This window comes from Tamandua tetradactyla, chromosome 23 (assembly GCF_023851605.1).
Source record: "Tamandua tetradactyla isolate mTamTet1 chromosome 23, mTamTet1.pri, whole genome shotgun sequence".
In the NCBI taxonomy this organism is placed as follows: domain Eukaryota; kingdom Metazoa; phylum Chordata; class Mammalia; order Pilosa; family Myrmecophagidae; genus Tamandua; species Tamandua tetradactyla.
Genome location: NC_135349.1, coordinates 20,773,740 through 21,026,120, shown reverse-complemented (window position 1 = coordinate 21,026,120; position 252,381 = coordinate 20,773,740). Strand labels below are relative to the sequence as shown.

The window sequence follows — 252,381 nt, the reverse complement described above, 5'->3', positions numbered from 1 at the left end:
TAAGCCATAAATAATCATGGATGGAATGAATGTTCTCTTAGGTTTAGTTCACTTTCCATTATGCAAATGTCACTACATTATATATTATTAAATACTTGTACTCTGAGAGTAGAAGGTACTTAACTTATCATTTGATAGAGGCATTTAGTAATTCATCAGAATATAGATTTGGTATTTTATTTCATGTTTGCTTGATAAAGATTCATTTGTAGACTCTAAAATCTAAAATACATCTACTCCTACCTGAGAAGAAAAGTGATTTCCCAGAGAAATTGTGGTCATGAAGAACTTGAAGTTTTTATAACCAAATTGTCACATAGAGGTCAAATCTCTGTGGTTCAATTTGAACAGAAAGTCATTCTTACTATGAACACCCACTACTTTATATTCTTCTGAGAATTCCAAACTCATCAAGGACTTGATTTTAACCAACACTCCAAATCATCAGGGACTTTAATCTACTAATAATGGTTAAGCAATAACATTAATTAATTATTTGAATTTACACTTAGACATCTCAGTCTGTCTTGATTGGGAAATATTAAATAATTTAATTTATAGCATTTGAGAAAGAATAGTGTACTGTATAACAATAAAGTTGTTGTTTTCTTTTTTAAACATGGGCAGGCACTGGGAATTGAACCTGGGCTTCCAGCATGACAGGCAAGAATTTTGCCACTAAATTACCATTGCACCACACAACAATACAGTTTCAGATAATGAAATTTCATTGTAAAATCAATAAATTTTTGGTGAACGCAATCTACTTATTTTCTGATTCTGAGCACTTTAATAGAAATAATTATCCATAAGTGTATTTATAAACAACATTGTTTTGATTACTCTACCTTGCACTCCTTATTCTAGCCCAGACCTAACGCTTATCCTTCAATGCCTTGCTTTGTGCATCTGATGTTTATCCGTACAAGACACAGTAACAGGGACATTTGGTGATTATTTTACAACTGAGTTTGCCAATGGAGGCACCAAACAGAATTTCAGAGGTGAGAAGGAAAGAGGAGGAGCTCAATATCTTTCTCATTCTCTTCTAGCTTTTATTAGGAAGACATGAGAATGACTGCATCCTTACAAGAATAATTCATACCTAAATGTGTGTTAGGGATGAAGGTGGTAAGGGAACTTCTCTTTCATTCCAGTTCTCATGGAGCTCTGGAGAAGTATCTACTCCATTTGCCCATTCAGGTCCAGAGGTGGAAATTGTGCTCTGCAATTAACTCCAAGGTGCTTCAACTTCTTTGGTTGATTTATTCAACCTTCACTATCTTTGCATTAAATCATTTTCTACCAAACTATGTGAGTGGAATTTTATTTCATGCCATGTCCCCGAACCAGCAAAAGCTGTACATAGTAGTTATTCAAGGATCTTCTTTTCTCTAGGTGTGCTCACTCTTGTACATTTTCATCATGGTAACTATGATTATTTTTTGTAAAATCTCTATCTCCATGTTAATCTACATATCATGAAAAAGCAACCATTCTGAGTTGGCAAACACAGGTTAATAGACAATAAAAATAGGGTAAAAATTGGAAATTCAGTACTGAAGGAATACAGAATGTGCAACAGGACTGATTGTAAAAATTCAGAAATGGATAGCACAATACTATTGATGGTAGCAGAATAATATAAGTATACTGAATTAAGCTGAATATGGATATGGGTGAGGGGGAAGGCCTGGGGGCACATATGAAACCAGAAGAAAAGATATGGGATAAAGACCAAGACAGTATAACCTAGGAATTTCTAGAGTAAACAATGATAGTGATTAAGTATACAAATACAAAAATGTTTTCTTCATGAGGGAGGACAAATGAATGTCAATACTGCAAACTGTTGAAAATGGATGCTATACAGGAAAAAGCACAACCAATCCAAGCTAGGGTCTATAGTAAACAGTAACATTGCAATATGCTTCCATTGAAAGTAACAATGGCATCATGCCAAAATGAAATGTCTACAAGTAGGGATCATAGGGGTGTGGTATGGCTTCTTTTCAGAAGAAAAGGAAATATCTTCCTATAAATTATGGTTTTGAAGGCATGTCTATTAACTTGGTTTGAATTGTATGATGCATAAATGAAACTGTTTAAAAATGAACAGAGACAAACCAGTACTAGAGAAAATGGGGAGAAAGACATGTACCTATTACTTGCTGGTAGGGAAGCTGAGATGTACAACCCTTTGAAGATAACATGATGGTTTCACAGGAAGGTAGAAGTGGGGTTGCTACATGATTCTGCAACCTCATTGCTCAGTATACACAAGGAGGAACTGAGTGTGGGGGCATAAATTAACATTTGTACACTCATGTTTACGGTAGCAGTGTTCATGATTCACAATGGATGGAGGTGGCCTAAGGTACAATCACTGTGGAATGGAAAGGGGAACTGTGGTATATTCATACAATGGACCAAGAGCAGCTGCAAGAATGAATGAAGTTGTGAGGCATGCAAGTAGATAATGAAGGTTAAGGACTCTATGTAAAATGAAATATCCAAGAGAAAAAGACAAATATTATCATGCTTCACTCATGTGGTCTAACAATACTGTAAAAACTCAGTGAACTGAAGTTGAGAGCATGGGTTAACTGGTGAGGTCTGTTGCAAAGGGTCCTAGATTGTAAACTCTTACAGCAGTTACATATATTCAGGAGTTATAACTGTTATTTCTAAATTTTGAGGTACTGAGCTATTTGTATATAACCTGGATGTTCCCAGAAGCTACAGATATCTATATGACATCCGAGACTCAAAGTTAGAGCTTTGAAGCTATGAAAGTCAGCACTACCTCATACAGGAACTGTTTAAAAACTTGAAAAAGTGGGGCAGTGCAATAGTGGTTCAGTGACAGAATTTTTGCCTGCCATGCCAGAGAGCCAGATTTGATTCCTTGTGCCTGCTCATGCAAACAAAAAAAACAAAGAAACAAAAAACAAAAAAAACTTGAAAAATGATCAGATTTTGGCTAGAGATATGAATGAAGTTGATCTGGATAGGACTAAGATAAATCAGAATACAGGGTAAAGGTTGGTATCATCTGTATTTTAAAACTTGAACTTCTTTGTGAGACTAAAGGAAGAGGTGTTTATTTTTGCAGAACTTATATTTGGAGTACCACATTAACTTAACTTGTATCAATTACTTGAACATCATAAGTACATGGAATCTTGAATAGGGTGTAAGATCTTGTTGCTTTGTTTAGATTACTGTGATGCCCTAAAATATCCCAGAAAAAATGGGTTGTAAATAAAGAAGTATTTGGAAAGTCTCTTTGTGGGACTGGAAGGAAGAAAGAAATTTTCAAATTCTCCATTTGGAGAATTTCTGATATTGTCACAAGAAGTAGTGGGGCCAACCAACTGAATAGGCAGAGCCCTTGATCTTGGGGAAACTTATTCCTGCCAAAGAATGGGCTAAGCCTACTTATGATTATGCCTAAGAGTCACCTGAGAACCTCCCTTATTGGTCAGATGTGACCTCTATAAGTCAACTCAGCTGTTGAACTCACTGCCCTCCCTGCTATGCAGGACATGATTCCCAGGTCTGTAAATCTCCCAGACAATGTGGGACAGAACTTCTGGGATGAAACAGGACCTGATTTGGGATGGAGAAAGACTTCTTGACAAAAAAGGGGAATAGAAAAATAAGACAAAATTAAGTTTTAGTGGCTCAGATATTTCAAAGAGTTGAGAGATTTGAAACAGAGTTGAGAAATTATCCTGAAGATTATTTTTATGCATAATGTAGAACATCCTTTTTTTGGTTTATGTTGTAGTGGAGTGGTTGGAGGGAAGTATCTGAAACTGTTGAGTCATGTTCCATGAGCCTTGATTCATTAAGATGATTGTAAAACTATATAGCTTTTCCAATGTGACCGTGTGATTATAAAAACCTTGTGTCTGATGTCTCTTTAATTCAGGATAAGCAGGTGTGAAGAAAATATAGATAAATATAAATAAATAATAGGGAGGATAAAGGGTAAAATAAATTGAATAAGTTGAAATACTAGTGTTCAATGAGAGGGAGGTATTATGGATAGGGGATATATGAGTGTTTTCTTTTTTCTTTTTATTTATTTTGCTGGAAGGATGCAAATGTTCTAAAAATGATCATGGTGATGAATGCAGAATGTTGTGATGATAATGTGAGCCCTTGATTGTACAACATGTATGGACTAAGATTTGTCAATAAATATATTTTTTAAAAATATATGGACCGAGTCATTCTTAACCATGTATTCTGATTTATCTTAGTCCTATCCAGATCAGCTCCATACATATCTTTAATCAAAGTCCAGTCTGATCACCTTTTCAACATTTTATCAGTTGCTATATGGGGTAATCCTGATTTTCATAGCTTCAGGACTCTTACTCTTGAGTCTGAGGTGTCACATAAACACATGAAAGTTTTGAGATTAACCTTGTCATAAAGAAATAAAGAAATAGCTCAGTAACTCAGAATTTAGAAATTTAGAAATAACAGCTACAACTCCTGGAATTGACTTCTGTAATAACTTATAACCTAGAACCCTTTACAATAGGCCCCAACCTGATAACTCATGTCCTCAACTTCAATTCACTGAGTTCACACATTATAGTTAATCTATATGAGTGGGCCATGATAATATTTGTTTTTGTTTCTGCCATTTCATTCAATATACAGTGCTTAAGGTTCATTCACTCAGTTGTAAGCCTCGCAACTTCATTCCTTTTTGCAGCTGATCAGTAGTCCATAGTATGCATACATGGACTTTGCACGTGTGAGTTCTTGTAGATTTGTTCTGGTTAGTGTGATGCCCTGATATATCCCAGAGTAATTTGAGCAGTGAATAATAAAAGTATTCACAAAGTCCCCAATTGGGAGAAAGGAAGAGGTATTCAAATTCCCCATTTGGGGAATTCCAGATATTCTGACAAGCAGTTGAGACAACAAACTGAATAGGCTGAGCCCTTGATCTTGGGGTTTAGCCATATGAAATTTATTCCTGCAAAGGAGAAGCTAAGCCTACTAAAAATTATGCCTAAGAACCACCTTCAGAATACCTCTTTTGTTGCTCAGATGTGGTCACTCTTTCTAAGCCAATTCAGCAGGTGAACTCATTGCCCTCTCCCCTACATGGGACATGACTCCCAGGGATGTAATCTGCCAGGCAATGTGGACAGAACTTTTGGGATTGTAGCAAGCAGACTTTAAACAAGCAGGCCTCTCCCCCTCTTCTTCTTCTGATTCAGCTGCCTTCTCTGTGGAAAATCCCCAAACCCCCTCTTCTGACTTGCAGGAATGGGTATAACTGCAGGCAGATGAGATAAGCCTCCTCAGATGGGGGACCCCTCCCTTTATAGCTTATCTGCTTCTATGACCTGCTTTGCACCTTAAACTAACGAATTGTTTTTTTCTTGTATATTGCCAGTCACCATATTAAGCTTACCTTATATCTAGCATGTAATACAGTCTATAAAAGCTAAAGTTGCCTTTTGTTTGGGGCTCAGACTTTCAGAAGATACTCAGCTGAGCCCTATGGCCATAGGAAATAAAACCTACTTCCTGAAACTTCAGAGCCTCAGTCCAGTTTATTCTATCTCTATGTAACATTCCAGGAAGCTTAAAGCCTTATCCCTTTTTTTACACAACAGGATAGAACCAGAACCTGGCATAATGGGAAAGAAAAAGACTACCTGACCAAAATGTGGAAAAGAGAAATGATTTAAAATAAAGTCTCAGTGGTTGAGAGATTTCAGAGTAGAGATTTATCCCGGAGGTTATTTTTATGCATTATTAAATATCCCTTTTTGGTTTATGAAGTAGTGATGTGGCTGGACAAAAGTACCTGAAACAGTTGAGCAGTTTTTCAGTAGCTTTGATTCTTGAAGATGATTGAATAATGATATAACATTTACAATGTGACTGTGTGATTGTGAAAACCTTGCATCTGATGCTCCTTTTATCTAGAGTAAGGACAGATGAGTAAGAAACTAAGGATAAAAATAAATAAATAATAGGAAAAGGTAAAAAGTAAAACATCATTGTTCTAGTTTGCTAGCTGACAGAATGCAACATACCAGAAACAGATTGGCTTTAATAAAAGGGGATTTATTTTATTAATTCTTCAGAGGAAAGGCAACTAACTTTCCACTGAGGTTCTTTCTTACATGGGAAGGCACAAGGCAATCTCTGCTGGCCTTCTCTCCAGGCCTCTGGGTTCCAGCATCTTTCCCCGGGGTGATTCCTTTTTGCATCTCCAAAGGCCTGGGCTGAGCTGCGAGTGCTAAGATGAGGTATGCCAAGCTGCTTGGGCTGTGCTACATTACCCTCTCTCATTTAAGCACCAGGAAATTAAGTCAAATGTCATTCATTGAAGCAGACATGCCTCCTAGCAGATTGCAGATGTAATTAGCAACAGATGAGGTTCACATACCATTGGCTCATGTCCACAGAAACAGAACTAGGTGCCTTCACCTGGCCAAGTTGACAACTGAATCTAACTACCACAATCATTTAGATTAAAATACTGGTAATCAATGAGAGGGAAGAGTAATGGGTGTGGGATGTATGAGTTTTTTTCTTTTTATTTCTTTTCCTAGAGTAATGCAAATATCCTAAAAATGATCATGGTGATGAATATAAAACTATGTGATGATATTGTGAGCCATTGATTTTACATCATTTATGCACTGTGTGTATGTGAATATATCTCAATAAAGATAAAAAAATTTTTAATAAATGAGCCCCAGGAGGAAGACAAGGCAAAGAGAGGTAAGCAAAAGACCAGAGAACAAGTTCAGCTTTTTGCAGTTGCTGTTAATTGAGCAGTGTCCTTTTGGGGTCATGCAAATCATGGATCCAAGCATCAATGTCCTTGCTTCAACTGTGATTCAGATAGCCAGAACAAAGAGAGTTCCAGAAACTTCAAGACAACTTTCAAACTCGGGACCCATGAAGGTCTTACCCCAAATGCTGCCAACATGGGCTTTGGGCCCCTGGACTGCACTGTCTCTTGAAGAGTGTAAGGGCAGCCTCTCAGGCTCTGCTCACAGCAAAGTGAAAATGACTGAGGGTGCCTGAGGCCATGTGTGACTCTGCTGACTTCATATCTGACCAGTGTAGAAGGGCCCCAGTTGACAGCCAACATGACAGGTAAAATTATTTTCTTAAGTGCTCTGTCCTAAAATGCCAACCTGGGTCTACCTCCACTTGAACATGCCTAATTGTGGGATTTAATGGTAAACTCAAAAGGAAAATCTTCTCTACCCCTCTCCTTTGTAAGCTCAAAGACATCTTAATGTCCCACCAATTTCTCATTGTCTCTGAAAGCCCCACCACCTTCTATGGAGTGATTATTTCCTGGATTCCATTTCAATGGTTTCAGGCATTTCCCTTTAAGTACTCCACTGCACCAAAATGCATAAGAATAAATGCATGAATGTATTTCTGATTCTATTTGAAGTTGCTCAGCCACTGAAAGTTCATTTTGTTTCATTTCTCTTCCCCTTCTTGGTCAAGAAGGCATTCTCAATCCCATGATGTCAGGGCCAGGCTCATCATTGGAAGTCATGTCCTACATTACCATAGAGATTTATCCACCTGGGAGTCATGTATCACATAGTGGGGAGGGCAGTGAGATTACCCATGGAGTTGGATTCATGAGAGAGGCTATAAATGAGCATGATAAGAGGTTCTCTGTAAGTTACTCTAAGACATAATTATAAGTAGTTTTACCTTCTCCTTTCCAGGAATAAGTTTTAGAAGTGCAAATCCCAAGATTGAGGGCTTGGTCTATTAAATTGTTAGTCTCCAATGCTTGTGATAACATCAGTTCTTCCCCAGGTGAAGAAATTTAATATTTCCACATTTTCCCCCCAGTCTGTCAAGGGGATTTTACAAATAGTTTTAATTTTCTGCCATGATTATTCTGGGATATATAAGGGTATCACACTGACCTGCACAAACCAGCAAGATCTCACTTTTTTTTAAAGTTGCATATAATTATTGCATTCAAATAAGCTGACCATACTAAAAATATAAATTTTGTGCCAAATAAACATGTCTTCCTTTGGTCTCACCCAGAAGTTGAAGTTTTAGAATACAGTCAATATCATCCTTTATCCTTTAGTCCATTTTAACTTACTTCTAACAAGATTAGCTTCATTCGCTTCTCTAATTGAAGTCTGACCTCTTTTTCAGTTTTTTCTTTAACATTTGCTGTATGGCATAATGCTGAATTTCAGTGCTGATACCTACCTCTGAGTCTCTGGTGTCCTACAGATGCCTAAAGTTCCAGACAACAACCATGTTATACAAAAGAGCTCAGCATCTCAAAATTTAGAAATAACAATTACAACTCAGGAACAGATGTGACTGAAGTAAGAGCTTATAATCTATTTACTTTTACAATACACCTTCCCCCAATACCCTAAGATCTCAAATTCAATTCTCAGAGTTTGCACACTTTAGTTCATCTATATAACTGATACATTATAATATTTGTCTTTTCATTCCTGGCTTATATCATTCAACATATTGTCATCAAGGTTCACTCACCTAGTTGCATGCCTCACAACTTCATCCCTTCTTGCAGCCACGCAATATTTCATTATTTGTATACACCACAGTTTGCCCTTCTGTTAATCACTTGGTGTATCCTTAGGCCACCTCCATCCTTTGCAAATTGTAAATACTGCCACCACAATCACCAGTGTGTAAATGTCCATTCATAACCCTTCTTCCAGTTCTTCCAAGAATATACTTCATAACACGGTTGTAGGATCATATGGCAAACCTATCCTTGGTCTTCTGTGTAACCACCACATTCCTTTACAGAGAGGCTATACCATTCTATTTCTCTACAAAATGTGCATAGGCACATCTTTCTCTCTCTCTTTCTCAACATTTTTCCAGCATATGTATCTTTCTGTTTATTTACAAACAAATTTATTCACACATTGTACAATCCATCCTAAGTAAACAGTTTATGTTTCCTTGTATAATCAAATATTTGTGCATTCACCAATGCAACCTATGTGAGGAAATTTCCATTTATCCCATAAAGAAAAAATATCATGAAAAAAGGAAAAATAAAAAGTTAAATTAAATTTAAAAATGGAGAAACAACAACAGCACCAAGAATCTCATACCCCTCATTTATATCCAGAAATGAGGTGCTGAAATTGTAAATACCAATCATGTTGGTATGGCTTATTAAACGGATAAGGGGAATATTCTGGAAGAGGCCTAGAATGCTTTGAAGAGATTGTTGGTAGAAACATGAACTCTAAAGTTACTTTTGATAAGGACTTAGAAATAATATATGTGTTATTGCAAACTGGGAGGAAGGCAAACCTTATTTTAAAGTGGCAGATAATTTGGCAAAATTGACTACTGGTGCTGGATGGAAGACTGAATTTAAAAGTAGCAATCTGGGTTACATAGCTGAAGAGATTTTGAAACTATAAATGGAAAATGCAGTCTTGCTTCTCCTTGTAGCTTACAGTGAAATGTGATAGGAAGGAACTAAGTTGAGAATGGAACTTTGGTAAAGAAAAACCAGAAATTAATGGTCTGGAAAATTCTGGGCTTCCAGTAAGTGAGATCCCTGAAAATAAGGCCCCACATGAGGGTTTGGAACCAGTCAACCACTTCAGAAAAAGCCAGGATTGGAAATGGAGTTATCTAGAAAGAATTTGTGGAAAGTCCTGTTGTCTGATGGCCTTGATCCCTTTGTGCTACATGGAAAATCAACAAATATTTTTTGTGATATCTATATGAACAGAACCACTGCCATTCTGAACTAAAAGGAACAGATTGAAGGGAAAATTGCTTCAAAACAGAACCATGGAAGCTAAGTCTGAAGCCAAGAAATCACAGGCTAACAGAGCAAACCCACCCACACACATGAGAAAGGTGAGTTTGCCCTGTGAGCAGAAGTCAGGCCTTCCACCTTGATGTTCAGGATGAGTTTGGGTACCCCAGGTCCTGAAAAGGATGGAGCACATAAACCAGGGGTTGGGGGGATCATAGAAATCACCCCATTGTTCTGGAGGGGTTGTACATGTGCCCCAAAGATGGCAGAGATCACAAATACTGCCCTGATGGTTTGAGAGGGTACAGACAAGAAAAAGGTTGTTCCTCACAATGTTCCCCCATATTGCAACATTCACCTCAGTGTTTCAATAGAGCAGGGCTGCTGGGCAAGGCCTTGGAAAGGGTGGAACTGCTGTTTCCTAAAACCTGAATGATAAATGTCTCTCAGACTTTGAAATCCAATGTAGTTTTCCCTGCAAGTTTTTGGGACTGTATTCATTCAGAGACTGCTGTTTTCCTTTCAATTTCTTCCTATGGCAATGAAGACATTTATCCTAAGACTGTTCCTCCTTCGTATATTGGCAGCAGATAACTTGTTCTCTGTTTCATAGGTCAACAGCCAGAGGATATTTTTTTTGCTTTAGGACAGACCATGCCTATAACTGACCTTGAAGAAATTTTGTACTGATTTTTGACTTTGTATTGTTACAAATGTTCAAAGGTTGTTATGATATTTTTATGGAATGAATGAATTTTACATATGGAAAGAACATCAGGAGTCCAGAGGGTGGAATGTGAGGGTTCAAAACTTTTCTGTACCCCCATAAATACCATGTTTTAATCCTAAACCATACCATGTTTTAATCCTGAACCAATCTTGTGGGACCAGACCTATTGTTGAAGGTGGACACCTTTGATTAGATTGTTTCCATGGATACTGACCCACTCAATTGCCAGTGTAACCTTTTGACTAGATTACTTCCATACCAAATCGTTGGTGTGGCCATTTGATTAAATGTTGATGTTACTCCACCCATTCAAGATGGGTCTTGATAAAATTACTAGAGCCGTTTAAAAGTGAAAACATTTTGGAGAAACTTCAGATGCAGATGCAGACTTCTGGAAATGCAGAAAATCCAGGAGCTTCCTGGAGCTCAGAACTGATATAGACATAGATATTTGGAGATACTTGGAGTACCAACAGAATGAGCAAATGCCTAGTCATGGACATTTGGAGATTCAGAGCCCAGGATGTACCTTCCCATGAGATGCTATGCAAACCAGAATCCAGAGTTGTGTCCCAGGGTAGCTTAGTGAAGGCCCACAGATGCTTAGAAAGGAAATCACTGGCATCAGAAACTGAAAGCAATGGAATTGGGAACAAGGATCAGCAGACATAAGCCATAAGCATTCCTATGTGACAGATATCAGCCTTTCTTGAGTCAAAATATCTTTTTCTAGATGCCTTAGCTTGGACATTTTTATGGCCTTAGAATTGAAATTTTGTAACTAAATAAATCCCCTTTTAAAAGCTGTTCCATTTCTTGTATTCTGTTCTGGCAGTGTTTAACACATCAAAACACATTTTAGTTGCTTCAGAGTTGACAAAGATATGCAGATGCAGATACATACATTTGGAAATGCAGAAGCCCAGAGACACTAGTAGCTAGGAAGGCTAACAGAAGCTAGACAGGAACAAGAGTTGACAGAGATACAGATATTTGGAGTTTCTTGGGGTGCTGACAGAGAGAGAGCAATCCAAACGCCTAGACATATATATTTGGAGATGCAGAGCAAGGCAGACATTGTCATGTGTCTCCCCATGAAAAGCTAGGCAGAAAAGAACCCAGAGTTATATCCCAGAGGAGCTGAGTGAAGGCCCACAGATGCTTAGAAAGGAAACCACTGGCATCAGAAAGTGGAAGTAATGGATCCAAGAGCAAGGACCAGCAGATCACAGCCATGTGCTTTCCCATGGGACAAACATTGGCCTTTCTTGGGTCAGGGTATCTTTCCTGGATACCTTAGTTTGGATATTTTATATTGAGTTGTAAACTTGTTACTTAATAAATTCCCTTTATAAAAGCTGTTTAATTTCTAGCATACTGCATTCTGGCAATATTAGTAAACTAAAATACCTCTCTTATCAACATTTAGCTTTGATATTTTGCCTTTGTTATGCTTATTGAAAGCATATTACAATGTTGCTATTAACTATAGGCTCTAGTTTGCATTGATTGTATTTTTCCCATATTCATCCCATTTTCAACACCTTGCAATTTTGACATTCATTTGCTCTCATTAATGTACAAACATTACTTATATTTGTACATTTAATCATCATCATTGTCCACTCAAGGTTTTAAGTTGTACTATCCCAGTGTTTATCTTCTATCTTTATTTCTAATGGCATACATCCCCCTAACCTTCCTCTTTCAACTATACTCACACTCAGCTTTGGTCAATGTAATTACAGTATTGTGATTCCATCAGATAGTTATTTGTGCTATCAATTTCTGGATCTTTACAATAAATCCTATTGAACATGTTGTTCTTTTTTGGCATTAAATGCCCAATCTCTACACTTTTTCTATCTCTTGGTAACTGTCATGGTTAGGTTCATGTGTCAATTTGGCCAAGTGTTGGTACCTGTTTGTCTGGTTGGGCAAGTGCTTGTCTGTCTGTTGTGATGATGACATTTCATAGAATTAAATCATGATTATGTCAGCTACATCCACAGCTAATTACATTTGTAATCAGCCAAAGGGGATTGTCTTCTGCAGGGAGTAATGCTTAATCTGATCACTGGAAGCCTTTTAAGGAGGATTCAGAAGAGACAGTCTCTTCCTGTCTGGGCTGGTGATCCTCTACTGTGGAGTTCATCCAGACCCTCCATCAGAATCATCAGCTTCACAGCCTGCCCTGTGGATTTTGGACTCTGCATTCCCACGTTCATGTGAGACACTTTTATAAATATTATATTTGTGAGTGTTCCTTGTTGATTCTGTTTCTCTGGAGAACTCTAACTAATACAGTAACATTTTTCTTGATATCTTTTTTTCTATCTCTTGATAATTCTCAGCTTTAACCCTCAAAGTTTACTCATTAATCTAGTTCACATTAGTGGGAACATACATTATTTGTCTTTTTGTTTCTGGATAACATTACTCAACATAATATCTTCAAGGTTCATCCACACTTTTGCAAGTGTCATGATTTTATATTGATGTATAATATATATTTTTTTCTCTTTTGAACCTTACTGATGGTTTTCCTTTCTATACTCTTTTCCATACCTCTCTCTCTCTCCTGTCTTTTCCTATCTACAAGAAATACTAAAAGGAGCACTGCAAGACTTGCAAATAAGTCTCTTGTTCACAAACTTTCTCAGTGTCTGTTTGTCTGAAAGTATTTTGAACTTTTTCTCATTTTTGAAGGAAAGTGTTACCACATACAGAATTCCTGGTTGACATTTTTCTCTTTCTGTATCTTAAATACATCATACTATTGCTTTCTTGCCTCTATGGTATTCTTCTGAGAAATCCTTGCATAGTCTTATCAAGCTTCCCTTGTATATGATGGGTCACTTTTCTCTTATTGCTTTCAGAATTCCCTCTTTGTCTATGAAATTGACAATCTGATTGCTAAGTGTCCTGGAGTAAATCTATTTTTACCCCTTCTGTTTGGGGAATGCTACACTTCTTAGGTATGTGATTTTGTGTCTTTCATAAAAGATGGGAAATTTTCAGTAATTATTTTCTTCCATTATTCTTTCTGGGCCCTTTCCCTTTTGGAAAACCTATAACATAGATCATGTGCTTCATGCTTGCATTCAGTTCCCTGAGACCCTGCTCATATTTTCCCATTCTGTTCCCTATCTGGTCTTTAGTGTGTATAGTTTCAGATACCCTGTCTTCAAGACCACTAACCCTTTCTTCTGCCTCTTCAAATCTGTTGTTGTAAATCTGCATTGTGTTTTTGTCTCTTCTATTGTGCCTTACACTCCCATATAATCTTCCATTTGTTTTTTCTAAGCTTTCAACCTCTTTTATATATGTGGTTGCCCTATTTCTCATTTATATCGTTCATTCCTTTTGCCATATCTTCCCTCAACTCATTGATTTGATTTTTGAATTGATTTAGTATGCTTATTTGAGCATCTTTAATTAGTTGATTCAACCTCTGCATCTCATTTAAAGTGTCAGTTTGTCCATTTGATTGGGCCATATCTTTGCTTTTAGTATGAATCATAATTTTTTGCTGGTGTCAAAGTATCTAATTTCCTTGATCACTTTATTCTGGAGGTGCTTTACACTCTTCCTCCTTGGGTTTTCTTGTTGATTGATTTTGTTATTTATCTGTTCTTTTGTATTCAGTTCAATTTATTCTAGACTTCTAGCACAGCTTCTGTTTAACTGATCAGAATTTTCAGCTCTTGTTTTCCTGGTTCTTGCCCTGTTGCTGTGGAACTTTTTTTGAGGAAAATCTCCCCAGATATGATTTACCTCATAAGATATTCCCCAAGAAGACAGACCCAGGTCTCAATGTAGAGTGTATTCAGTATCAAATTTCCATAAGGATGAGACATGGCAGGTTGTCTGGCATTCTTGTTGAGCCATTAGACTGTGGTTTTCCTAATCTGCCCAGCAAGTGGTACTTTTCAGCCCACAGCTCCCCAGTAAGATAAAATGTCTTGGATTCTTTAAGTCTCAGTCTTCCAGTATGTGGTTGAGACAAAGGCTGAGGTAAAAGGTAAGATTAAGCTGTTTCTAATTCCAAGCCCCTGGGGTCTGAATTCTCTGATAGAGGGTTGCCACATGAGCTGGGCCCAACCTCTTTTACATGGAGAAGAAATGCCATATAGGGAATTATCTCCTTCACTTGGCTTTTTATTTTCTCTCTCATAACTATTTTAACTCAGCTCTTACCTGGCTCAGCACTGATAATTGAAAATGCCTGAGGCTTCCTCTAATGAGCTACTTAGAATACTTTTTTTTTCTATTAATTGACGGAAAAAAAAGAAATTAACCCAACATTTAGAAATCATACCATTCTACATACGCAATCAGCCCTTTTCAGAGCCAGCCTCCCCACATCCCAACTTTTGCCAGTTAAGAGCCAGTTGGTACTTAGCTCTATGTGCCCTTTTTTGGGGGGCATGACCCAAGTTTCGCCAATTCTTAAAGCTTCTTCTCTTTCCTTCATCAGCTCTATCTCCTCTATTCCATGAGACACAACTGCATTACTTTCTCTCTTTTCTGGTTGGATCTGTGTGAAGAGTTTGCATTCAGCAGCAATCCAAACTTGTTAATTAAATCAGAAATTGGAGCTTGTCAGTGCTACCTTCACTTTATTCTAGTAGAAACAGCATCTTTTTTCCACAGTGAAGTGCCTCCAACAGGCCCTGCCATGCCTGTGGGAGAGGGCACCAGCCTCTGCAGTTTGGGAGGTTTACTTACAGTTTGTGCAGTGATCTTGGTCTTTCCACCCATTCCAGACTGGTGAACAATGTGTCATGGGTATTCTTCAAACAGCTGTCCCAGAGAGTTCCTAGCTATTTACTAGCTGCTTTGTAAGACTAAATTCCATACCTCTTTATAATGCCATCTTGCCCCAAAATCTACTCTTAACAAAAGGTTATAAAAGGTTTTTATTAACCATGTAAATACTCTGTCTAAAAGATAAATAATTTATATCACATCAAAATAATATCCTTGCTATATTAATGTTGACATTACCTTTTATTTCAGAAGACAAGTATTGTTGTTCTTATGAAGAATTTCTTCTCCTACCTTGAGTTGCTAAAATAGTTGAACATACTACCTAAAAAGTGCATAAGAAAAATTGAAAAAGATTTTCTGACCTTCTATTAGCTAAATTTACATGGGTGAAATTTATTCATATATTTAGAGATTCTTTAAAATTCTAAAAACTTCACAATTTTCTATCCTAATACCGAACTGCATAATATTAAAAGTTACATATCATGGGAACAACTGAATTTAGTTTTCAGTTGCATTACTTTATTTTAAGGAGTCCCTAAAAGAACAGGGGTCAGCAATAAATTAATACTTCACCTTCAACAAAAGAACTTTAAAAGAGAAATAAGGCAAGTATATAAATTATGTTCTACCTATTAATTAACATAACCCTACTAAGTTTGTAAAGGTAAAACAGGATGAATCTTCTGGTTTGTCAAATATTTGATTTCTAAAAGTAGCTTCATTAACCAAAAAAAAGAGCAAAATATGTGATTTTGCTAAAATAAAACCAAAGCCCTGTCTGCAGGGAATTTAGCTCACAAAGCAATTGTCTTTAGCTGAGCTCTGAAACAATAAAGAAAGATAAGGCTAAACCTCTACACTGGTAACAAATACACTTTCCTATTCCTGAACATGGACACAGCAGTGTGAAAAGAGCTAGCCTTTTTCACAAAAATCAAAACCCCAATTAACACTGCCAAGATATAATCATTTATTGCCAAGAAATACTCAATCTCTTAAATGCCATGCTTTTGCAAAAAAAAAAAGCTAATTCATTGCCTTGGCCATCAAATAAATAATATTAACATCCCTCTAGGAAATAACTGGGCTGACACAGCAGACAAAGCCACAGGTCAATCAACCAACTCCCTTCTAAACTTCATTCCTGTATCCATTAATTTAGCACATGTTCCCTCTTATTCACCTATTAAGGAGGGACAAAGCCCAACTAGGATTCACTCTTGAACCTGAACAATAGTTATTTCCTTCCCTCTTTAATAGTCTCAACTGGCTAATGCCTCTCCTAGGCCCACTCACTTCTATCCTCTTGTTATTCATTAGCACTTGTACATTAAAGCTTCTGATCAAATTTATTTCTTCCAGACTAGAAGCCTTTCACACCAAACTGATGCCAATGCAAATATTTTCAGTTATTCTAACCATCCATCTGGACTCCTTCCTTCTCAACTTAAATGAGATATCCAGAAAGTTCTATGCCAAGTCAGGCAGAGCCTTTGCACCCTGATAAGCCAGAAGCAATACAGAAGGTAGACCCTCACCCATCAGCACCCCTTAAGATGAAAAAATGAAGACTCAAGTGGGGAGTTGAGGCAGGCTGGAACAGGGATCTGAAATGGGAGAGAGGCCCTTGAGCAAAGATGATTAATCAAGGTCAAGAAGGCCTATGTCCCCACAGACACTCTTTCCAGGAACTATACACTAATGGGAAACACCCAGCAGCAGAAAATCCATGTGGAGTTAAACAACCCCCACCTGAGTCATCCACAGAGCAAGATGGAGCCAAAGAAAAAACCACCTGAATGAGCACCATCTACAGAGAAGTTTAGAGCCAAATGACCCAATAAAAGTTAATATCTACCACCAGAAACTACTCTAGAGAGGAGGAAAGGTAGAAAAGAGAGCTCTGAATAAGGAAAGTGTCAGGGACAAAAGTAAAGCTAATCTATAAAATCAAAAGGCTCATGTTGCCTACAGCCTCTCATCTTCCTCACCTCTGTCTTTGTGAGAGTGCCTGCATGTCTTCTCAAATATGTATTCAATTAAAAATTTTCTCTGCTTACTTAAAAAAAAGGATGTTGGAGAAAGTGTTTAGAAATTTATGCTAATGCATGTATCAGCATAAATTAAATGAACAGATTCCTTGAAAGACCACAATGATTATGTAAACATACATAAGAACAATAGAAAATATTAGTAGACCTGTATCTATTAAAAAATGAATTCGCAGAAAAAAAACACAATGGAAGCTGTAGACCCTTATGATTTCACTGGTAAATTTTAAGAATAATTTAAGGAAGAAACAGCACTTTCTATGTTCAAATTTAGTCCTTCCTCTCACAACAAGTTATTCAAAGTTTTTCAAAAGAAGGTGATGGCAAAAGTGCTCTCCCTAGAATGGAGAGCCAGAGGAGGAGGTGGACCCCTCTAGGTCATTGACCCAGTTCCACAAACGTGAGTCTGATACCCCATTTCTTTTCCCATTGCTACCTTCCCCACTGTACAAGCACTTTCCGCAGAAAAAGATAAGCACTGTAATGAAGAATAGCTTATTGTTTTTCTCAGAAAGAGTGGAGGGAGATGTGTTTCTTAAAGAGCTCTCAAAATAGAACAGAATGGGAATAAAGGAAATGCTAGGAATTGAACTGAGAAAATTGTCATAATATCAATATTTAAGCCATCAGAGCACATCAATGCACCAAGGCATACAAGTAGGGAATTTGGGACATCGATTTTTAAGAAGCATAAAAAATCTAGGGATTTGGTTAAAATTCAGATTTGTGAATGGAGATCTGAGGTTACAATGGGATTCTGCATTTCTAACAAAATCTGAGGCAATGCTGATAGTGCAGACTCATGGACCACAAGTTGGAGAGTAAGAGCCTAGGCTTAAATGTAGCTTCCTATTCCCTGGACCTTAGAATGTTAGCTGAGATACAAGAAACATATCCATAGAGAACAACAAACTTTATCATCAAAATTGAAAAACATTTGCATGAAAGGTTTAGAATTGTGGTTTGTTGGAAAGTGGTGGAATTGCCATCTTAGTGACCACATATCTTCTGAGGATACTTTTCAAAGCCTGCTTTATATCTTTGTTTCACAGACTATATATCAATGGATTAAGCACTGGGCTTACAAATGTGTGAAAGACAGATATTATTTTGGATTCCTCAACAGTCTTATCTGTTGGTGGTCTTACATACATGCAGAAGAGTGTCCCATAAAATAGGGTGGTAACCATCATGTGAGAGCTGCAGGTGGAGAATGCTTGGTGCCTTCCTTCAGCTTGATTTGATCCTGAGTATAGGAACAATAATAAAAGCATAGGACACCAGGATGATGGTGAGGGAACTGGAGAAGTTGAAACTGGTTGATATGAACATATTATGTTCCTTGACATAGATGTCAGAGCAAGAAAGCTTAATGAGCAGTGGGTCAGTTGACACAGTAGTAATGGTTGATGATATTGGATTTACAGAAGCTCAAGCAGAAGGTCAAGATGGCCTGGAGCAGACCATCTGAGAAGCCATAGACATAAGGAAATGTGGCCAAACAGATGCAGACTCTCCTGGACATTTTCACCCTGTAGCACAGTGGGTTGCATCTGGCCAAGGAGCAGTCATAGGCCATGGCTGTCAGTATGTAGATGTCAGTAAGGAGGAGTGTGATGAAAACACAACACTGGGTAAAGCAGCCAGCATAGGAAATGGTCTTCTTCCCAGATAAGAAAGTTCTCATCACTTGTGGAGTTGCATTGGAGGTGTAGCACAAGTCCACAAAAGCTAACTTAGTGAGGAAGAAATACATGGGCATGTGGAGGTGAGAGTCCACTCTGATTAACATTATCATGCCCAGGTTGCCTAAGAAAATGATGAGGTAAACATCCAGGAACAACACATAGAGGAGGGGCTGGAGTTTGGGATGATCTGAAAGCCCCAGGAGAATGAATTTTGTTTGCACTGCCATTTTTTTTTTTTGCATGGGCAGGCAACAGGAATTGAGCCCAGGTCTCTAGCATGCAGGTGAGAACTCCATCTGCTGAGCCACCATGGTCTGCCCATACACTGCCATTTTTAATGAACATTTTCTAAGAGTCTGTACTTCTTCTTGAAATGAATTCTTAACAATACATACATATAGGTATAATTCACATTAAGGATAATTGAAACCAATTTCTCTAAACTTGCACATGCCATCTTGTATTATCTCTTTTTGTATGTTACATGAAGCGTTTTCATACCTCTTCTAATTTGTTATTTCATTTCCCTTTATGTTAAATTCCTTGTAAAATTTTATCTGGATAGCTATATCTATTTGTTAGCTATTCTTAGAACAACAGCTAACCTATGCCTATACTATACCTGCACCTACAAAATCCTTCCTTAAAAGGGGCCTACATGTCCACTCTCTCCTTGGAATTGCCTCTCAGAGTCTACTTCTTGGACAAAGCTCATTTCACAGGATCTTCATTTTTGAAAGATTTCTCATTTTATCTCTGGACATGAGACTGAAAAAAAAGCTTTTTGCTTTCTCTATGCTAGCACTCTTTTTTCACTGTGTTTCTCAATAGAAAGAAGAAAGAATAATTGGTGTTTGTCCAAAAGAATCAATGACTTATAATATTTTACTCATTTATTTTCCCTGTGGATTTTTTCATGATTTCATGTATTTAGGAGTCTAGAGGGACTTTTGAAACTTAGTGTGCAAAGGAATGGCATGGGGAGACTTTTTCCAAGAAAATTCACAGGGATTTTGTTTCAGAAAGTCTTATGTGGGATACTAATTTATTAATATCCAGAAGATTCTAATGTAAGTAAGTACTTCCTGGAAAGGAACAGTCATGGTGATTCAGTGAATGTATGTCAAATAAAAGAACAAATCATCTTCAAATTAAATGAAGATCACTTAGTATTTTGAGAATGGTCAATAGCAATGACTTGCAAATAATACAAATTATTTGCATGCTGAGTATTAAGCTATTAATCATAGATTGTATCTATAAAAAGGTATTTCTATTTCCTCATACTTTTAAGCTCTCCTCACATCATAAACCAGTGCTAAGTCTTTTTATTCTCTCAACATATTTTTAGTTTTGCCCTTTCTCTTATAAATAAAGTTTATTCCTACCCTTCCCAAATTTCATCTCCTTCAAGTATGAATAACAAAAACTGGTATACTACAAGGTTAGAAAGCTTGCAATGAGGTCTTATGAATGAAGGCCTCAATGAATATTTGTTTAATAAACTCATAATAGTAATTTATAATATATATTGATCATTAATTACATAAATGGTTTTACTTTCTAAGTTCACTGCATGCAATAACAGATTAAATTACACAAAACACTACATGTTATATATTATAGTACCCACAATTTACAGATGACAAAAATGACATCTGAAATATCAGGTAATCAAGCCAAGGACTCAATGTTAGTGGACATAATAGCTGACCACTTGAAATCATCCCATTTCAGAAACACTTTTATTACATGCTGCTGTAATATATTGCCTCCCTAAGCATGAATTTTCCAAGAAATACCATATATAGACACAGAATGACTTGAACAAAATGATAAGAAACAGCTGGGTCAAGGACATAATGACATCTTTGAACATTGTAACATAATAAAACAGCATTGAGCCACTCATCTTTCACTTAAGCATGGACATTTTTTACTCTGTGGCTTACTGGTATACTCACAGGCATACACTGTGCATCTGACCCATAGCCTGTGATCACCTGTTCCCTAACATCAGGAGCAACAGATTTAGAAGCAATCCTGTGGCTTTCATTCGGATCAGCTACAGCCCAGAATTATAATATTGTTTTTGCAACTGAATTGTTTATTGACTATGGGCAAATCACACCATTTCTTTACTTGTAAGAAATCCATCCCTCTCAAGTCATTGTGGATATCAAATGGAATATTCATAATGAAAATATTTGTAAATATTCAAGGCATGCACTTAAGCACTGTTGATATATAAATGAACAAAAGTTTTTCAAATTCCTCCCTTCCAGAACTTCATCATAGTGGACAGAGACAGATAGTATTATTGCAAGTAAGTAAGTAAATGAATTAAATTTTAATTGATAATAAGTGTTATGAAGAAAACAAAAGAAATGGGATTTGGGGAAAAGGGTATTGTTGAAATTTCAAATAAAAACCTCAGGAAGACACCATGGAACAGGCAATATTTTTTAAGCAACAAAATGAAGGAAGAAATGAACAAGCATTAATGATTTCTTGGATAAGTCTTCTGGAAGAATAGACAGAAGGTACAAAGATAGTGTTGTGTGAATCAGGGACAAGGCTGCAAACCTCCCAGAATATTACATGGAAACAGAACAAACCAGGGCTGAGGCTCTGAAGTTTCAGGAAGTAGGCTTTTATTCATCCATGGCCATAGGGATCAGCTGAGTAGCCTCTGAAAGTCTGAGGCCTGAACAAAAGGTTAACATTTGTTTTTATAGACAGGATGATGTGTTAGAGACAAGCCAAATGATTGGCTAGTTTAAACCAGGTAGGACATGAAGCAGTGTTTACAGAAACCAATGAATGGATAGGGGATGGGACCTTTACAGGAACTTGTCTTATCTTGCCCACCTGCAGTTTTACCCATTCTCAGGGCAAGCATCTTGTTTAGATGTAGTTCTGACTGCTCAGAGAAATTTGGGGAATTTTAAAAAAAGAGGTAGTTAAAATGTGCAAGGAGGCATGAAGGGCCCACCTTCTGCAAGGGACCTGCTTGCTACTTCCCCCCATTTAATGCTTACACTGACTTAGAAGAAGGGGTCATATCATCAACTATATTTCACCCTTGTTTTGTTGCAGGTGTTGATATGTCCTGATTTGAGCTTGGCCTGGGATAAAAGGTAGCCAGGCAGGGTTTAGGCCCCTGTAAAATTGGGGGGTGGGGGGTCTGTGCCCCACCTATGTTGCACCCAGGTTTTCTCCTGATAGCCCTTTGCAACTGTGCTTGTCTTAAGTTGCTCCTTCCCTGAGAAAACTTACCTGCCTTTGGCTAACCAGCCATCCTCTGGGGCCAAGCCAGGTGAAATGAGGTGTGCAAGTGAGGGAGGGGCAATGTCATTTAGGGGGTCTGATCTGTTTTCTTGACAGCCTATGCCCCCTGACATACATGCCCAGAACCTGCTTTGGGATTTCCTTACCTGCTAGCAGGGCCCTGGCTTTGGTCACATGTTTTGGGTAACCCAGGTTTTTTTTTTAAATGAGGGCCCAGCTCATAGCTTTGGGCAAGAGACAAACTGCATGGCACCAGCTCCCAGGAAGCCTCAGTCTTAGCATAGCCAAAAACTGCCCCCAATTTCATACGCATTGCACTACCAGGAGGACTGTATCAGGAGAGACATCAGATTCAGTGGGGGGTAAAACTGTACATATTTTGAAGGTCAGGTGGGCTTGGGAACTGTTTCCCTTTCTAGGGGTTAAGGTCATACACTTGCCACCCTAGAGTAGCAAAAACAGCACTACCAAACCTGATGAGGTGGGACTACAGCATACTGGGGGACCTCCCTTAAGGGTGCATACAGAATAATGCAGGTCTGAGAAATGCCTTGCCATGAATACTGGTTATGTTTTTAACCTTGTTCCTGACATTGGTGGACTTGAGGCATGCCTGGCATGCATCATTCCCCTTGGAAGGGCTTATGGCCATGCCAAGCAGAAACAGAGGAGTGAGGTACATGGTGCTGGCTATGGGGAATGTCACCACATGAGCATATAATTAGCCTCAGGGAAGGAATGAAGACACACTCTGGGCAGTGGCTAGGAAGGGGGAAGTTACCTGGGTAAGAAGGATCCCACAAAATTAGAGTAAACTTGATTTTGGGGAAGAACTCTAGGTGACCTATTTCTAGGAGGGTTAAAACTGCTGAATGAAAGACCAACACAAAGGGCAAGAAAAGTCCACAGATCCAGCAGTCTGGGATGTCCATGTGTTGATTCCTCAATCTTCAGCCATGTGTAGATCAGTCAGCTTCTGGAGTGACTGAGGTAGGGCTCAGAGGTGTCCTTAGGCTTCGGCTGTGCTTTGACTAGCTGCTTGCAGTGAGCTAGAGCAAGGCAACGATGGTCATTTAGGTCTCAGTTGCAGGCTGGTGAGTTGATCTCAGCCGCAATGGTGAAGGGCACAGAGGCTCCCAGAGAATGATGCATGTCAGGTATTCAAGATGAGGGCTGCACTCCCAAGGGTCATGTGCGGTGGCCCTCATGACCCAAGAGTGGTGAATTCACAGGGTGATCCTCACAACTCTGACAGCTGTTAGGGTTAGTAAATAACATGGTAAGGACCTCTCCATTGAGGCTGAAGGAAGCCTTTTTTTTTTCCCCAGTCATTTAGCCTACACCACATTCCCTGGCTTAACATCGTGTAAGGGAGGGTAGATGCTCAAGAGTCTGGGTACTGCTTTCAACACCTTCCCTTTTAGTTCAACTAAAACTTTTTCTAACTTTGACCATAATTTCTTTTTCCACAAACCTTTGGCAACTTACTATATTTTTTCAGGCTTTGTCTTACATTGTGCTTATTCTGTAATGGTCATTCATTTTATCCTAGGACAAAATTAGTATTTTTTCCCTTTGAGTGAAAACATATCCTTTATATCCTTCATACTTTAAGTCATTACTTCAAGCAAAACTTTCACCACATACAGTTACTATCAAAATTGAATTTCTCAGAATAATGTTAAATACTTAAAATGCTTTATCTAATGATATTTGAAACATCAATATACAACTTTTTAAGTAAGAATTAATGGCACATATCAAGACTTTTTCAAAAAACTGTAAGGATGAAACTTGCAAGCAAGGAGTTTCTCAGTATTAAACAGCTTCCCCAATTTAAAAATATGAAACATGACACCAAGAGGGAGCCACAAATTTGGATTCAAAATTGATGGGATTTGGCCTAATCCCTTTGTCTGGAAGAAATGGATTAAATGAGAGTACAGAGGTGCCAAGGGAGCTGAACGCAGGTTTTCTGCCTTGCCAGGAATGGGAGCACAGTTCATTCTGTGATTACAATTTGGCTTACATTTTTTTCATAGATTCTCTTTATCTCATTATTTGACAAAACGTTATTACCTTTTTGTTTGACCCCAGTTTACAGCAGGACTTGGAACATGGCTCTATGGAAAATCTTATTATTGGTATTTGGGAACAATTTCCCTCTATAATTTTTGGCCTTTATTTCCCTGTATTCTGGTCTCCCATATCTCCCATCTCTGCCATTTTATTTAAGACACTGTTAAGTGGATTGCCTGCTTTTCCTAATAATAAAGTTATTATCAGGTGCTTTTATGCTGGAGGTACTGCTTTAATGATAGCATTTGTCTCCCAATACAATTGCTGACTTCATAACTTTGTTTTTTAAATCCTGCATAGCATCTCTCAAAGTGTGCCAGGGTTGATTATTTTGTGGCTACATAGTGTCAGCAGAGCATAGTTCATTACACCTTTTTTCAGCCAATACCAGCAAATTATAATTTTTCCAGTCTGCTGACTAAACTCCTATAAATTAGTTTGTATAAAGGGATTGGGGTTAATCCCTACAAGTTTTATGAAATTAGCATAGTCCAGCACCTGCATCTTCCAGCCCCTGTATCAGCAATTCTGACCATTCAGGTTATAATGACTCACCAGTTTTCTGAGTAAAATGCCTGAGAATGTCAGTTAATTTTGTTCTTTTATAGTGGTTTTGAAAGTAACCTGATTGTTCTGTTTCTCTTCTTTTTACTTTTGTAAATATCCTATTTTTGGAGGATATTTGCACTTTTCTTTCTGACAAACTTTCTCATCTAAAATATTCCCATCTTTTTGTATCATCTACTTCATCCCACACATCACCATCCCGCTTATCAGGGTCCCAATCAGCAGTGGCAGTTGGTAGCACCATATGTACTTTCCCTTTGTGTGCTTTACCTCAAATTTACCAGCATTTATTCTAAAGTTCTATGGAAGGCACACAAAGAAGTTTCATCCTGAAATTTTTTATGATAATCTGCTTTTCATGCTCTTTTTTATTTTATTCTATAATTATCTCCACTCCTAAAATCCAGAACTCTTAGGAATGTCCTTTCTGGCCTAGATGCTTTGGACAGAGTAATCCACAAGCAGGATTATGAAATTGTAATTTAGCAAAATATATATATATATATATATGAGAACTTCCTCTCAGGCACTTTCACAAAGGGAATTTAATTGATTACTCAACACAATCCTATGAGGTAAGTACTCCATCTTCAACTTTCCACTTAAGAAGCAGATGTTCAACTAAAAGCATAATGATTTACTGACTCACCCAGAGCCACATGCACAATAAGTGGCAGGGTCAGGTTTGAATCCCTGTTTCCATTTACTAAGTAGAATGCTTTCTCAATTTTAGGCTGTCTCTATTCCCCCTCCTGTTTTATAATTGTCATGTATCCTTCCTTTGCTTAATATTTATAAAATGTTTCCTTCCTCTACTTCCCTCCATTCTGCCCTTCTTATTCTCAGAAGATCCAAGTTGCTTTCCATGATAACAAAGTTTCCAACTGAAGCCTTTTAAAATGAAGACTTCTCTCTTTCTGGGGTACTGAGCTTGGCCTTCACCTCCACCCCCAGGCTTCTACAACCCTCTGCTGTCAAAGTAAGTGCACACCCTGCTTTAATTCTATTGTATGTGTCTATTTCTTCCATCAGACCTCCTTATGTGCAAAGACTGAGGTCTCTGCCTCTAGTGTATATCATATTAAATAATAATTGACTGAGAAACATTTGTGAATAAATTAAAGCATGTGTAATGTTCACCTAATGCAGCAAATATATACCAAACCTTGGTCTTTCCTTCAGGTATCATTGTGTTTTATTAAGCTCTGTTCTTTACCCTGAAAAAAATGAAATTATGTGAGAGGAAACCACAGGAAGAGAATGGAATGATGTCAATTAATTATAGGTAACAAGCATTTGATACTTAATATACTCCAGATTTTAAGCTTAGTACTTTACAAGATTCAGCTTACTTCATACTCACAGAAATACATGATGGGTTTAGTACTACTATCTCCATTTTACCAATAAGAAATTGAAATAAAGAAAGTATAAATAATGCATCCTTATGTATACAAATATTATGTTTTGAGGCTGGGATTCTAACAGGCCAAGAGATAGTCCCTGAAATCAAGTTTTTGGAAGTTTAGTATAGAAATGTGACAAAAGTCACACAATATTTAGCATTCTCTGAATAAAGAGGCATGCAACCATCAATCCATCCATCCACGTATTTTCCATTCATTCCATCATTTGTACATTTATCAAATGCTCAGGGAACACCTGCCTCATGCCACTGTGCTGTTACTGTCAGGAGAATAGGAGTAAGCCAAAAGGTAGCTTTTGTTCTCAAAGAATTGTTGCTTCATTGACTGAGAAGTGAGACATGCATATTTTATATCTCACTGTTCTAGTTTGCTAGCTGCCAGAATACAACACACCAGAGATGGATTGGCTTTTAATAAAAGGGGATTTATTTTGTTAATTCTTCAGAGGAAAGGCAGTTAACTTTCCACTGAGTTTTTTTCTTATGTGGGAGGCACAGGATGGTCTCTGCTGGTTTCTCTCCAGGCCCCTGGGTTCCAACAACTTTCCCTGGGGTGACTTCTTTTTGCATCTCCAAAGGCCTGGGCTGAGCTGCAAGTGCTGAGATGGGGAATGCTGAGTTGCTTAGGCTGTGCCACATTGCCTTCTCTCATTTAAGTACCAGCCAATTAAGTTAAATGTCAATCATTGCAGCAGACACACCTCCTAGCTGACTGCAGCTGTAATTAGCAACAGATGAGGTTCACATACCATTGGCTTATGTCCACAGCAACAAAACTAGGTATGCTCACCTGACCAAGCTGACAACTGAATCTAACTAACAAACTCACTATCAAGTTTTAGATTGTGAGTTTAGAAAGATCATAAGGATAAATTGATGAGAATGCAAAGGGTATAATGATAATTTATTAACTCAACAAATGTTTATTAGGAAGCATCTATATTCTAAGTTTCAAGATAAATGCTGGCTTTGAAATGGTAACTCATGGAGCAAAAAGTCTGGAAAATGATAAGAGTCACTGAGGCAGTTTACAAGTTAAACCTCTGGTCACACCTGCAGACCCTGACTCTGGTTACATCCACAGACCATGACTCAGGTCCACAGAACTGGGGCCCTCTGTGCATGTCCCATCTCAGGCAAAAGAATTCTGTACCTTTCCAGTGTTTACCACCCATTTCCATAGTGAATCCTTCCTTGATTACTAGCCTACATAATCTGGAAACCAAGAACATTTGAAGCTCACACTTTGGACAATCAGTCCTCTGGGTCTGTCAACAATAAAGTTGAGGCCACTTCTCTTATGCTCAGTTGCTTTCTTGGGTAAGCAGAATTTACACTACTTCATTTCTGGTGTATGGGCCAAGAAGATCCACACATCAAAGAAGAGACAACCTTGTGTCTGCTCCCTGCCTCTGGAGAGGCCTGAGCTGCAGACCAATCTCAATCATCCTCAGGGCACCCCTGGAACCTTTTCTTCTGGTTTGGGATTATCTGACTTGAATGGGGCATTCACTTCCCCAGACTCAGGAAGGACCTCAGCAGCCCTGAGAACTGATCCAGAGCTCCATCTACCTGACTGGTAAGAACAGCCATTTATCAAAACTGGCCAATCAGGTATAGGGACTGTTAAACCCTGCCTTTCAAGCAGAAGAGGAAGCTGATCCCCTCCTAAACCACACTGAGTAACCTTCAGAGAAGCTCGAGGAGAAATCTCTGTATTTAGATACACTCTGGTTTTGGGAGGGAGTAATACATAATTTATTGTGTTGTCGAGTGCTTGGTGTGTGAAAGTGCATGAATAAGTCATAGTTTTGTCCAGAGGCCTTGGTGCTATGTCACCCACACAGCAAGGTGTCCCAATCTGCAGGTCCATGGAATCTCATTATGGCTTACAATTGAGGTGGTGTCCTCAATCAAATGAGAGAGTTCATGAGGGTCGAGGTTGGTGGTTTATACCAACTTAACTTATGCCAAGAGAACCCTAAATTTTCCCTTGTGGGAAGTGGTTAGAGACAGACAAAGTGATTGTCATCTTGTTTATTTTTTTGATTGTCATCTAGTGCCCTGGAAGGATCACTATGGGTGGTACAGAGAGCAAAATCTCCTTAGTGTGCCTCATTAAGAACTTTAGGAAAGGTTTTTATGGAGACTATGGAGTGAAGGTCAAGTTCCAGGAGCTGCACAAATTTTGCCAGTTTGACTGGTCTTCTTTTGGAGTTGGATGGCCATCCAAGGGCTTGTTTGACCCCCAGCTGATCTGAGCCATCTGGAAAGTTGTCATGGGACAGCCTGGACACACTAGCCAATTTCCATATATTGACTCCTGGCTCCAAATTGTTCAAAATTCACCATCATGGCTAAAAACTTGCATTGAAAGCCATACAACAGTCTTAGCAGCCCGTACCAACCTGGGCATTCTCTTCCTTGGAGTGGCTGCTGCAAAGAAGTCAGCTCCCACAGCCACAAAATTTCCAGCCCCAGAAGGCTCTCTGCTGCCCACAGAAAAGCACCCCAACCACCTAGATAAATAGACAGAGAATCCATTGCTGCTGCCTCCATTCTCAGCCCTGGCTTCCAGTGACTGTGTGTGTTATGGTGCAGATGCCCAAGCCTTGATTCCCTCCCTGCTACCAATAGAAGCTCTCTGCAACTGTGCACATCAGGGCATGATCTTCTGAGCCTCAGCACTCTCCCTGCCACTGACAAAGACTCTTTACCCCCTGCTTCTTAAGTCTTCAACCCAGGAAAAACCTCCAGTCCTCCCAGCTGAAGAAGAAAATCCATTGCCTCTGCCTTACTCAGCTCCAGTCCCCAACCCCCACCACAAGCACTGGCTTTGGTTCTGGAGACACCATCATTCCCCCTCCCCCCAATGCCCTCTACTGAGAACTCCACCTCATCAGGGACCCCAGTCAGCTCTCCACAGCCATTTCCCATCTTGCCAGGTTCCAATTTACCTGAACTTTCTCCAGAGAGCCCACAAACCTGGAACCTTCTCTCTCAAACTGGGAAAGTCTGTGATGCCCCAGGGCCTTTACAGCTGCCGTTGTGGAAACCCAAGCACCATCTTACTATGATCCAGAAGGCCAGTTCCAGGGAGGCCAACCTGTGTTTGTCTTTTTCAACATCTGAACTCATCAACTGGAAAAATCACACTCTATTCTACACTGAGAAGCCCCAGGCTATGATCAACATGCTCCAGTCAATTATACACATCCATTGACCCATGTGGCAGGGTTGCCATCAGCTCTGCATCACCCTTTTCAACACAGAAAAGTGTAGATGAATTCACAAGACATCTGAAGTGGTTGGAAGAAAATTCTCCCTAAGAGATGGTGAATGAATCCCAATACACTCAAAACTCCTTCTTAGATGCTGACCTGTGGTGGGACTCAAACACTGAGGCTGGCAGGAACAGTTTGAATTTCTACCAAGATGCACTCATTAAAGGCATGGAAAAGGGGGCCAGAAAAACAATAAATATGTCAAAAATCACTGACGCCCTGCAAAAGCCAGATGAAGCCCCTAGCCAGTTCCACAAGCACCTCTGTGAAGACTTTAGACTGTATACTCCTTTTGATTCTGAGGCAACAGAAATTTGTTAACACTGCATTTGTCAGGAAGCTCAATCTGATGCCTGGAGAAAGCTGCTGAAATTAGAAGGGTTTTCTGGAATGAATATATCCCAGCTCCTTGAAGTGGCTATAAAAGTCTACTTGAACCAAGACCAAGAGGCAAGGAGAGAAGCAAGCTGCCAACTAAAGGGAAAAGCAGACCTGCATGCTGCAGCACTCATGCAGGGCACCAAAAAGCCCCTATTCTTGAAACCCAGAACCTTTAAGTATCCAGGGCCAGAAAAAAAAATCCACTTATTGGGGGCCGCCTGGAGAATGGAGGGGAGCAGCTCCACTGGGAAGAAACTGCTGTGCTTACTGTAAAGAAGAGAGACATTGAAAAGCAGAATGCCCCGACAAAAAATGGGAAAGGGGAAGCAAGCACCCCATTGACTATGAGGATCCCACAGCTACTTATTTTGTAGGCCTACCAGGCCTTGAAGACAATTCAGACTGAGACAGACTGGACCCTTTGTCCTTGGCCCTTGGAAGCCAATGGTCATGATGACAGTAGGGGGCTGAAAAATAGAATTTATGGTAGACACAGGTGCATAACAGTCTATTGTCATGCAGCAAATTGGGCCTAAAACTAAAGGCAAATCACCATTATTGGGGCTACCATCATCTCATCTCAACATTCCTTCTTAATAGCCCTCAAGTGTCTGCTGGGATCTCATGAAGTTTCTCATCAATTTCTTTACCTTCCTGATTGTACAGGGCCAATCTTGGCCTGCTGGGCCAAGATCTCCTGACAAAACTCCAGGCTCAGATAAGATTCAATACAGAAGGGGAATGTTTTCTGATGCTAAAAAACTTAGAGACAGCCTCACAGACAGAAGAGTGGCACCTCTTTCTCACCAAAGAAAACCAAAACCAGCCTGACCATCCACAAATTAAAGGAATTGATCCTTCTGTTTGGGCAGAAAATAGTCCACTGGGAGTAGCAAAGAATGCTCCTCCAGTCCTCACGGAACTCCATCCAAGAGTTGCCCCAGTGCATCTTATCCAGTTCCCCAGAAAGCCCAGGTGGGAATTCAGGCATACACCAATCACCTGCTTGTTCATGGTATACTGCGGGAGTACCAATTCCTATGGAACACTCCTCTGCCACCATAATGAAAACATGGCACCAATGATTACCATCATGTTCAAGATTTGCAGGGCATCAACAAAGTGACTGTCACACTACATTCCATAGTACCAAACTTGTATGCTCTATTGGGCCTAATTCTTACAACAGCATCATTTTTCTCCTGCCTTGACCTGGAAGATGCTTTCTTCTGTGTTTGTCTGGCACTGGCCAACCAACCCATCTTTGCCTTTGAATGGGAATATCCACAGATTTTCTTCATTTAAAATTCTGTTCATATGTCTTCCACTGCTGATGAAAGAACTCCAAGGAAACATTATATAATTTGTAGAATTAAGTTTACAAAGGCAGGCCCAGGGCCTAAACTCCACTCTGTCTCAGTTGCACAGTTGAGTAAATGAAAGATTCTACTACAATCAACACCCCCATGCACTCCTTTATAAAGGGATTGCTACCTGGGTAAAAAATCGGAAAAATCAGGCATTAACACCTACTAGGTTAGGCCCCTATACAGTCCTCCTTTTTACTCTTACAGCTGTTAAGGTTGCCAAGATCACACGCAGGATCCACCACTCTTAGCTGAAGCCTGAAAACAGCTTAACTCCATCTTGGGAGTGCCAAACTGACCCACAGAACCTGCTGCACCTGACTTTGCATAAGAAAACCACCTGCCCTGCCCCTGCCACTTCAGAAATTGACTGATCTATGCATGGCTGGAGCCTGAGTAAATCTTCAGATGCAGTTTGCCATCTCATTTACTGTCACATACTTACACCAACTCAACAACACGGGCCTGCACTTAGGTCTAGAGAAAAGTGAGAAGTCCCAGAGGGCTCTTTTGACCCTAATATATATATAGATGCAATTGGAGTCCTGAGAGGAGTTCCTGACAAATATGAGGTTCACAACCAAATAACTGCTAGGTTTGAATCTTTCCTATTTCAGTGGGTAACAGTAAATAAAAATGTAGATTGGATTAATTACATTTTATTACAATCAACAAAGGTTCATGATTTTTTTTTTCTTTTGTTGTTGAGTTGTAAAATTTCTTTATATACACTGGATATCAAGCCTTTATTGGATATGAGGTTTCCAATTATTTTTCCCATTGAGTTGGCTGCCTCTTCACCATTTTAACAAAGTCCTTAGAGACACAGAGGCTCTGGATCTTAAGGAGATCCCATGTGTCTATTTTTCTTTCACTGCTTATGCTTTAAGTTTAAAGCTTAAAAAGCTAAATGTAAGAGCCAGTACCAGAAAAGTTCTGGGAAAAAAATGCAGGGGAACATCCTCTAGATCTATTAATAGGAGGTAGCTTTTTAAGGTTCATAAATTTTACTAAAGGTGCTATTAAGTGTCTGTCTGAGCAGTCAGCTGCTGCCAGCAAGGTAGCCTGGGAAAACAGGCTGGTACTAGATGTGATGTTGGTGAAAAAGGAGGGGTCTGTGTAATACTAGGTGGAAGTTGCTGTACTTACATCACCAGCAATATGGTCCCAGATGTATCAGTCACAAAGGCCCTAAATGGACTCATGGCCCTCTCTGAAGAATTAGCTAGAAATTCAGGAGTGGACAACCCTTGGACCTCATGGCTTGACTCACTATGTTCTAGACCTTGGTCCAAGATTGCAACAATGATAACAGGAGTTGTAAGTGCTATATTTATTTTACCTTGCCTAGTCGCCTGCTTATTAAGGAGTGTAAATCAAACAATAGAGGCCATAACAGACAGAAAAACTGCCTCCCACTTATTTCATCTCAGGAATCTGAGCCTCACAAATTATCATGGACATGAGCTTTGTCTCTACAAATGAAAATGATGCTGGCTTATAAAATAAAATATGATGAATAACGTCAAAAGGGGGGAATGAGGCAGTTTGCAAGTTCAACCTCAGTATTTTTGTTTAACTTTATGAATTCATATGCATTACCTCAGTATTATTGTTGTATAACTTTATGAATGTACCTATATTTGTGCACATCACCTTATGGATTAATGTATGAAATTATGTACTCCTAAAGTATTTAAAAGCAAGGAGTAAAACAAAATGTCTGTGGCACCTGTCTGCCCTTGGTCAAATCCACAGACCTGGCCTGTGGTCACACCTGCAGACCCTGTCTCTGGTCACATCCACAGACTATCAGGTCACATCTGCAGACCCTGCCTCAGGTTATGTCTGCAGAACCAGGGTCCTCTGCTCATGTCCCATCTCAGACAAAAGAAATTCCATACCTTTTCAGTGTTTACTATCCATTCCCATAATGACCCCCACCTTGATTAGTGGCTTATATAATCTGGAAACCAAGAACATTTGGGGCTCAGACTTTGGATGATGAGTCCTCTGGGTCTGCCAGCAAAAAGTTGAGGCCACTTCTCTGAGGCTCAGGTGCTTCCCTGGGTGAGTGGGGTTTTCATTACTTCATCATGACTTATTCACACAGTCATATCAGAATTATAATATTGAAACATCATACAAATTCAAAGCACATGAGAGTTGGAGAACATGCAATAAAAATATATGGCTTATTCAGAAAGAACAAACAAAATAGAAAAATACTTATTTACCAAAATAGAAAGGAAAAATATAAAAAATGTCAACCAAGACAGAATGGAAAGTGAAAATTATCTTTTTTTTTACATGGGTAAACACTGGGAATTGAACCCAGGTCTCTGGCCTGGTAGGTGAGAACTTTGCTACAGTGCCACTGTTGCCTGCCTGAGAATTATCAAAATTTAATAAAAAGTTTAAAGCAACCAAGAAATATACATATTTTTATTTTGCTTACAAAGTGATAACAAACATAGCAAAATCACAATGTAGAACAAAGAGAAGTCAGAAAATGAAATAATACTTTCTACTAAAAGTTAATATCTGTCAATCTAGAATCCTAAACCCAAATGAACTCTTGTTAAGCATAAAATGTTAAAGGAAATATTTTCCAGAAAGTACAAACAGAATTTATCTCACACAAACCTTTACTGAAAAACTTAAGTGTGTATATAATGCAGAAGAAATCTCAACCCAAATGGAAAAGAGGGATGCACAATTAACAGTGAAAGAATCATTGAATCATTGAAAATGTGTGGAAAAGAAGTGTAACAAATAAAATATCAGTGGCTGAGAGAGTCAAACAGAGCTGAGCGGCTACTCTGGACGTCACTCTTATGTAAGATTCAGTAATGTCAGTTAGACATTACTACCTATCATAATTTGCCAAACCCCAACCTAAACCATTCCTGCCAATCCTAAAGAACACCTAAGGCATTATGTAAGATTCTACAAAGCTTCCATGTACTGGGATAACTTTTCAGAAACCTACAACCTCTAGATGGGTCCCTGGACCAGATAAGTCTGGAATGCAGATGGGCCAACCTCTCCAGAATATCAATTAGTTCCACCCCTCCATCCCATATTATTGACAGCCCCTTTCAACATGAAAAATTTAGAAAAATTTCGTTTTTCTTTTCCTTGGACTTCAAATATCCCTAAAGAGTGGAAGAAATGGTTATTTAGGAGTTATACAGAGAAGGTCAAGTTTAACAACTGAGTGTGGTTGCTGAATCATTATATTGATATATCTTTTAATCCTCAGTGTCTGGGAGCAGCTAGTTATAATACCCTAAAAATGTGGAATTGTAATCCATACCAAACTCTGAAATCTGTTCTACAACAAATTATTATGATGTGCTTTGAAATGTATTGCACTTTTGTACATATGTAATTTTTCACAAAAAAGAAAAAAATATCAATTGTGATGATAAAAATTAGTTAAATATTTTTTTAAAAAAGGAATGAACAGGAGCAGGTCTGTATGAAAAGATGGCCAGAGGTAGCTGTAGCCCCTGTACTACTTGTCATTATTGGTTTACAAGTTATCACTATTGGCTTGCAAGTTATTTTTTTTATCTTGCATGAATGCTTGGAACCTTAGTCCATGTAATTCTTTTCCAATTACAAAATAACAACCAGCAGATTATCTCAGGAAGATAAAATTTCAATGCCCTGATATTAATTTTAGAGAGAACATTCTTACCTTCCTAACAATCTAACCTAAGGGATCACAATACTAGAATGCTAATTGTCCTGAAATAATAAAAAATATTTAAAGGTGCCTTAAATTTGAGGGCTACTATTTTGATGCAAAAGGTGGAAACATAAATTTAAATGCCTTTCAGTTTTGGTTCACTCTTATTTTTACTGAGGTTCATTATATACAAAAAGATGCATAAAGAGCACATGAGTTAAATGTTCAGTTTAGTGAATTTTTACACATATATATCAGGTTAATAATCACCCAGATTAGGTATGGAGTACTGTTAACAAGTTAGTTCCAAAATAACCCTTCTCAGTTAGTAAATTTCTCTGGAGATAACTACTATTCTCACTTTCTTCACCATAAATCAGTTTTCCTTTTCCTTGGGCTTTGTATAAATTATTCTATGTCAAAGAAAAAGAAATGGATGCCACAATACTACCAAATTGTAGTACAGTTTGTCAATACACCGAATGAACCTGAACATGAGTATGACTGAGGGAAAAGGGCAAGGGGCACATATGAAACCAGAAGGAAATGTAAAGGATAAAGACTGAGACAGTATAATTTAGGAATGCCTAGAGTGGACAATGATGGTAATTAAATGTACAAATTAAAAAATGCTTTTGCATGGAGGAGAACAAATGAAGGTCAACACTGCAAGGTGTTGAAAATATATGGTATAGGGGCCACGATGGCTCAGCAGGCAAGAATACTTGCCTGCCATGCCACAGAACCTGGGTTCATTTCCCAGTGCCTGCCCATGTTAAAAAAAAAGTATATATATATATATATATATATATATATATATATATATATATATATATATGGTATAGGACAAAATGTACAATCAATACAAGTTAGTGTCTATAGTCAACACTAATATTGTAATAAGTAACCACTGAATGTACAAAGGCATTATGCCAAAACTAAATGTCAACAGGCAGGGGTCATGGGGGATGGATTTGGATTTTTTATGGAAGAAAAGGAAATATCTACATATAGATTATGGTGGTGAAAGCATGTCTATACACAGGTTAGATTGCATGATGTGTGAATAAAACTGTTTAAAAATGAAAGAACAAGTGCTAGAAAAAATGCAGAGAAAGTAGATGTATCTACTCACTGTAGGTAGGGAAAATGAGAGGGACAGCTCCTTGGAGGTCAGTGTAGATTTTCCATGAGAAGCTAAGGGTGAGGTTGTCATATGATCCTGAAACCCCATTGCTCAGTATATATCTGGAGGAAGTGTGTGGGGGGACATGAATGAAAATTTGCATACTGGTGTTTATGGAGGCAGTGTTCATGATTCACAATGGATGGAGATGTCCTAAGGTACAGTGATTGAGGAATGGACTGGAAACTATGATGTATACATACAATGAACTACTGAGGGGTCAACCAAAAGAATGAAGTTGTGAGACATGCAACTAGATGAATGACTTTTAAAGACTGTATGTTGAATGAAATGTCAGAAACAAAAAGACAGATATCATCATGCCTCAATCTTATGGATGAACTATAATATAAAAACTTGGTGAAATTAAGTCAAGGGCATGGGTTATCATGTTGGGGACTATTGTATAGGATTCCAGATTGTAAGATCTTACAGCAGTCACATATATTCAGGAGTTGTAACTGTTATTGCTAAATTCTGAGATACTGAACTGCTTGTATATAACCTGCTAATTTCCTGAAACTTCAGGTATTTATGTGACACCTGATACTCAGAATTAAAGCTCTGAAGCTATGAAAGTCAGTAGTATCACATATGGGAGCTGTTTAAAAATTTGGAAAAGGGATCAGACTTTGAGTAGAGATATGAACAGAGTTCATCTGGATAAGATCAATGTAGAGCAGAATAAAGAGTAAAGGATGATATCGTCCAAATTTAAAATTTCAACTTCTGTGTGAGAACAAAGGAAGAAATGTTAATTTGGTGCAAAATTTATATTTTGGGTAGCACACTACCTAATTTAACTTGTATGGTCAGTTTAGTTGAACACCATAATTACATGGACTAGGGAGTGAGATTTTATTGGTTTATACAGGTTAGTGTGATGCTGCAACATATCCTAGAGTAATTTGGGCAGAGAAATAAAAGTATTTTCAAGGGAAAAATAAGAAAATATTCAGCTTCCCCATTTGCAGAATTTATGATATTCTCACAAGAAGTGGGGGCAACCAAATCAATCAATTGAGCCATTGATGTTGGGGTCTGTCCCTATGAAATTTATTTCTGCAAAGGATAGGTTAATCCTATTTAAAATCAGGGCTAAAGAATCACCCCAGTGAACTTCTCATTTTGCTCAGTTGCAGCCTCTCTCTCTAAGTCAATTCAGCAGGTGAACTCACTTCCCTCCCCCCTACATGGGATATGACTCCCAAGGGGTACAAATTTCCTTGGCAATGTGGGATGGAACTCCCAGGATGAGCCAAGACTTGGAAATGAGCATCATGGAAATGAGAAAGCTTTCTTGACCAAAAGGAGGAAGAGAGCTTGGAAATGAGCATCATGGAAATGAGAAAGCTTTCTTGACCAAAAGGAGGAAGAGAGAAATGAGACAAAAGAAAGTCAGTTGCTGAAAGATTTCAAACAGAGCTGAGAGGTTATCTTGGAGGTTATTCTTATTCATTATATTGATATTCCCTTTAAGACTATGGTATTGGTGTGGCTGGATGGAAGTACCTGAAACTGTTGAGCTATGTTCCAGTAGACTTGATTCTTGAAGATGATTGTATAAAAATATAACTTTTATAATGTGACTGTGTGATTGTGAAAACCATGTGTTTGATCCTCCTTTTATCCAGGGTGTGGACAGATGGGTAAAAATGTATAGATTAAAAAATAAGTAATAGGGTGATAAGGAATAAAGTAAATTGGGTAGATGGAAATACTAGTGGTCAATGTGAAGGAGTCATAAGGTGTATGATATGTATGAGTTTTTCTTTTTATTTCTTTTTCCAGAATGATACAAATGCTCAAAAAACTGATCATGGTGATGAATACACAGCTATGTGCTGTGATTATGAGCCATTGATTGTGCACTATGTATGGAATTTATATGTATGAAGATTTGTCAATAAAAACATTAAAAAAAAGAAATAACCTGAGTAAAAGTGGACTGTGAATATGGACATCCAACTGAAAAAAAGAGTAACCTTGAATTAATATAAACACTGTCATTCATAATATTTTTAAGATCCAAAACCTTAATGAAAATACATTTTATGACCATCAGATTGACAAACATTTTGAATGTTGTGATAACATATTGTATTGCCCAGGATGTGGAGAAAGGTAACTCTCACACACTACTGGTAGGAATATAAATTGATAGAGCAATTTGACTCTATGTAGTATAAACATATTGTAACATTTATATAGTTGCATATAATATTGCAAAGAAAATTACTAGCTATATGAATCAGCATGGATAAATCTGTTTAATGGGACAAAATGTTATAAAAGTTACTTAAAATTATTTCATTTGTATCAAGTTTCAAATCCTGCAAAACAATACCATATAATTCTATGGATACATAAACACTTAACAAATGATATGTCTATGTAATATTAAGAACATCAAATTCATAATAGAATTATTGCAGAAAATGGATAAAGGAATAAAATCAGCCAGGGTGGGCTCAACATTAATATCTTATAAATTTCAAGAAAATATCTGCAGCAAATGGGTCATTTTGTAAAGATTTACTGACAATAGTTTTATATGGTAGTCTTTATATTATTTTCTACTTATTATCATATGTTGCAATATGTTTACAATGAAAATTAAGCAACAAAATCACAAAAGGAATTTAATCACACAGGTAAATATCAACTAGATCATTGATGGAAAGGATCTTAAATTGTCAGAGCAAAGAAAGAATCAATATTAAGTGAAATACTGTTTGATAATGTTTAAAAAATAATACATTTTAGCATTTCAAAATACACAATGAAAAATTAAAAGGTAAAATGGAAAAAAGTACTACATGTATAACAAGAAATTAGTTTGTACCTTCAAGAAAGTAGTCTAAAAATGAAAAAGAAAAAAAATGTAAACACCACAAATTGAAAATAGACAAGGCAAACAGCCTAAAATGGAAATTCACAACATAAATCCAAATTAGCAATAAAATGTTCATAGGTTATATAATCAAATATTTATATACACTTAAATGGATGCATAGTTAGATAGATAGACAGATAGATAAAACACCAGCATGGAATATATTTTTTAAAGGAAAAGCAGTGATAATGAAGGGTGGAGAAGGGGCATCACATACTGGTGGGGACAGATGTAGGTTAAAAGGAAATCATCTGGGGTGAGCCACTGTGGCTTAGCAGGCACAGTTCTCTCCTACCATGCCAGAGACCCAAGTTCGATTCCTGGTGCCTACCCATGCAAAAAGAAACTTTGAAACATCTGAAAACTTTTGCATTTCAAAAGCCTTATTATTAGACAGTGGGGATGAAATGAATAATTTCCTAGAATCAGAGGAACAACTTGCACTGACTCAAGAAGAATTAGAAGACCTCAACAAACCAATCACAAATAAAGAAACTGAAACAGATTTCAAACCCCCCCACAAAGAATCCAGAGCTAGATGGCTTCACTGATAAAGTTTACCAATTATTATAAGAAGAGTTAGTACCAATCCCACACAATTCTCCCAAACAACTGAAGTGTAAAGAACATTATCTAACTTATTATATAGCACCAATATCACCCTAATACCAAAGAGTGATGTATTATAGAATAAAGAAATTATAGACCAATCTCTTTAAAGGATATAGATACAAAACTCCTCAAAAAAAATACTTGCACATCAATGCAACTGTGCATTAAAAGAGTTATAATCATGACAAAGTGGATTTTAATGCAGGAATGTTCCTTAGAGAACTATTCTCAGACATACGCAAAAGATCTTCCTTGGCATATGTTTTCAGTAAAAAAAAATTAGAACACATCTTCTGTGGTTGGCAGAATTCTGGAAAATAGATTGGAAGTTATTGAACATTTAAAACATAAATTTCCATTGCCCTTGTATGTCCTAATTATCTTTCTTAACTTTGCACAAACATGACAACTAAAGATGAAATTATTTTTTCTGCTTTGATTATATATACAGCAGTGACTGTACCTTCTGGGTTGTCTTTGAATTTCTATGAGTGTGGGTGTGCATGTTTTAATTTACTGAGATGACACTGTAAACTCTGCCAAAAAATGTGACACACTGTTCCAATTCCTATAAGTGAATTAAGATAGGCAAAATTACTCAATGAAAGAAAATGATCTGGTAATTTAAGATGCTACCTAACAGGTAGATAAGAAAGGCTTGTTATGAACCTGTATACAAAATGCCTGCCTTATTTGGCAAAAAATTTCTTTGAAATAACTTCCCTTATTGCTCTTTTAACATCTTTGTTCCTCAGGCTATAGATGAAAGGATTTAACATAGGGCTCACAAAGATATAAAAAACAGCAACAATTTTCCCTTGTTGTACTGATGTCTCAGAAGGGGACCTCAAATGCATGCATAACAGAGTCCCAAAAAAAATGGTGACAGATATCAGATGGGACCCACAGGTGGAGAAGGCTTTGTGCCTCCCCTCAGCTGAGCGGATGCCCAGGATGGCTGTGAAGATGAAAATATAAGAGACAAGGATGATGGTGAGAGAACAGGTGAGGTTGAAGCCAGCCACCACAAACATGGCAGTTTCTTTGGCATAGGTATCTGAACAAACGAGGACTAATAGAGGTGGGTCTGCACAGTAAAAGTGGTTGATCTCATTGGGTCCACAAAAGGACAGATGCAGCATCAGGATGGTCTGGACAAGAGCATTTGCAAAGCCATAAATGTAGGAAGCAGTGACCAGAGAGAGGCAACTGCATTTGGACATCTTACTCCCATATAACAAAGGCTTACAGATGGCCATGTAGCGGTCATAAGCCATTACTGACAATATATAATGATCTGTGATCACCAGGGCAATGAAAAAGTGGAATTGTGTCAAACAACCATTGAAGGAAATGGTTTTTCTCTTGGATAAGAGATTAACTAGCATCTGAGGGGCGACAGTGGTGGAATAACAGACATCAACAAAGGACAGGTGACTGAGGAAGAAATACATTGGGGTGTCAAGTTTTGAGTCACTTCTGATTAATAAAATCATGGTCATGTTGCCAATTACTGTGATAAGATAGATCATAAGGAATACCACAAAAAGGACATGTTGCAAATCAGCTCGATCTGTCAGTCCCAGGAGAATAAACTCAGTCACAGGTGTGTAGTTTTTCATTGTATTTTCTTGGCCTCTAATGCAGTCTAAAGAAAAGGTAATAAAATGTCTTGATATATTGTCATTTATACATTACCCCCATCTTTCCATCTGATACTCCTTCCTCTTCTGTCAATCACACAATTATATGTGACATAAAAGAGACTAGTATAGACTAGCAAAAGAGATTAGAGATGTATATTTTAAACATCTAATTTATATAGAGCCCCTTATGTGTAAAGTTAGACATACCTTTTTCTCGTGGCACCATTTCTGGAATTCTTTATGATATTTTTACATTTACAATTTCCTCGGACATATGGATGAAAACAGTGCTTTTCTTTGAAATTGCAATCTTTTGTTTTATAGTATTCCTCTTGATGGTGTTTCTAAAGTATTAGATACCCAACTGGACTAGTGTCTATCTGAATAGATTTGAGCATAAATGAAACTGATATAAGATGAATATCCTCATAGAACTGGGATCTCCTTTCCTGCCTTCTGAACATTTTCAAGGTGTTCCTTTACCTTACAATGTGCATCTATCTTCCCCTGTCTATTTTACTTTGGTTTGCTCTCTTATCAAGAAATCATATTAATTTTTAGGATGCTACCTTGAATATCCTCAGTTTTGAATTATTTTGTGTGTGTGCCTGATGGACAAAAATTGGTACTAGGGGATGAAACTAAATATTTTTCCTTTTATGTCTAAAGCACAGATATATACACAGTCTGTAAACAAATACACACATATATATGTATATCTTTCTCTATGTATATATCACTATATATACATCCATAAATATATCTACATATTTAGAGACATATAATTTTCATGCAGGGAGAAGTAGTGATTATGGAAAAAATAATGTATAAAAAGGCTCACTTTTAGGTCTAGAATTGAAAAAAGTTTGGAAAATATCGCCCCAGATCATAATGACTTGTAACTCTACCTCAGTTTACCTTCTTGTACATAAATAAAAATGTTATAATATGAATTCAATTTAAGTTACTTAACCTGTGTCCAAATATCATAGGCAAATAACAGTGATATTAACCAAATAATTGAGATGGTACTTTTGATATCCTGAAGTGCATCTCCCGACATTTAGCCAGGATGAAAGTAAGCAGAGAGATCATCATGAAAAATCTACAACCTCCTTCAGTGCCACATATTATGCTCACTTTAAAGAATAGATTCAGTGGCAAGTTTGGAAACAAGTCACTTTGTAAAGTACATTGTAAATTCATCACTCAAATTTTATTATCCATTGAATTACCCCATTCTGTTCATGAGGTCTTTTGACCTATTGAGTAAGATAATATGATGAAAGGCATATTAAATAAGCAAATAGATTCATACTTATTTTGCATTTTATTTTGTAAGCTCATAAGTACAAACTGAATTTTATCATCAGTATTGTCAAATAGACAAACGGACATTTGGTACGTCTGTATGTCTTGTATGTACACATACAAGAAAATGTACTTGACTTCAGTTCACAATTCTTCTTCTTAAATACTGTCTATGTTTTATGATTTATATAAAATGCCACCATGATTAATCACTTAGACTAACATGACACAAAGAGAGGCAGATGTCCTGGGTATTTTTTTGTTTTTGCATGGGCAGGCACTAGGAATCAAAGCTGGTTCTCCAGCATGGCAGGAAAGAAATCTGCCACTAAGCCACCATTGCCCACCTTGTCCTGTGTATTTTTAATGTCTCTATTTATTGAAATACTAATCAAAAGTTAAAATAGTTACTATTCCCATTTATTCATTCTTGATTGTGACAAAGTTAGGTGAGGTAAGCAAATGAACGTTCAGTTAATTTAACTGAGCACTTTATGATAACAACCTTCATTTAAAGGAGCAGAACACAGCATCCTTTTTGGTTTTATCAAGGAAACCACAGAGAAAAACATTTGTAGGTGGACATAAGTAGCTCTGTGTTGTCCCAGACTTTGTCCTCCAAACTTTCACCTTCAACTTGGGTTCTTTTAGTAGGTGCTCATTGCTCCTACCTACTCAGTCCCACAACAAGTTATAAGAGTAGTCTTCAGTTCTAACAAGAGTGGTATTTCCTTTCCATGAAGTCATGGCTCAAGTTGAAGGGAAAAAAAAATTAGAGAAGGCATCTTCCTGAAATAACTTTTAGTTAACTTTAGTCAGACAGATAGTTAATCCAAAAGTAGCCAATTCATCATGAAGTGGTTATAGCATATTACACCATATTATGCTGATAATTAAAAAGAAAACCTTGATAATTTTGAATAAATCAGGAATATTATTGAATTCCATTCCCTTATTTTTGTTAATGAATCAATGTAGAATGAGAATGTGTAATTATTGAGAGTCACCAGAGTGTAATGGTTGCTGGGAAATATTCTGGAGCTAGACTTCCTAGGTAGAAATCCCAGCTCCTCTAGCTTCTAGCTTTGGCGTTTGAACACATTATTAATCTCTTTTGCTCAGTTTCTTCATCCATAAAATGTAGTGAAAAATATCAATTCCTTCCATGCAAGTGAGCTAATTTCAGTAAAACATTGTCAATGGTAAGCCTTAATAAGTTGTAGCTACTATTGTTATTTAGTGACAGAGTCAGTTCTAGCACTGAATAAGATTTATCATCAAAATGCAAGCTTCTTGTGGCCAAGGATTTTGTCTAATCTCCAGCTGCAGCCTCAGCACTGCTTTACCAATTATAGAAGATAAATAGTTATGGAGGGAATGAATCTTCTCTTTGTTCTAGTTCCCTTTCCATTATGTAATGTCACCATATTGTGCATTTGATTAAATAATTGTGCTCTGAGAATAGAGCATAATTAGCTTATTTTATAGAGGCATATAGTAACTTATCAGAATATAGATTTCAGGCATTGGTTTCAAATATACTCATCAAAGATTTATTTTTAGATTATAAAATCTAAAATATGTCCAATCATACCTGAGAAAAGAGAGTGATTTCCCAGAGAAGTCATGGGCATGAAGAACCTGAAATATTTATATCCAAATCAACCAATAGGGACCAAATCCCTATGGTTCAATTATTTCTAGCAAAAGTCATTTTTGTTATGAACACCCACTACCTTTTATTACTCTGAGAATTCCAACCTCATTGATTTTTACCCATTCTCTTCATCATCAGAGAATTAAATCTCCTAAGTTTGGTGATGCAATAGGACTCATTAATTATTTTAATTTACACATAAACATTTTGATATTTCTTACTTGGGAATCATTAAGTATTTTGGTTTAAAACATTTAAGAAAGAATAGTGTATAGTATAAGGAGAAAGTTTTGGATTCTGAAAAGCCATTGGAAAATCAGTTAATATTTGGTAAACTTGGATGAGCTATTATTGATTCTGAACCTTTTATCATATCCTTCTTCAATGCAATTGAGAGGTATTCACAGACTACATAATCCATCCAAAGTGTACAATCAATGGCTCACAGTATCATCATATAGCTGTGTATTCATCACACTATAAATATCAGGCAATAATCATTATTCCAAAGACAAGTAAATAAAATAAAATAAAAATGAAAATGCAGAACATCCTATACCTCTTATTCCCATATTACTTATGTATTTTGTGTGTCTTTATTTTATTACTCATCTGCCCTTATACTGGATAAAAGGAGTGTTGGCCACAAGGTTTTCAAAATCACATGGCCATATAACAAAGCTATATAGTTACAAAATCATCATCAAGAATCACATCTGCTGAATTATACCACAGCAGTTTCAGGTATTCCTTCCAGCTATTCTAATACACTAGAAACTAAAAAGAAACATCTGTATAGTTAATGAGAATGACCTCCAAAGTGACCTATCACTCTATTTACAATCTCTTAGCCACTGAAGCTTTTTTAATTTCACATTTGTTCCCATTTTTTTTTTGGTCAAGAAGGCATTCTAAATCCTATGATGTCAGGACCTGGCTTATACCTCGAACTCACATTCCACATTGTCAGGTAAACTTACCTGACACATAGAGTTATGTCACACATAAAGGGAGGTTAGTGAGTTTATTTGCAAAGTTCACTTAAAGAGAGAGGCCACATGTACAAAACAAAACAGGTTCTCTGGGGGTGACATTTAGGTATAGCAGGCCTAGTTTCTCCCTGGCAGGAGTAAGTTTCATAAGCACAGGCCCCAAGATTGAGGGCTTGACTTAAAATATTGTGAATCCCTAGTGCTTGTGAGAATGTTAGGAATTCCAGAAGTGGGAAAGTTAAATATTTTCCCCCAGTTCCTCAGGAGGACTTTGCATTTACTTTTTTATTTTCTGCCCAATATACTCTGGGATGTATCAAAGTACTACATTAAACTATACAGAATGACAATGGTTCATTTCTTATTATACAGACCATGTAAATATGTTATTTAAATCAAATGATCATAGAGGTTTTATTAAACAGTGTGTTACAGAAAATAGAAATTTTACACCAAATAAACATCTCTTCCTTTGGTCTCACCCAGAAGTTGAAGTTTGTAAATACAGTCAATAGCATACTTTATCCTTTAGTCTGGTTTACCCTAGTCCTAAACAGATCAGTTTCATTCATGTAACTAATTGCAGTCTGTTCATTTTTTAAAGTTTTTTAGACATTTGCTGGATGGGGTAATGCAAAATTTCACAGCTAAAGAACCCTACCTCTGAATCTCAAGTGTCACACAGATACTGAAAGTTCCAGGGAATTACCAGGTTACACACAAAGACCTCAGCATCTCAGAATTTAGAAATAACAGTTAAAGCTCAGGAATAGATGTGACTGCTATAAAAGCTTATAATCTAGAAACTTTACAGGAGGCTTAATGAACATTCTGAGGTCCTTAATCATCAATTATCCAATCTCTGCCCACATTCTATCCCCTGATAACTTATGCTGTCAAATTCAGTTCTCAGTGTTTGCTCATTATACTTAGTTTATATTAGTGAGGCCTTACCATACTTCTGGCTTATTTCACTCAACACAATGTCTTTAAGGTTCATTGATCTATTTTATGTCTCACAAGTTCTTTCCTTTGTGCAGCCACTCAGAAAATGTAGGTTATGTGCTACAGAAAATTTAGGATCTGGACAAAATAAAACTTTCTTCATTGTTATATATATATATGCTACACTTTGCATTTCTGTTCATCTATCAATGTATGCTTAGACCACCTCCATCCATTACAGAACATAAAAAATGCTGACATAAAGACCAGTGTGCAAATGTCTATTCATTTCTCTGCATTTAGTTCTTTCATGTATATACAAAATAATGGGAATGCAGGATCAAATGGCAGTCCTATACTTAGCCTCCTGTGGAACCAACACACTGCCGTTAAGACAGGCAGTACCATTCTACTCCCTACCATCAGTAATTAGGTATCTATCTCATGTCTCTTCATGTCTTCTCCAGTGATTACATGTTTCTGTTTATTTTTAAACAGTTTTATTCATACACCACACAATCCATCCTAAGTGAATAATCAATGGCCCTTAGTATAATCACATACAAATGGATTCACCATCACAGTCTATATGAGAACATTTCCATTTCTTCCACAAAGAAAGAAGAGATAAAAATAAAGGAAAAAACAACATGAATGCCATATCCCTCCCTTATATCCCTCTCTAAGTAACATTTACCTTTTTATATTGTCTTTGTCACAATTAATGGAAAAATATGTTAACTGTTAACCATAGTTCCTAGTTTGCATTGATAGTATTTTCCCTATACTATCTCATTTTTAAACCCTTGAAATGAACTTCATTTATTATCCCTCATGTAAAAAATTCTTATATGTTTATATTTAATCACCATCAGTCTACTCAAGATTTTGTTCATCATACAGTCCCAAGTCTTATCCTCTCTTTCCTTCTGGTGGCATACATTCCCCTAGACTTCCTTTTTAAATGATACATTCAGCTTTGTCATTATACTTGCAGTATTGTGCAACTGGATAATATTTTACTATCCTTTTCTGGATCTTTACAATGAATCCTGTTGAACAATCTGTACTTCTTCAGCATCAAATTCTCAGTTGCTATGCTCTTTGTCTCTATTGATAAACTTTTTTCTTAGCTTTAACTCATTAAAATTAATTTATTCATATTAGTGAGACCATAAAGTATTTGTCCTTTCACTTCTTGTTAATTTTGCTCAACATAATGTCCTCAAGTTTCCATCATGTTGTTGCAAGTGTCATGACTATTTTTGTCTTACAGCTGCATATTATACCATCATACCTACATACCATGGGTTGTTTATCCACTCACCTGTTGATGGACATTTGGGCTATTTCCATTTCTTAGCAATTACAAATAATATTGCTATAAACATCAGTGTATAAATGTCTACTCATGCCCCTGCCTTCAGTTCCTCTGAATATATACCTAGTAATGGGATTGCTGTATCATAAAGTAATTCTATACTTAGCTTCCTGTGGAAATGCCCAACTGTCTTCTAGAGAATTTGCACCTTTCTATATAGCCACCATCGATGAAAAAGTATACCTCTTTCTCCACATTGTCTCAGCACTTGTAGTTTACTTTTTTTTTCCTGAAAATCACCATTCTAGTAGGTGTGAGATGATATCTCACTCTGGTTTTGGTTTGCATTCCCTAATAGCTAATAAAGTTGAACATCTTTTCATATGTATTTGGGCCATTTGTATTTCCTCTTTGGAAAAGTTGTTTGTCATTTTTTTTTTTGCTCTTAAAAAAAAGAAACTTGGGTTGTTTGTTTTTTTGCTATTGAGTCATAAAGTGTCTATAATTTCTGGATATTAAACACTTATTTGATACATACTTTCCAAATATTGTCTCCATTTCATCAGCTGCCTTTTACATTCAAAGAAAACCCTTTGATCTGCAAAAGTGTTCAATTTAGAGGATATCCCATTATCTATCTCTTCTTTCATTGCTCATATTTTGGGTGTAAGGTCTAGGAATCCAACTCTTTTCAGGAGATCTCTAATATATTTCCTTATAAAAGTTTATTGTCATAGTTCTAATGTTTATATCTTTGATCCATTTTGAGCCAATTTTTGCAAAAGATATAAGATTGGGACCCTCTTTCATTCTTTTGGATATGGGTATCCAGTTCTACAAGTACCATTTGTTAAAGAGGCTGCTCTGTTCTGGTTGAGTTAACCTGGCTGCCTTATCAAAGATCAATGGTCCGTCCAGGAAAAGGTCTATTTCTGAACACTCAGTTTAATTCCATTGGTCAGTATATCTATCTTTATGACATTGCCATGCTGTTTTGAGCAATGCAGTTCTGTAACAGGCTTTAAAGTCAGTTAGTTTGAGACCTCCCACTTCATTTTTCTTTCTCAACATAGTTTCAGCTATTCAGGGCCCTGCCCTTACAAACACATTTGATTTTTGGTTTTTCTATTTCTACAAAGTAAGTTGTTGGGATTTTAATTGGTATTGCACTGAATCAATAAATCAGTGTAGGTAGAATTGATATTTTAACTGTATTTAGTCTTCTGATCAATAAACACAGTATATTCTTCCATTTATTTTGGTGTCTCTTGATCTCTTTGTTTTTCAATACACAAAATTTGCATATTTAAAAAAATATGTAACATCAGCACCTACTTTTTTTATTTGCTATCTCTTAGACACTGATACCTTATTTTTATTGCAATTCTTTTTATCATAAGAATTTACTTTTTTCTTTTTGTAAAAAATAGCATATATACAAAATAAGCAATAAATTTCAAAGCACATCATACCAATTAGCTGTAGATCAGATTTCATAGTTCGGTATGGGTTACAATTCCAAAACTTTAGCTGTTTACTTCTAGCTCCTCTAAGATACTGGAGACCAAAAGAAATAATATGATTCATCAATCATATTGATTTGTTAAACCCTACCTTCTCTGTATAACCACACCATCGCCTTGAACATTCTCCCAGTCTTTAGGGGTATTTGGGCTACACACATTCTAACTTTCCATGTTGGAAAGGGCTGTTGAGAACACGGGATAGGGAGATGGAATTAGTTGATGTTCTGGAGAGGCTAACTCCTTTGAATTTTAGAACTTATCTGGTCCAGGGACCCATCTGGAGGTTGTAGGTTTCTGGAAAGTTATCCTACTGCATAGAACATTTAGGGAATCTTATATATTGTCCTAGGTGTTCTTTAGGATTGGCTGGAATGGTTTTGGTTGGGATTTAGCAGGCAATGATAAGCAGCAATGTCTAACTGAAGCTTGCATAACAGTGACCTACAGAGTAGTGTCTTGACACTATTTAAACTCTCTCAACCACCAATATCTTATTTGTTGCACTTCTTTTCCACCTTTTGGCCAGAATAGCATTATTGATCCCATGATTCCAGGGCAAGTCTCATTCCTCGAGGTCATCTTGCATGCTGCAAGAGAAAACTTACTCCCCTGGATGTCATGTCTTATGTAGGGAAAAAGGCAATGATTTCACTGGCAGAGTTGGGCTTAGAAAGACAGAGGTCATATCTGAGCAAGAAAAAATGTCCTCTGAAAGTGACTCTTAGGCACACCTATAGGTAGCCTAAGCTCTGCTACATGCATAAAGTTTCACAAGAGCTAGATTTAAGATGAAGGACTTGACCTATTGATTTGGGTGTCCCAATGTTTGACACAGTATCAGGTTTTTCCCAGTTGCAAAGTTTAATTGTCCATACTTTTTCTCCCATCCCTCAAGGGATTTCGCCAATACTTTTTCATTATCTGCTGAATATACCCTAGGATGAATCCATGCATTACATTAAGCTATTGAGGATTAACAGCCTCATTCTGATTATATGTTTGTATTGTTTAAGATCTATCCACATAGGTTGAGTTAGATTATATGCTACAGAAAATTTAGGTTCTGGACAAAATAAATCTTTCTTACTATGGTTTCAAAGAGTAGATGAGGTTCTAAAATATAGACAATGTCTTCCTTACATTTGTGTTCTGAATTACCTTAAATTACAACCTGATTGTCTTCATTCTTATCCTTAATACCAGGTTATAGACATAGGAAACAGTCTCTCAAAATCGACTACCATGCCAGACTAAATTTGACTGTTATAAGAGCTTACAATCTAGTTCCCTGCTTATTTATAAGGATTTTCTAAATTAGACCATACAATATTTCTTCTTTTTTAATTGTTTATTTTGCCTCACCAAATATCCCACAGGTTCATTCACAATGTTGCATGTCTCGTAACTTTCATTCCTTCTTGTAGCAACACAATATTCAATCACATGTATACACCATTGTTTGCCAATCTACTTCTCAGCCAGTGCACACTTCAGCCACCTCTGTTCATTAAGCATCATGTAAAATGTCCAAAGTCAAAACCTCATCAATACTCTTAATTTTAGATAATTTTATTGTATCCATGAGAAAAATAAGCAAATAGAAAAACTAAATCTTCCCCTAAATCTTCTCCCTCCCCTGTATTTATGCCTGGTGTCTAGTGTTGCTGTTGTATTGTAAATGTTTTCTGTTAAACATAGACTGTAACATGCAACAGCAGTTTTCCCCTGTACCCTGAACTTAAACACTCTTTGTACAAGAATCGTACATCTGCAGTAGTTCATGCAATAACTTATTTAACTTTGTAGTGTTAATCGGTAGGACACATGAATCTATACAACCTCTTTAAACTATATTCACCTTCAATATGGTGATATTACTTATAGACCCACTTGTGAACTACCTCAACTTCTATCTACTCCTTTTCATTTGAGTTCAACTTCATTAGCTAACCATTCACCCATCTCCAGCTTCCATGTATCTCTAGGTCCCCTATATTTTGTAATATAAGTCTGATTTTACCATTACCATGGTCATAAAAGTGAAATTATATAATATCTATCCTTTTGTGCTGGCTTATTTAACTCAGCATTGTGTTCTCAAGGCTCATCCATCTTATCATGTGCTTCAGGACATCATTTCACCTTACTGCTTCATAATATTCCATCACATGTATATACCACATTTTGTTAATCCACTCTTCTGTTGATGGGCACTTGGATTATTTCCATCTTTTGGTGATTTTGAATAATGCTGCTATCAACATCAGTGTGCAAATGTCTGTTTGTGCACTGCTTTCAACTCTTCTTGGTATACTGAGTAGTGGTATTGCTGGGTCATAGGATAATTCAATATTTAGTTTCCTAAATATCTGTATTCCAAACTGTCATCCATAACAGATGCACCATTAAACATTCCTAACAACAGTGCAGAAATGTCCAAATTTCTCCATATCCTCTCAAAAATTCATAGTTTCTTCTTTAATAGCAGCCATTCTTATAGGTGTGAGATGGTATCTCATTGTAGTCTTATTCTGCATTTTCCTTATAGCTAATGAAAATGAGCATCTTTTCATGTCCTCTTTAACCATCTTTATTTGGTCTTCAGAAAAATGTCTATCCATATCTCTATCCTATTTTATAATTGGGTCTTTTGTTCTTTTGCTGTTGAGCTGTATGGTTTCTTTAATGTATAGAGAATATCAAACATTTATCCGATGTGCAATTTCCAAATATTTTCTCTTATTGAGTTGTCTTCTGCTTCACCTTTTTGACCAAGTCTTTCAAGATGCAAAAACATTTGATTTTGATGAGTTCCCATTTATCTATTTTTTCTTTTGTTGTTTGTTCTTTGGGTGTAAAGTCTTGGAAGATACCTCCTATTGCTATGTCTTGAAGACGTTCCCTGCATTTTATTCTAGGAGCTTTATGGTAATGATTTGCATATTTAAATGTTTGATCCTCTTTGAGTTAATTTTTGTGTAAGGTATAAGGTAAGGGTCTTCTTTCATTCCTTTGGCTATTGATGTTCAATTCTTCCATGCCCATTTATTGAAAAGACCCACTGTCACTATTGATATTAAATACTGTGCTGGGAAGTTGCAACTAGGGCAATTAGGCAAGAAAAAGAAATAAAAGTCATCCACAGTGGAAAGAAGGAAGCAAATATTTTTCTGTTTCCATATGACATGATTCTATATGTAGAAAATCCCCAAAACTCTGCAGTAAACTACTAGAGCTAATTAATGACCACAGCAAAGTGACAGCATACAAGATCAACATGCAAATATCACTAGGGAAAATGAAGAAAAAAAATCCATTTACAACAGCCAGGAAAATATTTTCAAAATTTTATAATTTTTTAAAAGTATAAAAAAATTTCAGTGGGTTTAGGGGCCTCGCCAAAGATCAGCTGACCATAGATTTGGTAGCAGATTTCTGTGCCCTTACTTAGCTTCCTTTGGTGAATACTTCTATCTTTTTGCCAGTACCATGCTGTTTTGAACTCTGGGACTTAATAAGAAGTTTTAAAATCATGAAGAGTTAATCCTCCTCCTTCATTCCTCTATTTTTAGGATTTTTTTTTTTTTAGCTATTTGAGGTTTCTTTCTCTTCCAGATGAATTTGGTAACTAGCTTTTCTAAGTCTTCAATATAAGTTGTTGGAATTTTGAATGATACTGTTTTGAATCTGCAGATCATTTTGGGTAGAATTGACATCTTATTTATATTTAATCTTCCTATCCATGACCAGGGAGTGTCTTTCCAACTATTTAGATCTTTGAATTCTTTTAGCAATGTTATATAGCTTTCTGTGTACAAGTCCTTTACTTCCCTAGTTAAGTTCAATCCTAGATACTTGATTCTATTAGTTGTTATTTTGAATGGAATTTGTCTTTAATTCAGTCCTCTATTAAATCATTGCTGATGTATCAAAACATTACTGATTTATGCACATTAATTTTATATCTGTCACCTTGCTGAATTTGTTTATTAGCTCAAGTAACTTTGTTGTAGATTTCTGAGGATCCTCTAAGTATAGTGTCATGGCATTTGCAAATAATGAAAGTTTTACTACTTCCTTTCCAATTTGGATGACTTTTATTTCTTTTTCCTACCTGATTGCATTAGCTAAACCTTCTAGTACAACTTTGTATAATAATAGTAACAGAGGGTATCCCTATTTTATTTTATATCTTAGGGGGACATTTTAGTATCTTTCTGTTGGATATGATGTTGATTATAGGTTTTTCATATATGCCCTTTATCATATTGAGGAAGTTACCTTTGATTCATACATTTTGAATTGTTTGTATAAGAAATGGAAGCTGAATTTTTGTTGAGTACTTTTTTAGTATCAGTTAAGATGAACCTGTGATTTTTCCCTTTTGATTTATTAATGTGCTGTATTACATGAATTGATTTTCTTGTGTTGAACCATCCTTGCATTCCTTGTATAAAACGCATTTGGTCCTGGTATCATTCTTGATATCTCCATTCTCAATTAATTTGGTCCAACTAACTATCAATGACTGTCCCACTCCACTTAGCACCTTAGAAAATCTGGCCAGGAAGTCAACACTTCTTCTTGGTCAGTGCTGAAAAACCCAAAAGATTCTAATACTTGATGCAAAGATTTTACTAGTTTCATTTTATCATCAGGATCCATGCTTTTATTTGCAATTTCAAATAAACAGTCACATGCTTCTTCCTATATAACTTCTATTGACATATGAAATATCAGCATATTTATAAACCTAACATTAGCTATAAGGGATAAGTCTACCCGGAAGACGTAGTCCCCAAATATGTCAAGGTACTGACATGTCACGTTTGAATTAGCATATTGATAATTTTGTAAGATTTGGCATCATAATTCCATCACATTTGGAATGCACTGCTGCCAATTATTAGATTATTCCTATGAGCCTCCTCTGATATATGCACCACATCACAAACCACCAACACTGAGTCAATAGCCATGAGGATTCAGAGGTACAGATCCATACCCATTGGATTAGGTCCACTGGGTCAAAAAAAAGCAAAAAACTTGGGAAATTTGATGAGAGATACTGTAACAAAGAGCAAGGCAAAGACCTGAGCTGCTTTATTTCATATAAAAGAATTTTCTGGTAGGAAATTCAGGATCTGAGCTTGAAGCAAAAATATAAGTGTCTGCTTAATTAGTTGTCATTGAATAGTAGTTAGTTCTGAGGATTTGTATTTAAGTTGATGTTGTAGTATGTGATCAACACTATATGTCCTCTGGGGTAGAGTTTCTGCAAACAAGTGCCAGGTACTGAGGAAATCTTTAACTGCTTAAAACAGGTCAGAGCCCTTTGTCTAAAGTCTGAATCAGCATTTGGATTTAGCCCTAAAGAGCCCATTCATCCATCCCTGCTGCTATACTAGGAGTTTTCTGATTACAATCGGCATGCTCTCTGATCCTACAGAGGAATCCACAAACATCTTCCCTATCACTCCATCCTACCTCCCTACTTGCCCTCAGCAGAGCTGGTCAGCAGAGTGGAGCAATGCTGCATGCAAGGAGTGAGCAGTGTTGTTCTTGTCTTTGTTGTCATCCTCTGCTACCACTACAGCACTAATTCCCATAATCAAGCTGACCCAGGCCATGGGTCTATCATGCTCTACATCCGTTGGTACCTTGTCTTGCTTGGTACAGGGCAGGAAGGTGAGCCAGTGGGCTGGTGGGCTTGGGAAGAAAAGGGAAGACCTGAAGGGTTGAAGCAGCACAGCTGAGTCAGTGAGAAGTGAGTTCCCAAGTGGGGGCCAGACTGGCCAAAGCCAGCAGCCTCATTAAGAACACAGAGGACAAACTCTGGGACCATTTCTTGATTTCTTTTAGCATTGTTTTGCAGTTTTCTGTGTATAGGTCTTTTTATGACCTTGGTTAAATTTATTCTTAAATATTCTATTATTTTCCTGGCTGTGGTAAATGGAAATTTTTTCTCCATTTTCCCTAGTGATTTTTGCATGTTCTTGTATGCTGTCACTTTGCTGTGGTCATTAATTAGCTCTAGTGCTTTGCTGTAGAGTTTTGAGGATTTTCTCCATATAGAATCATGTTGTATGGAAACAGATAAAATTTTACTTTCTTCTTTTCATTGTGGATGACTTTTATATCTTTTCCTTGTCTAATTGCTCTAGTTAGAACTTCCCAGCACAATGTTTACTATCAATAGTGACAGTGGGCATCCTTTTCTGGTCCTGATCTCAGAGGGAAAAATTTCAGTCTTTCCCAATTGAGCACGATTTAGCTGTGGATTTTTCATATATCCCCTTATCATGTTAAGGAAATTTCCCACTTTTCCTATCCTTTAAAGTGTTCTTATGGAAAAAAGATCTTAAATTTTATCAAATGCTTGTCTGCATCAATTGATGGGATCATGTTGTTTTTCCACTTTTTTTTATTGCTGTGGTATATTACATTATTAGATTTTGTTGTGATAAACCAAACTTGCACACATGGAATAAAACTTGGTCATGGTTTATAATTCTTTTAATATGCTGCTATTTGAAGTATTTTGTTGAGGATTTTTATATTTATATTCATTGAAGTGATTGGTCTGTAATTTTCTTTTCTTGTAGTATCTTTGCTTGTCTTTTTTGTTTGGGTTGGGTTAACTTCACAGAATGAGTTTGGGTAGCTTTATTTCTTCAAATTTTTAAAGAGTTTAAGCAGCACTGTTTGTAATTCTTTCTTGAATACTTGGTAGATGTGCTGGTTTGAAATTGTTATATATCTTAGAAAAACTGTGTTATTTTAATCCAATTTTGTGAAAGCAGACCTAGTGTTGGGTCAGACTTTTTGGTTAGACCATTTCCATGGAGATATTACCCCACCCATTTAAGGTGGGTCTTAATCTGCTTGCTGGAGTCCTTTGATAAAGAGACATTTTGGGGACAGTTCAGTCAAAAATGCCCTGGAAGATGGTAAACAAGGACCCACAGAAACTGAAAGAGCCATAATCTGGAGAGATCCAGGAGAAGCTAGAGGTGAAATCCAGCTTTTGCCCTAGAGAAGCTAAAGGAGGGTCCATAGGGTAGAGCGAGAAAGCCACTGGAATCAGAAGATTAAAAGCAATGAAACCAGGAGCAAGAACCAGCAGATGCTGGCCACAAGCCTTCCCAACTGAGAAAGCAGTACAAGATGCCAGCAGCCTTTCTTCAGAATCCAGGTATCATACAGTTGATGTCTAAAATTAGACATTGTCATGGCTTTAGAACTGTGAATTTGTAATCTAATATATGCTCCCTTGTGAAAGCCAATCCTAGTCTGGCATATTGCATTCCAGCAGCATTAGCAAACTGAAACAGCAGAATTTATATGTGAAGCCATCTGGTCCTGGTCTTTTCTTTTTTTGGGGGGGGGAAGTTGATGATTGACTCAATTACTTGTGATGGGTCTGTTGAGGTGTTCTATTTCTCTTCAAGTCAGTGTTAGTTATTTGTGCTTTCCTTATAAGTTGTCTAGTATGTCTAAGTTGCCCAGCTTGTAGGCATATAGTTGCTTATAGTATCCTCTAATTATCTCCTTTATTTCTGAAGGATCAGTAGTTAGGTCCTCACTCCCATATCTTATTTTACTTATTTTCATCTGTTCTCTTTTTTTCTGTCAGCCTAGCTAAAGGTCCATCTATTTTATTTATTTACTTATTTATTTAATTATTTTGCAAAGAACCAACTTCTTGTTTTGTTGATATTCTCTATTGTATTCATGTTCTCAATTTCATTTACTTCTACTCTGATCTTTGTTATTTCTTTCCTTCTGTTTGCTTTGGGGTTGGTTTTCTGCTCTTCCTCTAGTTCCTCCAAGGGGTCCATTAATTCCTAAATATTTGCTTTTTTTTCTTTTTTAATAGAGATGTTAAAAACAGTAAATTTCCCTCTAAGTATAGCCTTTGCTACATCCAAAAGTTTTTATATGGTGTGTTCTCTTTTTCTTCTGCTTCAAGATATTTACTGATATCTTTTAATTTCTTCTTTGATCCACCGGCTGCTTGAGTGGATTGTTTAGCATTCATATATTTGTGAATTTTCCAGCCTTCTACCTGTTACTGATTTCTAACTTCATTCCATTATGATCTGAGAAAATCTTTTCTATAGTTCAATCTTTTTAAATTTATTGAAATTTGCTTTGTGAACCAACATGCAGTCTATCTTGAAGAATTATCTATGATCATTTGAGAAAAATGTATATTCAGCTGTTGTGGGATACAGTGCTCTGTAAATATTTGTAAAATCTAGTTCATTTATCATATTATTTAAAATCTCTTCACTATACTTCTATATTTTAGTAGAAGTAATTATTGATATTTGTATTATATATAATATTGGTGTTTTGAGGATCTCCCCCATCCCTCCTAATTTTAGCCTGGATCTGATGCATATTCCTCTCTGCCTTGTTTGGTGAACCCCTACCAGTCACAACAAATGTTATCTTTGGTGACTAGTTTTCCAAGTGTACTTGTCCATGGGAGTCATCAACAGAATTTCAGAGGTGGGAAGGAAAGGGGAATAGCTCAATGTCTTTATCATTCTCTTCTGGCTTCCTTGTGAAGATGCTAGAATGACTGCATCACACTAAGGCGAACTTTTGCTCAGTGTATGTTAACTTTTTGGTTAATTTCCTTAACTTTGCCTCACTCTCTATCTTTTCTTTATATCCTTTCCAGCTAAACCATCTGAGTTGGCTCTTGCTTCATGCCATGTCTCTGACACGGGCCAAAGTAGCACATTGTAATTACTCAATAAATATGGCAGCAATAGCAGAAGCAGTAATAATTATTGTGATGGAAATTATTATTTTTGTTAAAAAATCAGAATATTTCTTGGCTCACCACTGTTGGAGTTTAAAGGAATCATTATATGACAACTCCTCTGGGACCATGATTAATTGAAGTCTACACATATAAGTCAGATAGTAAAATTACTAACAGTATTGCAAATAAATTTGAATTTGAGAATGTGACTTAGATATATACTTCTCTGCTCCTTTCCAGTGACTTTAAATCATCTAGCTAGCAGAGTATCTAGATGAACTCTTAATTTAACTAATCTTGAAAGTAAATCTGAGAGTCTGAAAATAGGGTCCCTTTAGCTTGCATTCAACTGTTCAGAAGAAATTATCCTACCTTATTATGAGACGAAGTACTACTTATGGGGAAGACTATTAGATTTACAACCCTCTATCCACTCTCACTGTTTAACTATCCATCCACTATCTCTTCACTATGTATTAATTAAGCTCATAAAATTTTGTATTCATCTCTACAGAAGATACCATGAGGAAACTGACCTTAATTCTGTGGTTTGAACATATAATACAGTCCAATTTAGTGAGGATCAGAATATATGAGCCTTCCTGTCTATGCTATATTGGGATGTAAATTAAATACAAAAGCTAGAGAAGGAGACAAAGACCATGGAGGAGAAAAAGAAAATCACAATGTGGAAGGAAAATTCTTCTAGCTGAGGAAATCATAAACATTGTTGTGAAAAATGCATTGTGATTATGGATACAGAAACACCTTTACAATCATAAAATTAACCCCACTATAAAAATCAGTATAATGTGTTTTTGCATTTACCCTAAGATGCTGTGTACATTTAATGATTAACTCATTATGATTCTATCCATTAGAATATGGCTTTTGTAAACACATCCAGAGGAAAGCATAATGATGTCTGAGGGGTGATACTTTGATTAAGTAATTCAAGGATGAGAGTCTCAAATTTAGTTAGCCATTCAGGTATAAACATCTCACTTTTTATACCTTCAGGCAAGCTAAGAGATCACTATACCTTCACAGGTGAGTCTGACCAATTTGAAAATCAAGAACACCTAAAACAAGACATAATATTTTGTTTTCTTCCTTTTTCATCTTATAAATTATAAAATGAAATTAGTATTGAATGCAAGAATTGCCACACTAAATCAAAACAACAGGCAGAAAGACCCTGGACTTGCTCTGACAGAGAGAATATTTGACTTGTTATGTCAATAATAGGAGATCAGGAAGAACTTGCAACCATTACTCACCCTATTTGCAGATCCATCATTAGAGATAAGCTAAGGTTTGGAGTAGATGTACATGCTGAGCATTAAATGGAATTTAAAAATTTCATAAATGACACTTCCCTTATAACATAAATGAATTTTTCCAGGACCATCAGAACAGATTCATGTTATATTTTGTTCAAAGGGAAATCCCTTTCCAACATTGCCAAGGATTTTATTGAGCTTTTGTCTAAAGTTCTCAAAATAAGATTCTGTAGTGCTGAGGTTTTCTTTTTTATTTTTCTGTCATGTATGTAGAACTTTAATCCTCCCCTTTTGTGTACATATGGGTGTTCTTTTCAATAATTCTGTTATTTAAACTGGTGTGAATTTTATGCTTTTAGTTATTTATTATCTTCTATTAAGAGTCTTTATTACTTTCATTTCTCATTAGTCTACATCTTGGAAGTCGAGAGCAGCAGTGAATGAAGGAAAACTTCTCAAAAATCTATCTGTGGAAGTATACATAATTGTGTCATGGTGTGTAACTATAAGTGAAAAACTCTTACAACATATAAATTGGGTTTGCATTTTTAAACCCTGATCAATTTAGTGGGGATCAGAGCATAGAGGCCTTCCTGCCTGTGGTAGATTGGGTTGTTTACCGTAGAAAAGGCATTTTCTTAATTTCAGTCAGAGTTCCTGTGGGTATGAATTCAGCATATAGGATCTCTTGAAGATGTTATTTTTAGTTAAGGTGTGGCCCAAGTGAATAAAATTGGATGTTAATCCAGATTATTGATGTATTTTCAAAGAGCAAGCTACAGGGAGAGCCTGCAGTCAGAAATCAAGGTAACTGGGAAAAGAAAGGAGAGGATATTGCCATGTGACATGAAGCAAGGGTAAAGGCCAAGGAACCCCAAGGATCTCTGGCAGCCATCATCAGAGTGCCACAGAATTTGGGAAAAGTGTCACCTTGTTGATGCCTCGATTTTGGACTTCTCCTTGCTTCAGAGCCATGAGTTAACACATCCCTGTTGTTTAAGCCAAACCTTGTGTGACGTTTTTCGTAGTAGCTTAGTAAACTAAGACAATACCTTAGTTTCCACTCCAGCAAATTACCTGAAAGATAACTATGAAAATTCTGATTTCACAAATGGTGTTTCTTTATAGGTCATCTAGAATCAAATCTGAGAGCTGCTAAAGAGAAAGTAAGAAATGGGAATGAGAATGAATTAGTATAAATGTATAAAGCAAAGAACTTAGACATATGACCCTTCTGAGATGTATGGCTCACAAGAAATATGTGCTTCTCCAAATTAGAGACTTGTCTTTGGAGGCACTATTGCCGAGTTGTCCCAGAATCACCCATTCTCCCCATTCCTCATGCATCTGCATCATGATCTGACCATGATAGGGACCATGTTTGAGGATCAAAAGCCCAGAATCCATAGACTAAATGAAGACACTAATGGGCTAAGTTAAATCCCATAAGTGCCAGCAGAGTTAAGCTGGCTGTTGTAATACAGTCAGCACAGTATGGTAGAGAGACCTCAAAAATCTCTTTTTCAAATGTATTTGATGGCATCTAATGTAACTCTTCTATCTCTGAAGGAAATATTTTCAAACATCTCCTTTCAAAGCAAGTGTGTTTTAATACTCATTGCTTTTGCCTGTTCTTGGGCTGCACATAATTTATTTATCTTTGAATATCTGGAAAATTCTTCTCTTATTAGAGAATCTGAAGATGAAGAGAATTCCCAAATGCAATGGCAGCAAGGCAACTGAGTTTATTCTGCTGGGGGTGACCTGCAGTCCATCCTTTTTGTGGTGTTTCTCCTGATTTATCTCATCAGCCTGATGGGAAACTTTGGGCAGATTTTGCTAATCAGGTTTCCTCCCTGGCTGTAACCCCCCGTGCAATTTTTTCTCACCCATTTAGCATGTTGTGGATATGTTTTACTCCACTAATGTTTCTCCTCAGATGCTTGTTAACTTCTTCTCTGAAAAAAAAAACATATCCTATGCTAACTGTCTCACACAGTGTTTTATTTCTGTGACATTCCTCCTTACTGAGTATTACATGCTCAGTGCCAGAGCCTATGACCAGTACATGGCCATCTGCAATCTCCTGCAATATAGCAGCCTTGTGTCCAGGCCAGTTTGCATCTCCGTGATCACTTTCCCTTACCTGTGGGGTTCTATGGTGGCTACAGTGCAGGTAGTATTGACCTCTCACCTGTCCTTTTGTGGCTCCAACACAATCAACCATTTCTAGTGTGTTGACCCAACTCTCTTAAAGTTGACATGCTCTGACACTTACAGGAAGCAAACTGCCTTGTTTGTGTCAGCAGGGATCAACCTCACAGGTTCCCTGCTCAACATCCTCATCTCCTACATTTTCATTTTCATCACCATTATGAGGATCCATTCCAGTGAGGGGAAGCACAAAACCATTTCCACCTGTGGCTCCCATCTGACAGCTGTCACTGTGTTCTACAGGTCCCTATTCTGTTTGTATCTGAGACCAGTGAATGAGTGCTCTGTGGAACAAGGGGAAATTGTAGCAGTGTTTTGTATTTTTGTAAGTCTCATGCTGAATCCATATGTCTACAGTGAGAGGAATAAGGATGTGACACAGGTTTTGAAGAGAGTGTTAATGAAAATAATTGGTAAAATGGAGAAGAGTTCAATTTCTACAGCTTTTTAATATAAAAAAATGAGTCTCAAAATTAATTTTAAAAATATCTGCTCCCCTAAATTTTGGCTGAATGTACTTCTTTCAAATAGCAATATATGTATAGTTTGGGATGAAGTGAGAGCCAAATAGAAATAATGAATGTGAAGTGATGATAGGAACACAACATCAGAAACCTTCTGTTTATGATAAAGCAAGGCCATGTTTTTAGTCTTTCTCAAAACTTCATTTCCAGCTCTTTACTCAGCAAATAAATTTCAAGTTTCACTCCCTAGGCCCTTATAGTAAGCGTCTCTGAGATAGTCTTATCATCATTCAGATTTCTCCAGAATAAGAAATCATTTACAATAAGTGATATGCTACAATGTTTCCTTTAATGAAAACAGAGTAACCTTTCAAAAGAAATTCTATTTCTAATTGCATTTTTATTACACATTTGATGCATTTTATGTGAACCTTCTATGAATTTAAAAACTTGTTTTATTAGTTCAACAAAAAACTAATAAATTGCATGCTTTATGATGCAATGATTTGTTTCATCATTTTCCTCTCATTAAAAGAGATTCACTTCTTAATGGGAGATGTCAGTTCTAATTTATATTTTTTCCTTTCTTGCTGAGGGAGTTTATAGTATCATGTTCCTACAATAATATCAACATTGTTTATTTAATTTTATGATGAAAACTCAGGTCTATTTCTCATCTACCCACATACAATTTTGACATAACAACCCTTTAGTACGTGTGTTTATGTGTTTATGATACATATTGCAGATGTCTGTTAACATCTCCTTAAATTAACTTTTTCTTAAGTGAATAGTATAATGTAGTATGGCTATGCAACATTCTACTATATCAATGAGAGGGAGTTTTCATGTGTTTCTCTCTCTGAATGGAAATTTTCAGAAGTATAGGCTATTGGTTCTAATCAGTTATCATACAGGATAGATGTCCATAATTTCTTTCTTTGCATCTTTTTACATTGACTTTTTTGGAGAATGTGTGAAACCACAATGGGTACTCCTGTTTCACATCATCCACAACAGGTATTTGCTGTTTTCATTTTCTTTTTGTAAATATGAGGATTTAGTATAATCAGTACAGAAAGCTTTCATTCATCATAGAATAGTTGTGGGAACTCAACTCTCATAGGGTTCTTTTATTCCTAGTGCCATTGTATGCTACTGTGATGATGATATTTATGCTTAGTGTGTTGAGGGGGCACTAATTTCCAGGAAGTTTCTTTAGAAAACTACGTTGACACTTGAAAATGATATCTTGTATTCCAGATTATAGATTGAAGTATCAACAATGACTTACCTCTCACCCTTAAACACAGATAAATATACACTTTTCTACACTTTTACCCCTGAAGTGTAGAACTATTTCTTAACTATTTTTAAGGGAAAAAAGTATAAAAACTTGAATTGGAAGGAAACCTATATTTAAACTTCTATACTGGAAAAAGTTTTATATTCCCTATTTCCTACTTTCATATTAGATTGCCAATATTAAAAAATATATATTACTTTAGCTTATATTCTGGAATCTTTATTATCCTGGTAATGCACATTATTTGTTATTTCTGTTGCTTAAAAAATAAATAAGTGTTCATTATGGAACATTTCAATATAGATATAAACAATTTATGATTTTCCTAAATGCTGCTATTCTACAAAGTTGATTATAATGTACATATTTTGTGCCCTGCTACTTTAATTTCCTTTGACAAGAAATTTCATAAACACTTTACTGGCTGCATAGCATTCTAATCTAAAATATTATCACCCAATATTCACTGAATATTATAAAAAGGACTAATTATTCTTCCCAGCTTCATTTGTAAGGATCAATATAAATACTTATATAAAAGTAGATGCCAAACGCTGGAAGATGGCGGCTTAGTAAGACGCGCGGATCTTAGTTTCTTCTCCAGGACACCTACTAGGGGAGTAGAAACGATACAGAAAGCGCTCAAAGCCACAACAGAGATAAAAAAGACAGCGTACCCCATCCTGGAACGGCTGGCTGGCTGAGAGAAGCAGCTCGGGTGAGATCGCCGAGGCGCGCGGGCCTTACCGGGCGGGGTGGCAAGCGGCCGGAGTTACTCCCTTCCCCCTTCCCGGGCCGGCTGGGAGAATTGGAGAGGTGGTCCCCTGAAACCAAGGCGACTGGCGCCCACACCACGCACAGCCCCTGGACCAACTGAGAGAATTGGATCGGAAATCCCCAGCCCGCGGAGAACGGTGACGGGTGGGGGAGGCCCCTTCCAAACCCGTGACTCCCGGGGAACGTGCACTCTCTCGGGCGGGCCGCTGCCGCTGGCGCCCTCCCGCCACGCTTGTTGCCCAGGGCCGACTAGGAAATTCGGACGGGCTCTTTCCCTGGCTGCGGCGACCAGCAACCCTCCCTGCGTTCGGACCGAGGGCCAGCTCAAGCCGCTTCGGCTAGCGAACCCCCAGGACGGCGAGAGTTTTCCAAAGTTTAAGGTCCCACAGCACCTTTTACTGGTGGGACCCGCAGACAAACGTGTGCCACGAGCGCCACCTACTGGGCAGGATAAGAAAAACAGAACCCAGAGATTTCACAGAAAAATATTACAACCTTGCTGGGTCCAACACCAAGAGAAATCTGAATAAATGCCCAGACGCCAGCAGCAGAAGATAACTGTCCACGCTCAAAAGATTGAGAATATGGCCCAGTCAAAGGAACAAACCAATAGCTCAAATGAGACACAAGAGCTGAGACAACTAATCCTGAATATACGAACAGAAATGGAAAACCTCTTCAAAAATGAAATCGATAAATTGAGGGAGGACATGAAGAGGACATGGGCTGAACATAAAGAAGAAATAGAAAAACTGAAAAAACAAATCGCAGAACTTATGGAAGTGAAGGATAAAGTAGCAAACATAGAAAAAATAATGGATAGCTACAATGATAGATTTAAAGAGACAGAAGATAGAATTAGTGATTTGGAGGATGGAACATCTGAATTCCAAAAAGAAACAGAAACTATTGGGAAAAGAATGGAAAAATTTGAACAGGGTATCAGGGAACTCAAGGACAATATGAACCGCACAAATATACGTGTTGTGGGTGTCCCAGAAGGAGAAGAGAAGGGAAAAGGAGGAGAAAAACTAATGGAAGAAATTTTCACTGAAAATTTCCCAACTCTTATGAAAGACCTAAAATTACAGATCCAAGAAGTGCAGCGCACCCCAAAGAGATTAGACCCAAATAGGCGTTCTCCAAGACACTTACTAGTTAGAATGTCAGAGGTCAAAGAGAAAGAGAAGATCTTGAAAGCAGCAAGAGAAAAACAATCCATTACATACAAGGGAAACCCAATAAGACTTTGTGTAGATTTCTCAGCAGAAACCATAGAAGCTAGAAGACAGTGGGATGATATATTTAAAATACTAAAAGAGAAAAACTGCCAACCAAGACTCCTATATCCAGCAAAATTATCCTTCAAAAATGAGGGAGAAATTAAAACATTCTCAGACAAAAAGTCACTGAAAGAATTTGTGACCAAGAGACCAGCTCTGCAAGAAATACTAAAGGAAGCACTAGAGTCAGATACAAAAAGACAGAAGAGAGAGATATGGAAAAGAGTGTAGAAAGAAGGAAAATCAGATATGATATATATAATACAAAAGGCAAAATGTTAGAGGAAAATATTATCCAAACAGTAATAACACTAAATGTCAATGGACTGAATTCCCCAATCAAAAGACATAGATTGGCAGAATGGATTAAAAAACAGGATCCTTCTATATGCTGTCTACAGGAAATACATCTTAGACCCAAAGATAAACATAGGTTGAAAGTGAAAGGTTGGGAAAAGATATTTCATGCAAATAACAACCAGAAAAGAGCAGGAGTGGCTATACTAATATCCAACAAATTAGACTTCAAATGTAAAACAGTTAAAAGAGACAAAGAAGGACACTATATACTAATAAAAGGAACAATTAAACAAGAAGACATAACAATCATAAATATTTACGCACCGAATCAGAATGCCCCAAAATATGTGAGGAATATACTGCAAACACTGAAAAGGGAAATAGACTCATATACCATAATAGTTGGAGACTTCAACTCACCACTCTCATCAAGGGACAGAACATCTAGACAGAGGATCAACAAAGAAATAGAGAATCTGAATATTACTATAAATGAACTAGACTTAATAGACATTTATAGGACATTACATCCCACAACAGCAGGATACACCTTTTTCTCAAGTGCTCATGGATCATTCTCAAAGATAGACCATATGCTGGGTCACAAAGCAAGTCTTAACAAATTTAAAAAGATTGAAATCTTACACAACACTTTCTCGGACCATAAAGGAATGATGTTGGAAATCAATAATAGGCAGAGTGCCAGAAAATTCACAAATACGTGGAGGCTCAACAACACACTCCTAAACAACGACTGGGTCAAAGAAGAAATTGCAAGAGAAATTAGCAAATACCTCGAGGCGAATGAAAATGAAAACACAACATATCAAAACTTATGGGACACAGCAAAGGCAGTGCTAAGAGGGAAATTTATTGCTCTAAATGCCTATATCAGAAAAGAAGAAAAGGCAAAAACAGGAATTAACTATCCATTTGGAAGAACTGGAGAAAGACCAGCAAGCTAACCACAAAGCAAGCAAAAGGAAAGAAATAACAAAGATTAGAGCACAAATAAATGAAATTGAAAACATGAAAACAATAGAGAAAATCAATAAGGCCAGAAGTTGGTTCTATGAGAAAATCAATAAGATTGATGGGCCCTTAGCAAGATTGACAAAAAGAAGAAGAGAGAGGATGCAAATAAATAAGATCAGAAATGGAAGAGGAGACATAACTACTGACCTCACAGAAATAAAGGAGGTAATAACAGGATACTATGAACAACTTTACGCTAATAAATACAACAATTTAGAGGAAATGGACGGGTTCCTGGAAAGACATGAACAACCAACTTTGACTCAAGAAGACATAGATGACCTCAACAAACCAATCACAAGTAAAGAAATTGAATTAGTCATTCAAAAGCTTCCTAAAAAGAAAAATCCAGGACCAGATGGCTTCACATGTGAATTCTACCAAACGTTCCAGAAAGAATTAGTACCAATTCTCTTCAAACTCTTCAAAAAAATTGAAGTGGAGGGAAAACTACCTAATTCATTCTATGAAGCCAACATCACCCTCATACCAAAACCAGGCAAAGATATTACAAAAAAAGAAAACTACAGACCAATCTCTCTAATGAATACAGATGCAAAAATCCTCAATAAAATTCTAGCAAATCGTATCCAACAACACATTAAAAGAATTATACATCATGACCAAGTAGGATTCATCCCAGGTATGCAAGGATGGTTCAACATAAGAAAATCAATTAATGTAATACACCATATCAACAAATCAAAGCAGAAAAATCACATGATCATCTGAATTGATGCAGAGAAGGCATTCGACAAGATTCAACATCCTTTCCTGTTGAAAACACTTCAAAAGATAGGAATACAAGGGAACTTCCTTAAAGTGATAGAGGGAATATATGAAAAACCCACAGCTAATATCATCCTCAATGGGGAAAAATTGAAAACCTTCCCCCTAAGATCAGGAACAAGACAAGGATGTCCACTATCACCACTATTATTCAACATTGTGTTGGAGGTTCTAGCCAGAGCAATTAGACAAGAAAAAGAAATACAAGGCATCAAAATTGGAAAGGAAGAAGTAAAACTATCACTGTTTGCAGACGATATGATACTATACGTCGAAAACCCGGAAAAATCCACAACAAAACTACTAGAGCTAATGAATGAGTACAGCAAAGTAGCAGGTTACAAGATCAACATTCAAAAATCTGTAGCATTTCTATACACTAGTAAGGAACAAGCTGAGGGGGAAATCAAGAAACGAATCCCATTCACAATTGCAACTAAAAGAATAAAATACCTAGGAATAAATTTAACTAAAGAGACAAAAAACCTATATAAAGAAAACTACAAAAAACTGCTAAAAGAAATCACAGAAGACCTAAATAGATGGAAGGGCATACCGTGTTCATGGATTGGAAGACTAAATATAGTTAAGATGTCAATCCTACCTAAATTGATTTACAGATTCAATGCAATACCAATCAAAATCCCAACAACTTATTTTTCAGAAATAGAAAAACCAATAAGCAAATTTATCTGGAAGGGCAGGGTGCCCCGAATTGCTAAAAACATCTTGAGGAAAAAAAACGAAGCTGGAGGTCTCGCGCTGCCTGACTTTAAGGCATATTATGAAGCCACAGTGGTCAAAACAGCATGGTATTGGCATAAAGATAGATATATCGACCAATGGAATCGAATAGAGTGCTCAGATATAGACCCTCTCATCTATGGACATTTGATCTTTGATAAGGCAGTCAAGCCAACTCACCTGGGACAGAGCAGTCTCTTCAATAAATGGTGCCTAGAGAACTGGATATCCATATGCAAAAGAATGAAAGAAGACCCATCTCTCACACCCTATACAAAAGTTAACTCAAAATGGATCAACGATCTAAACATTAGGTCTAAGACCATAAAACAGTTAGAGGAAAATGTAGGGAGATATCTTATGGATCTTACTACGGGAGGCGGTTTTATGGACCTTAAACCTAAAGCAAGAGCACTGAAGAAGGAAATAAATAAATGGGAACTCCTCAAAATTAAACACTTTTGTGCATCAAAGAACTTCATCAAGAAAGTAGAAAGACAGCCTTCACAATGGGAGACAATATTTGGAAATGATATATCAGACAAAGGTCTAGTATCCAGAATTTATAAAGAGATTGTTCATCTCAACAACAAAAAGACAGCCAACCCAATTACAAAATGGGAAAAAGACTTGAACAGACACCTCTCAGAAGAGGAAATACGGATGACCAAGAGGCACATGAAGAGATGCTCAATGTCCCTGGCCATTAGAGAAATGCAAATCAAAACCACAATGAGATATCATCTCACACCCACCAGAATGGCCATTATCAACAAAACAGAAAATGACAAGTGCTGGAGAGGATGCGGAGAAAGAGGCACACTTATCCACTGTTGGTGGGAATGTCAAAGGGTGCAACCACTGTGGAAGGCAGTTTGGCGGTTCCTCAAAAAGCTGAATATAGAATTGCCATACGACCCAGCAATACCATTGCTAGGTATCTACTCAAAGGACTTAAGGGCAAAGACACAAACGGACATTTGCACACCAATGTTTATAGCAGCATTATTTACAATTGCAAAGAGATGGAAACAGCCAAAATCTCCATCAACAGAAGAGTGGCTAAACAAACTGTGGTATATACATACGATGGAATATTATGCAGCTTTAAGACAAGATAAACTTATGAAGCATGTAATAACATGGATGGACCTAGAGAATATTATGCTGAGTGAATCCAGCCAAAAACTAAAGGACAAATACTGTATGGTCCCACTGATGTGAACGGACATTCGAGAATAAACTTGAAATATGTCATTGGTAACAGAGTTCAGCAGGAGTTAGAAACAGGGTAAGACAATGGGTAACTGAAGCTGAAGGGATACAGACTGTACCACAGGACTAGATACAAAAACTCAAAAATGGACAGCACAATAATACCTAATTGTAAAGTAATCATGTTAAAACACTGAATGAAGCTGCATCTGAGCTATAGGTTTTTGTTTTGTTTTGTTTTGTTTTACTTTTTTTTTTTTATTATTATTACTTTTATTTTTTTCTCTATATTAACATTCTATATCTTTTTCGGTTATGTTGCTAGTTCTTCTAAACCAATGCAAATGTACTAAGAAATGATGATCATGCATCTATGTGATGATGTTAAGAATTAATGATTGCATGTGTAGAATGGTATGATCTCTAAATGTTGGGTTAATTTCTTTTTTTCCGTTAATTAAAAAAAAAAAAAAAGAGAAGGGATAATTGGAGATGAAGGGATACAGACTGTACAACGGGACTGGATATAAAAACTCAGAAATGGACAGCACAATACTACCCAATTGTAATGCAATTATGTTAAAACACTGAATGAAGCTGCATGTGAGGTATAGGTTTTTTGTTTTTGTTTTTTTTGTTTTTTTTTTCTTTCTATTATTGTTTTAATTCTTATTCTGTTGTCTTTTTATTTCTTTTTCTAAATCGATGCAAATGTACTAAGAAATGATGAATATGCAACTATGTGATGTTATTAAGAATTACTGATTGTACATGTAGATTGAAATGATTTCTAATTGTTTTGTTAATTCTTTTATTAATTAATAAAAAAAAAAGTAGATGCCAAACTATAATTAAATTAACATTTACTTATTTTTATTCATGTTAGTTAATCCTCTACCTTATCTCTACAGAATTTGTAAGCTGGTTTTCACCCAAAGGCTCACATGATGAAAAAATTAAATCATAAATAGAAATAAATAAATGGAATTTTAAAAAGAGGAAGATTACATGTACTGCCACCATTTAAGAAAGTTGCCAAAATTGAGCTTAAATTTATCTTCTAAAAGCTGCAGTAGTTCTCAAAACTAGAAAATAAAAGGAAGCACACAGTTATATATAAGCAAAACAGAGAGTATATTTCATGGTGAATCTAAAGTACATTTTTAAATGGATTATAACTTTGAGTATGAGAACATTTTGAATGCCAAGAGTAGAAACAGAACATTTTGCTTAACAAAAGAAAAGTTTACTATAAAATAAAGGAATGTCCCATGGACTAAAGAATGATAGTCTTCATAAAGAGATGGAAGCAGGGTCTATGCCACCATCAGTATCTTCAGAAATGCATTAATAAGCTCCTCTGTTGTCTCTTTGCAATCAGTTTTTCCTGTTGCTTAACTTGCTTAGACAAACACCAAATACACCCTGAAACAGCTCTGATGTTTGTATATTATATTCTAGTCATGCAAAGTACACTCTTTTTTTCAGTAACTTTTCTAAAAATGGACTTTGATAGGTCCAGCCTTGCTCATTTAGCTGTGACAAAGGAAGGGGACAATTTTATAAAAATTATAGTTCATTGAGAGATTTTCTAGAAAATAAATTTGGACACTTTATATTAAATGCAGTAGTGGATTTTGGGTATTTCTTATAGTTGTGTTAAAAGTGAAGAATATTAAAATGCAAAGCATTTAAAGCAATTTAATAAGATTTAAATGCATACTATCAATATACAGCCATATTGTCCACTAACTGCATGAATTAACATATATGAATTATGTATCTCTTCATACATCCTTCCCTAATATTTCTTTTCTCAGTGGAAGTTTGATAACTATTGGATGAGCCTTACTTGTAAAATTAAGAGAGGGACTATCTCAATGTTTCTTAAAATGTTGGAGTTGTAAAGGCCCCTTTATAAACAAAAGTAAATTTGGGGTCTTGTCCTCCAACACATCTATTTCATTGGTGCTGTTTCATGGCATTATTGAAACTGTACAACCAATTAATAGATCTTTTTGTCTCCTAGTAAATTAGACCAAAATCAGAACTAATACACATTTCATTTATTCAAATGCCTGAAATGTAGTTATACTGTTTTTATGATTCACTTGGAATCATACTTTTAGAAATATTAACAGTTCAATTTCAAACTTGAGGTCCATCACAGTGATAAAATGATAATCAAAATGTCTATAACATGGGCTTAGGGAAAAACCAAGAGAAGTCTTAAACCTACGATTGACCCATACATTTAAAATTTTTACAAACAATCCTAGTGATTACTTGGGTCAAACCATTGTCATGTACTATAATTGATGTAGAAGCTATTTCATCATTAAAATGAAAATTCCAAAATTAGTCACTTTATCCTAGATATCACTAAGTCTCTTTGAATGATAAACTTGATAAACATACACCAATAATCTGGATTAAGACCCAATTTTATTCACCTGGGCCAAATCTTAACTAAAAATTTTCAATTTAACTATCAGAAAAATTTAGCTAGAAAATTTACCCATAAGTAAGTAAAAACATTGAGTTATTGAGTTGTTGTATAGAATCATGTGATATCAATCACTTTATTTTTGGAAAATCCCTGCCAAATAAATCATTTTCTATTTAAATATTAAGTGTACAATCTGGCTTTGAGGTGTTAACTTGAGGGTAAATAAACTAGATTGGTCATGCAGAGTTCATGATGATACACAAATCAGGACCACACAGTAATGGATTTGTCCTTTGAAAGGAGTCATTGCATTACCACAAATTCTCATTGGTAAGTATCTAAACACTAACTTTGAGGGTGAGATTTTCTTTGACTACCTGCAGCGTGGGATGTATCACATCCTTGCTCCTTAGGCTGTAGATCGACGGGTTCAGCATTGGGCTCAAAAAAAAAAGCATAAAAGACTGCAATTATTTTGGATTCCTCTATGGATTTTTCACTTGGGGGTCTCAAGTACATGCAGAACAGTTTTCCATAGAATATGATTACCATTGCCTAATGGGAACCACATGTAGAGGATGCTTTGTGTCTGTCTTCAGCAGAACGCATCCTCAAGATGGCTGCAAAAATGAAGAGATAGTACAGAAGGATGATGAACAGAGAACTTGAGAGTGTGAAACCAGCAACCACAAACATCACCATCTTTTTGACAGAGGTATCAGAGCAGACCAACATTAGAAGAGGAGGATCAGTGCAGTAGAAATGATTGATTTCAAGGGAACCATAGAAGGATAAGTGAAAAGTCAACAGTGTCTGAGACAGTCCATTAAGGAAGCCATAAGTATAAGGGACTGTGACTAAAGACCTGCAAATATTCTTGGACATTCGGGCACCATAATGGACAGGGTCGCAAATGGCTACATAGCGATGCAATGCCATTGATGTCAGGATATAAAGCTCAGTAATCACCAGGGCAATGAAGAGAAGACACTGTGTGAAGCACCCAGTGTAGGAGATGGTATTTTGGTATAAGAGGAAATTTTACATCATATTTGGAGTAATGTTGGAGGAATAGCAAATGTCTACAAAGGAGAGATGGCTCAGGAAGAATGTGGAGGTGGGAACTGGTCCCGATCAGCACAATCATGCTCAGATTCCCCACCAACATGATGAAGTAGATTGTGAGAAACACCCCAAACAGAATCTTTTCCAGCACTGGGTCAATGGTGAGCCCCAGCAGAATGAATTCGGTCACAATTGGGATTTGGGGGGGGAACATTCTTTTATATTTTGAAAATAAAAAGTGGCAGGGAATGTGAGCTTTCCATCTGATACTTATTCTTTATTTATTCCATCCATTTTATCATTTCCTCATTGATCTCTTCAGCCATGGATAATTTCTGTTATCCTTTCAACACATTTGTGTGTCTCTAAAACACATTTTTATTGTACATCATTGTTACTCTGTTTCTGACTCTGTCTTACCCTATCCCTCAAATTCCTGTCTCTCTCTCACACACACAAATACACACTTGCACATACACACATTTACACCCAACTGGAAACTCTGCTTTTTACTTCAACTATGAGGAAAAAATTGTCAAAAAAGAAAAAAAACCAGATGTGAACAGCAGCAGTTCCTTTGCATCCTGTAATGGAGAAAGGAAGGTTGGATCTTTCAGGATCCTCCAGCTCTGTCACCCTGTTTTTCACACACAAATTAACAGACAATTGTTCTTTGCAAAATTTTGGCTTGAAACTCACCATTCTCTGGCTTAATTTCATTCAAAGAAGACTGAATTATCCAAATTCATCTCATTATATATGGCTACATTGCAAATTGTAAATTTGCATTTTTTTGTAAACTGAGAAATGTTTTTCTTCATTTATAGTTCATTGATTTCTTCTGTTCTAGGGTCTGGAGTTACAGCAATGAACAAATTTCCTCCCTTGTAGAGCATATATTATAGTAGAGGAAACACATATACTCTTTGCTCCATAAGGGCATAACCTTAATTTGATGTTTTGAGGGTCTATATACTCCTTTGTGGCTGAAATCCCTATCCAATGTTTGTATATCTTGCTTGGTAGATGAATGCCTATATCCTTAACATATTCAAAGAAATTAGGCACCACTTTGAATAGGATGGAAGGAAAAAAATAAGTATAGATACATTTTCTATATTTATTTAGTGAGCATGAGAGAGTCCCCATCAGAAGGCTTCATTTTCTTAGTAAATATCAATGTGAGTTCATCTAAAGAGTGCTATAGATATGACCATGCGGTTGGTGAAAGATTTGAGGAGATTGGTCTGAAATAGTCAACAGCAGGAGAGTGACAGAACCATTGGAAGGAAGGATGAGTACAGGTCAGATATGAGGGTGTCCACTTTATAAGGTGAACATTATGGGTTTACTGAACCAGAAGCTCTATTGAGTTAATCTTATCAACATCTAGTAATCAAAATCAAGTTTGAGAATGTGGTTCAATTATAAAATTAATGAATTAAGAAGAGGACCGAAAGTAGGATAAAGAATAATTGAATATTATCTGTGAATGAAGTTGTGAGAGGATAAAGGAAAGCAGGAGACACTTCTACTTGTCTGCGTCTTCTATATAGTCATTGGCTACATAATTTAATGAGACTAAGTATATAGTCTGCTCAAGACAGAATATGTATCTTTAATTTTGGCTGATAATTTTATCTGATAGATTAAGTTGTGAGAAATAAGCAAATATCAATATTAAAATGTACATGTTTATGACCAATTAAATTTGACAAGATTGAGTATTGTAACAGCAATTTTCTCAAATTGAGGTAGAAAGATTGTTCTCTTTATTTCCTATTTTACACAAATGAAGTAACTGAATTGAGGAAAAATACATTCCTGCTGCTTGAAATATTTCTACACAATGAAAATTGCTTGTAAGATTTTAGAGTTGGTGGCTTTTATTTCTTGATCTCTTAATGTGGAGATTTTTTGTTTTGCATTAGAAGTAAAACTTGAAGATGTGATGCTCCTTTAAGCATGATGATAGTTTCTGGTTAGAAGAGAATTCTTACTGTTAATTTGTAAGAATGTAATAATTTTATGATGTTCATTAATACACAGACATTTCCATAATAAATTATCAATTCATAAACTTACTTTCCCAAGAAGAAAGGACTGGCTTAATCATAAATGAATGGACAAAGAATAGATCATTAAGTATTGCACATCCAGAGGGGCAGGATATCCTGAGTTTCAACTTTCTATCACATGATCAGAAATCATCAAAAAATAAGGTGATGGGAAGACTTTGAAAATTTTATTTTGTCAGTAGTATGATGTTCTATGCTTATAAAAGATCACTGGCTGATATTGGCTGAACAGAGGATTTCAAATGTGGGAAAAACAAGGGAGGGCTTTTTAGTAGCTTAGGCAAGAGAAGATTTTACCTCAGACCTTACAGTTAGAAAGAAAATATGGACAAGTGGTTTTCAGATTCACTGCATAATAATTTGAAGTTGGAGTTGACAAAACTTCCTGATGATTTGGATGTAAGGTGTGTAGGAAATTCAATGTGATAAATGGGGATACTGTAAGCTGAGAGGAGATTTGTAAGCTAAAAGGCAGAAATGAAGTGAAGAAATTATCTAAATTTTCAATTGTTAACTGGTATGAAGGGACTTTGGATGACAAGAGACCAAGGGCTGGCAGTATTTCACGGCTCCTAGAGAAATAAGAAATGACAAAGAGACTGAATGAGACTGAATGTGTGTAGAACAGAGATAGAAACTTAGGACCATGTGGTAGTTAGGCTCAGGTGTCAACTTGGCCAGGTGAAGGTGCCTAGTTCTGTTCCTGTGGACAGAAGCCAATGGTACATGAACCTCATCTGTTGCTCACTACATCTGCATTCAGCTGGGAGGTGTGCCTGCTGCAATGAGTGATGTTTGATTTAATTGGCTGGTGCTTAAATGAGAAGGCTCAATGTAGCACAGCCTAAGCAGCTTTGCATACCTCACCTCAGCACTCATGGCTCAGCCCAGGCATTCAGAGATGCAGAAAGAAATCACCCTGGGGAAAGTTGTTGGAACCCAGAGGCCTGGAGAGAAGGCTAGTGGAGATCACCCTATGCCTTCCTGCATAAAAAAGAACCTCAGTTGAAAGTTAGCTGCCTTTCCTCTGAAGAATTAATGAAATAAATCCCCTTTTATTAAAAGCCAATACATCTCTGGTGTGTTGCATTCCAGCAGCTAGCAAACTAGAACAGACCATAAGTAGGATATGCTTTCCAAATTACAGGAAGTTTGCATGTGTCAGCAATGATGCAGTCCTTCTTGACCATCTCTGATATACTCTTTATCAGCCAAGTGAAGGGATTTACCAATCATTTCTGAATGAGGAAATCAATTATGTTATATGGTTTCCTTTGATAAAAGTTGATTTTCTTCTTAAAAGAAACTCACATTTATAATTTCTGATTTTTCCCTCACTACACTTTGGTGCATTTCTGATGTCAACTTATCATGAATATAAAGCAAAATCACCATTCTCCCCCTCAGAAATCTTTGTCATGATCTGACTATGGCAGGAGCAATGTTTGAGTATCAATAGCCCAGAATCCAGGATCAGTAGCCTTATTAAGGACACTAATGGGCTAAGTCAGATTTCATAAGTACTAGCAGAGTTAAGCCAGCAGAGTATGGTGCACACACCTCAAAATCTCTTTTTCAAATATATTGCTTGCCTTGATCAGCACCTCAAATCATGATGCTTCTATTGTAACTCTTCTATCTCTGTGGGAAATCTCTTTAATCTTCTTTCAAAACCAGTGTGTTTTAATGCTCATTGATTTTATCTATACTTGGGCTGCACATAATTTATTTTTCCATTAATATCTGGAATATTCATCTTTTCTTATTAGAGAATCTGAAAGTATCGACAATTCCCAAATGCAATGGTACCAAGACAACTGACTTTATTCTGCTGGGGCTGAACAGCCAGCCAGAGATGCAGTCCATCCTTTTTGTGATGTTCCCCCTTATTTATCTCATTACCCTGATGGGAAACTTTGGGCTGATTTTGCTAATCAGATTCACTCCCTGCCTGCAACACCCCTCCCATGTACTTTTTCCTCAATCCATTTAGCCTGTGTGGATATGCTTTACTCCAACAACGTCTCTCTGTAGATGCTTACTGACCTCTCTTAGAAAAAAAAATTCCTAGGCTGGGTGCCTGGCACAATGTTTTGTTTTTGAGACCCTGCTCCTTACTGAACATATGGCCATCTGCAATTCCCTGTTGCATAGCAGCTGAATGTTCAGGCCAGTTCGCATCTACCTGGCCACCTTCCCCTACCTGTGGGGTTCTACGGTGGATATAATACAGGTAATATTGACCTCCCACCTACCTTTTGATAGCTCTGACTCAATCAGCCATTTCTACTATACCTACCCACCCTTTGTAATATAACCAAGAAATTAAGAACTAAATAGTTATGATTACTGATTCATTATATAGATGTTTTTTCTTTCTATATTATAGAATAGACAGAGGCTAATACCTGAAATTACTGAAACTTACCTGGTTTCATCCCTGTGTATACTTATTACTGTAATAGTCATGCAAATCTTGTCTCAGCCTTGTGCATACCTACTATTGTAATAGTTATTCTAGTCTAGTCTCAACCCTGTTTATACTTGATATTGTAATGATAAAGCTCTATCTCCCCTTGTTTGAATGCATTAAATTCCTGTATGTTTAGACTCAGGGAGACAGAGTTCTGGATCAATAGGTGATCTAATCTCCTGCTTTGCACATAGCAATAAACTAATTCTTTTTTTGAAATCCTGGTGTCATGGATTAGCTATTATGTACACCAGGCAGAGAACCCCACATTTATTTGGTATCATTAACATTGACATTCTCTGACACTTACATAAAGCAACTGTCTTATTGGTGTCTCAGTGATCAACCTTGCTGGTTCCCAGCTCATTATCCTAATCTCCTACATTTTCATTTCCATCATCATTATAAGGATCTGTTCCAGTGAGGGGCAGTGCAAAGCCATCTCCACCTGTGCCTCCCACCTGACAGCTTTCATTGTGTTCTATGGATCCATATTCTGGATGTATCTGAGACCAGTCTGTGCAACAAGGGAGAAGTAGGGCTGTGGTTAGTATTTTTAAGTACCATGCTGAATATCCATTTATCTACAGTCTGAGGAATAAGGATGTGAAACAGGCTTTGAACAGAATGTTCAAGAGAAACCTTGGTAAAATGGAGAAAAGTCTAATTTCTGCAGTCTTGCAATTAAAAGTGAGTCTCAAAAGCAATGTACAAGTATCTATCCCCTTGGATCTAACTACATGCTGTTCTCTGGAAGAGTTATAATAGTCTTTTTCATATATGTAGAGCTCGGGTCTGTGTGAGAGGCAGATGGAAACAATGAATGTGAAATGTGGATTAATAGGAAACACAATAGCAAAAACCTGTTTATGGTAAAGCAAGGTCACATTTTCAGTCTTACTCAAGAATTTGCTTTCCATTTAACAAATAAATCCTAATTTTCAGTCCCTTGGCCATCCTTATTGACCCTTTCTGATATACTCTTTATCAGTAAAGTGAAGGGATTTACCAATTATTTCTGAATGAGGAAATCAATTATGTTATATGGTTTCCTTTGATGAAAGTTGATTTTCTTCTTAAAAGAAACTCACATTTATAATTTCTGATTTTTCCCTCACTACACCTATGGTGCATTTCTGATGTCAACTTATCATGAATATAAACCATATTGGTTTTATTATTTCAACAAAGAACCTAAGTGTATATACATCTATGACATGCTGTTTTCTTACAACATTTTTCTTTAATGAAATGAGATTTCTTAGAGGGAGATTCCATTTCTAATTTCCAACTTTTCTTTCTCCTTGAGGGTGTTTATATTATTTTGTTCTCAGAAATCCTTAATAACTCCTTGTGTGTGTGTGTGTGTTTTATCTTTATTTTACATGTCTTATCCCAGTTCTTGTCTATTCACATGAAATAGACAAGAAATTCTCCAATATGCATAAAAATTTTGTTTCTGTGCTTAATTATTAAATACAACATAAACATATTTGAGGTTGCTTTATGCTCTTGAAAGTAACATTTTCTTTGGGAAATAATATAGCTGAATGTTTATATGTCACATTTTATAACATCATCAACATTCAGACAATTTTATGTATTTCTTTTCTGTAGGAAAATCTTCATAAATTTAAGCTTGCTTTTGTATCTGAAATTGTGCTGAGATAGATTTGCACAGCTTTCTTCTTATATATTTTTATATTGCTTTTATTACTACAAGATACCCAAGTTTCACTACATCCTCAAGAGTACCAGGTTTTTACTTTTCCTTTTGCATGCATCAATTAAATATATATAAACAATACTGAAATTATTCATACATCAGATAAAAATATACTGGAACTCAACTTTCACAGGTTTCTCTTCTTCCTAACACCATGAATCACTACTACAGTGGTGATATTTGGCTCAGAAATAAATTGTTTTCTGAAACTTTCTTCTGAGAAACATACTTCCATAGGAAAGTGATGCTTGGTGTTCTACATTAAAAGATTGTAGATTCCATTATTGACAATGAGTCATACAGTTCATAAACAAATAATCCTATGTTTATCCCTGGAGAATTTCAAACTATTAAGAAGTATAAGTAAATTAAGGGAAAAATAATAGGAGTTAAATTAGAAGGAACGTAAGTTGATGATCCAGATCAATACCTAATATAAGAATAGGTTTTTAAATCCCTAATTTTTCCTACTTCTTTATTAAGGTGCCAGTATTAAAAAATGCAATCCTTTAAATATATCCTAAAATATAGATTTAGTATGCAGATTTTTTTGTTTGTTTGCTTGCTTTTGTTGCTTATCAAACTAGTAATTGTTCATTATGGGAAATCTTTTCATGGATATAAAAACAAAGTTTTGCTTCTCATTAATCCTGCTATATTAGTTTCTTAAGCTGCCAGAATGCAATATACCAGAAATGGGATGACTTTTAGAAAGGGAATTTAATAAATTACCAGTTTACAATTATAAGTTTATAAAATGTCCAAACTAAGGCATCCAGAAAAAGATACCTTAATTCAAGGAAGGCCCATGGGTCTGGAATATCTCTGTCACCTGGGAATGTATGTGGCTGACTTCTGCTTTTCCCTTACTCCAGTGCTCCATTTCTTTCAGCCTCTGTTTCCTGTGGGGGTTCCTCACTTGGCATCCATGGTCCTTCACTTAGTTCCTCTTGGATTCAACCCTGTGTTATGGTCTGCTCAGTATCTCATGTGAATGCACATGACAACATCCACCAGCCCTGCATCTACAAACATCCACATCTCGCATTGGCTCTGTTAGCTCTGAAGCAACTGCCTTCCAAGTATCTGCATCTACTCTGATCTCTCCAAAGTGTTTCCTCTTTTAAAGGATTCCAGTAAACCTATCAAGCCCCATCTGGAATGGGGGGAGTCACATCTCCATCTAATCAAAAGGTCACCCCCACAATCGGGTATACCACATCTACATGCAGGTGATCTAATCAAAAGTTTCTACCCTATAATATTGAATTAGGATAAAAAACAAAAAACAAAAAACAGTAAAACAGCTGCTCCAGCAGGATTGGGTCAAGATTAAAACACAGCTTTTCTGGGGTACATAACAGACTCAAACCAGCACATCTACTATTTTACAAAGTTGACAAAAATATATAGTTATATTTGTAATGTTATCTTCATGAAATCCTATGTAAAATTATTTTCCATTTTTTTGACTTAGAATTTCAGAAAGAACCATTTGAATCCAAAATTACCTCACCCACTGTCCACATACTCTTTTATGACAAACCCCAACCTTCACATCCTTAAGAGATTATCAATTATTTACAGCTAACTTCTTTGTGTCCAGTACAGGCTTGTGTCTCAGTTATTGCATGCAGGTTGTCCTCTCTTCACACCCAGAACCATGGAAAGTAAAAATACATTTCCTGTGTGCACATATTTTGCTTAACAGAATACCATGCAAAGTAAGGACTGACTGTATTTTATATATAACCTGCTTGCTTTCTCCCAATTATAAAAATAACACTACTTGAAATACTTTACCCCAATTTTTCATTATGTCTTTATATTCTTAAAAGCAGGGTAATTGAGGGTGGGCCATGGTGGCTCAGCAGGTAAGAATGCTCGCTTGCTATGCCAGAAGACCCGGGTTTGATTCCCAGTGCCTGCCCATGTAAAAAACAAAAAGTAGAGTAATTGATTAAAGGTGTATGAACATTTTAAATCTCCTTAAAACAGTATGTTCAAGTGATTTCCAGAAAAAACATATTAATCTTTTCCTGACACTCAATGTATGACGGTGCCACCCTCTTAAATACATATGCTAAAACAGTATCATTTGATATTTTGATTATTAATATTTTTGCTCATAAACTTTAGCAAATTTTTATTGGATTGACTTTCAGTTGATAACTTTCAATGTTGTTATATTTTGGTACTTTACTGCTTTAAATTATTTCTATGAGATTTCATATCTCATATGGTAAATTTTGTCACTTTATCTTATTTTGTGGCAAATGCTTTGCCAAATAGTGGGATGCCTATTAATTTTTAAATACTTGCTATGTCAAAATTGAGTAACTTTACCACTGTGATTTCTTCTACTTCTAGGAAGCTGTAAGAAATTTTCTTCTGATTACTGAATGGGTTTATATTTACTTTAGTTCTGATTGAGCATGTGACATGTCTCACCCTGTTGAAGTTTAGGACTAGGCATTTCAGTTTTCTTGGGTTAATGGTTGCCGACAAAAAGCAGTCTATTATGGTACAATGTTGCATTATGAACATTGTATGGTGTAAAAATAAATGTTTGTGCATAAGTGTCAAGTAACTTCCCAGCACTAACCCTGTTAGGATTTTTCCTCAATGGTCCTTTATGATGGCCTCCATTCCATAATGTCCCCATCAGATTGATAGGGCCATGGCTTGAACAAGACTAGTCATACTAGAAATATTTTATTTATTTTCTTATGTTTCTGATAATTTACAAGGTATAGGTATTGCATGTATAAACTTGTAATCACACACACATATACATTTATATATGCATATAGTTTCCATATCAAAAATTATATACATTAAATTATATATAATTTCTGGGTTAAAAATATTGGATGACCAGAAGCATCTGATTTATATTCTACAAGATTGAATTTGAAAAAATAGAATACTGAAGATGGAATTTCTAAACCAGAAATTAAAATGTACTTTGCATTCATTAATTATAATAATTTGGTTTAAAATATTTGCACAGACTGGTCAAAGAGAGAAATAAGATAGACAGTCCAGAAATGTACTATCCTAGGATACAATGAAGATGATGTCAGAAATCAATTGAATATCAAAAGATTTTCTGATAGAGGAAATCATTAAAAATGCAGGAGAAATCTTATATATCTTGAATGTAATGCCTGGATACATCCTAGAGTATAAAAGCAGATAATCAGAAGTATTGGCAAAGTTCCTCAAGGGATGGGGAAAAAAATATGGAACTGTTAAACTGTACTATCAGGGAATCCCCTGAAATTGTGTCAAACTTCAGAGACAAAAAATGCAAGAGAAAAAGTTATATGAAACATGATATCACATTCAGAATTATGTTCATAAAATTGTATTTAGAATAAATAACATGCCTCTAAAATATGACATTGAAAAATGAATGAAAAATAAAGATGGATTCTTATCTAATATCAGACTAAGTAAATTAATTTTAAAAATAAGCACTTAGAAGGTGGTGCACTGGTGGCTCAGTGGCAGAATTCTTGCCTGCTGTGCCAGAGACCCAGGTTCAATTCCTGGAGGCTGCCCATGTTAAAAAAAAATAAAATAAAATTTAAAAATAAGTAAATCATTAGAGTTTTTCCCAATAAAAGCATAAATACTTTCTATGTCACAAATCATTAGAAGTAACATGAAAAGTAGTCATCAAACTATTGCATATATTTTATTTGTCAAATATTTCAATCTTCTTTTGTTCAAATCAAAATAGTTTTCCTCTAAAAATTTTTGGTTGAGACAACAGAGTAGCATATAATTTTATATAATATTTATGATAATTATAAAGGTACAGTAGCATAGTTTTGTGGTAACATTATTTTATTCATAAGTATATATTGACATAAATTGTAGAAAAATTTATGAAAAACTTAAAAATTTTTCAAACATTGATTCATAAATTCCACTTCTAGTAATGTATTTTAAAGGAATAATTAAAGAAATGTCAAAGAAGTATGAGTTATTTGAAACAATATGATCCATTGATATGATGGAACGATGGTTGGTAAAATAAATACCCCAAAGAGCTTATAGCACTAATGCATGAAAAAGGGCTTATAAGTAAATTTCACTTTTATTCCTTATATCTTTCACTATTTTTCAATTTGCTTTCTATAATCAACATGTATTATTTTATAATTCAAATTTATAACAGTTTAATTATGAAATATCATGCAACATTAAAAATATTTTCACCAAAAATATTTACTGTGTATGAAAATACAAATGAAATACTACCAAGTGAAAACAAATGGTTGACTTGTACATGGCATTTGACTAAATTTTTTTGTTAATTATAATGTATATGCATATTAACTTATTTAGAGGTAATGTGACAAAACATAACATGTTAAATCCATGGTTTTAAGATAAGAAAATGTAACTGTGCATTTCTGCCTATATTTTCTATTTAGTCATTCATTTTTGTATTCCGTATGGTGGGGGTAACATTTAATTCTTTTTCCATGTGAATATACCATTATTGCAGTACCATTTTTTGAATTTTTATTTTTAAGAAATGCAAAGACTAGGAAACAAACCCTGGTCTCCCTCATAGCAGGGGATAATTCTACACTGAACTACTCTTGCAGCCCTATTTTCTAGTTATTTATAATGAGCACTTATTTGTTTATAATTTGGAAAATATGTTAATAAATTTCAGTGTGAATAGAACCACCATATATCAAAATTATGTACTTTTGTGCTGAACAGTAATATAATTTTATTCATAATACATAAAATTTTGATACTAGCCTGAAATATCAGGGAAGATTCTCATCAGTTATTGCTAGTATATCACTATTGTCATCATCAACAACATCATCATTATCATCACCATTATTTCATCTCAAGCAATAATTGTACTATTTCCTCATGTGAAACACGCCATCTGGACTTTACATTGTTTTGAAGTGTTTTGTTGTCAATGCAGTGTGTGTTGGAATGAGAAGAGAATTTTGAGCCTAACAACTTGCTTTTGTGATACTTAGTAACTGGGTGGCTTTGAGAAAGTCATTTATGTCTTTGTTCCTAAGACACTGAATGTTGTATAAATGAGTATTAATTCTTTCACAAGTTCATTTTTGAGGATTAAAATAAACAATGATTGAAACTAGCATTATCTATAGCAATTTGTACTTGCTTATGTTGGTTTATATTCTATTCTATGCCTACAAAGTTTCTGAGGTGGCCTTCAACAAAGATTTAAATTTTTTTAAATCATAAATATAAGCATATAAATAGAAAAAAAATAGAGATTATAAATAGATCAATCATTTAGGTTAAGAGAGTTGCCAAGATTGAGTTTAAATTTGGCTCCTGAAAGCTATACTAGTTCTCAGGATTAGAAAATAATAGAAAACATACAGTTATTAAGGAAAAACAAAGAGTATTTTTGCACACTGATTCTAAAATATATCTCATAGGATTATAATTTTGGGTTTCAGATCATCCTGTTTGCTAGAATGAAAACACAACTCTTTGCTTAATAAAAAGGAAAAGTGGTTAGAGGATAAGGAATGCCTCATAGACTAAAGGAAATGGAATCAAAGATTTTACCATAGTAGGGACTCATTTATAGGCTCTTCTGCTTCATTGTTATCTCTGAAGATCAGCTTCTCCTTTTTTGTACTATCATAGCCGAAAACAAAACAAATATATAAACAAGCAAACAGTTCTGAAATGTATGTATTATGTCCTAGACACCCAGAAATTATCACTTCTCTTTTTCATTTGCTGCTTCTGAAATGGGATTTCAATGAAGGCCCAGCATTTTTCAATCAAGTGAGACTTCAGAATTGGGTTCATTTTTCCAAAAACTGCAGATCATTTAGATACTTTTCTGTAAAATAATTTGAACACCTTGCAGTAAACACAGTAGCTGATTTTAGACGGGTATTTCATATAGTACTGTGAAGAAGCAGAGTGCACAGTATTGAAATGCAAAACATTTATGGCAACTTAATAATGAATAAATTATGATTCAATATACATCCATCTGGTTGACCAATAATGCACGAATTAAAGTGAGTAATTTAGTATTTCTTTGTATTGCCTTCTTATAGTTGCTTTAGTCAGTAGAAATTTTGACAATTACTGCACCAGATTTATTTAAAAATAATGAATCGCAAAATACCTTAATAACTAAAGTAATATCATGTCTTCTTTTCCAGAAAAAAAAATATATGCATCTGTTCATAGGTACACAGTTTCAGAACCCAGTTGATAGACCCAATTGACACTTAGCAAATAAGTATAACATCAGAACAACTAACTGGAAAATATCTGGGGTGCCGTTATAATATAATGAGGATTGAATTGGATCTTTATACCCAATAATTCATAAGAAGCTGTGGACAGTTTATTCAAAAAGTTGAGGAGCATAACCAGTAAAATCACGTGGACAAAATATTTATCAAAATTCCCATGATGTTGGTTTTAAGAAACTGACAGAAAGTTTATACCTATAGATACCCATATATATATAAAAATTTCCCAAGGTGATTCTAGTAATCAATAAAGCTTCAGAGTCACTGTTCAATATGACACAATGGAGTAGCAATTCTTTCATTGTTTAAAGAAAGAGTAAAACTAGTCAACTTACTTTCTGTTTCACTATGGGTCTGTAGACCATATAATTCAGAGAAGACAGATGGAGAGTGCTTACATTAGATTAAATTTGCTTTAAAATTTACCTCCAAGGAGGTAAAGATATTACATTATCATTAATAAAAAGACTGCTGTATACAAACTAATTCATTTTCACTGGATAACTGCCAAAGAAAACATTTTCCATTTAAATACTAAAGTGTTTTATTAATCCAATATCTTTTCAATGTATTAATTTTGAGAAGAAATTATCTAAATAGATCATTCAGAGTTTATGATAATAAACAAATCATGATCTCAGAGTAATAGGTTTGTTCTTCGAACAGTGTGAATATGTTTTCACAGCACTTACTGAGTACAATGTGCAGACACTTGAACTGTAATTTAATGAGAGAAATTTCCCTTGATCATTTGCTGCATGGCATGCTTCACATCCTTGTTCCTTAGGCTGTAGATCAATGGGTTCAGCATTGGGCTCAAAAAAGCATAAAAAACTGCAATTATTTTGGATTCCTCCATAGACTTCTCACTTGGGGGCGTTAAGTACATGCAGAAGAGTGTTTGATAAAATATGGTTACTGTGGCCAGATGGGAACCATACGTAGAGAAGGCTTTGTGTCTGCCTTCAGCAGAATGCATCCTCAAGATGGCTGCAAAAATGAAGAGATAGGACAGAATGATGATAAACAGAGAACTTGAGAGTGTGAAACCAGCAACCACCAACATCGCCATCTTTTTGACAGAGGTGTCAGAGCAGGCTAACATTTAAAGAGGAGGATCAGCACGGTAGAAATGATTGATTTCAAGGGAACCACAGAAGGATAAGTGAAAAGACAACAGTGTCTGAGACAGTCCATTAAGGAAGCCATAAGTATAAGGGACTGTGACCAAAGACCTGCAAATATTCTTGGACATTCGGGCACCATAATGGACAGGGTCGCAAATGGCTACATAGCGATGCAATGCCATTGATGTCAGGATATAAAGCTCAGTAATCACCAGGGCAATGAAGAGAATTCACTGTGCAAAGCAGCCAGCATAGGAGATAGTCTTTTCGTCTGAGAGGAAATGTACAGCATATTTGGAGTAATGTTGGAGGAATAGCAAATGTCTACAAAGGAGAGGTGGCCCAGGAAGAAATACCTGGGAGTGTGGAGGTGGGAACTGGTCCTGATCAGCACAATCATGCATAGATTCCCCACAAGGGTGATGAGGTAGATTGCCAGGAACACCCCAAACAGGATCTTCTCCAGCACTGGATCGTTGGTGAGCCCCAGCAGAATTAATTCAGTCACTGTGGTGTGATTTAAGGGGGACATTTTCTCATCCTTTGAAAATGGAAAATGGCAGGGAATATGAGATTTCTATCTGATACTTATTCTTTATTTATTCCATCCCTTTTATCATTGTCACATTGATCTCTTCAGCCATGATAATAATTGTTCTCTTTTCAACAGACATATTATTATATCTACATAAAACTTTTGCACCCCCACCACTTTTACTTTATTTCTGCCTCTTTCTTTCCTTCTCTCTCTAACTCAGACTTTTACACACACACTGTTATATGAAAATATATATGCAAATGCACAACACACACATACACATACTTGAATGCATATACATATTCACATGTTTATATGAGACTTCTTAGGAAACTCCTCAATTTGTATTTTTAAAAAATTTTCATGGGAAAAAAATGTCAAAAGGAGATGGAAATCAGTTATGAAAATTAGTATGTCTTTCACATCATTTAAAGGAACAAATGAAGAGTTGGGTCTCTCAGGACATTCCAGCTCTGATATCCTTTTATTGCAGATATAAATTGGTAAAGAAGTGCTTTGTAAAGCATTTTCACTTGAAAACTATTGTTCTGTCGCCTAATTTCATTAAAAATAAACATTACATTAGCCTAATTTAGCTCTTAATATATGACTCTATTGTCCTCTCTACTTTTTAAGTTGAGTCATTCATTAATTATTTTTTTTACATTGCAAAGCTTGACTTCTGTTCTATTTCTGAAGCTAGAACAATAAGCAAATCTCACACCCCATCCCCTTCATGGAGCATCTACTGTAGTAGAGGAAACATACTAAAATTATAAAAAATATTTAGCGTCTGGTAGAAGCAAGCACTGTGAAGAAAATGCAGGTAAGAGTGCAAGGAGGGTGGCTTGAAAAAATTCAGAGAATGCCTTTCTGAAAGATGGTATTTCAACAGTGAATAAACCATGTCAGCATCAGGAAAGAGTGTGGAATTTTTGGTCCTAAGTTTTTGCATCAATGACTCAGTCATAAAATTGCTTATTTAGAGAAGTACATAAAATGTTAAAATGTAGCCTTAGATTCCAGCTCTAACCACTTTTTTTTCACTCATCCATTTGTAAAAACAACATTTAACTCAAGATACTCTTCAAGAATTGCCCCCAGGCCACTGTTTGTTTACTTGTCAGAAATATAGCAGAATTTTACATATACTAATTGATTTTTTTAGAGATTCAATGAGCTATTTTAAACACATGAATAGTAAACTCAAATGCAATTGATGAAAATTGTCTTTCTTTTCCCACATAGGTGGAATACTAATTGTCATTTAATAGAATAAGATGAATTTTTATTGTAGGAATGGAGAAAATGACCTACCTCATAAAAGCTGACTTACCCTACTTTGCCAATTGAAAGTGGGATGATTTATAGTGTATTCTTTAAGTATATTCCCTAAAGTATTTTATGAATCATTCTAATGAAGCAATTAAAATATTATTTGTTCTTCAAGGACATAAACTTAATTTGATATTTTGAGGGTCTAGATTGTCCTTTGAGGCTGAAATCCCAACACCAACATTTGTGCATCCTGCTAGATACAGGACTTCATGGATCCTTAACATATTCAAAAAAATTAGGCACCACTTTCATTAGGGTGGAAGGAACAAAATATTTGTAGATAAGTTGTCTAAATTTATTTAATGAAGATAAGGGAATTCCCATCAGAAGGCCTCATTTTTTATTTGTAAATAATAATCTGAGTTCACTTAAATGCTGCTTTTGGTATGACCATGTGGATGGTAAGAGATTTGAGGAGAATGGCTTGAAATAGTCAGTGCGATAGCAGGAGAGTGACATAAGCAGTTAATGGAGAGATAGGTACTGGTCAGATCTGAAAATTTTTTGAAGGTAGACTTTATGGATTTATACAGAAGCATAGTGTCCTATTGAGTTAATTTTCTCAATATGATTTTAATCAAAGCTATATCCTAGTGTCAGGTTCATTCATGAAATCAATGACTTAGGAGGAAGAGTATAAGGAGAATAAAGCATAATTTAATATTATCTGACATTACATTTTTTAGAATAAAGGAACCAAGGGACTATTTTATTTGTCTGTGTCTTCTAGTGCCCTGATTGTCCTAAGTCAATATTAGGTGAATAAAGTTAATTAAATTAGATATAGTCTAACCAATACAGGAGAGGCATCCCTAATTTTGGTTGCCCTCCAAATGATGGATTACTTTTTGAGAAATCAGAGATAAAGCTTATATCTATGTTAAATATACATTGTTATGAGCCTATGAAGTTTGAGATTTGAGTATTACCATAGTACTTTCTCAAATTGAGAGGAAAGATTGCTCTATTTCAATGTTCTCTTTTTTCCTGATATCTCTCACAAATAAAATAACAACAATGAAGAAAAATCAAATTGTAGCACTTAAAATATTTCTGAGCAATGGAAAGTCCTTGGAGAATTTTACAGTTGATGTCCTTTGTTGTTTGACCTCTGAAGTTGGATGCCCCATGTTTTTCATAAGTAACTAAAAACAATTCTTTTCTTCAATTTCCCATTTGAAGAAAAGTTACCTTGATTATTTCTCTTCTAATTTAATAATATTCTGCTATATGATAATGAATAAACACAACTCAATTAGTTGTTGATGGACAAACTTCCTTTTTCCCCTAAAACAGAAAGACTCAATAACTGAATGAGTAGGCAAGAAATAATGCATCAGATATTTCATATCTGGAGTGGCAGTGTGTCCACACTTTTCAGTTTTGAACACATGATTTGGAATCCATTCATATGAAGGTGGTGTTGATTTCTTTATACAGCAATGTATAGCATTTGGATGTCCAGACTTTACATATATGAATGATACTAACTTCAAGAATAATTTAATAATTTTATCCATTCCTATTTTATATTTGTTAACAAGCCTTCAGAGGGCTCTGAGGTAATTATAATGGAAGACATTGCATTCCTTAGTTAATATCAAATTACTTCATTTGCAATGACCAATCGATTAGCACATGCTAGAAGGATACCTACTGTTTTTAGGTACAGATATGGTAAAATAACCACATAATTGACTAATTCCTACTAGCCTTGTAACTTGTTTACTGATGTTTTTGTGTTTAACTGGATTCATTTGTTTAAAAGTAATTACAAGTTCAAAATTGTACCTGTTGCCATAACTTGAGTTACAAAATGAGAAAAATAAAGGTATACATTTCAGAAAGGAAGAAATAAAATACTGCCATTCACAGGTATCATGATAGTTTACATTAAGCTAGCCTTTCAAATCCTACAAAAGTTGCCTAAAAGAATCATCACTATTAAACGAACAGGAAACTGCAAGTGTTGGACAAGAAGTGGAGAAGAGGAATGCATTCCCTGCTGGTGGAAATGCCAAATTGCACAACCACTGTGGTTCCTCAGAAAACTAAGTATAGAGTTTCCTTATGATCTGGCAATTCTGCTACCTGGTATATACCCAGAAAGCAGAAACTAATAGATACTTGCACAAGGATAGTCACAGCATTATTCACAAGTGCCATAAGATGGAAACAACCCAAATATCCATCAACCATTAAATGGATAATCAAAATATTTATATGCATAAGATGGAATATTCCTCAGCAGTAAGAAGTAATAAAATCTTGAAGTATGTGTTGCCTGACAAAGGCAGTGGATTCTTTTGATGCACTCAATGACCAATTCCTGAGACCCCAGTGTTTCAAAGAGAGAACAAGTTTATTACAAGGTGCACAGTAGGAGAGCAGATGGCTTATCAGCCCAAAGTCTGCCTCACTGAACTGCAGTAATTCTGACAATTTTTTTAGAGAAAAAGATGGGCAGCATTCAGGGTAATGAGCACAGTGGACCCAGATGATGCAATTAGAGGTGATCTAATTATTGAGCATGCACAGACTGATTACATGCTTAGTCAAGAACATATGCAAGAAAATGGCAGAATGAGGTATAGGTGACATGGGTTAAATTCTAAGCTACGTTACATGTCCAGTGGGCCTATTTTAGTTAGATAGTCTCAGTTATCAAAGTAACTTTGGACTTGGGGTGTGTTTATTCTGGGCTGATCCAAGACCCTTCATTAATAAATGTTAGGGGGTGTCTTTAGTGATTACAAGACTCTAAAGTTGAAAAACTGCATAAATAAGTATGAAAGGAGGTTAGTCACAAAGCTTCACAATCACTGGGGCAGAAATTAATGGCTAAATAATCATTATCAGAGATCAAAGCAGCTGTATTACAATTTAGATATTTCAGGTATTCCCTCAGTCTACCCTAACATACCAGAAAGCAAAAGGGATACCTACATAATGATTAACTAATCAAAATCATCCCTTAAATCCTAATTTCTTGGCTACACATGTGAGAACTGGATGAACCTTTAAAACATTATGTTGAGAAAAATAATTCGGACACAAAAGGAAAATGATCTCACCAATATGAACCAATTATAATACATAAACTCATAGACATGAAATCTCATATATAAGTTACCAGGACAGAGAATGAGACAAGGGAATATGGAACAGTTGCTTATTATGTTGATAATTTTTAACTGGGTTAAACTTAAACATTTGGAAATGGATAGAGGTGATGGTAGCATTTTATTATGAATGTAATTAACACTATCGTGTTGTGCATAAATGTGGTTGAAAGGAGAAATTTATAATCATGTATGTCAGCAGAAGGAAAGCTAGAAGTTAAAATATCAGAATGTATAATACAGTGAACCTTGCAGTGGATGATGACTGTGATGAGTACAAATGTAAAAAGAGTGATTTTATGAACTAGAACAAATGTATGACACTATTTCAAGCTTATAATAGAGTGCTATATGGAAAAATGTATTAATTGCAAACTATGGGCTAGAGCTAACAATATCTTAACATTTTTTCATCAACAATAAAAAATTTGCCATACCAATACTGGGGGTCAATAATAGAGGAAGAGTAAAGAAAAAGTTCTAAAATTGATAATGGTGAATGCACAACTATGTGATGATACTATGAGCCACTGACTGTATACTTTGAATGGATTTTATGGTGTAAGAATATATCTCGTTAAAACAGCATTTAAAAAACTTACAAGATAGAAATTTTGTCTGGACTTAGGAAAATTAGGAAATTTATTAGGAAAATAAATTAAAGTCAATATATATAAAAATTACAAGTAAAATTATATATCCATAGAAAACAAAGAAAAAACCAAAATCTTTAAATATATTTATATTAACTATAAGTGTATAAACTACTTAGAAATAAAAATAATGAAAATTTGCAAGAGCTGCATATTGAAAACCAAAACCCCTGTAGAAATAAAGATTATTTAAATAATGGAGATATATCCCACACATGTGGACTGAAACATTCAATAGTGTTAAAATTTCACTTGTTTATAAATTGATCTGTAGTTTCAAGCCATGCCAATCAAATTTTCAGCAGGCATTTTGTTTTCAAAAATTGACAGGCTGACTTCCGGAGAAGATGGTGGCTTAGTAAGACGCATGGATCTTAATTTCTCATTCAGAACAGCTACTAGGGGAGTAGAAATGATACAGAACAGCTCCCAAAGCCACGACAGAGATAAAAAAGACAGCATACCCCATCCTGGAACGGCTGGCTGGCTGAGAGAACGCGCTCTGGTGAGATCGCCAAGGGGCGCGGGCTTCACCGGGCAGGGCGGCAAGCGGCCGGAGTCACTCCCTTCCCCCTTCCCGGGCTGGCTGGGAGAATTGGACAGGCGGTCCCCTTAAACCACGGCGGCTGGCGCCCACACCACGCGCGGCCCCCCGGACCAACTGAGAGAATTGGATCGGAAATCCCCAGGCCGCGGAGAATGGCAATGGGGGGGGCCCCTTCCAAACCCATGACTCCCCGGAAATGTGCACTCTCCCAGGCGGGCCACTGCGGCTGGAGCCCTCCCACCACTGGGCTGACTAGGAAATTTGGACAGGCGCTTTCCCGGGCTGCGGCAGCCAGCGATCCTCCCCGCGTTTGGACCCCGGGCCGGTTGGCACTCTTCCAAGCCGTTTGGCTAGCGAACCTCCTGGATGGCGAGAGTTTTCCAAAGTTAAAAGACCCACAGCACCTTTTACTGGTGGGACCCACAGACAAATGTGTGCCACGAGCACCACCTACTGGGCAGGATAAGAAAAACAGAATCCAGAGATTTCACAGAAAAATCTTACAACCTTGTTGGGTCTGATACCCAGGGAAATCTGACTAAATGCCCAGACGCCAGCAGCAGAAGATAACTGTCCACACTCAGAAGCTTGAGAATATGACCCAGTCAAAGGAACAAACCAATAGTTCAAATGACATACAACAGCTGAGACAACTAATGCTGAATATATGAACAGAAATGGAAAACCTCTTCAAAAATGAAATCGATAAATTGAGGGAGGACATGAAGAGGACATGGGCTGAACATAAAGAAGAAATAGAAAAACTGAAAAAACAAATCACAGAGCTTATGGAAGTGAAGGATAAAGTAGCAAAGATGGAAAAAATAATGGATACATACAATGATAGATTTAAAGAGACAGAAGATAGAATTAGTGATTTGGAGGATGGAACATCTGAATTCCAAAAAGAAACAGAAACTATAGGGAAAAGAATGGAAAAATTTGAACAGGGTATCAGGGAACTCAAGGACAATATGAACCGTACAAATATACGTGTTGTGGGTGTCCCAGAAGGAGAAGAGAAGGGAAAAGGAGGAGAAAAACTAATGGAAGAAATTATCACTGAAAATTTCCCAACTCTTATGAAAGACGTAAAATTACAGATCCAAGAAGTGTAGCGCACCCCAAAGAGATTAGACCCAAATAGCCGTTCTCCAAGACACTTACTAGTTAGAATGTCAGAGGTCAAAGAGAAAGAGAGGATCTTGAAAGCAGCAAGAGAAAAACAATCCATCACATACAAGGGAAACCCAATAAGACTATGTGTAGATTTCTCAGCAGAAACCATGGAAGCTAGAAGACAGTGGGATGATATATTTAAATTACTAAAAGAGAAAAACTGCCAACCAAGATTCCTATATCCTGCAAAATTATCCTTCAAAAATGAGGGAGAAATTAAAACATTCTCAGACAAAAAGTCACTGAGAGAATTTGTGACCAAGAGACCAGCTCTGCAAGAAATACTAAAGGGAGCACTAGAGTCAGATACAAAAAGACAGAAGAGAGAGATATGGAGAAGAGTGTAGAAAGAAGGAAAATCAGATATGATATATATAATACAAAAGGCAAAATGGGAGAGGAAAGTATTACCCAAACAGTAATAACATTAAATGTCTATGGACTGAATTCCCCAATCAAAAGACATAGATTGGCAGAATGGATTAAAAAACAGGATCCTTCTATATGTTGTCAACAGGAAACACATCTTAGACCCAAAGATAAACATAGGTTGAAAGTGAAAGGTTGGGAAAAGATATTTCATGCAAATAACAACCAGAAAAGAGCAGGAGTGGCTATATTAATATCCAACAAATTAGACTTCAAATGTAAAGCAGTTAAAAGAGACAAAGAAGGACACTATATACTAATAAAAGGAACAATTAAACAAGAAGACATAACAATCATAAATATCTACACACCGAACCAGAATGCCCCAAAATATGTGAGGAATACACTGCAAACACTGAAAAGGGAAATAGACTCATATACCATAATAGTTGGAGACTTCAATTCACCACTCTCATCAATGGACAGAACATCTAGACAGAGGATCAATAAAGAAATAGAGAATCTGAATATTACTATAAATGAGCTAGACTTAACAGACATTGATAGGACATTACATCCCACAACAGCAGGATACACCTTTTTCTCAAGTGCTCATAGATCATTCTCAAAGATAGACCATATGCTGGGTCACAAAGCAAGTCTTAACAAATTTAAAAAGATTGAAATCATACACAACACTTTCTCGGATCATAAAGGAATGAAGTTGGAAATCAATAATAGGTGGAGTGCCAGAAAATTCACAAATACGTGGATGCTCAACAATACACTCCTAAACAACGAGTGGGTCAAAGAAGAAATTGCTAGAGAAATTAGCAAATACCTCGAGGCGAATGAAAATGAAACACAACATATCAAAACTTATGGGATGCAGCAAAGGCAGTGCTAAGAGGGAAATTTATTGCCCTAAATGCCTATATCAGAAAAGAAGAAAAGGCAAAAATTCAGGAATTATCTATCCATTTGGAAGAACTGGAGAAAGAACAGCAAACTAATCCCAAAGCAAGCAAAAGGAAAGAAATAACAAAGATTAGAGTAGAAATAAATGAAATTGAAAACATGAAAACAATAGAGAAAATCAATAAGGCCAGAAGTTGGTTCTATGAGAAAATCAATAAGATTGATGGGCCCTTAGCAAGATTGACAAAAAGAAGAAGAGAGAGGATGCAAATAAATAGGATCAGAAATGGAAGAGGAGACATAACTACTGACCTCACAGAAATAAAGGAGGCAATAACAGGATACTATGAACAACTTTACGCTAATAAATACAACAGTTTAGAGGAAATGGAGGGGTTCCTGGAAAGACATGAACAACCAACTTTGACTGAAGAAGACATAGATGACCTCAACAAACCAATCACAAGTAAAGAAATTGAATCAGTTATTCAAAAGCTTCCTAAAAAGAAAAGTCCAGGACCAGACGGCTTCACATGTGAATTCTATCAAACATTGCAGAAAGAATTAGTACCAACTCTCCTCAAACTCTTCAAAAAAATCGAAGCGGAGGGAAAACTACCTAATTCATTCTATGAAGCCAACATTACCCTCATACCAAAACCAGGTAAAGATATTACAAAAAAAGAAAACTACAGACCAATCTCTCTAATGAATATAGATGCAAAAATCCTCAATAAAATTCTAGCAAATCGTATCCAACAACACATTAAAAGAATTATACATCATGACCAAGTAGGATTCATCCCAGGTATGCAAGGATGGTTCAACATAAGAAAATCAATTAATGTAATACACCATATCAACAAATCAAAGCAGAAAAATCACATGATCATCTCAATTGATGCAGAGACGGCATTTGACAAGATTCAACATCCTTTCCTGTTGAAAACACTTCAAAAGATAGGAATACAAGGGAACTTCCTTAAAATGATAGAGGGAATATATGAAAAACCCACAGCTAATATCATCCTCAATGGGGAAAAATTAAAAACTTTCCCCCTAAGATCAGGAACAAGACAAGGATGTCCACTATCACCACTATTATTCAACATTGTGTTGGAGGTTCTAGCCAGAGCAATTAGACAAGAAAAAGAAATACAAGGCATCAAAATAGGAAAGGAAAAAGTAAAACTATCACTGTTTGCAGATGATATGATACTATATGTCGAAAACCCAGAAAAATCCACAACAAAACTACTAGAGCTAATTAATGAGTACAGCAAAGTAGCAGGTTACAAGATCAACATTCAAAAATCTGTAGCATTTCTATACACTAGCAATGAACAAGCAGAGGGGGAAATCAAGAAACGAATCCCATTTACAATTGCAACTAAAAGAATAAAGTACCTAGGAATAAATTTAACTAAAGAGACAAAAAACCTATATAAAGAAAACTACAAAAAAACTGCTAAAAGAAATCACAGAAGACCTAAATAGATGGAAGGGCATACCATGTTCATGGATTGGAAGACTAAATATAGTTAAGATGTCAATCCTACCTAAATTGATCTACAGATTCAATGCAATACCAATCAAAATCCCAACAACTTATTTTTCAGAAATAGAGAAGCCAATAAGCAAATTTATCTGGAAGGGCAGGGTGCCCCGAATTGCTAAAAACATCTTGAGGAAAAAAAACGAAGCTGGAGGTCTCGCGCTGCCTGACTTTAAGGCATATTATGAAGCCACAGTGGTCAAAACAGCATGGTATTGGCATAAAGATAGATATATCGACCAATGGAATCGAATAGAGTGCTCAGATATAGACCCTCTCATCTATGGACATTTGATCTTTGATAAGGCAGTCAAGCCAACTCACCTGGGACAGAGCAGTCTCTTCAATAAATGGTGCCTAGAGAACTGGATATCCATATGCAAAAGAATGAAAGAAGACCCATGTCTCACACCCTATACAAAAGTTAACTCAAAATGGATCAAAGATCTAAACATTAGGTCTAAGACCATAAAACAGTTAGAGGAAAATGTAGGGAGATAGCTTATGAATCTTACAATTGGAGGTGGTTTTATGGACCTTAAACCTAAAGCAAGAACACTGAAGAAGGAAATAAATAAATGGGAGCTCCTGAAAATTAAACACTTTTGTGCATCAAAGAACTTCATCAAGAAAGTAGAAAGACAGCCTACACAATGGGAGACAATATTTGGAAATGACATATCAGATAAAGGTCTAGTATCCAGAATTTATAAAGAGATTGTTCAACTGAACAACAAAAAGGCAGCCAACCCAATTACAAAATGGGAAAAAGACTTGAACAGACACCTCTCAGAAGAGGAAATACAAATGGCCAAAAAGCACATAAAGAGATGCTCAATGTCCCTGGCCATTAGAGAAATGCAAATCAAAACCACAATGAGATATCATCTCACACCCACCAGAATGGCCATTATCAACAAAACAGAAAATGACAAGTGCTGGAGAGGATGTGGAGAAAGAGGCACACTTATCCACTGTTGGTGGGAATGTCAAATGGTGCAACCACTGTGGAAGGCAGTTTGGCAGTTCCTCAAAAAACTGAATATAGAATTGCCATACGACCCAGCAATACCATTGCTGGGAATCTACTCAAAGGACTTAAGGGCAAAGACACAAACGGACATTTGCACACCAATGTTTATAGCAGCGTTATTTACAATTGCAAAGAGATGGAAACAGCCAAAATCTCCATCAACAGAAGAGTGGCTAAACAAACTGTGGTATATACATATGATGGAATATTATGCAGCTTTAAGACAGGATGAACTTATGAAGCATGTAATAACATGGATGGACCTAGAGAACATTATGCTGAGTGAGTCTAGCCAAAAACTAAAGGACAAATACTGTATGGTCCCACTGATGTGAACGGACATTCGAGAATAAATTTGGAATATGTCATTGGTAACAGAGTTCAGCAGGAGGTAGAAACAGGATAAGGTGATGGGCAATTGGAGCTGAAGGGATACAGACTGTGCAACAGGACTAGATACAAAAACTCAAAAATGGACAGCCCAATAATATCTAATTGTAAAGTAATCATGTTAAAACACTGAATGAAGCTGCATCTGAGCTGTAGGTTTTTGTTTTGTTTTTTTTGTTTTGTTTTGTTTTTACTATTATTACTTTTATTTTTTTCTCTATATTAACTTTCTATATCTTTTTCGGTTGTGTTGCTAGTTCTTCTAAACCGATGCAAATGTACTAAGAAACGATGATCATGCATCTATGTGATGATGTTAAGAATTACTGATTGCATATGTAGAATGGTATGATTTCTAAATGTTGGGTTAATTTCATTTTTTCCATTAATTAAAAAAAAAAGAGAAGAGGTAATTGGAGCTGAAGGGATACAGACTGTGCAACAGGACTGGATATAAAAACTCAGAAATGGACAGCACAATTCTACCTAATTGTAATGCAATTATGTTAAAACATTGAATGAAGCTGCATGTGAGGTATAGGTTTTTTTTCTCTCTATTATCGTTTTAATTCTTATTCTGTTGTCTTTTTATTTCTTTTTCTAAATCAATTCAAATGTACTAAGAAATGATGAATATGCAACTATGTGATGATATTAAGAATTACTGATTGTACATGTAGAATGTAATGATTTCTAAATGTTTTGTTAATTTTTTTTAATTAATAAAAAAATTGACAGGCTGATTCTACCTTGTATAAATGTATACATAAAAATAACAAAAATAATTTTGAAAAAGAAATGCAAAGTTTTAGGGCTTAAATTACCTAAGTTCAAGAATAACTATGAAGTTACCACAATCAAAACAATGGACAGATATAAGGAAAAACAAATTAATTAATGGTACAAAATAGAGTTCAGATATATTGTTAAGTCAATAGTCAATTGAATAAAGACAAAGAGATGTTTTAGCGGGTAGTGCTGCAAGAACAATAGCCTCTGTAAGAAAAAAAGCAACAGCATCAGCTCCTTTATTACACCATGCATCACTATTCTGATGTTAATTTGAAGTGGATCATGAACTTAAATATTAAAGTTAAATTTATAAATCATCTGGAAAAAATAGTTTATCATCATTTTTTCTTTGATATTTTCTCCTCTTTCTTTCTCTCCCTTCTTCTGGTACTCACATTTTGTGTGTATCAGTGTGTTTAATTGCGTTTCACATTTCTCTGATGCCCTGTTTACTCTCCATCATTCTTTACTGTTTTTCACTTTGCATAATCTCTATAGATCAGTGATTCTTTCTTGGGCCAATTCAAATCTCCCCTGAGACTTTAAATGAATTTTTCATTTCAGTCACTGTAATTTTTGATTCCAGAATTCTCCATTTGTTTCCTTTATTATATCTATGTCTTTAACAATATTCTAGGTTTGATGGAACCTTATAACCTTATTTCATTTTGGTTGCTTTTGGCTCCTCAAAAATATTTATAATAGCTACTTTAAAATCTGAAACTTAGTTATACTCACAGGCATTTCTGTTCTTTGCTATTTCATCCCACCCACCTCCACCCACAACTGTATGGGACATACTTTTTTGTTTTTGCATGTCTCATAACTTTATGATGTGACTGGATATTTTAGATAGTATATTGCAACAACTCTGATTGCTGCCTTCTGGCCAATTCTGGAGCTCTTTTATTTGTTTTTGCTTGTTTTGATGGTGTCTGGATGGATTATTCCATGCAGTATGTTTTCACTATGTAGTATTAAACCCATGGCATTGCTCCTCAGATGGCAAAGACTTGGGTTTCCTGGGATGACTGTGGATTTTGTAGAATTCTTTTTGGCTATCTCAAAAATATGAGATAGGAAATGATAAAAAAAAAAAAGACAGAGAGAGTAAGAAGGAAAGGGAGAGAGACAGAGACAGAGACTTGGTGGTTGGCACTGAATCCTAATTCTAAGCCTATGTTAATTTGAATTAACTTTTTGTCTATTCAGTTGAAACATCTTAGTGAAAATTATTGAAACCATACTTACATTGTGTGAAATGAAAGACATAGCTATTAAAACATGTTTATCAAAGTGTATAGTTTCAAAAAAACATGGCACATCTTGCTTTAAAAAGAATAAAACATCATCCAGGAGGTCATGCAACCATATATAAGAGACTGTTTCATTTCCAAGATTGGCTTTTTGAAACTGTACTTTTTGTACACTTCAGCTCCTTCTGCCATCTCCCTGGTTCTCAGAATTTTAAAACTTTTGTTGATCATCTAATATAAAAGCATGGGGGGCGGGCCGCGGTGGCTCAGCGGGCAAAGTGCTTGCCTGCTATGCCGGAGGACCTTGGTTCGATTCCCGGCCCCAGCCCATGTAACAAAAACGGAGAAACAGAATACAATAAAACAAGAAAATGTTCAAAAATGTTTCCCTTTCTTCCTTCCTTCCTTCCTTCTATCCTTCCTTCCTTCTCTCTGTCTTTCCTTTAAAAAAAAAAAAAAAAAAAAAAAAGAAAAGCATGGGAATATAAAGATAGGTATAAAAAGGGTAATCTTTCCCAGGTGCTCTCAGTTGATGTTAGGAAATATTATACAATGTTATTTTCCATGACTATATTTTCCACTTTTTCCCATGACAAAGAAATTGCTTAGGTTACTTTACCTGTAAAATAAGGTAGTGTGTAACTATCCATTTTGGGAAATCCAAGGAACATGATAGAAATTATAGAGGATGTAATATTTCTGTTGTGTTTTGAAGGATAAGTTTTCCCTAAAATGTATGAGTAACAGCCATTGGATACGCAATGAAAAACAGCAGAATAATTATATGATATACAATATCTAGGTTGCAAAATAGAGGAGGATAAATTTATATATTTGAGGTCCATTTCTCATCAAAACCATGTGCTAAAATGAAAAGCTAGATTATACCTTTCATACGTTAAGTGGGTACTTTCTATTTGGACAACATATTTTTTCTATTGTGATATACTTGTATTATGAGTATATCTTATTCACCACCAATCAGTTGAAATCAATTATGTTCACAGGTCAATAGTTGATTTCTGGAAAACAATAAACAGTAGTTAGAGGTGATAGCCCAGCCATAAAAATTGCAGTTCAATCAAACTGAAAACCTTAGACTCATCTCAATCAAATTGTGGCTAAGATTAAAACAAATATATGTGATTATTTACTAAGGGATTAGGAAATTGATATGTATTATGCATATATGCTTCTCAGGGTTATATGTTTAACAAGCAAAGATATGACTACCAGATGCTTTTATCTCTAAGAATTACTTCTTGGATGTTAAAATAAAAAGAATGCTTCCTTTTTAATCCACAGAATCATCCATTCCATGATGCTTATCATTCTTCTTCTGTGATTCCCTTAGCTCTACCCAACAGTTGGTTCCAGTTATGCCCTAAGCAGTCTAGATTACTTATCCAGGTTAGAAGTATATGATGTGCACCCCCACAATAATTTAATTCTAATATTTGCCTCTGGCTCACTAGGGACAAGAGATAATCTCTAAATTTTGTGTCAGTTCCCTGGGGGTTTTCTATCTCAGCCTGTTCCTCATTATCTCTTGTTTGAAAGTTTTATCACCACCCAATCAAGTAGTCTGGGAAATTGGAAGAAGTCCTCTGGCTTCTCTGTCTTTCTCCCACAGCTAAACAAATACTGGGCTTTAAACCTATGAACAAGGTGTTGAAATGTGATATTTGGTTATTTCCTGGCACTTAGATTATTTGGAATAAGGGGATTTTTACAGAGCCACCAAATTCCACTGTATGCTTAGTATATTTGGCCTACTTCCACTAACACAAAAAAGCCTTGAGACTCAAAGAAAGTTGGACCCAGAGTGAATAGAAATGTATTTGGTCATGTCTAAGTTCAAATTCTAAAATCCCATACTTTGATGATTCTATATACAGATGTAAAAAGAGAATGTTTAAAAATTTTTCCCAATGGAAGTCTGAATTCCTTGTTTCTCAGACAATAGATTAAGGGATTTAACATGGGGATTACCACTGTATGAAACAAAGATACCACTTTGTCTCAGTCAAGTGAGTAGCTGGAGCTGGGTTGCAGATACATGATTAAGATGGTCCCAAAGAAAAGGGTGACCACCATAAAATGGGAAACACAGTTGGAGAACATTTCATGGCTTCCCTCAGGGGAATGGTTCTTTGGGATGGCAGTGAAGATGTAGGATAAGAAGAGATAAGCAATGAGAATAATCAAGAGACATTTGAGTTCATTAAAACTAGCAAAAGCAAAAATGACAACTCATTGGCATATGTGTCAGAACAGGAGAGGTTCAGGAGGGGTGAAGTATCACAGAAAAAAGTGGTTGATGGTACTAGAGCAGCAGAAAGCCAACTGGAACTTGAAGCCAGTGTGAATGGCTGCATTCTTAAAGCCTGCAAATTGGTAGCCAACACAAGGATTCCCTCAAGATGGAGAGACACAGTGACTGTTTTATGAAAAATTGTGTTGATGTCCTTGAAATGATCATAGCCATCACAGTCAAGAGGAAGCCCTCATAACAGCAAAAAAACTAAATAATAATAATAATAATAATAATAACTGAGTGACTCATTCATTAAATGAATTGACTGGGTTCTCCACCCAGAAATTTATCAGTGGATTAGGGAAAATGACAGAAGAGTAAGAGAAGTCAATAAGGATCAAGTTACTGAGAAACTGTACATGGGAATTTGGAGATGAGAATCAAGTTTTATTAACAGATTCAGGCCAAGGTTCTCAACCACAGTGATGATATAGAGGACTAGAAACACCACAAAGAGAAGACACTGGCTCTGGAGGATCCATGAATCCTAGGAGAATAAATTCATTCATTGTTGTATGGCTCTTTATAGCTTATTTAAGAATGAAGAATTCATTTGCTGAGATAGCAAAAAATAAAACAACAAAAATATTCCCCAAATACCAGGAATATTAGACAAGAAAAAGAAATACAAGGCATCAAAATAGGAAAGGAAGAAGTAAAACTATCACTGTTTGCAGACGATATGATACTATACGTTGAAAACCTGGAAAAATCCACAACAAAACTACTAGAGCTAATAAATGAGTACAGCAAAGTAGCAGGTTACAAGATCAACATTCAAAAATCTGTAGCATTTCTATACACTAATAATGAACAAGCTGAGGGGGAAATTAAGAAACGAATCCCATTTACAACTGCAACTAAAAGAATAAAATACCTAGGAATAAATTTAACTAAAGAGACAAAAAAACTATATAAAGAAAACTACAAAAAACTGCTAAAAGAAATCACAGAAGACCTAAATAGATGGAAGGGCATACCGTGTTCATGGATTGGAAGACTAAATATAGTTAAGATGTCAATCCTACCTAAATTGATCTACAGATTCAATGCAATACCAATCAAAATCCCAACAACTTATTTTTCAGAAATAGAAAAAACAATAGGCAAATTTATCTGGAAGGGCAGGGTGCCCCGAATTGCAAAAAAACATCTTGAGGAAAAAAAACGAAGCTGGAGGTCTCGCGCTGCCTGACTTTAAGGCATATTATGAAGCCACAGTGGTCAAAACAGCATGGTATTGGCATAAAGATAGATATATCGACAAATGGAATTGAATAGAGTGCTCAGATATAGACCCTCTCATCTATAGACATTTGATCTTTGATAAGGCAGTCAAGCCAACTCACCTGGGACAGAACAGTCTCTTCAATAAATGGTGCCTAGAGAACTGGATATCCATATGCAAAAGAATGAAAGAAGACCCATATCTCACACCCTATACAAAAGTTAATTCAAAATGGATCAAAGATCTAAACATTAGATCTAAGACCATAAAACATTTAGAGGAAAATGTAGGGAGATATCTTACAAAACTTACAATTGGAGGTGGTTTTATGGACCTTAAACCTAAAGCAAGAGCACTGAAGAAGGAAATAAATAAATGGGACCTCCTCAAAATTAAACACTTTTGTGCATCAAAGAACTTCATCAAGAAAGTAGAAAGACAGCCTACACAATGGGAGATAATATTTGGAAATGACATATCAGATAAAGGTCTAGTATCCAGAATTTATAACTCAACAACAAAAAGACAGCCAACCCAATTACAAAATGGGAAAAAGACTTGAACAGACACCTACCAGAAGAGGAAATATGGATGGCCAAGAGGCACATGAAGAGATGCTCAATGTCCCTGGCCATTAGAGAAATGCAAATCAAAACCACAATGAGATATCATCTCACACTCACCAGAATGGCCATTATCAACAAAACAGAAAATGACAAGTGCTGGAGAGGATGCGGAGAAAGAGGCACACTTATCCACTGTTGGTGGGAATGTCAAAAGGTGCAACCACTGTGGAAGGCAGTTTGGCAGTTCCTCAAAAAGCTGAATATAGAATTGCCATACGAATATAGAATTGCTGGGTATCTACTCAAAGGACTTAAGGGCAAAGACACAAACAGACATTTGCCCACCAATGTTTATAGCAGCGTTATTTACAATTGCAAAGAGATGGAAACAGCCAAAATGTCCATCAACAGAAGAATGGCTAAACAAACTGTGGTATATACATACGATGGAATATTATGCAGCTTTAAGACAGGATAAACTTATGAAGCATGTAATAACATGGATGGACCTAGAGAACATTATGCTGAGTGAGTCTAGCCAAAAACTAAAGGACAAATACTGTATGGTCCCACTGATATGAACGGACATTCGAGAATAAACTTGGAATATGTCATTGGTAACAGAGTCCAGCAGGAGGTAGAAACAGGGTAAGATAATGGGTAATTGGAGCTGAAGAGATACAGACTGTGCAACAGGACTAGATACAAAAACTCAAAAATGGACAGCACAATAATACCTAATTGTAAAGTAATCATGTTAAAACACTGAATGAAGCTGCATCTGAGCTATAGGTTTTGTTTGTTTGTTTGTTTTTGTTTGTTTGTTTTTGTTTTTTGTTTGTTTTTTGTTTTTTATTATTATTACTTTTATTTCTTTTCTCTATATTAACATTCTATGTCTTTGTCTGGTGTGTCACTAGTTCTTCTAAACAGATGCAAATGTACTAAGAAACGATGATCATGCAACTATGTGATGATGTTAAGAATTACTGATTGCATATGTAGAACGGTATGATTTCTAAATGTTGGGATAATTTCTTTTTTTTCTGTTAATTAATAAAAAAAAAGAGAGAAGAGAAGATATCAACCTTTCACCAACAGGCAGAAAACAGGTCAGGTCACAACTTGGTATTTGGGAGAAAAAGGGAAAGAGTTGTGACCTTGGGAAGGTGGCACATTATAGCACCCAATAGTTCTTTTTTTTTTTTTTTTTTTTTTTTAAAGGAAAGACAGAGAGAAGGAAGGAAGGATAGAAGGAAGGAAGGAAGGAAGAAAGGGAAACATCTTTAAACATTTTCTTGTTTTATTGTATTCTGTTTCTCCGTTTTTGTTACATGGGCTGGGGCCGGGAATCGAACCGAGGTCCTCCGGCATAGCAGGCAAGCACTTTGCCCGCTGAGCCACCGCGGCCCGCCCATCACCCAATAGTTCTTCATGTATGACTTCTGCTTGGTGCCAGGTCCATGCCATTTTAACATTTCAAAAGGATACCTTAGCAATGGGTTTGGCTTTTAGGAATCCTATAATAAGGTGGATTCAGAGAATGCAAGAATTTGAAGTTTCCATAGAGTCAGGGAGTCTGCATTTTCCACCCCATCCATCTCAGAGTTAAGGAATCTACATACAGTACAGCAAATCACCAAAAAAGTGTTAGTGACAGAAACAGAACTGGAGCCTAAAGTTCCAAACTCTTAGCTAGTATGTTTTTCATAAAACCGTGCAAAAGTAGGTGATACTTAAAAATCTGAAATATATTGGACCTGTGTTTATTTCTGCAGGAAAATACCTTTGCTGATCTTCTATCAAATATTTGAGTTCATTGGAATTTGCCTATTTATGTCTATCATTTTTTTCAATAGTCAGATGGGCTCAATTTTTACTACATGATACTAAACAGGAAATTGTGAACATTTGCTTTTGTCAATCATTGGTTTTGGATTTTATTATTTCTTCTCTACTCATTTTATTATTTAATGGGAGTATTGTAGAAGTAATAGGACATCTTTCCTACAGGTTATAGATGTCCATGTTACCTCTGTGGCAAAAGCATGACACCTCTTTTATCTAGGAGATATGAGAGCACATTATCTACTGCATAAAAACATCTATGCTAACATAGTATACTGCATGTGCCAGGAGCACTAAGCACCTAGCACATGCAGTCACTGAATTCAGCATTTTATATATATTCTAACTAATATGTGTATGTTATAACCAATTTTTACATAAAGTTGCTAAAATAAAATTATTAACCCTATTTAATAGGTAAGAGACTGAGACTCTAAAAAGGTAAGTAATATGCTAGAAATCACTGAAGATAAATCACACAGCCTTGATTTGTCCATTCACAATAAAAGAGCAGAAAGCAGGATGTTTTATGATTGGTGAAGAACCTTATCCAAAACTGCCTTATTTAACCAGCACCTGGAATCTAAGGAAGAAGAGAATGATGTTACAATCACATTTTCCAGTTGAATGAAATGAATTGGCCAGCACATACTCAGTTCAGCTGTAGAGCAGATTCCTGACTCCTGGAGTTGGGTTTATACCAGGCATCTCACACTTTTCTCATTGCTACAGTCTAATATCACACCTGCATTTTCAATTTTCAATATTGATCTTTGGGTCTGTTTCTTCATCTATTAAATAATCAGTTTGGGTAAACTGTCCTAGGTTTAACAATAGGGTTATTTCTCTCCCTCTACAATAGGAAAAAAAAGTAGGCAACTGAGGAATTTTTTTAAAACTTTTTCCCCTGATGTGTCATTTTCACATTGCTTTGTGAGACAGTGGTGGGAAAAGAAACCAACAGAGCACTATATGGGAAAATAACAGTCCTATACACAATGGTTGATTCTGTAACTTACTTATTGAGTGATATTGCATGTCCTCCTTGTATGATGCATTTTTTCTTCAACAAACTTACCTATGAAATGATATATGCATTTGCAGGCAGTGAGAATGAGCTGAATTGGAAGGGGCCAGTTATTTGTTATTTTTTATCATTTAACAGCTTTTGGAGGTATAATGAACATGCAATAAATTGCACATATTTAAAGTACACAATTTGATAGGTTTTGTTATATAAAAAATCCATGAAATCATCACCTCAAAGTAGTGAGCTTATGCATCATCCCCCAAAATTTCCTCATACCTCTTTGTAATCTCTCTCTCCTATTCTCCTTCACACATCCACTCCCCAAGCAATGACTGATTGCTTTCTCTCACTCTCTACTAATTTGCATTTCCTAAAGTTTTAGGAATGGAATCATATCATGTATGTATCTTTACATATGACTTTTTTGAAAACAATGGCATAATTGTTTTGAGATTCATCACATATCCAGCATGATGCATCTATCAAAAGTTCATTTTTAAATTGCTGAGTAGTATTCCTTTTTTTTTTTTTTTTTTTTTTTTTAAGGAAAGACAGAGAGAAGGAAGGAAGGATAGAAGGAAGGAAGAAAGGGAAACATTTTTAAACATTTTCTTGTTTTATTGTATTCTGTTTCTCCGTTTTTGTTACATGGGCTGGGGCCGGGAATCGAACCGAGGTCCTCCGGCATAGCAGGTAAGCACTTTGCCCGCTGAGCCACCGCGGCCCGCCCTGTATTCCCTTTTATGGCCACAGTTTGTCACCTATGGATGAGAATTTGGTCAGTTTTCCATTTGGGCCTATTAAAAAACAGCCAAACATTTGGCTGTTGTCTGTATTGCTATGAACATTTGTATATAAGTCTTCATGTGGACATGTGCTTTCTTTTATTTTGGCTAAGAGTCTAAGAGTGGTGTGTTTGGATCATAAGGTGGACAGCTGCATGTTTGACTTTATAAGAAATTGCCAAAGCATGTTCCAAAGCAATTTTACCATTTTATTTTATATTCCCACCAAATAGTGAGGGAAGTTCCGGTCCACCAACTTCTTTGTCAATACTTGATATATCACTCTTTTAAAAATTTATTCATTCTAATAAATGTGTGGTAATAATTGTGATTTTAATGTGAATTATCTTAATAACTAGTGGTGTTGAGGATCATGTATTTATATGCCACACATATATCCTCATTTTTAAGTGTTTAAATCTTTGGCCCATTCTCATTGGGCTGTCACATTTCTTATTCAAACTTTAATAATCAGTCCTTTAGCAGAAATATACTTTCTCTTGGGATCTAATTTGTTTTTTCATTCTTTGTCTCTATTCAACATGATATGCATATTCATAACATTAAGAATGAATTGAACAGGAATAAATATAAAAACTTTTAACTGATAAGCTCTTAGACCAATATATGGTGTTATTTATTTATTAGAATCTGTTTTTGTTATGGTTGATTATATTCCATGTAAATCTAAAAGCTGAGGGTCCTACTTCTATCCACTCTAGGACTTAAAGTGTCTTATTATGAATGACCACATTTCTGTGAAAGACATATAAAATACTTCTCCACTTTCCTGTAAGTAGCAGCAAACTATTTAAAGCAATTAAAGTCTAACTTCTCCCTTCAACCTTAGATATGAAGTACTACTCATTTATAAGTTATTTTCCCCCCCACTTCTCTCAAAGAAATGTTGCAGTGAGGACTGATAATCATAAAAGGGAAGAGACTTATGAAATACATGCTTCTGTGTGACCACAGCAATGGACAACCCTTTCTCTATTCTCTCCTGAGTGAGGGCTCCTTTAAACTTATCTGTTAGCTGATCTATACAAAGGCCTATTGGGGGGCGGGCCGCGGTGGCTCAGCGGGCAAAGTGCTTACCTGCTATGCCGGAGGACCTCGGTTCGATTCCCGGCCCCAGCCCATGTAACAAATACGGAGAAACAGAATACAATAAAAACAAGAAAATGTTTAAAGATGTTTCCCTTTCTTCCTTCCTTCCTTCCTTCTCTCTGTCTTTCCTTTAAAAAAAAAAAAAAGGCCTATTGGTTATGCAACTTAATGTTCCCAAAGACACAGCTGTGTCTTCACACTAATTATGCCTCATGTGTGACCACTGAGTGCTTGCAAAACTCAAGGAAACCTAGAGAACAGGTTCCATGTTCATGTGTATGATAGCCAAAACAGGAAAGGAAAGGCAAACACAAAAATAAAAGTTTAACCACCATAAAATCACATCTCCATGGAACACAATAAAGTGTAATGGGCTCTAGGGTCTGACAGACCAGCTTGATGGTTTATTGGCTATTAACTTTCGTGGTTACTTAATATCTAACCTTTATTTATTTTTCACATATGAAATGAGAGTAATGATGACATTTGCTTCATTGTCATGAGGATGAAATTGTGCAGTGCCTTTAAAACACTCAGTAAAAGTCTGGCATGTACTTAGTGTTCAATAACTCCTCACTTTTTCTCTTTGCATGGATCTCTGGCATGGCAGGTGAGAACTCTGCCATTGAGCCATTGTGGCCTGCCCAAATCCTGACTTTTTAAAAAATATTATTATCCTTTTGATATATTTCTCACTGTATTAGTTAGAGTTCTCTAGATAAACAAAATCAACAGGGAACACTTGCAAAGTTAAAATTTATAAAAGTGTCTCACGTGACCACAGGAACGCAGAGTCCAAAATCCGCAGGGCAGGCTGTGAAGCCGATGACTCCGATGGAGGGTCTGGATGAACTCCACAGGAAAGCCTTGCCAACTGAAGCAGGAATGAGATCTGTCTCCTCTGAGTTCTCCTTAAAAGGCTTCCCATGATTAGATTAAGCGTCACTCATTGTAGAAGACACTCCCCTTTGGCTGATTACAAATGGAATCAGCTGTGGATGCAGCTGACGTGATCATAATCTAATCCTATGAAATGTCCTCATTGCAATAGACAGGCCAGCACTTGCCCAATCAGATAAACAGGTACCACAACTTGACCAAGTTGACACATGTCCCTAACCATGACAGTCATCCTCTACTACAAATATTTCATTTTCTGTCTATGGATGTGTAATGTGTTATACTTTGAAATTCATTTTGTGCTTCCTTTCTATGCCTACCTGAAATGAGAGTTAACATTTATATATTACCTGAATTCATCATTGTTTTGTTTATAAAGAAGTAAAGAATGCTATAAACAACTCTTCTTTACTAATTAATAAAATGGATTATTGCACAGACCAGGTCAAGCATCTGATGCCATGTGATAAATGGCCTCACAGCACCCAAGGAGATTATAAAATCCTAACTTTATATCCCCAAGAAGCTAATGACTTCATTTTTATTGGGCACCTGGAGAAGACATATGACCATCACCTTCACCAAAATCATTTGAATTGCCCTATTGATCACAGAATCTTTTTACTGGCAGGATTTTTAAGAATCACCACAAACAAAGCCTTCATTTACTTAGAATTATAAACAATTATTATAATATCTCTGGTTGATTCTTTTTTTTTTACTTTTAGTTGACTATTTACAGTGACAGAGAACTTAACTATCATCATCAATAAATCAAATCAAGGTAACCATAAAACTGAAGAGATGGATAAAGGAAACCACTCAGTGGTGACCCTTTTTTATGGACATCACTCAGGACCCTCAACTGCAGATTATCTTCTGTGTGGTCATCCTGATGGTTTACCTGGTCAGCATGGTAGGGAATGTTGGAATGATTATTCTGATCATAACAGACATGCAGCTTCACACACCCATGCATTTTTTTCCTCTGCAACCTCTCCTTTGTTGATCTGGGCTACTCTTTGGACATTGCCCCCAGCATGTCATCTGACTTCCTAAGTTAGTGCGAAGTCATCTCCTTCTCCAGCTGTGCCACCCAGTTTGCTTTCCTCATAAATTTTGTGGATGCTGAATGCTATTTCCTGGCAGCCATGGCCTGTGACCATTCTGTGGCCATCTGTCGACCCCTCCATTATAACACTCTCATGTCCAAGCAGGTCTGCTTGTCCCTCATGCTGGACTCTTACCTGGCTGGTCTGGTGATTTGGTAGCCCATACTTCCCTCACCTTCAACCTCAGTTCCTGTGGTTCCAATATCATTGTGTTAGTTAGATTCAGTTGTCAACTTGGCCAGGTGAGCATACCTAATCTTGTTCCTGCAGACATAAGCCAACGGTACGTGAACCTCATCTGTTGCCAATTACATCTGCAGTCGGCTAGGTGGCGTGTCTGCTGCAATGAGTGATGTTTGACTTAATTGGCTGGTGCTTAAATGAGAGATCACAACGTAGCACAGCCTAGCAGCCTGGCATTCCTCATCTCAGCACTTGCAGCTCAGCCCAGGCCCTTGGAGATGGAGAAAGAAATCACCCCGGGGAAAGTTGTTGGAACCCAGGGGCCTGGAGAGAAGACCAGCAAAGACCATCCTGTGACTTCCATATAAGAAAGAACCTCAGTGGAAAGTTAGCTACCTTTCCTCTGAAGAACCAGCAAAATAAATCCCCTTTTATTAAAAGCCAATCCATCTCTGGTGTGTTGCATTCTGGCAGCTAGCAAACTAGAGACAATCATCAACCACTTCTTCTGTGAACTCGGCACCACTCTTGGCCCTCTCTTGTTCAGACACCTATTATCAGTGAGAGCTTACTCTTTAGTCTGTGTGGTTTCATTGAATTCAGCAGCATCTTTATCATCTTCATTTCCTATGCCTTCATCCTCATCACCATCATCAGAATGCACTTGGCTGAAGGTCACATTAAGGTTTACTCCCCCTGTGGTTCTCACCTCATTGGTATCACCCTCTGCTATGGATTAGTCATGTTTATGTACCTGAGACCAACATCCAACTACTCCCTGGACCAAGACAAGCGGGCATCTATATTCTACACTATTATCATTGAACCCTTGATCTACAATATGCAGAACAAGGATGTAAAAGCTGCTTTTAAAAAAGTAATTGGGAAGAAACCTCAATAAGAAAATGAAAATACATTATCATAGGTAAATGAAAGTGATAGAAGAATGATGAAAGGAAAAAGAAAATGTAAATAGCTTTTTAAGAAACATTACTCACCTTACCATCGACTTACTGAATGAATCTTATATTTGAAAGGATTTCTGTAATCCTTAACTCTTCAATCTGAAAGAAATGTGAATTATTATTTTTGAAAGACACATTGAACAAGGTACATTAGTTTTTTCTTTGTTTTACTTAAAGTGGGTTCAAATATTGATTGGAAATAGAGGCAGGGATTGAAAGTGGAAAAAATGAAACATAGTCACTCTAAAACAAATTTTATTTCAAGGACAGGATAAATTCTTGGGCCAAATGTTTAAACATTCTCTACACTGAATGAAAGTGAGAGAAAATTTTGTTAAATACATGGGGAATGGGATTGGTTTGAAGGGTGACTTAATTCAATACAAAATCTATCCATGTACATACCTAGAACAAAACTTATGCATAATAAGTATGTGCCAGGTTCTTGAGGATACAAAACAAAGATGCATGTTTTTTCAGACAAGAAGTCTGTTGTTTTTTCAGTTACTATATTTTTCCTTTGAGTTTGGTGTTACCAATAAAAACATCAAGAGTTGTGCAAGTTTTAAGAAATTGGAAACTTAAGGGCTCTGCTGTTAACTGTGTGACTTTTGACAAGTCCCTTTTCTTTTCTGTCCTCAATTTCCCCTCTGCCAAGTAATTAGTTTCACTTCATCATCACTGGATTCCTTTAATCTCCTCTACCTAATATTCAAAAGTGATGTGCATCTAAATTTTCTCATTTTCACATATTGAAATCTTTTTGGTCCTAAGGGAAACCCTAGGATCTTGGAACTCTAAGAAAAATACAGGTCAGAGAAATCCCATAGGCTAATGTTAGCAAAATTGTAATGTAACAGGTTTAGTCATCTTTCTCCCATCCAAGATTTATCCTGTTCTTTTCCCTCCCTCTGTTCTTAACTCAGTTGTACCCTAGCTTTTTTCTTGGTTGTCAAGAGTCTCTATACTTTCCACCATAATACTCTGATCTTTATCAAAGAATAGTATCAATAATTCTGATGTATTAGTTACTGATTATAGAAGAGACTGAAACTCTCCTTTGCATATTCTCAAGGCTACAAATTTTTATTAAAATCCTAAAATATCAAATATCAGAAGCAGGTGAAGGCAGCAGTCTCTGATCAGGGGAAAACTAAGTTTTTCTCAAATGTGCTATAATTCCCTCACACCATCATTTTTTGTTTGTTTGGTTTGGTTTTTTGTTTGTTTGTTTGTTTTTTCATGGCCAGGCAGCAAGAATCAAACTTGGGTCTCCAGCATGGCAGGAGAGAACTCTGCCTGCTGAGCCACTCTGGTCCACCCACACCATCAGTTTTAAATACTTAAAATCAATAGTCTTTCTGTGAAGCACTTTCACCAGTGCAGTATTGTCAAAGGTCAGTGGAAGATAATGGTTGTTGTAATGTATACAACAAATCCATTCAAGAATGGCACCAAAAAGTTTTAGAGAGTAAAGACCCATGACAAACCAGGCTTTCTAATGGGTGATACTGTACATGAGATGTAATTGACTCATTTCAGAATTACCCACTTCATATGATAAATTGACAAAAACATGTCATTAATGTCACATTGTGCAGAAAGAACAGCCTGTGACTCATGGCTGGATGTGGAGGTGGCAATTCATAAACCATCTGGAATCTAGTCTTCAGTGTCTTTTTTGGAATGCAATTTGTAGATAACATCTGTATTAATAATAAGAACAGATTCCTACAACATTAATTATAAACCAGTTGATATGGATTGAATTGTGTACTCTAGTGTAGACATATTGTTGGTCCTGGTTTACATTCTGGTGGATGTGTTTCCAATGTTGGTATGGCCCAACTCAATCAAGCTGAATTTTAATCTAGAATGCTAGAATCCTTTATAAACATAGCCCAAATCAGTCAGAGAGAGAAGCCACAGAGAGCAGCCATAAGCTGGAAAATAACAAAATATGGAGGAGAAGGGGGGATGCATCCCCTTGTGCATTGTCCTGTGACAGAAAAGCCAAGAACCAAGGATTGCCAGCAGCCAGCTGCCAAAGACCCCAGTAATCCTGGACAATGCCTCATCCTGCTGACTTCTCCTCACCTCAAAATCAAGAGGTAATAAATCCCTGTTGCTTAAGCCAACTTATTGTATGTTGTTTGTTCTCACAGACAGGAAACTAAACCAATTTTTTGTACCAAGAGAGGGGTAAAGCTCTTACAAATTTCTAAAACCATGGAAAGAACTTTAAAATTGAGTAATGGGTAGAGGCTAGGAGAATTATTAAAAGTATGAAGGAAAAATCCTAGGTTGCTTTGAAGAGACTGTTGGTAAAAATATGGACAGTAATGCCACTTACAAGGTGGACATAGAATAAAAAGATGAATGAGTGATCAGAAATTGGGAAAAAGGAGATTGTTTTTACAAAGTGGCAGAAAACTTGGCAAAATTGAACTCTGATGTCAGATTGAAAGTGGAAATGTTAAGTATTGAACTTGGAAATTTAGTTGAGGGGATTTCTAAACTAAGTGCAGAAGTTACAGCCTTGCTTCTCCTGGAAGCTTATAGTAAAATGCAAGAGGAAAGGGATAAACTGAGAAGTGAACTCTTAAGCACAAAGAAACCAAAGATCAACGATTTGAAAAATTCTGAGCCTAACCAGACAGTGTGCACTGAGACTAGGGCCAAAAGTAGCTCTATCAGAGAATTCCCTAAATTTTTAGGAAGTGGGTCCCCAGAGGACAAGGCTTCATTTAGTGTTTAACTGAACAATCTTTTGCTAAACAGAGCATGGCTGAACACAGGTCCAGTCAGCCATTTTAGTGGAAGTCATGATTGGAAATACGGTTATTCCAGAGGGATATATGGTAAGCTCTACCAAAATGGTTTGAATCTGCTTGGCCTGCACAGAAAGCAAGGAAGAATTTTGCAAAATTTGTGTGAGCAGAGTCAAGGCCAGTCTGGAGTAAAAAGAACAGAGTAGGGATGAATTGAAAGATAAATTAACTTCAAGGGTAGAACCATGGAAGCAAAAGTCTGGAGTGAAAAGATCTTTCTGGGCCAAGAGCACATGTTCTCCCATATCTGTGGATAGGGTGGGTCTGCCCCTGTTTTGGAGGAGGTGGGTAATTCATCCTATTGTTCTGGGAATGTGCAACCACTTCAATGTTCAGATTTGGTGGTACTTGAATCCCTGATTTCATGGAAGCCTCTGCTACAACCAAAACTCAGTGAAGGTTGGCTCTGTGCTCTGGTGTTGGGGAGAGTACAGCCCTTCTGAAAGGACTTGAAAGCAGTAGGGCTGCCTCTTAATCTGGACTAGAGGGCAAAACATCAATCCACAGATGACTCTTAGACCTTGAAATTTAATAGGATTTTCCTTGCTGGTTTTCAGACTTGCTTGGAACCTGTGACCCCTATTTTCCTTCCAATTTCTCCCATCTGGAATGGTAATGTTTGCCCTATGCTTGTCTCACTGTTGTATATTGGAAGGACATAACTTGATGTCTAGGTTTTAGAGGTCCATTAAACATAAGAAATCTTGTCTTAAGCTAGACCACTTCCATAACTGATTTTGATGAGACTTTGTACTTTTCATTGTTACTGAAATGACTTACAGTTTTTTGGGATATCGTGATGGAATGAATGTATTTTGCACATAAAAAGAACATGTCTTTTTGGTTTCCAGGAGAGTGGACTGATGTCAATTGAGTTGTGCACTGAAGTTTGGGCATAATCTTGATCTTGATCCACATTCTGTGGGGTGTGGTTCATTATAAATAAGATCTCTTCAAGATATCAGTTTAGTTGAGGTGTGGCCCAACTAAATCAGGTTGGATTTTAACCTAGATTACTTAAAACCTTTATAAGCAGAGTGCAAGTCAGATGGAGAGAGAATCTATGGCAAGCAGCCAGACACTGGAAGTCAATAGAACACAGACAAGAAGGGGAGAAGACATTGGCATGTACATTACTATGTTATGGAAAAGCCAAGGAACAAGGTCCACTGGCAGCCCACCCCAGAATACAGCAGTCTTTCCTGGAGAAAGCATCACCTTGCTTACACCTCAATTTTAGACTCTCCCAGTCTCAAAATCATCAGGTAATAAATACCCATTGTTTAAGACAATCTTTTGCAAGACACTTGTTTTAGCATCGAGGAAACTAAAACAGCAAGTACACACTATAATTGAAAGAGCAGTTGCCTTGGAATCAGGATCTATCTTTGAATCCCATCTCTACATCTCTAATTACTGACCTTGCTGTTAGAGAACCACTTTTCATATTTGTCTGCTGTGTGCCAGCCAATGAACAAAGCACTTTATATCTCATGAAATTTCTACAACAACCATGCAAGAAAATCATGAAGCTAAAAGCTCAAACAGGTCAAAAGCTTGGCATCATTAAATGATAGAATAATCTTAATCTGTTATTCTAAATAAAAGGCCTGAATTTTCCACTATGACTAGAAGAAACATTTAATCTTTGACTAGATAGAAATGAACTCTCAGCAGGTTTTGCCATTCTCTAACTGTGTGACTTTGGGAAAGTGACTTAATCCCTTTAAAGATCAGTTTCTCCATCTATAAAATGGGAATAATAATGCTTCCTTTTTGGTGTTTTTAAAATGTATAAAGTATTTGCTACATAAAAGATGCTTATTAAATACTAGTTTTTTTTTAATTTTTTTCCCTTCATTTATATATCAATGATCCATAATTATGCATCAAAGTGATGCAATGAAGTTGGAAAACTAAATGTTTTGCTTTCCCCGAAGTTGGTGGTAGAAGTATGCACACCAATTTATAATAGCAAGGAAAATTGGATGGAAATTGGATCATGTCTGTCCCACTCCCAGCCCTACCAATATTTATCCCAAAGAAATACTTTCACATCTTTGTACTTCAGTATCTTCATCCATAAAATGAATCCTCACATTTATACTGAATTTATTCTATTAGTTTACTCAAATAATAAATCAATAGATGCCTGTTGTTTGAAAAGTCCAGAGTTTTCTTTCATACATTAGAAATTTAGTCTAGTAACAAAATTGTAACAAAGGTAAACACATCAATCATGTTCAGTATTATATTGTGCAAAAATCATGTGCATTAGTGTTTTCTTTAATCAATAAGGAATTGGTGAACGCTGTACTAGGGGCTGTGGGAGGCAAAAATAGATGGAGAATATTTAAAAGGCGAGCTTGAGATTAAACTGAAGTTCCATTTTGCTTCCTCCACTTTCAAGCTATGTGGTCTCAGGTGAGAATTTTAAAGCAATCTTTGTTTAAACCTCATGAAGTTTAACTTTGTAGGGAGATAAGATGAAGTAAAAATTTGTGTCACAGTAAATAAGAATTATAAAACAGACAATCATAAAAAACACTCTGGGAGCTCACACTAGAAAGGCAGTGCTTCTTCTTAGGTGGACATTCAGGGCCTGAAACCAGGGAAGTCTTTACGAAGGAGAAGGCATCTGATTTGTCTCTGAAGCATGGATCAGAAATTATAGTGGGAAGGAGATGAGGTAAGTAATGTCATATAAAGACGGGCAAAGTATTGTTACCATTGCCAGTGACCCCTCTTGTCAGGGAAGTTCTGGGGTTTTTGCCCATTTTTATGGAGAAATTATGAATAGTGCTATCTTTCATTCTCAAAAGTGCCCTGATTCATATGATAAAATACATGAACAACCTAAGTGATGTATTGAAGCACCTTGGGGGTTTGAAAAATGGATGTTCTCATCTGTGCTAGAGAAGTACTATACACATAATTCTGCTCTAACATTATTATGGACTGAATCATGACACTCTGACCCCCAAAGCCTGTTAAAGTCCTAATCCCAAGTCCTGTGGATGTGAACCCATTTGTAAATAGGATCTTCAAAGATGTTTTTACTTAAGGTGAGGTCAAACTGAATCACCATGAGCCTTTATCTAATATGACTGGAGTCTTTACAAACAAAAGAAATTTGGACATAGTAGGAGAAAGGAAGACAGACAACCATATGACAGAGACAGATATTGAGTTATGGGTTGCTGGCAAGCCACCATCAGAATGCTACATACAGACTTTAGAGAAAGCATGATCCTATGGATGACTTAATGTTTGATTTCTAGCCTCCAAAAACGAGACTGTAAATTCTTATTGTTTAAGCCAATTAGTGTGTGGTATTTTTGTACAGCAATCATGGAAAACTAAGACAAACACTAAATCATATATACCTTAATGCTGTCACTACCTCAATAGACTATAAGACTTTGAGATAAGTTCAATTTTTGTGGCCAAGTCCTGGGATATAATAAGGGATCAACATATATTCATTGAACAAATGACCATGCTGTGCTCTATTATAGAACTACCAAAAACTAGTCTCAATTCTGGATTTCAGGGGCCCTATTGAGCATAGATGTGCACTACCTGAGATTAATAGGGCAGTACTGTGAGTTCAGTGTTCTTACAATGATAAAACTGGAGATATGTATGATAAAGGGGATGCCTGTGTTCTCTTAGTTTGCAACTATTAGCACTAGGATTAAAATTAATTGCTATTGCATAGTGCACTACTTTACAGAATAGTGAAATGTGCAGTATTTTAGAAAGTGAGATCAGAATTAAAGAAGAAATTTGGGGATCTTTTATAATGAACTGGATTTATGACTACCTTCAGTCAGGTGATTGTATTCGATTCATTAGTCAGGATTTAAACAGAATTATACATAAAACATGTGTTGAAAAGTACACACACTTGCTGGTGACTGCTGTGAGCTGAATTTCTGCAAGGTCAAGTGGGCTAGAAGAGTCATCATAATGCCAATGAATAGAGGAGGAAAGGCTGCTTAGGATATGATATCAAAGAAGCAGTTCAGATTTCAGGTGTCGCTGAAAAGGTGGAACCAATAAGGTGTAATTATTTTCACTATGACTTTCTTTCCCTTGAGCATTATATAATACTTATAATTACTAACTTAGATACTAAATATGTTGTTTTCACTTCAAGGGAAAAGATACCCTTTAGGAAAGCTGGCAGTGCAATGCATAATGGTGACATCTAATAGGCCTTTTATTGCATTTTTTTTAATTTGGTTTCTCTTATCTTGTACCCCTACAGTGATGATATTAAAACCCTTCAAAATTGTATTATTGTCATTACAACTAACTAATCAAATCCAAACAATGAAAATAAAAAGTAATTCCAGAAGACACATTCCATGGCATTTGCAGGAGCAGCCTCGGAAAGTAAAACACTTAAAAACTACAAAATTAAGATGGAGAATGTTGAGTTCTACAACCTTTCATTTGAAGCTCCGCACCTGGGATGGAAATTGATCTCGTTTCCTTGTGTCAGAGTTAATTAGATCCCCTAGGCAGGAATGAAATGTTTTCTCTTCATTGAAACAATTTCATGTGACTAATTTAAGATGGTCTATGATTTTAGAGAGCCACATTTTCTCACTGAGCAAAAATATTATAACTACTTAATGAAGGGGGTTGTTTTGTCACTTTATGGCTGCTCTGTGTCCACAAGAGAAACATTTTCCTTGATGAATTTTCAGGTGGAATTTTCTCTGTCTTTTATCGCAGTGTAACTAATATGGGGCAGATTTTGACAGTCTAGCAATTTTTTTTCTTTTCTCCATTCATACACAGAATAGAATTATCTTAGATTTTCACTTAGCCTTCGTGTCCAGTTTCAACTCTCATGTCCTCTGTTTTGAAATAGCTCTCCTTATAGCTCCTTTCACATCTTGGTTCCTCAGGCTGTAGATCAAGGGATTGAGCATGGGTGTGATCACAGTGCAAAAAACTGCAATTATCTTGCCCCCAGCCCAGGAAGACTTTGTCTGTGGTCTCATGTACATGAAGATGGCAGTTCCATAGAATAAAGCCACCACTGCAGATGGAAGACACAGGTGGGCAGTGCCTTGTGCCTCCCAGAGACTGACCATATCCTGAGGATAGACGGAAGGATTCTGGCATAAGAAACAAGAATGAGGAGGAAGGGAATGAAGACAATGATGATACTGAAGGCAAAAACACCCATCTCAGTAAATGAAGTGTCTGTGCAAGCCAACCTCAGGACAGAGGACACCTCACAGAAAAAGTGATTCAGGGCATTGGGTCCACAGTACAGCAAACTTAAGGTGAGGACATTGATCACCATGGAACCGTGGAAGATGATGAACCAAGAAATGGCAGCCAGTTGGACACAGGTGTTTTAGTCCATTAATGACAGTGTAGTGAAGAGGATGACAAATGGCTACATATAGGTCATAAGCTATAACACCAAGGAGGACACATTTGATCATTCCAAAGGAGAGGGAGAAGTACATCTGAGTAGTACAACCAGAGAATGAGATGGTCTTCTGTTTCCCCACCATGTTGGACAGCATTTGTGGGACTTTGGTGGATGTGTAGCAGATGTCCGAAAAGGATAAATTAATGAGAAAGAAGTACATGGGGGTATGAAAATGAGGTTTTATCTCAATGGTAGTGATGATGATAATATTTACTAGCTACAGTCAATAAATAAAATAACAAGAACATAATAAAAACAGTGACCTGGATCTTTGGTTGGGGGGAGAGACTGAGGAACACAAATTCAGTCACAGAGAAATTAGTTTTTATCATATCCATTTTTCAGGCCACTTTGCTCTCAAAAGACCATCCTCTTGAAAACAAAATTAAATTCCCTATACATCACAGTGTTGAAAACACAGAGCATTAGATATTAGATGATATATATAACATGAATTTTTATTATATGAGAAGTTTTTTACTAGTTATTTTGCCACAAGCAAACTGCATTCTCAGGATTACTAAATATATGTATATAATTTTAAATAGGAGGAAATGAAGATCAGAGAAACTATACAAATTTCTTAAAGTAAGAGTATTTTTGAGAGCCACAATTGCCTAACTATAGGCAATAACTTTAAAAAGAAGCACAAATTAAAACTAAACAAGCAGAAGAAAGGAAATAAAGACTTAAGTGGTGATAAATGAAATAGAAAAGAAAAAAACAGTAGAGTGATCAAAAATTCAAACATTAATTCTTTGAGAGGATCAATAAGATTGATCAACATTTAGTGAAACTGACAAAAAAAGTGAGAGAGAATATAAGTAAAGAATTAGAAATGGAAAGGGAGACATTACTACTAACCATACTGAAATAAAAAGTATCCTCAGAGAACAACTGTATAGCAATAAATTAGATATCCTAAACTGAATGGATAAATTCTAAGAATCACACAAACTACCTATGCTGAGCAAGAATAAATAGAAAATCTTAGCAAACCAATTACTAGTGATGATACTGAATCAGTAATCAAAGACCTCTCAACAAACAAAAGCCTAGGACAAGATGAATTACAAGGGCATTCTGTCAAATGTTCCAAGAAGACTTAACTCCAATTCTGCTCAAACTCTTCCAAAAATTGAATATTGTAAACACTCCCTAACTCATTCCATTAGGCCAAAATTACTCTCATACCAAAGCCAGATAAAGATACCAGAAGAAAATAAAACTGCAGACTAATATCTCTTATGAGTACAGATGCAGGAATCTTCAAGAAAATATTAGAAACCTGAGTCCAACAGCATATTAAAGCAATTATACACCATGATCAATTGGAATTTGTTCCTTGCATGCCAGGTTGATTTAATAAAAGAGAATCAATTAATATAATACATCACATTGCCAGAATGAACAGAAAAAAACACATGAATATCTCAATTGATGCAGAAAAAGGCATTTGGCAAATTACAGCATCCTTTCCTGATAAAAACATTTAGAACACTAGAAATAAAAGGACATTTCCTCAACATGATAAAGGACATATATGAAAATTCTATAGCTAACATCCTACTTAGTGGTAAAAGACTGAAATAGTTCCATCTGGACCAAGAATGAAAGAAGGATGTCCTCTGTCACCACTGATTTTCAATATTATAGTTGAACATTCCAGAACAATTAGGCAAGAAAAAACTTAAAATCCAAATTAGAAAGGAAGAAGTAATAACTCCCTTATTTGAAGATGATATGATCCTATACACAGAAAATCCTGAAAAGTCCATAAGAAAACTACTAGAACTAATAAATGAATTCAGCAAAGTGAGAGGGTACAAAATCAATAACCTCAAATTAGTAGTGTTTCTATACACAAGTAATGAACAATCAGAGAAATAAATCAAGAAAAAAATTCATTCACAATAGCAACTAAAGAATCAAGTATCTAGGACTAAATCTAATGAAGCATGTATAGGACTTAAACATAGCAAACAACAAAACATTGCTAAAATAGATTAATGAAGACATAACTAAATAGAAGGATATTCCATGTCCCTGCTGTGAAAGACTAAATCTATTTAGGCTCTCAATACTACCTAAAGCAGTTTATAAATTCAATAAATCCAAATAAAAATTCTAACAGCCTTCTTCACATAAATGGGAAATCCAATCAACAAATGCATGTGGAAAGGCAAGGGGCTCAAAATAGCTCAAGTTATACTAAAAGGAAAAGTGAAGTTAAAGGACTCACTTTCTGATCTTAGAACTTATTACAAAGCCACAGTAATCAAAACAGCATGGTACTGGCACAAGGAAGACACAGACCAATGCAATAGAATTGAGAGCTCAGAAATTGACCCTTATATTTATGGCCAACTGACATTTGAGAGAGTGGCAGAGGACACTGAATTGAGAAATAATAATCTCTTCAACAAATGGTGCTCAGAAAACTGTATTTCCATTTGGAATAAAAAGGAAGGAGGATGCCTACCTCATGACACTTACAAAAATCAATGCAAAATGAACAAAAGACTTTAATATAAGAACGAGAATGCTCAAACTTTTAGAAGAAAACATAGGGAAACACCTTCAGGACCTTGTCTTAGGCAATGATTTGTAACACCCTATACCCAAATTATAAGCATCAGAGGAAGAACTAGTAAATGAGACTTCATCAAAATTGAAAATTTTGTTCCTCATAGGAATTTATCATGAAAGTTAAATTACAATCTACACAATAGGAGAAAATATTTGGGAACAATTTATTCAATAAAGGTTTAATGCCCAGAATATATAAGGAAATCCTTCAACTTCACAATAAAAAGACAAACAATTCAATTAAGAAATGGGCAAAAGACTTAGACATATCTCCAAAGGAAACATACAAGTAGCCAGAAGGCACATGAGAAGATTTTCATCATCATTAGCCATCAGGGAAATGCAAATGAAAACCACAATGAGATATCATTTCACACAAATTAGAATGTTAGAATGTCTATTGATAAGAAAAAATGGAAAATAAGAATTTTAGAGAGGATGTGGAGAAATAGGAACACTCATTCAGTGCTGGTGGAAATGTAAAATGGTGCAAACTCTCTGCAAGTCTGACAGTTCCTCAAGAAGCTAAGCATAGAATTACCATATGATCTGGTAATCCCACTATTAGGTATATACCCAGAAGAACCGAAAGCAAGGACTCAAGCAGATATTTGCACACCAATACTCACAGTGATATTATTCACTGTTGCCAAAAAGTGGACACAACCCATGTGTCCATCAGCCAATGAACAGATAACCAAAATGTGATAAATACATACAATGGAATATTACTCATCATTAAAAAGGAATCAAGTTCTGATAAATGGGACAACACAGACGAACCTTGAAAGTGTCATCTTGAGTGAAATAAGACAGGTGCAAAAGGACAAATATTCTATGACCTCACAGATATGAAACAATTAGAATAAGCAAAGTCATAGAGCCAGGATCTATAATATGGTTTACTAGAGTCTGGGTTGGGGGTAGGGAATGGGAGTTAATGCTTAAAGTGTACAGAATTTCTATTTGGATGATGGAAAAGTATTGGTAATGGATGGTGGTGATGGTAGCAATTTTGTGAATGTAATTAACAATTCTGAGTTAAGTGTGTAAATGTGGTTAAAAGGGAAAATTTTAGTTTGTATGTATAATTACTAGAATAAAAATTAAATGTAAAAGCATAAGACTGTGCAACACAATGAACCCTATTGTAAATAATGGACAATAGTTAATAGTACAATTATAAAAATGTTCTTTCATAAATTACAGCAAATGTACCTCAGTATGCAAGGTATTAATAATACAGTTGTATATGAGAGCTCTGTGATTTTTATATTTATACATGATTATATATATATATATATGTATATATAGTATGCATGATAATGGAAGTGGTGATGATAGTGCTACATTTTGAACTCAGTTAACAGCAATGAAATATATATATGAATGTAATAAATGGAGAAATGTTAGATTGTATATGTTGCAACAGAATAAAAATTTAAAAGGAACTCTATGGAACTCCATTACACAATGAACCCTGAGTTAAACTACAGACTTTAATTAATGGTATAATTATAAAAATGTGTTATCATTAATTATAACAAATGTTTCACACCAATGCAGGGTTTTGGTGTGGAATGATATTCTGTACATTATGCATGATTCCTCTGTAAACCCACAACTCTCATTAAAGAAAGCAAAAAATAGTACATGAGATATGATTTTTTATATGAATTTTAAAAACATAAAATTAACCTATGGTATTAAAAGCCAAGATAGTGATTACCTTCAGTGGGGAGTGGCAAGTGACTGGAAGAGGGAATGAAGATGGTGTCTGGTATGCTTGTACTTTTTAAAAATCTATTTGTAGTTTACAAGGATATGTTAACTTTAAAAATTCACAGAAATATGAACTTTGCTTAGCTTACTTTTATGCATGCAATATATGAGATATGTGGGGATATGTAAATAAAAAAAGAAAAATTGTTCATGACTAAATTATATAGTCTTCTAGATCATTGCATCCAAAACTTTAACATGCAAAGGAATCATATAAATGCCTTGCTTAAATGTCACACTAATTCCATAGATAATGGGCCAGATGCTAAGAGTGTTCATTTGGAAAAAGATATATGAGGCATTCATTTTATCAACTTTTGAACCACATATTGTAAAACAAGGATTTAGGTGATGGTAGGGAGTTAGGATTTTACTCTGAATATAATATTGGAATATTTTAGACAGAAATGTATTATGATCAGATAAATGATTTAAAATCACTTTGGATGCCAAAAGGAATGGGGCACCAGAAAACAAAAGATAGAGAGTAGTAACAGTTAAGTGAGAAGAGATGGCAGTGACTCTGGTTAGTGCTGTCAGAATGAAGATGTTTAAAAAGAAAGAAATTGAAAGTAATCAAGGTAGAACGGAAAGGACTTACTGTTGATTTCATTGTGAAATATGATGAAAAGTATAAAATGGCATAAATTTCTGGTTGTTTACCTTCAGCATAAAACAGTTTATTCTAGTTCCATTCAGGGAGAAAGGAAAGACTTTGAAGCAGCTGTAGTCTGAGGTGGGTGGGAGTCAATAATTCTGCTTAGCTATGTAAAATTCTAGTATATCTGGAACAAATATAAATGTTAATTAGGCCATTTTATATAAGTAACCTGAAGAAGTAGGCCTGAATTGAGATAGACACTGATGATTCTCAAATTTATTGGTTTGTGGAATATCTACCAAGGCCATGATTAAGGCATTCTGGAAATCCATGAATGTAAGTCCTAAATGGATGGGGTGCTGGCAAAATCATTTCATGTAGAGAAGGAAAAACCTATTTTGAAGTGAGGAAAAGTGTGATTGACCTGACCACATATGACTCTTTCATCTTATTAAGAAATAGTGTCATTTCAGTAGCTCATTTATGGCCTCTGCTGTTAAGAGCTTGGACACACTAAAACGGCAGCAGCCATTTTACCTTTAGTGGGAGGAGATTCAATAATTGCATCCAAATATACCCTCCATTCTTGCTACTATGACTAATTTTTAATGAGCCCATTATTTGAATATAGGAATCTTAGAAGAAAGGCTTACCAATATCCTCAGCATGGGTCATTTTGTCCACCTGATTATTTTCTTCTTTGTAATTCATACCTGATAGTGGGCTTTTAAAATAAGCATGAATAACATACCTGGCTCTTTCCCAGAGATACACCTTTTATCTCTTCCAGACCTGCTTGCCACTTATTTTCCAATCTTATTCTTTCCAATGCATGATCACCCAGTCAACACAATAGCCATTGAATCAGTAGAGAAATACTTGAGACCACCATACTTTCTATGCTAAAAGAAGACAATTTGATATAAGCTCTCATATGCATGTGCACAGTTTGGATCTAAAATTTTAGCTCCAGTACAACTGCCCATTTAAAAGAATGAGGAATTCTTAGGTGGTAGCTGGAACTATGTCTTAGGTAAGAGAATAAATACTACGTGCCTGAAACATTCTGTTGTATCTGAAAAACATGGGTGATACTGTCAGTGACAGGGGCAGGAACAAAAGAAAGGAACCAACCTAAAGAATTTCTTGCTGATAAGTTTGTGAGATTCTGAACACCAAAAAAAAAAAAGTAAAAAATACCTATTTTTATTTAAAATATATTGAAACAATGAAAGCTAAGAAAATAATGATCCTCAAAAAATGTATATGGTGTGTATGAGAAACAAGTGAAAAAAGAAGGGTAAATATAGTAGATTATTTCATTTTTAATGGGCTTTAAAACCAAGGTACTTAATTTAATATGGTTAAAAGCATACATAGTGTATATAAATATATAGAAATGCAAATATATATTCATGCACCCATACTTTATTGATATAAGCAACAAATGAAAATGTAAAGTATGGAATTTTCTACATAGTCTCAGCAGAATTAGAAACTCTACAAGCAACAGAAAGGAATAATCAGCATTGATGCATACACATAATAATTACCATCAAAGGTTATCATGCAAAATAACCAAGTTGAAACAGCATAGTTCCAATATTCTGAGTTAGATATCAGTTCGTACATGAAAAATTAATTATGCTGGCTCAATTAATTCTAATTAATGCTGTTAATTAGAATATAGTTATTATAGAATTAAATTTGTCTGGGATAATTCTCATGTATGAAGTAATAATAATAATAACAACATTAAGATATTTTTCTTCATCTGGCTAAGTGAGAATTGAAAGTACAATTTTTTTAGAGGAAGATAGATGGCAAAAAGACAAAAAAATATGTTTAAAATGACAGATGTTAAAGTCATATTGACACTTAAAGCTTAACCATGAAGAGGAGAAGCAATCCTTTGACACATTCTTCCTATTTTATTTACTTCAAGAGAAGAACTATTCCATTCTTCAAATATAAAGCAAAAATTTGAGAGTGTAGATCTTGTAACTTGGCTAGAATGAGGAAGAATTCTTACTTATTTTTCCCTTGAAAAGTTACTTTACTTCCAGGAAAGTGACTAAAATATAGGAAGATTACAAATATGTATGACAATAATAAGAAGAAATTACAATGCAGAAATAGACATAATGAGGAAATTAATTAGGCCTAAATATTTGATGTTTTTATTTAGGCTTTAGTGAACATTTGCAGTATGGACTGTCATCATTATATTGTGAATACTTTGATTTGAATAAATATATGAACTTATCTGTGTTTAATGGTTAATTAAAGGATAAATACCTAAGGAAATTTAATTAGTCAATAGAAAATATATGTAGGACTTAAGAGGACTAAGTTTAGGTTAAACATTTAATAAATGGAGCATTAAAAATACTATAATTAAATTGATCCCTTTCCATGTAATGATGCCTCCTAGACATTAATCAATCAATAACATAGATATCTTTGATTGGTTTGTCAGTTTATAATAGGGAGGGTCTTTAGAAGACCACAGAACCCTCTTAACATTCCATGAGTCATAATGTATAAGTTCCTGTCCTCACAATGGTCATTATGTCTGTAAACATAGAACATACATCCCCTTAGTGCAGATTTGATTACTTCATCTTGTCTGGTGAGATATTTGACTTCCACTGCACAGGCAGTGTGCACACTGATATTAGGAATAGCCCTAGAATCAAGCCCTCATATGGGGTTTCTGGATTAATTTGATCACATATTTAATTAGTTGTTTGGCACTAGGAATTTTAGTTCTCCACCTTCACCCAAATCAAAGAGGGATAATGACAAGTTTTTAATCTACCTTCGTGGTAAGCAGACATAAGATTTATATGAAAATATTTTGCTAATGTAACTAAACAAATAGAAGGTAAAATATGTTAGGTTTTACCATATTAGCTTTGTTTGGTAAAATTTTGTTTTTATAAATTAACCAAAATAAAAATTACATACTTTTAGCACTATAAAATTCAGTAGTTATACAAGGTGAATTCAAATAGCAAAGCTAATTGCAATAATAAATTCATCTCATTTAATTACATTAAGAAATGATAATTGTAAAAATAGATATAATTTCATGGACATATTCCTATTTATTCTAGTTTATGAATTCTTATCCATATTCCTGGACTGTGGCATAGGCCACTGTGTCCGGTACTTGAACAGCGATATTGTCCATAGACTTTGTCAAACCGAATTGTCAGCCCATGTGATGAGCCTGTTAGTCCGAAGGCCGGATGAAGCATGCCACCAGTTAAAGTGACTGCGTGTAACTTTTCAAATATGTGCCTTCAAGGGTGAGGGGGTCAGGTAGGGCAAGCTAAGATTCCCTCACATGCACCATCAATACCTAGATTATTTTCAACCACAACATTTAGCATAGAGTCACCAACTTTTCCTTTGATTGTTAATATGTGACCGCTGTGGTTTGCAGAGTGGACCGTTGTCTTATCTTCTGAGCTGCTGTGCGCTGGCATCTATGTACTCAGTGGTCGGCTCAGTCCCCGCCCTTCTGCCCCGCCCTGGGTCCGCAGGAGCCCAAAGGCTCCCATGCGAGCTCCAGTGAAGAGAAGCTACAAGCAGCAGAGGTGACACACAGGAGCCAGGCACCTCCAGTGGTGGCTGTGGCCATGTATTTTACACACACATATAAATATATATACACACTTACATAAACATATATGTACATACACATATATTCATAATTTTTTCAATGCTTAAGGCAAAAAAAAATTATCCATAGTAGAACTGGTTCCTTTAAGCAAGGGGAGAATAGGCACTGCTCTTCAGGAGGGATGTTTGTTATTAGACTCATCCTTGACTGCCCAATAACCTTATTGCATATTTTATGGTCCTCCCTCTTCCTTCCACGAATTCAATCAGCCTGCCATAGAGCCTCTGGTAACGTTTATTGGTTAATTGGTATTACAATTTTTCTATCTTTACAGTCAGGTTCTGGCTTGGGACTCAAATACATTTTTCCTAATGGACTGCGAGCAAGTAGAAATGTCTTCAAAGTTTCAGGTAAAGTATTCCAATTGCCCTTTGAACCTTACAATTGTATATTAATATTTCAATTCAAAAGATCCCTCATTTTTATAATCAGTATTATCACGGTAGTCATAGTGTACCATAATCAATAGATTTTTTACTGCCCTACTCTCTGCCTACATCCCATGAAATGATATCACTGATAATAAATTATCATGATCACTCCTCACGGCAAAGATTACCAGTTTCCCTTTTCCCCAGCTGGAAATTTATCTGAAAATTCTTAAATATGTGATCAAATTAATCCAGAAAGCCCATTTCAGAGTTTGATTCTAGGGCTATTCTTAATATCAATTACTGTAAAGTTCAGGGTCTCTCTTTTAACGCTGGCCATATAAATGGGTCAATTTAAGAAGAATTAGTAAAGGGACCATCTTTAGAAAGAAATACAGTATGTAAAAACTGCAGAGAATACAGTAGTCCTGTGCTACAGATGCTTCTATAGCTGGACCTGAAGTTGCAGGAGGAAAGAGCAGTTACCAGAATCCTGAGAGAAAGAGGTTTTGTGCTGGCAGCACAGGACAAATACTGCAACTTTGCTCAAGGGAGGAGTGTGGTCCTCACTGACCTCACAGGGAAAGAACCTGACTCCATCTTTTCTTTCCTTTCAATTCAATTCCTCCCTACATTGCCCAAGAGTAATCAATACAGTCCCAAGAAGTTGATCTCCTGGATCAGAAAGCAGGATGGAAAAATGGAAGACATCAGCACATTAAAGAAATATTAGTGTCTGTATGTTTATTAATATTAAGATGTATATATATATATGTGAATAAATGTGTGTGATATCCATGTGCATTCATTTTATTTTCATTTGGATTCATTAAAACAGTATATAATGTGAAGGGCAGTTATGACTGAATGCATCTATAAGTGGGGAATTGCAGTCTCTAAACAAAACCTTTTGAGTCTCATTAAATAAGATTGATCTGACTTTCTCAATGAGTAGGTTCATTTAATTGCCTTGTTAGCTATTTCCCCAAGCCATAAATCTATGAGGTATTCCATGAATCTAATACACTTGGGACCCATTAATTGTTATAAATGATCTGGAACTAGCTGATTTGACTATGATAATGTCAGAATGATGATTTTACTGTGAATTCTAGATAAGTTTATGTGATTCGGGTACTACCGCTGGCATACAAATTTTATTTTATTCCCATAATGATTCTACAGCCATTTGGTATGGTTATATGAGAGGAGGTACTGAAACCTCATTTATTCTATTGCGGTCTCCAAAACTACTGAGAGTAAAAAGAGTATCATAATTCTCTATTCTAAGCAGTTAGGAAATGCACCTTGCATTAAAGAAAGCTGAAAAACTGCATAATTGACAAAAATCATAAGACTAGCCATTGAGAAAAATTTGCCAAAGGAGTAAGCTTTTTTTTTTTTTTAAAGGAAAGACAGAGAGAAGGAAGGAAGGATAGAAGGAAGGAAGGAAGAAAGGGAAACATTTTTAAACATTTTCTTGTTTTATTGTATTCTGTTTCTCCGTTTTTGTTACATGGGCTGGGGCCGGGAATCGAACCGAGGTCCTCCGGCATAGCAGGCAAGCACTTTTGCCCGCTGAGCCACCGCGGCCCGCCCTAAAGGAGTAAGCTTTTATGAATATCTTAAAACCCAAGAGGATGGAGATTATAGAAAGAGAAATTTCAATATTCATGCCCAAAATAAATAATGAAAAAGTTTATGTTTCTTTCAGCTTGCTTTTTTCTTTAAAAAAACCAGGAAGGTATACAGTACATTTAAAGTTAAAGTAAGGCAAAAGCTCACCATGACTTTCAGGTTGTGAAAGGCTCTGGGTCCTCCCCAGTAAAGCACTCCTCACTTAAAGCAAAATTTTAACTTGTGACCTGGGGTTTATGTTTGAGCCCCAAGGAAAATTGAAAACCAGTGAACTATTTCATTGCGAGCTGTGGATTTGAGCATTTTCTGGTGAGATAAATAATAGAATTAAGTTTCCAAATTTATATGTGACCTTATAAAAGTCCAAAAATATATTTAAAGTAATGGGGTATAAGTCTGAGTAATAAAGTAATCAAGAGGAGATAGGGTGGGGCTCCATGCCAGATAATTTGGAGTCATCAAGAGAGCTCTGCACCCTGAGGGGTTAGGCTTGACTACCTCAGAATACCAGAGGGAAGAAAGGGGCAATAGCTGCCATGAATTTTACAGTCTGCACTCATTTGCACAATAATATCAACTCCAATGCTTTACAATTATGTAACATTAACACCCAATGTAAAATAAAATACCCAATGTGTAATATCTGTCATTATATGTCAGACAATCTATTAAGGCCTTTAAATAAACTATCTCTTTTAAATCCTACCCCAATTTTATAAGGGATATTATGGATATAGAAGCACCTAAGTTACGTAGGAGTAATATGATTCTCTGGAAGATCAAATAAATTATCAGTGGTGACCAAAGTAGGAAAGATTTTAATCTGAATTGAGCCCAAGTCTACTGTATTCCACATCTCATGCTGACAAGCCCATATGGCCTACCAAATCGCATGCTTTTCTGCCAAAACCTTTTTATGTAATAATTCTTTTCATCTTCCCATCCCTGTAAAGTAGAGCTGCTGTCATTCTAATATTGGCAAATATTGCAGAAAGGAGATTCCTTGGACTGAATATAATCTACAAATTTACTGTTAGGTTTGATGTTCATGTAACTCAAACTTCAGGAATTTTTCAACAGTACTTATTATATCAGAATTAGGGAGCCACTGATATCTGGAATATTTTCCATGGGCCAAGCCCCCTGCTAATTATTTTAAAACACCATCATCCTTAATATTTACAACCATCCCATCTAGTAATTACCGTTATATTCCTTGTTTTTCATGGAAGCAACTGGGGATAACAAGATTAGATCATTTCTATAAGATCTCATGGCAGATAAGCAGTGAGCAGACCTTGAATCTATGTCATCTGCCTCACACATGCTGTCTGCACTTACAGTGAACTGTCCATGGTGTTTACAACTCTTTCACAAAGGTAACCCCATTTAGTTCTCAAAGATTCCATGTTTCCAAAGATTCTGCCTATGTATAAAATACTTCTCATTCGTACTAAGTGATTCATCTAAAATAAACATCCCAAATAATCTCATAATAAATCTACTAATGAATATGATATAGGCAGTAAACTGATATGTATTTCCCATCAAAATCATGTGGGGAAAAGCATATTATAATGAAAGTGAAAGAAAACAGGTTAAATATAGAAGGATGTATAACATATTACATAGTGAGAAGCAGTGGGAAAAATAAAAAAAAATAGGAAAAGGGCAAAAGAAATGTCAGAGAAGTGGCTGGCATTGTGGTAGATTGGAAAGACCCCCCAAAAAGGCAAAATTATGCATACTTGAAATCTGATAACATACAGCAGCTAGTCATGAGCATGCCTCTAGGACAATCTTTATAGAAATATGGAGAACTGCAAACTCCATCAACCCGCTCTTCCTATTCGAGGAAGAGAAAGAATGGGAGCATTGCCAGAGTGTAGCAAGCAGAGAAGGAGAGAATAGTGGGGTTAAAGAGTTGAAGTTCAGGGTTTATAGAGCTTGGACACTCTTGTGCTAATTTTGGTTTACTCTAGGTTGAGAAGTCACTGGAGGTTTCAGGGTGGTGGAAGAACAGGATATAAATGGCATTTTAACAGGACTGCTCTGGCTTCCTGTTGAAAATTGACTTGAGTGGGCTAATGACAGAAAGGAGATCTGTTAATTAATTTTAAGTTCCTGTAAAAATTAAAGTGGAAATGATAGTGGCTTAGTCTAGGATAGAAACCCTGGAGCTGGGAAAAAATGGTCAGGTTCTGATATATTTTAAAGGTAGAACCAAGAGTATTGCCAATTAATCAAACACGGTATAAAATATAGAAAGGCTTGATATTAAATACTATTAAATTATGTTCTCTAAACTGTATAAATGCCATTTACTGTGTAGGAAAGCTGGAGAAACAGGTCTGGAAAGGTTTGTCAGGAACTCAGTTTTGAATGAGATATCCAGTAGACAGCCAATAAAAAATGTTAAATGGGCATATGGATGCATGGGTCTGGAGTTCAAGGGAGAGAAGTGGTTAGCAGATGCACAAATCAGACTCATTCACAAATACAGAACATTTAAAACCACCAGACCTAATAGGATCACCAAGGAGTGAACATAGAAGGGATGGAAAAGAGAGCCAAAGGTTGATTTGAGGACACCTCATATTTCAAAGATGGGGTCATTGATGCTGAGAACAAGTAGCAAGTGAAGTAGAAGGAAAACCAAGCAAGCATGATGACCTACAAAAGAAGTGTAGACAGTGTTTCCAGCAAGAGGGAGTGATAAGGTGTCAAATGCTGCAGATAGATCAAATTAGATGAGAACTGAAATTTGATTATTGCATTTATCTACCTGGAGATCATCGAACCTTGACAAAGCTATCTTTAGGGGGTTGTAGGAACAAATACTTAATTAGAACAATCTTCCATTGCTCTATATTTTGCTAAAAAAGAAGTCACCTTAATACTAGAATCAGAGTCTGGTATAAGCAGAGCATATTTCTAGGTCCCAATAGATTGAGCCTCCAGAGGATGATCGTATTCACAGATATTTATGCTTATTTAATTACAAAATGACTGGTGGGCAGTTAGTGGGACTGGAATTGTCCTTTAAGTAGATAGCAAGTATGTAGTTTCCACAGATATTGTTGTGTAGACAGTATACTAGAATGTTATAGTTTTGTTTAAAGAGAATCCTGAAAAGCATGGGCAGTTTTCCTTGTACATTGAATACTGAGTCACATAATCATATTGCAATGTGTACATTTTGCTTAATTTTTATTAAATAAATCCTTAAAAATAAAACATAAAAATCATAAAGAAAATAATTGATAATGTTCTAGTACTAAACACAAAATTTACTTAAATGAAAAATTGGTTCTTTAAATAATTTTTGTCTTATGTTTATTGTTGAATATATATAAAATAAATTTTATCCCACATGCTTTATAATCACATCATTGTATCTCATCCTTTCTTCTATCTATATATTTAAAAAATTTTTATCATGTACTGTTTTTAACCTATGTTTGTCCTTATAATATCTTGCTGTATTTTCTATAACTATAGATAGTATTCTGAAATATGATTCCATGATGACTGTGTACTATACCAAGCTATGGATGCACAACAAGAAAAACATGGTTCTTTACAAAACATATTAAAATTGGCATGTAGTCAGTCTTTCAGAGGAAAAAACTCACACTTCAAGTTAGATTTTATACATTTAGTCAAAAAGCAAGTCAACATGAGGAACAAAACCACAACACATTAGAAATTGTAATCCTCGTTCATTGAGTTGAACAGTCACTTCTAGAAGAAAAAACAATCAATGACTGTACATTTGAATATACAACTGTCAAATCTGATCAATTATTGAAAATTAAAAAATCTAAAATATATATATGTATTGATTGGCTCATTCTAAACTTTTAGAAGTGCCAGTGGTGTGATGCCATTTACTTAGCATATTTTCAGTTTATTCAGCACAATGATTCATTATGAACACTCAATTCCCCCCCTCTTAGGTTAGATTCCTTGTAGTCATGGAGAGGGGCAATCACACCGTGACTCAGTTCATCCTGGTGGGCTTCACAACAGATCCCGTGATGCAGTTGGTTCTGTTTGGGGTATTCCTTAGAGTTTACTCTGTGACCATGGTGGGAAATGCCACTCTCATTGTGTTGATCTGCAATGACTCCCAGTTCCACACACCCATGTATTTTTTCATTGGAAATCTGGCTTTTCTGGATCTCTGGTATTCCTCTGTGTACACCCCAAAGATTGTAGCGACCTGCATCTCTGAAGACAAGAGTATCTCCTTTGTTGGCTGTGTAGCACAGTTCCTTTTCTCCACAGGGCTGGCCTATAGTGAGTGTTTCCTATTGGCTGCCATGGCTTATGACCTTTATGTGGCCATCTCAAAGCCACTACTTTATTCTCAGGCAATGTCCATAAACTTCTGTGCATTTTTGGTGGCTGCCTCATATCTTGGTGGCTTTACTAGCTCAACCTTAATTACCAAAACAACTTGCTCTTTGAAATTCTGTGGGGACAACATCATTGATGACTTTTTCTGTGATTTGCCTCTCCTGGTGAAGCTCACTTGTGGGGAGAAGGATGGCTACCAGGCTGCCCTGTTCTTCATCCAGTCCTCCAATGTCTTCACTCTGTTCATCCTGGCCACCTACCTCTTCATCATCATCATCATCTCGAGGATCTACTCCACCTAGGACTGCCTCAAAGCCTTCTCCACTTGCTCCTCCCACCTGACCTCAGTCATCTTATACTATGACTCTATTCTCTCTCTATATATGTTCGCCCCCAATCTAGCTATTCCCTGGATAGGGACAAAATAATTTCTATATTTTACACTGTGGTGTTCCCCATATTGAACCCCACGATCTATAGTCTGAGGAATAAGGATGTGAAAGAGGCTTTGTATAAGCTTTTCAATTAAGTCCAGATTCTCTACCTTTAAGAAAAATGTTCTAAACATGATCATGATCATGAACACACAACTTTGTGATGATATTCTGAGCCATTAATTATATACTTTAGGTGGACTGTATGGTGCATAAAGATATCTCAATAAAAATAGTAAAAAACAGTCCGGAGAAGATGGCGGCTTAGTAAGACGTGCGGGTCTTAGTTCCTCCTCCAAAAAAGCAACTAAAGAAACAGAAACAACACGAAACAGCTCCCAGAGTCACGGCAGAGACCAAAAAGACAGTGTACCCCATTCTGGAACAGCTGAACGGGCAGGGAGAATCTGCTGCGGTGAGATACCCGAGGGGCGCGCGTTTTCCCAGCCAGGGCAGCTGGCGACTGGGGTCCCCTCCACGCACGTGGCTCCCCGGTCTGACTGGGAACGTTGGATAGCGGGGCCCTCCCGTCACGCTTGGCGTTTCGGGCCAGCTGGGCAATTAGGACCAGCACTGTCCCAAGCCGCGGCAGCCAGCGACCCCCGCCTCCACGCGCGGTTTCCAGGGCCGACTTGCCGTGCAGACAGACGAGCGCCACGAGCGCCACCTACTGGGCAGGAAAAGAAAAACAGAGCCCAGAGATTTCACAGAAAAAGCTTTCAACCAGCTGGGTCCCACACCCAGGGAAATCTGATCAAATGTCCAGACACCAGCAGAAAATAATGGATGACGCTCGGAAAATTGAAGATATGGCCCAGTGAAAGGAACAAACCAATAGTTCAAATGAGATACAGGAGCTGAGACAACTAATGCTGAATATACGAACAGAAATGGAAAAACTCTTCAAAAACCAAATCAATAAATTGAGGGAGGACATGAAGAAGACATGGGCTGAACAAAAAGAAGGAATAGAAAATCTGAAAAAACAAATCACAGAACTTATGGGAGTGAAGGACAAAGAAGAAAAAATGGAAAAAACAATGGATACCTACAATGGTAGATCTAAAGAGACAGAAGCTACAATTAGTGAACTGGAGGATGGAACATCTGAATTCCAAAAAGAAACAGAAACTATAGGGAAAAGAATGGAAAAACTTGAGCAGGGGATCAGGGAACTGAATGACAATATGAAGCACACAAATATACATGTTGTGGGTGTCCCAGAAGGAGAAGAGAAGGGAAAAGGAGGAGAAAAACTAATGGAAGAAATTATCACTGAAAATTTCCCAACTCTTATGAAAGACCTAAATTTGCAGATCCAAGAAGTGCAGCGCACCCCAAAGAGAATAGACCCAAATAGGCGTTCTCCAAGACACTTACTAGTTAGAATGTCAGAGGTCAAAGAGAAAGAGAGGATCTTGAAAGCAGCAAGAGAAAAACAATCTATCACATACCAGGGACACCCAATAAGGCTATGTGTAGATTTCTCAGCAGAAACCATGGAAGCTAGAAGACAGTGGGATGATATATTTAAATTACTAAAAGAGAAAAACTGCCAACCAAGACTCCTATATCCAGCAAAATTGTCCTTCAAAAATGAAGGAGAAATTAAAACATTTATAGACAAAAAGTCACTGAGAGAATTTGTGACCAAGAGACCAGCTCTGCAAGAAATACTAAAGGGAGCACTAGAGTCAGATACGAAAAGACAGAAGAGAGAGGTATGGAGTAAAGTGTAGAAAGAAGGAAAATCCGATATGATATATATAATACAAAAGGCAAAATGGTAGAGGAAAATATTATCCAAACAGTAATAATACTAAAAGTTAATGGACTGAATTTCCCAATCAAAAGACATAGAATGGCAGAATGGATTACGACCCAGCAATACCACTGCTAGGTATCTACTCAAAGAACTTAAGGGCAAAGACACAGACGGACATTTGCACACCAGTGTTTATAACAGCATTATCTACAATTGCAAAGAGATGGAAACAGTCAAAATGTTCAACAGACGAGTGGCTAAACAAACTGTGGCGTATACCTACGATGGAATATTATGCAGCTTTAAGACAGACTAAACTTATGAAGCATGTAGTAACATGGATGGACCTAGAGAACATTATGCTGAGTGAGTCTAGCCAAAAACTAAAGGACAAATACTGTATAGTCCCACTGAATATAGTCCCCGACATTCGAGAATCAGCTTGGAATATATCATTGGTAACAGAGACCAGCAGGAGTTAGAAACAGGGTAAGATAATGGGTAATTGGAGCTGAAGGGATACAGACTGTGCAACAGGACTAGATACAAAAACTCAAAAATGGACAGCACAATAATACCTAAGTGTAATGTAACTAGGTTGGAACACTGAATGAAGCTGCACCTGAAATATGGTTTTTTGTTTGTTTGTTTGTGTGTTTGTATCTTTTGTTTTTGTTTTTTCTTTTTCCTTTATATATATATATATTAGTAGTATTATTATTTTAATTCTCTTCTCTATATTAACATTCTATATCTTTTTCTGCTGTTTTGCTAGTTCTTTTCCTAAATCGATGCAAATGTACTAAGAAATGATGATCATACATCTATGTGATGATACTAAGAATTACTGAGTGCATTTGTAGAATGGAATGATTTCTAAATGTTGTGTTAATTTCTTTTCTTTTTTTTGATTAATAAAAAAATTATAAAAAAAAAATAGTAAAAAACAAAAAGAAGATGCAAGCAAACATCCTGTGGTCAGGAGTTTTGTATCTCAGGAACAGCTTCCATAGAGATCCATCATGATCAAAGACTGTTACAGAGTTGCAGAACTCCCCACCATAACACTGATAATTCACAAAACCTAACATAAGAAATTAAGGGCAACCTATGATACAGAAGTCTAATATACAATATAAAACTTTGGATAGAATTTCATATTACTTTCTATTAAAAACAAAACTAAAACCTAAAAGAACTCTCCTTTTAAAGAAAAGTCATATTTGATTTTTGTTACACTGATACAAATTGTAAATAGCTATGTAGTAAGTAAATTCATAAAAATAAGAGTAAATGTGCTGAATTAATTTCTAATATTTTCCTATTATTGAAAACTGAATGACAATCACTTTCTCTTCTCTTCACAAAAGTGTGAAACATTTTTATGTTTGCTCTTTCCCCTAGTACAGTAGCACTCAAGGATCACTTGGTGCAAAATAGTCTCAGAAGACATCATCTTATCAATGCCTTTATCTCCTATGTTTGGTCTTTCTCTTAAGGAAATATTACCAAGATGCTGTAGGTTTGATTTTTGTGAAATATTCTAGGGGCTTAAAGTTTATTTTGTTTTGCCATCCAAATTGTGCTGTTCTGAATACCAAAACGCAATTATTATAAGAATTCAGGTGGTAACTATGGAAAAATGAAACAAAGTAAGATATGAAGTTCTATGTGTATAAAGTATCAAAAAGAATAATGTTCATAGAAAGAATACAAACAGGTAATTATAAAAATGAGGGAGATATGAGGGTTCCATGTAAATTTGATTGATTTTTAAAAAGTAAAGCTATGTTAATATAAATTATGATAAATTATAAATATATATTGGTGTCTATGAGTGTAAGCAATAAAAAAATGCAAGGAACTATTATTTAACCATGTAGTCCCAAATTTAAAAGCAGTAGTGACACTTGGAACCATTAGTGACCAGTTAGCACCGATATCCATGCATATTAACTTGGACAGTTAAGTCACAGGGATGCATTTCATGTCAGTTTTCACACACAGTAACCCAAAAGAAACACAACAGAAACAGTGGAATTCTAAACTTCTTGATTTAGACAAATTTTCTGAAAAGGAAAGCTATTTTAGCTGACTCAGGCCATTTCTAAAATGCAACACTCAATAATTCCTATTACTGATATTACAGTTCTGATGAAACACACACTTTTTAAAGTGCAAATAGATAAAATCTGTATGTTTCAATGACAGAAAATCAGTTATTTAATATCAGCCAAATGAAACTGGAAAATACTAAATCAGAGACAAATACTGGTTACAAAACTGAAACTGATGTGAAAAAGTTTTGATTAAGATGTGTAAATATTGTAAGTCTTGAAATTTAACTGCAAAAAAGAACCTAAAACTGATGGCCAATTCCATTTTAATCCTCTTAGGAGAGGCATCCAAGTTCCATTATCCAAACAAAAGTCAATATATACCCAAATCTAATAGTATAAATGTACACCCATATCTAAGCGTATATGCAAGTGTTTATTACTATTATTTTGTATCTCAGAAAGACTATATAAACTATATAATCATGTCTGGATAATATCAGTAAAACTCTAATAAGATAAATCAAGGCTTATAATAACCTTAGGAATAATAACAATAAATGTATATTAATTAAAATAAGGCATTGTGGGTTTAGAATATGTATAAGTTTAACAATAAGTTTTTTTCACTGTGTTTAAATACATCATCTATAGATTAAGTTTTAAACATTAAAAATGTTCTGCCATATTAATTTGAAATTATATAAATACATAATTATGATATTAAATGTTATATATTATAATTATTATATAACACATTGCTATACATAAATTCATAAATAAATTTAATTTCTCTAACTATATAGAAAAATTAACATCTGAAGAGGAATTGGTTCATAAGATATGCTTTTGAGGTGTGTTTAATGCATTAAATGTTATGTAAAGTAAAACTGTTCATGGGTGTTCATGTGAAAAATCTCTTGAAATTAAATGTTCCATAAAGAAAATGTAAAATTCTTGATGGTTTTTCACACAGTAGATCATGAGAAGGAGCATTTCTGGATTACAGCCTTTTTGTAATTTCTAATGGTTCTTGCATTTACAGTCAGCTTTGTGTCTAAACAAGAGGCAGAAGAAAGTGAAGTAACAAATATTTGTATGACTGAGACATGCAAAATTATAACATTAAATAATTATATAATTACATACACAATGGCATCATTAAATGCTTGCCTATAAAAATCATTGTCTGTAGACTTTCTTCATGGTTCTGGTCTATTAATTCTTTCCCAGTATCTCATATGACTGGGAATGTTACCTGGTTAAGTTTCCCAAATTTTCCTTCTTGTGAGACTCAAGTGTTTGATCATCTTGTTTTTATTGTGTGGTAGTATGTTTCCTTTTAAATGGTATTCTAAGACACTACTAAGAGATATACCTCTAAATACCTGGATTTTCAAACAGTTTTCCTTGTAGCGAATTCTTATTTCCCACTGGTGACTGGGATCAATCACACTGCTCAGTAGAGTGATCCCTGTTGTTCAAGGCCAGTAGAGTTGTAGATGGCCAGGGACAGTTCAGATTCCAATTGATGAGAATACTGATGCTGTTCCTTTGGGGAAGCATTCTTCCCTTGGGAACATGATTTCCTAATCCAGTGAGTCTAAGGTAATAGTGACAGACAATGAGATTCTAGTAGCACTTCCAGGTACTCTTAAAGAAACAGTGCAAATCATGGTCCTCTGAAGAGGAGACGCAAAGATGTAATTAAATGTACAAAGATTTTATTAGGGAAAAACCTGTGTCATTGCCTGGCAAAGAGAAGAGGGAATCAGAAAAGTCTAGGTGTGAAAGCAGAACAAGATGCATTCTGGCACATTATCGGTTTTGAAAGGAGAGAAGGAAATATGAATATTTCACAGCTTAGTTTGTTATTTCTTGGCTCCCACAACATGGTGTCAGAAATGGTTATCTGAAAAGCCACAACCTGATTCCAGAGCCACTTTTGGATCTGAGCACAGGTACTAGCAATAGCTCATTGTGCTCTGTCAATTTCTTGATGGTCCAGGTTCTTGTCATGAGTCCTCTTGGCTGTAAACACCCCTTTTTCTGTTGAGAATCTGGCCTTTCTTTTGGTGTCTTTTGGTAATGGGTGTTTGAACTTTAAGTTCTTTTGATTTGAGTTGGTGGCAGCAGCCCTTTGGTGTTTGCCTTTTTTGGTATACGAGTGGGTTAACTTATCTGATTATTTCTATTTTTGGAGGGGGTGAAAGGTGAGGCAAGATCAAGGCCACAGAGGGAAGGCTGGGAAACTTTCTCTAATTGCAATAAATAGGTTTGGTGAAGGACCAGGGGCAAAGGAATAAGCTTAATTGAAGCTGAGTTACGATCAGAAGAGGAGAATGGAGGGCAAGTGGAATAGTGGAATTGAGCGTGTTTATGTGAGTGATTACATGATAGACTGTGAATATCTCAGCTGAGCAGTGAATGAAATGTGGGCCTTGAGGATTCCACTTGAACAATCAGATAATAACAGTTATCCCATGTGCTGGTTTGAAAGGAAGTATAACCCCTAGAAAAGCCATGTTTTAATCAAAATCACATTTCATAAAGTTAGAATAATCCCTATTCAATACAGTATGTTTGAAACTGTAATCAGATCATTTCCCTGGATGATGTGATTTAGTTGAGAGTGGTTGTTAAGCTAGATTAGGTGATGACATGTCTCTACCCATTTGGGTGGGTCTTGATTGGTTTTTTGGAATCCTTTTAAAGAGGAGCCATTTTGGAGAACGGGAGATTCAGAGAGAGCAGAGCAGAATGACATAGCCATGAGAAGCAAAGTCCACCAGCCAGAAAAGACCAGGAAAGAACACAGTAGCCTTGGATCATGCCCATCAGACATAAGAAGTTTCCACAAATCCTTCCTCGATAACTCCATGTCCAGTCCTGACTTTCTCTGAAATGGCTGACTGGTTCCACATTTGGTTAAATCCTCATGTGATATTTATCTGGGTGCAGTCCCAATGCTTGGAGAGGGTGGAGCTGAGATAAAGGTGATCTCCCCAATATCCCCAAAGGTTATGTTCAGAGAGAGGCAAGCCAGATACCTTTGCAGATGAAGAAGGAAAATGCCTCCCAGGGAACTTCATGAAACAGGAAGTCAGGAGAAGCTAGCAGATGATGCTGTGTTTGCTATGTGCCCTTCCAGATGATAGAGGAACCCTGACTGTCTTCACCATGTGCCTTTCTAGATGAGAAAGAAACTCTGACTATGTTTACCATGTGCCCTTCCACCTGGGAGAGAAACCATAAACTTCATCAGCCTTCTTGAACCAAGCTAGCAAACTAGAACATCCTCATTCTGGGGATCACATAAAAATATCTAATATGAACATTCTGTTTTATTCCATCCATATTCACCCAAAACACTTTCTGAGTCTGGATAAATAACAACAGCCTGCATACCTGGTCTCTGTGAGTCCACTGATAGAGGCACTCAGCCCACATCAGGAGTGTGGATCTCAGGGGTGTTTTTCAGTCTCTGGAAATTAGTGACAGTTAATTGTCAGTAACAATAACCGCAAGAATGACTATTCCTTGGAAGATACCTGCAAGCTAACCAAGTGAATTCTTGGAGGAATATATACAGTATCTACCTTGACTTACAGTCCTTACTCAAGGTTGCCCACTTTCCTCTTAGTCAAAGGATTCTGATTAATAATTGGACTTATGCCAGAGAATTGTAAAGAGGTTATGACTCCCTACTAGGACAACATGAGCTAGTATTTATATCAAACATAAAAATAGAATGTTTCTTCATTGCAGAAAAGCATGGTTTCACATCTAACCAATTCCATAGGAATAATGAATTTCTTAATGCCTTGATGAAATCAGCATCCTTGGAGCCTTGGAAGAACAAGCCTTGGAGAAGCTGGTAGATGATGGTTTTGCAGTCACAGAGTACATGAAGATAATTAGATATCTTTATCAGTTTTCCTGCATCTTAGACTTCTTCAAAGTATGATAGCCATTTTGAATTTAACCAGCTTAACACATCATTAACATTCTTTCATGAATTTGTAATCACATATCAATCTTACAAAAATAAAACAAAATAGACTACGGCTAAGAGATTTAAAATGGAATTGGAAATTCATTCTTATACAAATCTCAACCAAATATCATAAATTGCCAAAGTATACAAAGCCTCAAGCAGCAATTTCCTCAAAACCCTGAGGATGCCTGGACATAAGACACAAAATAGAAGATAAGGAACTCAGTAGACTATCTGTTTTAGCTTGTTAATGCTGCTGGAAAAGCAATATACCAGAAATGGGTTGGCTTTTATAAAGGGAATTTATTAAGTTGCAAATGTACAGTTGTAAGGCTATAAAAATATCTGAAATAAGGCTTCCAGATAAAAATACTTTAGCTCAAGAAAGTATGGATGACTTTGGGAGTTTCACTGTAAGATGGAAAGGCTCACTGGCTTCTCATTTCAAACAGCTTCCCCAGGAATATTTTCTTTCTGCATCCCAAAACATCTCTGTGTCAGCTCTGAAGCTTTTTTCAAAGTGGTTCCCTCCTCAACAACTCCAGTTAGCAACCTATCTTGAATGGGGGTAGATGTGTCTTCATGGAAACCACCTAATCAAAAGGTCCCACCCGCAATTGTCTGGGTCACATCTCTATGGAAATTAAAAATTACCATTCTACAATATTAAATTAGGATTAAAGAACATGGCTTTTCTTGGGTACATGATCATTTTAAACTGGCACACCCTCAAATCTGAAGGATATTTGGATCACCTTGAATATCCACCAACCACAAACAATTAATACAATCTTTTCCTTTTCCTTTAAAAATCCATGTCTTGAATAGCCAATACAGAACACAATTTGAATCTGTCATCCCTGAACTGCAATTGTAAGATCCCAAGTAAATGCACTTGTTGACTCACAGCTTAATTTGTTATTTTCTGGCTCCCATAACATAGTGTCAGAAATGATTATCTGAAAAGTCACAACCTGATTCCAGAGCCACTTTTGGATTTGAGCACAGGTACTAGCAATAGCTCTTTGTGCTCTGTCAACTTCTCAATGGTCCAGGCTCTTGTCATGAGTCCTCTTGGCTGTGAACACCCCTTTTTCATTGAGGATTTGGACTTTCTTTTGGTGTCTTCTGGTGGTGGGCATTTGCATTTTAGTTCTTTTAATTTGAGTTGATGGCAGCAGCCCTTTGGTGTTTGCCTTTTTTGCTATAAAAGGAAAATTTCCTTGTCTGATGGATACTCGAATGAGACTTAAAAATATCCACTTTGGTATTGAGCTCTTTTCAATGAAAGGACACTGCCCTAATAATCAATTGACCTTTTCTGAGACTGAAGATGATCAAATAATTATTTTGGTGGGCATGAATGCAGACTTACATCTTATTAGGGTTCACAGTACCTTTTGATGAGACACCTCTACTTTCAAAGACCAAGACCCCTAAGGTGGTCACAGACAAGCTAGACTGACACAAACTTTCCCATTACAATCAAGATAATTTCCATGCAAATAAGGACACTTGGCCGTGGGTTGAACAGCTAGAGCACAGACTGTCTGTAAGTATCCTATAAAAGGTAAAATAAAGCATCACAGTTACCTAAAACCCAGACACTTCCTCTCAGGTTTAGGAATTAGGATTGACCACAGTCAGAAGTAATGAAGAGAATGGTTTCCAATGCATGTGAGCACTTTCATGGTGCACTGCCATCTATCAAACTACCCAGTTTCTAATAGAAAAATTATAGTCCTTATGTAAAATCTTATCCTTCTGCATATAACTCGTTAGAAAAAAATCTTGAATTATAATGACCACAGCTGGTATTTTTTTATTATTAAGATTTTTCTGAAATAAGTTAAAAACAGAGTTATAATATACAACCTTATTACTAATACCTTGTATAAAGAGTACATTTGCTATAATTTATGAAAGAGCATTTTCATAATTTTACTATAACAATAGTTCATTGTTTACAGTAGGGTTCATTGAGTTGTACAGCCCAATGGTTTTTTTTTTTAGTTTTATTCTAGATATATATATACAAGTTAAAATTTCCCTTTTAACCACATTTGCCTATATAATTCTGAACTATTAGTTATATTCAAAATGTTGTGCTACCATCACCATCATCCATTAGCAAAATTTTAAAATCCACCTTATAGCAATTCTGGATATGTTAAGCTTTAACTACCTATTCCCTATTCACACCCATCCCTTGGTAACCTGTATTCTAGATTCTAATTCTCTGAGTTTGTTTATTCTAACTATTCCATATCAGTGAGATCATACAATATTTGTACTTTTGTGCCTGTCTTTTCACTCAACATGTTGTCTTCAACATTCATCCATATTGTTTCATGAATCAGAACTTGATTCCTTTTTAATACTGAATAGTATTCCATTGTATGGATATGCAGCATTTTTTTATCCACTGATGAGTTGATGGACACTTAGGTGGCTTCCATCTTTTGAGAATACTAAATAATGCCACTATGAACACTGGTGTGCATATATCTGTTTAAATCCTAGTTTTCAATTCTTTTGGGAATGTACCTTGTAGTGTGATTGCCAGGTCATATGGTAATTCTATACTTCATTTTGTGAGGAACAGCAAACGTATCTTCCACATTCTATGGCAGCTGCGTACTTTTAAATTCCTCCCAGCAATGAATTAGTGTTCCTTTTTCTCCACATCCTCTCCAATGGTTGTAAATTTTCTGTAGTTTTTTTTTTAGCTGTAGTCATTCTAGTCAGTGCAAAATGGTATTTCAGTGTGGTTTTCATTTGCATTCCCCTCATAGCTAATGTTGTTGTGCATCTTTTCATGTGTTTTTAGCCATTTGTATATCCTATTTGGAGAAATATCTACTCAAGTTCTTTGCCCATGTTTAATTATGTTATTTGTGTTTTTATTGTAGAATTGTAGGTCTTTCCATTGACTTGCTGAACTATTCTTGGGCTGAAAAATGGTGTAGGATGCTTTTATCCATTATTCCTTTCCTCTTTCCTTTATTTGAGTGTCATAGTTTCATCTTGCTCTGATGTCTCTCCCGAACATTTCCACCTCCCTGCCCATTTTGCCCTACACAAACCGGTGTTTACCCTGACAAAATCACATTTATTCTACCTTGGTGTTTGCTTCTAGGAGGTTCCAGGGTTGCACAGCCTTCTTTACTATTACATTAAATAGCTATATAATTTCAGGAAAATATCTGTTCTAGTTTGCTGGCTGTTGGAATGCAACACACCAGAAACAGATTGGCTTTTAATAAAAGGGGATTAATTTTGTTATTTCTTCAGAGGAAAGGCAGCTAACTTTCCACTGAGGTTCTTTCTTATGTGGGAATGCACAGGATGGTCTCTGCAAGCCTTCTATCCAGGCCCTTGGGTTTCAACAACTTTCCCTGGGGTGACTTCTTTCTGCATCTCTAAAGGCCTGGGCTGAGCTGTGAGTGCTGAGATGAGGAATGCCAAGCTGCTTAGGCTGTGCTACATTGTGGTCTCTCATTTAAACACCAGCCAATTAAGTCAAACAGCAGACATGCCTCCTAGCCTACTGCAGATGTAAATCAGCAACAGATGAGGTTCACGTACCATTGGCTCATGTCTGCAGCAACAAAACTAGATAAGCTCACCTGGCCAAGTTGACAACTGAATCTTACCTCCACAATATCATTAATCAAAACCTTCCAACAAGTTAAATTTAACTGGACTATTTTCTGAGAGTCCCTAGTCCTTGTCCCTCTTCACTCTTAGTTTTTGCACAGCATTAATATCTCTGCCTAATTTCTTCTAGTCTTCAGAGATTAAAAGCAACAGTTTAGAAAGATATGGAGCAATGAGGAAACCTAAAGGCAGGAATAGCTACAATAGCAAGTAGAAGCTGCCAGACATTCATGCATTTCTTCATTCTCTTTTACCTCCTTTTTTACTTCTTTTATCTTCACTTCAAAATATCTTTGATAAACTAGTACAAACCAGAGCTAGATATACACTAGTAAACATAATCAAAATTCTCTATCCTCAGAGAACTTACATACCAGTGGAAAGTTGCGATAAATGAAACAAACTGGTTTCAGAGATAGTGGAGAATCTTAGGAAGACAGCTAAGAAATGAAAACTTTCAGGTCATGAAAAGACTGACCTGAAACATCAAAATGCCGCCTTTCAAATAATATTGAATATAATACAATAGGCTTTAGAGGGATTTCTTATATTTTTTATTGAAATTTGATTTTTCAAATAAAATAATTCTGTGAACTTGTAAACTAAATTTTCCAAAATAAATTCAAGGATAAGGGAAGAACAGAACACGAATAAGGACTGAGGAACTGTCACAGTCCTGTTTTCATCAAGAATGGCAGGAAAGGATGTCACCAAGTTCCTTCCAAGTTTTCCAGGTAGCCCTTAAGAAATTTTCCTGTAAATAAATATTTCATTTATCTTTTAGAAGTGATGAAAATGACAACAAATAATATTAACAGCGAATTTTACAGGTGGAAAGCATCATGACACACTATCAGGGACCATAGCTAGTGGTGAAGTAGATGGGGCAGATGCTCGCTCCACCCACAAGCAGAGTACTCATGTAATTCACCTCACCAATCTGTTCTTTATTTTCTTCATCTGCAGAATGAGACAAGAGTGGCACCTACTTCACAGGTCTGATGAATAGGTTAAATGAGATAATACATATAAAGCACCTAAACCAGAGTTAGGCAGGTAGTGAAGGTTCAATACACATTCATTCTTATGTTACACATTTGGTTCTCATTGGAACCTTGTAAAGTGGACAGAACAGGAATTATAGCACCCCCATGAATTACATAGAGTTTAGGGCTTTAAATCATTGAGCAACTTGACTTAAGGAATTGCTGAATATATGTGCGAATATCTACAACACACACGTATATAGTATATCTATAAATAATAAAAACATGCCAAAAATAAAAGACTTATTTCTGTAGGCATACATTTATTTATAGAATTTTTATGCATCGAGGAACATAAATAAGTTAGGACAACATATAAACACTGTATTTATTTTGAATATTCAACCATCCCTGTGACTTTTTCTGAATGCACCCTGACCTCAAAGAGCATTTTCAACACTTTGTGCCAGAAATTGCTAAAAAAAAAAAACAGGTAGAAACTGTTAAATTGCACAATTTTTTCAGGATTTAAATGTTTCTATTTCTATCAGACTGTGGAGAGTCTCCTATTCTTCATAGAGATAAGAAGAACAGCTTTCTTTTTGGAAAAAAGTCTGTCCCTTAAACCCATGAATTTGGCACCCTCACCAAGAAGCAAGCTCGCAGGTTGCAAAACCTCTTAATGTTTTATAATTACATGTGAATTCTTTAAAGACATCTCAATCAATGAAGCTATTACCTAAAATCTACCTCACATGACAAAACTACTGTTTCCCAATGCCTTCTTCCAAGTTGCCTTTCATAGAAATTCCTATACAATCCTTTTAATTTTAGCCATATGTGGCATCCTCTTAAATTTCTTTGTCTTTAAGATTTATTCAGAGTCTTCTCAGGCAAACCATTCTATCATTTGAATATATTCTATTTTTATGATCATATATGTGCTTGTAAGCACAAACAATTTTTTTCATTAGTCTATCTTTTTTATATAGATATTTGGCTTTTCTATATATCCTTCCATGCTTTGTTCATTTGATTGTTTCTCCAGCCCCAAGGGCATAACAAGCATTCTGAAATGTTGACAAAACTAACATGAACCCTTCTTATTCCTTAGTTTTTCTTGATTACAAATTAATTCTCTCATATCAGCCATGATTTTATGGTAAAGCAAAGGCATTTACTCTCTAAATATATCTTTTATTTTTGAAAAAACATTATCCCATGCTAAGTGAAAATTGAAGGTAAATTATATTTGATGAAAATATGTGGCAAAAGAGTAAAATTTACATTTAAAAGTGTACAGAAACATTTATAGTGACATTTAAAGATTAACTATAAAAAAGGAGAAGCATCCATTTGAAAATTATTCCTATTGTATTTACTTTAGGTGAAGAGCTCTTTCCTTCTTCAAATAAGAAGCAAAAGTCTGCATGTTCAAGTCTTCTAATCTCAGGTGGTGGTAAAGAATATTCTTTGTTTTTTGCTTGAAAAATTACCTCCATTTCAAGAAAATGTCTGAATATTATTGCTAAATCATGGGAAGATCACAAATGATCATAGGAACTTACAGTACAAAGTACAGACATAATGAAATAATTAATCAAGCCCACAGAATTGATGTTATTAATTAGGCTTAAGTAAAAATTTAGTCACGTAGTCTGTCATCCTTATATTGAAAATGCTTTGTCTTCTGAAAGTTCTTGAATTATTCAAAAGAATCATCTTCCTTTGTTCTGTACCTTAACTTCATGAAATGATTTATATTATCATAATGCCATCCTGTGCAATGGATTAGTAGTGCTCTATTTACCCAAGAGGAGACTTTTCTGCACACTCTTTAAATATGTAAACAAATAAATCACAGAAACCCCTCTTGAGAAATTGATTCTAGGCCTATTCCAAATATCGATTACTGTATCTGTCAGAGTTCTGTCAGGAAACACAAGCCACTCAAATTGACTAAATTTAAGAAAATTAATAAAGGAGTCATTTACAAAAGTTAAGAGAATAAGGAAAAACTACAAAAGAGATGATGGTCCTTCTGTTCTCTGTGTCACTATGCCTAAAACTGAAGAGACAAGGGGGAAGAAGAGTTACCAGATCTATAGAGATTTTGCACAAAATCTATAGAGATTTTGGTGACTAGAAGGACCAAAACTATGGCTTTGGTCAAGAAGTGAATTTGGCTTCCACTATCTTTGCAGGGAAGGAGCCTTAGATTAAATGCCGTGACCTTAGTCTTTTCTTTCATTTCAGTTTCTCTCTCTGTCAGCCAAATGTAATTGATTCAGTCCATATAAATTGATATTCTGGAACAGAAAGCAGAATGGAAAAGTATAGGAATAAATCTAGATAGGAAAATGGATGATATATGTACATTGAAGAAGTATCAGTGTGCTTGCATTTTCAAATGTATATATAAGGATACATATGTACAATATACATTTATATATATTATATTTTCATTTGATGTCATCAAAACTCAATATATAATGTGAAGGATACCTATGACTGAATGCATCTATGAATGAGGCATCACAATCTCCAAACAAAGCTTTATGAGTCTTACTAAATAAGATTGTCCCAACTTTCTCTATGAAGTTTTGTTTATTTGCTTTGACTGCCCTTCCCTAAAGCTAGAAAACCATGAGGAATTCCTTGGATCTAGTACACCTGGAACCTAAACTGTTTCAAAAGATTCTGGAACCAGTGGAATTGAATGTTGGAATTCTAGTATGATTTGCTGTGAATTGTTGGTAAGTTTTGTGATTTGGTATTATTAGTCCCATAAACATTTTGCTTTACTTTCATAATGATTCTACATCAATTTATATATGATTATTTGAGACAAGGTACAAAGCCTCTTCCATATCTGACTATCACTCTGTAGTAGTTTCTGAAAATACTGAGAATAAAAAGAGTCAATATTTCCTACTTTTACTTGGGAGAAAGCACAACATACATTGGAAAAAGGGATGAAAACTGAGCATTTTTTTCTACACAGAAACTAAGAGAATAGCCATTGAAGAACATTCGTCAAAGGTATAAATTTTGTGAATATCTTAGGAGCCCCAGGGTACAGCAGACTATAGAAAGAGACATTTCTGCATTAAATAACAAAATAAATCATGAAAAATTTGCATGTCTATCTGTTTATTTTTTTTTTCAGAAGGCAAGAATGTATACAGTGCATTTAAAGAGAATGTCAGGTAAAAACTGACCATGACTTTCAGGTTGCCATAAACTCTGGTATGAATATCAGTAAAGAATTCCCTTCTTTTTTTTTTTTTTTTTTTTTGCATGGGTAGGCACTGGGAAACAAACCCACATCTCCAATATGGCAGGAGAGAACTCTGCCTGTTGAGCCACTGTGGCCCCCCCCCCCGAGAACTCTCCTTTCTTAAGGCAAAGTTTTAACTTGTGATTTGGTGTCCATATTTAGCCTTGGGAGGAAATGGGTGAAAATAAGCCCACACTTTTGTTGTATTCTGTGGAATTTCTCATTTTCTAGTGAGAATAATCATAGAGTTAAGTTTCCCAAAGGAATATGCTCCTAAGAAAACTTCAAAAATATTTTTAAAGGAGTGTATTATAGACCAGAGAAACAAAGAAATTGAGAGAATAAGGGAGATATTATTTCAAGCCTGGCACTTTCCATAAAAGGGCCCATCTGACCCAGTGCTACAAAGGAGAAACATGGCTCTCAGTGTGAAGGTGATTTATTGCAAATGCACTTTGTAAGGAATTAGGGAAATCTTACCAAAACCATTTCAAAGTGAGGAAGTGATTTAGGGCTTTCATAGGTAAAAAGAAGGGGTTGGGGAACAAAAAATAAGTTATGTCAACATGATACATTCTTGTCAGGTCAGCAAGGATGTTGTATCTTTGTGAGTAGGACATGGCAATTTTTCATCCTGTGTTGTCTCAAGCACATTTTGTGTTCCAGCTTCAGTGATTAGATATTAATATTGACGTGCAAGTTCTTATATGCAGAGTTTTCACAAAAGTATTTTAAAAAATACCAAAGAGAAAAAGAGGCAATGTTTGCCATCCTCAATCTTATGCATAACAATAACAATTTTATGACTTGACAATTTTATAACATTAATAACCAATGCAATGTTAAAATTTCCATGCATTATATCTGTTATTGTATGTCAGAATGTCTGCTAAGATTTTAAGTAAACAACATAATTTACATCTCCCTGCAATCTTTTAAGGAATGTGTTATTATAGATTAGAAATACATTAAATGGCATGTGAGCAAATTGATTCCTTGTAGGACTAAATCAATGATTATTGGTACCAAATTAGTAAGAGTTAGAATCAGAAATCAACTCAGGTCTGTCTGACACCTCATCTATGCTCACCAGCCCATATTTTCTCCCAAAATTTTATAATATTCTATAAAAACTTACTTATATAATATTTCCTTTCATCTTCTGTCCTGTATAAAATAGTGCTGCTGTCATTCTAATAATAGTGGACAATGTAGCAAATAAGAGATTCCCTGGACAAATTTGATCAACTGGATTCTAACTATAACAGAGAGGTCCTGGACCTGAGATTTTAGCAATCTGTTAGGTGGTGCTTGATATCTCTTAATTAGGAGACCACTGATTTATTGAAATTATTCCGGCTTCATGCTCTCTGCTAAGTAGTTTTAAAACATCATTTCTTCTAGTGGGTGCAAGTGTAGTTTGGTGAGAGAATTCTCACCTGTCAAGCAGGAGACCTGGGATTGATTCCAGTCCATGCACTTCCCCAAAAGACAATCAAATGAGCAAACAAACAAACAGAAATTCAAGAAATGGTGCTGCAATAACAGCACACTCATGTGGAAAAAGCATGAAATGTGACCCCTGCATACAAAAATAAAACCATCATCACTTTTAATATATGCAAAAGCCACAACTAGTAATCACAGCTATTAATCTTCTTTTACATGGAGGTAACTGAGGGGTAAGGAGATTAAATGACTGTTCTAAGGTCTCACAGCTGGTGAGCAGCAAGACAAACCTTGAACCCATGTCATCTGCCTGATCTGAGCTGTCTCTACTATGACACTGCTGAATCATGTTTGACTAGCCTTGAAGCATACAGGCCTATGATTTCCAACTCATGTTTCCTAACAGCTTTTGCACAAAAAATATAATCTGCTGCTCAATTGGAAACTGCCTCCCACACATGCCCATTCTCTTAGGAAATACGAATTGCCTGTATATTTCAATCATCAGACTGTGTATCATGTGACTATTTATCCCTGTTTTCTGGCACTTGCCTGTGAAAGATACAAGAGAGCTAGAGATTTCTAGTTCCAGCAAGATCAGGGAGTAATAAGAAATTCTGAGTGTGGCAGAAAGTGTTCTGTGATCTTACCTAACTTCATCTCTACTCCTTCAACAAATACACCATGTATCTCTGGACATATCTGCCAAATTTCCACAAGTTCCTCTGCCCTCCCCCATTACCTGCTTCAGCCTTGATTATCATGGCCTCTTTTGTCAGAGATTTCCTCTTACCACCTGGTCAATGTCCACTCATTGCTTGAGGACAGATGCATGCTTCTCCTCCCACATCAAACCTCTCAGAGCACATAAGTGCATCCTCACTGTCTCTACTTGGCAGGGTCTCCTTTTTGACCTGTCTCCCATGATCGAGTATTATAATTTTATCATGACCTGTTGCATATAATAATTTGATCATGACCTGTTGCACTAACTTGTTAGCAAGATTTGTTTTCATTCTATAAAATTTGTCCCTGTCTTAGATCAACCCTATGTCCTTGGTGCCTGGAAAAGATTCTAGAGCACAGTTGGTGCTAGACAGAGTCATGGTTTGGAGACAGGTGAAAAATACTAGAAGAAATGGTTTTGAGCCTTGGCTTTGTCAGCCTACAGATTTGCTATGTTGTTGGTTGTATGTACGATACTTTTTGTGTCTGAGATAACTCATCTTTAGATGGCAATGATAATTACTTTTACTTCATAAGATTATTGTGAATGACAAAATGAGATGAAAATTCTGAACCAGTTAGAAGCATGCCTGGACAATACTAAGTGTTCAGTAAGTATCATGTTCCTATATAATGGAGAAACTAACAAGATATTAACCAGGTTCTTATATATTTAAAAAATAGAGCCAAGAGAATTTTGCTAATTAATTGGATATGATGTGAAAGATAGGATAGATATTGAGTGATATTACATGATTTTCTCTATGCTGGATTAATGTCATTTGCTGGAAAGAGATGTTGGTGTGAGAAGCAGGACTGGGGAAGTTTTTCAGGAACTCAGCTTTGCTTGAGATGCCCAGTAGACATCCAGTAAGAGGTGTTAAATAGACATATGGATGCATGGGCCTGGAGTTTGAGGGAGAAAAGTGGTTAGCAGATACAAAATTAAGAGTCATTCAGAAATACAGAACAGTTAAAACCATCAGACCTGACGGGATCACCTGGGAGTGCATATAGATGGAGAAGGAAAGATGTTAAAGAATTGATTTGGGGGCACTTCAGAATTCAAAGATTGTGACAGTAATGCTGAGAACAAGCAGCAAGAGAAGTAGAAGGAAAGTAGAAGGAAAGCAAGCAAACATGATGATCTGAAAATGAAATGTATGGCATATTTCCAGCAAGAAAGAGTGATATACTGTGTCAAATGCTGCAGATGGAAAAAATCTGATGAGGACTGAAATTTGCTTATTGAATTAATCCACATGGAGTTCACTGGACATTGAAAAAGCCCTCTTTAGGAGGTTTTAGGAGAAAAAGCTTAATTAAAGTAATGCCCCATTATTCTAGGTTTTGCTCAGAAAAAAATGAACTGAATACTAGTAATGAGAGTTTAATATAAACAGCATTTTCCTAGGTCCCAGGTGAATGAGCCTACAAAGGTTAATAAACATATTCACTGGGATTCATATTTATTTAGTTACAAAATGACAGGTGGGTGAGCAGGTAGTATGACTGCAATTGTCACTTAAGTCTATTGTAATTGCACATTTTCTAGGTATATTGCTGAGTACATTATATATTTTAGTTACACAGTACATTAGAATATTGTACTTACATTTGCAGAGAATAAACAGTTCATTAGAATATTTTACCTGTGTTTGCAGTGAATTCTGAATAAGATGGATACATTTCTGTTTTAAATGAAATACTGAGTCATGTAGTCGTTTTCTGATGCATTTATTTTTGCTTAATTTTCTTATGTAAAAACCCTTGATAAGATATGTAAAATCATTAAAAGAAAAATAACATATAATATTCCAGAGCTAAATCCAAATTTAGTTATATCCAGAAGTATTTTATGTATTATGTGTCTATTATTGAATATGGGTGAAAGACATTTTATCAGATGTGCTCTATAACCACATCATTGAATATCATATGTCTGTAAATATATTTTTAAAGACTTTGTATCAGCTGCTGTCTTATAACCTCCTTTTTTTCCTAATAATATCTTGAGTACTTTCTATATTGGTGCATATTATTATGAAATATGATTCTGATGGGTGTATAGTTTTACATTGTAGGTGTGCACCACAAGAAAATATCTCTTTTTAAAAAAATACATTAAATATATTATGTAGGCCACTATTTTAGGAGAAAACATGTCATGTTTTAAGTTAGAAATCACTTATTTAGCCAAAAAGCAAATAAAAATGAGAAAGAAACCTCAATACAGGAAAATAGGAATGATCAGCCTCTCTTTCATTTAGTTAGGCATTCCTTATATAAAAAAAGTAATTAACAAGCTTATAAATTTGATATTTGAATATGCATTTGTAAAGTCTTATTGATTTCACAAATTAAAAAAGTATATATGTATCAATTGGTTCATTCTAAACTTCTAGAGTTACCAGTAGTTAGATGCCATGTATTTAGTATATTTTCAGTACATGTGGCACGATCATTCATTATGAACACTCATTTTCCCCCTCTTAGGTGAGATCCCCTGTAGCCATAAAGAAAGTTAATCATGCTGTGACTCCATTCATCCTAGTGGGCTTCACCACAGATCCTGTGATGCAGTTGGTTCTGTTTGGGGTGCTCCTTGAAGTTTACTCTGTGACCATGGTGGGAAACACCAGTCTCATTTTGTTGATCTGCAATGACTCCTGGCTCCACACACCTATGTGTTTTTTCATTAGGAACCTGTCCTTTGTGGATCTCTGGTATTCCTCTGTGTACACCCCAAAGATTCTAGAATCTGCATCTCTGAAGACAAAAGCATCTCCTTTTCTGGGTGTGTAGCACAGTTCCTCTTCTCTGCTGGGCTGGTCTACAGCAAATATTTCTTGTTGGCTGCCATGGCTTATGACTGCTATGTGGCGATCTCAAAGCCACTGCTTTATTCTCAGGCAACGTCCATAAAGCTATGTGCATTTTTGGTGGTTGCCTCACATCTTGGTGGCTTTACTAACTTGCTATCATCACAAAAAGAACTTTTGCTTTGAAATTCTGTGGGGAAAACATCATTCATGACATTTTCTGTTATTTGCTTCTCTTGGTGAAGCTCGCTTGTGACAGGAAGGATGGTTACCAGGTTGTGCTGTTCTTCCTCCTGGCCTCCAATGTCATTGTCCCCATTGTGTTCATCCTGGCCACCTACCTCATCATCATCATCATCATCATCATCATCTCGATGATCCACTCCACCCAGGGCCGCCTCAAAGCCTTCTCTACCTGCTTTTCCCACCTGACCTCTGTCACCTTATTCTTTGGGTCTGTTCTCTATACATATGCTTGCCCCTGGTCTAGTTATTCTCTGGATAGGGACAAAACAATTTCTGTATTTTTCACAGTGGTGTTCCCCATGTTGAACCCAGTGATGTTCAGTCTGAGGAATAAGGATGTGGAAGAGGCTCTCTATACACTCTTCAAATAAATCCTGTTTCTCTACTTTTAAGAACATGCAGCACAATTTTGATCAGGGTGTTTGTATTTCAAGCATTGCTGCCACTGAGTCCCATCATGATCAAGAATGGCTGTAGAGTTACAGAAGTTCCCACATTAACATGATTTTGCAGATAGGAAATTAAGAGCAATCTATGTGAGAGTAGTCTTATAGGAAACATAACAAATTAGATTTAACTCCATATTTGTGTTGATAAAAAGCAAACAACAGAAAAACTAAAACATAAAATAATTCTCCTCTTAAAGAGAAGTAAAAGAACAGTGACTTCTCTTTAATGTAAGTATATTTAGCCAGACTGAAACATAAAGTATTTATCTATGCAATAATTTCTTAAAAATAGGAGAAATATGCTGCATTAATTTCTGATATTTTCCTATGATTGAAAACTAGACAACAGACATTTTCTTCTTTTCCTTTCATAGAATTTTGAAACATTTTTATGTGCACTATGTCCCCCAAAGCATTAACACAGAGATCTAGTAGTAGCACCCAGGAGTGAACTTGGTGAAAAATAAACTCAAAAGAAAAGATCTCAACAATGTTTTTATCTTTTATGCATGTTCTTCAATTAAGGAAAAATTAATATACAACTAATAGGTTTGGCTTATATGAACCACTCTATAGGCTTATGGTTTATTTTATAGATGCAGTTTACAAGGATTTATGTCATTCAAATTGTGATATTCTGAACATCAAAATATAATTATTCTAATAAAACAGAAAATAACTATGGTAAAAACAAACAAAATAAGAAATGTAGTCTATGTGTACATATTCAAAAGAAAAGTATTTATATAAAGAATGCAAACAGGTAGTCATAAAAAAGGGACAGATTTGAGAGGTTCCATGTAAGTTTGATTGATTTTTATAAGTAAAACAAGGTTTATATAATTTATGTTTATAGTAATATAGCCTGGTGTCTATCACTGTAACAATAACAAAAATGTAAAGAACTGCTCGCTAGCCATATAGTCACAGAAAAAAATCATGTGTGCCACACAGAATCAGGAAAGACCAGTCAGCACAGATTTCCATATACTTTAACCTGGAAAGTGAGTCCCAGAGATACATACAATGTCAGTTTTCACACACTGCAAACTAAAAGAAACACAATATGGAAACAGTGGGATACTAAAATTTTTTATTTAGACAAGTGTTCTATTAAAAACTCTAGCTATGCTGACTCAGATATTTTCTTAAACTTGAGCTCTTGATAATTCTCAGCTTTGATATTACAGTTCTGCTAAAACCATGTTTTTTTCTGAAGACAAAAATATGTCTTTTAGATATGACTTTAATGAATTAAATATCAAAAAAACTAAAATTTTTATGAGTGCTCATACAACAATTTTCTCAAATTAAATGTTCTAATAGAAAATATAAAACTCCTGATGGGCTTTCACAACGTAGATCACAAGCCAGTGGCATTTCTGGATTATTAGCTTCTTCTAATTCCCCAAACCATACTCTAGTGGTTCTCGCATTCATAGTTGGATTTGTGTCTAAGTGAAAGTCAATAAATGTGAAATAACAAATATCTATATAGTTGAGACATCAAAAGTTATAACCACCTATTACATAATTGCAAATAAAAATCATTGTCTACCCATCTTCTTCATGGTCATTATCTATTCATCTTTGCAGTTGAATGGGACTATTTACCTGATAAAGTTTCTCAAACTTGTGAGATGCCACCATTTTATTGGGTTGTCATACATTTCCTTTCAAACAATATTCAAACAAAGAGAGTGCTAAGAGGTACACTGCTAAATACATGGATTACAAACACAGACTCCTTAACCCATTTTATAGCACATATTAATTTCCCTCTGATGATTGGGATCAATTACACTGCCCAGTGGAGTGACCCTGTTGGTTCAAGGTCAATAAACACTTAGATGGCCAGGGTCATCTCAGATTCCAATTGATTGGAATATTGATAACATCAGTGTGAGAAAGCACTCTTCCCTTGGGGGCATAGACTTCTTAATCCACTAAGTCTGATGTTAATGTGACAAGAAATAACGTTCTAGTAAACTATTTCATTTAATAAAGAAACAGTGCAAATCATGGTCATCTGAGAGCCATGAAGATGTAATTATGCATGCAAGAATTTTATTAGGGGAAACATCTGTCTCTGTGCAGGGCAAGGTGGTGAGGGAGACAGAAAGTATCCTAGACCATTGTGCATTCTAAGAAAGTTTCAGCAAAATCAGCCAGAAGGCCAAGAGCTAAAGTCAGTTAATTGAAGAATTCAGAATCAAAAAACACAGAGGTGTGCCTTTGTATCCTGGTCACTCTCACATTGACTGTGATTTTGGCAGAAATGTAGAAATGGATTTTATAGCTTAGCATACAGAATCTTTAGTCAAATATACTCTCTGAACTTGTAGGCCTGCAAGATTCATGTTACTGACCACTACAATGTCATCTTCATATCTTCAATTTCTGGGGATATAGGTTCTTGATAAAGAAAGATGATATCATATATTGGAAGCCATTTTAAAGCTTATAGCAAATCTTGTTGAACACCTCAACAATCATGACTGAGGTTCTCTCTAAGTATTTCACAATTCCACAAAATCATTTTCTTCTGAATGGTGGGCTAATAGTAAAACCAATATTTTTGTGAGCAGGAGGCCTTGTTGCTATTCCCTTGTCATCTAATCTATCCCCATTCCCAATTAATATCTTGCAATATACAATGCTGGTGAATTAGGCATCATAAGTCTATACTGAGAAATATTGGCAGGAAAATGTCAACTATAAAATTCATTCATATGGCAAATATGTTCAATAAATGTGCCCATTCCTGATAGAAAAATTACTGCCTCTGCTGTTCTTGATTAGTAGGAAGTAGTCTAATTTTATCAAGCTATTAGTCCAGTGTGCTACCAATCTTCCAGAAAAATGGTGGTATTTCAGAGGCACAGTGGTGGCCTCTGCTATAGGAGTTTTGGACACTGTGAAGTGTATGTGACAAAACCAGCCTTGATGAGTAAAATCCATGTGAGTCACTCCATGCCAACAGATGTAGTCATTTTGTGTAAGGCCATTTGAACATAAACTGTTGTATCTGGAAAAGGGGAAAAGAGTATGTCCTTACATTTAACCTGATTAGTGAGAACCTCTCTACATATGCATGTGTGGATGGATGTATATTCATATGTGTGGACATAATGTGTTTAGGACATCTTCTAAACTCTCATTGATTTTGACAAGTGACTACAATGTGTCAGTCTCTCATTTTACATAGCAATGCTGGCAACATCAAAGAGCATTGCTTATCCCTCAAAGACCTTAACTGCTTAAAACTACATTGATCCCACCCATTCAATTGAATAGGTTTTTGAGGATCTATATTTCTTTTTACTCCTTTCAGACTACATAGAGCTACAATCACTACATTAAACATGACCGTGAAGGACATTCTCCTTGTCAGTTAACCACTGTACTTTAATATCATCAAAACCCTTAACAGGAAAGAAGCTTACTAAATTAAATAAGATGACACAAACACATGTCAAGTTACTGTTGTTGATTCTGTACAGATCTTTCATTCAATCAAGGTTTGAAGAAATGATTAACCTCTTTACTTCCCCAAAGGAGCCAATGTTCAGTTTGTGCATTATCTTGGCAAAGAGTTTTTAAAGGGAGGATTTTTTGAGAATTCCAATTGAACCAGTAGATAATAATAGTTATTCTCCTTCTAGGGATCAAGTAAAGATATCTAAGATGAACATTCTGTTTTATTCCATTCCTGTACACCCAAAACACTTTCTGAATCTGGGTAAATAATGATAGCCTGTCTACCTTGTCCCTGTGGACTCATGGATAGACCACTCAGACCACATCAGGAGTGGGGCCTCAGTACTGTTTTCCAAACTCTGAAAATTAGTGCCACTTCAGAAGTAAACAATAACTTCAAGAAAGACTGTGTATACTTGTAACAATGTACTTCAAAATTTATTGATTTTTGTATATATGTCACATTTCACAATTAAAAATCCCTGGGGGTGAGTGGCACAAGTCTCTTCAAGAACATCAACTAGTTGCATCTTCTTACCCCATAATGTTGTTAGCCCTTTCAAAACAAAATTAGACCAGTCATTGCCCAAATATCTTGAATATTGGGAGAAAGATCAAATGAGATGGAGGAGTTTAACAGAGATGATAGGATTTAAAAAAAAAATAAATGTGACTACTGAATCATTATATTGAAATTTCTTTTTAATATCTAGTGGATTCGTACAACCAGAAGGAAACACCTGACTTTGTGGAACTATAGCCCAAACTATACTTTGATACTTGCTCACCTACTTAAGCTGAAATTGAAATTCATCACTTTTGTGCATGTTATATTTCACAATAAAAGTGTTTAAAACAAGAAGAATTGTGCATTTCTTTGGAAAATGGTTGAAATTATCCAAATGAATTCTTGGAAGAAGATAGATATACAATATGTATCTTTGCTTACAGTCTTTCCTCAATGGTTGTTGACTTCCTTCTCAGTCAAAAGGTTCTGAATTCCCTGTCAGTTAAGGGTTCTGGGGATGTAAAGGGTCTAGGATATAGAATTGTACAGTAGCTATGATTCCCTCCTAGGACATGAACTAGTTTCCATATGAAACACAAAAACATAAAAATGTAATATTTCTTCATCACAAGAAAATTAACATATGATTTGGTTTCCACACATGGATTAGTTTTGTATCTATAAAATTCTGTTGATACCACTTGCTTCATGAGCTGTTACAAAAAATGTCTGTAGAAGAAAACACATTGATTACCAACTTGCATTTGTGGTTTATCTTTTTAATTTTACCTGTCAGTTTCTGAAAGTTACACATTACCACATGGCTTCTATCATTATGAGAATCCAATTCTGCTGAAGCTTCCAGTCATCTCTAGAGTGGTAGCCACTTAAAAGCTACACATGTATGCTGATGACCCACTCAACAATGGATTTCTTAATGCCTTGATGAAATCAGCATCACCTTGGAAGAACAAGTTGAGAAGTGGTAGATGACAGTTACGCAGTTGCAGAGCACATTCCAATAATGAATCATTTGAATATCTCAAGTTTTCCTCCACTCTAAACTTCTTCTTTAATGTATATCAGGTTGAGCTATCATTTTAACATCAATAATGGCAGCTCTTTGATTCAAGATTCAGTGAACCATCAAAGCACATTATTAATATTCTTTCATGGATTCATACTCTCACATTAATTATGTAAACAATGAAACAAAATAGAGTTTCTATGGCTAAGAGATGTAAATGTAGTCGGGAGTTCATTCTGGAGGTTACTCTTATACAAATCTCAGCCAGCTATCACAAACTGCCAAAGCATGCAAAGCAACAATGTTCCTCAAAACCCCATGGACATCTGGACATCAGAAACAAAATAGAAGATAAGAAACTCAGTAAACTGTATAACCTAAAATAACTTGGATCACCCTGAATATCCACCAACCACAAACAATTAATGTAATAGTTTCCATTTTCTTTTAAAATCCTTGCCTCAAAATGCCGACATGACACAATTTGTGTTGCTACCATAATCTGTGATCTCTGAGTTGCAATTCCAAGATCCCAAGTAAATGTCTTTGTTGTCTTGCTGCTTAGATTGCTATTTCTTGATAAATATAACATGGTGTCAGAAGTGGGATCTAAAAAGCCCACCAAATTGACTCTAGAGCCACTGATGGGTTTAAGGAAAAGTACTACTAATTACCCCTTGTGCTCTGTCTAAAACTTGATGGCCCAGTCCCCTGTTGGTGAGCCTTCTTGTTAATGTATCTCGGTCTTTTTGTTTGAGGATCTGGCCATTCTTTGGAGGTCTTCCAGTAAACACTATTGGAACTTGATTATTTTTGTTTGCTCTGGTAGTGGCAGTCTTTTTCTGTATTTAAACATTTGGTCTTTTGGTGTGGGCTTGGGGAAGGAGTCCTTTCTTTACACTTTTGGTATACATGGAAAATTTTCTTGCCTGGTGAGTATGTGAATGGAACTTTTAAAAATAGACAATTTACTGTTTTTTTTTTTTGGAACTCTTTTTTTTTCAATGGAAGGATGCCATCCTTACAATCAATTTTATGTGTTCTGATTGTGGGTAATCAATTACTTATTTTTATGGGCAGGGATGGGCCTGAAAAGGCTAAATGAGTGCCTGCCATATTAGAGAAATATCCACACACATAAAGTTCATTTATATTATACAATCAATGGCTCACAATATCATCACATAGTTCTGTGTTCTTCACCATAATCAATTTTAGAAAATTTGCATCACTCCTTACCCCTCCCTCTCATTGTCACACAGTATTTCAATTTACCCAATTTTTAATTTTTATGCTCCCTATTATCTATTTTTACCCTTATTATTTTTACTCATGTCCATAACTTTGTATAAAAGGAGCATTAGATGCAAACCTTTCTTTCAAAATCACACAGTCATTTATAAAATCTACATAGTTATATAACCTTCTTCAAGAATCAAGGCAGCTGGAACACAATTCAGCAGTTTCAGATACTTCCATTTAGCCACTTCAATATACCGTAACTAAAAAAGAATATCTATATAATGCAAAAGAATAACCTCCAGGATTACCTCTTGACACATTTTGAAATCTTTCAGCCACTGAAACTTTATTTTGTCTCATTTCTCTCAGTGATTTCACCTGTATAATTGGCTTAAAATGGCCACATCTAAGCAATAAATAAAGTTCTCTGTAGGTGACTCTTAGGCATAATTACAAGTAGGCTTAGCTTGTCCCTTGCAAGGAGAATATTCATGACTAATTAATATTGAGGGCTCAGCCTGTTGAATTGGTTTTTCCTACTGCTTGTGAGAATATCAGAAATTCCTCAGATGGGGAAGTTGAATATTTCCTTCTTTCTCCCCAAGCCTCCAAGGGGATTTTGCAAATGCATTTTAATTCTCTGCCAAAATTACTCTGGAATATATTGGGGCATCACATTAACCTTTAAAAAACAAGAAATCACACCCTATACAAGATTCCATGTAATCATGATGTTCAAGTAACCTGACTGTACCAGTAAAATTATATAATGTGATACCTAATGTTTATTTTGCACAAATAAACACCTCTTCCTTTGGTACTGCACAGAGGTTGCAGTTTGAAAATATGGGTCATATCATCCATTACCCAGTATTCTGATTTCTTAGTCCTATCCAGATTAGCTTCATTCACATCTCTAGATGAAGTCTGATCACTTTTCAGCTTTTAAAATAGTTCCTGAAGGGGTAATGCTGACTTTCATAGCCTTAGTGTTCTAAATCTGAGTATCATGTATTACATAAGTTCCTGAGGTTTCAGAGAAAAATGAGGTTATATATAAAGAGCTCATTATTTCAGAATTTAGAAATATAAGTTACAACTCCTAAATATATGTCAGTGTTATAGAAACATTTACAATAGGCCCAAACCTGATAGCCCATTCTCTTGAATTCAATTCTCTGAGTTCACATATTGTAGTTAGTCCATTTGAATGAGGCATGATAATATTTTCTTTTTGTTTCTGATATTATATTCTACATACTACCCTTAAAGTTCATGGCCAAGTTGCATGTCTCACAATTTAATTCATTTTTACAGCACTAAGTAGTCCATTGTATGTAAACACTACAGTCCCCCCTTCCATTCCTCAGTCATTGTACCCTTAGGTCACCTCCATTCATTGTGAATCATTGACATTGCTGCCATAAACACCAGTTTTCAATTGTCCATTCATGTCTCCACTCTCAGTTCCTCCAGGTATATACCTAACAACAGGATTGCAAGACCATATGGCAACCCCACCCCACTCCTAGTCTCCTGTAAAGATACTGAAGTAGGAAAAAATGTCAAACACCAGAGAAGAAAGCACCAGAGTCTTTGAAAAGTGGACAAGTGTTCTATTGCCAGCAGGCTCAGAGGACTTCTGTCAAAAATCAGAGCTCCAAATATCCTTTGTCTCCAGATTATTTAGGAAAGCAAGCAGGGCTGGAGTTACTATGGGAATGGACAGGGATGGTGTTATAAGCTCTGGCTTGTAGCTGGTTTATTCTGTTTGGAATGCAGGTAGGCCTGGGCATGTGTGGCAGATAGAGGAGATGTTTTGTTTCACTACCTCTTTCAGAAAGCATGGTTTTATGCATTCTTGAGAGTACACAGATTCATAAAGCCATTTTAGTAAGGAAATAAATACTGGGGCCAGTCTTATGAACTACCTCATTCTCCTCTTTTGATGATATTATTCATTACATTTTATTTCATACTTGTAGCACCATTTTTGCCTGTGGGGGCTAATTTCTATTTATGATGGTTGAGGGGTGCAGGTCACTGAAATGAAGTAGGTGAGAGGCAGTTTTTCTGCCTACTAAGGCTTCTGTAGTTTCACTTACACTTTTTAGTAAATAAGGGAGGAAGCAAGGGAGTATAAGACATATAGTAAGCAGCACTAAAGCACTACCAATCAGAGTTTTGAACCCTCCAATGGTTGAGAACCATCCCCTGGACAGGTTCTTGGGGTCAAAGCCATTCCAGGTTTGAACTGGGACAAGAGCTAGCGTTCTTGTGCAATTGGTGATTTCCTTTATTGCACTTCCTTGGTTATTTAACTACAGGTAACAGTTGGAAAGGTTGAGCTTTTCCACATACTCCTCCTTTATATACTAACAGGTCAACTTATATAGGAAAAGAGGAGTTACCCGGATATGGATAATACCACTAAATTAGAGTAAAATTAGTTTCTGGAAAATTGTAGGTTGCTTCCTTCTAAGAAAGCTAACATACCAAGTGAAAGCAAACACAGAGGTAAGGATAAGGAAAGTCAGGCTACTGATCTGTCAGGCTGGGGTGCCCCCATGGTGATTCCACAGTCCTCAGCCATGCATGGATCAGTCATACCTAGAGTGACTGAAGCAAGGCTTGGAGTCTGACAATTTCCTCAAGCTTCAGCCATGCATGGACCAGTCAGCTCTGGAGTTGCTGGGGGAAGGGCAGGTGGGTTTTTTATGCAGGATCAAATGCAGTGAATTTCCTGGGTTAGTCTGGCACTTCCAATATGGTGTAGTGCCATTTCCAGGTTTCAGCTGGGAGTGGTAGATTCAGGGGACAATCTCAGCAACTTTAACAGCTGTGAACTCTGTGATCTATATGCTGTGTAGGGAATTCACTTTATGAAGAGGGTTTTGCTGGAATTTTGTATAATTTGGGCCACAAATGCTGGTCCAGTGTCAGAGTCTAGGGAGTTCAGCAGGCTATACTGCAGGATGATTTTTTGCACAAGATCTGGCCTACCTCTTGGGCCTTTTCTGAGTGAGTCAAAATGACTTTCACCAATCCTGAGAAAGTACAGACTTTTGCTAGTAGATAGTGGTATTCCCTTGCTTGGGGAAGCTCAGTGAAGTTTACCTGGATGTTTTTGAATGGCATTTGTCCTATGACTTGAATTCCTGGGATGGGGGAGAGTTTGGTGCATGTCAGGAGTTGTTTTGAGCACAAGTTACACATTTAACACAAACGGCTCAGGTGAGTTGATGCAGCTGAGGAATGTAAAAATACTATTGAAATTGCTCCAGGGCTGTTTTACCATAGTGACTATTTTCATGAACTTGCAAGACCACCGTTGGGCCAAGTGTTTTTAGGATTGCTAATCGACTATTCTTAAATTTCCATTATTCATTCAGTAGGAGGGTGTTGCCTTTTTTTAGAGTTTCAAAGCCACTTTGTTCTTCAGCTTTCCAGGGCAGGGATGAATTTTCAACTCCTCGTAGCCTCATACAGGGGCTTAGAGACTGTGGCAAACTTAAAGACCCAGATGCCGCAGAATTTTGTGGTCCCTAGGAACTCACAGATGTGTAGCTGAGATATGAGCATAGGTATTTGATAAACGGCTTGTTTTTTTTGAACTCCCAGGTGCTGGGTGCCTTGGGTAATGTGAAATCTGAGGAATTTTATTCGTGTTTTGCAAATTTGGATTTTTTTTCTAAAGACTTTTTTTTTTTCCAATTATCCCTTCTCTTTTTTTTTTTTTTAATTAATGGAAAAAAAGAAATTAACCCAACATTTAGAGATCATACCATTCTACACATGCAATCATTAATTCTTAACATCATCACATAGATGCATGATCATCATTTCTTAGTACATTTGCATTGGTTTAGAAGAACTAGCAACATAACCGAAAAAGATATAGAATGTTAATATAGAGAAAAAAATAAAAGTAATAATAGTAAAATCAAAACAAAACAAAACAAAACAAAACAAAACAAAAACCTATAGCTCAGATGCAGCTTCATTCAGTGTTTTAACATGATTACTTTACAATTAGGTATTATTGTGCTGTCCATTTTTGAGTTTTTGTATCTAGTCCTGTTGCACAGTCTGTATCCCTTCAGCTTCAATTACCCATTGTCTTACCCTGTTTCTAACTCCTGCTGAACTCTGTTACCAATGACATATTTCAAGTTTATTCTCGAATGTCCGTTCACATCAGTGGGACCATACAGTATTTGTCCTTTAGTTTTTGGCTGGATTCACTCAGCATAATATTCTCTAGGTCCATCCATGTTATTACATGGTTCATAAGTTTATCTTGTCTTAAAGCTGCATAATATTCCATCGTATGTATATACCACAGTTTGTTTAGCCACTCTTCTGTTGATGGAGATTTTGGCTGTTTCCATCTCTTTGCAATTGTAAATAATGCTGCTATAAATATTGGTGTGCAAATGTCCGTTTGTGTCTTTGCCCTTAAGTCCTTTGAGTAGATACCTAGCAATGGTATTGCTGGGTCGTATGGCAATTCTATATTCAGCTTTTTGAGGAACCGCCAAACTGCCTTCCACAGTGGTTGCACCCTTTGACATTCCCACCAACAGTGGATAAGTGTGCCTCTTTCTCCGCATCCTCTCCAGCACTTGTCATTTTCTGTTTTGTTGATAATGGCCATTCTGGTGGGTGTGAGATGATATCTCATTGTGGTTTTGATTTGCATTTCTCTAATGGCCAGGGACATTGAGCATCTCTTCATGTGCCTCTTGGCCATCCGTATTTCCTCTTCTGAGAGGTGTCTGTTCAAGTCTTTTTCCCATTTTGTAATTGGGTTGGCTGTCTTTTTGTTGTTGAGATGAACAATCTCTTTATAAATTCTGGATACTAGACCTTTATCTGATATATCATTTCCAAATATTGTCTCCCATTGTGAAGGCTGTCTTTCTACTTTCTTGATGAAGTTCTTTGATGCACAAAAGTGTTTAATTTTGAGGAGTTCCCATTTATTTATTTCCTTCTTCAGTGCTCTTGCTTTAGGTTTAAGGTCCATAAAACCACCTCCAGTTGTAAGATCCATAAGATATCTCCCAACATTTTCCTCTAACTGTTTTATGGTCTTAGACCTAATGTTTAGATCTTTGATCCATTTTGAGTTAACTTTTGTATAGGGTGTGAGAGATGGGTCTTCTTTCATTCTTTTGCATATGGATATCCAGTTCTCTAGGCACCATTTATTGAAGAGACTGCTCTGTCCCAGGTGAGTTGGCTTGACTGCCTTATCAAACATCAAATGTCCATAGATGAGAGGGTCTATATCTGAGCACTCTATTCGATTCCATTGGTCGATATATCTATCTTTATGCCAATACCATGCTGTTTTGACCACTGTGGCTTCATAATATGCCTTAAAGTCAGGCAGTGCAAGACCTCCAGCTTCGTTTTTTTTCCTCAAGATGTTTTTAGCAATTCGGGGCACCCTGCCCTTCCAGATAAATTTGCTTATTGGTTTTTCTATTTCTGAAAAATAAGTTGTTGGGATTTTGATTGGTATTGCATTGAATCTGTAAATCAATTTAGGTAGGATTGACATCTTAACTATATTTAGTCTTCCAATCCATGAACACGGTAGTCCTTCGATCTATTTAGGTCTTCTGTGATTTCTTTTAGCAGTTTTTTGTAGTTTTCTTTATATAGGTTTTTTGTCTCTTTAGTTAAATTTATTCCTAGGTATTTCATTCTTTTAGTTGTGATTGTAAATGGGATTCGTTTCTTGATTTCCCCCTCAGCTTGTTCATTACTAGTGTATAGAAATGCTACAGATTTTTGAATGTTGGTCTTGTAACCTGCTACTTTGCTGTACTCATTTATTAGCTCTAGTAGTTTTGTTGTGGATTTTTCCGGGTTTTTGACGTATAGTATCATATCGTCTGCAAACAGTGATAGTTTTACTTCTTCCTTTCCAATTTTGATGCCTTGTATTTCTTTTTCTTGTCTAATTGCTCTGGCCAGAACCTCCAACACGATGTTGAATAATAGTGGTGATAGTGGACATCCTTGTCTTGTTCCTGATCTTAGGGGGGAAGTTTTCAATTTTTCCCCATTGAGGATGATATTAGCTGTGGGTTTTTCATATATTCCCTCTATCATTTTAAGGAAGTTCCCTTGTATTCCTATCTTTTGAAGTGTTTTCAACAGGAAAGGATGTTGAATCTTGTCGAATGCCTTCTCTGCATCAATTGAGATGATCATGTGATTTTTCTGCTTTGATTTGTTGATATGGTGTATTACATTAATTGATTTTCTTATGTTGAACCATCCTTGCATACCTGGGATGAATCCTACTTGGTCATGATGTATAATTCTTTTAATGTGTTGTTGGATACGATTTGCTCGAATTTTCATGAGGATTTTTGCATCTGTATTCATTAGAGAGATTGGTCTGTAGTTTTCTTTCTTTGTAATATCTTTGCCTGGTTTTGGTATGAGGGTGATGTTGGCTTCATAGAATGAATTAGGTAGTTTTCCCTCCACTTCGATTTTTTTGAAGAGTTTGAAGAGAATTGGTACTAATTCTTTCTGGAACGTTTGGTAGAATTCACATGTGAAGCCATCTGGTCCTGGACTTTTCTTTTTAGGAAGCTTTTGAATGACTAATTCAATTTCTTTACTTGTGATTGGTTTGTTGAGGTCATCTATGTCTTCTTGAGTCAAAGTTGGTTGTTCATGTCTTTCCAGGAACCCGTCCATTTCCTCTAAATTGTTGTATTTATTAGCGTAAAGTTGTTCATAGTATCCTGTTATTACCTCCTTTATTTCTGTGAGGTCAGTAGTTATGTCTCCTCTTCCATTTCTGATCTTATTTATTTGCATCCTCTCTCTTCTTCTTTTTGTCAATCTTGCTAAGGGCCCATCAATCTTATTGATTTTCTCATAGAACAAACTTCTGGCCTTATTGATTTTCTCTATTGTTTTCATGTTTTCAATTTCATTTATTTGTGCTCTGATCTTTGTTATTTCTTTCCTTTTGCTTGCTTTGGGGTTAGCTTGCTGTTCTTTCTCCAGTTCTTCCAAATGGATAGTTAATTCCTGAATTTTTGCCTTTTCTTCTTTTCTGATATAGGCATTTAGAGCAATAAATTTCCCTCTTAGCACTGCCTTTGCTGCGTCCCATAAGTTTTGATATGTTGTGTTTTCATTTTCATTCGCCTCGAGGTATTTGCTAATTTCTCTTGCAATTTCTTCTTTGACCCAGTCGTTGTTTAGGAGTGTGTTGTTGAGCCTCCACGTATTTGTGAATTTTCTGGCACTCTGCCTATTATTGATTTCCAACATCATTCCTTTATGGTCCGAGAAAGTGTTGTGTAAGATTTCAATCTTTTTAAATTTGTTAAGACTTGCTTTGTGACCCAGCATATGGTCTATCTTTGAGAATGATCCATGAGCACTTGAGAAAAAGGTGTATCCTGCTGTTGTGGGATGTAATGTCCTATAAATGTCTATTAAGTCTAGTTCATTTATAGTAATATTCAGATTCTCTATTTCTTTGTTGATCCTCTGTCTAGATTTTCTGTCCCTTGATGAGAGTGGTGAGTTGAAGTCTCCAACTATTATGGTATATGAGTCTATTTCCCTTTTCAGTGTTTGCAGTATATTCCTCACGTATTTTGGGGCATTCTGATTCGGTGCGTAAATATTTATAATTGTTATGTCTTCTTGTTTAATTGTTCCTTTTATTAGTATATAGTGTCCTTCTTTGTCTCTTTTAACTGTTTTACATTTGAAGTCTAATTTGTTGGATATTAGTATAGCCACTCCTGCTCTTTTCTGGTTGTTATTTGCATGAAATATCTTTTCCCAACCTTTCACTTTCAACCTATGTTTATCTTTGGGTCTAAGATGTGTTTCCTGTAGACAGCATATCGAAGGATCCTGTTTTTTAATCCATTCTGCCAATCTATGTCTTTTGATTGGGGAATTCAGTCCATTGACATTTAGTGTTATTACTGTTTGGATAATATTTTCCTCCAACATTTTACCTTTTGTATTATATATATCATATCTGATTTTCCTTCTTTCTACACTCTTCTCCATATCTCTCTCTTCTGTCTTTTTGTATCTGACTCTAGTGCTCCCTTTAGTATTTCTTGCAGAGCTGGTCTCTTGGTCACAAATTCTCTCAGTGACTTTTTGTCTGAGAATGTTTTAATTTCTCCCTCATTTTTGAAGGATAATTTTGCTGGATATAGGGGTCTTGGTTGGCAGTTTTTCTCTTTTAGTATTTTAAATATATCATCCCACTGTCTTCTAGCTTCCATGGTTTCTGCTGAGAAATCTACACAAAGTCTTATTGGGTTTCCCTTGTATGTAATGGATTGTTTTTCTCTTGCTGCTTTCAAGATCTTCTCTTTCTCTTTGACCTCTGACATTCTAACTAGTAAGTGTCTTGGAGAACGCCTATTTGGGTCTAATCTCTTTGGGGTGCGCTGCACTTCTTGGATCTGTAATTTTAGGTCTTTCATAAGAGTTGGGAAATTTTCAGTGATAATTTCTTCCATTAGTTTTTCTCCTCCTTTTCCCTTCTCTTCTCCTTCTGGGACACCCACAATACGTATATTTGTGCGGTTCATATTTTCCTTGAGTTCCCTGATACCCTGTTCAAATTTTTCCATTCTTTTCCCTATAGTTTCTGTTTCTTTTTGGAATTCAGATGTTCCATCCTCCAAATCACTAATTCTATCTTCTCTCTCTTTAAATCTATCATTGTAGCTATCCATTATTTTTTCTATGTTTGCTACTTTATCCTTCACTTCCATAAGTTCTGCGATTTGTTTTTTCAGTTTTTCTATTTCTTCTTTATGTTCAGCCCATGTCCTCTTCATGTCCTCCCTCAATTTATCGATTTCATTTTTGAAGAGGTTTTCCATTTCTGTTCGTATATTCAGCATTAGTTGTCTCAGCTCTTGTGTCTCATTTGAGCTATTGGTTTGTTCCTTTGACTGAGCCATATTCTCAATCTTTTGAGCGTGGACAGTTATCTTCTGCTGCTGGCGTCTGGGCATTTATTCAGATTTCTCTTGGTGTTGGACCCAGCAAGGTTGTAATATTTTTCTGTGAAATCTCTGGGTTCTGTTTTTCTTATCCTGCCCAGTAGGTGGCACTCGTGGCACACGTTTGTCTGCGGATCCCACCAGTAAAAGGTGCTGTGGGACCTTAAACTTTGGAAAACTCTCGCCGTCCTGGGGGTTCGCTAGCCGAAGCAGCTTGAGCCGGCCCGGGGTCCGAACGCAGGGAGGGTGTCCGAACGCAGGGAGGGTTGCTGGTCGCCGCAGCCAGGGAAAGAGCCCATCCGAATTTCCTAGTCGGCCCTGGGCAACAAGCGTGGCGGGAGGGCGCCAGCGGCAGCGGCCCGCCCGAGAGAGTGCATGTTCCCCGGGAGTCACGGGGTCACCGTTCTCCGCGGCCTGGGGGTTTCCGATCCAATTCTCTCAGTTGGTCCGGGGGCTGCGCGTGGTGTGGGCGCCAGTCGCCTTGGTTTCAGGGGACCACCTCTCCAATTCTCCCAGCCGGCCCGGGAAGGGGGAAGGGAGTAACTCTGGCCGCTTGCCACCCCGCCCGGTAAGGCCCGCGCGCCTCGGCGATCTCACCCGAGCTGCTTCTCTCAGCCAGCCAGCCATTCCAGGATGGGGTACGCTGTCTTTTTTATCTCTGTTGTGGCTTTGGACACTTTCTGTATCGTTTCTACTCCCCTAGTAGGTGTCCTGGAGAAGAAACTAAGATCCGCGCGTCTTACTAAGCCGCCATCTTCCAGGAAGTCCCCTCTAAAGACTTTTTGCTTCTTGATTTAGGTGAATCAGGAGTGCTTTTGTACCTTTAGACAGTTCTGTGAGTTTGTGCTGGCTAAGAGTAGATTATTCATGTATTGGAGCAAAACACTATTATATTTTTTGTGGTGGAATTCATGCAAGTCTTTCCTTAGGGTTTGGCTAAATATAGTGAGACAATTTTTGAACCCTTGAGTCAGGCATATCCACATGAATTTTTTTTCCAGTACACGGATGTTCCCATCAAAGGCAAAAATGGGTTGGCTGACCATTGCCAGACAAATGCAGAAAAAAATGTCTTTCAGGTCAAGACAGGAGAAAAATGATGCTGTTGCAGGAATTAAGCTCAAGAGGGTTTTGCACTATGGGATGTAAGGTCACAATCACTTTGTTGATGGCCCACACGTCTTGAATGGGGTGGTAATCATTGGTGCTGGCTTTTCATACTTGCATCAAAGGAGTGTTCTCTGGGGACTGGCATTCTGTAGTATATCATGAACAAATAAGTAGTGATGTGTGCCTGGAATTTCACCTGGTCTTTTTGAGGGACTGGATATTGTTCAAGACACACTGGGGCAGCTCCTGGATGGAGCACCACAAGGACTGGAGGCGCATTTGTTGCTAGCCCCATTGGACTGTTTTCTGCCCAAACAGAAGGATCTTGATTTTTTGGGGGGGGGGCGGATTCTTTAGTGTCAGGACACATTCCCCTTCTGCATGGAATTTTATTTGATCATTGAGCTTTGTCAGGAGATCTCAGACAAGTAGGGGTACTGGGCAGTCAGGAAGGTAATTATATTGATGGGAAACTTCATGGAATACCAGTAGACACTTACAGGCTGTTAAGAAGGGATGCTGAGCCAAGACACCAGTGGCTCCAATAATGGTAGTTTGCCTTTTAGCTTTTGGCCCAATGTGTTGCCTGACAACAGAATGTTCTGCACCTGTGTCTACCACCTTTTTGTCCCCCTACTGTCATCATGACCATAGGCTCTTTTTTTTTTCTTGGGGCTGAGTATGAAGAGGCCCAGTCTTTCTCAGTCTGAGTCATCTTCAAGGTCTGCTAGACTACAAAGTCAGTAGCTCTGAGTTCTGCATGATTGGAGAGGTCTTGGTACCTTTTTTCCATCTTTTTGGGGGGCATTCTTCTTTCCAGTGTCCCTCTTCCTTACAATAAGCACACTGGTTTCTTCCCAGTGGAACTCCTCTTCTGCATTCTCCAGATGGCCCTCAATAAGTGGGCATTTTATCTCCTGACCCTGGTCACTTGAAGATTCTGAGTTTTGAGGATCAGGGCTTTCTCGTGCCCTGGGTGAGTGCTGTAAAAAGTAGGTCTGCTTTTTCCTTTAGTCAGTGGTCAGCTTCTCTCTGTGCCTCCTGGTCTCACTTTATGTAGACTTTGGTAGGTACCTCAAGGAGCTGGAATATATTCATTCCAGAAAACCCTTTTAATTTGTGCAGCTTTTTCCAGACATCAGGTTGGACTTGCCAAAAAAAATGTGAAATTAACAAGTCTTTGGTTTTCTGGTGCCTCAGGGTCAAAAGGGGTGTACACACAGGTGCTTATGTGACTGGCAAAAGGCTTCATCTGACTTTTGTAGGACTTCAGTGGTTTTTGACATATCAATTGTTTTTCTGTCCTGCTTTATCATGCCTTGAATGAGTGCATCTTGGTAGAGATTTAAACTGTTTCTGCCACCTTCAGTGTTTGAGTCCCACTGTGGGTCAGCATCTGGGAAGGAATTTTGAGCATCTTGGAATGTTTTCATCATCCCTGCAGGAACATTTTCTTCCAATTACTTCAGGGCAGCTTTTGAAATCTGTCTCTGATCTTCTGTGTTGAAGAGGGTAATGCAAATCTGGTGGCAACCTTTCAATGTGGGCTGATGGGTCTGTGTGATTGACTGGAGTAAGTTGGTGGTCTGAAGGTGGAAAAAGGTTTTTGTTTGTCAGTGGTGGGGAGTTCTCCAGGGTCAGAAAATTAGAGGTGGCTTGGGCAAACTGCTTTGTGGCAACTCCTCTGGGGAGTGGAATGCCCAGGTCAGATGGGCAACCAGGACTTTCAATGCAAGCTCTCAGCCATGGTGGTGAATTCTGAACAAGTTAGAGCCAGGAGTCAATGTACAGAAACTAATCAGGGTGGCTAGGCAGTCCCGTGACAACTTGCCAGATGGCTAAGATCAGTTGGGGGTTGAATGACCATCCAACTCCAAAAGTCAACCAGTCCAATTGACAAAATTGCACAACTCTTGGGTCTTAAGCTTTACTCCATAGTGTCCAGTAAATCTTTTTTAAAAAACTCTGAAGAATGCAGACTAAGAGAATTTTGCTTTTGGAACTACCTATAGTGATGCTTCCAGGACACCAAACAGCAAAAGAATAGAATAAATAAAAGACGATCACTTTGTTCATCTCTGACCACTTCCCTTGCTGGAATTTAGTGTCCTCTTGGCATGACATGGGTGGTATAACCCACCAAATTGTACTTTCCTTCTTTTGATAGAGAGGGCCACCTTATAAGCTGTATGAAGACCCATAGAACTGCAGATCAGGGCACTCAATTCACTTCATGGGTGACACAACACTAAAGCCTCAGGACAGAGTCATTTCTCATTTACACAATTTTACACACCAGGTACTCAATAAAACAAGTTACACTGCCTTCCAAAACCAGAGTGTATCCAACTATTGGGGTTTTCTCCTTTGGTTTTTCCTCTATCTGAAGGATAGTTAGCCTGGTTCAGGAGGTAATCAGTCTCCTCTTCTGCCTGAAAGGCAGGACCTGTCAGTTCCTATATCTGATCAAATGGCCATTCTTACTACTCCAAAGGGCAGGACTCCAGTCCAATTTTCAGGGCTGCTGTTTTCAGGATTTTCCTCCCCAGTCAGGGAAGCCAGCATCCCATTCCAACTAAGTGATCCCAAACCAGAGGTAGAGGTTCCAGGGCGTACCAGTGATAATTGAGATTGGTCCACATCTTGGGCCTCCCCAGAGATGGGGAGGGAAAACAAGGGTGTTTATTTCTTGGGATGTGGAGCTTCCCATCTAAAGTATCATAAATGAAGTAGGGAAAAACTCTGAACACTACACAAGAAAGCACCAGACCCTCTGAGAATTGGAAAAGCTTTCTATTGCTGGCAGGCTCAGAGCACTTCCATCCAGAGTCTGAGCCCTGAATATCCTTTGTCTCCAGATTATATAGAAAAGCAAGCAGGGTGGGAGTTACTATGGTAATAGACAGGGATGGTGCTATAAGCTCTGGCTTATAGATGATTTCTTCTGTCTGGAATGCAGGCAGACCTGTACATGCCTAGCAGACACAGCAGATGTTTTGTTTTATCTTTCAAAAGAACATGTTTTTATACATTCTCGTGAGTACACAGATTCATAAAACCATTTTAGTAAGGAAATACAACAATAAGACTGAGGTCACTTTTATGAACTGCCTCAGCACCACAGTTCCCTCTGAGGGGCAGGAGGCTGCACCTCTCATCTTCACTACCAATAGTGAATAGGTTTATCTCTCTCTCCACATTTTCTCTAGCTCTTGTTTCTCACTGTTCATTTTAAAACAAATTTATTCACACATCATACAATCCAACCAAAACAAATATGCATGCCTTTGCCACCATAATGTATATGAAGACATTTCCTTTTCTTCTGCATGTAATCCACACCCCACCCACATGTCCCCTGTCTGCTGACATTTAATTTTGGCATAATGTCTTTGTCACATTCAGTGGAAGCATATTGCAATGTTACGACTGACTAGAGATCTTGGCATACTTTGATTATACCTTTTCCTGTATACAGTCCATTTTCAACCTCTTCCAATGTTGACATTAATTTGGTCTCCCTCACAAAAAAATCTTTTTATATTTGTATATTTAATCACCATCATTGTCCAATCTAGGCATTCTTAAGTTACTCCATCTCAGTCTTTATCCTCTACCTTACCTTCTGGTTTCATTTGTGCCCCCAGCCCTTCTCCCTCAGCCATACTCATATGCAGCTTCATTCAGTATACTTATATTATTGTGCTACCATCAGGTGGTATTTTGCTATCCATTTCTGAATTTCACAATCAATCCTGTTGCACAACCTATATTTCTTTAGCACCAAATGCCCAGTCTCAACCTTCTTTCTATGTCCTCATAACCTGTGTTTAACTCTCAATGTTCACTCATTAATACATTAATATTACATCATATTACTGTGACTATACAGTATTTGTCCTTTTGTTTCTGGTTAACTTCACTCAATAAAATGTCCTGAAGATTCATTCACATCTTAAATATTTCATGACTTTATTCTGTCTTACAGCTGTGTAGTATTCCATGTATATATATATATATCTCCACAGCTTGTTCAGCCACTCTTCTGTTGATTGACAGTTAGACTAATTTCATCTTTTGACAATCATAAATAATGCTGCTATATGCATCAATTTTCAAATGTCCATTTGTGTCCTTATTGTTAGGCACAGGATCTTTAAAGATTCCCCATGAATCAGTGAGTTAAAGATGAGCAGATTTATTGAAGAAATAAATTTTGGAGGAATCAGGTGGGAGAATGAAAAGAAGAAAACAAGTAGGGGCCTGAAATTGGTTCCCACCTGGAAAGCCAGCAGGAAGACAAGAAAAATGGCTCTGAGTCTTTGTTCTGGGAGCTGTGTTTTAAAGAGACAGTGATGCCATGGGGGAGGGTGTTGTGTTGAGGGTGGTGGTGTGTTGTCCCTTGATTGGATTGGGGCTTGTTGACTTAGGGTATGATAGATTGCTGAGGCATCAGCACACTATTCTTCTTTGATCTGCAGCTGCAGGTATCAGGCAGTGTGAGGCACTGTTATGGAAGGGCGTTATCAGCAGAAATAGATTAGGACTGTATTTCAAGTTATGTGGGATGTCTTCATTTGCCCTCTGCAGTATACAGCACCAGCTGGTATGGGTAGCTAATTCATATCTGGATTCCTGGACCTGACAAAGAAGCTGAGAGGGAGAGGAATCTGTTCTGTGACCTAACACTTACCTTCAGTTCCTCTGAATATGTATCTAGTAATAAGACTACCAGATCATATGGCAATTCTATAATTAGCTTCCTAAGGAATCATCAGGATGCCTTCAAGAGCACTTGTAACATTTTCCATTCTCATGAACAGAGGATAAGGGGCCATCTTTCTCCAAATTCTCTCTAGCACTTGTTTTCTGTTTTTCTTTTTCCAGTAATTGTCATTCTAGTGGGTGTGGGATAATGTCACATCATAGTTTTGATTTGCATTTACCTATTAGTCAGTGAAGTTGACCATATGTGCATGTGTCTTTTAGCCATTTATATTTCCACTTCTGAAAAGTGTCTGTTCATGTCTTTTGTCCATTTTTAATTGGGTTGTTTAAATTTTTGTTGTTCAATTGAAGAATCTCTTCATATATTCTAGATAATAAATGCTTATCTGATATATAATTTCCAAATATTGCCTCCCATTGCATTGGCTGCCTTTTTACGTTCCTGACAAACTTCTTTGATGCACAAAAGTGTTTAATTATGAAGAGATTCCATTGATCTATTTCTTCTTCCAATGCTTATGCTTTGGGTGTAAGGTCTAGGAACCCACTTCCTATTAAAAGATTTATAAGACATTTCCCTACATTTTCTTCCAACAGTTCTATTGCTTTATCTCTAATGTTTAAATATTTGATCTATTTGAGTTAATTTTTGTATAACATGTGAGATATGGATTCTCTTTCATTCCTCTGCACATGGATATCCAGTTCTCCCAGCATTAATTATTAAAGAGGCTGCTCTCTCAAGGTGGGTTGGCTTGACTGTTTTATCAGTAAAGTTTTATGATTTATGGGTCAACTGATAAATGAATCAATTTGTACATAGGTAAGAAGGTTTAGTTCTTAACATGCAATTCAATTCCACTGGTCAGGTTATCTATCTTTATGCCAGTACCATGCTGTTTTGACCATTGTACTTTTAAAATACATTTTAAAGTCAGGTAGTGTGAGATCACTCATTTAATTTTTCTTTCTCAATTTATTTTTAGTTATTCAGGGCATGCTGCCTTTCAAAATAAATTTGGTTATTAGCTTTTCTATTTCTGCAAAGTAAGTTGTCATGATTATAATTGTTATTGCATTGAATCTAAATCAATTCTAGTAGAACTGACATCTTAACTGTATGCAGTCTTCCAATCCATGAAAACAGTACATGCTTCCATTTATTTAGTTCTTTCATGTTTTTAATTTTTTATAACACTTTATTATAGTTTTCTGTGTATAGGTCTTTTGTATTCTTAGTTATATTTATTCCTAAATATTTGATTCTTTTGTTGCTATTGTAAATGGCATTTTTTTCTTGATTTTCTCCTCAGATTGCTCACTACTAGTGTATGGAACACTACTGCTTTTGGGGTGTTGACCTTGTCCCCTGCCACTCTGATGTACTCATTTATGAGTTCTAGCAGCTTTGATGTAGATTTTTCAGGATTTTCATCATACAGCATCATGTCACCTGCTAACAGTGAAATTTGTACTTCTCTTTTTCCAATTTGGTTGCTTTTGGTTTCTTTTCCTTGCCTAATTGCTCTGGTTAGAACTTCTGGCACAATGCTGAATAACAATGGTGACAATGGGCATCTTTGCCTTATTCCTGAACTTAGAGGGAAAGCTATCAGTCTTTCCCCATTAGGGATGATGTCAACTGTGGGTTTTTCATCTATTCCTTTTGTCACGTTTTGGAATTTCCATTTTATCCCTACTCTTTGAACTATTTTCATCATGAAAGGGTATTTTTTTTACTTCACTTGCTGATCTATGTATTACAGTATTTGATTTTTAGTGTGTTGAACCAGACTTGCACACCAAGAATAAATCCCACTTGAACACAGTGTGTAATTCTTTTAATGTGTTGCTGGGTTCAATTTGCAAGAATTTTGTTCTGGATTTTGCCATTTATTTTAATTAACAAGATTGGTCTGAATTTTCCTTTCTCATAATATCTTTGTCTAGATTTGTTATTAGTGTGATGCTGTCTTCATAAAATGAGTTAGGCAGCTTACCTTCTCTTCAATTTTATTTTGGTAGCACATTATCTAATTGAACTTGTATGGTCAGTGGACTTGAAAATCATAATTACATGGAATATTTAATAAGTAATGAGATCTTGTTGGTTAGTACAGGTTAGTGTGTTGTTCTGCAATATCCCAGAATAATTTTGGCAAAGAATAAAAAAGTATTTGTAATGTCTCCTTGCAGACCTGGGTGGAATGGAAGAAATATTTACCATACCTTTCTGGGGAATTTCTGATATTCTTGCAAGCAGTGGGGACAGCCAATTCAATTGGCTTAGCCCTCTACCTTGGTGTTTCCACCTATGAAACTTATTTCTGCAAAGGAGAAGCTGGCCTGCTTATAATTAGGCCCAAGAGTCACCCACAGAGAACCTCTTTTGTTGTTCACATGTGGCTTCTCTCTCTCTCCAAGCCAGCGTGGTAGGTGAAATCACTGCCTTCCTCTCTATGTGGGACATGACTACTATAGGTGTAAATCTTCTGGTAACATGAGGTATGACTCTTAGAGAACAGTGAGCATCCAGCATCATTGGAATGGGAAAACATTCTTGACCAAAAAGTAGAAGAGAGAAATGAAACAAAATAAAGTCACAGTGGCTGAGAAATTTCAAACAGAGTTGAGAGGCTTTCCTGGAGGCTATTCTTATGCATTATATAGATACCCCTCTTTAGTTTATAACCCATTTGAATGGCTAGAGGGAAGTGCCTGAAGCTGTTGAGCTGTGTTCCAGTAACCTTGATTCTTGATGAAAACTATTTAACTATGTGGTTTTTACAAGTGTCTATGTGCTTGGGAAAACCTTGAGTCTTATGCCACTTTTACCCAGTGTATAGACAGATAAGTTTTAAAAAATAAGGATAAAAATAAATAATAGGAAGATAAAGAGTGAAAATTGGGTGGATTGATGTATTGTGTGTCAATGAGAGGGAGGGATATAGGGTATGGTATGGATATGTTCTTTTTTTATTTTACTTATTTTTCTGGAGTGATGCAAATGTTATAAAATGATATAAAATGAAGAATACACAACTATGTGATGACAGTATGAGCCACTGATTGTGTAATATAGTTGGACTGTATGTGTGTGGATCTTTCTCAATAAAAATATTTTAAAAATTTTTTGAAGAGTTTGAATAGGATTGGTACAAATTCTTTCTTGAATGCTGGGTAGAATTCACCTGTAAATCCATCTGGTCCTGGGCTTTTCTTTTTTTGGAGCTTCTTAATGACCGATTCAATGTTTTTACTTGTGATTGGTTTGTGGAGGTACATCTGTTTTTTTTTTTTTTCAAGTCAATAGGAAAATTCATCAGGAAGATATAACAATCATAAATATTTATTCACCAAGCCTGTATAATGCTGCAAAATAAATGAGGTAAAAACTGACAACACTGATGGGAGGAGTAGATGCCTCTACCTTAATAGTTGAGGACTTCAATTTCCTGCTTTTAATGGATAGAACATCTAGACAGAGAATCAATAAGGAACCAGGGACTTGGAATAACATGGTAAATGAACTAGATTTTACAAACATTTACAGAACATTACATACACCCCACAACAGCAATATACATATTTTTTTCAAGTGCTCATGGACCATTCTCAAGGATGGGCCATACATTGTGTCACAAAGGAAGTGTGAATAAATTTTTAAAAATTGAAATTATACAAAACTCTTTCTCAGACCATAGTATAATGAAGTTGGAAATCAATAAAAGAGAGAGGGCCAGAATATTCACAAATATATGAAGGCTAAACAGCACACTCTTAAACAAGTGATAGGTCAAGGAAGGCATTGCCAAAGAAATCAGTAAATATCTTGAGGCAAATGAAACTGAAAACACAGCATATCAAAATTCATGGTATACAGCAAAGGCAGTACTGAGAGGGAAATTTATGGCATTAAGTGTGTATGTTAAAGAAGAAGAAAGAGCAAAAATTGATGAATAAGACAACTTCCAGACAAAGAGAAACACCTATCCATGCATCATACAACTAGAGTATAAGCTGTCCACCTACTAAAGTAAGTGTCCTGTAAAGGCACAACGTAAAGTATCATGCTTGCCTAAACCAGAAAATTCCACTTAGCTTTAGCCATTAGAATTGCTCATATTTAGAAGTAATGGAGAAAAGGGGTTTCAATTCATCTTGGACTCTAATATTGTACTGCCATCTACATGCCAAATGGTTTCTTGTACAAAAATTACGGTCTTGCTTCATGTAAATTTTTTTCCGCCTGAACCTGACACATTAGAAAAAATCTTGAAGTATAATGACAACAATTAGGATTTTTTTCAACTAGTAGTAATATTTTAGAGATAGATGTTGTAAGTTTACAGAAATATAAAGTAGAAAGTATATAAAACACAGAGTTTCCATAGTCAACCCTATTATTTACATCTTGCATAGTGAGGTAAGTTTGTTATAATTCCTGAAAGAACATTTCATAATGTTACTACTAACATTATGTAAACCAAATATGTAAGCCTGATTTTGTTGAACAGCCATGTTTTGTTATTTAATTTTAATTCTAATAACTTATATACAAACTGTGATTCCCCCTTTTAACTAGACTCACATATGTAAGTTAGAGCTGTTAATTATATTCAAATGTTGTACTGCCACCATCACCACCATTACCAAAACTTTACAATCATCCTAATAAAAATTCTGTATGATTTAAGCATTAACTCCCCAATCTCTACCCCAAAGCCAGCCCCTATTCACCTATGTTCTATATTCTTATTCTATGAATTTGTTCATTCTAATTATTTCATATCAGTGAGAACATACAATATTTGTCTTTTTGTGCCTGACAAATTACTCAACATGATGTCTTTAAGGTTCACCCATATTGTCCCATGTGTCAGGATGGGACAGTTTCCAAACAAGTTAAAGTCTATTCATTGAAAGCCATTAACTCCCAACTTGTATCTCTTTACTCTTAATTTTTGTGGCCTTGACATGTATGGCTAATTTCTCCCAGTTGTTAGCAAATTAAAAGCAACAATTTAGAAAGTTGTGTAGTGATGAGGAAACTGAGAGGTAGGCACAGATAGAATAGCAAATAGAAACTGTCATTCTTTCATGCATTTCCTCATTCTTTTTTACTTCATCATTTCAAAAATATAATTTTGATAATTTAGTACATACCAGACCTAGACATACACAGATAAATGTAAAACACATTCTTTATGTTCTCAGAGAATTTACATACCAGCAGAAAGTTGCACTAAATTTAACACAGTGGTTCAAGAGATTTTGGAAATTCTTAGAAAGACATTTTAGAAATACGAAGTTGCAAATTATTATTACACAAAAATATCTTCTTTCAAATAATATTGACTATAATACAATACTCAATATTGAATAGTATATAATGTGCTCAATTCTTGTATTTTTATTGAAATCAAGTCTTCTCAAATCTAATAATTCTGTGAACTCAAACTAAATTTCCCAATTTGGAAATTCATGGATAAGAGAAGGATAGAGAGGAATAAGGATAGAGAAACAAAGGCACAGACTTGCTTTCATCAAGAATAGCAGGAAAGTGTTTTACTGAAGTCCTTTCCAAATCTTCCAAAGAGCTGTTAAGAAGTTCTCATGTGAGCGCGTAGGGCCCAGGCAGAGTCGAGGGTGGCGGCACCTCGGTCCGTGGATCTCCAGGGGTGCGGGGGTGCGGGGGCGCGGGGCAGCCCGAACCATTGCCGCCCAAGCCTTTGCTGCCCGGCCCGAGTTTCAAGCTGGATGGTGGGATTACCCGCAAGAGGAGCGTGCACGCTGCGGGTTGGCCTGGGGTGGCGCCGAGTGTGAGCCCGCACTTGGGGAGCGGCTTCTCCGGCCCATCCAAAGACAAGGTGCCTTGTGGTCCCTAGAGCGCTCCGTGCCAGCCTCACCGGGCCCTGCAGGGGCGCCTTCCAGATTCTCGGCTTCCTGCGCCCCTTGAACGGGCTCCGTGTCTGCCTTGCATTGTTCCAACTGGCTTTTTTTCCTTTTCCTTTTTTTTTTTTTTTGGCATTTAAGAAAGCAACTGACTTTTGTACAGTTGGTTCACTTGGGGATTTTGTGTCTAGTATACGATCTGCAAGTAATACCTTTGCCTCATTGCTTTCCAAACGGATGCTTTCGAAGGAGGTTCATTTCTTCTCGAACTGCAGTGGTCACTTCTTCCAGAGTGTTGTTAACGCACGTGGGTGGTTGGGGCATTCTCGAATGGGAATGTTTATCCCGTCACCATCGAGCATGGTGCCCACTGCTGTTTAGTCAGGATAAATGTTGACATCTTTCCCCCCAAAATCTCCTTTTACCTGTCAGATCTTTTGTCCAAGAGCAGCGTTAAGATTGCTTAATGCGACTTCCGGAGAAGATGGCGGCTTAGTAAGATGGGCAGATCTTAGTTTCTCCTCCAGGAAACCTACTAGGGGAGTAGAAATGATACAGAACAGCTCCCAAAGCCACGACAGAGATAAAAAAGACAGCGTACCTCATCCTGGAATGGCTGGCTGGCTGAGAGAACCCGCTCTGGTGAGACCGCCGAGGGGCGCGGGCTTCACCGGGCAGGGCGGCAAGCGGCCGGAGTCACTCCCTTCCCCCTTCCCGGGCTGGCTGGGAGAATTGGACAGGAGGTCCCCTCAAACTGCGGCGGCTGGCGCCCACACCATGCACGGGCCCCCGGAACAATGGAGAGAACTGGATCGGAAATCCCCAGGCCGCGGAGAACGGTGACGGGGGGCCCCTTCCAAACCCGTGACTCCCCGGGAACATGCACTCTCCCAGGCGGGCCGCTGTGGCTGGCGCCCTCCTGCCACGCTTGGCGCCCCAGCCCAACTAGGAAATTCGGACGGGCACTTTCCCGGGCTGCGGCGGCCAGCGACCCTCCTCGCGTTCAAACCCCAGGCCGGCTGGCACTCTTCCAAGCCACTTCGGCTAGCGAACCTCCCAGACGGCGAGAGTCTTCGAAAGTTAAAGGACCCACAGCACCTTATACTGGTGGGACCCGCAGACAAACGTGTGCCACGAGCGCCACCTACTGGGCAGGATAAGAAAAACAGAACCCAGAGATTTCACAGAAAAATCTTCCAAACTTTTGGAGCCAACACCCAGGGAAATCTGTCTAAATGTGCAGACGCCAGCAGAAGATAACGGATAATGATCAAAAAATTGAAAATATAGCCCAGTCGAAGGAACAAACCAATAGTTCAAATGAGATACAGGAGCTGAGACAACTAATGCTGAATATATGAACAGAAATGGAAAACCTCTTCAAAAACGAAATCGATAAATTGAGGGAGGACATGAAGAAGACATGGGCTGAACATAAAGAAGATATAGAAAAACTGAAAAAACAAATCACAGAACTTATGGAAGTGAAAGACAAAGTAGAAAAGATGGAAAAAACAATGGATACCTACAATGATAGATTCAAAGAGATAGAAGATAGAATTAGTGATTTCGAGGATGGAACATCTGAATTCCAAAAACAAACAGAAACTATCGGGAAAAGAATGGAAACATTTGAACAGGGTATCAGGGAACTCAAGGACAATATGAAGCGCACAAATATACGTGTTGTGGGTGTCCCAGAAGGAGAAGAGAAGGGAAAAGGAGGAGAAAAACTAATGGAAGAAATTATCACTGAAAATTTCCCAACTCTTATGAAAGACCTAAAATTACAGATCCAAGAAATGCAGCGCAACCCAAAGAGATTAGACCCAAATAGGCGTTCTCCAAGACATTTACTAGTTAGAATGTCAGAGGTCAAAGAGAAAGAGAGGATCTTGAAAGCAGCAAGACAAAAACAATCCATCACATACAAGGGAAACCCAATAAGACTATGTGTAGATTTCTCAGCAGAAACCATGGAGGCTAGAAGACAGTGGGATGATATATTTAAATTACTAAAAGAGAAAAACTGCCAACCAAGACTCCTATATCCAGCAAAATTGTCTTTCAAAAATGAGGGAGAAATTAAAACATTTACAGACAAAAAGTCACTGAGAGAATTTGTGACCAAGAGACCAGCTCTGCAAGAAATACTAAAGGGAGCCCTAGAGTCAGATACGAAAAGACAGAAGAGAGAGGTATGGAGAAGAGTGTAGAAAGAAGAAAAGTCAGATATGATATATATAATACAAAAGGCAAAATGGTAGAGGAAAATATTATCCAAACAGTAATAACACTAAATGTTAATGGACTGAGTTCCCCAATCAAAAGACATAGACTGGCAGAATGGATTAAAAAACAGGATCCTTCTATATGCTGTCTACAGGAAACACATTTTAGACCCAAAGATAAACATAAGTTGAAAGTGAAAGGTTGGGAAAAGATATTTCATGCAAATAACAACCAGAAAAGAGCAGGAGTGGCTATACTAATATCCAACGAGTTAGACTTCAAATGTAAAACAGTTAAAAGAAACAAAGAAGGACACTATCTACTAATAAAAGGAACAATTAAACAAGAAGACATAACAATCATAAATATTTACACACTGAACCAGAATGCCCCAAAATACGTGGGGAATACACTGCAAACACTGAAAAGAGAAATAGACACAAATACCATAATAGTTGGAGACTTCAATTCCCCACTCTCGTCAATGGACAGAACATCTAGACAGATGATCAATAAAGAAATAGAGAATCTGAATATTACTATAAATGAGCTAGACTTAACAGATATTTATAGGACACTACATCCCACAACAGCAGGATACACCTTTTTCTCAAGTGCTCATGGATCATTCTCAAAGATAGACCATATGCTGGGTCACAAAGCAAGTCTTAACAAATTTAAAAAGATTGAAATCGGGCGGGCCGCGGTGGCTCAGCGGGCAAGAGTGCTTGCCTGCCATGCCGGAGGACCCCGGTTCGATTCCCGGCCCCAGCCCATGTAAAACAAACAAACAAACAAACAAAATATAATAAAACAAGAAAATGTTTAAAGATGTTTCCCTTTCTTCCTCCCTTCCTTCCTTCCATCCTTCTTTCCTTCTCTCTGTCTTTCCTTCCCTTCCTCCCTCTCTGTTTAAAAAAAAAAAAAAAAAAAGATTGAAATCATACACAACACCTTCTCGGATCATAAAGGAATGAAGTTGGAAATCAATAATAGGCGGAGTGCCAGAAAATTCACAAATACGTGGAGGCTCAACAACACACTCTTAAACAACGAGTGGGTCAAAGAAGAAATTGCAAGAGAAATTAGTAAATACCTCGAGGAGAATGAAAATGAAAACACAACATATCAAAACTTATGGGATGCAGTAAAGGCAGTGCTAAGAGGAAAATTTATTGCCCTAAATGCCTATATCAGAAAAGAAGAAAAGGCAAAAATGCAGGAATTAACTGTTCACTTGGAAAAACTGGAGAATAGCAAACTAATCCCAAAGCAAGCAAAAGGAAAGAAATAACAAAGATCAGAGCAGAAATAAATGAAATTGAAAACATGAAAACAATAGAGAAAATCAAGAAGACCAGAAGTTGGTTCTATGAGAAAATCAAGATTGATGGGCCCTTATCAAGATTGACAAAAAGAAGAAGAGAGAGGATACAAATAAATAAGATCAGAAATGGAAGAGGAGACATAACTACTGACCTCACAAAAATAAAGCAGGTAATAACAGGATACTATGAACAAATTTACGCTAATAAATACAATAATTTAGATGAAATGGACGGGTTCCTGGAAAGACATGAACAACCAGCTTTGACTCACGAAGACATAGATGACCTCAACAAACCAATCACAAGGAAAGAAATTGAATTAGTCATTCAAAAGCTTCCTAAAAAGAAAAGTCCAGGACCAGATGGCTTCACATGTGAATTCTATCAAACATTCCAGAAAGAATTAGCACCAACTCTCCTCAAACTCTTCAAAAAAATCAAAGCAGAGGGAAAACTACCTAATTCATTCTATGAAGCCAACATCACCCTCATACCAAAACCAGGCAAAGATATTACAAAAAAAGAAAACTACAGACCAATCTCTCTAATGAATATAGATGCAAAAATCTCAATAAAATTCGAGCAAATCGTATCCAACAACACATTAAAAGAATTATACATCATGACCAAGTAGGATTCATCCCAGGTATGCAAGGATGGTTCAACATAAGAAAATCAATTAATGCAATACACCATATCAACAAATCAAAGCAGAAAAATCACATGATCATTTCAATTGATGCAGAGAAGGCATTTAACAAGATTCAACATCCTTTCCTGTTGAAAACACTTCAAAAGATAGGAATACAAGGGAACTTCCTTAAAATGATAGAGGGAATATATGAAAAACCCACAGCTAATATCATCCTCAATGGGGAAAAATTGAAAACTTTCCCCCTAAGATCAGGAACAAGACAAGGATGTCCACTATCACCACTATTATTCAACATTGTGTTGGAGGTTCTAGCCAGAGCAATTAGACAAGAAAAAAAATACAAGGCATCAAAATTGAAAAGGAAGAAGTAAAGCTATCACTGTTTGCAGATGATATGATACCATACATCGAAAACCCGGAAAAATCCACAACAAAACTACTAGAGCTAATAAATGAGTACAGCAAAGTAGCAGGTTACAAGATCAGTGTTCAAAAATCTGTAGCATTTCTATACACTAGTAATGAACAAGCTGAGGGGGAAATCAAGAAAAGAATCCCATTTACAATCACAACTAAAAGAATGAAATACCTAGGAATAAATTTAACTAAAGAGACAAAAAACCTATATAAAGAAAACTACAAAAAACTGCTAAAAGAAATCACAGAAGACCTAAATAGATGGAAGGGCATACCGTGTTCATGGATTGGAAGACTAAATATAGTTAAGATGTCAATCTTACCTAAATTGATTTACAGATTCAATGCAATACCAATCAAAATCCCAACAGCTTATTTTTCAGAAATAGAAAAAACAATAGGCAAATTTATCTGGAAGGGCAGGGTGCCCCGAATTGCTAAAAAACACCTTGAGGGAAAAAAATGAAGCTGGAGGTCTCGCGCTGCCTGACTTTAAGGCATATTATGAAGCCACAGTGGTCAAAACAGCATGGTATTGGCATAAAGATAGATATATCGACCAATGGAATCCAATAGAGTGCTCAGATATAGACCCTCTCATCTATGGACATTTGATCTTTGATAAGGCAGTCAAGCCAACTCACCTGGGACAGAACAGTCTCTTCAATAAATGGTGCCTAGAGAACTGGATATCCATATGCAAAAGAATGAAAGAAGACCCATGTCTCACACCCTATACAAAAATTAACTCAAAATGGATCAAAGATCTAAACATTAGGTCTAAGTCCATAAAACAGTTAGAGGAAAATGTTGGGAGATATCTTATGAATCTTACAACTGGAGGTGGTTTTATGGACCTTAAACCTAAAGCAAGAGCACTGAAGAAGGAAATAAATAAATGGAAGCTCCTCAAAATTAAACACTTTTGTGCATCAAAGATCTTCATCAAGAAAGTAGAAAGACAGCCTGCACAATGGGAGACAATATTTGGAAATGACATATCAGATAAAGGTCTAGTATCCAGAATTTATAAAGAGATTATTCAACTCAACAACAAAAAGACAGCCAACCCAATTACAAAATGGGAAAAAGACTTGAACAGACACCTATCAGAAGAGGAAATACAAATGGCCAAAAGGCACATGAAGAGATGCTCAATGTCCCTGGCCATTAGAGAAATGCTAATCAAAACCACAATGAGATATCATCTCACACCCACGAGAATGGCTATTATCAACAAAACAGAAAATGACAAGTGCTGGAGAGGATGCAGAGAAAGAGGCACACTTATCCACTGTTGGTGGGAATGTCAAATGGTGCAACCACTGTGGAAGGCAGTTTGGTGCTTCCTCAAAAAGTTGAATATAGAATTGCCATATGACCCAGCAATACCATTGCTGGGAATCTACTCAAAGGACTTAAGGGCAAAGACACAAACGGACATTTGCACACCAATGTTTATAGCAGTGTTATTTACAATTGCAAAGAGATGAAAACAGCCAAAATCTCCATCAACAGAAGAGTGGCTAAACAAACTGTGGTATATACATACGATGGAATATTATGTAGCTTTAAGACAGGATAAACTTATGAAGCATGTAATAACATGGATGGACCTAGAGAACATTATGCTGAGTGAGTCTAGCCAAAAACTAAAGGACAAATACTGTATGGTCCCACTGATGTGAACGGACATTCGAGAATAAATTTGGAATGTGTCATTGGTAACAGAGTCCAGCAGGAGGTAGAATCAGGGTAAGATAATGGGCAATCGGAGCTGAAGGGATACAGACTGTGCAACAGGACTAGATACAAAAACTCAAAAATGGACAGCACAATAATACCTAATTGTAAAGTAATCATGTTAAAACACTGAATGAAGCTGCATCTGAGCTATAGGTTTTTGTTTTGTTTTGTTTTTACTATTATTACTTTTATTTTTTTCTCTATGTTAACATTCTATATCTTTTTCTGTTGTGATGCTAGTTCTTCTAAACCGATGCAAATGTACTAAGAAACGATGATCATGCATCTATGTGATGATGTTAAGAATTACTGATTGCATATGTAGAATGGTATGATTTCTAAATGTCGGGTTAATTTCTTTTTTTCCGTTAATTAAAAAAAAAAAAGAGAAGGGGTAATTGGAGCTGAAGGGATACAGACTGTGCAACAGGACTGGATATAAAAACTCAGAAATGGACAGCACAATACTACCTAATTGCAATGCAATTATGTTAAAACATTGAATGAAGCTGCATGTGAGGTATAGGTTTTTTTTTCTCTCTATTATCGTTTTAATTCTTATTCTGTTGTCTTATTATTTCTTTTTCTAAATCGATGCAAATGTACTAAGAAATGATGAATATGCAACTATGTGATGATATTAAGAATTACTGATTGTACATGTAGAATGGAATGATTTCTAAATGCTTTGTTAATTTTTTTAATTAATAAAAAAGAAGTTCTCATGTAAATAAGAACTATTTTGATGATTTTTTTAAGAATGATGAAACTCACAAGAAATGATAAAAGCAATTAATTTCTAGTTGACAAACACCATTACACACTATCAGGAGGTTATATACCTAGTGGTAACACAGACAGTAATAGATGCCTAACTCCACCAACCACCAGTGGAGAGGTCTTATGCAATTCACCTCACCAATCTTTGTCTTATTTTCCTTGCCTCTCTTCCTTCCTGGGGCAAGTGTAGCACTTATTTCATGGGTGTGATGGATGGGTCAAATGAGATAATGCATATAAAGCCACTAAAACATAGTTAAGTAGAGAGTAAGGGCTCAAAACGTGTTAACTATTATCATTATGCCTTTGATTATAATTAGAATCTTATTAACTGTGCAGAACAGGAATTATGGCATCCCCTTGAATAAAACAGTGACTAAGTCTTCAAGGCATTCAAAATGACGGGACTTGAGAAATTACTGAGCATATGTGCAAACACCTACAACACATATGTATATCATATATCTATAAATAATAAGACAATTTATATGCCCTCTATTCTATTTCACAAGATAAAAAGCTACTGTTTCCAAATGCATTCTTCCAATTTGTCTGCTATAGAGACTCTTAATCTAGGGATACTGCCACGTTTTGCTTGTTTGTTTTTTCTTCAGTCCCTAGAACTTAAAAAGCACTATGAAGTGTTGAAAAATTCAAATTAACCCTTCCTATTACCTACTCTTCTTGACTAAACCTTGTGCTCAAGATTACAAATGTGTTCACTCATAGTAGCCATGACTTTAGTTAAAGTGTATAGTTAAGAAAATTAATTTACTCCCTAATACTATCTTTTTCTAAATAATGCTATTTAATGCTAGGTGAGAATTGAAAGTAAATTATTTTCAAGGGAAGCATATGGCAAAAAGATTAAAACATGTTTAAAAGGGTGGATTTACACTAACATCTAAATATTAACTATAAAAAGAAAAATCAACCATTTGATACCTTACTGATATTTTATTTACCTTAGTAGAAGAGCTGTTACATTCTCCAATAAGAAGTGATTTGAGTGTCCATATTTCTAATCTTGGGTGGTATGGGAGAATATTCTTGTTTTTCTCTTGAAAGGTTACCTTAATTTCAAGAAAGAGTCTAAATATATTTCCAAAATAGGGAAAGATCACTGCTGTGCTTATCAATAATCATAGGAACTTATATGGGTTGTACAAAATATAGATATAATGAAGATATTAACTAAACCTACAGAACAGATTATTTTAATTAGGCATAACTGATCAGTTAGTAACATGTTCTGTTATAAATGAATTTGCAATGTTTTGTCTTAAGTAAGTACTTGAACTGTTCAAAAAATCATTGTATTAAATGTTTAATTAAATTTTAATTTTCTAAGGAAATATAATTCATCAATAGAAAACATGTATATATATATAGCACTCAAGAAGATTTAATTTAAATTCAGGTTATAAGTTTAATATAGAGAGCATAGAACATATTAAATTTATGCCTTTATATATAATGATACCCACAGACATTAAATAAACTATCCATAGTATATATATATATATATATATATATATATACCGGTGTGACACTCTATAACTTCAGAAGAAGGAGAGAATTTCAGAACCACAGAGACCTCTTGATGTTCCATGAATCATATTGCATAGGTTTCTGCCTTTAGAGTGACCATTATGTCTGTTAACATACAACATATGAATTTAAGTATTTAATATTTAATTTAGACTTAGACAACAATCTATAACTACACTAAATACTAATACAACTAAATAAATTCTTCACTATAGCTTAAGCACAAATTTGCATTCAGAAATTCATTTTCTACAACACAAAACAATTTTTTTTTCTGTCTGCCATCACCTGATGTGGATGGAATTACTTGCTCATTGGGTAATTTAAACTTTTATCCTTGTGAGATCTGGGCCATTGTGTTTTGTGTTTTCTTTTTTTCTTTTTGTGAGTTGCCACACTTATGTCTTTTAAAAGGTCTACTGGGAAAGGGAATTTTAAAAAAGGTGTCCCATTGAAATCTTAGGGTTTCAAACATGGTCTTTCTTAAACCCTTTATGAGCAGCAACTCAATTTTCTCCTTTGTAGTTAAAGTCAATCAAAATTCTGTTTCAATAGTATGAGGAAACCAAAGGAGCCAGGGTGTAGTTATAGCTTCCAATTCCTCAGCAACATGATTGCATTCTCCATTGGAAACATCTTTTCTTTTAGTATTAGGACTTTTGATCTCATGAACCCAAGGTTAACTAGGATCAAAAAGTAAAATTTCCTATATTATTTGTTTAATAGTGGAAGGGCCCACTCCCACTTTCATGTTTTCTACACCAACCCACTCTGGTTATTGGGGAGATGGAATCAAATATTGCCCTTTTATTAACATATATGATAAATTGCACTAATACTCCAATCTCATAGAGTGTTGTCTCCCTGCTGTCAGTATAACAACTCCTTAGATAACAACTGAAGCATTCTCTTAGGCTGTCTGTTTCTGGGTGATGTTATAAAATCTGTAAAAGTATTGTGTCCTTCATTGTTCTCTCTTTTCTATAGTATGTTTCTCCTCTTTAGAGATCATGTTGGGTGTGATGTCATATTTAAGAGTATGTATTCTATAAATAAATTTTGGTTTTGATAAAAATGGCATGTAAAGGGAAAGAAAATACATGTCCAACATTTGTATTTAACCTTATGAAAGAAAAAAGTTTTGCTTTAGTATTACGGGTAAGATCAGTCCAACCAACTGACAAATGACTGGCTCTATCTCAAGGATATTGTGACATATTTAAGATACATGATTAGTCTCTGATATTGGCAATTTGGGCACTCAGAAGTATGGCTACCAGAACAGATTTGATGAACATAGGTTCTTGCTCTTTGATTATAAATGACCTCCAACCCTACTGTCATCATGACTTTGTATGGCATACAATTAAGCAAACACTAGTTTGGATGAAGGAATACTTGATTAATATTGACAGATGGATCTTGTTGCCTGCATGATTTTTAAATCCTCCTTTTGTGGATTCCTTTTTGTGGGCATTTACAAGGGAGTTGAATTGACTTCATAGTATGGGCTTATGAACAGTAAACTGTTCATAATATCATAATGTCATACATACCACTCTGCCAGTCTTGCAACTCATTTTTCAATATTTATTTTTTCAAATATCTGACCAATGCATCAACTCATTACCTACTGCTCATGAACCAGAGAAAAAGTATAGACAAAAACCCAAACTTCCATGAAAATTAACCAGCATAATAGTCTATAATCTGTGAAAATGATTGATTTCCTACTAGACTGTGTAATAACAAAGAACCAAAACTGTGACTTCGATTAAGAGGTGAATGTGACTCCCACTATTTTTGTAAGGAAAATGAAAGTTTGACATATCCTAAAAAAGAAAGAAAAGTTCTTCCATTCTCTCTGTCATTTGAAGTAAAAATCTCCTGGTTATCTTTGCTTTAGGAATTAAAGTGGCAATCCAGCAAACAGACTATTAAGGTACTCCCAGGTATTTGAAGAAACACATTTAGTCTCTAAATCCTGAGCAGGTGCAGGTTCATTGATAAATTCAGTTTGATCAAGTTTTATTGTTCATCCTGATTGATGATATACTACCACACAAAATTAATCCCATGCATTTTCCCAACTCTGTCAATATATATTGTTGAGGGCCTATAATTCTTTAGTGTATACACCTTTTAAGTGCAGGCTGAATTTCTTTATTTGTGTTAGTTGATATTTGGCTATCACTGTACAAGCAAAATGGAGTGGTGGTGCTGGCAGCTGAAAGGTTTATATAAGCTTATCAGGCAATTTACTAATTGCAGTCATTAAAAAAGTATCCAGAATAAAGCTAGTTCCCTTAGGTAAGGGAAAGTTAGGGACTGCCTGCATAGGAAGGTTTTTTTTTTTTTTTTTTGGTTGTTAGTCTTATCCTTGACTGTCAAATACCCTTAGCACATATTTTAAGATCCTAATTCTTACTTCCACCTATTCTCTCCAAATACCACACAACCTCTGGCAATTTTAGAACTTAATTGATATTAAAACTTTGTTTACAATCATGTCCTAGCTTGAACCAAAAACAAATCTCTCCTAAAGAACTACCAGAAATTAGAAACTCCTTAAATGTTGCAAGTGGAGCATTCCAACTTCCCTTTCAAATTCTCAATAGGATATTATTAATAGATTTCAACCCAAAAGACCCCTAATCTATATAATCCATATTATTCATGGTAGTAAGTCTGCACCATAACCAAATTCTCTCTCAGAACCTTGCTCTCTACATACACTTCATGGATTGACATTACTGAAAATAATTTAAAGTATCTTATTGCCACCATATGTCATATGCCAAGCATTCCCAGTGTCCTGTTTACCCAACAAGAGACTTTTCTGCATACTCCTTAAATGTATGAGCAAATTAATCCCCAAAACACCATTGAGGAATTGATTCTAGGGTTATTCCAAATACCAATTGCTATATCTGTCGAAGTCCTGTCAGGACACTCAAGTCACTGAAGTTGATTAAATCCAGGAGAATTAGTAAAGGGACCAATTGCAAAGATATAAGCAGAGTATGGGAAGACTATACAAATACAACAGTCCTTTCCTACAGAATTTTATTATATCTAGGTCTGAAGCGAAAATAGGTAAAGAGGAGTGATCAGAACTGAAGAGATTTTGTAGTGAGGACAGAAGGAACAAAACTGAGGCTTTGGTCAAGAGGTGAAGGTGGCTTTCAAAATCATTTTTTTGCTGGGATTAAGTACTCTCACCCCAGACTTTTCTTTCATTTCCATTCCTCCCTATCTTGTCTAAATGTAGTACTGTACATACAAGTTCATATTCATGAAGCAGAAAGCAGAATGGAAAAATATAGGGGTAGATCTATAGGGGAAAATGGAAAATGTCAGCACATTAAATATTTAAGTGTTTATGTATTTATTAACATTCAAATGTATATATAAAGATACATGTGTGCAGTATATGTGTGCATATATTAAATTTTCATTTGATGTCATCAAAACTCAACATATAATGTAAGAAACCATTGTAACTAAATGCATCTATGAATTGGGTATCACAGTATCCAAACTAAACTTTTCAAACTTACTAAATAATGCTTCAGTTTGCTAACCTTGTTGGAATGCAATACACTAGAAATGGGTTGGCTTTCATAAAGGGGATGTAATAAGTTATGTTTACAGTTCTAAGGCCATGAAAATATCTGAAGTAAGGCATCCAGCAAAAGATACTTTGACTCTGAAAGAAAGCTGATGGCATCTGGGCCTTCTCTGTCAACTGAGAAGGCATGTGGCTAACATCTGCTGGTCCTTCTGTCTGGGGTATCACTGCTCTCTTCTTCTGATTCCAGTAGTTCTTCAAGTGTCTGTGGTTCCTCACTTAGCTTCTCCAGGGCAGACTCTGGGTTTCACCTTCTCAGCTTAACATCTCAAAATGTCTGTGTCTTGGTTTCATCTGTCAACTGTGCAAGCATCTCCAAATGTCTGGGTCTGAGCTTTCTCCCAAATGTTTCCTTATGACAGCTCTTTTCAGGAGTCCTGTAAACAAACGGAGACCCATTTTGAATGAGTGGATCACATCTTCATAGAAACAATCTAATCAAGATGTCTGACCCTACAATAAGCCTGCACCCAGAAGATTTGATTAGGATTAAGAGAAGATGGCTTTTCTCTGGTACATAACAGTTTCAAACCAGCACAAATAAGATTTTTCCAACTTTCCCAAAAAATACTTTGGTATAATTTCCCTGTTAGACCTTCCTCCAAGCTGGAAATCCATGAAGAATTCTTTGAATCTAGTACACTTGGAATCCAAACTGTTTGGAAACATTCTGCTGCTGTTATTCTAATAATAGTTGATATTGTGGCAAATAAGAGACTCCATGGATAGACCTGACCAATTGAATTCTAACTGTAAGGAATGAGGCCCCAGCATTGAAAATTTAGTAATCTATTAGGTGATGCTTGATATTTCTGAATTAGATGTAACTGATTTATAAATGTTACCCATGCTCCAAACCCTTTGCTAAGTGGTTTTAAAACATCATCACCTTTAGTATTTACAAAATCTCCATATAGGTATTATTATAATTATTCTACTTTTACATTCAGGCAACTGAGGCTTAAAGAGATTAAATAACTATTATAAGGTCTCACAGCTGTTAAGCAAGGAAACAAGCCTTGAAGCCACATCATCTCCTTGACCTGTGCTGTCTCTGCTACAGCACTGCCATCTCAGGTTTGACTCTCCTCCAAGTATGCAAACCTATGATTTCTAACTCATGGTTCTTAATAGCTTTTGTAAATAAAAGATAATCTGCTATTCAATTGAAAACTGCCTCCCTCACAAGCCCATTCTATTAGAACATGCAAATTGTTGGTATATTTCAATCATCAGACTACATATTTTGTGAATATTTGTCCCTGTTTGTTTGGAACTTGGCTGTGAAGAGCACAAGGGAGCTAGAAAACCTACTTATGGTGACTTTTGTAGGGAATAAGTTAAATAATAAACACTAAGCCAGCACTTGACCCAAAGTGATGAAAATCCTTTGCTATGATTTTTATAATGGATGAAATTCTGAGATCATTAAGATAATCAGAGAATATTAGAATCAGACAGGGTCAAAACTGTGATTGAGTCCAGGTTTTTGTAACCCTTTTCCAGAGGTAACCCATTTTTGGTTATCTTGGATTCCATGCTATCAAAGATACTCACAGTTGACAAAATATTAATCATTTTTCACTGACTGATTCCTTTAAAATAAGCAGCCTAAGTGATTTCATAATAAATCTACAAATGAACATGAGATAAAAAGTGAACTCCTGTTTCTCATCTGTGGTAGTTAGATTCAGTTGTCAACTTGACCAGGTGAAGGCACCTAGTTCTGTTGCTGTGGACATTGAACATATGGTATGTGAATCTCATCTGTAGCTGATTACATCTGCAGTTGACTAGGAGGTGTGCCTGCTGCAATGAATGATGTTGGACTTAATTGGTTGGTGCTTAAATTGGAGAGCTCAATGTAGCACAGCCCAAGCAATTCAGGATACCTCATCTCAGGACTTGCAGCTGAGCCCAGGCCTTTGGCGATGCAGAAAGAAATAACTCTGGGGAAAGTTGTTGGAACCCAGAGGCCTGAAGAGAAGGCCAGCAGAGATTACCCTGAGCCTTCCCACGTAAGAAAGAACCTCAAATGAAAGTTAGCTGCCTTTCCTCTGAAGAACTAACAAAATAAATCCCCTTTTATTAAAAGCCAATCCATCTCTGGTGTGTTGCATTCTGGTAGCTAGCAAACTAGAACACCATCAAATCCAAATGTGGAAGAACACATTCTCATGAAGGTATGAGAAAAAATACACAGAAATGAAATGTTTGTAATATAACAAAATGAGTTATACTGGAGAAAATAATAAAGTAAGAAAAGGGTAAAAGAAATGAATAGGAGGTCACTTACAATGTGGTATAAAGGGAAGCCCCTTAAAGTGGTAAGAAGATACAAGACTATAATCTGATAATGTGGAGAACCTATTTATGAGGATACCTTGGATGAGAGTTCCAGAAATACAGAGGAACAACTGCAAAAGTCATCAACCTGCTCCTGGTATTTTAGGTAAAGAAAGGAGGGGAGAATGACTGTAATATAGCAAGCATTGAAGGGGAGAACAGTGGAGGTCAGGAGCAAAGAGAGGAAGGTCAGGGCATACAGAGCTTGGACATCTTTGTGATAATGTTGGATTTGACTAATGTTCTAGTTTGCTAGCAATCAGAATGAAAAATACCACAAACAGGATGGCTTTTAAAAGGGGGAATTAAATAGTTGCTAGTTTACAATTCTAAGGCTGAGAAAATGTCCCAATTAAAACAAGTCTATAGAAATGTCCAATCAAAGGCATCCATCCAGGGAAAGATATCTCGGTTCAAGAAGGCTGATGAAGTTCAGGGTTTCTCTCTCAAGTGAAAAAGCACATGGCAAACACAACTGGGGCTTCACTCTCAGCTGAAAGGTCACATTGCGCACATGGTGTCATCTGTTAACTTTCTCTCCTGGCTTCTGGTTTCCTGAGGCTCCCTAGGAGGCATTTTCCTTCTTCATCTCTAAAGGTCACTGGCTCATGGACTCTCTGCCTCATGGTGCTGTAGCATTCTCTGCTGTTTCTGAATCTCTTAATCTCCAAAATGTTTCCTCTTTTATAGGGTTCCAATAAACCAATCAAGACCCACCCAAATGGGTGGAGACACGCCTCTACCTAATCCAGTTTAGCAACTACTCTTGATTAAATCACATCTCCAGGGAGATGATCTGATTACAGTTTCAAACATACAGTGCTAAATAGGGATTAGAAGAAGTGGCTGCCTTCACAAAATGGATTGTGATTAAAACATAGCTTTTCTAGGGTACATATATCATTTCAAACCAGCACAACTAACATGAGAAGTCAGTGGAGGGTTCAGAGCAGTGAAATAATAGGATTTGAATGACATTTTAACAGGACTGCTCTGGCTCCCTGTTGAAAACTGAGTCAACTGGGCTGATGACAGTAATGGGAGATCATTCAGAAGCTTTTGTAATAATACAAGTAGAGATGACCTTGGCTAGTCCAGGGTGGAAACACTAGAAGTGGGGAAATTTGGTCAGTTCTGACATACTTTAAAGATAGAGCCAAGAAAATTTTACTAATTAATCAGGCATGATATGAGAGATGAAGAGGATGGATATTAAACATCATTACATGATTTTCTCTAGACTGAATTAATGCCATTTACTGGAAAAGCAAGTTGGAGTGAAACATGACTGATAAGGTTTGTCAGGAACTCAATTTTGCTTGAGATGCTCAGTAGACATCCAGTAAGAGATGCTAAATAGGCATATGGTTGCATGGGTCTGGAGTTTGGGGGAAAGAAGGGGACAGCAGATGTAAAATTAAGACTCACTTAGAAGTAGAGAACATTTAAAAGCTATCAGACATGACCAGGAAGTGAATATAGATGGAGAAGGGTAGAGGTCAAAGTGCTGATTTAGGAACACTACAAAATTCAAAGATTGTGGCAATAATGCTGAGAACAGGCAGAAAGAGAAGCAGAAGGAAAACATGCAAGTATGTTGACATGAGAACCAAGTGTAGAAAATATTTCTAGCAAGAGATAATGATGAACTCTTAGTAGCTTCAGGTAGATCAAATCAGACAAGGACTGACATCTGATCATTTGTCTTATATACATGGTGTTCATTGGACCTTGATAAGGATATCTTTAGGGAATTGTAGAAGCAAAACTAATTGGACTTATCTTCCACTACTCTGTATTTTGATCAGAAAAAATTACACTTAATAATACCAGTAATGAGATTCTAGAATAAGCAGAGCACTTTCTTAGGTCCCAAGAGAATGGACCTGCAGCAACTAATCATCATATTCACTTAGATTTATGTTTATTTAGCTACAAAATGACTGAGGTTGGTGGACAGTTAGTGTAACTAGAATTTCCCCTTAATTCAATTTTAATTTTGTAGTTTCTAGGTATATCACATTACAAATATTTCATTATAATGTTTTATTGTGTTTGCAAATAATCCTAAAGAAGACAGAGAGGTTTCTGTTTCAGATGGAATACTGAGTTGCACAGTCATATTCTAATGCATATATTTTTCCTTACATTTTATTATGTAAAATACTTAATAAAATTTAAAAAATAGTAAAAAGAAATATGATATGTAACATTTAAGAAATGGATTCCAAATTTACATACATTTAAAAATGGCTTTTAAAATTATTTTCGTATTATGTGTTTATTGTTGAATATTGATAAAATACATTTTGTCAAATGAAACTTATAAACACATCATTATATATCATCCATCTGTATACATGCTTTTCAAAAATTTATATCTAAACATTTATTGTTTCTTATAATATTCTGAATATTTCCTATATATGTAGATACTATTTTGAAATATGAAACTGAAATGGTTGTATGTATGCATGTATGTATGGTTGTTTCAGTATGTATGTGCACCATAAGAAAAATATCTGATTTACTAAAATATATGTTAACCAATGATATGAAGTACAGTATTTAAGGACAGCAAATCACACTTTATTTTAAAAGTCACATATTTAGTTAAAACCAAATCAACATTAGGATGAGAACTCAAACACAAGAAAGTATGAATTACAAACATCTTATTTAGCTTAATAATCACATCTAGAAAAAAATCAATGAAATAACTTACAAATTCAGAATGTGCATATGCAATTTTAAAAACGTAATGATTGTTGCAAATTTTAAAATATTAAATAAGTACTTGTATTGACTAATTTATTCTAAACTTCTAGAATTACCAATGGTGTGATGTTATTTGTTTATCTTATGTTCAGAATATGCAGCACATTGATTTATTATGAACACTCATTTCCCCCCTCTTAGGTGAGATTCTTTGTAGCCAGGGAGATGGGCAGTCACACAATGACTCAGTTCATCCTATTGGGCTTCACCACAGATCCTGTAAGGCAGTTGGTACTGTTTGGGGTGTTCCTTGGTGTATATTCTGTGATCATGGTGAAAAACACCATTCTAATTGGGTTGTACTGCAGTGACTCCAGACTCCACACACACATATTTTCTCTTTGGAAATCTGGCTTTTCTGGATCTCTGGTATCCCTCTTTGTATGCCCCAAAGATCCTAGTGACCTGGATCTCTGAAGACAAGAGCATCTTCTTTGTTGGATGTGTAGCACATTTCTTCTTCTCCACTGAGCTGGCCAATAGTGGGTTTGTTTTCTGTTGACTGCCATGGCTTATGCAGCTATGTGGTCATCTCAAAGTCACTGCTTTGTTCTCTGGCAATGTCCATAAAGCTATGTGCATTTTGGGTGGCAGCCTCATATTTTGGGGCTTTACTAACTCTGCTGACATCACAAAAAGAACTTTTGCTTTAAAATTCTGTAGTGACAGTATCATTGATGAATTTTTCTGTGATTTCCTTTGCCTGGTGAAGCTCGGTTTTGGCAGGAAGAATGGTTACTAGGTTGCAATGATCTTCCTCCTGACCTCCAATATCATTACCCCCATTATGTTCATCCTGGCCATCTACCTCTTCAATATCATCATCATTTTGAGGATCTCCTCCACCCAGGGCTGCCTCAAAGCCTCCTGCACCTGCTCCTCCTACCTGACCTCTGTCACCTTGTACTATGGCTCTATTCTCTAAACATATACTCACCTCCAGTCTAGCCACTCCTTGGATAGGGACAAAATACCTTCTATATTTTGCACTGTAGTGTTCCCCATGTGAACCCCATGATCTATAGTCTGAGGAATAAGGATGTGAAAGAGGCTCTGCATAAATTCCTCAAATAAATCCTTTTTCTCTATCACTAAGAGGATGCAAGCAAAAGTTTTGTTCAGGTTATTTGAAACTCAAGCACAAGTGATTTGTACCATCATGAGTCAGGACTGTTTTAGAGTTAAAGAATTTCCCATCCTGACATATCTCATTTCAGTAGAAATAAGAAAAGAAAATAAAGGCAACCTTACAGATAAAAATCTAATATAAAGCATAATTTGGAATGAATTACATGTTATTTACAAACAAACTAAAATTAAGAACTATCCCCTTAAAACAAAGAAAAAGAACAGAGCATTCTCTTTTTTATAGACTAATACACATTATAAATATCTATACAGCAATTTCCTAAATATAGAAGAAAATAAGTTGAATTAATTTATAAAATTTTCCTATGATTTACACTAGAGAGCATTCTTACTTTCTATTCCCATTTCAGAATTTTAAAAATATTTTTCTATGTAGTAATCCCCCTGAGCTTCAACAGAGAGGTCCATTAGCACCTAGGGATCAACTTGATGTAAAATTAACTTAGAATGCATGATCCCACCTATGTCTTTATCTCTTACATATGTTTTTCCATTAAAGAAAAATTAATAAAGCACCTACAGATTTTATTGTTCTGAATCAGTCTATAGGCTTATGGTTTAATTTTTAGAAACAACTTAATGAGTTTTTGTCATTCAAATTGTGATATTTTGAGCACCAAAAACACAGTTATTATTATAAAACAGATAATTATTATGAAGTAACCAAGGAAAGAAACAAAAGTCTATGTGTACATGTTATTCAAAAGAAAAGTGTTTTATACAGAAGGCAAACAGGTAGTGATTTTAAGAGGCTCCATATAATTTTTATTTATTTTTAAATGTGAGGCAATGTTAATATAATTAATATCTATAAAGGGTAAATATGCTTATGTGTCCATCTATGTAAGCACTCTTAGCTATGTTCATTCTGTTAGCAATGTAATTTCAGAAAAGTAGGAGTGCTACACAGAACCAGGAATGACCACTTAGCATTGATAGCCTTACATATTGCCCTGGACAGTGATACCTAGGGATGCATAAATTATCAGCTTTTGCCCACATTAAACTACTGGAAATCCAATAGAAGCAGTTGTATTCTAAAATGCTTGATTTATTCAAATGTTCTAAAAAGGAGTACTGCTTATGTTGACTCGGGTGTTTTCTAAAACAAGAGTGCTCAATAATTCTCACTACTGATATTGAAATTCATAGAATAACATATACTTTTTAAGTGTTAACAAACTAAATAAGTATGTTATGATAACAGAAAAATATTTAATATTAGCCAAAGTGAAGTAGAAAATATGTCAACTGGAGAGAAATGCTGGCTACAAAAATTAAATTGATGTGACAAATATTTATGCAAGATGTGCTATTATTATTACCCTGAAATTTAACTACAATATAGGAAGCTCAAACTGATAACCAGCCACTCTTATTTAATACTTTTAGGAGAAGGAACTAAGTTTCATTTTCCAGACAAGAATCAATATAAATCCAGAAACTAAAACCTTAGCTAAGCTAAATATACTGTTATTATTTTGTATCTGGAAAGAACATCTCAACTCTAAAATCATGTCTAAACAGTAACCCCAAAGCTCTAATAAGAAGATAAAGAAAGATTAGTAACAATCTTAGGAAGCCATAAAAATAAATATTAACTTAATCAGCATTTAATTAATTATCTTAAATCAATGTTTTAAATATATATGTTTAGCGATAGGTTTTTGATCACTGTTCTGGAAGTAGGCCATCTATAGTTTATGGCTTCAAAGCATTCAAAAACATCTGGCGGACTTCCGGAGAAGATGGCGGCTTAGTAAGACGCGCGGGTCTTAGTTCCTCCTCCAGAAAAGCAACTAAAGAAACAGAAACAATACGAAACAGCTCCCGGAGTCACGACAGAGACCAAAAAGACAGCGTACTCCATTCTGGAACAGCTGAACGGGCAGGGACAATCTGCTGCGGTGAGATACCCAAGGGGCGCGCATTTTCCCGGCCCCGGCGGCTGGCGACTGGGGTCCCCTCCACGCACGTGGCTCCCCGGTCTGACTGGGAACATTGGATAGCGGGGCCCTCCCATCACGCTTGGCGTTTCGGGCCAGCTGGGCAATTAGGACCGGCACTCTCCCAAGCTGTGGTGGCCAGCGACCCCCGCCTCCACGCGCGGTTTCCCGGGCCGACTGCCATGCAGACAGATGAGCGCCACGAGCGCCACCTACTGGGCAGGAAAAGAAAAACAGAGCCCAGAGATTTCACAGAAAAAGCTTTCAACCAGCTGGGTCCCACCCAGGGAAATCTGATCAAATGCCCAGACACCAGCAGAAAATAATGGATGATGCTCAGAAAATTGAAGATATGGCCCAGTCAAAGGAACAAACCAATAGTTCAAATGAGATACAGGAGCTGAGACAACTAATGCTGAATATACGAACAGAAATGGAAAAACTCTTCAAAAACCAAATCAATAAATTGAGGGAGGACATGAAGAAGACATGGACTGAACAAAAAGAAGAAATAGAAAATCTGAAAAAACAAATCACAGAACTTATGGGAGTGAAGGACAAAGAAGAAAAAATGGAAAAAACAATGGATACCTACAATGGTAGATCTAAAGAGACAGAAGCTACAATTAGTGAACTGGAGGATGGAACATCTGAATTCCAAAAAGAAACAGAAACTATAGGGAAAAGAATGGGAAAACTTGAGCAGGGGATCAGGGAACTGAATGACAATATGAAGTGCACAAATATACGTGTTGTGGGTGTCCCAGAAGGAGAAGAGAAGGGAAAAGGAGGAGAAAAACTAATGGAAGAAATTATCACTGAAAATTTCCCAACTCTTATGAAAGACCTAAATTTGCAGATCCAAGAAGTGCAGTGCACCCCAAAGAGAATAGACCCAAATAGGCGTTCTCCAAGACACTTACTAGTTAGAATGTCAGAGGTCAAAGAGAGAGAGAGGATCTTGAAAGCAGCAAGAGAAAAACAATCTGTCACATACAAGGGAAACCCAATAAGACTGTGTGTAGATTTCTCAGCAGAAACCATGGAAGCTAGAAGACAGTGGGATGATATATTTAAATTACTAAAAGAGAAAAACTGCCAACCAAGACTCCTATATCCAGCAAAATTGTCCTTCAAAAATGAAGGAGAAATTAAAACATTTACAGACAAAAAGTCACTGAGAGAATTTGTGACCAAGAGACCAGCTCTGCAAGACATACTAAAGGGAGCACTAGAGTCAGATACGAAAAGACAGAAGAGAGAGGTATGGAGTAAAGTGTAGAAAGAAGGAAAATCAGATATGATATATATAATACAAAAGGCAAAATGTTAGAGGAAAATATTATCCAAACAGTAATAACACTAAAAGTTAATGGACTGAATTTCCCAATCAAAAGACATAGACTGGCAGAATGGATTACGACCCAGCAATACCACTGCTAGGTATCTACTCAAAGGACTTAAGGGCAAAGACACAGACGGACATTTGCACACCAGTGTTTATAGCAGCATTATCTACAACTGCAAAGAGAAGGAAACAGCCAAAATGTTCATCAACAGACGAGTGGCTAAACAAACTGTGGCGTATACCTACGATGGAATACTATGCAGCTTTAAGACAGACTAAACTTATGAAGCATGTAATAACATGAATGGACCTAGAGAACATTATGCTGAGTGAGTCTAGCCCAAAACTAAAGGACAAATACTGCAAGGTCCCACTGATGTGAACCGACATTCAAGAATCAGCTTGGAATATATCATTGGTAACAGAGACCAGCAGGAGTTAGAAATAGGGTAAGATAATGGGTAATTGGAGCTGAAGGGATACAGACTGTGCAACAGGACTAGATACAAAAACTCAAAAATGGACAGCACAATAATACCTAAGTGTAATGTAACTAGGTTGGAACACTGAATGAAGCTGCACCTGAAATATGGTTTTTTTGTTTGTTTGTTTGTGTGTTTGTATCTTTTGTTTTTTTCTTTTTCCTTTTTATATATATATATATTTTATTAGTATTATTATTTTAATTCTCTTCTCTATATTAACATTCTATATCTTTTTCTGCTGTTTTGCTAGTTCTTTTCCTAAATCGATGCAAATGTACTAAGAAATGATGATCATACATCTATGTGATGATACTAAGAATTACTGAGTGCATTTGTAGAATGGAATGATTTCTAAATGTTGTGTTAATTTCTTTTCTTTTTTTTGATTAATAAAAAAAATTAAAAAAAAAACATCTGGCATATTAAGTTGAAGCTACAATATGAATTATGAGGAAATTTAATTTTTCTAATTATAAATAATAAATTTTAAAAATTAAATGAAATTGGCTTACAAGATATGTCTTTTAGATATGAGTTTTGTGAATTACACATTGCATCAAGTAAAAATTTTTATGGGTGTTCATATAAAAATCTCTGGAAACTCAATCCTCTAGAAGAAAATATGCAAGTCTTGATGGCCTTTTACAGTGGGACCGTGAGCCAAGGGAATTTCTGGATTACAGGTATAATCCTTCACAATATACTCTAAGGTTTTTTGCATTCACAATCAACTTTGTGTCTAAATAAAAGACAGAAGGAAGTGAAGTAACAAAGATCTATATAACTGAGGCACACAAAATTATAACTATCCATTAAATAATTGTATGTAAAAATTATTGTCCATGGGCCTTCTTGGCTGTGGTCTATTCATTCATTCCCAGTCTCTCAGTTCAATGGGAAAATTTACCTGGTTAATATCATCTTTCTTATGAGATGTGAATGTTTAGAAATTTTGTTTTTATTGGGCTATAGAATGTGTCCTTTCAAAAGGTGTATGTTTTGCTAAACATGAATATACACTGCTAAATATATGGATTGCAAAAAGAGTTTTTCTTGGCCCATTTTGTAGCATTCACTCATTTCCCTCTAGTGATTGGGATCAAACACACTTCTCAGTAAAGTGATCCCACTCCGTTCAGTGCCAGTAGAGTCCTAGATGGCCAGGGGCATCTCAGATTCCAAATGATGTTAACATTGATGATGCTTCTTTGGTCAAGAACTCATCCATTGGACACATACGCCTTCCTAATCAGTGAGCTTAAGGTTATAGAGACAGGAAATGAAATTCTAGTAGGTTATTTCTTATAAAAATAAAGAGACAGTGTAACCCTGAGTACTCTGAAGAATGAAATGAAAATGTTAGTAAATATCCAAGGATTTTGTTAGGGGAAACAACTGTGGCTGTGCAAGGAAAGTGGGGAGGGAGACAGAATGGTCTAGATGTGAGAGAAGAATAAGATGGAAGTCTGACTCTCGAGGGAAGGAGAAAAGGAAGGAAGGATAGGTAAAAGCAACTGGTACCATTTTTCAATCTAAGGAAAACTCACAAAAGTCAGTCAAAAGGCCACAAGCTAAAGTCAGCTGCTATAAGAACAGTTTTGGTTTTAACAAATCAGGCCTTCCTTTCTTTTTCTGTCATACTCACTTATTGACTTTCAATATTGTTTGGGAGGGATGACTTTGGGGCAAAAGTGAAAATGAGTCAGAGCTCAGCAGGTAAGTCCTTTGGTAGACTTTACTCTCTGAACTTGGAGGTCTGCGAGTCTCGTCCTCCTGTCCATTATGGGGGTCATGTCTCCTTCACACCCTTAGTTTCTTGAGATGTATATTCTTGATTTAAAAAGATGACATCATATATAGGCTAACATTTTAAAACTTATACAATATTTTGGAGAACACCTCAACAGTTATGATTAAACGTTTTTCTAACTATTTCACTATTCCATGAAATCTGTTTTTTCTGGATGATGGGCTTATAATAAAACCAATATTTTCTGTATACAAGAGGCCTTGTTGCTGTCCCTTTTATCTAATGCATCTTTCCAACCAGTTAATGTGAAGTAGGGTGCCATTTTGATGAATAAGGCATTATAAAGTATACATTTAGAAATTAAAACAGGAAAACTGAAAAAGAAAATGGATACATAAAGCAAACACAATGAAAAAAAATGTTCGTAAGAGGAAAATCAATGCCCCAGCATTTTTGGATTAGCAGAACTAGTCTAACCTAATTGGCTTACTTCTTACTGGTCAGCAATCCTTCCAGAAAATGATGGTATATCAGAGGCACAGAGGTGTATAGAGCAAAAACCAGGAACAGGGCTGCAGGCCTCTGGGAACATTCTGAAAAATTAGAGCAGGCTGAGAGTAAGGGTCCATAGTTTCAGGAAGCAAGTGATTTATTGGTTCATGTGCATGGGGCTCAGCCAAGTCCCCTCAAAAGTCTGGCCACCCAAAAAAGGTAACCTTAGCTTTTTAAAAATTTTTTTATTAATTAACAGAAAAAAAGAAATTAACCCAACATTTAGAAATCATACCATTCTACATATGCAATCAGTAATTCTTAACATCATCACATAGATGCATGATCATCATTTCTTAGTACATTTGCATCAGTTTAGAAGAACTAGCAACACAACAGAAAAAGATATAGAATGTTAATATAGAGAAAAAAAATAAAGGTAATAATAGTAAAAACAAAACAAAACAAAAACCTATAGCTCGGATGCAGCTTCATTCAGTGTTTTAACATGATTACTTTACAATTAGGTATTATTGTGCTGTCCATTTTTGAGTTTTTGTATCTAGTCCTGTTGCACAGTCTGTATGCCTTCAGCTCCAATTACCCATTATCTTACCCTGTTCTAACTCCTGCTGGACTCTGTTACCAATGACATATTCCAAGTTTATTCTCGAATGTCGATTCACATCATTGGGACCATAAAGTATTTGTCTTTTAGTTTTTGGCTAGACTCACTCAGCATAATGTTCTCTAGGTCCATCCTTGTTATTACATGCTTCATAAGTTTATCCTGTCTTAAAGCTGCATAATATTCCATCGTATGTATATACCACAGTTTGTTTAGCCACTCGTCTGTTGATGGACATTTTGGCTGTTTCCATCTCTTTGCAACTGTAAATAACGCTGCTATAAACATTGGTGTGCAAATGTCCGTTTGAGTTTTTGCCCTTAATTCCTTTGAGTAGATTCCCAGCAATGGCATTGCTGGGTCATATGGGAATTCTATATTCAACTTTTTGAGGAACCACCAAACTGCCTTCCACAGTGGTTGCACCATTTGACATTCCCACCAACAGTGGATAAGTGTGCCTCTTTCACCGCATCCTCTCCAGCACTTGTCATTTTCTATTTTGTTGATAATGGCCATTCTGGTGGGTGTGAGATGATATCTCATTGTGGTTTTGATCAGCATTTCTCTAATGGACAGGGACATTGAGCATCTCTTCATGTGCCTTTTGGCCATTTGTATTTCCTCTTCTGAGAGGTATCTGTTCAAGTCTTTTTCCCATTTTGTAATTGGGTTGGCTGTCTTTTTGTTGTTGAGTTGAACAATCTCTTTATAAATTCTGGATACTAGACCTTTATCTGATATGTCATTCCCAAATATTGTCTCCCATTGTGTAGGCTGTCTTTCTACTTTCTTGATGAAGCTCTTTGATGCACAAAAGTGTTTAATTTTGAGGAGTTTCCATTTATTTATTTCCTTCTTCAGTGCTCTGGCTTTAGGTTTAAGGTCCATAAAACCGCCTCCAATTGTAAGATTCATAAGATATCTCCCAACATTTTCCTCTAACTGTTTTATGGTCTTAGACCTAATGTTTAGATCTTTGATCCATTTTGAGTTAACTTTAGTATAGGGTGTGAGATATGGGTCTTCTTTCATTCTTTTGCTTATGGATATCCAGTTCTCTAGGCACCATTTATTGAAGAGACTGTTCTGTCCCAGGTGAGTTGGCTTGATTGCCTTATCAAAGATCAGATGTCCACAGATGAGAGGGTCTATATCTGAGCACTCTATTCGATTCCATTGGTCGATATATCTATCTTTATGCCAATACCATGCTGTTTTGACCACTGTGGCTTCATAATATGCCTTAAAATCAGGCAGTGCAAGACCTCCAGCTTCGTTTTTTTTCCTCAAGATGTTTTTAGCAATTCGGGGCACCCTGTCCTTCCAGATAAATTTACTTATTGGTTTTTCTATTTCTGAAAAATAAGTTGTTGGGATTTCGATTGGTATTGCATTGAATCTGTAAATCAATTTAGGTAGGATTGACATCTTAACTATATTTAGTCTTCCAATCCATGAACACGGTATGCCCTTCCATCTATTTAGGTCTTCTTATTTCTTAGCAGTTTTTTGTAGTTTTCTTTATATAGGTTTTTTGTCTCTTTAGTTAAATTTATTCCTAGGTATTTCATTCTTTTAGTTGTGATTGTAAATGGGATTCTTTTCTTGATTTCCCCCTCAGCTTGTTCATTACTAGTGTATAGAAATGCTACAGATTTTTGAATGTTGATCTTGTAACCCACTACTTTGCTGTACTCATTTATTAGCTCTAGTAGTTTTGTTGTGGATTTTTCCAGGTTTTCAACGTATAGTATCATGTCAACTGCAAACAGTGATAGTTTTACTTCTTCCTTTCCAATTTTGATGCCTTGTATTTCTTTTTCTTGTCTAATTGCTCTGGCTAGAACCTCCAACACAATCTTGAATAATAGTGGTGATAGTGGACATCCTTGTCTTGTTCCTAATCTTAGGGGGAAAGTTTTCAATTTTTCCCCATTGAGGATGATATTAGCTGTGGGTTTTTCATATATTCCCTCCATCATTTTAAGGAAGTTCCCTTGTATTCCTATCTTTTGAAGTGTTTTCAACAGGAAAGGATGTTGAATCTTGTCAAACACCTTCTCTGCATCAATTGAGATGATCATGTGATTTTTCTGCTTTGATTTGTTGATATGGTGTATTACATTAATTGATTTTCTTATGTTGAACCATCCTTGCATACCTGGGATGAATCCTACTTGGTCATGATATATAATTCTTTTAATGTGTTGTTGGATACGATTTGCTAGAATTTTATTGAGGATTTTTGCTTCTATATTCATTAGAGAGATTGGTCTGTAGTTTTCTTTTTTTGTAATATCTTTGTCTGGTTTTGGTATGAGGGTGATGTTGGCTTCATAGAATGAATTAGGTAGTTTTCTCCCCACTTCGATTTTTTTGAAGAGTTTGAGGAGAGTTGGTACTAATTCTTTTTGGAATGTTTGATAGAATTCACATGTGAAGCCATCTGGTCCTGGACTTTTCTTTTTAGGAAGCTTTTGAATGACTAATTCAATTTCTTTACTTGTGATTGGTTTGTTGAGGTCATCTATGTCTTCGTGAGTCAAAGTTGGTTGTTCATGTCTTTCCAGGAACCCATCCATTTCATCTAAATTGTTGTATTTATTAGCATAAAGTTGTTCATAGTATCCTGTTATTACCTCCTTTATTTCTGTGAGGTCAGTAGTTATGTCTCCTCTTCCATTTCTGATCTTATTTATTTGCATCCTCTCTCTTCTTATTTTTGTCAATCTTGCTAAGGGCCCATCAATCTTATTGATTTTCTCATAGAACCAACTTCTGGTCTTATTGATTTTCTCTATTGTTTTCATGTTTTCAATTTCATTTATTTCTGCTCGAATCTTTGTTATTTCATTCCTTTTGCTTGCTTTGGGATCAGTTTGCTGTTCTTTCTCCAGTTCTTCCAAGTGGACAGTTAATTCCTGAATTTTTGCCTTTTCTTCTTTTCTGATACAGGCATTTAGGGCAATAAATTTCCCTCTTAGCACTGCCTTTGCTGCGTCCCATAAGTTTTGATATGTTGTGTTTTTATTTTCAATCGCCTTGAGGTATTTGCTAATTTCTCTTGCAATTTCTTCTTTGACCCACTCGTTGTTTAGGAGTATGTTGTTGAGCCTCCACGTATTTGTGAATTTTCTGGCACTCCACCTATTGTTGATTTCCAACTTCATTCCTTTATGATCCGAGAAAGTGTTGTGTATGATTTCAATCTTTATAAATTTGTTAAGACTTGCTTTGTGATCCAGCATATGGTCTATCTTTGAAAATTATCCATGAGCACTTGAGAAAAAGGTGTATCCTGCTGTTGTGGGATGTAATGTCCTATAAATGTCTGTTAAGTCTAGCTCATTTATAGTAATATTTAGATTCTCTATTTCTTTATTAATCCTCTGTCTAGATGTTCTGTCCATTGATGAGAGTGGTGAATTGAAGTCTCCCACCATTAATAGTATATGAGTCTATTTCCCTTTTCAGTGTTTGCAGTGTGTTCCTCACGTATTTTGAGGCATTCTGGTTTGGTGCATAAATATTTATGATTGTTATATCTTCTTGTTTAGTTGTTCCTTTTATTAGTAGATAGTGTCCTTCTTTGTCTCTTTTAACTGTTTTACATTTGAAGTCTAATTTGTTGAATATTAGTATAGCCACTCCTGCTCTTTTCTGGTTGTTATTTGCATGAAATATCTTTTCCCAACCTTTCACTTTCAACTTATGTTTATCTTTTGGTCTAAGATGTGTTTCCTGTAGACAGCATATAGAAGGATCCTGTTTTTTTAATCCATTCTGCCAGCCTATGTCTTTTGATTGGGGAATTCAGTCCATTAACATTTATTGTTATTACTGTTTGGATAATATTTTCCTCTACCATTTTGCCTTTTGTATTATATAAATCATATCTGATTTTCCTTCTTTCTACACTCTTCTCCATACCTCTCTCTTCTGTCTTTTTGTATCTGACTCTAGTGCTCCCTTTAGTATGTCTTGCAGAGCTGGTCTCTTGGTCACAAATTCTCTCAGTGACTTTTTGTCTGAAAATGTTTTAATTTCTCCCTCATTTTTGAAGGACAATTTTGCTGGATATAGGAGTCTTGGTTGGCAGTTTTTCTATTTTAGCAATTTAAATATATCATCCCACTGTCTTCTAGCTTCCATGGTTTCTGCTGAGAAATCTACACATAGTCTTATTGGGTTTCCCTTGTATGTGATGGATTGTTTTTCTCTTGCTGCTTTCAATATCCTCTCTTTCTCTGTGACCTCTGACATTCTAACTATTAAGTGTCTTGGAGAACGCCTATTTGGGCCTAATCTCTTTGGGGTGCGCTGCACTTCTTGGATCTGTAATTTTAGGTCTTTCATAAGAGTTGGGAAATTTTCAGTGAAAATTTCTTCCATTAGTTTTTCTCCTCCTTTTCCCTTCTCTTCTCCTTCTGGGACACCCACAACATGTATATTTGTGTGCTTCATATTGTCCTTGAGTTCCCTGATACCCTGTTCAAATTTTTCCATTCTTTTCCTGATAGTTTCTGTTTCTTTTTGGAATTCAGATGTTCCATCCTCCAAATCACTAATTCTATCTTCTGTCTCTTTAAATCTATCATTGTAGGTATCCATTGTTTTTTCCATCTTTTCTACTTTATCCTTCACTTCCATAAGTTCTGTGATTTGTTTTTTCAGTTTTTCTATTTCTTCTTTTTGTTCAGCCCATGTCTTCTTCATGTCCTCCCTGAACTTATCGATTTCATTTTTGAAGATGTTTTCCATTTCTGTTCGTATATTCAGCATTAGTTGTCTCAGCTCCTGTATCTCATTTGAACTATTGGTTTGTTCCTTTGACTGGGCCATATTCTCAGTCTTCTGAGCATGGACCGTTATCTTCTGCTGGTGTCTGGGCATTTAGTCAGATTTCCCTGGGTGTCGGACCCAACAAGCTTGTAAGATTTTTCTGTGAAATCTCTGGGTTCTGTTTTTCTTATCCTGCCCAGTAGGTGGTGCTCGTGGCACACGTTTGTCTCACGTGTTTGGAAGGGAGCCCCCCGTCACCGTTCTCCGTGGCCTGGGGATTTTCGATCCAATTCTCTCAGTTGGTCCGTGGGGCCACGTGTGGTGGGGGTGTCAGCCGCCGCGGCTTGAGGGGACCCTGTGGCTCCTTTATTAATTCCCCTATTGGTGTTTGGTTGGACCCAGTCCCTGCCACTGTCGGAAATTCCCTCCTCTCCCTGGAGGGGTGTCGGTCGCCGGCCACAGTGGCCCTGGGAACTCGCCCCGGACCAGGAAGCCGCCCGTTGGGGAGGGGTGTTGGTTGCTGGCTGCCACGGCTTGGGGAATTCGCCACCGGACCAGAAAGCCACCCGCGGGCGAGGGTCGTCGGTCGCCAGCTGCCGCGGCCTGGGAAATTCGCCACCGGACCAGGAAGCTGCCTGCGGGGGAAGGCGTTGGTCGCCGGCCACCGCAGCCTGGGAAATTCGCCACTGGACCAGGAAGCCGCCCATGGGGAAGGGGCGCTGGTTGCTGGCCACCGCGGCTTGGGTAGCCCTCTGATCCGAGACTCATAGCCGGTCCAGGAAGCCACCCACAAAAGAGGGGCGCCGGCCACCGCAGCTTGGGTAACTTGCCTCTCTGAGACTCTCAGCCGGCCCGGGAAGGAGGGAGGGAGGTGCTCTGGCCACCAGCTGCCACTGCTCGGGGAATCGCGCCGCTCAGGGATCTCACTGCTGCAGAGTCTCGTAGTCAGTCTAGCCAGTCCAGACTGGGGTACGTTGTGTGTCCATTTCCTGCTGTGGCCCCAGGAGCTCTCACCCTAGTTTTGATGATGGACTTTGTCCCTGGCCACCGCCTCCACCGAGCCGGCAATGGGCACACCGCCATCCGCGCCGCTGTCATACAGCACGCCCGAGATGTCGAGCAGCACCCCGTGCACGCCCGCCAGCCGCTTGCCCCACGTGGCCATCGTGCCCAAACCTTAGCTTTTATAGGTGGTATTACATGCTAGAGATAAATTAAACTTAATGTGGTGACTAGCAATATTAAAGGAAAAACAATCGGTCAGTTTAAGGCACAAAGCAGGTTACAGAAGCAGATGAACTGTTAGAGGAGGGGTCTGCATTCCAGCAATGTGTCTTATCTCACTTGTCTGCAGTTTCACCTGTTCCTGGAGGTCAGAAGAAGAAGTTTGGGGATTTTCTACAGAAAAGGCAGCCGAATAAGAAAAGAAAGTGGGGGGAGGGGGAACCTGTTTGCTACAGTGGCTTACTTTGTAGGAACTTTGGACACTGTGTAGGGGAGGTGATGAAATATCCTTGATGAGTAGAATCCATATGGTAGAGCCCATACCAAGATATGGCCATTTTGTGTAGGACCCCGTGAGCATGAACTGATGTGTCTGTGGAAAGAGGTTGAATGATATACACAGAAGATGTCATCCCATCCAACTGATTAGTGAGAACCTCCTTACATATGCTTGTGTGGATAGAAGTGTGTTCATATATTTGAATCCATAATATTTGGGGCATCTTCCTACTCTGTCAATGATTTTGAAGATTGAGTAAAATGCATTAGTCTTTCAGAATCTACAATTAAACCAGTAATGTATGCAAGCATTGCTTATCCATCAAAGACAACAACTGCTTAAAGCTAATTTGAACCTGTTTCAGTTGTAAATTTGTTGTTATTCCATTCAAGTCACACAGAACTATAGCTTCTGCATTATATGATGAATGAGAAAATTCTTCATATCTGTTGTCTCCTGTACTTGAATATCATCAACATCTTTATCAGGAAAATAGCTCACCAAATTAAAAGAGATTGCATAAACACATATCAAGATATTACTGTCAATTCTGTACATATGTATCATTTGATCAAGTGTTTTAAGAGAACACTAACCTCTGCACTTCCCTAAGATTTCATTTTGTTCATTATGTCTGCAAAGTAATTCTAGAGGGAAGAAATTTCAGTAATTCTATGTAAACCTTCAGACAAAAATTATCCTCATTCTAGGGTATTTTGATTTAATAAAAAGTAGAAGTGTATGTGATACATCTGGGTTCCCAAATAATTAAATTTTATTTGACTGTCCCCTCTATGATTGTTCAAGTATTTTTCTCACCATGAGATGGGTTTTAAGTGAAGGTGAAAAAAAATTAATGAGTTTTTCAGATCTGGCAAATATACCCAAGTCCCTTTTGCAAAGCACTCTGAGGGCTTCTGTAGTAATAGAAGAACAAGGAATAATAAGAATTTTTTTTTATGAAAATAAAGGAACAGCAGTAAGGTGTTAGGAAATAAATGCAAGTGTAAGGGAAGATCAGAAATATGAATGGTGAAATTCCTATAAATATTTGCACTAAAATTTTATTTTTGATCTTTTTGTGAATGTGTGTATCACAGAAAAATCTATTAAGCTTGTACTAATAGAAGCTTATTTAGAAGCTTAACTAAATTTCAACTTCTGAGCTTCCAGCTTCTCACAATAATCCTTAACTTGCAGTGTTATTGGGAGTATTGGACAAAAAATCTACCAAAGATCTTATATATGCCAATATTGAACTGTAACTTTCTTCATAAATTCTTCTGGTAAAATAAAACAATCATTGGATCTAGAATAAGTAAAGTTTATTTGTTTGTGTGTTTGAAATTCCTCCAATTGTTCTTACTTTCTCCTAGAAGGGTTATATATGATGCTGTTCCTTGAAGAAGAGTATTGTGGAGTGAGAATTATCTGAGAGAGGTCACTTTTTACATTGATACACAGTCCTAATAGAGTCAGGATATTTTTCTAGCATAAGCAACTCTTAAACACTTTGCCAAATATTATGTTAAAGTAAAAGACACAGAGTTAGAGAGCTATTTTCTTTATACACAATTTGATCTTTATAAAGGAATTTTGAGGGGATACTGACAGATTGGGCTATAAACCTCAGGGAAAAATGTTTTCTCAGTCATAATCCATTCCTGTTGGTCTGAACCTATTGTAGATAAGTTATTTTTAGATAAATTGTGATTCAACTGAATAAGATTGGGAATAAACACTAAACATGGGAAGCTTTATGAAGAGAAAATCACATGGAGAAGTAGAAACTGGAAATCAACAGAACAGTGAGGACATTGCCATGTGACATAAAGGTCAAGGAACCTCAATGATTGTCATCCCTCCAGAATGCCGCTGACAGAGGAAGGAGCAAGGCTTTCAGCCCAGAAAATGTCAGAGAAAATTTCATGTTCTTTAAGGCAAAACACTATTTTGACATTTGGTTTAGTACCCAGGAAACTAAAATAAATATTTTAAAATCCAGATCACATTTCCAGTAGTCTAACTATTGTATACTTCCTCCAAAAGCAATATAGTTTGTTTATCAAACTTCAGTGTGAAAACGAATACAAAAATAAATCCAATTCCATTTATTTCTCTCTAAGAACTCTCAAAACAAGCAAGAGGATAAATTTTGAGGATACCCTAGTACTTCAAAGAGGCAAAATACCATTGGGGAGAATATCAATGATTCAATATTTTAGGTTGAAATTATCTTACATCATGACACAATAATAACAATTAAAGAGTGATTTACACAGTAGTTCATTATTTCAGTATAGTGTATTTAATTTAAATATTGCCAGGTTTAAAAATGTGTTTCTAAGGCAATAATTTGGAAAGTTCAAAAAGAATGTTCAGCAAGAAGAAAAATGATATTTCATCTCCATACTGCTTTTCTGAAAGCCTCTTTGACATCTTTGTTTCCCACACTATAGATGAGAGGGTTGAGCAATGGATTCACCATGGTGTAGAACAGGGCAGCCACTTTGTATCTCTGTAAGGAGTAGGTAGAGCTTGGTCTTGAATACATGAAGAGCATGGACCCCTAGAAAAGCATGACTGAGATCAGGTGGGAAGCACAAGTGGAGAAGGCCTTGCACCTCCCAGAGGCAGAGTGGATCCTCCGAATAGTCAGGAGGATGCTGAAGTAGGAAATGAAGATGGCAAGTATGCTGGACTGTACTGTGAAGGCCACCATACTTAGAAGGACTTTTTCATAGATTTGGGTATCTGAACATGACATTTTCCCCAGTGGTGGGACATCACAGAAGAAGTGATGATGATATTTTGACCACAGAATTTCAGGCAGAAAGTATTGGCAGTATGAGCAATGGCATTCAAGAAACCTCCAGTGTAGGCCTCAGCAACAAGGCCAGTACAGAGAGAATTGGTCATGGTACCTAAATAGAATAAAGGGTTACAAATTGCCGCATGATGGTCATAATGCATGACTGCTAGGAGATAGCATTCAGTGTAGGCTACAGCACAGGAAAAGAAGAACTTGGCCCTGCAAACTTCCAAGGACATACATTTATCTTCAGAGACACAAATGGCCAGGATTCTGGGGGGTATACACAGATGTGTACCAGAAGTCCAGAAAAGATAGACTGCCAATGAATAAATACATGGCTGTGTGGAGGTGAGAATCAGTCCAGATTAAGATAACAAGGGTCATGTTCCCTGACAAAGTTAGCAAGTAGAGGATCAGAAATATTCCAAATAGAATCAGCTGCAACTGGGGGTCTGATGTGAAGCCCAGCAATATGAATTCAGTTAGGAATGTATGATTTCCCACTTCCATGTCTACAGAGGAAAAAGCCTGATTGGGTTTATAAGCAAAAAAAAAAAGATGATTCTTTCCCATGCAACAGTTCAACAAGGACATCAATTAATTCAACAATTGCCAAGGGGCTTAATTTTTATTGCTCATAGAATTATAGAAATTTAGTCTCTGAAGATCATGAAAGTTACTAACATGTTACTAACAGATTACATGATTGAGTAAAGGAGACATTCATGAAAACACCAGTTCCAAACTTGTCACATAGTGAGAACTCATAAAATCTCAGCATTGCTCCACATATAATTTACCAATTCTTAAGTGCCTGGTACTTTGCTGATATTTATATAAATACCCATATTGTGCTAACACTCCTGCTATTATTTGTAATGTGGCAAAATTATGTATTACTCAAAGGGGCCAGTTACTATTACTTCCTATTCTTAACCAACTTTATTCATCACCACAACCATTTAAGGCAGAAATTATGATTTTCTCTTTATAGATAATAAAACAGAAGAACAGAGAGCTTAAACAACTTTCAAGTTCACTGGTCTGGAAAGAAAACACCAGATGTTGGAACCCAGAATTTTCTCAGTGAAGAGGTCATGCTTTTAACTATTGTTATGTGTATAATTTTCTCACTTGTTCTCTTAACAAAGTCAAAGATGTGGCCTTCTATTTTGAAAATCTGAATTTCTTTACTTTTTTAAAAACGGCTTTAAAAATATTCATTTTGAGATAAAGGAAGTGGTGTGTTTTTCTTTCCAGTAATTGATGTAAATTTTATATGCATAGTTAGTGCATTTTTTGCTACCATGCATGCTGAATATTGGGATGAGAGCATAAAGCCTTCAAAGATTATGTCCTTAAGTCCAAAGCTCCTTAGAGAAGGTAAGTGGGTGTCATCCATTTGTAAATATTACTATCAACAAATTAGAGTGGATGGTCTCAGTAGCCAAGTGAAAAATCCTTTCTGATTATAGTGGCAGTAGGAGGAAGCTGAAATCAAGGAAGGATTGGGCATTGTTTAATGTTTAAAACATTTAACTTTGAGTTGTAGCTAAACTGCCAACAGAAGTCCTCTACTTGAGATGCAGTATAATTGCTTGTTTGGAAGAAATATGTGGGTGTCCTAATTTTTCAAATCAACCTGCAAATGTTCAGAGACATTGCAAGCTGAATTATGGCACTGAGTAAAAGCAGCCCAAAATCTGAAAGGCCAATTTATTTCTCCGACTCTTAGTATAAGTAATATCTACTCATTAACACATAGAATACAGATGCCATAGTTAGATACCCAAGGTTCTTTACAAGCTGGTTTCAGCTTACTTTTACAACTTTCTGTTTCACTACTTTTATCTTTATCCATTCAGAATTTCAATGAAACTACATGACACCCATTATCAATTTCTCTATAATAATCTCACATATTTTAAGAGATTCGTAGTTAGACACATAGCACCATTCTTTTGTATTCTAAGATATTTTTTGGAAATCTCCAGCCTCAAATAAGGTTATCTTGACAAGAATTATTCTTTTAAACATCAGGTGCTAAATGTGTTATAAAGTCATGGCCTCAATGTTTACTCAGAACATACTTTATCACTTATACATTGGTTTTTGCACTTGATGTTTAAACTTAAACACTGATGGTGTATCATTTTTTCTACACAGAAAGTCATAGCTGGGACTCATTTAAATTCAATATGATTTGGACAAAAAATTGGAATATCTGGACAGAGCCAACTATTATTCTTTTCTCAGAAATTCTAACTTTGTCCCAGTATTAGAGATTTTGGAATGTATGTAGCCACTGAGTGGCAAATTATTTCCCCATATAATGCATGGCTCACTCTCCTCTCTTTTAAGATCATTTCACTGATCATTTTCTCAATTATGCCTATCTTAATCATCTGCTTATATTGTTACATACCCCATTCTTACTATTTTTCTCAGACCTGGTTGCATTTCCCACTCCTCACACTTACTATCTTTTCCAACTCTTGTTTATAATGTTAATTGTTTTTTTTTCAGAGAGGAATGCAAAATCTACAAGGGCAGAATGAACTGTTTTATTTACTGCTTAACCTCCAGAATAATTAACAGTTTCTTAGTAAATAATTTGTAATCCATAAAAAGTATTGGATGAATAAATGGATAGCTACCTTCATATTTTGAAACTGTTTATTCCAAAGCACTTTCACTTCTAACCTAACTCAAAATGTTCAGGAAAAAAGTTGCATCCAGGTGGACTTTCTTTATACCACAAGACCTCTAAGAAGGAAGGGTTTTAAAAAAAAGGGAGAGAGAAGGTTAATTTCCCCAAACCTCAAATCTGCCTTGAATTTGAAACAAATTTCAATTCATTTGGAAATGTGAAGTGAAAGGGTCAATAAATATCAGAACCAATCGTGTTAAAGCATCCCATATAGAATGGAATCTCCAGGTGTGTCTTCCCCTGTAGCAACACCATCACCTTTACTAGGATTAATCTGAATTCTCCTACTTTGTGATAAGTAATTGGTCCCACTGTACATGAAAATAAAGAACAGGGAGTGAAAAGATTATCTACTGCTAACCTGGACAGCCTGGACAGTACAGAATAATCACTGTTAGAGTCAAATTAAAATCCTTGTTTTCTTTTCTGTGGGAGTGAATATATGAGGGACCCAGTGAATTTCCAATTCTACTTGAGGACCAGATACACCATTGGCTAGTACCCTTTTTTTAGACAGGAGCATATGAGCATGTGAGTGAAGTTCTGTGCATGCATGTACTTGCATGTGTGTGTGTTTGTATATGTGTATGTTCACCACAGGAGTGATCCTTTGAAGGCAAGACCAGATTCTGCATTCCCATTCCTAAGTTGAGCTGAGGGTACAGAGACCTCAAAATGTTTAGCTACCCCTGATCTCAGGTACCTAACCTTGGTGAGAAAGGCAATGTCCTGGAAATGACAATCTTCCCCCTCTCCTCTGATGTTTTGTCTGTCTTTGCTGTGCATGATATGTGTATTTACCAAAGGTCCTTTGGGATTCCTTCCAAACAGCCCCCAGAAATATTTTCCTCCATCTCCAAAGACTCATTTAAAATTCCTCATTCTCCATGGACTTCAATGTAATTCATCTGCAGTTTGGATATGTTATATTAATTAGGATATATGACATAAGGGGTGTTTTATTAATTTTATGAATCAAAACATAAATAGGAAATGTGGTTGATAATAGGAATTTTTTGAATTTGTACTAGGTAGATATTCTAAAATATGTCATGAACACCAGAAAATTTTTATTTTTATAAGCTTTTGCTCTGTCCAGGTTAGCCATCTGTTTTTTCCATCAGTAAACTCCTACCCAAACTTGAAAATCAACAATAGGTTCATTTTATATTGGTACAAACTCATTTTTATATGTAAAACTGTTACTAAAATTAGGAAATATGCTACATCATGCTAAAATTTGTTTTCCATATTAATTGTAACATTAACATATATTAAACTGTAAAAGAATAGAAAAAAAAACATCCATAAAACCTTAGTTGTTTTACATCACTGCTTCACCCAGTAGAGATTTCCAATCTGAATATTCTTTTATATTTAAAGTTTTCAAAAATCTATCTGTCATCTATCTATCTTATCTCTGTTTTTCTCATACAATTGCTATATTTTTAACCTTGATTCTTTAATTTTGGATTCATAACTTTACCCTTTATTTAATATTGTATTCTTAAGGTTTATATCATAATTATGGTTAAGCAAAAATTGTTCATAAAAGCAAAGAGGATTGGAATAAGTAAATTTTAGTTCCCTTTATATTTTAGGGCTGTTCCATGCTGAAGACCATGAATCAGAAAAATAAGGCTCTGCTTTTAATTGGCTGCTGCCAAGTTTAAATAAAATCATCTTTAGCAACATACGCCTCATATGGCTTTATTAATTCAATGAAACTTTTTTCAGATGAGAGCACAGATTTGAGAAAGAACTTGGAAAAATTAGGGGTTTAAAACTGAGTATTGCATATCTATGATTTCATACTTTTATCATCTTAGAAATTCCTCCCTCAGATATATTTACATTGACTCCCAAGGATTTCTAAATGTACCCATATATAATGCCCATGGTTTCTTATTTTCTCATATAGAAATTGTCACTCTTAATTCTAGTGTTTTTACAGAAGCTATGAAATTGTGTTGAAGATGTTCCCAGAAGAAATAAAAGAGAAGAAATACTCAACTAAACAATGGCAAAAAATTCCCAAATTCAATGAAAACATGAATATACACATTTAAGAAGTCCAATGTATTCAAAGAGGAAAAACATTAAGAGACAGAGTCTCAGCCAGTAGTCAAACTGACAAATGCAAGGACAAGGTTAGAGTTCTGAAAGGTGTAAAAAAAAAACATTATAGTCAAAGGTGTCCCAATAAGATTAAGTGCCATTTTTTTTATTAGAAAACTTGAAGACAAGGAAGTTTTGGGATGAAATATTTAAAATCCAGATTGAAAGCAATTTCTAACCAAGAATTTTATATGCTATGTATGTAATTTTTAAATGAGGGAAAGATTAAGATATTCTCAGGCAAACAAAAGATGAGGAAGTTTCTCACCACCAGACCTAACATATGATCAATGCTTAAGAGAGTACAAAAGGCTGAAAGGAAAGACACTAAATAGTGGATCGAAGTGGCATAAAGAAATAAAAGCCTTTCATAAAGTTAACTTTATGGGTAAATATAAATGACAGTACAATTTTCTCATATTTTTGGTAATTGTATTTTTAACTTCTTATAGATTCTAAAGTGCAAGTGCATAAAAAGTTATGATAAATCAAATATAATTTTTAAGACATACAACAAAAAGTGGGGGGAAGGCAAGGTATGAAACAGTGTATGTGTGTGCTATTGAAGGTAAGTTGATAGCAAATTAATGTGATCATTTTAAATTTATGATATTAAAGTTAAGATACATGGTAACCACAATGATAATATATGAAAAATGTATGCAGAAGAAAATGAGAAGTGTCTCTAAATGGTACACTCAAACATCAGATAAATATGGAAGCAAGCATTCATTGAAGAATTAAGGGACAAATCAAAAAGTATAAGAGTTAAAACGTGCTACCAACCCCAGGAGTACACAAAACTTCCAACCTCTGAAATGGTGAGATATATGTGGTACTTATCATAGCAGCTGATAAACTAAGATGAAACCTCATAAAATTAATATTTCTAAAATCAAATTTCCAATACTGAAACAATCTCATGTCCTCTTCTTATACAATATAGCTTGATCGCCAAGCTTCAAAATCAAACAACATACAAGCAAAATGATTTTTTATTCCTTTTATTTCTGCTCAATTTCAAAACCCAATATTTAAGGTTTAAAATATTTTACATTAAAACAAAATAAAAACAATGAAAGAGGTATTTACTCCATATTTTATTATTCTGTGTAAAATTGGCAAATTTAATTGAAATCCTGCAATGTTTGCAAATATATCTACAGGTTGAGAATATGGAAAATGCAATAAGAATGCTCAGCAAAAGGACCAGTTATGACATTTCATCTTTGTGGTTGTAGAGTCTGTATTGCTTTTCTGAAAGCCTCTTTCATATCCTTGTTCTTCTTGGTATAGATGGGAGGGTTGAGCAATGGGTTCAACATGGGGTAGAACAAGGCAGCCCCTTTGTCACCTGCCAAGAAATAAGAAGAGCTTGGCTTTGAATATCTGAAAAGCATGGACCCATAGAAGAGGGTGACTGAGATGAAATGGGAAAACAGGTGGAAAAGGTCTTGCAACTTTCCAGATGCCAAGTGGATCCTCAGCATAGCCAGGAGAATGTTGAAATAGTTAATCAGGATGGCAAATATGTTGGACAGTACTGTGAAACCCACCAAACCAGAAGAACATTTTGTAGACCTGGGTGTCTGTGTAGGACATTTTTATCAATGGTGGGACAACACATAAGAAATGGTCAATGATATTTTTACCACAGAATTTCAGGCAGAAAGTGTTGATATTCAAGAAACCTCCAAAATATGAGCCAAAAATGAGGCCAGTACATAGAGACCTGGACATTTTACCTGAATAGAGTAGTGAGCTAGAGATTGCAATGTGGTGGTCATAAGCCATGACTTCTAGGAGATAGCACCCAGTGTAAGCTACAATACATGAAAAGAAGAACTGGGTTCTACATCCAGCCAAGGACATATGTTTATCTTCAAAGACACAAATGGCCAGGATCTTGGGGGTATACACAGATGTACACTGGAAATCCAGGAAAGTCAGGTTACCAATGAAAAAGTACATGGGTGTGCAGGCAAGAATCAGTGTGAATTAAAATTACCATGGTCATGTTTCCTGATAAGGTTACCAAGTAGAAGATCAGAAATATTCCAAATAGAATGAGCTGTAACTGGGGATCTGAAGTGAAGCCCAGCAAGATTAATTCAGTCAGGGTGGTGTGATTTTCCATTTCCATGTCTTCAGAGGAGAAAACCCGATTGACATCATGAGAAAAAATAATTTGATGATTTATATTTTAAGGGCATCATTTAAATCAACTAATATTTACAGGCTTATGAATTTTCATTACTTACTACCTAGGATTATAGAGCATTCATGTGAGAGGTGGCACCTACAGAGGCCTCTTATCTTGTCTATGTGTGCTTTCAACCATCTGTGGGGCCTGGAAGACTTTCCAAAGAGGAAGTGGCCTGAGAAAACAAGGGGTCTTCTTGCTGCCAGGGCCCTGTCTGCTACATTTCTCCCCTTGATGCTTGTCCACACCAATGAGCAGTTGCATCACTTATAGTTCATTTTCTTCTTGTTGCAGGTGTTGGTACTGTATTTCCATAAAACAAGGACTTTTACCATGGTTCATTTTTCCACTACGGCTGCAACAGAGCATTGCAAACTGCCTTTTAGGAGTGGTAGAAGACATGGAATGAAGATGCATATACCTAGCAGACCTGGGACACCACAGTGGTTTTTACCTCTTCCCCAGAACAGTGTGGAGTCATGCCTGGCCCTGAAGGGGTCATGGGGACAATGAGTAAACTTATGAGGGTGAGGAACATGGTGGTGGTTACAGAGTACCCAGGTAGAAAGGATATCACTGGATTAAAGTCTTGGGGAAGAACTGCAGGCATCCTGCATCTAAGAGGGCTAAGACTGCTAAATGAAGAACAAATGCAAAAGGCAAGAAAAAGGCAATAAACCCACAGACCCAGCAGGTCAGGATGTCCATGTGTTGATCCCTCAATCTTTGGCCATGTGTAGATCAGTCAGCTCCCAGGGTGACTAAAGTAGGACGCAGAGGTCTCCTCAAGTTCTGGGCATGCATTGATTAGTTGCTTTCAGTGAGCTACAGCAGGGAGACGATGGTTATAAAGCTCTCAGTCATGGGCTGATCAAATTATCTTGGCTGCAATGGAGAAGAGCACAATGGATTCCAGAGAATGATGCACATCAGGTGTTCAGGATGAGGGGTGCATTCCCAGGGGTTATCTGTGGTGGCCCTTTTTACCCAAGAGTGGTGGATCCATAGTATTATCTCCACAACTCTGACAGGTGTTTGGGTTGCAAAACAACATGATAAGTTTCTCTCCATTGAGTCTGGAGGGAACTTTTTTCCAGTCCTTCATCCATACTAAATCCTCGAGTTCAAATTCACATACAGGGGAGGGTAGATGCTGAAAGGCTCAGGCACTGCTTCCAATGCTTTCCCTCTCAGCTCACATAGAATCCATCCCAGTTGAACCATATGCTGGGTTAGATTTAGGCTCTCAATTTCTATGAGGTCTCCCTACAAGACCCTGGTGAGGGGTGGTGGTCTTCCATACACCAATTCAGTGAGGAGAAATCTATTTTCTTTATTGGGGCAGATCTAATTTTAAACAGAGCTATAGGGAGCACCTGTACCAGGTCTGTTTTGTTTCTTGGCAGATTTTCTTCAATTGCCATTTAGAATTCGATTCTTCCATTCTACCTTTCCACAGCTTTGAGGTTGATAGGCAGTGTGGACCTTCCAAGTTAACTGCAAGACTTCTGCTAGCTTTTGGAGAGTCTTGTCTACAAAAGCAGGGTCATTGTCAGAGCCAACGGTAAGCAGCATTCTGTACTGAAGAATGATGTCTTTTAGGAGGGCTCACACCACCTCTCAGGTTGTTTCCAAGCAGGTGGAGTATGCTTCTACCCAACCTGAGAAGGTGCAGATGAATACGAGGAGATAGCAATATCTCTGGGGCCATGGCAACTCTGTGAAATCTACCTGTAAATCTATGAACAGGCTTAGACTTGCTAACTGGTTGTTAAGACCTCCCATCCTGGCACTGGGCTGCTTGGCATTGTTTCTCTGGCAGGTGACACACCTCTTATATGCTAGCTTAATCCAAGAGGGGAGCTTGGGTATGTAGTGGTGAGTGCCCAAACTAGCAGTGAAGACCTTTTCCCTCAAATGAGTTTAATAGGGAACATTTTTTCTATTCTACGGGCCAGGCTAGGATTTCAGGGATGGCAACATTTCTGTTGCACAGGACCGACCGCCCATCATGGCATTTCTTTCCTTTCCTCACTAGGCAGTCACCCTGTGACTTGAAATAGCTTGGATTTTCTTTCCACCACTGTAATGGGTGGAGGATGAGGAGAACAAAGAGCAGTTTGTGCTCTGAAGGGAACCCAGCTGTCCCAGTGACACTTGTTTGGCAGCTGAGTCCACATTGTGGTTGCTTTTTGCAGTTAAAGAATTTCTCTTCTGGTGGCCATGGCAGTGGATGACAGCTGCAGCAGACTGCCTCCATTATTAAGACAAGATTTCTGGCCCATGATTGATATGCCTCCTCCTTGCCGTTATTGTCCCTCACTCTTTGTGCACATTTAGTGTTGTGAATTCATATTTTGAGTTGGTGTATATATTGACTTCTTGTCCTGCCACCAACTGCAGACTCTGGATGAATGCTATGAGCTCAGCCTTTTGGGCAGATGTTCCTAAGGGTAGAGCCTCTGCCTCTAGTATGTCTACTAGCGTGACAATTGCATACCCAGCATAACATATTCCATCTTTTACCATACTGCTTCTATCAGTGAAGCATTTGATGCCAGGACATTTTAACAGCTGGTCTTTCAGGTGGGGTGACTGGAGAAGACTTCATCCAGAGTCTCTATGCAGTAGTGTTTTGGAGGCCCAGACCTGAATGGTAGCAGAGTTTTGAGGTTCAGGGTTTAGCAGGTGCCAAGGTGCGAGTTTGGGGCATCACACAGAGTGGCCTGGTACTTGTTGAGTCTTGCGTTTGACAACCAGAGGTGCTTCCTTTTGCTACATAAGACTGGAGACTGACTGGGGAGACAGCACAGCCAGTTTCTTCCCAGATGTGAGCTTTCCAGCCTCATGGACTAGTGGCTCTTAAGCAGGAAGACCATCCTACTGCTACATTACCCAATTGCCTGGGGAGATAGGCTACAGGCCTTTTCCATGATCCAAGGGTCTGCATTAAGACCCTGATACTTGTCCCTTCCCACTCATGGCTGAACAGGGTGAAGGGTTTTTCTAAATCCAGAAGGCCTAGACTCAGGGCTTGTGTGAGTGCCATCTTTAGACACTGGAAAGTGTGCTCTTGTTAAATATGGTAACGATTTCAGGTACCTTCTCTAGCACTTGCCCAAAAACAGTGGGGGAGTTTTTGAACCACTGAGGACTTTTTCTTTTTCCCACAGAGGACCTTTTCCATTCAAAGGTGAATATATCCTGGCTGACTGGGGCTACCCAGATGCAGAAGAAGGCATCCTACAAGTCCAACCATGAGAGCCATCTGGCTTTCCCTGGATCAGGCTGAGGAGGGTATATGGATTAGGAACCATGGTGTGAATGGTTTCCACAGCTGCATTGACTGCTCACAGGTCTTGGTCCAGGTGAAATTCCCCTGTTTGAGTTTTCTTAATGGATAGCAGTGGAGTGTTCCACAGGGAGTTGTATGGCCAGATGATCTGGTAGGATTTTCGTTGTGCTAAATGGCTTTGGATCCCTTTGAGGGCTTTCTTGGGGATCAGGTATTGTTGCAGTACCACAGGATGTGCCATGGACTTCAGGGTAATCACCATGAGGCAGCAGTGTTTGGCTAAACCTGACAGGTTGTGCTCAACCCAGACACTTGGAATATCAGGAAATGGCAGGTTAGGGCAGACCTCCCCTCTTGCTTTAGGCTCTTCATGCCACCCCCACTCTTCATCCGCTGATATGGTTAGAAACAAGATTTTCTGTGGACCATCAATTTTTAAAGAGGCTTCTCTTTCATGGCCAAAAAGTAATCTGTGCATGCAACTTTCTGAGGAGGTTCCTTCCTAGTAGTGGCAGTGGGCATTCAGACATGTACAGGAACTGGTGTGACACAAAGTGACCCCCAATGCTGAACTCTCTGACCTTCAGGAATGGCTTCTTCTGCACTATGCTGATGGCATCCACTATGTCTACTGTCTTGCCAGAAAATGGGCAAGCATCTCCCAAGGGCTGGGTTATCAGCCCTTGGGAGTGTTCAGCACCAGTATCTACCATAAAGTCCATTGCTCAGCCCCCCAATTTCACTCTGACCATGGGTTCCCAGGGACCTAAAAATATAGAATCCAGTCTTTTCTAATCAGAGCTCATCGGCAGCTACAGTTATGGTGTTGGGATCCAGATGAGAACTGGAGCCTGAGTCCCATTTTCCCCTGCCTGTTGATGAGGCAATCTTATTGGGACACTAATTTTTCCAATGCCACTCCTTTGCAATAAGCACACTGGTCCCTTCCCAAGGACACCTGGGCTCACTGAGTTGTTCTCAGCTGGGGCCCTTGGTCTTGCTTTTCATAGGCAGCAGCAATTATCTCTGCTTTTGCCCTGAATTCTCTTTATTTTACTTGGCCCCACTTGGTCATGGCTCAGGAAACTCAGGGATGGCCAGGCTCATTAGGGCCTCAGGTGATATCTCTGAGCTGCTGGGGAGGTCTGGGCTTGCTATGGAGGAGCTCAACTAGGTCATGGGTATTGGTGGCACAAAATAAGGTGGGGGTTCTCTTCTTCTGGTATCCTGAATAGAACCAGGACCTTGGGCTTGCTGATCAGTTCCTGTGGTAACTTCCACCACTTGGGTGAGAAACACCTTACACTTCCCATCAAAACAAGTCTTTATCCCCCCTAGCTTCTTTTTTGCAACTTCCAGCCAGGTGGCAATGTAGGGAAACTGATCTGGGTGCCCAGGCATCCCTGTCACTACACTACAAACTGCCTTCACCTTTTCTAACTCAAAAGTTACTTCAGACAAGCAATCTACCTGAAAGGTGGTCCATTTTAGTTCATACAGCTTCTTAAGTTGGCTGGGGGTCAGTTTGACTCCCCAATCATCAGTAAAAGCCTTCTTAAAGTTGGACATCATACACTGTAATGATGTCTTACTGACTTGCCCTCCAAAATTTGCATCGCCAATGATTAGGGAGAGTGCTTACAGATGGACAGCAAGGGGTTTTGAAAAAACTCCCTTCATTCAGTCTCATCTGGCCCTTAGCAGCTTCACATGAATCACAGGGTCTGAACTCAGTGGTGGGCTGGTGCATGGCTCCTATGGCCCAGGACTTTCTTTCACTCACACAGTCACACACACTCACTCCAACACCCCTCCTGCAAGGCCCTTCCTGAAACCAAACCTGAAGAATTCCATTTCCCCTGGTCCTCTGGGTGCAGACTGGTATTTGGAGAATCTTGGGAGGTGATCATGCTCTCCTTCCACTCAGGCTCCCTTAGTCTTTTATGAGTGGGATGATGCCTAACACACCCAGGTGCTTACCAGTCAGATAGACAGTGCTCTCAGAAACATGGTTCCAGAAAATGTCCCTGATCTGTCACCTCTCTGGTGGTGATAAGCACCTCCCTTGGTGGTTGGGATTCGGAAAGACAGAGAAGGTCCCCAGTCCTGGCACTGGATTCCATCAGGTCTCAGGTCTGGACAACATCACTGCTGTGGACGAGGAAGGTGAGAATATCACCAGCCTCTTGATCCCAATCAAGCCCCCAGAAATGTAGTGCAAAACCAGGGACAAGGCTGCAAGCTTCCAGAAACATTACACAAAATGCCAGAAGAACCAGGATCAAGGCTCCAAAGTTTCAGAAAGTAAGCTTTATTAGTACATGCACACACGGCTCAGCCAAGTCACATCTGAAAGCCTGTTCCCCAAACAGTGTCTGGCACTAGATTTTATAGACAGAATGGTTCATTTGAGACAGGGTTTTCCTCATATGGTAACTAGCAGTGCTCAAGGGAGACAAGTGGTTGTTTGCTGACGATCAGACCCAGAAGGATTGCAAACCTGAGTTTAGACAAGCAGATGAGAATTCGTGAGGAAAGGGGCTTCTACAGAGGCCTCTTATCTTGCCCAAACATGCTTTCAACCATCCTTAGGGCCTGAGAAAATTTCCAAAGAGGAAGTAGCCTGAGTAAACAGGGGTTATTCTTGCTGCCATGAGCCTGCCTGCTTCACTTTAAGTCCCTTTCAAATGTCATTTTCTCAATTAAACTCATCTTAATAATCTATTTTAGTTTTCATGCCCACATCCACCAGCACATCCCTCCTTATTACTCTGCACAGGATGCTCCATTCCTCCCATACCTATTGTCTTCTTCCAACTTCTGTTTATGTTTATTATCTTTTTATTGCACCTGAATACAACCTGAATGTGACATCTGTAAGAGCAGAACAATTTGACTGTTTCTTTTAATGTTGTATTTCCAGCATATTGAACACTTCCTAGTAACTAATGGGCAGTCAATATTTCTAGGATGAAAAAATGGGCACTTGCATTTATATCAAAGAAGGATTCACTTTTTCATGTATCATAAGACCAGTAATAAGGAAGAATAAATGGAAGAGAAGATTCTTTTCTAAGGCTTCAGATCTTTTTTGAATTTGAAATAAATTCAATTAATATGTGAATGTGAAATAAAAGGCACAGAAAATATCAGACATGAATTGCTTGAACGTGTCTTCCCCTGTGGCAGCCCTGCTTCCTGATTCCTTCACTGGGAGCTCACAAAATTCTAGGGCAAATGAAAATCAGTACCAAGAAATGAAAATACCACCCCTGACAGCTCGGGAAACATTGTTAAGTGTCAAACAGCATGCCATTTTTTTTGTCCTGTAAGTTTCTCCATTAGGTAAGTGAATATATGATGATTCAAGTTCAGCTACAAGACTGAATTTCCAATTTAATATGAAGGCCAGATACATTGTTGCATGGGACCCTGTTTTAAAGTCAGCATATGGTGTGCAAGTGTGACTGTACATGTGTGTGGTGTGTGAGTGCATGGGTTTATATGTGTGTATACCTTTGGCACAGAAGTGATCATTTGAGAGCTAGGTCAGACACTATTGTATGATTCTTAATTACAGCTAAGGACACAAAAAGACCAAATGCTTAGCTACCCCTGATCCCATATACTTACCCTTGGTCAGAAAAGCAATTTCCTGGAAATGTCATTCTTTCCCTCTCCTCTGATGATTTTGTTTGCCTTTGAAATGACATATATATTTCCACAAGAACCTTTTGGGACTCCTTCCATATAGCAACCCAGAAAAAGTTAACTCAGTCTCCAAAGACTCAATTACAATTCCTTTGCAGTTCAGGGATGATACATTATTGAGGATATGATGAAATATATAGTATTTTTTTAAAAGCAGACTCTATGGTGAAGATAGGATTCAAGAAATGAAAATGAAGCAGAATCATTAAATTGGTGTCTCTTTTAGTCCCCAGTATCTTAGAGTAGCTAGAAGTAAGAACCTAAAATTGTAGAATTGTAAATCATGTCAAATTCTGAAACATGTCCTACAATTAATTGTGGTGCCATGCTTTGAAATTTGTTGCTTTTTTGTATATATCTTATTTTTTACAAAAAAGAAGGATTGTGATGATAAAAATATTTAAGCCTTCTAGTCACCTATATTCTGGAGGAAAAATATGAGAAATCATGTCAAATTCTGGGATATGTCTTGTAACTACATGTGGAAGTGTGCTTTGAAAATTATTGGTTTTTTATTTGTTTTGTATATGTGTTTTACTATACAATAAAATACTTAAAAATAGACTCTCTGTGAATCTGTCAGAATGTAAATATTAAATGTGTCTGAATATAATTAAATTTTCTGGAACATATCATGTACTCTGGAATTATGCTTCTTGCCATATTCTTTTTGCTCTACTATGGTTATCCTTCTGTATTTTATCCTTCAGTGAATGCCAATCTATCCTTGAAAGGCAAAAATAGGAACTTTTAGGTTGGTGCAATCTGATGTTTTGTGTTTCAAAATGCTGCTGTTTCTAGGAAATGTGATGCATTACATTGAAATATTCTACATTTTAAATGGCAGATTATGATATACAAATATGCTCAAAGCACATGACTAGTCTAAATAAGAAACTAGATTCTATAGATGAATTTGTTCTTTTCTTTGGAAAATAGTCATCATAATATAATTTCTCACTTAGAAGAAATTATTGATAAATAAACATAATTAGATCTACAGCATTAGGTATTTTCCTTTCAGATACACATCAAAAAGAAAAATGCATAGTAGATAACAGGTGGTAGAAGGGCCTAAGCAGTATAACTTTTGTCCAGTTTTTCTTACTGCAATTAAATAAATGTTACACTATTTCATATTGTTTCTAAGCATCCCACTGTCTACTTTCAAAATTCTCAAAAGAATACTTTAAAACTAGGGAGATTAAAGAATGTATTAGCACACAAAAGATGCTCAAATTGCTATTTAAAAACAGTGAAATCAAAATCTTGAATTTGACTCTTAACCCTATTCAGTTGGGTTTTGCCTAGAATGGAAAATTTTCCTACAATACTTCTCCCATAGATCTAAATTGCTAGCACATCCGATGTAGTTCTCTTTATATCTCGTGAGCCAGAGTAATTTGTCTCTCTGTCCTTTCCACTACATATTCAATTAACAGTACAATTGCCCTAAATATCCACAGAGCTAAAAGGGATATATAACAAGACAATCTTCAACAATATTTAACACATCATCCTCTCAAATCAACTGTAATAATGGAAATAGGATGTCAAGGTATTCGTTGTATTGTGAATGATGAGCACATTAAACTTTGTTTCTGAAAATAAACACTGGAGAACAGGGGAAATTGTGTGTGCTTCTAATAAACTAGAAAAGTATTCTCCATCTGATTGCAATAAAATGTGTATCTAGGGAAAGATATTTTAATTCGAAGAAGGCTGACTGGTCTGGAACACTTGTGTCAGCTGGAAAGTCATGTCACTGACATTTGCTGGAACCTTGCTCCTGAGCTCCATTGCTTTCAGTCTCTGTCCATGTGGAAGTTTCTCACTTTTCTTCTCTGGATATGACATTCATCCCTTGGCTTCCCCTGGTTCTCTACAGGTTCTTGAGTGCTTACCAACTCATGGTGATATTTTCTGGGTTCCAAGCATCTCCAAACATCTGTGCCTCTGTTCTCCACATGTTAGCATCTGTGTCAATGCTACTATGAAGATTCTGTCAGCACTGAGGTTTCTGTTGTTTCTGTCAATTTTGTCACTTTTCTCTCATGAGATTTTTATCCTCTTCACAAAGACTCCAACAAGGGGATAGACACCCACCTGGAACAGGCTGGGTCTCATCTCCATGTAAACAACCTAATCAAAAGGTCATATTCACAATAGGTATGCAACTACAAGAATGGATTAAAAGGACATAGTCTTTTCTGGAGTACATAATAGATTCAAACCAGCACATTTTACCCTCAGAACCACAAAAAGACATGTTTTTTTCCATATGCAAGACACATTAATTTTATTACAATGCTGCAAAAGTTTAAATCATCTCAATAATGATAAATAAGTACAAAGGCTCAACAAAATCAGTTATAGGCTTGGGCTATTCTAAGGCAAATTTTCCTCTGGCTGTGGACCTGTGAAACTCAGAACAAGTTAAATTTGCTTCCAATATACAAAGGAGAGGGCACATCATAGGATAAATTTTCCCATTGCCAGAAGGAGACTTTGAAAGGAAAATAGGGGTCACAGGACCCAAACTGTTCCTAAAATCTATGGGACATGCTTCATTACATTTTAAGATCTGAGAGTCATCTATAGAATGACATTTTATCTTTGGAGTTTGAAAGAGTGTCAGTCCCACATTTTTCAAGGGCTAGTGCCATGGCCCTGTACCCTCCAAACTCTGGGGTAAGGATTGCAATATCCCCAGGCCTTGGGAAGACCACCATGTTCTTGGAACCATGGTACTTAACCATGTGGGCAGCTGGACACTCTACAATCTCTGAGGCACAGGCCCATCCCTTTCATCCAGTGGTGTGGTAGCCGTGTTCTCCTCAATCCCCTGGCAATGTGCTTAACCTTCTCTGAGGCCAGAGGCAACAAAACCCTTCTTGAACAAGGGGGCAGCAAAGTTTCCCTCTGTAACTTACTGAACGAACTCACCTTTTCCACACGTGTGGTTAGGGCCACTCCTCTGAACCATGGGGTCTTAGCTTCAGACCTGGGCTTCCATGGTTATACATTTAAAGTCATTTCTCCTGCAATCTGTTGCTTTTCTGTCCCTTTTAGTACTGTCCAGACTGGCAGTGGTTCTGGTCATGCAGATCCCACAACAAACTTGTCAGTTTTCATGCAGAATACAGGAATACAATCATCAGACAGTAGGACGTCCCACAAATCCTTCCTGGATAATTGCATTTCCAATCCTGACTCCCACTGACATGGCTGACTGGTTTTTCCTTGTTCACTTAAATACTTACATGAGACACTAGCCAATGGAGTCTTTCTTTCTGAAAGCCCAGAATTTTGCAGATTCTCAATTTCAGATTTCTTTGTATCCAAGGGTTCAGTTCTCATCTCATCCTTTTCCTTTAGTATTTTTTCTATAAGCTGAAAGGAGAAGCCAGGAAGCATTTTCCATATACACTGGACATTTCCTCAGTTAGATATTCCAGCTCATCATTTTCAAATTTTCCCTTTCATGCAAAACCAGGACTCAATTTTACCAAATTCTCTTCCATTTTCTTCCATTTTAAAACAAGGGTCACCTTATGTCCAGCTGGCAATGATACATTCATTATGTCTGTCTAAGGCCTCATTGCAAGTGCCTTTAGAGTTCATATTTCTACAAATAGTCTCTTCAAAGCAGTCTGTGACATTTCTAATAAGCATATCAAAATTCTTGCAGAATATTCCTCTTATCTATTTATAAAGTCATTCCAACATTTTTGGTATTTTCAAATTGCACCAACCCACTTGTTGGATACCAAAATCTGTTTGGGTTTGCTAAAGCTATTGGAATGCAATATACCAAAAATGGATTGGTTTTTACAAAGGGGGGTTCTAGGTTTCAATTGTACAGTTTTTTCTAAGCCCGTAAAAATGTCTAAATTAATTCATCAACAAGAAGATACCCTCACTGAAGGAAGTCCATGGCATCCTGGATTCCTCTGTCACGTGGAAAGGTACATTATAACCTCTATTGGACTTTTTCTTCCTGCTTCTGTTTTCAATAGCAGGCATTTTTTTCTCTGTCTCCAAATGTCTCTGAGCTTTGGGCTCTCTGTTTCCTCTAATAAAGGACTCCAATAAAGGATTACAGCCTGCATTGAATTGGGTGGTTTTGTCTATGGAAGCAACCTAATTAAAAGGTCTCACACACAATAGGTCTGCATCCACAAGAATATATTAGAAGAACACGGCTTTTCTGGGGTATATAAAATTTCACACCAGCATATTAGTATTTTGTTGAAGAATTTTTCCATCATTAATCATATGAGATATCAGTTGTAGTTTTATTTTCCTATAGTATATTTATCATGCTTTTGATTGAAGGTGGTGTTGGTATCATAGAATGAGTTAAGAAGTGTCCCATCCTTTTCAAATTTTTGGAAGAGTTTGAGGAAAACTGGAGTTATGTCCACTTGGAATAATTGTTGGAATTCCCTTATGAAGCCACTGGCTCTGAGTCTTATTTGGTGGGAAATTTTTGATTATTGACTGTTCTAGTTTGCTAGCTGTCAGAAGGCAATATACCAGAATCAGAATGGCTTTTAAAAAGGGGGATTTAATAAGTTGCTAGTTTACAGTTCTAAGGCTGAGAAATTGTCCAATTAAAACAAGTCTATAGAAATGTCCAATCAAAGGCATCCAAGGGACGATACCTTGGTTTGCGAAGGCTGATGATATTCAGGAGTTCTCTCTCTGGAAAGGCAATGGTGAACACAGTCACAGTTTCTCTCTTGGCTGGAAGGGCACATGGCAAGTGAGGCATCATCTACTACTTTCTCTCCTGGCTTCCTGTTTCAGGAAGTTCCCCGGGAGATGTTTTCCTTCTTCATCTCCAAAGGTCACTGGCTTGGGGGCTTTCTGCTTTTCATGGCTATGTCATTCTTCTCTGTTCTCTCTGAATCCCTTTCATTCTCCAAAATGTTTCCTCTTTTATAGGACTCCAGAAACTTCTCAAGATGCACCCAAATGGGTGGAGATATATCATCACCTAATCCAATTTAAACAACCACTCTTAATTGGGTTACATCTCCAGGGACATGATCTAATTACAGATTCAAACATACAATATTGAATAGGGATTATTCTGCCTTTATGAAATGGGATTTTGATTAAACATGGTTTTTCTAGGGGACATACATCCTTTCAAACCAGCACACTGACTCAATCTCTTTGGTTGTAATCAGTTTATTGAGATCTTCTATTTCTTCTTGTTCAATATAGGTAATTTGTACATTTCTAAGAATCTGTCCATTTCATCTAGGTAACTAATTTATTGTCATACAGTTTTGCATAGAATCTTCTTACAGTCTTTATTTTTCAGTGAGATCAATATTAATTTCCATTTATGATTTTTGTTATTTGTATAATCTCTCTATTTTTTAGTCAGTCTAGCTATAGTTTTGCTGATTTTATTGGTCTTTTCAGGGATGAACTTTTGGTTTTGATGATTCTCTCTATAGTTTTTGTGTTTTCCATTTCATTTATCTCTGCTCTAGTCTTTATTTCCTTTCTTCTGTTCATCTTGGATTTTCTTTGTTCTTTTTCTAGTTCTTCCAGCTTTTGAGTTTAGGAGAGAGAAAAGTACCAGAGGTATTCTACTGAATTTTTACTTGGACTACATATCTTTTTCATTAATGCATAGATATAAAGTTGCCTGCATGCCCTGTTGGATTTGAGAGGTTTGGTAAGCCCACTCCCAACATAACATCTCCTCTCCACATGGATGAGACACCTTTGTTTACCAGAATATTTTCTTGAGATGTAATTTCTTCTTAGAGTGATCATACAAATATAAGCTGACTTCTTAGCTCTCTTTCACTATGCAAGGTATAATGCATCTGCTGAATATAACATTCACTCTACAGCTTTAATTTTGAACTATAGACTAATTATAAATGTTCAATATCATCATAGAATGATATGAAATTACGCTCTATCCCTCTTACAGAGCTACTATCCTACAAACCAACACTGTAGATATTGAAATATTTTAGAACATTGAAAATACTGAACCAATTAAAAATTTACCATATTAGCCCACTCTAAGGAATAATATGGTCTCTTCAAGATGAAAAGGGAGACAACAGTGGGTTTATGAAGTGAAAACATCCACCATGTCCATCTCAATTATACAATGAATTTTCTAGTTCAGGAAAAGAGGAAATAAGGCCTGAAAAGAGGACACTTGGAAAACCTTAGCTGTCTTCATTAAATATTATTAGTAAGACAAAAATATTTTGCTCAATTATATTATGATTTGATGACAAGAAGAAAGCATCTTTTATTTTATCCATATTGTGACTTACTGCCCTTTTCTCTCTAGTTCACATAATGCAGTGTTTACTGTGATGAACATAAATAGTGACCTCATTTGAAATTTAGAAAATCTTGAACTTACCACATTAGCTTATAATACAAAGATCACTCACTCAAATTACTCCACTAAAATATTCTTTCTTATAATGATAATCTTGGAAGAACCAATAAGTTTGGGGATCATTTGAGATACACTGCTAAATGTAAGCAGTATCTTTCAGTGCTGTCTTGGTGTGAGGAAGCAAATTATAATTTTCACATAACTTTCTGGGATGAAGTAGGAAGAGATCATTCATCCTGAATATAATAGGTCTGATAAAACTAAAAAATGAGTGTTTAATCTGCATTTCATTTATTTATGCACATGAATAAAAATCAACAGACATTAAATAAAAACCTAAATGCATGGGCCCACATCGCATATGCTCAAAAATTATTTGTAGCTCACACTAAAATGATAACAATGATCAGTCAAAAACATAAACAGTCAATTCTATAACATATTACTCCCACTTCATGAAACTCTCTCACTTTACAACCATGAAATTGAGAAACAGTGATTTTATAGATTAGCCCAAAGCCATATGATTAGTGTAAAGTTCATCTTTATGCCAGATCATAAGAATGTTTGCTGATTCATATCATACAGAGTTCATTAAGCAATTTCTCTGTGTCTGAGGCTATATTAAAGATAATAGAGGAGACACAACTATGAGGTAAAATAAGAATTTCAGTTAGGTTCATAATGGTAAAGAAACAAGGTCAGAACAGAGGTTTTTGTATTTTTATCCAAACATACAACTCATGCTTTTTGTTACCTAAATCAAGGTATTCGAATCCATAAAACCAAATTTCTAATCTATGAAATAGGGAGAATTCTGTCTCCTTCGTAAGGTTATTTTAATGTTTAAATTTGATAACATATATAAAAGGCTCCCATAGATGTCTAATGAAATTATCAAAATAAAAGAAAAAGAAATATTATAAAATTAGTAATAAAAATAAACACAATAAAGAGATAGAAATAGGGTGAGAGAAAGATACAGTGCCTGTCCATGTGAAGCTCACAACAAGAGAGATGATCAAATAAACATACAAATTTATAGTTAAACATTATGACAAGTACCATGGAGGAATATTATGAGGTGTCATTAGATCATACGAGAAGGCCTGACAGAGTGAGGGATCTTAGGGAAGATGTATCTTGTTGTGGGGTGCACCAAAGAGAGACCACACAATTCAAAACTGCAAGCCAATTTGGAGTCTTTATTAGCCAGCTGGCAACTGCCTCAGAAACCTCCAAGAAAGAGGATTCAGAAAGCAGCCCCTAGAGGTTTTTAAGGTGTTCTTATAAAGGCTAAAATCATGCTGTGGGTTTTTTTTTTTTTGCAGTCGCTAGCAAGCAAGTGGTTCATAGAAGCAGAAGAATGCCATTAGCCATTGCCAAAACCTACCCTATTCCCACAATTTCTTAGCATTGGTTATTGTTTAACTCTCAGGGACATTCCGCCCCACTGGTGTGGGGACACTCCCTGCTTGGGCCTGATTGATTGCTCCTGCTTGGGCCTGACTAATTGTTCCTGGTCCTCCACATATCTTAGATGATATTTAGCTTGAAGAGTAATAATTAGGGCTAAAAATCAATGTGGGTGGTGAGGGTGGGGTGACAGGCTGCTTGGAGGATAGAAAAATTGGTCTTGGAGAGGCTATAGCAAGTGCCAAACACAAAAGTGAGAAAAGTCATTGTGTATTGGACCACATGAAACAATTAGAGTGGCTGGACTTCAGACAAATAAATAAAGTCAGATTGGTAAGGTGAAGCGGGCAGGATCAGACAATACAGGGACTGGGTAACTCACGTTAAAGATATTTGAGTATCATCTAAGAGCTATAAGAAGCCACTGAACTGTTATCATAAGAGGCATGGTATGGTCCAAGGTAGATTACCCTTGTAAATAGCTGCAAGTTATCCAAGGAAAGCTTTCAGGAAGATTGACCTTGGTGCATTTGCTTCCGCAAAAGGAACTGACCACCTTCTCACTTACAAGGTTCTGGGCTGTAAAATGGCTTAGGGCAGAGAATTTTATTGTGATATCATATTAGGACCACTCAAGCTAGTTTTCAGCTAAATAAAATGAATTGTTTCTTCATTACAATAAGAGCAATATATGTGTTATTTTCCCACCTAATAACTTAGGATCTACTAGATCCAAGGTATATTCTCACAGATGTCTGCACACACACACAAATATAATAAAAAACACTCAGAACAGCACCATAACATTGTGGTTTATATTGGTAATTGCTTCCCTCTTGTCTTGGAGTTACACCCTGCCTACTGGGTTTAACATCTCTGGCAGTTCAATTCCTCTGCAGCATCTCATCATCTCCAATGTGCTTGTGGTAATCATGGCAAAGTGGAACAAGTGATGACTCCAGTAATAATCCATTTCTTAATGCCTGGGTGAAATTAGTGTCACAGCAGTCTTAGAGGAACAAGATGAAGGGTTTGATAGATATGATTATGGAGAGGCAGAGCAGATTACACATAATGGAACACTCTCAAAATCTCAATTGTCCTACACTTTAAACTTTCAAGATGTGATCAAGAAAAGCTTTCAGTAAGGGCAATCCCTTGTTGCTGAAGATGGTGGGAAACAACTACATTTTATGGCAAAGAAGCTTATGGAGAATTGAGTTTCAACATTCTCAAGCTGTCTTTCTCTGGCCAAAAGCCCCCATCCTAGATCTTAATATCTCACTTCTTTCTGGTGGTACTCTTCTCTATCCATTACCAATGATCAGTATGAACTATGTATTCAGACTGCAATTCTGCAATCTCCAAAATCACATGTCCTTAGTCCTTATCAATTTCTTCTCTGGGACCATAGTAGATGAAAGACTCCTTCTAAAATCCAATTTAAGCACTGGCTGCCTGTTTGTATATACAAGTGGATATAGACTGTTTTCAATGTCAGGAGATTTAATGGCCCATGCAGATTTATAATTTCTGTTTTCATGCCTCTTTTTTATAGACATTTGAAATCTCAATACTTTGTTCACCACCAGTACTACATACCAAGAAACCATGAAGATCTGGGCACAGAGGTTACCATAGTCACATTGCTAAACCCAGCAAAGTGCTCATCTGTCTGTTCATCAAATATGTGAGTATTTTTGATCCATTGAAATATTTATGATCTGGAACTAAATCTAGGATCAATTTGAGTTATCAGCTTAGCAAGTAAAGAGGTCTCACCTTAGATGTGTAATTTTAAGAGGGTTTATTAGCATCCTTTACAAAGGAATGCATATGCTGTGGAGGAATCCCAAGAAATAGTGTAATAATCCCAGGACTGCCACTTCTGAGAACTGTCATTACTTCTAGCACTGAGGAAAGAAGAGTGAGTGATAAATGGAATGGAAAAAAAGTTTTGATAAAGGATGATCTGGTGGGAGGTATGGTCTCTGTCCAAGGATACAACAAACTTGTGACAGACTTCAAGGAAAGTAAATGGCATAGACATTCTGTCCTTACTTTTGTCATTGCCTCTAAACATTGTCAAACCCAGTTAAGAATTCCTTGAATAAACCATTGATATAATGAACACATGCATACTAGGTCTGCAAAGCAAAGAGGAAGTTAGAAAAGAGTGGAGAATAAAATTAGATGTGCACATGGATCCCTGATGAATGCAAATGGCTGAAGGATGTACTGACTGAGAAGTAGATTGGTAAATGATGATGTATACTTATGTTCTAGTTTGCTGGAAGGGCATGTGGCAAACACAGTGTCATCTGCTAGCTTTCTCTCCTGGCTTCCTGTTTAATGAAGTTCCACAGGAGGCATTTTCCTTCATCTCCAAAGGTTGCTGACTGGTGATCTCTTGGCTTCATGGTGTTGCAGCATTCCCTGCCCTCTCTGAATCTCTCTTATTCTCCAAAATGTTTCCTCTTTTATACAATTCCAGCAAACTTATCAAGACACACCCAAACTGGTGGAGACTTGTCTCCAGTTTAACAACCACTCTTGATTGAGTCACATCTCCAGGGAAATTATCTAATTACAGTTTCAAATATACTACTGAATAAGGATTAGAAGAAATGGTGGCCTTTACAAAATGGGATTAGGATTAAAACATGACTTTTCTAGGCTACATATATCCTTTCAAACTGGCACAACTTATAATGAATGTTGTGCTGTTACAAAAAAGGAATGAAGCTGTGAGACAAGCAAAAATGTGAATGAAAATGTTGGAAATTTGGTTAGGTAAAATAAACCAGAAACAAAAGAACAATGATATGGTCACCTTTAGAAAATGCTTATATTGTAAGCTTTTATAGAAGACACATTTAGTCTGGAGTGGTAATTATTATTTCTGAATTTCAAGAGGCTATTTTATATATATTTATATATAACCTTATATTTAGAGATAGGAATGAAGTTGATCAGTTGGGGTTAAAGTAATTCAGGACACAGGGATAAAGAAGATGATGTTCATGTTTTAGAACCACACATACTCTTTGAGACCAAAAGAAGAAATGTTTATTTGTTCTGGAACCAAAATTTTTCTGTAGCACATAATCTGATTCAACCTATCCATATATTTCATATGCTCCTTATGTTTTCACAAGGAGCCCAGAATAAGAAAAGGTCCTTTAATTCTGTATAACTTAATATAATGTCTGGATGCAACCTAGAGTATATTAAGCATATAATCAAAAAGTATTGACAAAGTCCCTTGAGGGATGGGAGAAAAAATATGGAGTTGTTAAGCCTTATCATCAAAAAATATCTTGATACTGGGTCAAACTTTAGGGACACCCAAATCAGTAGGCCATACCCTTGATCTTGAGAAAAGTATGTACATAGTGAAGATGCTGAGCCTACATATAGATATGTCTGAGTTACTTCTGGAGGACCTCCTTTGTTGCTTAGATGTGGCCTCGTTCTAAGCCCAACAGTCCAATGTTGAAGTGAAATTATTGTCCTTCCCCCTACATGGTACATGGCATCAAGGGGTGAAAGTCTCCCTAGAGATATGGAAGATGACTCCCAGGCATAAATCTGGCCCTGGCACCATGGGATCAACAATTCTATCCTACTCAAAAGGGGGAAAAGTATCAGTCGCAGTGAGAGTTCTATTAGAGTTGAGAGGCTACTCTGGAGATTGCTTTTATGCAAGCTTCAGTTAGGCATTACTACCTATCATAACCTGCCAAAGCTCAACCAGGACCATTCCAGTCAATACTAAAGAACACCTAAGGCAATACACAAGTTTCCACAAGGGTTCCAAGGATTAGAATAACTTTCTGGAAATCTGCAGCCTCCAGATAAGACCCTGGACCAGACAAGTCTTGAAACCTAGAGGGTCCAGTCTCTTCAGAACATCAGATAGGTCCATCTCCCTAACCCATATATGTTACAGACCCTTCCAACATGAAAAAAGTTGCAATGGCCATAGCCTCAGCACCCCTAAAGAGAGGGATAGAAAGATCAAAGGTGATGGTGGAGTTATATGGGAAAAAAGGGATTTAACAAGTGAATATGATTGCTAAATCATTAAATTGATATCTCTTTTAGTCTCCAGTATCTCAGAGCAGCTAGAAGTAAAAACCTAAAATTGTGGAATTGTAACTCATGTCAAACTGTGAAATAGTTTCTACAACTAATTGTGGTGCTGTGCTTTGAAATTTATTGCTTTTTTGATTCATGTTGTTTTTCACAAAAAAGAAAAAAGTCAATTGTGGTGATAATATATTTAAGCCTTCTAGCCTCCTATATTATGAAGTATCTAGAAGGAAAATTCTGAGAGGATCATATGGTAGACCATGACAAACTCTGGGATCTGTCCTATACCTTCTTATTGAAGAGGGCTTTGAAAACTGTTGCTTTTTTATTTGTTTGCTTTGTACATATGTTTTACTATACAATAAAGAAGTTTAAAAAGTAGATGGGCCATTGGAAGCTATCAAGCATAAGTAGTCAATAAGAATTTATATGCAACTACTTTAACAGTGTTCAATATGTACTGCATATCATATAGATTTAGTTTACACAATATCTTTCATTTAACATCTTCACAGCCCAAAACAGAATGTGAAAATAATGGCTGATTACAGTTTTCACAAGGAATCACAGTAACCAGAATTCTTTTCTCCATCTTATTAACAAGGTGCTGTTTTTCAACAACCAATTAAAAAAATTGTTTAGTCTTTCTGCAAACTGTGAAATCCTGAGGGGCTACAACCCTCAGGATCCAAAAACTGATATAAAAAATTTTGTGACCAATAGACTGGATCATTCAGGATAATGGTATTACTCAAACTTTTAGGTAAATTACCTAATCCTGATAGGAGAGATAGATTGAAAATTCTATTTCATGCTGACAACCTTCCTTTTGACTTTTACATGCTAAGTTATGTTAAGTGCTGTGATGGTTAGGCTTATGTGTCAATTTGGCTAGGTGATAGTGTCCAGTTGTCTGGTCAAGCAAGCACTGGTCTAACCATTGCTGTAAAGACAATCCATGGCTGGTTTATTAAATCATCAGTCAGTCGGTGCATCTATGGCTGATTATGTCTATGATTAACTAAGAGAGAGCCTTCTGCAATGAGATAATTCAATCAGCTTGATTTAATCTGATCTGTTGAAGAATTTTGAGGGGAAGAGAGAACTTTCACTTCTGCAGCCAGCCAGCCTCTCCTGGAAAGTTCATAGACAGCCTTCATTAGAGTTACCAAATTCTGGCTTGCCATAAGGAATTTGGATTTGTACATCCCCACAGTTGGGTGAGACACTTTTATAAAATTTCATATTTACATATATCTCCTGTTGGTTATGTTTCTCTTGGGAACCCTGATTACTACAAGAGTTAAAAGGGCTTCTTTCAAATATCTTCACCATCATATTAGAGAAGATTCTATAATGCCTTATAGAACAAAAATGACATATTTTTTCAGGTTTGTTCAAACAGTGAAATTAATAATTAGGGAAGAAAAGGGGGAGATAATGTAAACAGCTAAAAACAAACTTCAGTAACTACTTTACAAAGGAAACTACCATTGTGAATACCTCAAGAGCAACAGAAGTAGTAAGTGATATAGCAGAGACTAAGAGATAAAAGACATCAAGAAATATTTAATATATTCATTTTGATACATTTTTAGAAAGCAGGAAGGTACTTCATATAAGATGTGCAGACAAGAGAAAAGAGAAGAGAAGAATTAGAAGGGATAATGCCAGCTGCTTCACACACACTGTCAGATTACCATGGTCTTCTGGTTGTGATTAAGAAATAAAGAACTTGTGGTATTTAGATTCAGTTGTCAACTTGGCCAGGTGAAGGTACATAGTTCTATTGCTGTGGACATGAGCCAATGGTACATGAACCTCATCTGTTGCTGTTTACATCTGCAGTTGGTTAGGAGGCATGCCTGCTGCAATGAATGATGTTTGACTTAATTGGCTGGTGCTTAAATGAGAGAGTGCAACATAGCACAGCCCAAATAGCTCAGTATACCTCATCTCAGCACTTGCAACTCACCCCAGGCCTTTGGAGGTGCAGAAAGGAATCACCCCAGGGAAAGTTGTTGGAACCCAGAGTCCTGGAGAGAAGGCCCACAGAAAACACCCTGTGCCTTCCCACATAAGAAAGAACCTCAGTTGAAAGTTAGCTGCCTTTCCTCTGAAGAACTAGTGAAATAAATCCCCTTTTATTAAAAGCCAATCTGTCTCTGGTGTTTGCAGCTAGCAAACTAGAACAGAACTCAAATTTGTGATCCCTTCATTCAACTTATACTTCAGTGTTTTTCATGAATAAAACCAAAGAGATGAGTGCTAATTTTTATTTTTTGTCCAAAGTTACTTATGAGAGATTTTTCCTATACTGAGCAGAATTATATTTCTTTCCTGAGATCCAAAAAGGCCTGGAACCCAATAGGAGTTATGTATCTTTCCTATTGTAATGTAGTTAAGAGCAAAGGATTTAAGGGCAGAGGGAATAAAAGTGAAGGAATCAAACACTGGGCTCCATGATGCTGATCAGGTAATTGAAAGGATTCTAGGCCAAAGATAGTGATGGGGGAGAAGGGGTGGAGAGACTAAAAGGATGAGTATGAAGATGAGACTATTTAGCAAAGGGATAGAGGCATAGTATTGGATAAAAATTTAATTCATTGCAATGTTTTAAGTGAAATAGCAATATTAATGCTTTAAAATTGTATAACATCATGTATAATATCTGAGAGATACAATTAAATGTCAAAGAACTAAGCAGTTTGTATATAACAGAGCCTTTAATTTCCCTATAATAATATAATGCAATTATTATGCCCCTAAATAGATATGAAAAATGTGATTTGGGGGAATTAAAAGGTTTTCCAGGGTCATAGCAATGGAAATTTTTGGCAAGAAGATTAAAACTAAGATGTATTTCAGCTAATCCTTATAAATGTCTACATTGTGCAACGTGTCTTTGCATTTGTTAGATCCTTAGCTCCTTGAATATTCACAACATTGCAATATAGCTAACATAACTGCAATAAAAGATAATCATATAAATATAAAAATAATACAATGATATTTATATTTGATTTTTACAGACATGATTGGCAAGCAACCTATAACACAAACACTAGGATGCTTGAAGGAAAACAGGTTTCTGGGTTTGCTGGTTTGAAAATATTATGTACCCTAGTAATAGTCATGCTTTAATCCTCATTCAATTTTGTGGAATAGTCATTTCTTTTAATCCTAATCCAATACCATAGGGTGGACACTTTCAATTTGATTATCTCCATGGGATTGGGGCTTGATTAATTTACTGGAATCCTTAAAAGAGGAAATATTTTGGAGATGGCCAGAAATGACAGAAGCCTCAGAGCCAACAGGAAGAGCAGAAGTGGCTACTTGGAGAACAGTTGTTTCAGAGAACAGTGACACAAATATTTGGAAATGCTTGCAGCCTAGCAGACATCACCATGAAATATTAAGCAAATCAGAAACTAGAGAGAGCCAAGGGAAGCCAGGAGATGAAATCCAGTCCTGGAGAAGCAAACTAAGAAACCTCTACTTCCTGGGCTCTGAAAGCAACAGAGTCCAAGAGCAAGGGACCAGAAGATGCCAGCCACATGTCTTCCCAGCTGACATAGGTGTTCCAGACCTTTCTTGAATGAAGGTGAAAGTATTCTTTTGTTGGTGCCTTAATTTGGACACTTTCACTTCCTTAGAATTGTAAGATCATAACTTATCAGATTCCCTTTTAAAAAGCCATCCCATTTCTGGTATATCACATTCTGGCAGCTTGCAAACTAGAACACTAGGCCTCATCTACAACATGCTAATTTAGAATGGACATGTTTTAGTAAGGAGCCTCTAATGTGTCCTGGATTTAAGGACTACTATTAGCTTGAGTATATACTACCTTACAGGCCCTGGACTCAGCCCTTATGCAGATTTTCTCCATTAATATTTAAAACAAACCTTTGAATAGAGAAATATTCCTCTTTTACATATAAAGAAACTCTCTAGTGCTATAATCTCTAACAAATATAGACAGTATTTGAACCCATATATTTGCCTCGAGGTCAAACATTTTTTGCTATGTTACCCCAGCTATCTCTCTTGGTGGAGAAGTTAGCTCTGATTCCTAAAACATATTTCCTGTCCATCAAGACTTATAATGTTAGACTAGCTGTTGTTGTAGGAAAAAACAACTTCTTTATAAACTCCCTCCATTTGAGAAAACAGATGAACTAATATTTGATCAAGCTGATTATTTTGTACACAGGTTTTCTTTGATCATTTCTGTATCCATCTACAAAGAATCCAAATAGCCAGAGATTCCTTGTGACAGAAAAGGCACATGCACTACCAAAAAATTCTGGATATTTTAGGGTAACATGCAATCATTAGAGGCTGTGTCAGTCTGAAAGCTGCCAAAATGCAGTATACCAGAAATGGAATGGCTTTTAGAAAGGGGAATTTAATAAGTTACAGGTTTACCATTCTAAGGAAGTGAAAATGTCCAAATTAAGGCACCAACAAGAGGTTACAGGAGGAAAGGCTGATGGCTTTTCTGAACACGTCTGTCAGCTCAGTAGTCACACGGCTGGCATCATTTGGTTTACTTGAAATAATAGGATGGATTAATTCCTTAATCTCCACTCTGTAATTACAGCCTGTTTTTCAATATGGTTCTCTGCCCTGGGATTCATGGTGATTGCACCAAAAGCCCCTCTGAAAAAGCTGAGGAAAACTTCCTTGTGGTTACAAAAGTGAAGAATGTCATCCCCTTGTGAAATACTGGGACCCTCTTGACTCACAGGGAATCTTGGAAACTGGCCCATTCCTAGGTGAGAAATTATGGAAGGGTTGTTTTCCTGCATCAAGATTTCCTTGACTCCTCTCCCACAAACCAGTTTTTTAATTAAAACATCGAACATTGATTATAATTTTATATTGATTTATTTATTAACTATATAGCTCCCCCTTCTAGAATAAAAGATCCACAAGTGTAGTGGTCCATGTTATTATCCTATCTGCTGTATTCTAGGGCCTTGAACAGCACCTGGATACCAAGAGAAATTATATGAAAAAATGAATAGACCCCAAAAATAATTATAGTATTCTTGTTATCTAATGCATTTTACAGAAGGGGATATATTTACATTCAGAGAACTCACTTCACCCACCCAAGTCAGCAAATATTCCTACTCAGGTTCCCTACATCTAATAGCTCTAGTCTTGAATGTATCACATGGTCTCGGCTCAGAAGAAGTCCTAATTTGTTGTCTTCTGCTCCATTTGTAGGTGGGATATCTTTAAGTCATGGAAAGAGACAATCACACTGTAACTGAGTTCATCCTGGTGAGCTACATCACAGACCCTGTATTTCAATTGATCTTATTTATGGCGCTCCTATATGTGTACTCATCAACTGTACTGGGAAACACAATTCTCATCATGTTGATCTGTAATGGCTCCCAGCTCCACAATCCTGTACATTTTTTCTTTGGAAACCTGTTTTTCCTGGATCTTTGGTATTCCTCTGTCTACACCCATGGCTTGTGTTGTCATTTCCAACCCACTGATTTATGCTCAAGTCATGTCAGGTCATGTCGAGTGCATAAGTATATCCCTATACTGGAGGCTTTGTCAATGCAATAATACTGACCAGTAACACATTCACATTAGATTTTTGTGACAACAATATCATTGATGACTTTTTCTGTGATGTCCCACACCTAGTGAAGTTGGTGTGTGATGTAAGAGAGCTACCAAGCTGTGCCCTTCTTCCTTCTGCCCTACAATGTCATCACCCCACTGTGCTCATACTGGCCTCCTACCTCTTCATCATTGCCACCCTCCTGAGGATCTACTCCACCCATGACTGCCTCAAAGCCTTCTCCACCTGATCCTCCCATTTGATGTCTGCCTGCACTATGGCCCAAGTCTCTACATGAACTCTCACCCAAGTTCTAGCCCTTCCATTGAGAAGGAAAGACTGGTTTCTACATGTTATAACATGAACTTCCCCATGTTGAACCTTGTAATCTCCAGTCAGAGGAAAATTATGTGAATGATCTGTAGACCATACATCAAATCCTTCTGCTCAAGGACTCTCAGGACTTCTGTGGTGATGGAAGAATGAAGGAAGGTTAAGAAACTGTTTGATACAGAAATTAAGGAGGTGAGGAATTAGGAATAAATGCAAGTGAAAGGGGAAAGCAGAGACGTAGGCATTAACACACATGGTGAAATACCTACAATATGTCTAAAACTTTAATTTAGATTAATTTTGTAAAGGTGATCATTTCAGGAAGAGATTTGATCTTTCAAGATTCAAGTTCTGTCTACCGAACTTCAAGTCTCCCATTTGTAAACTGTAATAATCCTTAACCTGCAATGTTTTATGGGTATTGAATAAAATGTCATAAAAAAATCTGCTCAGTGCCAGATATTGAGGTGCTAGTGTCCTTCATACAGTTTTGTGGTGGAGAAAAACAGTGATTGGGGCTAGAACACAGTGGACCTTTGTGTCTTTGTTTCATTTTATAAAACTTGTTTTTATTTTTCCCCAATATGGTATTGTGCCATGATGTAGAGTACTGAGCAATGCCCCTTATATGAGAGAGAAATCACTCTTTAAATTGATACATAATCATAAAGAAGACATCATTCTGAGATTTTAGAAAAATATTTTTTATTGTCTAAACAATTCTTAAACTTTTTGCCTAATTTAGAAAACAGAAATTATAGACAGAAACATTCTACATATTCCATTCAAGCTTTAGTAAGAAATTGGGAGGAGAAATGTTATTTAATATGTGTAAAATCTAGAGCAAATTTCTGAAAGTTTAGCCATTCTGTATCTTCTCCCAAACTCCAAACTCAAAGCAAGTACTCAGGAACATTCCAATTTACCTCTTTTTGAACTCTGAAATTCAAACCAGGATAAATATTGAGGGAAGCCTAAATCTGCAAAATGGCAAAATGCAATCTGAAGAATATTAACAACTTACTATTGAAGGCTTAAAGTATTCTCATCCTTAGGTTTAAAGTTTTTTCAAATCTATCCATCTATCCATCATCCATTTGATATGGCTCTCCATTTGAAATCTACAATCCATCATCTGTTTCTGTCTCTCTCATGCAGCTGCTCTAGTTTTACACCTGATTATTTAATCATAGGCAAAAAAATTACATTGCTGAAAACTCATAGTAACACCAGTAAGATGCTTGTTTTCTCATGCACCTAAGAAAGTCTCTTATCTTTATATCATGGCAAGCCAGGAAACAAATGTAAGAAAAAAACAAATAAATAAAATTTGTTTCTAGTTCATTTTATTGTAGGTCATTTTCTTAAAACTTTCTAACTCATTCTCTCTTCCAACAAGTTGTGTAGTATCTTTGAAATCAGAATTTCTCATTTCACCTTCCTGATTTCTCTTCTAGAATAACAAATATGAGAGCCAGCCATAAAAATATCTAATCCTAATATTGTTTCCATAACCAGTTGTAAATTACCATTTTTACTAAAGATTAA

General features: G+C 36.6%; 1 protein-coding gene, 1 long non-coding RNA gene and 8 pseudogenes across 5 annotated transcripts; 3 read left to right on the top strand and 7 right to left on the bottom strand.

The window, feature by feature from the left end:
* Positions 1–18,417: 18,417 nt before the first annotated feature.
* LOC143666698 (olfactory receptor 5M11-like) lies at positions 18,418–19,286 on the bottom strand (annotated as a pseudogene).
* A 21,248-nt stretch (positions 19,287–40,534) lies between these two features.
* Positions 40,535–41,467, bottom strand: LOC143666531 (olfactory receptor 5M5-like). Its single transcript, XM_077140215.1, has one exon. It carries the CDS (start codon positions 41,465–41,467, stop codon positions 40,535–40,537), a length of 933 nt encoding a protein of 310 aa, XP_076996330.1.
* Positions 41,468–72,226: 30,759 nt separating this feature from the next.
* LOC143666697 (olfactory receptor 5M10-like) lies at positions 72,227–73,160 on the bottom strand (annotated as a pseudogene).
* A 13,089-nt stretch (positions 73,161–86,249) lies between these two features.
* LOC143666530 (olfactory receptor 5M10-like) lies at positions 86,250–87,184 on the bottom strand (annotated as a pseudogene).
* Positions 87,185–110,930: 23,746 nt separating this feature from the next.
* Positions 110,931–112,322, top strand: LOC143666529 (olfactory receptor 5AR1-like; annotated as a pseudogene).
* A 7,757-nt stretch (positions 112,323–120,079) lies between these two features.
* LOC143666528 (olfactory receptor 2B8-like) lies at positions 120,080–121,016 on the bottom strand (annotated as a pseudogene).
* A 7,225-nt stretch (positions 121,017–128,241) lies between these two features.
* LOC143666527 (uncharacterized) lies at positions 128,242–220,168 on the top strand. Of its 4 annotated transcripts, none has more exons than XR_013167673.1 (5): positions 128,242–128,478; positions 129,620–129,691; positions 149,999–150,064; positions 151,248–151,367; positions 219,960–220,168. It is a non-coding gene; the product is annotated as an uncharacterized LOC143666527 (long non-coding RNA). The 4 variants fall into 4 exon arrangements; XR_013167672.1 differs by lacking the exon at positions 219,960–220,168 and adding an exon at positions 161,777–161,889; XR_013167674.1 differs by lacking the exon at positions 219,960–220,168 and adding an exon at positions 161,777–161,889 and having other exon boundaries at positions 129,616–129,691.
* LOC143667792 (olfactory receptor 9G19-like) lies at positions 135,328–136,241 on the top strand (annotated as a pseudogene).
* Positions 218,552–219,475, bottom strand: LOC143667791 (olfactory receptor 9G4-like; annotated as a pseudogene).
* Positions 220,169–225,016: 4,848 nt separating the features above from the next.
* Positions 225,017–225,936, bottom strand: LOC143666696 (olfactory receptor 9G4-like; annotated as a pseudogene).
* Between the last annotated feature and the right edge of the window lie 26,445 nt (positions 225,937–252,381).

Coding starts and splice junctions, on each gene's coding strand:
- LOC143666531 (XM_077140215.1), bottom strand. CDS start 41,467: ATGAAAAACTACACACCTGTGACTGAGTTTATTCTCCTGGGACTGACA.